This window comes from Aphelocoma coerulescens, chromosome 13, assembly GCF_041296385.1.
Source record: "Aphelocoma coerulescens isolate FSJ_1873_10779 chromosome 13, UR_Acoe_1.0, whole genome shotgun sequence".
Classification (NCBI taxonomy): domain Eukaryota; kingdom Metazoa; phylum Chordata; class Aves; order Passeriformes; family Corvidae; genus Aphelocoma; species Aphelocoma coerulescens.
The window spans coordinates 2,074,273-2,355,074 of NC_091027.1; the positions used below are offsets into that span (position 1 = coordinate 2,074,273).

General features: G+C 51.8%; 4 protein-coding genes and 1 long non-coding RNA gene across 7 annotated transcripts in view; 3 read left to right on the top strand and 2 right to left on the bottom strand.

Annotated features, from left to right (window-relative positions):
* Window positions 1–581: 581 nt before the first annotated feature.
* UBTD2 (ubiquitin domain containing 2) lies at window positions 582–41,334 on the top strand. Of its 2 annotated transcripts, none has more exons than XM_069028738.1 (3): window positions 582–669; window positions 23,873–24,109; window positions 40,846–41,334. In XM_069028738.1, the coding sequence occupies exons 1-3, from the start codon at window positions 600–602 to the stop codon at window positions 41,241–41,243; spliced, it is 705 nt and encodes a 234-aa protein (XP_068884839.1). In that variant the 5' UTR covers window positions 582–599; the 3' UTR covers window positions 41,244–41,334. The 2 variants fall into 2 exon arrangements, with proteins under 2 accessions (XP_068884839.1, XP_068884837.1); XM_069028736.1 differs by lacking the exon at window positions 582–669 and adding an exon at window positions 2,577–4,157.
* Window positions 41,335–53,577: 12,243 nt separating this feature from the next.
* On the top strand, window positions 53,578–94,924 carry STK10 (serine/threonine kinase 10). Its single transcript, XM_069028627.1, has 19 exons — window positions 53,578–53,846; window positions 64,254–64,418; window positions 78,329–78,377; window positions 80,654–80,803; window positions 81,922–81,994; window positions 82,631–82,825; window positions 83,825–83,906; window positions 84,638–84,772; window positions 85,500–86,069; window positions 87,254–87,384; window positions 88,569–88,692; window positions 89,406–89,585; window positions 89,804–89,896; window positions 90,057–90,186; window positions 90,598–90,722; window positions 91,192–91,380; window positions 91,669–91,794; window positions 92,041–92,154; window positions 92,273–94,924. Exons 1-19 carry the CDS (start codon window positions 53,691–53,693, stop codon window positions 92,411–92,413), a joined length of 2,928 nt encoding a protein of 975 aa, XP_068884728.1. The 5' UTR covers window positions 53,578–53,690; the 3' UTR covers window positions 92,414–94,924.
* A 4,800-nt stretch (window positions 94,925–99,724) lies between these two features.
* On the top strand, window positions 99,725–160,783 carry SH3PXD2B (SH3 and PX domains 2B). 2 transcript variants are annotated; one of them, XM_069028868.1, is made up of 14 exons: window positions 99,725–99,859; window positions 110,479–110,559; window positions 126,075–126,150; window positions 133,288–133,364; window positions 136,921–137,012; window positions 143,445–143,470; window positions 143,835–143,870; window positions 149,320–149,454; window positions 150,804–150,908; window positions 152,868–152,985; window positions 154,076–154,302; window positions 155,160–155,209; window positions 155,358–155,483; window positions 156,305–160,783. In XM_069028868.1, exons 1-14 carry the CDS (start codon window positions 99,788–99,790, stop codon window positions 157,790–157,792), a joined length of 2,709 nt encoding a protein of 902 aa, XP_068884969.1. In that variant the 5' UTR covers window positions 99,725–99,787; the 3' UTR covers window positions 157,793–160,783. The 2 variants fall into 2 exon arrangements, with proteins under 2 accessions (XP_068884969.1, XP_068884970.1); XM_069028869.1 differs by lacking the exon at window positions 143,835–143,870.
* Window positions 160,784–161,847: 1,064 nt separating this feature from the next.
* On the bottom strand, window positions 161,848–194,035 carry NEURL1B (neuralized E3 ubiquitin protein ligase 1B). Its single transcript, XM_069029012.1, has 5 exons — window positions 193,948–194,035; window positions 170,871–171,431; window positions 167,430–168,137; window positions 166,408–166,533; window positions 161,848–165,558 (listed from the first exon to the last, which is right to left on the bottom strand). The coding sequence occupies exons 1-5, from the start codon at window positions 193,976–193,978 to the stop codon at window positions 165,314–165,316; spliced, it is 1,671 nt and encodes a 556-aa protein (XP_068885113.1). The 5' UTR covers window positions 193,979–194,035; the 3' UTR covers window positions 161,848–165,313.
* An 81,209-nt stretch (window positions 194,036–275,244) lies between these two features.
* Window positions 275,245–280,802, bottom strand: part of LOC138118272 (uncharacterized) — a 13,231-nt gene continuing 7,673 nt past the window's right edge. Inside the window, exon 5 of the long non-coding RNA XR_011155072.1 lies at window positions 275,245–277,535. This is a non-coding gene — a long non-coding RNA (uncharacterized lncRNA). The remainder of the gene's footprint in view (window positions 277,536–280,802) is intronic.

Here is a 280,802-nt window from a genome sequence, read left to right on the forward strand (position 1 = left end):
GAGCAGGGGGGAGCCTCAGAGTGAGGAGAGAATAAACACAGCCCGGCATCCACGGCCGCGGGGACCCTCCCGGGATGGGGGCGCGGGGGTGGCCCCGCATCCCGGTGCCTGTGCCGGTCCCAGCGCCGGTGGCGGTGTCGGTCCCTGCGCCGGTGCCGGTGGCGGGGCGGTCCCGGTGCCGGTCCCGGTGCCGGTCCCGGTGGCGGTGCTGGTGTCGGGCCGGTCCCGGTGCCGTGTCGGGGCCGGTGCCGGTGTCGGGGCGGTCCCGGTGCCGGTGCCGGTGTCGGGGCGGTCCCGGTGCCGGTGTCGGTCCCGGTGTCGGTGCCGGTGCCGGTCCCGGTGTCGGGGCGGTCCCGGTGCCGGTGTCGGTGCCGCTCCCGGTGTCGGGCCGGGGCCGGTGCCGGTGCCGGTCCCGTGCCGGTGCCGGGGCGGTCCCGCGGCCGCGGGCGGGGCCGGGCGGCGGGCCGAGGCCGCGCCCCGGGGGCGGTGTTGCGGAGCGGGGAGGCGGCTCCGGAGCCATCGCGCCTGCCCGGCCGGCGGCGGAGCTCGGTGCAGGGGAGGGGGGCGGGGGGCGGCTCGGCGGCGGGTCTGCGGGCCCCATGGGCGGGTGTGTGGGCTCCCACCACGACTCCTCGGGCAGCCTCAACGAGAACTCGGACGGCACCGGAGGTGAGCGGCGGCGCCGGGCCGGGGGGGCCGCGGAGGGACCCCGGGGCGGGCGCTGCGGGCCGGGGCCTGCGGCGGGCGGGGGAGCCGCGCTGCCGCCGCCGGCCTCGGGGCTCCGCGTCCGGCTGTGCCCCGGATCATCCCCCGGCTCGTCGCTCAGGTTCTCCCCCGGATTCGCCCGAACTTTGCCGGGGCGGCGGGGCCGGGCGGGCGCTCGGCGGGCGCTGCCCCACGGGCGCAGCCCCCGCCCCAGCCCCGCGGCCCCGGCGTGGCGGCGGCTGTGCCGGGGCTTCTGCCGCGGGGTTCTGTCGCTGGGCAGTGTCGGGGAGCGGTGTCGGGTCTGTGTCGCTGGGCAGTGCTGGAGGGCTCCGAGACGCGGCCCCTGCTGAAATCAAGCCAGGCTGGGGAAAGGGCCTGCCCGGGGCTCCCGAAGTTTGTTTTCCTCGGGCTCCGCTCCTTGTGGTGTGCGGAAAATGATTCCTCAGCTCGCTTAGATCCTGGCACTGCTGCGGGGCCGGGGCTTGTTTTTCAGCCGAGAGAGGTGCTTTGCTCCAGCCTCAGCCGTGCGAAGGGAGCGATTCCCGGCGGCTGGAGATGCTGGAGCAGCGTGGTCTCTGTCCCTCGTGTGCAAGTGCACCCCGGCTCGGGGAGCAGAGCCGGTGTGCAAGCACTGCTGCGGTGTCAGCAGCCTTTCCCCTCCTGTTTTTCTCCAGCTAAAATGCCCAAATGATTGCTTTTTCAACGCTCTCAGGTTTGTGGACCCCTGATGTTCTCCAGCTGAGCTGTGTGTGTTTTATAGTCATTTAAAGTCAGCCTACCAACAGGACACTTGACTTACAAGTAGTGCTCACACATGCAGGGTCCGCAGATTTCAGCAGGAGAATTTCTGACCTAGGTCTGCGAGTTCCCCCGTGTCTTACAGAATGTTACTTACCGCTCTGGTTTTATTTCGGATGTCCCAGCTGATGGGTGTTCTTCCTATCAGTGACTCTGCTGTTATTCCATAATGTTAAAATATGCAGCACTTGGAGTTGTATCTGAACCAACCATCTGCTGACTAATGCCAGATACAGAGTTCATGGAAATACCAGAATTCCAGCTGCTAAGAACTATGTGGGATTTCACAGAATCCCGGAATACTTGGGGTTGGGAGGGACCTCTGGAGATCATCCAGTCCAACCCCACTACCAAGGCAGGGTCATCCAGAGCAGGTGACACAGGGACACATCCAGGTGGGTTTGGAATGTCTCCAGAGAGAGAGGCTCCACAACCTCCCGTGGATTTAATCACATTAGTGTCATTAAATGGAATTGTATAGCTTTGAGTAGTCTTCCTTACCCTATTCATAAAAAGGGAAGAAGTCGGTTACCTGAAATAAATCTGTACTAAGCAGATTTACCAACCAGTAAAAATCTGCTTTTACCAGTAAAAGCAAACCAGTAAAAAGAGTGCTGAGCAGAATGGACCAGTCAGAGAGAAGGAATGGCAGGAATCATCATATACCCCAAAATGTTGACCAAAAAAATAGCATTAAAAGCTCCACTGGTGCTTGCCCTGAGATGTGCTTTGGTAGCTAGGTGTTATGAGGTGAGATCATGTCACAGAAATAGCCTCGGTTTAATTTCCTCACTCTTATCTCACCTGTGATATCAAATGAGTGAGATAGGAGAAGCACATTATCAGGGTTTGGGTGATATTGTAAAATAGATTGCACACCCCAGAGCAGCGTGTGAGGTGGGCAGGCTCCATCCAGGGTTTCTGTGTCCCTGCCTGGTGCTCCCGGGGCATGGCACTGCTGCTGTGGGGTTAAATAACCCATTGTGCCTGTGCATTACAACAGCAGCTGGGCTTTCAAGATGTAAGAGATGTGAAATTCGTGTCAGCTGGCTCGTGTTGATTCATGCTCTCAGGGTAATGTTCCTTAAGGTTGTCTCGCTGAAGTGAGAAGTGCTGAAATTTCACTTGAATTATGAGCTTCTTAGGACTGTCTTAAACAATCAGCTCCAGTGTGCAATAGGCTGTTTTGTAATGCTACAGATCTGTTCCTGCCTCTCCACAAGCAAGGAAGGGGGGGTAAGTTAAGCTGGGAGAAGCTCTGAGTGTCTTCTCTAAACGTGACTCCCCAGATGTCAAAGTGCAGCCTGCGCCGAGTCGGAGCTTTACAAATTCCGCCAACGTGCCCTCGCCAAGCATGAAACCTGACTTGCTCTCTCAAGGGAGCTTCTGTCTGGAGACATCAGCCAATGAACCAGCTGAAGCACAAGTGAACACGATTTGGAGTCTAGACCTGTGCAGAAAGATGACTTTTTCCTGTTCCCCAAGTGAGGCTCATTTCCTTCAGCTCCGGGGTTGTGACTTAACCTGCTACATTTGCTTTCAGCTTGCTGTCACTGAGCAAGGCCAGAACATTTCTCAATCCTAGGGAAGTGTTTTGGAACAGAAACGTGATGCTTCTGACTTGCCACTGATGGACTTATTTTGGAGAGGCTTTGTCTTTTCCCCAGAATGGAAAAGTTTCCTGGAGAATTGGGAGCTCTCAAGAGATCGATCAGACAGCAGCGGCCGTGTGCGATGCTGGGTGAAAGTGAGAGCCAGATCTCCAGTCTGATTCATCCCAGTTTCAATTTACTGCAGGGCAGTGGGGAGTGGCAAAATCGTGCTCAATTGTGTTACTGGAGTTGAGAGGAGGGTTTGTCACATCCCTGTATTCTCCTCAGTGTTTTTGTCCATGGCCAGCACTTCCCGTTACTCGTGTGCAGCTCAGCAGAGCTGACGGCATGTCCTGGCCACGTGTGCTTCCTTTGTCTCTTACTCTGGGCATTTTTCAAGGTCAGGATGCCTGTGTGTGTCAGGAGAGCTGTTGTGTATCCTCAGGTGTGTCTGCCTGCGTGAGATGGAGCTAATCACAAGCCCAGCTTATTGCAGGGTTCTGTTTGCACTGACCCGGAGCAGGAGGAGGCGGTTCCTCACCAAGAATTTAACAGATGCTGCTCTGCCCATTGGGCTGGAAATGAAATGGGCTTTGCAGATTGGTACCAGCTGTTTCATTATCACTGCTCTTTTTGGCAAGTTCTCATTTCACCAGGATGTTGTTTGGCATAGACTGGAAAAGTTCTTGTCTTGATGCTCGATGTGTTGTAGCCCGGCAGAGCCAAATTGTGGGTGTTCTGGGGGAGTTACTGGGGGCTCATTATTAAAGGAGGATAAAAGGTGATCATTAACTGGTTTATAGACACAGGTTTTCCCCACTTCATCCCTTTAGCTCAGCTGTCTCCCACCTAAAATTCCAAGGTTTCAGGAGCCAAGCACCGCATCTTTTCCAGCTGTGCCTTGTCAAAGGTGACCGAGTTCCTGCAGGATGGTGAGACAGGGAAGAAACAGCTGTTCTCCAGCCACTTCCAGGCTGTGTGACCTCTTCACTTGTGTTCTTGGAAGAGCTTTGGGCCTGGAATTATCTGCTGGGAAACTCTGCCCTCGTGCCTGTACATCAGGTATGTTCAGTGGAGCAAAATCAGGAGAGCTGTGCCAGCTCCTGTCCCCACAGGCAAGTCCTTCCCGGAGAGCTCCTCAGTTTATTTGTTTCCTCTCTTCTGAGGGGAGCAGTGAGAAGGAAAAGGAGGAACCTGTTCATTCTCTCGTGGCGGACTCTGACCCCCTCTCAGGAGTCACATATTACTTTGTCTTACCTGGTGAAGTTCAGTGAGACAGTTCCTTGTGTGGAATGAGGAAGAAGCAGGGAATACAGTGTCTGGAAGCACATGTCATTCCAGATTAAGGCTTTTGGCTGCAGCTGTCTGATTGCTGCTGAGCTCTCCTTGACGCGATGCTCGCCTGCCTGCTGCAGTTCTTATCGCCCTTCCTTGGGAGCAAAGATGCTGATTCTGTTTGAAATTTGTCTTCTTTCCTGCTGCCCCCATCACCCAGCAGTGAGAACAGGGCCAAGTGGAAATAGGGCTGCCAGAATGGGAGTTTATTCAAACCATCAATTCCTCCCGTGGAGTTGGATGCGGTGCTGACGCTTCATTAACTCGGAGAAAGGCAAATGTTGTGCTCCACCTCTGCTCTCAGCAACTGGACAACAGTTTCTTAAATATTTTCCTTGAAGTGCTGTGCGGGGCTGCATGTCACATGGCTAATTGGGAGTCACAATAACTGCTTTCATGGAGCTGCTCTGCAAGACTGACCAGGGGAATTTGCATATTAAGCAGCGAGATTTGTTGCTCACAATGGCACTAATACAGTGGGGCTCTGCCTGCCTGGCACGGGGGGGTTAAACAAGCAGCTCCTGACTGAGCACTTAAGAGCATTTGGTGCCTCCCTTTTGTAGTGGAGCACACAAAGAGGCTCCCAGAGGGATTTTGCGGTGGGTTGGAGATGTTGGGTGCAGGCTGTGATGGTTTTTCCTGCACACAGCACCTGGCTGGGCTCCCACTGCCATCTGAAGGAGGCACCTCTGGGTTTCAGGTAGTTCCTGCTGGTCTGGAGTACAGGGCTGGATGTCTTTTGGCAAAAATAGTAATAAATCAGAGCTGCCTTTTGCTGTTAGGTCCCACTGTGGTGGTGGGGTGTTTTGTGTGGTTTGGTTTGGTTTTGTTGGGGGTTTTTTTAATGGAATAATGAAAAAAGTTTAGCATGGCTCTGAAACTTGCTCCAAATCCTTCCTGCTCCATCCCTGATGTATTTGTAGGGTGCGTAGATGGAGCACTTGGGGTCATGGTTCAGAGGTGGCAGTGCTGGGTTAACAACGATCCTAAAGGTCTTTTCCAATCTAAACGAGTCTGTGATTTCCACAAAGTGGGGGAAATACGTGGGTTTTATCAGGGCTTTGGAATAAAAGTAGCCCTTAATAGCTCTGTTTCCTGAGGGCTGGGCACCCACAGCCTCCTGGAGATGATTAGGATCTGGGAATTAGTGCTGACAACCCCTGATAATTCAATCCCAAGTATTCATCTGCTGGCATGTTGTTCTGATGCTGTGACACTTTTCATTTGTAAATTCTAGATTTGGTTTTGTTTTCCAGGTGATAACAAGGAGCTCTCAGAAACTGAAACAAGGTGTTATTTTTGCTGTTAATAAGGGCTGGCAAATGAAGCTGTTTGGTTTCCTTTTTGGCAGGTTCTTCCATGTAATTGTTTGTTTGGCTTCTAGATTGAAGTGATTTATTTTAATTTCTCTGTTTGGGATTGCAGTGTTGAAAACAACAACATCCTCCTTCACTGAATGTTAAATACAATAAATTGAACAGTCATTGTGCTTTGGAGATCTCTGATAAATGGGAAATATTATTAGTTGCCAGTTTGAATAAACTCTACAAAGCAGCCATCCTCTCTCATTGCAGCAAGTAATATGATAGCTATTATTTTTCATGTGAATGTTGAATAATATAATTTATGAGTCACAAATTACAATATAGTTGAACCCTGAAGTACAGATCTGCCTTGCAGTTAAGTCTTGCAAATTCCTGTGAGTTTTCTTGCATGTACAAAGAAGGGTCAAGTTGGCTTTAGTTGCTGTGGTTACCTCTAAAAAAGAAAGAATATAAATATGTGGAAAACTTGTGGCCAAGTGACCATAATTGAGAAGGGAATATAAATGGGTTTTTGCTGCTTTATCAGCAAAACAGGACTGTGGTAATTGAGGGTGTGATGTAACAATCATATATATCATATATATCATCAATTGATGTAACAATCATATATAATCATCAATTATACAGAGTCTATTTTTCTAGACTCTGTATAAATGTCTGATAGATATTTAAACAAATTATTTTCCGTTTGCCACTTTGGCTTTTGCTGCCTTAAAATTCAGCCTCCTTTGATGCAAATATGTGAGGTGGGTTTTTTCTCTTAATCCTATTTTTTTTAAAGTTTGGGGTATTTTGCCCACATTTCTACAGGGAAGTGTGATGTATTGGCTGGTGGGTGCTTCTTGATCCTCCCAATTCTTTCTCACCAGATTCCAAATGACTTTTTGTGGGTGGCTGGTGCAAGATTCGTCCTATCCTGTGGAGAAGCCAGATCCCAGTGCTCCCACAGCCTGGCTTTCCCAGCTTCTGCTCTGACAGTAAATATGGGAATTGCTTGTTTTTCCTTCCATGGGCTGCTCCCTGAGCAGAGGCACAGCCGGGTGTGTGGCCAGGAGGTTTTTCCTTCCCAGAGCTGCTGGCATCCCTGTCTGGGGAAGGGAAGAGCATTTCTGGGGGGAAGTTGTCCCTCCCAGCAGCCAGGATGGAGCAGGGAGGTGTCCAGGAGGCATCTCCTGGGTGGTGTGGGTGCCCAACCAGGGAGGATGCTTTGGTTCACCTTCACCTTTCCTACGTGCAGGAGCTTTTGGGTGGAGGTTTGTGGGGTTTTCTGGAAGCTCTGTAGGACTTTTGCTTCTTTTGCAAGAGTCACATTATGAGTGGTGAGGTTCAGTCACCCAAAATCAGGAGGGAGAGGCACAGGGTAACCTGTTCTGGGGGGGGGGGGTAAAAAAGCTGGAGTCACTACTCTGGTTCCTGACCGTCCAATAAAAGACTTCTCTTGCACTCTGAGGTTTTCAGTTACATTTTCATCTGCTGCCTCTGTGTTGTCTGGCAATTTAGAGTTGAAAAACCAGAAATGTTCCACAACTTAGGAAGTAAATGAAGTGTCAGTTTTGTTAGGGATTTTTTTTTTGGTTGGTTAGTTTGTTTTCTTGCTTTTTCAGAAAACAAAAAGGTTTCCCCTCACGTGGGGATTGTGTTTGCAGTGTAATTCAGTGTTTCAGGCTTGAGTTGTCTGTCTCAGAAGAGGTGATGGATCCAAAGCATCCTGCAGGGCTGCATCCCAAAGGAGCAGGAATGCTCATGGCACTGGATGTGGAAAACACCTCTAAGCACAGGGTATCAGCTGGTACTGCTCTGTTTGACCTGTGTGCAGGGAAAATGCCTCTTGTGGTTTAGTTAAGGTTCAGCTGGAACCTGAATTTTGCATTTGCTGCCTTGTGCTGACCCTGGCACACTCAGTTTAATGCAAATGAGAGCTGGACAAAAGATTGGGCACAGCAAACTGCATAAAGTGTTTTTGTTCTGGTTCCCACCTTAGGAGTAAATTAAAAACTCTCTTAAATGCTGAATGAGGCTGAAGTTTCTTAGACTACCTTAAATATTTAAAACGCCATCAGTCTCTTCCTGAGACTTCCCAGCACTGGGAAATGCAAGGGCACTGCAGACTGGGCAGGTAATAAATGCAGGAGCAATTATGGGATGCTATCAATTTGCAGGAGCTGCTCCACATCCAGTTGACCTCTCAGGCCTCATGGAAAACATTTGGAAATTGTCCTTCCTAAAAGCAGAAATACTTCTGGGGATCCTTGCTGCTGGGACTGTGGATTAGAGCAGTTTTAGCAGCTCCTCCCTTCAGCCTTTTCTCAGTGTCCTTTTCCCTTCCCATCTCCCCCTCTCCTCAGTGAACAGGATTTAGAAAGGAAGATTCAAAGCCCTGCTTGAAAGCCATTTGTGGGAGGAGATGGGCACAGTTCTGAAGCGCTGATTTTTCGCTTCTGGAGAATCTCAGACGTGCTGGAGGATTTTATATGTGTGTCTATAGAAGTGTGTGTGTGTATAAAGACATCCTTGTGCTGCAGATTAGGTGGAAGGGAGGGGATTTGGGGAGTTTCTGCATGATCTGTCATGTGGTTTTCCCCCACATTCTCCAACATGAAAGCAGAGGCACTTCACAAATGGTAGTGAAAAATGCTTCAGTCGTTTGCAGCAAGGACAGGTAGTGCCCAGGGGGAAAAAATGAGAGGCTGAAATGGGAAAATGTATCACACACAGCCAAGGATTGCATGGTATCTCTGCACATGTTTAACAGGGAAAGTTCACTCTTAAAACATATAAATTCAGCCTAACATTACCAGCACTTTTCTATAAATAGGTTACTTTTCATCCCCCTGAAATGATAAACATTTTATAGCTCGTAACAGCTTCCAGTTTATAATAATGTATAATAAATGTAGCAACTATAAATAATTCTCTTAGTTCAGACAACAGATTATGGAGGAAGGCAGTTTTCACCTTTTCCCAGAGGAGCTGTGTGCTCTTTGAGAGCACTCCCAGGGCCTGAAATGGCATCGGAAGCAGAGCACAGCACTTTGGGATGGGAAGCTTGTTACCTTTCTATTTTTAAAATTCAGCCGTGAAGCTCCATGTCTGCTCCCATGCTGTGATGAAGGGCACGGTGGATTCAGCAGAAGAATCTCTCCGTGGCATTTACTTTGTTGCTTTGTTTCCCTGCCACAGAACTCTCATCTCCTGTGATTTCCTGCCTGTGTGGGTAAATACAGTCTCTTTGTAAAAGAGCACCTACAAAATAGCAGAGGGCACCTGCAGCTGCCAAATGCCATTTTCTCCTCTCCATCAGTTGTTTTCTTTGGCCCCACGCTGCTGTGGGAGCACCTGAGCCTGCAGCAGAGCATCAGCAAGCACAGGATAATGGCTGGCTGGAGAAAAGGGAAATGATTTCAGGAAAAATTGCTAATTCCCATGCACTGACTGCACAAAGCGTTTCCTGGAAGAGCTGTCACCAAGCGCTGCCTGTGTCACACATGCTGGATTCGTGCCTTCAGAGTGGGTTTGGATGTGTTTTTCTCCCTCTCTGGTGCACACAGAAGCTGGGGATGGCAGAAGAGTGTCTTTAATGCAGAATAGTGAGCTTTCAAATGCTCCTGAGCCTCTCTGAGCCATTGCTCTGCGTCCCTGTCCCTCAGAGGGGACATGCTCCAACTGGGAAGGGACACTCAAATCTTTGAACATGCAAACATATTTTAGATATTTTTTTAGTACAGGTACAAATCCCATTCCTACCCAGCACAGCTTTGGCTGCTCCCAGCTTGTTGCCACTCCCCAGGGTGAGAAGAGACGGGAAGGAGCAGTTGGGAAGTGTTTTTGGGAAGCAGAGTGTGGCGTAGCTTGGAAAGCACGATGGTTATCCAAAGGTTGGATGCAGTTTCCCTGGCTGGATGTATTCCCAAGGAGAATGCATTTGGTGGCAGCAGGAGTCAAACACGTTCAGCTGAAGCTCAGCTCTCCAGTGCTTCCCACTTCCAAGGAGCAGCATTCCCAGATTTGCCTGGGATGTGATGCCAGTGCCCCGCTGGCTGAGGGTGAGCCAAGGTCTCCCTTTCCCTGGGCATTTCCATCCTCGCAGTGCCTGGAGTGAGCAAACCTGCTCATGAAACGGGTGGGAAATCACAGGTCCCAGCTGAGGGGGAGCTCTCAGAGGGCTGAAGGAGAAGAAAGCTGTCACAGAGCTATTTAAGCTTTATGTTTTTTAAGAGTTGGATTTCACTCGTGAGTTGCATGTTGATGGCTTGGCTCAGTGGAACACGTAGCAGACTGATTTTTTTGTGTGTGTGATTTTATTTTGTTTTTTTGCTCTGTGCCCACAGAAGTTCGTTGAAAGCACATGGGTTGCTATAAATACAACTGCTTCTAGAACAAAAATACCTTCTGTGAAGTGCTGATCAATATTGGATATTATCCTGAGACAGGTTTAAATGCTCATTTGAGATGAGTTCTCGCACACGTTTGTGTTTTTCACATCCACGGATCTCCATTGTGTGTTTAGCCAGATCTAAAAGTAGTCCTGGTGCCAAAAAAGCTCGAATTTCACCAGAAAACCACATGATTATTGCTTGACTGAAGTCACACACTTCCAGTCAGGCACACATTGGATGGCCCAGCATGGATGTTACAGCAAAATCCCATCACTACCTTAGTGCATCCCCAAAAATCACATTCCTTGTGTGCATCCAGCTGCTCTGTTGATAATACAGCACTAAAATAGCTCCAAAAGTACTACAGGCACGAGTTTGGGCTTTATCTGAAACTCCTGCAAAGTAGAACAGGGAATACATGATTTTAGTTTGGCGTCTGGGAATAAAAAAGGAGCAGCAGCATTGTCAGAACAAGTGAGCGTGGCTGTTGTGGTTTGGTGTTACAAGGCAGTACCAGAATAAAAATCCTTTAGTTGTAAATAATCTTTTCATTCTTGAGCTCTACCTCATAATAGAAACTTTCTAAAGCAGTGTAGGCAGAGATTATTTTCCTGTAAACCTCTGAAAACACTTGAACTGTAGTTGGGGTATCATTTTTTTCTCCTACACAAACCTTTAGAAAATGTAACAGGTTCTTCATGGCTGTTGTTAGAGGTGAATCTCAAGGGCTGTGTGTGCTTTGTCTCCCTGGGAAGTTTTGTGCCCTTTCTAAGTCTCCAAAATATTGGTGATGTAGGAATTAGGATTAAGGTGAGGAGGAGAAGTCACGGCTTTTGATTAAATTATCACTCTGGCAGCTTGAAAATTGAAATAATCTGCTGGTTTGTGGAGTGTTGGTGCCCAGCAGTGGGGAAAACACAGTCACCCACTTAAACAGGAACCCAAATTTCTCTTTTTTATCCTTAACATGGCAGCAGTGGGTGGGCTCTAGCCACTCCCCATTCCCAGCCTTCATCCATCCCGGGATCAGTCACGATCAGTTCTCAGGGAGCAACTTTTCCTCAAGAATTTTTAAGTAACCTTACTTAAATTGGTGCTTACCACAACTTCTTCACAATATTGCTTTGGGTTCCTTTATGAAATTAATTTTTCCTGCTTTATCCATCCCAAAGAAGGTGTTTTATCTTAGGAATGCAACTGCAATTCTTTCTGACTCTGATCATGTTTTTTCTGATGATTGGTGTGCTGCAGGAGGGGGGAAGGAACAACATTAGCATTTTATCTTATTGTGGTGGGAAGCTTATTACCAAGAGTTAATCATTTGCATTGAGCTCACATTAGTTAGGAAAATATTGTAGATGTTTGGGGGTGGGGGAGGAAGCATTTTGGTTCCTGCCAGTGTCCTGCTTTAACATCTCTTGGCAGCTCTGTCCAGAGGGATGCTGAGATCCTGATCTGATAATCAAGCCTGTTAAAAATCTGTTTTCTTAATTAGTGACAGTTCAGCTTCAAACAAAGTTCTGCAAAGTCCAGGACGGCAAAGGTTTCTGTATCTCTGCTTCAGTGCTGTGTCAAACAGAATATTCAGGCTTAGAAATTCCACCAACTGATCTAATCTTGTCTTGAAACTCTTTCCAGGTTTGCCTACTCAAGGATTCTGTCGCTATCTGATTGCTCTGCCTGCCAAATTTCCAGGCTGAATGCATCTTCCATTGATGAAGTGCATTTCTCTCTGCTCACTGCATTCACCCTTCCTCCTTTCACATGTCTCATTTCGTTATTATGAATTAATCAGGGGATTTTTTTCCAGCTGAGGGAACTCTTGCCATGCAATTCAGGTTTAGGGATCTGCACCATTTCTTTTCCTGTGTTTTGAAACTTTCCAACTTTTTTGGTTTATGTTGAAGGTTAATAAATGAGGAGCCTTTTTTCTCACAGAACATTTCCTATCAAGATATTTCAGCAGGGACTATTGTGTGTTAAAGGCAGTTTTGATGATACTAATGGGGGAGCTGTGTGGATGCTCCTCACATGGGAACATTTTTTAGTGCATTTTTGTCCTGCTCATCCTCAGCTTTTACCCAGGTCTGAAATGTGGCCCCAGTTCTGCTGGGCTGGGCTTTGAGGTGCCTTTGTTCAGAGCTGTGGAATCAGCACTTCCTGGGCATGCTTTGCTCATTAGAGCACAGTAATTAGTGAATTTGCCATGGACTTGCATCCAGCCATTCTTATGAATTCTTTTAACTGCTGCAGTTCAATCAGCAGGTTTCCATGTCTGGGGTTTTATTTCCCCAACGCTTTCAGGAGTTCCTTTACCTAAACAAAATCATCATACCTGCCCTGAAAAGCCATGGGAGAGGGAGGCTCTTGTTTTCAGATGCCTGAAATAAGAATCTCTTTTTAATAATTCTCATGACCAGTCAAACTTCTCATCCTTCAGTTGGAAGCTACTTTCCCTTGCAGAAAGGGGAGCAGGGGTGAGAAGAGGCTCTAACAGTGGAGAGTTCTGCTTGAACTCAGAACTTTTGTAGCAGAGCTTTCAAGTCCAGTATCTTCACACACTTATTTAATCTGCTGTTACATTAATTATGTCTTAAAATATGAGTAAAAGTAGGAAAAGTGCATCTGGCCTGACAAAGAGCTCTGCTCTTGCTTTGGAATGGATAACACAGGAGAAATAAACTCCTTGAGCATTATGGTGAGGACCTTTTTAGAAAGGATAAGCACAGCCCATGGCCAAGAGCTGCTCCAGCTCTTGCTGGATATGTCACAACTGAGAGCATTGCCAGCATCATCGTGGTGCTGCCAGTTTTGAGCCTGCCCCGAGTTGTGGAGAATTAAATGTGTTTTCAGTCAAATTCTGTGATCCCTGCCTTGGAAAGGAAGTTACTTAAGGGCTGTTGTGTGTTGGAAACACTGAGCAAGCATCGCTCAGGCCATTAATAGAGCTAAAGCCTCGTGTGCTCAGGGACTTCTGAAAGAGATCAGATTAATTTGCTAAAGGTGGAAAGGCTCTGGCTGCTTTAATCTCGTTTCATTTCAGCAATTTAAATGAAGAGGGCAGTTTCCTGTGCTTCTTCCAAGGTCCTTCCATCTCACCGAGAGCAGCAGAAGTTGCTGTCTGTGCTCAGCATTGCTGGGAGGAGGAGGTCTTGATTATGTTCCCAATTTGGGGGATTTTAAGAGCTTAGGGTTGGATTCACTGGCCCAGAGAAGCTGTGGCTGCCCCTGACTGCCTGGCAGTGTCCAAGGCCAGGATGGATGGAGCTTGGAGCAACCTGGGGTAGTGGCAGTGTCCTTGCTTGCAGCAGGGGGTGGCACTGGATGTCCCTCAAGTTCCCTTCCAACCCAAACCATTCTCTGATTACATCAATAATCCTTGACCAGAGACTGTAACAGGGCTATTTTTTCCCCAAGTACATCCACAGGGGGATAAAAAGGCCTTGAAAGGATGGAGTTTTAAGGTTGCTTTGTTCAGTGCTCCCATTTACAGGATTGGGTTGGTTTGGGGTTTTTTTTTCCCCTGGATGTACCAGACATTCAGATATTTATACAAGCTGCAACAAAGGCTTGGACATTTTTCATTTTAGCTTAGATTGCTTTCTAATTGTCTGAGCAATCCACTGATGTCCTTATCGGTTATTACTTGTGTCAAACTCTGGGATAAATATGGATTTCTTAACAAAATATGTACTTGGAGGGTAGGAATTCCTTATGGCCAAGAGGTTGGTCGCGTTCCTAACCCAAATTCCAGCTGCTGAGCTTTATCCAGCTGTGAGTGCTGGAGTTTCTTAGGGGATGACTGTCCAGGAGAACACAGAGGAGTTGAGTTTCAAAACCGAATGTGAAATGTTAACTTTACCATGAAAATCTACCCTGTAAAATAGGGCTGAATAAAGCAGCAAGTATTGTGAGAAATCCAATTTCTTAGAATAAATCTGTTTATGTGACTTTCACTTTCACTTCTCTTTAAACCAAGTAATTGCCTTTCAGTTTTCCTCAGGCACCTGAGGAACGCAATATGGAAGTGTAAAATTAAATCATTAAGATAATGTATGTTTGGGATGTGTGACAGGTAAGATTCCTATTTTCAGCTTACACTGAGCTCTTAATTAACTGATGAGCTTAAGCAGCTGAGATACAGTAATAGTGCATTTAGTTAATTGGCTCATGTGAAACTTTATCCCTGCCAATAACTGTGACACTGGAATAAATTCAAGACATGGTGTTAGATCCTTTAACTAAGCTAATTTAATCGTTGGTCATTGCAAAAGCAGTCTCCAACTTGGAGGCTTTGTTTTTGTTCCTTCCCTCCTGGAATTTGTGACTGCTGTGCTGGCAGGAGTGACATGGCAAGCGTGGCATGTCCAGCCAGATAGTCCTTGGGAACATGGAGTTGGCCATCTGTCCTGTGCATTCCACCTTGAATTACCCAGATTTCAGGGCTTGCTGGAAGGGTTTCATGCAGCAAAGCCAGATGAACGCTGTGCTGAGATGGGACCTGAAAACTCTGCTGGCTCCTGAGCTCCTCCTCCTGAGCAGATTTACTTGAGGGAAAAACCAGAGAAGGATGAAGAGGGAATTTTACAAGAGCATGGAGTGACAGGCTACAGGGAATGGCTTCCCACTGCCAGAGGGCAGGGTTAGATGGGATATTGGGAAGGAATTGTTCCCTGGGAGGGTGGGGAGGCCCTGGAATGGATTTCCCAGAGAAGCTGTGGCTGCCCCATCCCTGGAAGTGTCCAAGGTTGGGGCTTGGAACACCCTGGGGTTGTGGAAGGTGTCCCTGCCCATGGCACAGGGTGGAACGGGATGAGCTTTAAGATCCTTTCAAACCCAAACCATCCAATGACTTTGTGAAGTCTGGGTTTACTTGTGATAAAGTGAATTCCCTGGTGGCATCATCCAGAAGGTTCAGCCCCATGTTTAAACACGCTCAGCACAAGGGCCTGCTGAGCAGGGTGTCCTGGCTGGCTTTCAGCACGCTCACACCTCATCAGGGTTTGAAGAAAATCATCAACCTAATACTTTTTGTCATTCTGGCAGGGTGAAAGATAAGGCTGCCTTTGATTATTTTCTTTATCCCCGAAAATTTTGCCGGTGTTGGAAGCACTTGTGGTGTGTTAAAGGCAGCCCAGATGTCCAACAGATGGCCCTGTGTCACTTCCCCGGCTCAGAATTTGTGGTGGCTGCGTGACAGAGGCCAGCGGTGGCCACGCCGCTCCCATGGCTCAGGCCAACATAAAGCCAGGCTTTGTTTTAAACCCTGCTGAGCCAAACCCCGACTTGGCCTTGCTCAAAGCACACAGAACTCGCCTGTCAGTGTGTGGCGAAGCACTTGGGATTGGAAGGTTTTTGATGCTGCTTCTTTTCCTTGGAGGTGTCCAAGGAAGGTCTGGAGGTGGCACTCTGGGCTCAGGGCTGGTGACAAGGTGCACATTAGTCAGGTTGGACTTGGTGATCTTGGAGGTCTTTTCCAGCCTCAGTGATTCTGTGATATCAGTCCCCAGTAAACTTTAAATCATTTTATTAGCAGTTCATGCAGCTGCTTGCTGTGCAGGGGTCAGAGGGAGAACATTATCAAGGAGGAAGGGAATTTGTGAGCCTGAACTGCTCATTTGCAGCTCGAACTGGATGTTTCCTGGTGTTAAATCCATGCTGCACATGAGCCTGGAGCAGTGGGCAGTGCCCTGTCCCAGCAGTGCACCAGCACAGCTTGTCCAGTCGGGAATTCACCCTTTCCTCTTTTATCTGATGTGTCTAAAGTTCCCCTGTTAACTGACTGGACAGCGAGACACAGAAGGCTTTTAGTACTTTAAAAGTGAAGTTGTTGAGTTGCATTCTTCCTCAGAAAGCACTTGGGGTGGTTTTATTTTCCTTTTAGATAAGCTCTGTGCAGCTTCCCACTGCCGTGCTCTGTGTCGCGCTTGCTTTGGGTGTGGGGCTGCCCTGGTGCCAAGCCCTCAGCTTCAGCTGAGTTCTAGTTAAGCTCCACTGCTTGCAGAAGTCACAAGAAACGTGTACTTGATGCAGCCTATCTCAAACAGAATATTTTTCGTGTTGCTGACAGCTTCCTTAATGGTTCTTGTCATAGCTTTTAAAAAAGGGAGCCCAGTTATGCGCTCTAGATGGTGCAGATTAAAGGTCTTGGTGCTTGCACACTGCGAGTTGGGAATGGGTAAATCTTTATCCCGGGCTGTATCCAGCTGAAAGCATTCATCTGCCAGAGATAGGAGCAGTTTAAATTCCAGTGTAAACAGCGCTGACAGGTAATTGTGTTGATAATGTCTGTCCCCCGGAGCTACTTCACTGCAGCCCGGGAGGCTGGGGCTGGCGCTGAGCGCTGTTCTCCAGCTCCTGCTGTTGGACCTGCTGCCTGGGGAAGCTCAGTTTGGGCCTCCAGGATTCCTGTGCTGGGAGATAACAGAGACAGATGGGCATCCCCTGGCCTGTGCCCTGCCTGGCAGCGTTCCTTTCTCATCCCTGGTCACCCCTTGACTGAGGTGTTCCCTCCCTGAGACGTTTTTCTCTGTCCAGAGGAGCTGTTGTATCAGGAGCTTAATCAGGATGATTGAGAACTCGTCTGCTTGTGCTTCCAGCAGGAGGCTGGGTGGGCAGGCAGGACTCAGGAGTACCCACAGAGCTTTTGTAAATAATAATCCTAGAAACACAGAGTGGGTTGGGTTGGAAGGGACCTTAAAGATCATCTTGTTCAGGGCAGGGACACCTTCCACTGTCCCAGGCTGCTCCAAGCCCCAATGTCCAACCTGGCCTTGGGCACTGCCAGGGATCCAGGGGCAGCCACAGCTGCTCTGGGGACCCTGTGCCAGGGCCTGCCCACCCTCACAGAGAACAATTCCTTCCTAATATCCAGTCTAAATTCTCCCCTTGCCAGCTGGCTCTGGGCTGGGAATGCACCTCATGTCAGATGAATGCACTGACCTGGTTTCAGTTCCTGTGTTGTTCAGGATATCCTGGTGCAGAGCAGGCACCAGGGCTGGGGTCATCTGAACAGATCCTGCCTGTGCTGGGATGAACTGGGATCTCTGGATCTGGAATACCACCAAGGGAGCAGATTTCAAAAGCTGAAGCTTTTATTTCTTGCTGCAACACCGCCGGCTCCTTTGAGGGGTGATGAGTGATGAGCTGCCCGGAAATCTGATTTCTTTTGCAGTTCCTGTTGAAAATGATGGGAGAAATGTAAAATACAGTGTAACAGCTGGTAATTAGTCAGTTTTTCTCTTTGTCCAGCTCATTCATACACCCTCATCCTCTCATGTTTTATCTCCCATGCTGAGAAGCCTCTGGATTGATGCAGGGAATATTTAATGTGTAGGCAGAGGCAGGGATAAGTTGTGCAGGGAGGACTTGTCCAGAGCTGCCTGGAATTACCAGAGGAACTTTTCATTTTACTCCCTGCAGCTTCTTCTGGGCAATTTTTCATGTTGGATAAGAGTTGAGGAGAGCCTGGAGGAACAGGGAAGGATTCCCTGCTCCTCTCAGCAGTGCTTGGTGACGTCCCTCCTGCAGCACTGGGGGGACAGCGCTGTGTGCCAGCCTGGGAGCACTGGGGTGGCACCAGTGATTGATGGTCCCCCTTGTCCCCAGAGGCACCACATCCATCATTTAGCACCAGCACATGGTGTCTGGCACGAGCACCAGCCTGCCTGTAAGTGCTGCTGCTGATTCTTCACCTCCCCATCTGATTTTTTAATTTTTTGTTTATTTTCTTCCTTTCTTCACCCCCTTTCAGGTGGGAGAAAGGGGAAATTGCCCCAGGGCTTGGGTGGTGGGTTTATTTCTTGTGTGCAGATGTGTCTCTGCTGGGTTTGCTGCTCTGAAAAGCTTCACAGTTTTGTTACTTGGCTCAAAATGAATCCCTTTGCCTACACCTTTATAATCCTGCTTTGAGTCTGTAGCCTGGTGTTTCAGCACACAACTGTTCTAGGGTATAACTTGAATTCCTACCAGGGAAATAGTGTTCATTTTACCCCGTGCAGTCTCATAGAAGTCCATCAAACTCAGTTTCAAGCATTATCTTTATATCTGTCTATCTGTATTTATCTACACACAGCATTTGGAAAGCTCACACAGGCTCCCTGAAATGTTCATTTATTTCCTTGTTAGGAAAGCCTTAATTGTCCTAATACTTCATTTTTAAGTCTTTACCACTGTCTAGTTCCACCTGCTTTCCAAAATCCTCTTCTTGCCTTGGAAAAATGCGACCACCTTAAGAATAAAATTGCTGAAAATTAGCAATAAACAGATAAAATTCTGCCATTTTCCTGTTGTTGTGCTACTTAATGTAATTTAAATTGTGTAAGCCTATGCTGTTTAATGTAATTCAAATTGTCTGCTACTTAAATGCAATGAATTTTCCCTTTCTCCCTCCCTGTTTTCCCTGGTTTTCTGCACTTTTCCTTTGTCCTGGCTCTTCCAAGCACCATTGTAATTCAGGATTACACCGGAGAATGAAGCAAAGAAAACGTTTAGGGTGAGCTGTGTGATACTGATACCAAATTGCAAGACACCTTATGAGGAAATTGGAGCAAAATGGATTTAAAAGGGGACTCATTTGATGAAGCAGAGAACTGCTCAGTGACTGTGGGGAGGGGAGCCCTTGGGACTATTACTAATAGAAATTTTATAGGTAGTAAACTGTTATTTGCATTTCATTTATCATAGAAAAATACTTTGGTAGGAGCTGAGCCTCAACGGGGAGGCAATCTGGTAAAGAAAATAGTTTTGATCATTGGTTCAGTTTGTAAAACATTTCCTTAACTTCTCCTGGCTGGCTTTAGGTTGTTCCCGAGGTTTCTCCAGCTGTGTCTCCCTGGGTGGATATCCCTTCTACTGCTGGGGCTGTGAGTGCTTCAAACCAAACAGGACCTGGGTTCTCCTCCCTGGCCTCTGCAGCTCTTGGACTGTGTTGTTCCCTTCACAGTTCATCATTTCTGTCCTCTTCCCATGGACAGCCCTCAAATCCCATCTTTTGCACTGACAGCAGGTCCTGAACGTGTCATTCCCATTCAAGAGACTGTCGTGGTGATTTTTATCCTTCTCTTAGGCATTCCTGCTCCTTTCCTCACAGGTCACTCCAGATCTTTTCCAGCTCTCACCACTTAAGCAGTTGGCTTCATCTCTTGGATATTTTCTTAATCAAGACAAAGAAAAGAAAGAAAATATTATCAGGTCTTGCCAGATTGTCCTGTTACAACATTTCCCCATTTTGGTCTGGGAATATTTGCCTGTATCTGCTCTTAACTCATGTCCCACTGATGGAGTGCCCCTCCCTGGTACTTTCCGGTTGTGTGTCCATCTTCCCACAAATCTGCAGGGATTTGGAAGCACAGCCAGGCCCTGTTCTTGTAATTCCAGGATGCAGCTGCTGCTGAATCCTTGGAGATCAACAGCCTAAAGTGGACCATGTCCAGTCCAGGTGTCTCCTTGTGGGTTTTCCATGCCCTGGGTGGGTTCTGCGTGCCTGGAAATTTTTCCACCACCAGATTGGGCTGGTTTCCTTGCTTTTTACAAAAGCTGTAAAGGACTAATGCTGCAAGCAACATATGCTTGTGTTTCCAAGGGAAAGGAAGGAATTTGCTGTGGAGCACTTGCAGGGATTGAACAGCCAAATTTACATCCTAACTTTTATTTTTAGAAATAGGTGAAAGATGTTTGAAGGAATGGGGTGGGAGGGAAAAGCTCACGTAAGGCTGATGACAGCAGAGGTGTTTCCACAAATAATTAGGATTTTAGCTCAGCTGCTTCAGGGATGTTCCAGGTGTGGGGTCTCATACAGGGTTACCTGGCAGGGCAGAAACTGGGGAGGAGGAAGATCCAGGTCACACCTGAAGCAGAGATCTTGCCCTTCTCTGGAGCTCTGAGCTGTGCCATGGCTGAGCTTTGTGGTGTTTGATTTGACAGAAAACTCTTTGAGGCTGAAATATTCCCAGTTTGATGATGGAGTGCTGTAGTTCAGGGGTGTATAAATTAGGAATTATGGATTGTTTAGCTGGATATTGGTTTTTAATACCAGAATCCTGTGGTAGCAGCTGCTCCTGCTCATCTGGTCGCCCTCGGAAGAGGCACCAGTGATATCCACAGTGATATCCACAGTGATAGCGATGTAACAAACACACCAGCTGTTCAAAAGAACTTCCACATAGACATTTTTTGACATTCTGTTAAGAAACTGATTTAAATATCTGGGTTTATCTGCATAAGCTCACTCAAAAGGAGCACAGATAACCTTACAGATTCATTGCTTTGATGGGAAGCTGCAGGGAAGGGAAATACATTTACAATTCAGGTTATAAAACAGTCTGCAAGGATTGGAGAAATACATTTTTCCTTCTGAAAAAGAAGGCTTTGTAGATTGCCAGGAGTTCAGTGGAGCAGACAGGAGTAGCTGCCTCAAGGATCCCAGGGTAGCACTCTGCCTGTGAAGGGAAGCAGGTTAGGCTGCTAAATCCTACAGATGGCACAGGAGCAGCCCATGGCTTGTGTGCCACTGGTTTGGGGTCACTCTGAGGTGTTAAACATAATCATTAAGATTGGAAAAGAACCCCAAGAGCTTCTGTCCAATGTGTGATCCATCATCACCTTTTCAAGCAGACATTGGCAGGGGCTGCTCGGGGAGGTTTGGAGTGCCCACCCCTGGAGGTGTCCAAGGAATTCCTGGAGGTGGCACTCAGAGCTCTGGGCTGGGGACAAGGTGGGGATTGGGCACAACTTGGACTCGATGGGCTGGGGGGACTTTTCCAGCCTCAATTCTGTGAATTTCTTACCCCTCTTTGCCGTGCACAGCACCACCTGCACGCCTGAACTGTTGGAACAACAACCTAACTTATTGTGCAGCGTCGCTGCTGATCTTTTACTTCTTGAAAAGTAGACTGGCACTGATTTCCACACTCCCTTCTAAATAAATCCCTTGCCAAAAATACCAACCATTGCCCTCTGCTGAGATGATGACTTTGAGAATTGCTTCAGAGAGAACGTGCTTTCTTGGCATTTAGAAAACAATTCCTGCTTTTGAGCAGGGTATTAATAATTTCTTACTCATGTCGAAGTGATGTAAGATGAAAAATTAATGGGGACGCTGCTTTCTCTTCTGGATCTTGCAAACTGGTGGTGCCTCTTGTGTATGGTCTTAAATGAAGTCAACGTTTCCTTTTGAGCTCTAATTTCCTTCCAAAGTGAGGAATAGAAAACTGACACTGTAAATACTTTTAAGTGGTTCCGACTGTTGATGTTTGTTTCTTTATCAGCCTTGTTAACAGAAAAGGGAAAGTCCTTTGATGTGGTCCAAAAGTTTGGTTGTAGAAATTCTCACGTTTTGCTTTGGTGACTAAAACATGGCCTGGAAAGAGAAATATTTGGGCCCTTTTACATATGATTTTTTTTACATGTCCCAAGTTTCTTGCATCCTTTCTGCCCCATCTATCCACACAGCTAAAGAGAGGAATATTTCTTCAGGGAAGGCATAAAGCTTTTTGGGGATCCTTGAAGCACTTCTAATAAACGATAAACACGCCAAAGACCTTTTTAAATACTGGCTTGTGCTGAAGCCACGTCGTGTTTAAAGGCTTAGTACTGGGATGGATGGCTTGGTAGAGTGGATTTGGCTTTTGAGCCATTTCTAGAGCCACTTTATTCCACCACCCTTCCTTCCAGCTTGAGGAAAAAAAAGAATTTATCACCGGGTTTATCATCACTGCTGTCTGTGTAGGAAGGATGGGATCTCCAGGGAGGAGTTCTTGAAGGCTGTGAGGATCTGTGCCTCTTGTGGAGTGAGGAGCAATAAATCTGAGTGCTGTCTTGGGCACAGTGGGAAGCAGGGAGAGGAATGGGCTGTTGGATTTGCAGTGGGGCTGCGGGAAGTGCCTTTAACCTGCTTCCATAATTCATGTTTGGGGACAAGGAGAGGGCCCTGTGGGAGAAACCAGCATTCACTGAGTGCACGTGCAAACAGATGTGAGCTAAAGTGGAATGGCAAGAAAGATGCCCACTGACCCAAATTTCGTAAGAGTGTCCTGTTGTGTCTGGCTGAAGATTTCATGCTCTGGCTGCTAAGCCGTAATAAGGAAACAATTCCTTGCTGGAGTGTTTTCCCCCATATGTTTTTGCAATTTCAGAATATCCAGTGTTTAATGGGTGCAGGGCTGCCTTCCTCCCCACTGTCTGAGGCTGCCCCAGCAGCATCTCCCAGGCTGCGTGTGCTCAGCTGGGCCTTGGACTGGGAAAGGCTGGGCTCTGCCAGGAAACTTGGTGTTTTGTAAACACTGGGGTTTGCTGCTCTGAAATCTGCTAAACGGTCAGCACTGCTTTGAAAAGCAAATGGAAGCAATCCCGTGGAAACAAAAAGCAATAAATGTTTGTGGTCACTTGAAAGGATTCAGAAGTTTATTATTGTTGGGTTCTGCGTGGGATTTGGAGGGACAGCTGGGGTCGGTGGATGTGGGCCATGCAATTGTCATTTGCTACTTTTAATTAGGAGCTGACTTTGTTTCTGTGCAAATCCTCCAGAGGAGGCCACCAGGATTGGAGGGATGGAGGAAAGGCTGGGAGAGCTGGGATTGTTCAGCCTGGAGAGGAGAAGCTTTGGGGTGACCTCAGTGTGGACTTGCAGTGCCTGAAGGAGCCGCAGGAAAGCTGGAGAGAGACTTTTTATAAGGGCTTGGAGTGCCAGGGCAAGGGGGAATGGCTTCACACTGACAGGGAATAGGTTTAGATTGGGTATGAGGGAGAAATTCTTGGCTGTGTGGTCCCATCCCTGGCAGTGTCCAAGGTTGGATGGGGCTGGGAGCACCCTGGGAGAGTGGAAGGTGCCCGTGGCAGGGGGTGGCACTGGATGGACTTTAAGGTTCCTTCCAACCCAAAGCATTCTCTGATGTTTTTTAATCTAAAGAAAGCTCATTCTTGTGCATAGGTGGCAATGTCACCTCACTAGCAGGAATTCTTTTCAAAATCCTCTTTTCCATGACTTACACCCCAGGTTCACAGACTCTGCCATCCTGAGTTATCAAAGGAAGGAGGTAATTCTTTGGTCATATGGGGTCAGATTGAATAAGGTTAAACCTTATTTGGGTGTGTGGCTTAACCTCCTGTGCGTTTTTGGTCTCCTTAAAACCTCTGTGAACTTGGGATCTCTTGCTCCAACACCAGGCACTGATGGGGAAGTGAGCAGGGAGTTTTAATCTATCAACTTTATACCTGTGTGATTACCTTCAAGTAAAATAATACCTTCAAACAAAAATAGCTGTAGATAAAGCAAAACAAATAGGTTTGTGTTTATTGAGGAGGAGATAAATTCTGTTTAAACCCTGATGGATTCCTGGATTTCCATGGGAAATCAGCAAGCAGGAGGATACATGTGCACAAAACCAAGGTCAGATCCTAATTAAAAGTAACAAAGGACAATTGCATGGCCCACATCCACATCACCTCCCTTCTCCTAAGCTCCAAGGTGGTTTGACCTCTTGGGAAGATTGAGGAGACTCTGAGTCTGGTTTTGACCATACAAGAAACTGGTGAAAACATAATTCTCTTCATAAATGAAAATCTGAACGAGCATTATATAAATAATGCCCCTCTTGCTGCATCACTTGGGAGACTACGACCAACAACACCGACGAGGATTGCCTGGGAGCAAACTGAGCTCTGTAAATCCCAAACAAAAGAACCAAAAGCTGATTTTGTGCTGTTCTTTCGATGAATTCCCCTTTCCCTTTCTCCCCCACAGTGGCTCTCGGTCGTAACCAACCGCTGAAGAAGGAGAAGCCCAAATGGAAGAGCGATTACCCCATGACGGACGGGCAGCTCCGCAGTAAGAGGGATGAGTTTTGGGACACAGCCCCGGCCTTCGAGGGCCGCAAGGAGATTTGGGATGCCCTCAAGGCTGCTGCCCACGCCTTCGAGAGCAACGACCACGAACTGGCACAAGCAATCATTGATGGTGCAAACATAACACTACCACATGGTAGGTGCAGCTCGGGAGGACGTGGCCTTCCAGAAGGGGGAACAGGTTGAAATAATGATGTTTCTACCCCCAAAAAAATCAGTGGATGGAATGGTTTAAAATGTCTGGGTTTCAGTGGGGGTGTGTTCCTGGTTGGAGTTTCCAAGCACTTAGAGAGGGACCAAGAAAATCTGCTTTTTTTTTTTTTTTATTGCTCACTTCCTTTTATTTTATTTTGGAATCTTAGGATCATGGAATCATTAAGGTTGGGAAAGACCTAACAGATCATCAAGTCCAGCCACCTGCCCATCACCACCACCAGGTTCAGCACTAAACCTTGTCCCCAAGTGCCACATCCACATTTTTTTAGAGTTCCTGCAGTTGGAATGGATGATCTGGTCCGTGGGGAATACAGGCAGCTCCTGGGACTTGCTGTAATCTCTTGGAACACCTGGATGCTCCAAGGCACGATTTTCATAACTTTTTTTCCAGCTTCTCTTTATAAGGAAGTAGATTATTTTTCCCCTCTTGATTTTATGGGTTTCTTTGGCACTTGAACTGTTGGGGATTTTTTAAAGTTTCTCTTCTGAAGAGTTTGGAAAAATTTCCCAAAAATTTGGGGCTGGCAGTCTGCTGTTAGATCCTGTGTGAGATAAACTGCAAGCTCTTATTTCGGGTACTTTCCCCTTTGTTTCGTTACTCAGAATTCTGCTGGGTGGGGTTTTTTTTTTTTTTCAAGCTATTATTTCCCTCACTCCACAACTCTGAAATTAATCATTCCCCCATATTCCTAATAGAAATACAGTGAGAGGGGGCTGGCAAGAAGTTACTGATTATTTTAAGTCACCATTCAGATAAATGGAAATGATGAATAACTCAGAGATTGCATTTTTGCAGACCTAAGGGAGTTGCTGCATTGTTTTTAGTTGCTAAAATAAAAATAGTAGGTGCCAGGAAAATTCAATTTATATATGGGGAAGGTGGAGTAAAACACAGGTTACCTTTCCCTGGGGTCTCTTCCTCACATCAGGCTGCAGCTCAGCCCTCAAAAATTGTCTTTAATGTGGGAAAGTTCCTCTCTGGGAGGGTCTGAGTCTGTTTTTGGCCATACAAGAGACTGGTAAAAACAGAATTCTCTTAATAAATGAAAATTTGGAACCAGGAGCAGCAAGAGGGGATATTATTTCTCTAATGAATTTGATGAGCCCCCATTAACGAGCTGTTTTGGCAGTGTTGGGTTGTGCATTCAGCTGAAATGTTGCACGAGCACAGATGAGCAGCACTTGAGGGGAAAACATTAAATTTATGGCATCAAAACATGTGAAGAAGGTGTTTGGCATGTTGAGACTCTGCTGCCTCTTGTTAGAGTGGCATAACTGTGAGGGAGGATTTTAAGAAATGGCAGAGTTGGAGCAGTTTAATCCTGCCTGGAAGTTCCAGTCTGGTTTTGGGGTCAGAGGGGAGCCCCTTGTGTGTCTCAGGAGAAGACAGGATGTGTAATGTGGAGTTTCAAGGCTCCCAGATTTGGAAGAAAATGGATGTGAATTCTTAAATTTGTTTTTCCAGCAGTTTGTTTCGAGTCCTGCCTACTGCTGGCAGGTTATAATCTGCTTTCTAAGGCCCACATGCAGAATATTCAGAATATCTCAGAAATAACTCAGAAATCAAAGCTGTATCAGAGGCTCTGCTGCCCAAGCCAGGCCTGGCTTGAGGCTGAATTCCAAACAGAGAGAATATTTAGATTTTTTTACCCAGGCTGTGGATGTTTACTGGGGATTTTTGTATTGCATTATGTGCTTTTTATTCAAAATTGTGACCCTTTTGTGCATCAGCTGTTGGCACAGGTCTCCATGCAGTGTGACCTTCCCACTCCAGAGAAAGCTGCTGCTTCTAGAGATTCAAATATTCCTCAGTCATCAGGCATTGTTAGTGCCAGGTATGAATAGATTAAATAGATCTAATAGATCTAAATCTATCTAATAGATTAGATAGATCAAATCCTTTATTTATGGACCATGGGATGCCTTTTGTCAGCAAACTGAGCTTTTCTCTGGGCAGGTAGGGCAGATGATCTCTCCTTGCTCTGAGTGACACCAACAACCTCTGGGGTTTTGTTTACAAAAAGCTCATTTTGGGCAGAAGTTGGAATGAAGGGAAAGTAGCAGTGAAGAAGTGCAGCTGTGGTGTGTGCAGCAGGATCAGATCCTGTGGATATTCCATCGGATTTCCCCATGGAGCTGCTGTGGTCACTCCCACCCTGCCCTGGGCTCTGCGTGGGCACCCAGAGTGTGGCAGGGGACCAGTGGCACTTCTAAAATTCACCTTCTGTACCCACTTCTTTTGTCTGGAGCTCTTTACCTGACCAGGCTCTGTCTTCTGTAGCAGAGTTTGGATGAAAATTAAACCTCAGGCTGGGCCAGGGGAGGCTCAGGGTGGGCAGCAGCAGGAATTTCTCCGTGGAAAGGGTGCTCAGGCCTTGGAACTGCCCAGGGAGGTTTGGAGTGCCCATCCCTGGAGGTGCCCAAGGAATTCCTGGATGTGGCACTCAGTGCTCTGTCTTTGTGATGGGAATCAAAATATTTTCCTAAGAAAACCCCACATTTGCTGGATAAATTCCTTTAAGTCTATGTAAAAAATGAAAGGCCTTTCACTAATTTTTGTCTTCTCCCAAAGGATGTCTGCAAAACGATGCAGTACCAGGGGCTGTGGTGTTTCCTTTCATTCATTTGCTGTGTGTACAACAAGAGACTTAAAAAAACCCCCAAACCTCAGCCCTATATCCACATTTGACTGTCCCTACTGTGCTCAAGCCACGGATTCCTGAGAAAAATGAAACCTTGCAGGAAGTGGAGGAGTGAGAAGAGAGGGGGCTGGGGAGTGAGTAAGGACTGACAGATACAGATTTTGCAGATAGAGACTCGGGCTTAGCTGATGCTGCAAAAATAAAATTGCTTTTTTATTCCAGAATCCTACAGGAAAGGGAGGGGGAAAAAAACCCAAAAAACCCACCTCATCTCTTCTGAGGCTGCTTTCAGCCAGATCTGTCACTTGTCTGGTGTGAGGAAAACTCTCACCAGGGTAATTTTTCTAATGGATGCCTTTTGCTGGCTTCTGCTAGTAAAAATAGCATGTAAGAAGTATTAAATAAATAAATAAGCTTGTGGGATGGGCTTAGCACTTCTCATCTATCTTGGGTGACTCTGTGGGATGGATTTAAAAATAGAAATAACATTATGGCCGATTTATACTTCTTTTTTTTCTCCTCCTCCTGTCTTAAAGTAGCACATCCTCCATATTTTATTAATGAGTCCATTTAAATTTAATGAAGAAGAGTTTTCCACACTTCTCAGCTATCAAACAGGAAATGTTGGAGTGTGTAGTATTTTATTATAATGTTAATGTTGAGCTGAACTTGGCCTGCAAGTCGTTAATATTAATTGCAGTCTGGCTGGGGTGGAGTTTTGAAATTCCAGGATGGAACACTTCATGTGCTGCAGCAGAGCTCCCAGGATATTGGGGTTTAATGTCTCAGAGATTGCAGATCTGCAGACCTGGCATTGTTTTGCTTGGTTGCTAAAACAGAAATTGGATTTGAAAAACTCCATTTCTCCAGGGGGAAGTTGTAATCAAATGCAGGTTACCTTTAGCAGGTGATAAAGTTCAGGTTACCTTTACCCTTAAAGCCATTCCACCCTCAGCTTTGGGTTGTTTTGGGTGTTTTTAACACTCAGCAGTTGGAGGCAATAAATTCCAGCATGGGCACTTCACCTGCTGCTGCAGAGTTCTCTGGATTTTGGGGTTTAGCTCCTTCAGTGCTGTTTGAGTGATGAAAGGGTCTCTCTGCTGAGCTTTCAACTTTTCTGTGCCTTCAGACACAGCTCCTGTGGCTTTTCCAGGGAGCAGCCTGGCAGCTCTGGCTCTTTAGTTGTGCTGAGACCCTGAAAAGTGGGGATGGGAATATTTCACTGCAATGCTGGGGAGAAGTAAAGGACATTTCTGAAATGTTCCCACTCTGAATAGAGCAGTTTCTTCCCCTTTGGCTGAAATAATAAATAGAAAAGCTTAAAAAAAGTCCTAAATAACAACAAAAAGCCCCCTCAAAGCCACGAGCAGCAGTGTGGGGAAGGCATGGTGTGTTTCCCCCAAATTCCTAATTGCAGCAAAACTCTACTAATTCAATCACACACAATCCCAGAATCACTGAGGTTGGAAAACACTTCCAAGACCATCAAGTCCAACCTGTGACCAGTCCCCACCTTGTCACCAGAGCACTGAGTGCCACCCCCAGGTTCTCTCAATCACAGATTCATCAGTACAACAGGTAAGTCCAATATTGCCTTCACACAAAAAGCAGAATTACAGAATTCCACCTGTGGAGCTGCCTAATTTCCAGGAGACACACGTAATTCCCTGGAATCTGTTCCTTGGACACCTCCAGGGATGGGCACTCCACTGTCAGGTTTGGGTTGTGGGTGTTTTTAACACTCACCAGCTGTAGTCAATATAAAAAGTTGCCCTTTGCTATGTTGAAAACTCCATTTTTATTTATGTTGATGAAAATCTCCATTTGTTGAGTCCATTTATTTTATTTTCCATTGAGAACTGAGCTGTCAGTGTCTGCTCCCAGCCCAGCAAGCCAAGCATTGATATTTAAATTTACACAGTCATTCAGAAATATCTGCCACAAAATGATACAGGAGGTTTTTGACCATTTCATGGATGGCTCCTGGAAATTCAGCAGCTCCAGGAGTGGAACTGTGTGACTTTGCAGAGCTTTTTGTGTGGTGCCAATATTGGACTCACCTGTTGTAGTGATGAATTGGTGATGGAGTGAATCTGTCCAGTGAATTTTGCTGGGGCATCTTTAGCATTTAAACTGAATCCTCTGTGAACTGCTGCCCCTAAAGCCACGAGGTCTTTGTGGTTTTTCTTCCTCTCATCCCTGACAAATGCTGTATCCATTGCTGGGAATTGAAGCTGTAGGAATTGCTTGTTTGTCTGAAGAGGCTTTTTAATTCTCATTAAAAATCATATTTTTTATGGTTTACATTCTCTCCACGCAGGTGGAACCTTGTTGGACAGTGTGTTTTTCTGTGAGGATCCCAAATACTCGCTCAGCTTTCTCTAATGCCCCTTTAAAAGGGGAGTGGATGATATTTTGGTGACTGTGGCTGTCTAATTTTAGATTTCAGCAGAGTTACGAAAGCTTTGGGAGGTCTGACTATCAAAGCATGTCTGTCAGTATGATCAGCAGTAGTGCTGAGAGGAAAATGCAGGCCATCAAAGTTAAGGAAACTCTAAAATCTGTAGTGAACATCATAAAATTTACAGCTGAGCCTCCTGGTTTGTTGCTTTTTGGTTGTTTTTTTTTTTTTTTGCCTAAACTCTGCTCAGGAGACAGCAGTTATTGGAGGGAAGGTTTTTCTGGTTTGTTTTTACTTCAGTAAAAAAAAACACACCCAAAAGGCAGGGATTAAAACCCAAAATTGCTGCTGTCTTGTGAGGAAGCAGCCAAGCTGCTGCTGGCACTGAGGCCGTGTGTGCATTAGGAGAGTGCTTTTATTTTGGTTTTTCTTCTACACATCAGTGTCTATTTTTAAACCACCTTGACGTCAAGTCCCCTCTGTAGGCTTAGCTTGACTGAAATGGGGAGTGAATACACTGAGTCAAGCTTTCATAAACCTGCACCCAGGCTGGTTTAATCCCTTCCTGCCTCACAGCACCCGTGGATCCTCTGGAAGAGGGGTGGGAGCTGCAGCCCGGTTTTGCTGCTTGGCACCTCAGTTTTGGCCACCCTGGTGCTTCCAGTCGTGTCATGGCCTCGCTCTGCAGCACAGGGACAAGTGTGACAAGAAACCCTGCCATGGCACTGCTGGGTGTGCTCCTGCACCTCTGGGCTCCTGCCAAGCAGCAGGGGAGCCCAGCTCATCCCAAAATCCATTTCCCGGAGTGGGGGAGCCCAGCTCATCCCAAAATCCATTTCCCTGAGTGGGGGACTCCAGCTCATCCCAAAATCATTTTGCAGAGTGGGGGACTCCAGCTCATCCCAAAATCATTTTGCAGAGTGGGGGACTCCAGCTCATCCCAAAATCCATTTCCCAGAGTGGGGGAGCCCAGCTCATCCCAAAATTCATTTCCCAGAGTGGGGGACTCCAGCTCATCCCAAAATCCATTTTGCAGAGTGGGGGAGCCCAGCTCATCCCAAAATCCATTTCCTGGAGTCGGGGACTCCAGCTCATCCCAAAATCATTTTGCAGAGTGGGGGAGCCCAGCTCATCCCAAAATCCATTTCCCAGAGTGGGGGACTCCAGCTCATCCCAAAATCATTTTGCAGAGTGGGGGACTCCAGCTCATCCCAAAATCATTTTGCAGAGTGGGGGAGCCCAGCTCATCCCAAAATCCATTTCCCCAAGTGGGGGACTCCAGCTCATCCCAAAATCCATTTCCCCGAGTGGGGGACTCCAGCTCATCCCAAAATCCATTTCCCAGAGTGGGGGACTCCAGCTCATCCCAAAATCCATTTCCTGGAGCAGCCCCACACGCTCTGGCTGCCCTGGTTCCTCACAAAGTGCCTCCTGCTGAGGAGAAATCTCCCAAAGGCTCTGCCTCTTTCAGTGCCCAGGCACAGGAATTGCATTTTCTTTAGGAGGCTCCATCTGGATGAGGCATCTTCACCTCCAGGCCGAGCGCTCCCTGCCTGGCTGTGGAATTACCCCTGCTCCAGCTTCCCCCAGCCTGCTCGGGGCACTGTGGCAGCTCCTCCTCCTCCTCTGCTGTCTCTTACCTCGGTGATTCTTGGCATTTTCCATGTCCATCACCCCTGGAAAAGTGGCTCATTCCCCTTGGGAAATGGCCCTGGTTCTAGTGAAGGATGTGCTGTGTTGCTGTGCTTCACCAAATCCCTCCTAAGCTTGGAAAAGAATCACTTTCCTCAAAGCCTCCTCCAATGAAGATGCTGCTTTCCATCATTTCTGCTGTGATTAATACTTTTTTAAATAGATCTCCACATCCTCTTTCTGAGGGATGCTGAATTCCCAATGTTTTCTTCAAGTGGAAGGAAAATGAATCAAATCCTCAGGATGCAAAGCAGTCGTGGCTGGCTGAAATATTTATATATCTAAGTGCAGGTTAGAAACTCTCAGCCCTTCAAATAAAAACCCCACTTATGGCTCCATCCTCCAGTTGTTTTCCTTAAATACCTTTAACTTCTGCTCTGGTGTTTTCAAAGGTATTTTGAGGAGCTTTGTCAACATAATTGCTTGGACTCTTCTCGAGTCTCTTCCCCTGTAGCTCTTGCCTCTCTATTTCCTGTCTTTGGTTTCAGTTTGTGTTTTCTGGTGTGGGGAGGGTGACTGTGCAACATCTTTTAGAAATGCTCTTTTTGGTTGTTTTTTTTTTTTTTTTTTTAACTATTAATGCATGACCAGAAAATTGCAGCTAATTCCTTTAAGGAAAAAAAAAAAAAACCAAAAAAGCCAAAGCAACAAACCCAAACTGGCCATGAGATGCTCCAAATAAACCCACGTGACAAAAGAACATCTCAAATTCTTCGTGTAAGAAGCTGCTTGTTGATCTGGGTGCTGCAGATGTTCCAGGGAGGAGTGTGTCTGCCTGAAGTGAATAATAGTCCTGTGGTATCTGATAGTGGTCAGGACAAGATGTCTGGTTTATTAAATATTCCCCAGGAGTGGACTTTTACTCCATTATTGGCTGCTTACAGTGGGGGAACTGGGTATCAGCTTCATCTGCCTTGCTGTCTGCTTGGGAAATGAGGAAAAGAAACGTGAAGTGTTTAAAATGGAAGTGGGAAATGAAGTTTAAAATGTGTTCCTCCCTGAAGATTCCAGTGAGAGTTCTCCATGGGGATCTCCAGGGGTGGCTTTGCTGGCTTCTGGAATTGTGTTTTGCAGTAAATTTGGTGTTCCTAGAGGAATTGGTTCCTCAGGTTGGTAAATGAGGGGCTCAGCCAGCCCTGGGGTGTCTCACCTGCTCCTGGCCCATCCCATTCCTCCTCCTCCATCATCTCCAGCTGATTGTGGCCAAAACATTTGGCATCCTCTGCTTGTTTGGCTTCAGGAATATAAATAATGAGATGGTAACTTTTCTCCAAAGCCAAGGCAAAATAGTTTGCCTATATAGACATAGAAGTGTCTGAGCCCCAGAAGGCTTCTCCCTTTAACATTTTAGGGGCAGGTGATGGCTGAGGAAATCCTACCTGGATGGGCAGCACTCAGGAGGTATTTCAGTATTTTTAAATCTTCCACAGCCTCCTTTGATAAATACCTCAGGCTGATAACTTTGAGTCATTATTAGGCTTCAGTGGGTGTGTGTTACAGACACACACCTCTGGAAAAATCCTCATTTCTAAGAATTTTCCTGGCTTTGCTTGCACCTAGAGCTGGGAGCTGCTTTTTGCTGGCAGTTATCACTGAGAAGCCCAGTGGGGCTTGGCTTTTTTGCTGAGCCACGTCTGAGCCCAGCCCAGAGCAAGCAGTGTTTGGTTTGTAGCTTTATCTGCAGCAAAATGAACTCTGGGTTTCTATCCTTGGCATTACACAGGAACAATGAAACCTCTGAGGTGTTTTTAATAATTCCTGAGTGATCAAGGAAGGTTTGTAGAGAAGGTCACAGCTACAGCAAGGCCTTGAATTTTTTAACCTTTCTGGGCTCTCACCATCTGTGCAGCCTCTGCTCAGTGCACGTTCAGGGGCAGCACCAACATTCAATCTTCCACCTTTGTGCTTAATCCAGAATTTAGTTGTTTATTTACTTTTTTTATTTTATTTCCTCTGAAGGAGAAGCACCTTGGAGGTGAGGAGCAAATAAAGCAACGCTGCTGCCTCAAATCTCCCCTGTGACCTCCTTTAATCCCCTCCGCCCCCACAGCTCGGACCAGCCTCGTGTTGTGGTTTGATTTTAGGATGTGGGCACTAATGTGGGATCGTGTCAGGCTGCTTGACCTCCCTGGAGCCTTTCACATTTTTGCTGGTGATCCTTGGAGACTGAGCATGCAAATGAGTGACTTCCAGGCTCATTAGCAGGTCTTGGAATGCCAGCACAGGGATACAGGAGTTTGGGAGCAGGCAGAACAAAAGTGCAGGGCAAACCTTTGGGTCATTCTGTGCTTGCTTTCTCTCCCCTGTTGCACACAGGTAGGTACTGGGGAGAGTTGTTTAGTTTTAGGAGTTTTCCACCTCTTGCAAACAGCTGGGAGAGCTCTCCACACTCCATCAAAGCCAACATTTGCTTTGGTGTTCAGTCTGAGGGGCTGCTGCTGCTGTACCTGGAGCTTTAATAAGTGCAGCGTCAGCACAAATTTCCTTCCAGATCCTCTTGGAGCTCGGATTAAACTGTCCAAAATCTCATTTTGAGTGGGCAGCGGTGGGCAGGGGATTGTTTGGAGGTTGAACTCCCTGCCTGGAGTGCAGGAGGTGGAGCTGCTCGAGTTCTGTGGTCACCAGTTGCTAATGGAACATCCCAACGAGTCATGGTCAGGCTGTGCCTCCTCTCTCTCTACAATTCCTTGGAATGAGGTTGGAGCCAGGGGGGGTCGGGCTCTGCTCGCAGGGAACAGGGACAGGACAGGAGGGAACGGCCTCAGGCTGGGCCAGGGGAGGCTCAGGGTGGACAGCAGCAGGAATTTCCCCATGGAAAGGGCGCTCAGGGGCTGCCCAGGGAGGTTTGGAGTGCCCATCCCTGGAGGTGCCCAAGGAAGGTCAGGACGTGGCACTTTGTAGACTTCCAGGGACAAAATCTGTGTCTGTCTGTGGTTGGCAAGAAAAAGGAAATCTCTATCCCTGTTTAATTTTAACCTCCCATTTGGTTTTCCATTGGAACCACGTTAGGTACGGGATTTGGGATGCTGAGTGCCAGGTGTTCACTCTGGATTTATGGGAACAGCAGACTGAAAAAATCAATGGTAACCAAGGCAGTGACAACTTCTGTAAATCTGAGTTCAGCTTCACCCTGAACAGGTGACCTGGGGCCTTTAAACACTGCCAGGGTTGCTGTGCTTGGAGGAGTGCAGTGCAGCTTGAGGTGATGATGATATTCTGCTTTCTTTTTCTCCTCCAAAACCCTCCAGCCCCTTGAGGAAGCTGGATAATGCAGAGCAGCAAATGTAAACGAAGGGGGTACGCAGAGAAGCTCTTTTCCCAACCATTTTATTTTTACATTTTTATCTAAGAAGCCTGTCTAGACAGGCATCTATTTTCATGACATGCAAAGCAGAGTAGTAGATGAATACTTCATTAGTAAAATGACTTGTCATCTTTGAACCCTGATGGAATATCTCTTGGAAGCTGTTACTTCCATGCAAGATTAGATCCAAGTTTTACAGGGATATGGAAGTGGCAGTACCTACGGTGTTGTTAACATGACAACTACCAAGCATTAATGCCTAATTACTTTATTTATCAACCCCAGTGATGGAAACCCGATGAACTGCACAGACTGGAGGCTTTTGAGCTCTAGTAAAGCTGTATTAGGGAAGGATTAGCTCGTGTGTGGAAGGTTGGAGATTTCTGGTTGTGGGTCCTTTTTTCCCTGCTTTCCCCTCTTTTTCTGTCAGGTCAGTGAGGTGGGGTGACAGATTCCAGCTCTTCTGGCAGGGTTGCCACTGCTGTTGTTGGCATTTGTGAGGATTTTTAAGAGAAATTTTGAAGGGTTTGGTTCAGGGCCCTGAGCCCCCCTTTCCAAAGTGTCCCATCCCTCTTCCCTCTGCTGATCCCTCTGCTCTCCCCGCTCCAGCACATGGGGCACGGTAAGGGGTGAACACCTGGGAACTGGGGCTAAAACCTCAACAAAAGTGGCTCATTCAGTGCAGAAATGTATTTGTTTTAGGAGACTGTTAATTATCTTTCACCTTCAGCCCAGTTAATTAGTGCTAATGAATGAAGTGATGCTGGTGCTCTGCTGTGCTGAAGGGAGAGGATCAGTGATGCACATGGTATATGTGCAGCAGGCTTTTCCCAAAATTTGGGTTGGAAGGGACCTCAAAACTCATCCCACTGCATCCCCTGCCATGGGCAGGGACACCTTCCACTATCCCAGCTTTTTCCAGCCTGGCCTTGGACACTTCCAAGGATGGGGCATCCACAATTCCTCTGGACAACCAGTTCATTTAGGAACCTGCCCTGTATTAGGGTGAGCTGTGCTCAGTTTGAAGCAGGAAGGCTTAGATACACCTGAGGGATCTTTGGTTGGATTCTGCAGCTGGGATTTGCTCTTTAAAAGTATTATTTTGGTATTACAGCATGAGGAAAAACTTCTTTCCATGGAGAGCGGCAGAGCCCTGGAACAGCTGCCCAGGGAGGTTGTGGGATTCCCTTTCTGGAGACATCCCCAACCCACCTGGACACATCCCTGTGTCACCTGCTCCAGGGCAGGGGTTGGACTGGATCTCCAGAGGTCCCTTCCAACCCCAACCACTCTGTGATTGCAGGAAGGGCAGCTGGGTGGGACTGTTGGGCTTGGGAAGGATGTTGGAGTCTCCTTATTTTCCCCTCTTTCCCCTTGTGGTGTGCCAAGCACGGTCCCCGTGTGTCTGGTGCCAGTTGCCACAAGCAGGAATGAGCTGCTCCTGCTCACCAAGCAGCTCCTGGAGCACTGGGATCTCCTGCTGGCCCTGGGAGTTGTTCTCCAGCGTGGAATGGAGCCAGACCAATATTGTTCCCATAATGGAAGGGCTGTTTTTCAGGCAATTGGGAATGAGAATTATTAAATGTTTAATACTCATTATCTGCAAACCCCATCCTTTCAGGAGCTGGAGTAACAGAGGGAGGGTGGGGAGGAGAGCAGGGCTTGGCATCCAAATGGCACCTTTGTCCAGGAGCTTTCTGGCAATTAAAATTTGCATGACCCATGGAAATTTCGTGTGGAAGAAGCACGGGGGGTGGTTTATTCTCAAGTTTATTTCCCCCACACCATTAATTCTTGTAGCTGCCTTATTGTCCTCTGTACAAGGCACTGGCTTGCACGAGTATTCCCACACATTTCCCTCTGGAAAATGGGAAAACCACGTTGGTAACAGCAGCCTTGGACACTTCCAGGGATGAATTGAGCAGTTTTTAAGTCAGGAAGAGCTTTTTGGTGTGAACTCCTCCCAGTCTGGGCTGCTTGGAGGGGAGTGGAACAAAGCACTGCGTGTTTGCTCTTGTCCCAACCCTGCTCCCGTTCTGCACGAGCCACCTTCCACCTCTCCCACATCAGGACAGGGACTTTTTTTCCTTATAAAATCTTGGCTTTCCCAGCTCTGACCTGGAATCAGCAGCTAATAAAGATGAAGAGATAATTCAGCTTTTCTGCCTCATCTTTGCTCTCTAGCAATTTCTGTGCTGTCAGACCCAGAGACCCCTTTGTTTTCCTGCTGAATTTCAGGCATCAGTGATTTATGTTGGGTTCAAATCAATACTCCACAGGTGAAAGCTCTACTATTCCCAATTTATTCAGCAATCCAGGCTCAGATTGGCTTTGGAATGGAGATTTTCAGTCAGAAAAACAACTGAACCAGCTGTTCCTTGGGCAAATGTGTTATACACAGTCTCCTTAAATTAGCTGAGTCTCGCTGCAACGCCACATTTTGGGTTGTGTTGTCTTCATTTCTCTTCCTGCAGCAAATCTCTCTGGGAGAAGGGGAAAAAGAAAGATGGAAATCTGCTCAGTTTTTAAGTTTTGGTTGTTTCTGAGCAATGCTTCTCAGGATTGCTCTAAAACTTAAAGTACAAGGCACCTTATGAACAGAAAATCAGAATTTTCCTGAAGAGGATGGTGTGCAGCTTTAGGAAATGCCAAAATGCCGTTTCAAATGCATTAAACTTTTCGTGTTTTCAGGTGAGTGTGGCCATATTTGCTTGACTTAATAACTCCTGCAAAAGTTGACCTTCCTGCTATTGAGATCTCTTAAATTGTTGGTCCTGCAGGAGGATAAGTAAGTCCAAACTCTGAACTGCTTAGGGGTGGAAGCAGCATTTTAACCAGTCCATTTTCATGTTTTCCCTTCCCAATCCAGTGAAATATCCTAATAATCTTCATAAAACAAAGTTTTTTGTGGCTTGCAAGGCAATTGATTTCAAAATGTTCCCGTTCCTTACGCTTGATGATCACATCTGCTTATTTTTCTCTCTGAAATTCTCAAGCTGTCTCCTACCTGGAGAACAACCAACAAGAAGCTCTCTGCCTTCCAGAATTCCTCACTCTCCAAGCCGGTGTTACTTCTGAAACATGAAAATAATCCCATCTGCTGTTGTTTTTGCGTTGTATCTTCGTGTCTGCCACCCTTCCTTCCTGCTCCTTTCCTTCTGGAATCTGCCCCTTCCAGGGGTTTCTTTGGATGATCCAGCAGTGAAAACTCCCAAGTACCACCTCACCTTGCAGGCTTTGGCATCTGAACCTGCTCTGGTTTGGGGAGGGAAAGGGAAGCAGGGAAGGGAAATGAGGCTCACTTGGGCTGTGGTTGTTCCCTGCAGCTCTGAGCAGCTCTGTGCTGCCTTTTCCTCCTCTGGTTTAAGGAGGCTGCGTCCTTCCTATGCTGGAAGGACCCTGGTTGCCTAAGTAACAGAAAAACCTGAAAAAATATTTCTTTCTCTCTTGTTTTCCTCTTTCTCGTAAAAGCTTGATATTCTTTTAGTGCCCCTCCCAGCTGAGTGTGGTCCAAGCTGATGCATCCTGCAGGAAGGATCAGAAATGTGATTTTCAGGTAGAACAGCAAAGTTAGGAGGTGTTTGCTGGGTGGGATGTTTGATTCCTGTGGTGCCTCGGTGAAGAGCTGCCACCTGGCTGGTGGGATTGGCCGTGCTGTGGTGGCTGGGGGTGATTCCATCACTTCTTCTCTTCCTCTCCAATAACTCGTGTTTGCCTTCATCACTTCAACCAACCTCGCACTTAACTCCTGGTTAACTCAGCCATTCTTCACTTCTGAGCTCCACCGTGTCACCCCCTCACGTTCTGCCTGTTTGGGACACCTTGGAGGGTGTGAGGCTCCCCAAAGGCCACTTGACCCAAAGTTGTGATGGCCTGAGGGAGTGAGGTGGCTGAAGGGGACTGTGCTGGGTGTGCCTGGAGGGGCTGGAGCACAAATCCTGTGAGAAGCAGCTGGGAAAGGGGCTCAGCCTGGAGCAAAGGAGGCTCAGGGGGGACCTTGTGGCTCTGCACAAGTCCCTGACAGGAGGGGGCAGCCGGGGGGGTCGGGCTCTGCTCCCAGGGAACAGGGACAGGAGGAGAGGGAACGGCCTCAGGCTGGGCCAGGGGAGGCTCAGGGTGGACAGCAGCAGGAATTTCCCCATGGAAAGGGTGCTCAGGCCTTGGCAGGGGCTGCCCAGGGAGGTTTGGAGTGCCCATCCCTGGAGGTGCCCAAGGAAGGGCTGGAGGTGGCACTCAGTGCTCCGGGCTGGGGACAAGGTGGGGATGGGGCACAGGCTGGACTTGATGGGCTGGGAAGGCTTTTGGATTCATTGGAGTTGGGGCCCGGCACCTCCTGTCCTTGGAGCTGTGGCTCGGCTTCAGCAGGTGCAGAGTGCTGGGTGGAGGGGATGCTGCTGCTCTCAGTAATCACCTTCTTTAATCAATAGATCTGCTCCTAAAGCCACTGATTGGCAGGTGAAGGGACTTGGGACGTTTTCACCAGGATGAACAGAACACTGGGATTACTGGTGGGGTTTGCAATAACCTGTTCTTACATTACCAGTTTGCTGTAAACCATTCCTCAGTCCGGGATGGGACTGTGGGGTTTTATTGGCAAGAGCTTTCCTCTGCTGTGTCTTTTTTCTATTTATTTATATCTTTTTAGCCACAGACCTCCAAGTTAGCTGCTGTTGGAGAGGATTTGTTTTAATATTGCTTATCTGATGATGATTAAGGAATCCAGTGTTTATAGCATAAGCTTTGACCTTGATGTTAGTTCAGCTGGGTGACGAGATAAATGATGAAGAAATTCCTCAGCAAGCTCCCCCATGTTATTTAAAATTAACTCTTTGAGGTGCTCTTCTAAAGCTGATGCATTCTTTTTAACATACGTGGCTTTTGAAGAAATTTGAGCTGCTTTAGCTACATTGAAAGGCTGTTGAGGTTTGATTTTGGCTTTTTTTTAGCAGCAAACTTGTTTCTATGTCTGGAATTCAGTCCTGTGCCATTTAGCAAATCGATGAGGAGTGAAATGAATGTTGTAAAACAGAACTGAAGTGTGAGAACTTCAGGCTTGAGTCTGTAAATGACAAAGAATATTAAAGGGTTTGGGTCCAATACAGCTTTGATAAAAGTTGGTTTGCTCTGAAATTCATTAATGGTAAAACACTGTAATGAGTTGATGTAATTATATCTTTTTATTTCCTTTTTTCTTTGTTTTTCTCTCATAAATCTCAGGGCACAGCTGCCTTGGTGCTACCTGCACAAACAGAAAGCGTAAAGACATTGATCTTTTTATTGATTTCCTCTGTGTGTTTCCACCAGCACAAATTATCCTTAAAAAAAGAGGATTTCTGTCCAAAAGTTTTCCAGCAGAAGATGCTGCTGTTACGCTGGGCTGGGTGACACCACATTTCCCTGACTTATAATTTTATATTGTGGTAATTTTGCTGATCAAACAGCAAAGTTTAAAACAACTCAGTGTCAGCATAAAAAAAAATCAAACTAAAAAAACCTCTTAGTTTCTAACAAGGAGCACTTGGCTGTGGTGTGCAGAACAGTCAAAGAGGTTTTTTAATATTCTGTAGCTCAAGGACTTGGCTCCTCTTCAGACATTCCCAGCTCCACAAGGATGGGTAATTTGGCAAGTGACCGTGCCCCCTCTAGGGGCAAAAATGTGGAAATTTGGTCTACAGGTAAGTTCAGACCAGGGGAGAGAGGGAGAAGCTGGGGGTTTAACCACAGAGAGCAGGGATTCCTGCTGGGATTTGGGATGCAGCTTCCTCAGTTTCCCAGGCTCTGTTTTCAGCCTTCTCTCACTTGAATTCTTTAAACAGCACGGAAAACGTGCTGCTTTTCCAGGGTAGTGCTCGAAATCTGTTTTATAAAGTGGAATCTATTTTATAAAGTTACACTGTGCAAAACTCGGCTCTCATTTGATGCTTCAGCCTGTGTTAGAATTCCTGTGCTCACAACCAGGTTCTCCAGATTATCCCAAGGGAGTTCAGGGAAATAAAACTCCCTCCTGACACTCCAGGGCTGTGAAGGTGGGAGTCAGAGCTGCTGTGGAAATACAAAATCCATGCTGGGCGCCGCTGCCGTGGCGGCGATGGAGCCGCAGACTTGGGTGGCCGTGTTTGTTTGTCCTGGCAGTGCTCTCTAAACACGAGGCCTGTACCAAACCATTTCAGCAATTTGGGGATGTTTGAGAAGTTCCAAAATGCTCCTTTCACGGCGCTTTCCTGCATTTTCACAGCTCGGGGTCAGCGTGCTGGAATTGGTCCAAGTGGCCTTTGCTGGGTGCAGGTGTGTCCTGAACCTTGGCCATGCTGCTGCTGAAAGATTCCTCCTTGAAATGACAGCAGCACATCCTCATCCTTCCTCCCTGCTTTGGAAGTTTATCTGGAGGGAGGGAGGTGTTTGGCTTTTAGGGGATGCTTTTATCTCAACCCCAAGTTTCCGTGTGCAAAGATGGGGCATTGATGCTTTTTGATGATTTTTGTCTGGTCCTTTAAAAGCTGAATTCAGGCCTCACCTCTTGGGTGGTTGAACAGCAGGGTAAAACTTCCCAGAGCAACCACTCCAGTGTTAAATGTACCAGGAATTCCCACTCATTCTCCCCCTCTTCTCTCCTAAAGGTGCTCTTACGGAGTGTTACGATGAACTGGGCAACCGCTACCAGCTCCCCGTCTACTGCCTTGCCCCACCCATCAACATGATCGAGGAGAAGGGTGACCTGGAGACTCTGGATATTCCTGACCCCCCTCCCAATTCCGGGCACGAGTGCCAGCTCCGCCTGCGCCTGTCCACGGGCAAAGACCTCAAGCTGCTGGTCCGCAGCATGGACACCGTGTACCACATGAAGCGGCGGCTGCACGCCGTGGAGGGAGTGGAGCCGGGCAGCCAGCGCTGGTTCTTCTCTGGGAGGCCCCTGGCAGACAAAATGAAACTGGAGGAGCTGAAAATCCCAAAGGACTACGTGGTGCAAGTCATTGTGAGCCAGCCCTTAGCAAATCCCACCCCGGTGGAAAACTGATTTCTGCTCGTTTATGGATTCTTCTCTCCTGCGTCTCTGTTGTGGGGTTTGTTTTCGCTGCCCTCTCTTCTTTTGGGGTTGTCCTGCTCGTGGATGGGTTGCAAGAAATGACCAGCAAAAATTCCATCTGTGATGGAGATCTGCAAAAACGTAAAAATGTAACCTGGCCTCTGGGGTTTGCCTGATCTCGTATAGAACACGACAGCAGGAGGGACGAGGCAAGGAAGGAAGGGAAGGGAAGGGAAAGGAGGGAGGGAAGAGATTGTTCACTTAATACAGCTATGTAATGATCCTGAAACTATCAGTGGTGTCCTGATCCATGAGGCCTGAGCAATAGAGAGCACTTTTATTTAAAAAACCAACTTTGAACCGAATCAATGTATCCAGTTCCATATCAGCAGCACACACAGTTCCTGCAGGAAGGAGCCGCTCACGGGGATCCCTCCGGGCGTGCCCGGGCTCTGCTGGGGCACAGCCAGCCCTGGGCTGTGGGGCTGGGCTGGGGTTTGCTCTCTGGCAGCTCCTGGTGATGCTCAGAGCGAGCAGTTGTACATTCCAAGGTGGCAGTGCAGCCCTGTGCCACTGCTGGCTCCCGAGCCGGCGCTCAGGCAATAAGTGAGTCTGTCTCCTCTCACGTACTGTACTGTAACTCACCTGCTCCAGCACCCACTCAGCCTCTGTTTGCTGGCTCGTGGGCACCTGAGCCTGTGCCTGCTGAATTCCCTCAGAGCACAAAGGGAGGCTGTGCTCAGGGGAGCCGAGGTGAGCGATGCGCTGTGCCCCCGAGCGGGAGGTGCGGCCCCTCTGTCCCACAGCATCCCAGGGCCAGCTTACTCTGCACTTCCTCCCAGCTGCAATGGAGTATGGATTGCAGCTCCCCATGCTTCCCTGGAGGGCACAAAGATGGTGAGGATGCAGTAGCACCCAGTTCCCAGCTTTCGGGGTGTCACTGGAAGCCGGCCTCGGAGCTGTGGTGACTGTCCAGGACAGCTGGAGGTGTCCCCACCAGCACAGAGCATGGCCCTGGGCTTCCCCAGCCTGCAGAATGTAACAGGGGCCCTTTCAGCAGATGACAAATCCTTTTGTAGTCTCAAAACTCAGAGCATGGTGGGGCTGGGGGGATGTTCCCCCAGCTGGAGCTGCTCTGTGTCGCCGTGGCTGCTCTGCAGCCCTGCCTGGCACTGCCTTTGGTGCAGATCAAGGCCCTGCTCTTTTAATCAGGATTTCTGTTTGCTTGGGGTTTAAGCCATCACTGAAAGCACTTCCTCCAAAGTCAAACTTGCTACTAAGGTGGGAATAGCAGATTTTTCCTGGTTTCTGTCTTCCCTCTGTGAATTAAGTGACGCTGGGGGGTTACCTTGACAATTTTAAACTTGTTACTTCTGCTCCTTCAGTAATTCCATAGAAATCAAGGTTCTGGCCCTCAGAAACTCTGAGGGAGTTCTTGCACCAGAGTCAGGATGATCGGGGTCACTTGGACATCCCAGCAGGTGGAAGCAGAATTTCACTGATGGTTGGGAAACAGAGCCAGGTTTTGTTTGCATTTCCTACCCCACTCAACTACAGCTTTTTTTGGTCTTCATTTTGTTTCAAACCTGTGACAGCTCCACTGGCCCCACGATTTTAGGATGCCTGAAATGCGGTGGCAGAGCTGTGGAAAGGAAAATTCCCTGTTCTCATAATCACCAAAGTGACTTGCTTTTCTTTCCCATTTTCTTTTTTTTTTTTTCCTTCCCTTTGTTTTTAAAGGTGGAAGTGAGCTGATCAATACTAACCTGGAACGAGTGTTCTGTTGTGGAGGTTTTTTTAGGCAAATTTGATTTACTGTACTTGAGGTTTTTCGCAGCCAAATATTTTTGCATTCCAGGGGAGGGGGAAATATTTGCTACATAAGCAAGTCAAAAAAAAAAATCTCTTGGGTTTTCTCTGGGCAAAGGATGGTTTCATGCCAGGAAGACACTACTGGTCTTTTAAGGTGTAATTTATATGTCTGGTGTGATGGATTAAGGAGGAGCAAACCAGGAGCTGTGAACACTAAAACACCACTTTTTTATTTTTGTAGGATCCTTTTTTTTTTTTCGGGATTTTTTTTCTATTTTCATTCAGACAATTGTCACCAGGTGCTGGTTTTGAGGTGTAGGGGCTGGCATTGCTCCTTCTTTCCCTGAGCTGGAAAAGGCTCTGTTTTACAGCACTGTTCCAGATGATTGTGCTGTATATGAATTGGTTTGATGGCAGGGAGAAAAGGTGATGCTCTGAAGGCCACGTTGTGAGTGGGTTCTGAGTAGAACAGAGATTTTGTTTGTGAGAATTCTCTTTACCAGCCTCCCCCCTCCTTAATCACATACCAAAACCTGAAAGAATTCGATGGTGAAATGCTTTTAGAGGTGACAGCGAAGAGTTTGACCCTCTCTGTGTAAAGTGACAGCAGTACTGAGCACATAACCCTGCAGAAACACAATTTTACAAGATTTCTGTTAGGAAAGAATTTAAAATTTCAAAATAAATGTTAAAAAATATCAGTAACAAGCTGTAAAGGGCCACATATAGAACTGGAGGTTGTGACATCACTGGGAGAACATCTGTGTCTCAAATGCCTTGAGTTTGCCCTAAAAGCTGGGGTTTGGTGCAGATTCCAAAGCAGGGGAGCGGGCTGGGAGTGTGGGATGAGTTTTGGAGCAGAGGGGGTGTCCCCTGAGGGGAGGGAACTTTATTTGAGTGTGGGGTGTGGCTGAAGTGGCACCAACCAGGGGCTGCTCGGGAGAAGGGGGATCACCCCCAGGGGAGGATGGATAACCCCAGGAGAGGATGGATAACCCCAGGGGAGGATGGATAACCCCAGGAGAGGATGGATAACCCCAGGAGAGGATGGATAACCCCAGGGGAGGATGGATAACCCCAGGGGAGGATGGATAACCCCAGGAGAGGTTGGATAACCCCTGGAGTGCAGCAGGAGGGTGCTGGCAGCATGGCCTGGCTGGGTTTTGGCCCTCGGGGTGCTGTCCCCACCCTCAGAGCCAGGGGTATCCATGATGTAACAGGGTTTTAACGCACACCACACAGACCAGAGAGGAGGAGTCAGTCTGGGATTTTTAATTCCCCCCCCTCAGCCCTCTGTGCCGTTCCTGCTCAGCTCTGCCTGGGAACTGATGCCAGGAGCATCTTTTTTACCCTGTCAGCGACAGCTCTGTTTGACACAGCTCAGATTTTTCTACTCTTCCTTGTCACTTCTGCCTGAGCCAGGAGTAACAACCTGATGAAAGTCACGCTCCTGAACAGCTCGAAGGGCAGAGAGGCACAAACACCCAGAGCCTGCCAGGGCCAGGGAGCCCCAAAAAAGCCCCAGGTGTGCTGCAGGTGCATTTGGGGCGCTGCAGGAGGATGCTCAGGGTTTTATTCCCCACCCAAGTGACAGCTGCTCCTTCAGAGCCCCCCCAGATGTCCCTGCCTGCCTTGGTGCATCACAGTTTTTGGGGGTCCTCTGCACAAAGCACAGCTTGGGCTACATTTTTGGAAAGCCTTTGCTTCTCTGGAGCTGGGGAATATTTTGGGAAATGGAATGGTGTGAGATGGTGGTGTAATAAGGTGGGTTTTTAATAAACACCCTGAATTTGGGGGGTAACAACACCAAAAAACCTCAGCCCGGGAGCAACCAAACCAACCCCAGCTTTTCTTTGCCTTGCACAGAACGTTGCTTTGGGGAGGAGAGGAAAGAGGGAATCTTGGGAGCAACTGTGCATAATGTTTGGTGAAGGTCAGTTGATAACTCGATAAAATATTGCTGTAGTGTGATGTGCTTCTGCCTGTATATCCATTGCTAGTAAATAATGTAAACTCCTTTTCTGAAAAGTATTAAAAATACAAAAATACTCTTTGTTACAATGCTGGGATGCTTTTAGCCACGGAGCTCTGGGAGCATTTTTGCTGTGTAGGTGTTGACAAAGTGAATGCCGAATGTTTCTCCATGTCTGTGATGCTTCAGAAGTGGAAGGGGCAGCTGCATTTCTGGCTCTGGAGCTCTCTTTCCCAAACTTTTCCATGTTCCTGTACAGACATCCGAGACCCTGCACCTTATGCAGAGAATGTTTACATTAAAAAAAAAAAGGAATTTTTCTTTTTTTTTTTTGGGCTTTTTCCCTGTGCTGCTCAGATCCTGTCACTTTGAAGTGAAAAAAGTCTCTGTTAGAAGAAGGGGCTTGGGTTTTTTTTTTTGCCTTTGCCCTTCCCTGTAATCAAATCCCTCCTGGATCGTGGCTGGAAGTTCTGGGACAGCTTGGACTCTTTCTGGATGAGAGATGTTTGAGAAGGGTGTTTTAAAAAACAAACAAACCTGCTTTGGGTGTGGGCATGAGCTGTGTCCACTCTTGAACTTCCTTGGAAAACAGCAAAACGTGCTCCAAGCCCTCTGGATGTCGGGGGCTGCCTCGCAGATTCCCTGGGAAGCCTCGGAGTTGGATTTCCCGGCACATCCACGTTTGTGTTTCCTCCCCAAATGACGAATGTCCTGCTGTTCTCTCTGCAGCCACAAACACTTCTGGTGGTTCCTGCTGGAGACACAAGTCTGCTCCAAGACTTCCCTTCCCAGGAATTGTTTGAGATTGCTGTGTCCTGCAGGTGCCTCTCCTCTCCCGAATTCCATCTGCGTGGATCCTCCGGAGGGACGGGGTTGGAGCTCTCCTTCCCAAGGGAGACACTTCACTGAGGCAGGCAGCTGGAAAATGAGGTGTTTTAACCAACACGCTCCTTAAAGTGGACTTTGAGACTTTTAACCAACGTGTCTGCTGGATTTTCCATGGAAAATCGTGTCCCAACCCTCCGGGCAGGGCCACGCTCCGAGGGTCGCTCCAGAGGAACTCTGGATTTGTCCATTTCCCACATGAAGACCATTCAGTCAGAGCCACGGGGCAAAGAGACAACTTCAAATCCTGACTCCTGCCTTAAAACCTTCCGTTCATCTTGAGCTCCAGAAAATTCTGCACCTGCTCATTCCCAAATCCCTTTTTTTTTTTTTTTTCCCCCCTTTAGGAAATCAGAATCTGCTCCAAAGGCTGGAGACAATTTAAGGCAATTGAAAGCAAAAGAAATTGGAGCTGGTGGCTTTATTAAAACAACAAACTGGTCTTGGCTTAAAAAAAAACCCCTGTTTGTGCCTCTCAAGTCCAGGGAATGTTTCAAAAGAGGTGGATTTGAGGAATGATGGCCAGGACTGCGTCGGGGACACTTGGGGACACTTGGCTTCCGTGTGCTCTGAGCAAGGGGCTCGGCTCTGTGTCCTCTCTGCCTCATGGGAATGGCTTTCAAAGATGGCTGGTACCATCAAATTTGTACTTCTTGAATAAATACCTTCATTTTTATGGTAAAGCTCTCGGCTGTGCGTTTGTTTGTGCCGTGGGATTGACATTCCCATTCCCTGGGATTTTGGGATTGACCCAGGAAAGAGCCAGCATGGGGGGATTCCAGGGGTGGGGCTGTTTCTTTCCCCTCTTAAGTTTTAGGAGCACTTTTAGAATCAAATATTTGTGTAAAAAAGGCTTTTTTAATATTTTTCCCCTCCCTGCTTAGGGAAGAATTCCAGAATTCCAATTTTATCCTGCTTTGAACACCGAGTAACTTCCAAACTGCTTCATGGATTTTTATCTGGTGCTTTATTTCACAGATGGTCTCCAGACTGATAAATTACATGGGTTTTTAATTTTTTATCCTAGGAAAGATCTTTTACTGCTGAGAGCAAACCACCCTGAATTTCCACTGGAAATGCTGTGCAAATTTCCTGTATTTCAACCAAAACAAAACAAAAAAAATAAATGAAAACTTTTTCTTCCCCTGCATTTAAAAAATAAAAATAATCCTGGCTGTGCCATGCCTTCAGAAATCCACTCAGTGTTCTTTTTCCTCCTTAAATTTCTTCAGTGGGGCTTTTGGTTGGGAGCTGGAATTCTCCACTTCCTCCATTACCTCTGCTGCCCTTGAGGGACACATTTTCCTACGAATTTGGGGCTGTGACAATGTTGAGTCTTGCAGACAAGGTGTGAAATCCGTGGAGAATGCAGGGCCTGGAGCTGTGCTCAGACACCCAGGGTGGGTTTGTGCCTGGCTCTGGATCAGCTCCTTGCTGAACAAAAATAATGGATCTGGGTGTAATTGTCCTGTAATTACATTCCCTGACACTTTGTCTTAATTCAGGTCACCACTTTCACAGTCTTGATTAACTAGCGGAGGTATCAGAGGAGTAGGAGTAATTCTTTGTAGGCCACAGCTAAATATTTCCATTTTTTCTTAAATAAAACTCAGGAGGATAGGGTGATTTCACTGTAGAATTTGGAATGTGAGTTACAACCAGCCGAGGGTGTGATTTTCCTGGAAATGTTTCCCCTTACAGATATAAACCCATGCAATTTTCATTCCTTTTAAATGGGAGTGTGTACATATAATGTCTTTAATTTATCCATACCCCCCTTTTTTAATAGACACACCTAAAACAAAAGGTGCAAAGCTTTGTATGCAGCCATTCCATGGAATCACGGGACACTTGGGGTTGGAAGGGACCTTAAAGACCATCTTGCTCCCAACTTTTTCCAAGGGCAGGGACATTTTCCATTACCCCAGGTTGCTCCAAGCGTTCCATGCGGGATTCCAGCCTCCGTGGGAGGCCAGGGGAGGCCCTTGGAGGCTGGAATTTTGTAATTTAATGAATCCCTCATGCTGCAGCCATCCCGCTTCCTCAGGGAAACTCCAGTGGCGGCGTTGGGAGGGGGCTCCGTGGTGTCCTGGGCTGTGGGTGAGCTGAGAGGGGGAAAATAAACCATGGGGTGATGTTCTGAATTTAGAAATATATCCTCTGAGATACAATAATATTACCACAGGCCTGGTTCCTACGGTATAGCACCGTGTCCCGCAGCCATAGGGAGGAGGAGGAGGAGAAGAAGATCCAGCAGGCAGGAGTTGTGCAGCAAGATTGATTTATTTAATTATTTTACAACTCTTTTATAGACTTTTTTCTTCATAGCCTAATTGGACAAAGGGCCAGCCACCCCTTGGGGGTGATTGGCTAAAATCCTAAAACATCCATTGTCAAAATATTTTTCTGCTATACCATAAACAAGACTTTTTAAGGTTGCAGGTGGCTTGGTTGTTTACATTCCCTGCTACCTCTTCTGTGAGAGAGAAAAGTCTCTCATGGACTTAAAAAATAACAAGAAAATCCTCGCTAGCAGCATTTTTGTATCTACATAATAATGTATCCTCAGTCTAGAGGCATGGAAAGGCACAGGAATTAATTTCTGGGCATAGGCAGCGATATGGGATACACATCACGAGGTCACCCCAAGACAGGTGAACAGCCAATATTTAGCAAAGGAGACAAAACTGCCTCTCTTCCCTTCTCTCCACGTAGCCTTAATTAGCTGGGTTCATTAACGAAGCCCACGCCGTTCCCTGTTGTGGGGCTGCCCTTCAGCACTCCGGCAGGGATTCGGGGGGATGCGGAGCAGCAGCCGCCTCTGGCAGTGACCGCAGCCTTGGAGAGATCCCAGTGTGTCCCAGTCACACCAGTCTGGCCCCGGGGGCAGGAGAGGGGCGGTCCGGGGAGGAGGTGACACCTGCAGCAGCCCGGGGATGCTGTGGGGGCGGAGGCTGAAGTGCAGCTGCATCAATCCCTCCCGATGCTGGAGAATCCCCCAGGGAATTGCCGGGCTGCAGCTCTGGGATTTGTTCTCTCTGGGAATCGCTGCCTCTCCGTGGCGGCTGGGAGCTGAGCGCAGGGGCTCGGAGATGCGAGGCCGTGTTGTTCCCGGGGAAAGGATTCCTGGGAGCGTTCTGGGAGCGGGCTGCTCCTGCTGGGAGGCTCTCCGGGATCCCTCCCGTCCTCTTTTGTTGGTGGTGGTGGTTTTTGTCCGTGCAGGAGACTGCAAACATTTAGGATTCCCTGCAGTTCAGCTGCTAATTTTGGAGAGGAGATAGATCCCACCTTACCATGAGTTATTCCAGAGAAAGACCCCAAATCCAGGCTCTCCTCCCTATTTCCAACAGTTTCCCGACTGACTTGGGAGAAATCAATCCCAGCTGATGGCCTGGGGCTCATCCCAGACGTGTTCCCGGCTCCCAGGGCACCTCCCTGGCACATGGCTGCTGCTCTGCCCTGCGAAACGAGCTGCAGATGTTGGAGTGATTCACAACATCTGGATGCTGCAGTGGCCGGGGGTGCGGGAGGAGCCCTCACAGCTGGGGCACAGCCCCTGCTGAACGCGGCCTTTTAACCAGGCAGCCCTGAAAGGACACGATCGACACAATTTGGGGCTGAAAAACCTCATTCCAGGAAAATACTGGGAGGGCTTTAGAACTGCCCAGAGGATGGAGGCTTTGGTACCTCCCTGGGCTAAAAACCACCCGGGGCGGGGGCTGCAAACCTGCAGGGCTGAGGTTCAACCACCTCCAACAAATAATTGAGGAGACTCTGGTTGGACATAAAGGAGAATTATCCATAAAAACAATAACCCAGGGACCTGGCAGCAGAAAGGAGGAGCAAGTGCAGTGATCTCCCTCAGTTCCTCGTGCCCCTGCAGCAGGTGGGGATGCTCTGCTCAGGGCAGGGGGGTTTAGGAACAGACGATGAGCACTGATTTCCTGCTTGGAAAGAACACGTGGAGCACCAAGCAGTGCTCACATCCAGACAATGAAGGGGATCTCCTGCTTCTCCCACCCGCAGGAAATGCCAGAATCCTGCTGCTTCCTGCCATGGAGCTGCTGCTGCTGCTGGGTTTGGGATGTGCTGGGAGAGTGACCGACAGCAGCCAGGCTCCAAAGCTGCTGTCAGAGAGTCACAGAGTGGTTTGGGTGGAAGGGACCTTAAAGTTCATCTTGTTCCAATCCCTTTGCCATGGGCAAGGGACACCTTCCACCATCCCAGGCTGCTCCAAGCCCTGTCCAACCTGGCCTTGGGCACTGCCAGGGATCCAGGGGCAGCCACAGCTTCTCTGGGCACCCTGTGCCAGGGCCTTCCCACCCTCCCAGGGAACAATTCCTTCCCAATATCCCATCTAACCCTGCTCCCTGCAAGTTTGAATCCATTCCCCCTTGTCCTGTCCCTCCATCCCTTGTCAATAGTCCCATCCATCTTTCCTGTAGCTCCTTCGGGCCCTGCAAGGCCACACTGAGGTCACCCCAAAGCTTCTCCTCTCCAGGCTGGACAATCCCAGCTCTCCCAGCCTTTCCTCCCAGCAGAGCTGCTCCATCCCTCAGATCCCCTGGTGCCTGCTCTGGACTCTCTCCAGCAGCCCCACGTCCTCCTTTGAGAGTTCCTTTCCCACCCCTCCCATGTCCATGGTTGGCTTTTCCCTCCCCAAATCCCACAGGGGACACCCCCAACACTGACCCTGGGCCACGCTCCTGCTCCAGAGCAGAGCTGCAGGTCGTGCCCAACATCAAAGCTGAGCTTTAGGGGTAATCCTGGCCTTACCAGCCCTCTCCCTCCCCACAGCATTTCAGCCCACTGGCTCGAAGAGCAGCAGGATCTGATCCTTTTTCAGGTGGGTCCTATCCTGGAGAAAGCCATAAAACATCCCTCAGGAGAGCAGGGAGCTCTCAGGCATCGCCTGCACGACGCTGAGAGCAATAATTAGCAGGATTTATTTCATTTGAAATGCCCACTGCTCCCAGTCAGGCTGCACAGGCAATTAACACCCAGGAACAGACACGAGCTGCTGCTCAGGATTCATGGACAGTATTAATAAGGTGATTTATGAGAGAGCCACATGTGATTTCTGCACTGAGGAAATGTGACAATGCTCATTGCTGTCTGCCTGTCCTCTCTTCCTGTCCTCCTGTTTTCTCTTCTTCCTTCCCACCTTATCACTGGAGGAGAACAAAAAAAAAAGGACTTTTCCAGCAAACCAGAAACACTGAAAAAAACCCCACGTTTTTCTTTTGAAGGTCTTCTTTTTCTTTTCAGTCTTCTTTAATCTCCTCCAGTGCAGTGCAGAGGAAGAGCCGAATCAGCTCTGGAATTTCAGTCAAACTTCCCAAAGTGCGAACACAGAGCACAAACTGCCCCTGCTAAAAAGAAAAAAACCCCAAAATCTGCAGACTGGGATGGTTCCACTCTCCTTAAATCTTTTCCAGTGGGGAAACCTGTGGGAAGAGGGATGATTTGAGCTGGAGCACCAAGGGGGGCTCACAAAAACATCTTGAAGGACTGCAGAATTGCACGTGTGAGGTGGGGAAGCGCGGAACCAGCGGGTGAGGGCTTGCAAAAGGCCTCATGTGGAGGACTCTTGGCAAGAAACCCAAAAAGTGCTTCTTACCATGGAGCATGGCTGGGTTTTGGAAAGGATTGCATGTGCAGTACTCAGGAATGAGCTCCAGTGAGCCAGAAATCCCCTCTTGCCCCGTGCCCCTGGCATCCTGCACAGCTGGAGGATCTCCTGCATCGCTGGCCGGGGCTTTTGCTACGTGGATTTTGTGCTCCTTGTGCCAGGGCCTGGTTATGGTGTTTGGACAGCCTGGCCTGCGGGTTTCACACTGCTGGGACACAGGGGACAGGCACGACATGAATTCAAACTGGGCTTGGAGGCTCTTGGAGCTTTGTCTGTCTCACAAACAGGGGAGGGGGCGGTGGAAGGGGGAAGGAGGATCCTCCAGCAGAGCTGAAATGGATCGAGGTGGCTCTGCCAGCTCCCCAGAGCCTCACACCCTTCAGGAGGAGCCAGGCCTTTGTCACCTCCCAGAGCAGCCAGGGCACGACGGAGCAGGGAGGATGCAGAGCTGTGTCTGAAAGCTTTCTGGGGAATTGCCAAGCCCCTGAATTAACCAAGCTGCTGGTTAATTAATATGACAGAGCACTGCTGTTGTTGGAACATCTGAAGTGCAATATTTGTAATGTCACTGATCCCTGGTTTTAAATCCCAGGTGATGCAGAGTCCCGTGCGTCCCCTCCCAAAACATCACACAGGGGCTGTAATTTCAGAGCATTAATGCCAATCCCGTTTCGCTGCTCAGGTGATTCTTTCAATCAACCTCCAGGAGCTGGAAATACTCTGCCAGTATTTTTTTTAACAGCAAGGACAAGGAAAGATGACAATCAGGCCAATGTTTTAGGGAATGATGTGTCAGGGAACTTGTAAGACATCGCTAAGATCAGATGTTCTTAGAGAGGGAGCCTATGCTGAGTTTTGCCGGAATTATCCTTCAGGATGGGGCGTGCAGTCCGCCCCCCCGCCCCGTTCCTGTGCCCTCGGCTGGGCGGTGGGACACGGATTTGGGGCAGAACGCTAGCGGCGCGGGTGTCACCGGGGTGTGCAGGGACAGCCCGGTCCCTCTGGGAAGCGCCGGGACGCGGGGCTGCACCGCCGGGGGGGTCCCCTAGATGTCCCCATTCCATACGGGATTGCGGAGTCCGTTTTCCAGAGGGTTTGAAGTGCCACCGTGGGCAGGATGCGAACTTCCCACTGGACACCAGCTGGGTCACCTCTTCTCCAAAACCGGTGCCCGCGGGGCGGACTCGCCGAATTGCCGCTCCTGGGAGTTTGAAATCGGCCGCGTCCGTCTGCTTTCCCGGGAGAGGAACGGGGGGGAGCAGGAAACGGGGCTCTGCCGCCAGGGCAGGGCGGGAGTGGGGTTTTCCATGCGGGGGTCGGACACGGCCCCGGGGATGCTGCGCGGGGGTCGCTCCTTCCCCGCCCGCCGGTCCCGGGATTTGCTTTGTTTGGTTCGGGATTGGGGACTCCCTGGATGGCTCAGCAGCGGGGCCGAACCGAGCCGGGCTGGGCCATGGCCCGATGCACCGGGACGGGCAGAACGGAGCCGGGCTGCGCTCCGGCTGAGCCGAGCCGAGCCGGGTGTGCCAGGCTGAGCCGAGCCGGGCCGTACCCAGGCTGAACCGTGACGGGGCTGAGCGAACCGGGGCTGAGCCGTGCCGGCCAGGGCGAACTTTGACCCGGCTGGGCAGTGCCGGGCCGTACCCAGAGCGAACCGTGCCCGGGCTGGACCGTGCCCGGGACGAGCCATGACAGTCTGGGCGGGCCGTGCCCTGTCTGGGCCGTGCCCTACCCGGACCGAGCCCTGTCTGAGCCGGACCGAGCCGTGTCTGTGCCGTGCCCGGACCGAGCCGTGTCTGTGCCGTGTCTGTGCCGTGCCCGGACCGAGCCGTGTCTGTGCCGAGCCGTGTCTGTGCCGAGCCGTGTCTGTGCTGTGCCGTGCCCGGACCGAGCCGTGCCGTGCGGGGCGGTGCCGGGCGGGCGGGCGGAGGGCTCGGGTGGCCAATGGCTCGGTGGCGGGCAGCCCAGCCCAGCCCAGCAGGTGGAGCGGTTCCGGCTCGGGCTCCATGTGCGCGGCTGGAGGCGGCCCCGGCCCCGGCCCCGGTCCCGCCTCGCCGCTCCCCGGGCGCGCAGCGGCTCCGTCCTCCCGGGGCCGGAGCGGGCGGCGGCTCCGCAGCTCCCGGGGCCGCACTCCGGGATGGCTTTCGCCAATTTCCGCCGCATCCTGCGCCTCTCCGCCTTCGAGAAGCGCCGCTCCAAGGAATACGAGCACGTCCGCCGCGACCTGGACCCCGGCGAGGTGTGGGAGGTGGTGGGCGAGCTGGGCGATGGAGCCTTCGGCAAAGTCTACAAGGTGGGTGCTCGGAGGGGCTCCGGGAGCAGCTGCGGTGCCGCGGCCCGGGCTCGGAGCGGCTCCGCTCCCCGGACACAGCGGGGCCGGGTCCCGCATCCCGTTAGCCGGGAGGAGCCGGGACGGGCACGGCGGCAGAGCTGGGCTTGGGAACGCAGCGCTCCGGGAAGGGGAAAGGAGCGAGAAAAGCTTTCTTCTTTTTTTCTTTCTTGCCTTTTAATTTTTTTTTTTTTTTTTTGTCGCCCTGAATCGCCCGTTTTCAGAGCGATGCTTTTGTGAGGAGACCCAGGCGCTCCTTGCCAAGCCCGCCGGTGCAATGAATGGAGGGAGGTTTCTTGGAAGTCGGCACTTCCAGGGCTGTCTCCCAAGTTTTTTGAGCCTCCGGGGGTGGCATGGGATTTGTATCCTCGCGGCCTGCAGGAAACTTGGAGGGCGAAGAGGAGCCGTGTCCAGGGCCATGAATGTTTAACCTCGGGGTTTAGGGATGGGGGTTTCAAAGACCAAAGCTTCCCTGGACTTTGCACTCCGAAGCAGCGGCGTTCCTGCTGTCCCCGGCTCTGAAATGTCCCCTCTCCCGTGCAGGGGGTGAGCCGGGGGTTTGGGGTGCAGGAGCGGGCTGGGGATCCGGAGGCTCCTGGGCACACCTGTGTGACAGGCGCGGTTTGGAATGGGGGTGGGAATTGTCTCATGGGCAGCTGGGGTTTGATGGCCTCGTTAGATCATTTGAGAAGGTATTGCCTTTGAAAAACGGAGAAATAAATAGGCCAGGAAGGGAGGCAGGTGGCTGCAGGTCAGGACGGAGGGATTTGGTGTTTATTTGTTGTCTCTGCCACGTCATTTGACAGAAACTCTCTAAAAAACTGAGTGCTAAACGCCCATTGAGTGAAAGTTTTTAGTGAAGGATCCTGTCTTCTAATAAAACACAAGTCCTAAAAATCGTGTTTAAATCCCTTTTTCATTTATCCTTCTGAAAGCAGCACCAGTAGAAGTCCTGTTGCCAGTCTGCTCTGTGAGGTGCGTTGGAAACCCATTTGTGTGTAGCAACACTCACTCCTGGATGATTCCTTGCTTTTATTTGCTCAGGTTTCTCAGGTGGTGACAGGAACCAGGTAAACACTGTAAAATAACTTAATTGGCCTCTGAGAGAAAGGAAAACTTAAATAATTATTTAAATGCTTCCTATTCTAAACATGTATAATGTATCCAAAGTAGGTGACTTAGAGAATAAAGCTAATTTGGAGATGGCTGGTTTGGTTTTTAGTCTGTTGTCATATCTGAATGCCTCAGTTATTAACCCCAGCCTCACACCAAGAAAAACATTGTCAGAGAAACTTAATTTACTGTAGGATGAGGGTGTCTGCCTGCCAGGCAGTAACATCTCATCTTCAGCTCCTTTCATCCCCATTTTCACCCAAATGAGCATAAAAATGTCCCAATGGAGACCACACATCTACAACCAGAAGTTCATTGCTTCTGGAACTTGAATATTCAGGCAAATTTTTGCTTCTGTGGAGTTTTAACCCTGCTGAGCAGGGTGAGGTTTAACCTTTCTTTTAACCAGAAATCAGAGGGTTATTTTATTGTATTTAGCGACATTTCACTTCCATTGCTTTGATCTCTTCTCCACCTGTTCTCCATTCCGGCTGGCAAATGGACACGGGCGGGTGTTGAATTCTCATGCGAGAGTTTGTTTGTTCATTGACGAATCCCAAATTATTTGGGCGCCCTGTGCTGTAAATCCTTATTTTAGGTAATAACCAGAGGCACAATTTCCTTCATCTACGGGGGTTTTTTTTGTTGCCTTCCTTTGGTTTTTTTTATATCTGGAGCACTACCCTAAGTGGGGATGAGTGCAAGATGGGGTGTGGAAGAAGAGGTTTGCTCTCTTGTGCTGCTCAGCTGCCAAAAACCTGCAGAGTAACCCACTAAAAACCTGCAGAGTAACCCACCAAAAACCTGCAGAGTAACCCACCACGCTCCAGGAGAACGGAGGTGCCCAAAATTCAGTGAACAATTTGAATCATTCTCTTGCTGGGAGCAAGGCTGAGTGTTTGCAGGGCCCTGAGCTTTTCAGGATGTTTGAGTGAAGTTCCTGCCTGTTTTCCGCCCCTTTTCCACGCCCGGAAGCGTGGGGAGGTGACGGAATCCTGTGCCTGCATCCTGCCCCGTGTGCCATATGTTGTGTTCCCTTGGAAAGGTCTGGCAGCCCTCAGCAGGGCTTTGCACCCTGGACAAATTTCTGGGAGGAATTTAGGTGTGGAGAGGTGGAAAAATGGGCTGGGTTTAGTAGGATTTGCTTTTCTGAGGCCGGGTGTGAGCAGGAGGAAGGAGGCCTCGGGTGTTTGGGGTATTCCTGCCCTGTGAAATCCCGTCTGGAGCTGTGTCCTGGGCTCCCGTGCACTCAGCTGAGCAAAGCTGAACTGGCTTTCCGAAAGTAGGACAGGCTTCATTTAAATACATATTAATTAAAAAAAAAATGAAATTTATGGTGGAGTCTGGATCGTACACAGCAGAGCTAAAGAAACCTGCGGCCAGCAGAAACGACCGGGATTTCCCTGCCTTTACAGAAAGTCTCGCTGCAGCAAAAGAGGATCTGGCTGCACCAGGAACCAGTTGGACAGAGGGTAATGAAGCTGAGAAGTAGGAGGGGGTGGGGAGGAGCTGTTTCTGCCCAGCTCTCATTCTATGAATGCCGTGGCTTTGGCGAGGCCGGAGGTGCAGTGAGGATGTGGTGGCAGCCCCCGGGTGACCGACCTTTGTCACCGCCTCACCCAAAGCCCATTAAATGGATGATCTCCAATCCAGCAGTCGGGAGCTGCGATCAGCGGGTGCCAGCCTGGGAAGGCCTGGAAAAGTTCCTAACGCAGACCCTTCCCAAGCTGCCGCGGAAGAAAAGCAGAGCTATTTTCCTGGGAAAACACCTAAGATGCCGTTCATAAGCTCAGAGGATCTGTGCTGGCGCTTCAGAGCCGCATCATTTGGCAGGGACGCGTGGCAGAGGCAGCCCCTGAGCTGCTGTGCTGCTCTCAGGGAAGATGCTCAGCGTGAAACCAGCAGTGCTGGCTGCTTGGAGCCGCAGCATCACCTCCCAGCCCTGCAAAACCGGGGCTTTACCGCTTCACCCTCGCATTAGTGCCAGCAGCAAGGGATGCCCGAGGGCTCTTGCGGGCGTGGAGAGCTCCCACGCTGGCAGGGGCTCCTCTGGCTCCTGGAGGACGGCCAGGGCCTCGCTGCCTTTCTCGTGGGGGGATTGTTGTGCCGCTCCCCTGCCTCTTGTGCAGCGCTATCTGCCCTCCCCAGCGCCCGCTGATGGGGACATTGGCTGCCCGATAAGGCGGCAGGGTGGGGACAGGCTGCCCACAGCCCCCGCACGCTGGGAAAGGGGGTTATTCACTTTATTCACTTTATTCCCTTCAAATCGCCTTCAAACAGCTCCATCCCACCGAGCCCCGGGGCCACGGCGAGTCACCAGCGCGTCTTTTGTGCCCTTGTTCTCCTTTCTTCTCCAAGACGCGCTTAAAAAGGCGAATTTGGGTTATCTGATGTGTCGTGCTGCCATCGGTGCTGTACATGCTGCGGACTAGAAACGCGGCTTTGAAACTGGGGTAATAAAAGGCTGATTGTTGGATGTTGTGCAGCTGCCTCGCAGCAGCAGCGGGGCCGTTCGTGGGCACCAGGGTGTCCCTGTCACTCGAGGGTGTCCCTGTCCCTGTCACACCTCTCTGCTCATCACCCCAGCCTGCACCATCCCGGTGTGCCTCGGTTGGCTCAGGTGGTTCAGGCTCAGCTCTTGGTTTGATCCATGAGGGAGCAAGTTTAGGTGGGATATTAGGAAAAAAATCCAGCCTGTGAGGGTGGGCAGGCCCTGGCACAGGGTGCCCAGAGAAGCTGTGGCTGCCCCTGGATCCCTGGAAGTGTCCAAGGCCGGGATGGACGGGGCTTGGAGCTGCCTGGGATAATGGAAGGTGTCCCTGCCCATGGCAACAAAATGAGCTTTAAGGTTTCTTCCAGCCCAAATCGTTCTGTGATTCTACGATTTAACCTGTAATTCCTGGAAAGGGTGTCACGGAGAGATGTTAATCTGCCGAGTTAATTTAGAAAAAGAAAAGAGAAGGAAAACAAAAGCAGGGGAAGTTTGAGCTGATTGGCCGCAAAAAAAAAAAAAAAGTAGGATTGAATCGTGGTCTTGTCCTTTAGAACAGCTGAAGGGTTTCCTTAAAATCTTTTCGCTTGGGAAAGAGGAATGGGAAGGTTTAACAATGTTAAACCTGGCTGAACTTCAGACTTGATGTTCACTTTCAACTCGTGGAGCCGTGGGATGCCCCATCCCTGCCGCAGCCCTGTGCTCCGCGGCCGTCTCGGTGTGACAGGGGACGGGGATAGCTCTCCATGGCCTAAATATTTGGACAATGACTTCAGTGGCACAGCCCAGATCTTGGCAGCGCTGCTGCCAGTGGGAGCCGTGGGCAGCTGCCTGCAAGAGGCAGCTCAGATGAGCCTTTCACCCTCGAGCACGTGGCGATTGTTGCTGCTCAGAAAAACCCTGCCTAGCCCATCTCGTGATTTTTTTAAATGTTTTGTCTCTTGAGAGTTCAGCTTCCTCGGAGAACAGGTTCTTCTTCTGGTCCATGGGGTGCTGCTGTCTGTAAATGTGGGGTTCTCCTTGTGACTCTCGGGTGAAGCCCCCTGTGGCTGGGGGTCCCCACGGGCTATGGGGGGTGGCTGTGCTGTCCCCCCATCCACTGGCACAGCCTGAATCCAGAGGGAACAGGGATTCAGCAAGAAGAGCAAAGGCACACTTTGTTCCCATGGCAAAGGGAGAGCGCAGCTCCCTTCAAGAGCAGTGTCTGGAAGTGCCACCCCCGGGATTGGGGCTGGAAGGGGCAGCGTGTCCCTGGCACAGGGCAGAGCCATGGCACCATTCCTGCTGGAGCTGCATTCCCTGACTTCTGCCTCCTGGCTGGGGAAAAGCACCTCGGTGCCACCTCCCAAACATCTGCTCTTCCCAGCCAGCACATGGAAACCTTCCTGACCTTTCTCGCCTCCCTGTGCTCGTATTCTCGGGGCTCCTGTCCTTATTTGCTCAACCAAACTCTGGGGAGGTGGGAGAGGCAGAGAAGGGAGCTGTGCGCAGCAGAGCCAGCTGGTGTTGGTTCTCCTCAGCACTCGGAGCTGCTGGCATCATTGTGCTGCTCCTGCCCCATATTCCTCCTGCCATGGGAAGTGCCAGCAGTGCTGGGCCACCCTGGCAGCCCTGGGCTCTGGAGACAGGGAAGGGCTGAGTTCTTTATTCTGCTTTTCAGCCCAGTGTGAGAGGGCTGCCAGCCAGCCAGCCCCGCCACTGCCAGCCTAAACCCATTCCCTGGCTCTTGGGTGTCGCAGCCATTCAGCCCCTGCTCCCACAGCCCTCTGTGGACCAAATTTGTTGCAGGAAGTTGCTAGGAAACTCAGACCTGCCTGAAAGGCTTTTTCCCCTCTATTTTTTTTTTTTTTTAATTTTCTCAATGTTGTGGCACTGGCTGAATGAAGACCAGGCCAGGAATGCTCACTTGGAGCACGGTGCTCTTTCAGGGACGGTGATCTGAAGGATGTTCAAGTTGGAGGCTGAAGATGCTGGGTCAGTGTGGAACTTCCCTCTCCTCAAACCTTGCCTGTTTATTTGCACATGTCTCTCCCAGCCCAGGCCCACGAGGTCTGCCTGGTGTCTGTGGGTGGTTAAAACACAGCAAAACAGCCCCAAACCCTCTTGCTGTGCCTGTTTCTGCGGCTGGTTGGGTGCAAGGTCTGAACCATCACGTGCTGTGCTGCTCTGTGGGTTTCTTATCTCTGCCCCCCTTTCCTGGGCCACTGCTGAGCTTTTAAGGCCAGAAGAGGTGTTTGTGCTGTGCTTTGGTCACAGTTGTGTTTGGCAGGCCTACCCAGAAAACGAGGCCGTGGCTGTAGCTGAGTTCTCTGGTGGGGCTGCTTTCCCTGCCCTTTGCTTGTAAAACCAGTGGAAGGCAGTTCTGCTTTCTCTTTTTTTTTTTTAACGGTTTTTGGGTGTTTCAGAAGCCACTTCCCCTTCCCTTGCTGGAGTGTTGCCACAGCTGCCAGAGCAGCAGCGCTGGTGCAGTCAGAGCCCTGCCCGACGTGGGGGCTGAGGGACCAGGGCTGTGCTGCTGTCCCCCATCCAAATTGTCACCAACTGCTCTGTTTGGTGGCACCAGGGCCTGAATCCAGCATTTCAAACAAAACCCCAAAGAGGCCTCATTTACGGAGACTAACTGAAGTGGCTCTTGGGGGCTTGTTAGGCTTGGGAGTCATGGAATGGTTTGGGATGGAAGGGACCTTAAAGGTCACCCAGTGCCACCCCTGCCATGGCAGGGACACCTCCCACTGTCCCAGGCTGCTCCAGCCCCAATGTCCGACCTGGCCTTGGACAGTTCCAGGGATCCAGGGGCAGCCACAACTGCTCTGGGCACCCTGTGCCAGGGCCTGCCCACCCTCCCAGGGAACAATTCCTTCCCAATATCCCATCAAACCCTGCTCTGTCTGAGTGCACTCATTCCCTCTTGTCCTGGCACTCCAGTTCCTTGTGAAAAGTCCCTCTCTGGCTTCCCTGTAGCCCCTTCAGACACTGGAGAAGGGAACCTTCCCTTCTCCAGGCTGAACAGCTTTCTCCGCCTGTCCCCATAGGGGAGGTGCCTTCATTCCAGCTCCCATTGATTATTTGACACCACCTCGAGCACTGACTCAAGCCTGGCTATCTGTGTTTGTTTACTGGTGCAGGGAGCTGGGGCCAGGTTCATCAGGAGGCAATTAATTGTTACATAATCCCTGAGAAACGTGTGAGGGAGCAGTTGCACACAGAGACACAGAGCAGGAGCGCACTGGGGTGGGGCAGCCCAGCTGTCACCCCCCAAATGCAGCATCACTGCGACCTCCAGGCTCTTTGCTCCTGGGCCTTTAGGTCGGTGATATCTGAAGCATCAGCTCTCCTGGCATGGGGACAAGGCTGGCAAGGAGGGGAAGAAGAGCTCACACCAAAAATATGGTGGCACGATAGCCTGTAAGGGATGATCCCGTGGCTTGGGAAGATACCGGGTGCAAACGAGGGGAGGTGAAGCAATGGGGGAGCTCTCAGTTCTCCTTTTTGTGGCAGTGAGAGTTCACGCAGGGCTTTCCTCTGCCTCACCTAGAAACTGGCCGTCCTGAACCATCCAGCCTTCCGGTAATGTGTTCTTTCAGGGCTTAAAATAGTTCCTGTGTTTGTCACACTCAGGATTTCACAATAGCTGCGGGGTGAGTCACAGGCAAAGGCCAAACAGCCACTTCTGTCACCTGAGCAGGCACCTCTCACCCCTCAAATCCATAAACCCAGCAGTGGTTTCCCTCTCTGCCTTCTAGGAGCAATCCTACTCATCCCCTATTTCCTGGTATTCCCGGTGTGTTTGGCAGTGGCAAGGCCAGCACCCAGTTTGCTCCAGAGTTCTCCAGGAAGATCCTTTGCATTGTTTCCTGCTTGGCTCCTGGCAGGGCCCTCTGGAAGTGGTTTACTGAGTAACTTTTATGTGACATTTGTGGAATGCACGTTCCAGCCCCATTCCTGCATGGACCTGTCACCGTTGACTTGCCCAGCGGCTGGTGGTGGCCATGAGGGGATTTTGGGGTTTAAGTGACTGAAATGAACCCCCCTGTAGTTCAGCAGCACCTCCTGGGCACCATGCTGGCAGCTGTCTGCTCTAATTTTTTGGGGGGCTAATTAGCATCCCAAGGACCAGTTATCCATGGGGTTGAAATGTCCAGGAGTGGAGGAGGAACTGGCACCGAACAGTTTCTTGGGATCTCACGGTCTGGGAGGCTGCTGGGGTGTGGCTGTGGCCTGGTGTCAGGGCTGGGGGATGAGCAGATGAAGAAAAAGGGAGAACTGGGCAGAAGATCCTTGGAATTCCAAACCTTTGGCAATGACAAACGTGACTTTCTGAGCTCAGTTCAGGAGTGCCCGTGCCAGGCACTGTGCATCTCCCTCTGTCATGTGGTGGGAACAGGACAGCTGGAATTTGGGCTCAGAGGGGCCATGGACACCTCAGGAAGGGATGAACTGTCCAGCCTGTACCAGTGTTGGTCCTCCCAAAGCTGCTGTGTGGGGTAACCTGTGTCTTCTCCACACTACAGGGGAGATAATTTTCCAAAATCTCCTACTTGCCCCGTGATCTCAGGTCTCCTTCCTACTCCAGCTTCTTCTGCCATCCTGAGGGTCAATTTGGTCCCTCCTGGGAAGTGCCCTTGGTTGCAGCAGTGACATTATCACAGGCTCATGCCCACACCAAGCCTGTGCCACCCCTGCCCACGGGAGCTCGCTGGCTCTGAAGTGTTGCTGCATCAGGAGTTGGTGATGTCCTGAGCTGATTTCCCCTTGGAGGTGCTGCTCTCACTCCTGCTGGGGTGCCCAAGCTGTGACCTCCCTGTGCCAGCTGGGGGCACGTGGGACATGGGATGGTGAAGTGCTGCTCCCCCTCTGGAGCTCAGGGAGCAGGAAGTGGGGAAGGGTGGGTGAACACTTGTTCAGGGCGGCTCAGCGTGGTGGAGGAATGCAGAGGTCACTCTGTTCTGGTCACCTTTAAAGCTGAGCACCAGGCAGGTGCAGGTGGGCTCCCAGCTGGGCAGGGACTGGTCACTGGGGGTTGCTGGGCTGGTCACCCATGGGATGGAGGAATACCAGTGAATGAGGCCAGGCTGGGCTGTGGTCACTCCCCCACCACAATTTGCAGGGTTTGCAAACCCTCACCCCCAGCCCAGCTCCGTGCTCTGCTCCTGGATTTTTCCAGGTGCCTGCTGGGCCCCAGCATCCTGCAGGGGCTGAGCTGGCAGGGCCCCCACCGGTGGGAAGCAAAGCTCCAAGGGAAGCCCCACCTCTTCTCACAATATTTACTTCCCCTCCCTGGAGCTCTCCCAGCCCCGTAAGTGCAGAGCAAACACAGTGGGGCACTTCTGGCTCCCGTTGGAAGGGCTGTGCTTCTCCCTGAGCTCCTTCCACATCTCTCTCTGTGTGAGAGCGTCTGGTGGCAGCTTGGTGACAACCCAACCAAGCTGAGCTACAGAAACCCCCTAATTTCTCCTGAAACCAGCGGGAGCTGCTGTCCTGCGTTAGGGCAGCGAGCCCAGATGGAAATGGATTTGTCCCCTGTGGTAAGGACACAGCTGTCCCTGCCAGCTCCTGGAATGCAGCAAGGCTTCAAAACACAGCAGAGACTCAGGGATCCCTCATTTTCCTCGCTCTGCTTTCCCAGTATTCCTTCCTCCCCTCCCCAGCCTGTCCCTTGGCACACGGTTATAGTGTCACCCAAGCTGTGTGAAGCTGTTCAGAGGGGGCTTGTGGTGTTTGCAGCAGGAGTTAATCCTCCTGAAAGCTCCCCCGTAGGTTTTCCAAACACGGAGATGTAAACTGGAGAGAGGGAAGAAAGGTCACAAGCAGAGCTTGGCCGGCTCCTCCAGGGATTCCATCCACAGAGGGATTTGTTTCCCTGCAGGAGAGGCAGCCTGGGTGTGATGGAAGGAAAATGGGGGAGGAGCTGGAATTGTGTCAGTGGGGAGCAGGGGGTGAGCTGGAGGGAATCCTGTGCCGTCATCTGCTGACTCAATGAACTTCTGGGAATGTCAGGATGCTCCTGAGTCAGCAGCTCCTGTCTCACCCCTCTCCCACGTGTGACACATCTCCTGGTGCAGCTGGACTGTGAATTTTACAAAGTCACAGAATCCTTGAGTTTGGAAAAGACTTTCAACATCATCGAGTCCAGCCTGGGCCCCATCCCCACCTTGTCCCCAGCCCAGAGCTCTGAGTGCCACCTCCAGCCCTTCCTTGGGCACCTCCAGGGATGGGCACTCCAAACCTCCCTGGGCAGCCCCTGCCAAGGCCTGAGCACCCTTTCCATGGGGAAATTCCTGCTGCTGTCCACCCTGAGCCTCCCCTGGCCCAGCTTGAGGCTGTTCCCTGGGAGCAGAGCCCGACCCCCACCCTGGCTCCACCCTCAGACAGGTCTTGGTTGTCTTATCTGCATATTTAGGATTTCTAGTAATTCACCTGTGGTATCATCAGAAAAGTTCTACACTTTGAGGTTTCCTTGCTTCCTTTTTTTTTTTTTCCCCATGCAAACATGGGGAAATCCAAGCAACAGGATCCATCTTCTTTCCTAAAAGTTTCCATGTCCCTGTGATGGGAAGTGGTGTGGGCTTTGGAGCCTGGAGGGAGGAAGGAGGATCCAGCCACTCTGCGAAGCTGTGGGCAGCTTTAGGAAGCTGAAATGCCTCTGCAAGTTTCCCTCCTGGTTTTACTGCTGGGGCCAGTGGACCCTGGCAGGAATTGGAGCAGCAGGAATTTTGTGCTCCTGCCTCTCCTCACTTTCCCTGGATCACCCTGGTTTTGTCTTGCAGGCCAAGAACAAGGAAACGGGTGCTTTGGCAGCTGCCAAGGTCATCGAGACCAAGAGTGAGGATGAGCTGGAGGATTACATGGTGGAGATTGAGATCCTGGCCACCTGTGACCACCCCCACATCGTCAAACTGCTGGGAGCCTTCTACTGGGACAGCAAACTCTGGGTAAGGGCTGGCCCCAGGAGGGACCTGTGACATCCTCACTCTGCTCACAGGAGGGGGCTGATCATGGTGAGCTCTGGAGCTGCTTGAACATCAGCAATGAGTCACTGTGGGATCAGGGCCTGGATTTTCCCCGCTGTCTTTATGACCAAACTCTCCTCTAACTAAAGCTGCTCGTAAATACCCAAGGGAAGGCCAAGGGATCTTCACAGGGAAGCTGAAACTGTGTTTTTTCCACCATTTAGGGTTCGTAAAGGTAGAAAAAGCATCACCAATAAGTTCCTCTCTCCTTTAAATCCCCCCTTTTACAACATCAGCTGGAAGGGTAACTCTTCCAATGGATTTTTTGGATTTGGGGCTAATTTCTGGCTCAGCACTTGTAATGCAGAGGCACCTGATGGCAAGAGCTCCATTTCCCGTGGCTGTGGAGGTGCAGGGACATAAAATGCAATCGAGTGGGTTGGTGCAAGGGCTGGAACAGCAGGTTCCTGCAGCTCTCTCCCCTAGCCTGGCAGGTTTATTTATTATTTTTTATTTCCCTGCCTGCTGTTTTCTCGGAGTGCCTGGAACAGGGGAAGCTGAGCGTGAAAGGCACCTTGCTGTGCTGTGCAGGGGATGGAGAGGCTGAGGGAATGAGCCCTTGGATACTCAACTCTGTGCCTGTGTCAGGAGTGTGGAAATCAGGTGAACAGGAGGATTTCCAAACCCATCTCCTCGGCCAGTTCATCTGCTCCTCCTTTAACTGCAGGAAGTCAGGAGAGTAGCAAAGGGTGCGTTCAGCAGCTGTGGTACTTCTTCCTTCCTGTTTTTCATGTCTCAGATACCTTTGTGGCCTCCCTGAGTAAATTTAATAGAGTTAAAGAAGAGATCTCAGCTTTGGGGACTTGCACTTGTGTGAGCTGAGCTGTTGGAGCCGCCGATCCCTGCCTGTGGTGCCGAGGGCTGAGCAGGGATAACACAGCCCCTGTCTGGTTCATTCCTGGCCTGAGCAGTGCAGGAGAGGGATGTTTCATTGGGCTGGTTCAGCAGCACCTTTTGCAACGTCAGCACGTGTTTTCTTATTTAAAAATCCGTGGAGAAAGCCCCCAAGTTCTCTGGGACACCCGGCTTGGAGGGCTGGAGAGTTTCTGCTCTGTTTTCTGCTCTTGGGGGAGCTGAGTTGTCCAGTTGGTATTTTGGATGGATTCTATGTTAAAGAACAAAGTAAATACGTACCCTGCTAAGGAAGGGAAGGACAAACATCCCTCCTAGGAGGGGACTTGGGATTTGGATGGATTGCAACTGCAGCCAGGATTAGTCTGGCCTAAAGTAAAAAGGCAAACACACCCTGAGCCGGGGTGAGAGGTGAGGCTGCTTCATCTGCCTGGTTTTACCTCCCTGCTCTCCTGCATCCTCCACGTGGGCCTTGTTCCTTCTCTCAAATGTCAGCCCCCTCCCCTTCCCTCTTCCACCTCCTCCCTGCTGTAGGAAGCTTTGCCTTCCTTCCTGGAGGGAAAACGGATTGCAGAGTTCCTTGGCTCTGCTTTGTCCAGGGACTGCTTTGTGATGTCAAGTGCTCGCCGACCTACTAAAATTAAACAGCCTCTCTGGAACCACTGCAACAAGAGCCTCCTGTCTGAGCTCTCCCACAAGGCCAGGAGCTGGGATTCTCTCAAATCCAGTTACAGCCCCGGCCATTGTTCTGGGAGCAGGATCCTTCTCTTTATTTAATGATTGGAGTAGCATTTGCATTTCATTGCTCAGGCTGGTTTTGTTAATGCTCCAGTGTTTTCCTGGCTTGGAGGGGGGTCACTAAGCCAGGCTGTTTTACTTCTGCAAGGCTTTTGGTCCCTACCAGGTTTTCCCTAGGGTCAAAAGCTTCCTTTTCTTGGTGACCGGTGCTGCTGGGGAGAATTTGCATCCAAATATAAACACCAGCTTTTATTGTTCTGCCCATATCCCATCCCCGGCTCTGTCTGTGCAGTTGTTTGAACCAGCATTTTCCTGGATCATTTGCATGGTGGGTGCCTGGCTTCTGCTGTGCTCTTGGCTCTGAGTGGTTCTGGCTAAAACTTCTGGGGGTGCCTGTCTGGTCAGGAACCCACTGTGGCTTCCTTGCTCCTCACAGCCCAGCGTGGAAAGAGAATATTCCAAGTGAGCAGGTCCAGATGTGCCCAGCCCCCTGGATGGCTCTTGAATAATTCACAGCTCAGTGCCACAAGCAGGCTCGGCCCGAAGGGACTCTTCCTAAATCAGTCTGGCTGTTCTTTCCTTGAATTAACAAGGAAAATGTGGGAGCAAACCTCGCCCTCGTGGTGGGTCCTCATCCCCCTGAGCTGTGTCAGGTCCCCGTGGCTCCTATGCCAGGCTCTGGCTCTGTGCTCCAGCAGCCAGCAGGGGACATGAAATATTTATGGGGCAAAAGCCCTTTCTGTGCAAGGGGAAGTGGCTCATCCTCCAGCAGCTGCTCGGAAATCCACAGCACTGAAAGGAAAGCACAAACCAGAGAATCCCTCTGGGTTTTATACCTGACTGGCATCAGGTATAAAAGGAGGAAAACCCCAGTTCTTGTGTGGGATGGAGCAAAGCCCACTGTGAGCAAGGGTTTGGAGACCCCCAGTGAGTCCCCAGGAATAAAACTGGTGGGGTAACAGCATCCAGCATGAACTTTCTTGGCAAATAAATCCTCTGCAGAGAGGCTGTGCCCTGCCAGCAGCTCCTATCTCATTCCATCCCCCTCCATCTCCTTTTCTTTGCTCGTGGCAGAGGCCAAGAAGTCTTGTGCTGCTTGCAAACAGCCCAGAGAAGCTGCAAAACTGCCCTGGTGGGAGCTTTCAGGATTTTATTTTATTTTTATTACAAGCCCCGTGGCATTTCATGTTCTTTTGCATAAATCCCAGCTGCTGGAAATGGGGGCACCAAATGAAAGCTGAGAATCTCCTACTTTTTTAAAAAAAGGGTTTGGTTTGAGTCCTTGTGGCTGGGACACATTTCAAAGTCTCTTTTCCTGCAGTGTGATGCAGGACTTGGAAACACAGAAGCAAATCCCCCTCACCCAATATAACACAGCTTTAAAAATGGACTTTTTAAAGCTATTTGTGGCTGAGGAACGGGACTAAAATGGCCTTTGCTTGCTTTGAACAGATTTTTCACTGATAATTATTACAACGTGGGAAAGAAAAACAACAGCTCTTGTGTTTTGTGTCCCTCTCGAGGGCTGCATGTTTGGGGTTGGTTTTTTTTTTTTTCCCCCTTCCAAAACAACAACAACAAAAAGACTGAGACCTCAGAGGAAGGGAGGAACTTTTGATCTGCTGCTGCTGAATCCCTCTGCTGTTTCCGAGTGTCTCCTCCCGCAGCCAGAGCAGTGATAAGATGAGCAGGGAGGAGAGTTTTGTTTGCTGAGAAGAACTTGAACTTCCCTGCAGGAAACCTCTGTTCCCGGGGGATGGTGGCTGTGTCCAGACATCCCAACAGGATGGCAGCAGGGCAGGAAACCCAGGAACCTGTCGAGATGCTCCAGCACTGAGCTGCAGGATTCTCTGGAAATTAATTAAAACATCATTTGGCCCCAGTGCTGAACCACTTTGCTGGTGATGGGACAACTTTTCCAGGGAAGCCCTGGGGAATTCTCTCCCCCTCCCTCCTTTTCTCTGCCCCACGGTTGCCATGGCAAACGGGTTTTTGAATAAACAGCCGTTTCCTGGAGATCAAAGCAGGGATTGCTGCACCGTGCAGGTAACCCTGCCTGGCTGGGCCGTTCGGGGAATGGTTCATTTAATCAGCTTAGGGTTTCCTCTGTGTGGGTACAAACTCCTACAGCTGGCACAGAGACACCGGCTCTGTGCTGCTCTTTGTACTCGCCTTAAAAAAAGCCCTTTGCATTTTCTGTGGGCAGGCCCTGACCTGTTCAGCCGGGGACTTTTGGGATTGCTCCCCCTTTGATATGGATGTTGACTGGAGATTTGGGCATTCTTGAAAATCCTGTAGCATAAAGCAGCGCTCATTATCCCATGCACTCGACTGCTGGGCTATGTAAAGCATCTGCAGCGTTCCGTGCTCGGAGGTTGGCAATACCTTTTCTTTAAAACAAACAGAAGAGCAGATAGCAGGATCAGGTTCCCCGCAGCTTTCCTTAGCAAAGGGAGGTTAGCACAGCTTGCAGGGATGTCTTGCAGGGTGAGCAGCCTGAGCTTGGCTGGATGCCTGTGGGGAGCCATTTGTGTGAGTGCTGGACCCGAGCAGGGCTCAGCCCTCTGTCCCTGAGGAATCCCATGGCTCTTTGTGTCCCTTAAAAACTCCACTTGGCAGCAGAGCTGCAGCCCTTCCTACTTGGCCTCCTGCTCTTGGCGCTTTGTCCCAAACTTCCCCCAGAAGTTCTTGAACTTTGTTGTTTGCAGCTCGCGGGAGTCAGACGCAGCCGAGGGAAAACCCAGGAAAACAAAGTGATCCCAAACTTTATTAAACAGCTCCCCAGCGTCCTAGAGGAACAACAGTCCTTTCCCTTCCTCCTTGCCCCAGCTGCAGGAACATAAATCCCAATCCCTCCCAGCCCTGGCTGTTCCCTGGGACACGCAGGGCTCCGGCACTCGGGAGCTGCCGCAGGATCGGCCCCACTGGGAAAACCAGTGTGGGGGTGGGGTTTGCTGGACCGGTTTCCAAATTCCTACCAGTCCAGAATTTGGGCAGAACAGCAAAACACCCCCAGGAACTTCAGCAGGGTGGGTAGGAGAGGAGCAGGTGTGGGCAGATATCAGCACACATCGGGACATGGCATTGCTTGGAGCTGGGAGAGAGGCAGGGATGTCACAGTGTCCTCTCCCTGTCCTGAGGGGCAGCCCCTCATCTTGGCCAGAGCTGCAAAGTGGAAAAAGTGATGGAGCCCAATGGTTTTTTGGCACTTCCCTGCATTTTCAGGGTCAGCAATTTGCTGTTCAGAGTAGTGTAATTGCAGTTGATGGTCACTTCTGCTCCAACTTTGGGACTGTGTCTTTGCCAGCTGGGATGCTGTGGATCAGAGATTTGGGTGACATCCTCCTTCCCTTCTCTCTGCCTGGCCATTCCCAAAGACCTGGAGGGCTAAATCTTCTTCAGCTGGAAATCTGGGCTGCAGGTTCCACGAGTGCACTCCGTGCTGTGAACGTGAGCTTTAGCACTCAGCCCCCTGGCAAGTCACTCTAAATCCTATTCTGGGTAAAACTGGGGGGGTTTCCCTTAAAACAGATGGAAACCGGATGACTTTTAGCAACTCCCCAAACTGATTTATGTATCAGGAGAATTGCCACAGCCCAGCCGAGTTCAAGAGTGCTCCTACAGGTACCAACATGACAACCCAAAGCAGAACAGAAGCCTTTGTCTGCAACCCTTTGCACAGGATAACGTTGCATGAAGAGGTTATTGAAGCCATAATAATTCCTTGTGATTGCACAGCCTTGTCATCTGAACACCCTGGAATGCTTTATAAAAGACCTGGTGTCATTATCCTGGCTCTGAGAGTGGAGGCACAGACAGGGATTTGCCTAAAGTTTCCCCAGGGGGTAAATGGCACTTGGGAATAAGTCCTGGGTGCTGAATCCCAGTCCAGGGTTGTAACAGGAGGCCGGAGTTCCGTGAAAAGAAAAGCAGAGCAGACAAGAAGCCTTATAGGCAAATCAGTTTTCAAAGCACTCGAAAACTTTGTTTAGGACTGCATTGCAATAAGCCACGTTCCCACTTGGCTGGATCTCCAAGGGAATGCTAAGGAGCAGTGTTTGCATATAAAGGAATATTTATGAACTCCCTGTGCACAGGAGACAGTGCCTTGAAACCCAACTTCAGCCTAAACCCTGCAATGAGGGATAGCTTGCAGGTTTAAACTTTATTCTGTTTCAGATATAGCCTGAAAGTTGTCCTTTGGAGGGAGGGAGGGATGTCCTTTTGCAGACCTCATGGCCTGGAGTGATCCATTGACTTCAAAGCCCTCACTGAAACTGTTAAACGGCAACACTCAGCTTGTGTGATGGATCCAGGCACCTCGTGCTGGGAATCTGGGGATGATTAGGACTGATAGTTGTTTCTAGGGAGATGCCAGGCAGGAGTGGAAAGCTTTTCAAGCCCTTTGCCACCCCTTCACTGAATTGTCCCCGTGGCCAGGTGAGGCTTTGGGGCTGTGCTGGAACTGCTGACTTAATAAAAGACACCGGGAAACTTGTCCTGGGTCAAACTCCAGCTCTCCCAGTGAGCTTTGGCCTTCTGAAATGCATCATCTCTTTTAGATGCTGACACAGTCTCGGGGCACTTGAGGTTGGGGAATCTTCCCACTGAAGCAGCAACTTCTTCCTTTTTGCTATTTATGTTTGAAATGATTCTTGGAGTTTTGCTTCCCATCCCGTAGCAAAGTGAACTCAGTGGCCTCAAAATGCTGATAACTTGGTGAGAAAAGGGATCCCACTCACAGCCCTCCAAGCAGCAAAAGATGCTTTTTGCAACATCAAAACCATTTTGGTTGAACTCAAAGGAGTTTTAATGTGTTCTCCCAAAATTGCAGTAGGCATGGGAATATTTCTGCCCACTATGGGGGGCAGTCCAAGGAAATATTTTGTCATCTTGCAGTGATTTAAATGTGAAGAACTCATCCCCAGTTTCCTTAAGATCAGCAGGGAGCTCTGCACTTCGCCAGGAGTATTGACTTTGCTCTCCATAAAGTTTTCCTGCTCTGAAACTCCCTAAACTTTGTGTTCCTCGTTTCCTGCCCTGCACCATCTCCCCCCCATCCCTTATGGGGGACAGCCTTTTTTCATTTCTGATTTCAGATATTTTTCTCTGTAGGTTATTTTGTCCAGAAAAGGGGGCAGAAAAGGTTTATTATATTTAAAGTCTCTGAATGGTGTCCTTGTCCGTGAGGGAAAATTGGCAAGCTCGGAGCCCTCTCTTACAGAGAGTGAATTATTTCACTTCCACCTACAGCATACTTGCCGTGTCAGGCCAGCTTTTGACATTTGTGCTGCTCTGGGCCAGCCAAGAGGCTTTTGGTGGCTTCTGGATTGTTTTGTGCCCTCTCTGGTGGGTGCTGAGGGCCAGCTGCAGCAGGAGCTGGTGGCTTTTGCGGGTCCTGGCAGCTCTTGGGTGTTATCCCCTTTTGTCTTGATGCTGCTCTGGCCTGGTAGGGCTCTAGGAATGAGGCTGGGAAGGGTTTTGTGCCTTGCCCTGTGTTCAGGCCCCAGCAAAGAGCAGGAGCAGCTCAGCCTTGCTCTGGGTGAGCCCATCTGGTGGTTTATGAGCAGCACTGGTGGAATCTGCTCCCCGTTTTCTCCCATCCCTTTGGCATCGTTTTCCCCCAGCCTTTTGGCGTGTGTGGGGTGAAGAGCATTGGGCAGGAGGCTGGTGGGGAAGGTGCCAAGGGAAGTGGGTGTAGGAATGTGATCCACCTCCTCCCTCCGCTCTGTAATGTAAACTGAATCCTTGGACTTTGGTCGGAGCGGGGAAGGCTGGGGAGATAACGGGGAGGCTCAGCCAGAGCTGCTCCAGCACAGCCTGACCGGGAGGCAGGGAGGAGATGTGACCAAATGGGCTTTAAAAGCCAAGGTGGTGCTCCCCAAATCCACCCCCCGTGGTCCTGCACACCCCTGTGCTGTGAGGGGAGAGGGAGCGGCTCCCAGAAGGTCTGATCCCACTCTGATCTGCTCCTGGAAGTTCTGATCCCGTGTTCCTTATCCTGCCTCCTCCTGCAGCCACCAGGACAGCGCAGCTTCACTGCTAACCACCAGAACCTTGGGTTCAGATGTCACACAGATAAAGGATGTGGCTCTCGACCCTCACTAAATGTGGTTCCTGTGCCTAAATATATCCCTGTGTTCTTTCCACGAGTGAGGAATGGCTCTGTCTCTGGTGCCTGTGTCACTCAGAAGCTGAAGCCTCTTTCTCAGTCCTGGGAAGTAGAAATGCATCCAGAGGTTTTGCTGGAACTGTGATGGGCTTGGAGGAACAGGAGATGGAGCCAAGTGACCCAGGTGTTTGGAGGTGTTGGGAGCAGGTGAAATCCCTGACAGATACGTGGGGCTGGACATGAGCTGTTCACATATCCAGGCCGTAGCTGGGCTGTGGAGAAGGTGCTGGAATCTTGGAGGACACAGGAGATTGCTGCCTGTGTCCCAGTGGCCACTCTGTGTGTAGGACTGGGCCTCTGGCTCAGAGTGGCCTCAGCATGGTGCCTCAAGTCTGTGTCCATCGTTTATCTGGGCAGCTTTTGGACAAATGACCACCTGTGTTTTGTGCTGTGCTCTGTGTTTGCTGCAGCCAGTGTTGCTGGGCCAGGATCATCCCCTCCATGGGATTTGTGTGGATATTGGCTCCTGGTGCTCCTGACCAGAGTCCTCTCAGTGCCGTGGTGATGTGCAGAGTTTGAGAACAGAGCCAGCTGCTGCCTCTGCCCTTTCTTTTCCACAGCATCTGTGTTGTGGGACTTGGCAGTAGAGAGGGAAGCTGCTGGGTGCCACTGATGCTGAGGAGCTGGGTGGGAAAGCTGGAATTCAGCAGCCACTGTGGGTAACAGGGCTGGGAAGCTCCTGCATTGCTCAAGCCAGGCCTGAGGGCTGCAGGAGGATGATCTCCTGGGCTTGCTCAGTCTGCTCTGCCTCTGAGTCAAGACCAAAAGTTCTGGAGACTGTCTGGGCTCTCAGCATCCCCCTGCTCCTGCAGGGCTGGGGAAGGAGCCTGTCTGGCCTGGGGTGTTACCCCAGTGCTGGGAGCAGGGACTGGCCTTGCTGTGACTCCTCTGTTGCTCATGGACAGGTCTGGACCATTTCCTGCAGCTTCTCAGCACCACCTGTGATCCAGGGCAGTATTCCCATCCTGTGTGGGCTTTTGAGTCCTGTCCTGGGCTCATTGCACCGAAGGGAAACCCTGTGCCAAAGCCAGGGAATATTTTGGAGTGGGGGGCTGTTCCTATGTGGGGCTCCTCCTGTATGGCCAGGAGTGGTGTGAGGGGTCCTGCCTGTGTTTGCTGTGCAGGGACAGGGGAACAGGAGGAAGGCACCAGGCTGGTGCCTGGAAGAGGAAGGGGGGCATCCGATTTCATGACCAAAACCTTCATCTTCATCACTGGCAGCACAGGGAGCTTGGCAAATGTTTTCCAGGGGTTCTCTGGGAGGGACAGCCCTGTCCCTGCACTGATGACAGGGCAGGGTGGGGAAGGGCTCTGCAGCTGCTCTGTTGCTCAATGCACTCCTCTGTTGAAACCCAGCCAGGGGGACGTGCCCCGTGGGTTTGCACTGAGGTGATGCTGCCATGTGCTGCTGCCTCGGTGGCTTCTTGCCTCCCAGCCACGAGTTTCACTGCAGCAGGAGGAGGATTCAGACTTGCCCCTTCGGGCAATCCCCCTGTGGAAAAGCAGGGGCTGCTGGCTAAAAAGCAGCTGTGTAAAATTCACCCTTGTTCCCTCACAACCTGCTGCCTCCCAAATGAGGCAGCTTTGGAAGAAGTGTCCATCGCCTGGACATGATGGAAGGGTGGGATTCAGCTCACAGCAGTGCTGACTCAGCAGATGGACCACAGGCAGGGTGAGGGCAGGGCCAGGCAGCCTGGAGAAGGCCAGGCCAGCACCTGGAGCAGGGAGGTTCTGTAGCTGGGAGTCCCTGTAACTGTTCTGTGCCTCTCTCACTGCCACCCTCACACTGGGCAGCTCATCCCTGTCTGCAGCACCAGCACAGCCAGAGGCAGCCAAGGCCCCCAGCTCGCTCTGGCTCTTTCCCTTTTCCCTTGGTTGTGTTTTTGCTGAATGTGAAGGATTCCTGCCCCTCTGGACCATGGGAGCTGCTGGTTTTGCTGTATTTCATCTGCTTTTGCTGTAAGTGGGTGGTGGTGCCAAGACAGCCCTGCTGGGGCACCCACGTGGGCACATCTGGCTCCTCGCTCCTGCCCCTCCATCCCAGCTCAGCCCAGGGATCCGCTGTGCTGTCCCTGCAGTGTCAGCTCCACGTGGAGCAGGACTGAATCCTCAGCTGCTGAGCGTGCCTGGTGACACACCCGCTCCTTTGCCATGCTTGGAGAACACCCAGGTGGAAATGACTGCTGCCAACAGCAGCAAACCCTCAGGAACTTTGTGCCAACTCCGCACTCTGGAGAGAGGGAAGGTGGACCTGGTGTGATGGGTGGCAAGGAGGGAACCCGACAGCATTTCCTTCCGCAGCTCCCTCTGCAAGTGGAGCACCGTTTCCTTTATCAAATTTATTTTTCTTATCTCCCCAGCCCCTCTGTGCCAGCATGAGGCTGTGCTGGGGGGTGCTTTCCGCTGTGGGTGACAAGGACACCTCCGAGCTGCCCCGGACACGTGGCAGAGCCGCGAGGCCACACGTGGGTGCCGGAGGTGGCTGTGGCAGCAGGATGCTGTGGGTTCTGGCAGCTGCTCACAAAAACAACGTGAACCCCTCTGCTGCAGATCAGGGGAGGAAATTGCCAAGGTGTTTCGGTTCTGCTGCAGTGTCTGGGCCAGGCAGGGTGGGTCTGGGGGCAGGAGGATGCTGGGGGCACGGTGCCGGTGCTGATGCCCACGGTGGCTGCAGTTCTTGTCGCGGTGTCCCCACACAGGAATGGCCCTGGGAGCTCTGGAGCACCTCTGTGACCCCAAACTCCTCAACATGCCCTGCACAAGCAGCAAAGTCCCAGGGAAAGCTGCAGGCAGCCGTCACCTCGGGTGCCTTGGCAGCCACTGGGCTGCCAGCCAAGGGCTGCTCTGTCCTGAGGGGACCTGGTGGCCTCCGGTGCCCGTGGGAAGTGCCTGGCACCCAGGGGTGCCCCTGGCAGGAGCTGCCCCCAGCTTTCCCAGCTGATGGCTTTTGTTTTCCGCCCTCCTGTCCCTTTCTGCCGTGCTGCCAGGGAAGGGTTGGTGGGCACTGCCCTCTGAGTGCCAGCCGGGTGAGTAAGAGCCGGGCTGAGGGCGCGTCCTCCCCTCTTAACTGGGCTTCAAACCCCGCTCAGGGCCATCAGCTGTTCCACGCCTGGTGACTGGGCAGTGTTTGGTGATATTATCTTTCGAGATAAGCTTTTTGTGTGTGGTTTGTTGGTTTTCTTCAGCCTTATAGAAAGTTCCAGGAGTTCAGACACACCCGGGAGGCAGGGGCTGTCCTGCCCAGCATGGGAGGAGGAGCCAGGACTCGGTGCCACCTGGGGGCACCTTGGTACCTGGGCAGGAGTTGCTGGTCCTGCTTGGTCAGACCCAAAATGCTTCCAGATGCTGCTGTGATTAGGCCAGGATTAGGATGAGCCATGGGAAAAATCGAGGTGGCCAGCAAATCCCTTTAACTTGAGCGGACTTTCGCTTTCAAATTTAAATTTAATGCTGCCCGTTGCAAAGGTTTTTTTGAAAAGGAAAGATTTTGTGGTGTCTGCATGCACACCTCTGCATTTTTGTTTTGTTAAAGGTGTAGGAGAAAAGGGCCTTTTTTACTAAAACTTTTAATCACAAAGGTTTCCAGAGGCAGTGAGAGCAAACTCCTTTCTCTTTCAACCCAGCTGCACAAATCTGTTCCTGTGTGTGCAGCCAGAGCATCCCTTGGAGCTGGGAGTGAGCCCAGGGGCTGGTGAGTTCCTTGGCTGTGATTTTGGAGCTGGGGGCTCTGGCTGTGGCTGCGTTGTGTTGCTCAGGTAACTCAGAGATGGAGCCACCGGTGAGTTTTATGCGCTTGTAACTGGAAACTAAAACGCTGCTGGTGTGTGATCCCTGGGATTTGTAGCAGCTTTGATGTGGCACAGGAACTCTGCGTGCCCCCAGCAGCCTTGGGTGAGGAAGTCCCTGCATTTCTTGTGCAGAGGAAATCATTATGGACAGGATGTTTGCTCCAGGCTGCTCCCTGCACACCCCACAGGGCTCCCGGACCCCGAGCAGCAGCAGGAGGAGGTGTGGGTGCTCCCAGCTCGCACACACAGATGCTGATGTCACCAGCCCTGCCTTCCCACTGCCTCGATGGCAAAACGTTTTCCAGGCTGGCCCTGCTCCTGGAAGGAAGTGTGCTTGGAGGATGATCTGGGAGATTGCCGGCTGTGTTTGTTTAAATAGGATTTTCTGGCCCGAAACGAGCTCGTTATTTTTTTAGCTGCTCGGACCATCTGGCCACACCCATCATTATCCTTTGGCATCTCTGCCCGTGTTGAAAACGCCTGTTTTGAAGTTTTCCGTGTTTCCCGTATTCCCGGTGCCCAGCTGCAGCCTGCTGTGCCTGGATAAACCCACAGGGTCACGCTGCTTCAGAGGGACTGATTTCCTGGATTTTCTCATTGCCAGCCTGCAAACCTGACTGGAATTTTGTGGGGTTCGCTCTGAGGAGCCCGGGAAGGGCTGGTGGCCACCGGTGGTTTCAGTCTGCTCTGATAAACGTGAGGAGGAGCACCACAAAGACAAGGGGTTGAAATGAGCCTCCCTGAGCTGTTTGGGGTGATGATGGGGCACAGGGCAGTTCCCTGCCTGGGGGGGACCGTGGCAGGAGGCAATTCCTGCTTTTCCATTTGCTCGGTGAGCTGCTGATGCTCTGGTTCAAGTTATTAAACAACAAGGAAAGTGTTGATATGTCCCACTGGTGCTCTGCTGCCAGGCTCTTGCTTGGATCTGTGCCACGTGTTTTGGTTCTCCTGATTTGGGAATTGTTCAATTGTTTTCCCACATTGCTCCTTTCCACCTGCCTGTTTCAAACGCTCCCCCAGCCCTGGCCCCTGGTTATTCTCCTCTGATGGTGCCTCTGCCACTCCTTTCCTGGGTTTGTCACCTCAGTTTGTCCCCTTCTCCGACTCCTTGGACCTGGGCTGATTCCCACAGAGCAATTCCAGCTTTGCTGCATCCCAGCTCCTGCTCCAGGACAAAGCAGCTGTCTCCCACCCGGTGGTAACTGCATATCCCTTGATTGCAGAGGAGCTGAAGGGTGGGATGTGGCTTTCCTGGAGCTGCAGGATCAAACCACAGGAAAGAGGGAGTTTGAACCTTCTCCCCTCAGCTCCTGGGCCAGAGCTTGGAGCTGCTTTGAGTAGCGTGGCCCCCTCTTGATGGGTTTAGAGAGCTGAGCTGGTAAACACGGCTCAGGCGCTGTCCTCGGAGTAAACTCTGGCAATTCACCACTCTGGAATGCTGCCCTGTGTCACCTCGGCAAGGAGAAGAGCTTGTCGGAGAGGTGAAGCATCTCTTGGCCCTTGTGATCCCCGGCTGCTTGAAACTGTAATCAGTTTATCTGAGCAGCCCCCGAGGGGAGCGGGGAATTGAGGCCGGCACCGGGGCGGCTCTGGGTGACTGCAGAGCTGAGGGGAGAGGAGCTGCATCCCTGAGGTGCTGGGGACAGCCGGGAGGGATGGCAGGGAGCAGGCAAGCAGATGCGTGGGGCTGCCAGGGCTCTGCAAATCCCTGGAGAGAAATGGCAGAGTCTGGTGAACGTGCTCACCCTCTCTATTGACACAATTTCCCCTCAAGTTGCTCCAAAGAAGAGAGCAATGAACTACTGAGCAATGCGGGGAAATAAAAATAGTTAAAAAAAACCCAACCAACCACCCTAAAGACACGAGAGCCCTCCCCGTCCCTCATTTGGCAGGGAAAATCCTGCCTGATGCCTTCAGCCACGTCAGCTCCCAGCTATGACAGTTATCCCATCCTGCTGGCAGGGCTGCTCCCAAAGGCAGCGGGAAGGGATGCAGACCGGGGCAGCTGGAAATCCTGAAGCTGCTGCTGGGGTGGGCGTCGGGTGCGGGGCTGCTGGGGGGTCACAGCCACGGCAGGGTCCCTGGGAGGTGGGCAGAGTGTGGCATCTGACCCCGGGGCTCGGCGATCCTTGGAGTGCCCAAGGGATGTGTCCTGGGGAGCTGCCAACCGCCGGGTGGGGCTGAGGGGCAGCTTTGCCACGCAGGGAAGCAAACGCAGCTTTTGTTTCCCCTTCCCCGGTGAGGCACAGCCTGGCTTTAACCCTCTCTTTTTGTTCCCCCAGATCATGATCGAGTTCTGCCCCGGCGGGGCCGTGGATGCCACGATGCTGGGTGAGTGCAGCTCTGCCCTGTGCCCGGGGCGATGCCCACAGGGCATTTCCAGCCTCCTGGCACCACCCCAGGAGCAGCCCTCAGACAGATGGCAGGCATGGGTGCCACAGCTGCCCTTTCTCTCCCAGGCGTTCGCCTGTTTTCATACCCTGAGCAAAAGGTGTGGCCGCCCTAGGGTGGTTTTGGAGCTACCTGAATGTCCTTTTATGATTTAAATGCTGCTGGGATCAGCAGATCACAAGGCACGGGGAGCAGGGAGAGCCTGGCTGCAGGGGAAAGCTGAATTGAAATATTTTATCTGCTGGGAGCACTGGGTGCTTGGGGTCCCGTTCCCACAGCTCCCCGGGAAGGGCAGCAGGGCTGAGATGTTTAAGCTGGGTGCCTGTCACGATGACTGTCCCCAGATCTTCGTGCTGACTCCTCCCTACGGTATCAGTCATCTGGTGAGGCAGCAGAGCTCTCATAAACTGCACTGTGCAGCAATCCCTTTCTAAACTCCTCCCTTCCACGCAGAGAGAGCTGCTGGGAGCAGGGCTGTGGGGATGTACCCCAAAACAGCCCTGGCTGGAGCCTCAGCCCCTCTGTGGATGGACCCGGGGGGTGACATCCCCTCTGCGCAGCAATGAGATGCTCTGACATCACCTTGCCCGGAGCCCTGGGACAGAGCCACTTCTCTCTCCCCCGGGGGTTATTCCCTGTCAGCCCTGATCTTTCCAAAGGCCTCGCTTTCTTTTTATTTCCAGGAACCCAATTTATCATCTTTGACTCAGCCCTGAAACCTCGGCCCTCCTTTAGGGAATTTCTTTAAAGCGGGTCCAAGTCACGGCATGAAAAAATACCTTTCCTGAAGTGCTGCAGGGAGTGATGCCTTGTCCATGGAAAACCTCAACAGGAGGGGTTTTTTACCCATCTCTTGGGACATGAAAATGCTCCTGAGTATTTGTGGGTCCTCTCTAGAGGATCTGGCAAGGGCAGCACAGAAAACCATGAGAGAGTGGCCTGGCTGTAGCCCTGTGACCCCTGAGCGAGAGCCAGGAGGAGCTGGAGCTCAGGAATGCTCCCAGAATTAGTAAATTCAGAGTTGCTGAATGCTGCCTGTTCCATCTCCCCAACCCCACCAGCAGCTGGGGTTTGCCCCTCAAAAATGTACAAAACCCGTGGCCCACTGCAACTCCCTTTGCCAAAAAATCCATGGAGAGTGAAAATCATCAGCTTCTCCCAGTGCAGGGGAGATCTTGGTGAGGAAAGGAGGAACAACGTGACTGACCCAGCACCCCCAGGCTGTGGTTAAGATCCTTTCTCTGGACAAACATCTGTCCCAGTGGCTGGGGTCCCTCCATCAGCCCCATCTGGTGCTGTCTGAGCCCTGCTCTGCTTTGCTGGAGGAGGGATCTGCACTGCAGAGGCCTTGCCGAGGGAGGGAAGGCAGCTCAGGAGATGCTGACCATCTGGAAGGGTGATGCTTTGCAGAGCTGTGGCCTCGGAAGGCGCTCTGGGGTGGTGGAGTGGCCCAGCAGAGCTCAGCAGGGAGGTCACACCAGTGCCTGCGTGTCCCTGCGAGCACCAGGAATAGAATCACAGAATCACAGAACATCCTGAGCTGGAAGGAACCCATAAAATCCAGCTCCTGACCCTGCACAGGACAGCCCCAAAAATCCCATCTTGTGCCTAAGAGTGTCCAAACACTCCTTGGACTCTGGGACACACGGAGTAAGAACTGGTGCTACCCAAAAAACCAGCTCAGAGCGTTTAAATCCTGTTCCTTTGGGAAGTGGTGTGTCCCTGGTGATGGTTAGGGGGCTCCACTGCATCCCCACAGCAGGGATAACTCCCTAGTTCCCCAGTTCCCTGGGGAATGAGAGCTGCTGATGTTCATGCCTGTGTCTGACCCTGCTGTCCTGCAGCCCAGTTCCTCTCCCTCCTCTCACACCCAGCTTGTTTGTGTTCCCAAATTGTCAGGGATTTTGCAGTTCAGACCCCATCCCGAGCATTTCTGGCTCCCCCTCCTCGTCCCCCTCATCCACTGTTCCAGGGCCTCAGCTGCACATTCCCAGGAGGGAGCTGTGAGCCAGCAGCTCCAAGAGGTGGAAATTCTGCAGCAAGTGCTGGCTTGGGGAATAAATCACCTTAACAAGCTGATTTCCATCGTCTCCTGCTGCTCTGACACAGGGACAGAGGCTTTGCCATGCTCTGCTGGGTAACCTGGGCCTTCCTGCTGCTCAGCTGGAGCATCACTTTGTCCCTGTCCTGTTTAACATCCCTGTCCCTCCCCACAGAGCTGGACCGGGGCCTGACTGAACCCCAGATCCAGGTGATTTGTCGCCAGATGTTGGAAGCTCTCCACTACCTGCACAGCAAAAGGATCATCCACAGGGACCTGAAGGCTGGGAACGTGCTCCTCACCCAGGATGGGGACATCAAGCTCGGTGAGGCCCTAGCAGCACTCCGTGCTCCACCAAGGACAGCTGGAGCTGGATCCTAGGGGTTGGATGTCCCCGAGTGTGTTGGGATTGAGGGATGCTCGTTGCTGCCTGAGGGGAGCAGCAGGGCAGCGAGGGGAAGGTTTTGTTCCACAGAAGGCAAACGGAGCTGTGTGCTGTGCTGAGCCCCCAAACCACAGCCACGCTCAGGTCCCCGATGGATTTTTTTCTTCCCCGAGTTTGTTTAATCCCTCTCTGAACCCGATTCCTGTGCGTTTTGGCCTGCTGAGCATCCTGTGCAGGGTGCCAGTTGGCAGTGCTGGGAGCTGGAAGAATTCCTCTTATCTCCACAGCAGGTTTGGTGGTGACAGGGGGACTTCTGCCAAAGGGTTGCTTTGCCAGCTTGCTCTGGTTTGGAGTTAAATTGGCACCCAGCGACCTGCCAGGGGAGGAGAGCACCCATTTATCTGCACAAACTGCCCCGAGGGTGACCCCCAGGCAGGGACACCCTGAGCTCAGGCTGCAGGTGGGTGACAGCTCCTCCAGCTGCCAGCAGGGCTGTCCTGGAGAGCAAACCCAGCTGGAGTGGGCTCGGTACCCTCTGCAGGTCTGACCAGTTTGATTTGGGTTGACTTCAGCTGCTCTCTACAGAAGGGGCAAAATCAGGGAGAGGCATCTCGCAGTGGCTGGAGGGGAGAGAAGGAATGGAACAGCACTAGGGTTTTTCTGCTCTAAAATTGGGCTTTTTGCTAGGAAATAAGCCCTGAAATCTGCTGTGGAGGAATGTAACAGCACTTTGGTTTTTCTGCTCTAAAATCAGGCTTTTTGCTAGGAAATAAGCCCTGAAATCTGCCATGGAGCTGCTTTTATTTGCAGAAAAGAGCTCAGCTTCCTCCTAGATGTGTCAGGTTTGGCCTGTTTTATAAAGGGAGAGGAAAATCCTGGGGGTCATGGACCCCAAACCAAGTTCCATTCCTGATGCTCAGCTCGGAGGACACGGCCCGTGGTATCACGTTCTTGCCTTCAGTGTGTGTTTGCTCCCTAGTCTGTGTCTCAGCCAAGTGTGCTAACTCAGAAGGGTTTTTCAGTTTTCCTCTGGCCTCTAATGTTACTGCTCTTTGCAGCTGACTTTGGAGTGTCTGCCAGGAACATGAAAACCTTGCAGAAGCGAGATTCCTTCATCGGGACCCCTTACTGGTGAGTCTCTGCTTGCTGAGAAATCCTGTGCTCACGAGGAGCTTGGCTCCTGAAAATCAGCGGGGTCTGACAGCTCTGGGGTGTGTTGGACCACGGTGCCTTAGGGTGGGAGGATTTTTATGAGGATTCTTGGCCATTTCCAAGGTTTTTCCTTGCCTGAGCAGAGCTGTGAGCAGCCTCAGTGGTGTGGGAGCTCTGTGTGGTGCCACAGAGCCAGCACAGGGGTCACGGTGCGAGGGACACACGAGTGTGCTCTCCCTGCTCCCCCACCCCGGGGGCGGGATGGGCTTTGAAGGCACTCCAAGCACATGGGAATGAGTCTCTGCCCCAGCAACACAACCTCTAAATCACCTGACTCGCTGAAGCAATGGAACCTCAGGGATTAATTGATGCTCTGGAGCAACATCCGCGCCAGATGTCAACGGCCTGGGGGTTTCCAGGGGCTGTCTCGGCTGCTCTGTGAAGGAGGGAGGGGTTGCACCCCTTGGAAAAGATGCTGCTGCTTCTGAAGCCCGGAGCTGGGGGGAAAAGCTGGGTTTTTGCAGCGCTGGGGATTACTTGAAGCGTTTAATTGCTGCTGCCAGGCTCGCGCTGGGTGGCAGCGGCGTCACCCCCGCCCTGCTCTGCCCTTCGCAGGATGGCCCCGGAGGTGGTGATGTGTGAGACCATGAAGGACACTCCCTACGACTACAAGGCCGACATCTGGTCCCTGGGGATCACCCTGATCGAGATGGCCCAGATTGAGCCACCCCACCACGAGCTCAACCCCATGAGGGTCCTGCTGAAGATCGCCAAGTCCGACCCCCCCACGCTCAGCTGCCCTTCCAAATGGTGAGGGGGGCTTGGGGCAGCACGGGGAGCAGCTCCCAGCTCACACACCGAGAAAAAACAGTCGTTTTTAGCAGTTTTGCTGAATTTGAGTAGGATTTTAGCTGTATTCCAGGCCCAGCTGTGTGCAAGGGGCTGGGGAGGCACTGCTGGCTAAGTCAGGATGCTCACACTGAACAGCACAGGGAGAGCTACTGCTCACCCCCAGCCCCCCCAAAACCAGGGGTGACCCCTTGGCTGTTCTCAAAACATCCTGTGGGTATGAAAGGCAGATTTTTCTCTAAAGGTGGAGATGGCCAAGAGCTCCAGAACTGCTCTCCCCGAATTCTGGAAAGCCACTTCTGCATGTAAAAGGAAACAAGCCAGTTATTTTTTATAATTTATTTATTTATTTATTTGTTTGTTTGTTTCATTCATTAATTTATTTCTTTATAAATCATAAAACCTGCTGCAGGCCTGCCAGCAGCAAATCACTGGCAGAGCACTGGAGTCCCAGCATAGCCCCAGCAGTGCAGGCAGCGAGCAGGGTGGGAATGCTGCCTCTGGAGTTGCTCAGAAGCCAGGAGTGACATCAGGGACGCACTCTGGAGCTCAGAGCTGCTCTTTGCAGGCTGAGGGTGCCCTCCTATGGGGTTCCTGGTCCTTCACAGCAGGGTCCTTCACCCTTTCCCACTGGGCCTGTGGGGATGGCTCCTTGCCCCCAAGCAGCTCCTGCTGTGTCCTCCCCATCTCTGTCTTGGCCCTGGGGCACAGGGGCCGGGGTTCAGTCCTCACCATCTGTTGCCATCACAGGTAAAAGCAAAACCTGGTCCCTGACCCGGCCCTGTGGATGATTCTCTTACAAATAATTGGAGTGACTGAGCACAGGGTTTTCCATGAGAGAAAAATGCTCTTTATGGCCAGTTGCAAGCTGGGACAGAATCTGCTAAGGGATCAAGCTGACCCCTGTGCCATTTGAAGCCTTTCCTCTGCTGAGTTTCTCACCACCACCTGTGTTTGAAGGTCCCTGGAGTTCAGAGACTTCCTGAAGAAGGCGCTGGACAAGAACCCAGAGACCCGGCCCAGTGCTGCCCAGCTGCTGGAGGTAGGGACCAGCACCAGCCCCAGACTGGTTTCAGATTATTATTTAGACAGTTCATGGCACTTTTCAGTCACTGAAACTCTGGAAAAGATCAGCAGTGTTTTTCCCTTTGGAGCAAACCGCAGGGCCCCTGTGGACACCATCTGGGATAGAAACAGCTCCTGCTGCCTGAAAGCGCCCATGTGGCAGCCAGCTCGGGCTGTACCTGGTTAGCCCTGATTGAAATTCAGTTCCTTTCCTCCTGCCCCTTCCCAAAAGCAGAGCAAAAGCCTGGGAGCTGCTGTTCCCTGCTGAGTGCACGCCCTCGCTGTGTGCTGGGGCACACACCCCAGGGACTCCCCGGCCTTTTGCTGCAGCTCAGCACCAACACCCCGCTGTGAGCGCTGAGTGATTCCAGCCCCGTTCCAATTAAACCTTCCCCCAGGCTCTGTTTGCTCCCAGGGACCCTGCAGACTGCTCCTGGTGACATTTTGTGGGCAGATGTCCCCTTGTTTAAATGCTGCTGCTTTTTTGGGGGGGGGGCTGCTGCCATAAAGCAGCTTTGGGGAGCATCTGTGTGCAGAGTGTGCCCTTAACCTCAGCACCAGCGTCTCTCCTGGGAATTCCTCTGGGGTTTAATCCCGGTGGCACTGGAAAGAACCACACCCTCAGGTCTTTGAAAGCCAAAAGTCGTCCTTGAGCTCACAAGGTGTGGTTTTGGCCACCTCACACAGTTCACTGTGCTCGGTTTTCAGCATCCCTTCGTCAGCAAGGTCACCAGCAACAGGGCCCTGCGGGAGCTGGTGGCCGAGGCCAAGGCTGAGGTGATGGAGGAGATCGAGGAGAGCCGGGATGAAGCAGAGGAGGATGATTCCTTGGAGTCCGCCTCGGTGAGCAGCTTCACCAGTGTGGCTGTGCTGGGGGAAAGAGCCTGGCAGCTTTTCCAGGCTCCAAAAGCTGTTCTGGACCACATCAGGTGGAGGGGAAGTGGTTGCTCAGCCAGGGAGGGGCTGGGTTTTGGTGGCTGCCAAGGGCATGGAGAAACAATGGTGCTGGCGGGTGGCCCAGTGCCCGCTCGCAGGAGGGGCTGGTGAAGAGTGGCTAAAAAACAAAAGGAAAAGGGAGAAAAGAAAGGAAAATAAGCCCTGATGCAGGCTGGAGAAGCTGGAGTGGAAGCAAAGGGGACAGACTACCAGCCCAAGGAGGGAGCCGGGCAGATCTGCCCCTGAGCTTGGCTCTTGGAAGGGGACGTCTCAGAGCTGCCTGGGGACATGTCTCGACCTCCCTCCTCTGTCACAAAGGGAAGTGGCTCATCCATAGTGGAGTTAGCCTTGGGAAAAGGAGTTTGGTGTGCAAATTCCTCAGCTGCCTCTTCAGCATTTGCAGGTTCTGGAGTTTTTCATAGCTCCCCTTCCTTCCACCCAGGATCCACAGTCCTTGGGGCCACAAACCTGGAGAAGCATGGAAATATCCCAGGGCAGATGTCCCAAAAGGGAAACTTCCTCCCGATAACTCTTTAGCTGTGGGTGACTTTGCTCTGAAGAAGGGCCTTGTAGCCCCTGCAGTTGTGTTGAGTGGTGGTGCCAAACCCAACATTTCCCTTCCCTGTGTTTGCAGCCCCCTGGGAAGCACAAGAGGGACCCCTCCGAGGCGAGCCAGCTGAGTTTTGATGGGGAGAAACCTCCGGACTCCTCCTTGCCCAGCGCTGTGAACGGCTCCGTGGGAACTGGCAAGGACACCACAGATGGCCAGAGTGACAAAGTCTCGGATAAAGGGATGAGCAGTGACAATGGCAAAGTGGAGAGCAACCACTCCACAAAACCCCTCACCAGCTCGGCCACCCAGGACAAGCCGGACATCATCCTGCAGCCTGGACATTTGGGTAACTCCACGGAGGAGAGCAAGGAGCCCAGGCCGGGCAGGGAGGAGAGGAAGAGCCTTGGGGAGAGGAAGAGCCTTGGGGAGAGGAAGAGCATCGTGGAGCGACCAGAGAGTGTTCTCCTGGAGAACTTCAGCGAGGAGAAGCTGCCCAATGGAATCCTGGATCCCCCGGGGCCGTTCCCCGGCAGCCGCTCCAAAGGGGACTCGGATTCCGGCAGCACTTCGGCCTCTGAGAGCATGGACCTCACCATCTCCCTGTCTGCTGACCTGTCCCTCAGCAGGGAGAGCGGCTCCATCTCCCTCAAGGTGAGAGTGGTGCCAGAGGGTGCTGGAGGACACAGAGCAGGGAGGATCCCTTCCCTAGGGAAAGCTTTCCAGGGTTTGTTTGCCATGTTGCCTGTCCCGGCTGGGATCAGGCCAGCACAGAATTTACAGCTGGGTTGAGCTGTGCCAGGGGGACGTGGAATGTCCTCAAGTGAAGGAGAAGCTCTTGGTGGAGCTGCTGCAGGTTCTCGTGTCCTCTGCTGTCCCACACCACTGAAATCGAGGGGAAGTCTGATGCCTTGTGGCTATTTTGTGTGAAGTAACCACGCCACGAGCCTGACTTGTCCTTGCTCAAGTGTGAAGCCCCAAAAGTGACTTCTAAACCTTATCCATAGCCCATCACTCTGCTGCTCTTCTCTAGGACACCTGGCCCCGGGAAAAAGTTCATCTGGGCTTGTGCCTCTCTCAGTTTTCCCAACGTGCCCTACATCTGGCCTGGTTTGTGTCAGCAGGGACTGCACAAAGACCTCCCAGGCTTCCTGGCTTTTGCTAAAGCTTCCTGGAGGCTGGGAATGCTTGGGACCTGGAGCTGACCAGGTCAGCATGGCTTAGAGGAAGAGGCAGAATAACTGGAATGGTATTTGCTGAGCTCCAGGAGAAGAAATGTTGTGACTTGAGGGGGCAGGGGGATGTGTTGCACAAGATCTTTATCACATTGCCTGCATGAGTGAGAACTTCCCGGCACAGAAACGTGCCCAAAAACCTTTCCTGGCAAAACTTTCCCCACCTCCTGCTGTGAGCTGGAGAGCCACCATCCCCCACAGGAGCCTGCAATCCCTAATGATTGGAAATGTGATGCTCCTGCACAGGAATTTCCCCCTCCTCACGACCTTTCTCAGGACAGTGAGGAGAAGGAGGAGGAGGAATGCGATGCCACACACGGAATTGCTCTCTGAGTTGGTCCTTTAGAGGGGGAAAGGAGTTTTTTGGGTTTTTCAGGGAGTAAGCCATGTTAGATCATGGTGAGGAAGGGTCTTTGGCAGGTGGGTCAGGTTTCTTCAGGGTGGAAGTCCTGCAGCTCTGTGCTGTGGTGGCCAGGCTGGATCTCCAAATTCACTGACAGGTTGTGCTCCATGTGGATTATTAAAATTGCTCTGAGGGCTCCAGCTGTTGCAGCCCTGGGGAGCTGCTTCACAGGCCCCTCCTTTCCTCCCTGCCCACCCCAGGATTCCCGGATGCACAAGAAGACCCTGAAACGCACCCGCAAATTCGTGGTGGACGGGGTGGAGGTGAGCGTCACCACCTCCAAGATCATCAGCGAGGATGAGAAGAAGGATGAAGAAATGAGGTTCCTCAGGCAAGTGGGAGCACTGGGGTAGAGGGAGGGCAGGGCTTTCCTCTCTGTGAGCTAATCCAGGAGTGACCTAAAGTCCTCTTGTGCCCTGTCTTGGTCCCACTTGGACAGGGGAAGGAGGGATGCAGCTCAAGATGCAGCAAGACTCTGACAAGGGGAGCTTTGCTGTGTCTGGCTCTGTCCTCTGGGAATCCCTGAATGTGTCCCCAGGGCTGGGGATGCCTGGCTCAATGGAAATGAGCTCAGAAATCTTCTGGAGAGGCTCCTCTTCCTTTTGTTCTCGCATCCCCTCAGACTTCATTAACAGAAAGGCCAAGGGAGCCGTAAACTCCTGGAGCATCATTTGATATTCATGGGTGTATCCTCCCTCCTCGATGACTCCTCTTGCAGCTTTCAAACCTCCCTGACTTACTCTCAGAAAGAGGAGCTGCAGTTTATAGCACTGAAATGAAAAGGCCCTTAAAATAATTAAAATACAAATTGTTTCATTTGATGCCCAGTTCCAGGCTCCCTGGTGCTGCTCTCGGGGACTCCCTGAGAGGATAATTTGTCCTAAGCACTTTGTGTCCCTGTGGCTGCCTTATTCCTCGGCCCCAATATCAGATTTATGTGAAAGCTCATTGCAGAGCTCATTTGCTGGTGAGCTGGATGAGGGGAGCGATGCAATGTTGTGATAGATGGGTCAGAATTTGGGAAAACTGCCCTTTCTGCCCCCCAGGAGTGAGTAAGAGTGGATGTGGAGCACAGGGGCTGGTCCAGAGCAGTCCAGCTTGGCTTGAGTTGGGATTTGAGGACCACTGAGCACTAACCCAGCACAATGGGTATTTGGGGGTGCTGGGGGACACCAGTGCCTGCAGAATCACTTCAAAAGCTTTGCCAGGGCTTGTTTGAGAAGCTGTGGATGCTGACGGGCCTTACCTGTGGAAGCTGATGGTTTTCCAGCAGTTCCCAGAAGTAGCATCCTGCTTCCTGCAGTGTCCCAGCGCCCGGGAGCACATCAGGCAGCTGGGATCTCCCTCCTGTCTGTGCTCAAAGGCAGGGCAGGGTGCTGTGGGATGGAGGTGCTGCTTCCACTCCCTGCTGAGATGCTCTGCCTGTGGCTGTCACCATCTCTGCCCATCCCATCCCATCCCATCCCTCCGACCTTGCCTGACTCTGCATTCCTCTGTCCCCCTGCCCCTCTGCAGGCGCCAGGAGCTGCGGGAGCTGCGTCTCCTGCAGAAGGAGGAGCACAGGAACCAGGCCCAGCTGAACAGCAAACACCAGCTGCAGCTGGAGCAGATGCTGCGGCGCTTCGAGCAGGAAATGATGGTACGAGGGCAGGGAAAACCCCTGGGAATCAGCTGGGAACCCAGCTCCTCACACAGGGGGCTGCTCTCCGGGTTGTGACAACCTTGGGCATCACAGGACTGCTGAGGAACCCCTTTGGGATTTGAAGCATGGATGGAGGGTGGAGGTTTTGTGGGCATCAAGGCCCCTGCAGCTTGGGAAGCACGGGCAGCCTTTGCTTGGCAGGGTGTAACAGGGGGAGGGTTGTTCTGGACTTTCTCTCTTTAATGATCTTTTCTTTCATGTCTGTTCATGGCTACTGTGAGAAACAGTTTATAGTGCTGTTGTAATTCACAGGGAGAAAAGCCCCTTTGAACAAGAAAGCAGCACGGCCTGAGTGTGACAGCAAGAAATCTGGCAAGGCTTTGAGTGTAAATTGAATAAACTGGGCTCACACACTTGGTCCCTCCACAGGCAGCTTCTGTGGAAGGAGAATCATTTGGAAGTTAATCACAGAATGGTTTGGGTTGGAAGGGACCTTAAAGATCTTCTCCTTCCAGGGCACTGTTGGAGCAGAGAGCTTCAAACCTTGTGAGGTGTTGGTTGGAAGTTTCCCTCCTCTGTAAAGAGGCTCAATCCAAGCAGGAGCAACCCCTTTTTTTTCTCTTTTCCCTTTTCCTTTTTAACTTTTGGAAGGCAGTGAAGCAGAGAGGAGCCTGAGGCTGACCTGTTTCCTTTGTTGCCTTCCCGGCCAGGCAAAGAAGAAGTTCTATGACACGGAACTGGAGAACCTGGAGCGGCAGCAGAAGCAGCAGATCGAGAGGATGGAACAGGAGCACTCCCTGCGCCGGCGCGAGGAGGCCAAGCGCATCCGCCTGGAGCAGGAGCGGGACCACGCCAGGTTCCTGGAGCAGCTCAAGCAGATGAAGAAGGAGGTAAAAAAGGGGATAGGAGGGAGGGAAGCTGCTTCCCTGCAGCTCCTTCTTCCCAGGAAGCTTCAGCATTTCTCGTGGCAGAACTTGAGAGGAAAGCAGTTGGTGTTTCGTGGGGAAACTCTTGCTTTTGGGTGATTCCTGAGCTGTTCAGTGGCACGAGGTGGGGTTGTTCCTCACCTACAGTCATCTGCAGGGAAATCTCATTTCCCTCCCCACAGGTCAAGAACGAGGTCGAGAAGCTGCCACGACAACAGCGCAAGGGGAACCTGAAGGCAAAGATGGACGACTTCACCCAGAAAAAACAAACCATGGTGAGGCTCAGGGCAGATCCCCCAATCCCAGGATTGGGAAGTGTGCAGTAGATGGAAGCATCCCTGCTGCTGAGGGACTGGCAGGTTCTGAAACGCCAGCAGCTGCTTTCCAAGCTGCAGCAGGAGGAGGGCTCATGGTGGCACTGCTGGTTTTTAACAGGAACAGGAGTTTTTGGCCAAGCAGAAGGAGGACCTGGAGCAGGCCATGAAGAACATCACTGCCCAGAACAAAAAAGAGATCTGCGACAAGGAGCGTGAGTGCCTCAACAAGAAGCAGCAGCTCATGAGAGGTGGGTGGCAAAGGCTGTGAGGGAGGGGAGGGAATGCTGTAACCATGGGTTTATCCAGCCCTGGCTCTTCCCACACAGCAGATGCTGTGACAGGGTTACAAGCTGGCAGGATGGGATGTGGAAAAAACCAGCCTTGCCAGGTCCTGTCTAAATGTTTAGCAATAATAATACTTAGTGCTTTTATCTTCAAAGTGCTTTACAAATATGAACCAATTAGGCTTCATAATTGCAAGAAATCAGGCTCCAATATGGTTTGCAACCAATTTCTCTTGGAAAACAGGAGGTGAATGATCCGCCCCAACATCTGCTGCACTGTTTGTGTGCACAGAGGTCTCTTGAGCTCGGGACACTTTGTGTGACCAAGCTGAGAGGCCAGGGTGGGTTATCTCCTGCTCCTTCTCCTCCCCACAGACCGGGAAGCTTGCATCTGGGATCTGGAAGAGCGTCAGCAGCAGGAGAAACACCAGCTTGTCAAGCAGCAGCTGAAGGACCAGTATTTCCTCCAGAGGCATGAGTTGCTCCGGAAGCACGAGAAGGTGAAGGCTTTGCACCTTCCCACACTGGTGGGGGTCAGCAAAGTGTCCAGGTGTCCCTGGGGCTTTCCCTTCCAGGCTGTAAGGGGGGAAGGGTAGGCTGGGAGTTAAAGGGCTTGGTCATTATTGGTGAAAAAGGACCAGATTAAAGCTGGTGGCAGGAAGGCAATAAAGCTGCCTTGCTTTGTGTTGTGTGCATTTGATGTGCAAGAAGTTGGGAATTTTGGGGCGCTTTTCTGGAAATCTGCCACTGCCCAGGATTTACCATGGTTGGTTCCCAGAGCGGGGAGTGCAGACTGGCACTTCCAGCCCCTTCTTTCACAGCATGTTCAGTCCTTGCCACCCCCTCTTGTCCCTCCGGAGTGTCACCGGCCACTTCCACGCTAGTCCCAAATCTGCTCTCCAGCTCTCTCTGTTCTCCCCAGGACTCTGGAGAGGTGTCCCTGCTCCTCTGACCCCTGTCTGTCTGCAGGAAAGGGAGCAAATGCAGCGCTACAACCAGCGCATGCTGGAGCAGCTGAAGGTCCGGCAGCAGCAGGAGAGGGCCCGGCTGCCCAAAATCCAGCGCAGCGAGGGCAAGACACGCATGGCCATGTACAAGAAGAGCCTCCACATCCACTCCAGCGGCAGCGCTGCCGAGCAGAGGGAGAAGATCAAACAGGTCAGGGCCTCAAAAGGCACCAGGAGTTGAGGCTTGGCTTGGTGGGAGAAGGGAATTTGGGAAAATGCGGATATTTCCAGATTTTAACCCACTGCTGGGTTAAAGGGCTCTGTTTTGTGGCATCACGCGTGGTTTTTAGCGCTGTCTCCAGCGTGGCTTGTCTTGGGAAGCATCCTCGGGGCTTTTCCTTCTTTCCTGTGTAACAATGGAAGCTGGGCTGGTCTCTCAGCCAGCCCCAGGGACCAGGGCAATGCTGCCTACACGGGCCCCTGCTTTTCTCTCCCCCAGTTTGCTCTGCAGGAGGAGAAGAGGCAGAAGGCAGAGCGGCTGCACCAGCAGCAGAAGCACGAGTCGCAGATGAAGGACATGCAGGCCCAGTGTGAGAGCAACACCAACGAGCTCCAGCATCTGCAGGTACTCATCCCTCATGGCTTGGTCTCCCAGAGCTGCCTGTGCAGGTCTCAACCTCTTGAGAAGAGGCTGCAGAGGGCTGTCACTGAGTTGATGTCCCCTTGCTCTTGCCTTGAGAGGCTTTTGTTGCCGTGTCTAAACGTGGAGCTCAGAGCTCTGAATGTCTCTGGCCAAGACAAATCCTGTTTGACCACTGGATGCGCAGTTCCAGCTGCTTGATGGGTGTTGTGTTTGCTGATGTGCTTTTAGAATGAGAAGTGTCACCTCCTGATCGAGCACGAAACCCAGAAGCTGAAGTCCCTGGATGAGAACCACAACCAGCACATGAAGGAGTGGCGAGACAAGCTGAGGCCACGGAAGAAGGTGGGGCCTGCTGAGTGTGATGTGAGCAGGGTGTCCTGGCTGGCTGGCAGGAGGGGACAGTGCCCATAGCTCCAGGACAACCTCAAACACAGCTCTTGTGTTGTTCTCTTTGCTTAAGGCCCTGGAGGATGAGCTGAACCAGAAGAAGCGTGAGCAGGAGATGTTCTTCAAGCTGAGCGAGGAGGCCGATGGACAGATGCCAGTGTCCCCGACCAAACACGCCAAGTTCGTCCCCTTCAGCTCCTCAGAGAGCTTGTAATGCCTGGCAGGCCACCAGCTGGTACTGGCTGTGTCCTCCTGGGCTGCAGGGGGGTGACTTGGACTTGGAAGATCCTCTCAGCAGCCCCTTCTTACCACAGCACCCTCCTGTCCCCTCGCTCTGCCTGGGATAAACGTGGCCTCTGCGCTGAGGGAATGCTGACGGGAAGTTGGGGTGGCTTTCCCAGGAGCTCCAGGCTGGGAATGGGGGCAGGGCCCTCTCTGGATCGTACTTGCACTGTTGGCTGGATGCCTCCCTCCTGGCTGAGCCTGGTGCTCACTGGGTTTGTCAGCTCGGACTGGAGCAGTGACCACTGTGATCAGGAGGAACAGCCCCTCAGGGCAGGGCTGTCACCCCCTCTCTCCTCCGTGGCTGCTCCTGTCCCAGTCCTTTGTAAGGCCTGGCCTGGGGCAGAGCAGCTTTGGCATTGTCTTAAACTCACCTTGGCCTTGAGGCCCTCAACACTCACCTCAGGCTTTCTCCTCTCCACAGGGCCCTTTTTTGCCACAGACAGACAGTGATTTGGGGTTTTTTGCCTAGGGAGGGCTGGGTTTTTTCTTTCCCCCTCCTCCCCACACAGACTATGCAGAAACGGACTCGATGTCCTCCCAAAGATGCTTCTGCTGTTCCTTTGCCGTGACCACAGCCCCTCTGGCACTGAGCTAACACTGTGTTAGCAGGATTCTGGGGTGATTAAAGTGTCCAGCTGGCTGCAGGCTCTGGTCCTTGAGGAAATGTAAGGGCAGGTGCAGAGGGGAGGTTGGGGACGGCGCTCGGTCCCGCGGTGACACGGTGAAGGGTCTGTCACTGTCATGTGCCTTTGGGATGAGTGGAGGGTGAAGGGTGTTCGTGCCAGAGCTCTCAGGATCACACAGGTGCTTGAGACTGGTTTTTAAGTCCTTTCTGTGTTGGGGCTGTGTGGCTCAGCCAGCCTGGCCAGCGGGTTATGGCTGCAGAGCATCGGCTGGGAGGAGTAAAGGAGTGGCGAAACAAGGGAAGAGATGCAAAGGGAAGAGATGCAAAGGGGGCTCGTTGCTCCCGGCATCTCTTTGTCCACTGATGGCTCATCTCCTTGTGATGTGCCACAGCTTTTTGGATGGTTCTCCGGGCTGGGAGTCGTGGACAGAGTGGCAGAGCAGGTCCTCTGTCCTTTCTGTCCTTTCTGTCCCGTCCCCCTGCACAAGGCAGGGCTTGGCTGAGCTGCTGGGTGGGACTCGGAGCACAGAGCTGGGGAGGGGGTCAGGGACCTCACTGGCAGCACCTTCCTCTTTACACAACCCAAAGGTGTAAGGCAGCACTTAGGTTTTTCTCTGGACAACATTGTTTGTTCTAGGCCTTTTTCTCAAGCAAGAAAAAAATATTTCTGCTTAAAAAAAAAAAAATATATATATAAGAAAAAGTTGTTATTTTCAAGTCTCCTCTGTTGATATACTGGCATTTCAGAGAAAGGTGGGATGTGATGTGCCTCACTTCTAGGTACTGGGCTGGAGGAGGCAGCCCCCAGGTCTTTAACTCTGTACCTGGGGTGGGCATTTCCTACCCATTTAGAGCTCCTGATCCATATTTATAAGCTTCCTGCAAGCTAGCAAGACTCTGTCTCTTTGGGCCAGTCCAGGTTTCCTCTGATTTCACAGCAGTGATGTCTCTGTTAATGAGCATAGGAAGGTTCCTGCCCCATCTCCAAAGTGTGGATTGTGCCTTTGAGATGTGATAATGCCAGGTTGGGAACTGATGTAAGGTTGATGAATGCAGAGGGATGTTCCTAAATGGGACAAGGGGCTGAGTGGGGACTTTTAATCACGTTAGGAATGTGTTACAGCAGCCCCAGTGGTTCTGATCCTGGTCCTGTTGGGGTCAGGCTGGAGCTGTTCTATGAAATTGTGTCACAGGAATCAGAGCCCAGTGCCTGTCCCTGAAGGGGCCTGCAGAGCTGTCCTGCAGCACTCTGTCACCACATTCCTCCTTCAGCTGAAGGGCATTGCTGCCTCTGGTGCCTTCTCCACCAGCCCAGGGAGCATCGTCCCTCTCTGGACATCCTGCAGCCATGAGGAGGAGCTATTTCTGGGGGCTCTCAAAGCTGATGCAATGCCCCCATGGTAAATCAGTTGTCCCTTCCTCCAGTCCAGCTGATTTTCATCTTGGAGAGGGCAACACAGCCTTGCTGATGGAGGTAGAAATGGTTCTGTCCACTCCTTTTCCTGTTTAGTGTTCCTGCCTAGGTGTGCCAGGGCTCCAGGACCGTGTCCCTCTCCTAGAAGGGGAGCACATCATCTGATTGTCACGTTTACAGCGTGGTTATCATTTCCCCTCCTTTCAAAAGAGGATGTTTTTGTTGTTCCCTGATCAGAAGGAACCACTATTAAACCCAGCTTGCTTTTTTTTTGGGGGGGACACCATTTTAAAACATGTGGCTTTGAATAAAAAGGGGTTTTTTTTAATATTTTGTAAAATATCGCCAGTGGGGCCACCACTCTGATGTAAAGACCTCTCTAATAAAGTAACACTCGGAAACCTGGGCATGGGTCTGATTTTGTGCCTGGTTGCCAGCTGTGCCCTCAGATCAGCTTTGCTTTTGGTCTGGATTCTACTGACTTAGGGAAACTGCTGGCATTTGAACTTTGCAAGGCTGAACCTCCAGTTCTTTCCAACTGAGCTGGAGCCTCTCCTGCTGCTCAGGGGCAGGGACAGGCTGCAGTTCTGGTGGAGCTGAAAGCGGAGCAGCCGTTCCCTGGATGGCTTCAGCGCGTGTTCCGACGGTGCTGGGCTGACCCTGCTTGGTGAGGAGTGAGTATTGCACCCTGAGTGCAAAGCATGTCTGCGTGGATTGTTCTTCCTTTCCAATCAGCTGGCCTGGCTTTGACAGGAATCTCAGACAAAAGCCGCAGTTCCCGTGTTTTTGTGGGACAAAGAGGTCCTAGGGATGCCTCCCTGTCTCCTCGCACGCTCTCCTCTGCTCAGGAGAACTTGGGGTGTGTTGTAGGACCAGGATACAAATCGTGTTTTGCCCTGTCAGTGCAGGGGGAGATCTCTGCCTCCTCCCTTGGGCTGCTCACAAAAGCTCCCACCACCTCTGTAACCCACCACGGAGCCCACCTGGCCTTTGTTCCCTGCTCAGAGCTTTTCACCTGCCGGTCTCATGGATTTCTCTCAAGGATGCACCACATTAAATTCGGGCAGCTTTGACACGAGCCCATGGAGCTGGTGTGGGTTTGCCCTGATTTTTGGAAGGTTGTGCCAGAAGCTGCCAATTTAACCTTGGATTTCAGGCAGGAAGTGACCTTCCTGGCAGTGTCCACTCCAGGGAAAAGTGCAGGACGTGAGTTCAGGTGAGGTGCTGAAAAGGAGATGGAATTGGGACTGGAAGTTGTTGGTGGTGAGGTTTTAAATGAGCAGAGAGAGAAGGATGAGCAAAGCCTGAGGGTTCCTGTCTCCTTGCTCCACAAGACAGTAAGGAATGGAGTAGCTGAGGACACGTAATTAATCATTTTGTTTATGTGTACCAGGACTGCACTGGTCTCACTCAGTGTATCCCAGTGAAGCAGGAGATTTGGGAATATTTAACTTCATCTGCATGTCCTTGGCAGTGCCTGAGGGAAGCTTCAACCATGAGGATTCAACATACATTTATAAGTACTGTATATTCCAGAAATAACTGCTAACTCCCATTTTGTCCCAATGCTGTGCTGAAAACAGAGCAAAAGTAAAAATCTTTCCTAATTTTTAAAAACAGACCTGACAGCCCTGAGGAGTTCCTGGTGCTGCAGCAGCTGCAGCATTCCCTGTGGCTCATGTCCTGTCACATCTGGGCTCCAAACTCCTCTGGGCTGCCCAAGGGCTTTTGCAGTTCGAGCTGATGGAGCTCTCTGGGGGAAACAAAAGCAGGGCAGGCAGGGAGAGTCCTGGGGCTTGTGCCTGAGTGCTTTCCTCCCATGGCTGCATCTGTGCTCCCTTTGTCTCTGCAGGAGTCCTTGAAAATCATCCACACCCTCTGAAGCCAAAGGCTGCTGTGCTCCTGCTGCCCTGGCCCCTGCTTTATTCTCCAGATGCCGAACTCCCCAGGGCTTGAGCAATCCGAACCTCCCCGGAGGTGCTGGCCCTGTCTTGCTGCTGGTGGTTGTTGTTGCTCCTCTCCTGGCCGGGATGGGGCTGGATTTCGGGGGCACACTGCCCTGGCAGCCCATCCTGGGCTGCTCTGGACCCGATTTCCAGGCTGGCAGGGGCTGGACGTTTGCTGCTCTTCCTCTCGCTCACTAGATGGCACAACCCTGGAGCTCCTGAAAGGCTCTCTCGCTCTTTTCCCTGGGTTTTCACTCTCTGTGGCACCCCCTCCACCAGATCTCTGCTTCTCCTCGGGGTTTCAGGACTTTTCTTGCATTGTCCTCAGGGCTGAGCATGTGCCCTGCATGGGTTCTGTTCTCCCTGGGCAGGCTGGGTGCTGCCTGCTGCCAGCCTGGCTGTGATGGGTGGCACCTAAACCCTGCAATTCAGGGGTCACAGCAGTGGAAAATCATCCCTGGTGGCAGCTGGGAATCAGTGACATCCACCCCTGGTGTGGTCCCAGCTCTGCCGTGCTGGGCTTCAGCTGCAGGGATTTGTCCCCTGTAGGGGTGGGAGCAGAATTTTTGACTGATCTCTGTGAGGTGGCTCAGGGAAAATGGATGCATTTGTTCAGTACACAGGGAGGACCAGGACATTCAGTCACCTGGCACAGCCTCCCAGTTCTAAAACTGAGAAGTGAGCAGCAGCAGCGGGCTCTCCATGCCAGGACGGCTGCAGACAGCGTTCCCTCTGCAGCTCAGGGCTGATGGTGGGGCACTGCTTTCTCATTCCCTTCCCTCCCTGACACCAGGCAGACCTCAGGGACTGCCCAGCTGTGCCCAAACAGCTGCAGTCCACTTAGAGCTGGGCAGAAACCCATTTGTACACCCGAGCTGAGGGGTGGCTCCTCAGAAGTCATTTGCCCTCTTGCTTTAAATCTCTCAGCTGACCCTGACAGACACGGGGGAGAGCGCACGTTCCTGACTCTTGTATAGGTCGTGACCTCTCCTGTGTAGTTATTTTATTACAGTTATGTTATTTTATCTGGCTTCATGAAGCTTCAGCCTCTGGTTAGGGCAGCAGGGGATGATGTGTTAATCCTGAAACTCCCCTCAGTTGCACCTGTACCACCCAACCTTACTGTGGGATGTGCTGCTGCCACATCTCTGCTGTCCTGCACAGCATCCCCAGGGGTGTGGGCCGGGGACAGGACTCCCAGGTCACTCACAAGCCCCTCATTTGGACTCCTTTAGTAAATCCTTGACAGATTCCTTGATAAATGACCAAGGCACAGCAAGGCCCAAGGCAGGCTCTGCCTCTCCACAGTCGCTTCCCAGAGTTTCTCCCTGGGGAGGTGATGTGGGCAGCATGCAGAGCCACTCTCCTCTCCTCTCAACAGCCCTCATTAGACTTGTTAATTAAACACAGGAGCCATTTTGCAGCCTGAGCTGTGATTCTCTCCAAGCCCTGCTTGTTCCTGGGTGCTCATTAGCTGCCAGCCAGTGCCTGGTGCTGCCGGGGGCCAGGAGTGATGGAATCACTTCAGCAGCTCAGGGGGGAAGGCCATGCTGATGCTGAACTGCTTCTCTACCTTAATTTTTCTTTTCAGCATGTGAAGACCAGAAATTGTTTTATTCCTCTCTTAATCTGCTTTCTCCGTTGCTCCACATCTCAGTGTACACTCCCTCTCTTAGCAGCAGCTTTGGATGTTTTCCTCACCATCCTTTGGAGGATTTGTGCATCTTTTGGGGCTTTTGAAAACAGTAAAACTCCCTCTGCTCCGGCTTGGGCATTCCACACAACAGCTGCAGTTCCAGATGCTGGTGCTATCCCAGGCTCTTGATGAGCACTTCCAGGTCCAGCTCCAGCATCCCACATGAATGTCAGAATGACAGAAGGGAGGGAGGATTCCACAGGTCATCTCCACGCCCTCCACGTCTGGCCGAGGAGCGATGACTGGGGCAGGGGTGCGGGTGATGTGCAGCTGGTCCACAAGGAACCCAGTGCTGTGTCTGCACCCCAGCAGGCAGCAGGGAGGTCACCAGTGGCCTGATGTCCCCTTCAGACAACCCAGCAACCTTCCTGCAGCCACCTCTGCAGGGGCACTGTGGTCTGGGGCTTGGCTGAGGGGGAGGAGGATGAAGACGAGATGAAGACGAGCCCTTGGGGAGGGGCAGTAAAGCACTGGCAACCTGCCGGCACCTCCATTAATTCTCTGGGGTGGCTGTAGCAAAGTTACTAGTATTAAAAAGAGCCACATTTAAGGAGCCGCTAAGGAGTGAGATGAGTTGTTTATGATTAAATTAAATTCATATGAAAACTAATGACCTGCCAGTGTAAGCCTTGAGTAACTTTATAATGTAATTAAAAGCCCAACGGGGGAGAGAGCTGTGGTTATGCCACGTGTTGAGGAGCTGCTGGGAAGACGGAGGCCACGGGTAAGTGCTGATGTAGAGAAGTGCCTGGTCACTGCCCCGGCTCCTCTGCTGGCACAAGGGCACAGCTGGGCACAGAGTGTGGCACAAGGAGGGAGTGCCAGGAGCAGAGGTGGGTGTGGTTGGTCAGCTCCTGGCTCACAGGGATAGAATCATGGACTGGTTTGGGTTGGAAGGGACCTTAAAAATCATCCCATTCCATGGGCAGGGACACCTCCTGCTATCTCAGGTTGCTCCAAGCCCCGTCTAACCTGGCCGCGGACACTTCCAGGGATGGAACTTCCCTGGACAACCTGTGCCAGTGCCTCACGGTAAAGAATTCCTTCCTGATATCCAATCTTAATCTACTCTCAGTTCGGAGCCATTCCCCCTTCCTGTCGCTACACGCCCTTGTACACAGTCTCTCCACGCAGGTATGCGGCTTGTCCTGGCCAAGGCAGCTCTGCCTGTCTGACCAAGACAGACCTTTCCCTGCTCATCCCCTGCATCCTTTAGGGATGCGGCTGCTGGCGGCCAACCCACGGCCGCCTTGGGGCTGTTGTGGCGGGACAAGAGCGGGGGTGCAGAACCAACACGAGGTAGCGGAGCGCAAGCGGGGCAAGCCGGGACCTCTCCCCGGGAGGGACCGGCGGGCGCTGCGCCCTCTGAAACATTTCTCTCCTCCGGCGCTGAGCTCGGACGCGGAGCGGACGCACCGAGGGACGCTCGGTGCCGGCCGCCCCTTTAAGCGGGCGGCGGTGGGGCCGCCCCGCCGGCCGGGATAGGCCGGGCCGGGCCGGGGCCGCCTCCCGCCCCCGGAGCGGGCGGCGCGGGGAGGCTCGGCCGCGCTGCAGCCTCCGGTCCCGGCGGCGAGCGCCAGAGCGTCCCCGCTCCCCGCGGTGTGAGGGGCACGGCGGCGGCGATGCCCAGGCGGAGCATCGCCGAGGTGAAGGTGCTGGACGTGCAGAAGCGGCGCATCCCCAACAAGCACTATGTGAGTGCCCCAGCCCGGCCCTGGGCGAACAAAGGCCGGGCGCTGCCGGCCCCGCTCCCGCGCGGAGCTCCGGGAAGGGAGGACGGAGGAGGAGGAGGAGGGCGGCAGCGCTGCCGGGAGTGCTTCTCACTGGTGTCCCGTGGGGGTCCCGCGGTGCCCCCTGCCAGCGTGGGGATGCTCCGCCGCTGCCCCCCAGACGCCGCTCCCGGTGCCGACCCGCGGGGGATGCCCGGGGGATGCGGGCGGGGGTTGCGCGCATCGGGCAGCGGCCACGGGCGAAAGCGTCCCCGCGTCAGTGCCTTGGCACCGGGGCTGTGGGACCTGTTGGTCGCAGAGTCCCGGGGGAAGGGACCACCCGGCTCCTGCTTTCTGCTCCCTGGGTAGTGCTCGGTCCCTAGGAAGGATCCCTCGTGTCCCCTGCATCCTGCCCAGCGCCTTCCTGCGTGCTCCGGGGCATCTTCCAAACTGTTGTGGGTTTGGCTATTTTTGAAGGTGGTTTTCTTTTTTTTTTCTTTTCTTTTCTTTTTTTTTTTTTTTTTATGATTTAAACTTTGGTGTGTTTCCAGGCACCCGTGGAGAGCTTGTGGGTGGATCTTGGTAACAGCCGTAAAACAAAGACCAAAATGTTCTTCCCTCCCGTTTTGCCTTAGACCGGGGTGACCCAGTGACACACTGTTCGTGGCACATTTGGGTTGTGCGGATGTGGTGTTTGCTCTGCCTGGAGTCTGTTGTCAGAAGAGCCAGGCTTTCAGAGCTCCTGGGAGATCAAGGGCTTCTCCAGGTGCCCTCGGCTGGTCTGTGGCAATGAGCAACAATTGGAGGAAAGCCGAGGGCAGCCAGCTCCAGGAGGGGAGGGCAGAGGGGTCTCTCCTTGCATCAGGGATGCGGCGTGGCTGCTGCCACCCACCTCCTTATCACCCCTTCTTCCTGCCGCCCTGGCCTGGAGCTTTATCAGCCCTGGCTGAGCCTGGCGCCGGCTCCAGATGTGCCCTTTTCCTGCCGTGTCCATCCCGGCCTTACTCATCGCGGCTGTGCCGTGCCCCCCGCTCCGGAGCAGCGCGTACGTGCGGAGCTTTGTGCGCTGCTGTTTGTCTTGGCGGATCCGGGGCTTCGCCGTCAGGTCCCGTAACGAGGCCGGGCTGGGATGGTCTGTGGCAGCTCCTCTGCTCTCCCTTCAGCCCCTCCTGTGCGCCTCAGCAGCGGTGTCCCCACGGCTGGGCCACGCACCCCGAGTGCCGCGCACGATCTGCTTTGTGCGCTGTCCCTGCTCGCCCTCCGCCCGTCATGGAGAAGTCGGGTGGAGTTGGGCATAGCACAAATAATCCCTGTGAGGCTGGAAAACTGGGACAGCGATGTTTTCTGAGCAGAGAGCTGGATGGCGGGGCCATGGGTGGGGACACCGGAGCTCCGGGAGCGGTGGGAGAAGGCGGCTGCTCACGGTCCGTGACAGCTGTGCAGCCCGGCCGTTCGGCCTCCTCAGCGGGTCCCTCTGCCTCCAGCCTTTCCCTCTGCCTCCAGCCTTTCCCTGGACTTGTCTTGGACCGAATTCCAGCAGCGGGAGCCAGCGTGGCTCGCAGAGGGCTGAGCCCAGGGAGGGGCCGGCAGCCTGCAGGCAGCTGCATCCCCCGAGCAGCGCTGGAGTGAATGGGAGCGCTCGCCTTGCTGGAGGAATCAATAGAACCAGGCGGATTCACAAAGCCAGTTAATTATATGAAACCAAAACCTTTTTTTTTTTTTCTTCCCCTTCCTCCTCCTGCGAAGAGAGGGAGAAGCAGCAAATCATGGCTGAATCATCTGTAGGCAGTGGCTGGTGGCACAGTGTGAATCCGAGGCCACCACCAAGTGTCCGTGTAAAACCTTTGCCCTCTGCCTTCCTTCTGTGAGCACAGATGTGCTCTGCTCCGTCCCTGAGGCAGCTCTCCTGTCCCTGGGGAGGCTGGAGGAGCACGCTGGCTTTTCCTCCTGTTGCTCCTGTGATGACCTGCCCTGCTTGGGCTCCTCTGCATCAGGTGGAGGCTTCTCTCTGCTGGACAAAGGTGCGCTTGTGTCGCTCGTGTGAGGCCACAGAACAAAGTTATGAATTCCACTTTCCCAGAAAAGTGAGATCAAGCCAGTGTTTCAACGTCCTTGTTGCACCTGCAGTGGGGAGAGCTGGCTCTATTCAGGCTGCTGTGGTTTGCCTTTCACCTGGGTAATTGATATGAAAAGAATTGCATTGCCTGAGACAAAAAGCTGGTTTTTTGCAGCTCTGCTATGAAGCAGGAGGCACAATATTTCCCCAAACGGCAGGGCAAGGACCCAGCAAGGTGCTGGGCAGGATTTGGGTAGCTGGCTACAGGTGCTGAGCTGAGTTTTGGGGTTCAGCTGGGGACCCAAGCACAGCCCTGTGCCCTCTAACTCCACTTGTGTTTTAAAGCTTTTTTTCATGGGCATTACCTGAGGCAGTGAGAAATCCTTGTGCAGGTGTTGGTTGCAGGATGCTCTGGCTCTTGGCAGCCCATTATCCAAGGAAAAAGGCGACTCCATCCTTCAGGCAGTGGCTGAGGTAACATTTTCAGTAACATTTCCCATCCAATCCTATGTGAAGTGATCACAGTTCAGGGATGCTGCCAGCGAGGCCTCCGGGGCCATCCTGCAAATCTGAGAAGGCAAAGTCCAAGAGTAAAGTTTAAAAATAATCATTGTGAGAGACAGAGTAGCAGACTGTCATTTCTCTGGTCTGGCCAAGTCTCTGATAAATGAATGTTTATTCAGAAAAGACCCAAAACAAAGCCATAGTTGACACAGACTGGATTTTCCTTTAAAGGACTTCACGGGGGACCTTTTTATAGTGTTGTGTTTGTTATTCTCGAGTAGAAGCCTTAAAATAAAGCTTTTTCCTACTAAATCCAGATTTGGGTGGTTTTCTTTCCCTTGGGCAAGCTTCAGGATATTTTGTTCTGATACAGCTGCAATGTGTGTGTTTGTACGTGTTAATAGCAATGCCTTTGAATCCCGTCTCCATTTCTGCCTACCAGGAACATTTCCATAGCCACACAGGTTTAAATAGTTGTTCTGGAGCACCATCCAAAATCCAATATATCCATTCAGCAGGAAAGAGAGAGCAGCATGCTGTTTGGGTGGGTTCATTTAATGGGAAAGCTGGGTTATGTTCTCACTCCCAGCCTCCATGTATCCATGAAAAGGGGAAATTTAAAAGTGTGCAGCATTTATTTCGCAAGCCCAGTGAGCAAGATGGCAAAACTTCCCACAAGGTGAAGACCTCATCTGTGGCAGCTTCGTTGTGAAAGTAATTAACAGTGCGTGGTGGAATCTGGTTGATGGGATCTACAGGTATTTTAAAACAAATTTGAGGAGAACCACCTTCAAAAAGTGAAGGGGTTACATTTTTGATGTGGAATCTGTGCCATGATGGGAGGTTAGAGTTAGGGTTTTCTGTTCCTTGTCACGGTGGGGCCGTTTGTGGTTTCATTCCTCGTCCAGCCCAGCCCCATTTCTTATCTGGAACTGATTATGGAGTGTTTGAATGACAAGAGGACAGAGCTGCCAATCTACAGCCTCAGTGGTTCCTTGCTGCCTTATATTTGTAGAGCTGAAGGTGTTTCTGAGGAACTCATGCCCCATGGACGGTGTTTTGTGGTGCCTCAGCTGGAGCAGAGCTCGGTGGGCACCTGGCACGGTGTCACCTGGTACAGCTGAGTTATTCCCCTGGATTTTCGGTGTTATTTCTGCCTTTGTGAATCATTCTGGCTTCAAAGGGGCATCAGGGGATGACTCCCCCTGTGCTGTCTCCACGGGAAGGGTGACCATGCCCTTGGTATGGTGGGAATGTCCTGTGGGCAGCCGGAGGAGCTGAGTGAGGCAGGAGGAGGTTGGCATGAGTAGTGTGAAATCCATGCAGTGTCGTGTCCCCAGATAACCAAACTAGGAATGAAAGAGAGCCAGGGGGAAGCTGCAGTCTGACTCTTGGTGGCCTCTAAAGATTTGAGGGCTTTCTCAGCATCCTTAGTGGTGTTTTGCTGCTGTATCCTGTGGTTGTGCCTTGCCTCATCCCGTTTCCTGTCAGCTGCATGATGCTGTCCCAGCGAGGCAGGCCACAGGCAGGGAGTGTGGTAGGAATTTTGCCCTGTCCTCCTGCCTGGCCCTGCTCTTCTCCCCAGAGCTCACCAGTTTTTCCTCCTCACCTCCTCACCTTGGCAGAGTTGGGGTTTAATGGAGCACTCTTAGCTTTGTGGATGAAAACCAGCCCTCCAACTCAAATTCTCCTTTGTTTCTCTTCCCCAGTCACGTTACTCAAGGCTGTTGAAAACCTTGAATGTGGAAGGGCCAAGTCCTGCCTGGCTCATGTCTGCTGAGGTGGAAGCAGCTCCGTGTGGGAAGCTGATGCTCACACTCGATTCCAGCAGTGAGCCACAGCACTGGGGCCATCCCTGGCCTCTGCCTGCCCCCAGCTCTCTGACCTTGCTCCCCCACAGCTCAGCTTTGGAGGGTATCTCTGTCTTCCGGCTGTTTCATGCCGCAGTGGGAAATAGGAAACAGAAGAATCCATACGTGTGACCTTCAGTGTGACCGGGGGCAGACGGGCAGGTGCTTTTGTTGTAACTGAGGGGTCTGAGCCAGCCCTGCTGGGCTGTCCTTGGGGTCCCTGCCTTTGGCACAGCCTTGTGTGTGTGCCCTTTCCATCCCAGCAGTGCTGGCGGTGTGCTCAGGCCATGCTGTGCCCTGTCAGGCTGTACAGCAGTGGGTGGGAAGAGGGTACAAATCAAAGGGATGAACTGGAGCGAGGGGAGGCGGCTGCTTTGCAGTCCTGGGTCAGGCTGGTTTGGGTGGTGATGAAGGTTTGCCTGCCCTGCTGCTGCTCCATCCCAGTCACCCAGCCCCCTGCAGCTCTGCCTTGCTGCTTCTGCCTCCCCTTTGCCAGAGGGCCCGTGGCAGCATCCCTGGTGCCCGGTAGCCGCAATGCCTTCTCCGTGCCTTCCCCAGGGCCGGCTCAGCCAGCATCACCCTTCTCCCAGTTCCCCAGCCACAAAGCAGCAGTGAGGGGCTCACAAGCTGTCTGCTCACTGAGCTGGGAGCTGGCTCTCCCTCTCCTGCTCCAAGCTCTGGCATCCCATGGCACAGGAGCCCCCATCTCCCCTCCCCAGCCCTGCAGCCTGCGGCAGTGAAGGCTGATGGAGAGGGGCCAAGCACAGCAGCGTGGTGCCAAGAACTTTCTTTGTTTCCAGCCACCTCCCTCCTTTTTTTTTTTTTTTTTCTTTTCCTCTTACAATTTCCCACTCCCTTTTCTATATTAAACCCGCTCTGGCTTGGCTGGATTGCTCAGCTCCTTTGGTTTCTCTGCCCCTTTGGGTTACTCGTGCGGTGACGAAGGGAGGGTGAGGCTCTCACATCTCCCCTCGTTTCAGGGTCGGGGTATCGTGGGTGAAATCAAAAGCCTGATGCTTTTGACTGACGCTTTTCCCCTTTGCTGGTGAAAGATGCTTTAAATATGTGGAGTTTTCCACAGAGAGGTTTATTGTGCAGAGTCTCCCTGGACCCGAGACCACACAGGCTCCAAGCCTTTGGAAACAGCTCTGCAGACAGCTCTGCCCCCGCTGGAGGCTGTTATGTCTGGAGCTGCTGCAGGAGCTCTGCTGGAGGCTGGGGACCTTCTCTGGTGTCCCTGCATTCCCGTGGAGGTGTCTTTGCAAGTGACCGTGGCATTTCTTTCCACCCTGCCCATGTCTGTGTGCAGGGGCTCTGGGCACAGGGATGCCAGGGAAGCGCCAGGATCGCTGCAGAGCCCCCAGGGAAGGCTCTGCCGTGCTGGGAGAGCCACCCTTGGGATGGCTGAGCTGCTCCTGGGCTCCATCTGACAGAGCTGGATGGTGCTGAGCTTGGGGTGGCCTTGCTGCCTGGTTCAGCTGGGTGCCAGGCAGAGTTCCCAGGCAGCTGCCATCTCTCTGTGGGCTTTCTGTGTGTGTCCCCCAGCCAGGATGCCTTGCAAATAAATCTCCTTGCAAAACTTTGGGACACTCCTGTAGGAGGAGAGAAGCCAAAGCTGCAGCTCTAGGTTTTCCTCACCTTCACTCTGCCTTTTTCCTGCTCCCATTTAAGCAGCCCAGGCTGCTTCCCAGCTTGTCCTGGTGTGTTTATGCAAGGAGTCCAGAAGTGATTCTTCTGCGAGGTCACACGGCCTCGTGTTTAAGAACGGGAAACTGGTTCTGTTGTTTTATTTTTTTTTCCAGTATCTGTTCTTAATTTCCTTGCCTCAAGTCAGCAGTTTGAATCAGCTCCTCTCCCTCCCCATCCTGTTGTGTGGGACTTTGTGCCTTTTCGGGAAGAGCAAGACCAAGGATTTAGGAATGGCTCCGGAGCCCTGGGTCCCTTTGAGCAGTGGAAGTTGCCAGGAGCCACTGCTGTGTGCAGCACCAGGGCTCTCCAGCAGCCCCTGGAAAAGTCCTTCTGGTGGCTGACTGCTCCCAGGGCTTGCTGCTTCATTTCTTCAAGAGGAAAAGAAAGGGAAAAAGATGAAATCTCTGGCTGCCCTTTTCGCACTGGCTTCTCATCCCCTCTGTCCCCGTGACTCCCATGGCTCTGGATGTGTCTGAGCTGGCTCCTGAAGCCTCCCAGGAGCTCCCTCCCTGCCTGGGCTGCCCTCCTGCCCAGGAGGGATGTCCTGGATCTCCCCGTGGCTCTCTCCTGCCATGAGCTGCCAGCGCGTTGCCCCCGGGAGCTCCCCCTGACAGCTCTGTCACGGTTGGCCAGGTGCCGTTCACATTTCGTGTAGCAAACTGTCGTTTTTCTGACACTTCCCATCCAAAGGTTTTCAGCCCCATTTTCCACTGGCCCCTTCTCCCTCTGAGAGAGCTGCTGGGGAGGGGACAGCAGTGACAGATGCTGGGAGATGATGGAAGGGACCAAGCTCGTGGTGCCCACTGGGAAGGCACCCCAGGGATCCCCGGGGCCTCTTTCCACATTATGTTTCCATTTAGGGCATTTAGTGTGACCAGGAGAACCTCGGGCAGTGGTTGGTGGTCCTGATGTCACACTTCTCAAGTGGTCATTTTTAAGTAGGTGGTTTGTGATCATTTCCTTGTAACGTAGGGAGTTTGGGAATCCCAAGGAGTCTGGGAGCCCAATCCCAGTGGAGTCTGTTGTATTCGGCCTTTTGCACCTGCAAGTTTCCATTTTCTGTGAAGGATCTGTTCCATTTCTGCCCTCCAAGGGACGGGAGCATGGAGAGGGTTTGGTGGTCATGAGAAACGCTCCTCTGACCTGGCATGAAACAAGATCCACCTGCACCTCAAAAATTGTCCCTGTGGCTTCTGTACCTCCCAGAACTGGAGGCTCTCAGGGCTGGGAGAAGGGTCAGGTGTCCTTTCCAGAGGGAAGGAGGAAGGGGAGCCACCATTCCTGGCTCTCACCGACTCAGCTCCTTCCCTTCCCTGCTGCAGACCCCACAGCTGGCCCGGGAAGGGCTGTAGATATTTGGATATTTGGGATTTGGACAGCTCAGCTGTTGATTTTGGCCAGGGGCCCTGAGCCCCCTGCCTGGATCCGGCCACCCCTCCCTGCCATCCCCTCGGCTCCCCATCCCTCAGGAATCCCTGGAGCAGGATCCAAGTGCCAGCCCCCATCCCTGTGGGGGCACACCCCAGAGCTGTGCCAGCTGCAGCCCGGGGAGATCCCCTCTCCACAGAAAAGCCCTGTGGTGGTTTCTCCGTGCGATGTCTCCGAAGGGCCGTGGAGGTCAGAGCTGGAGAAGACCCGTGCAGTAACTGCTTCCACATGTCCTCACCCCCACGTGGGCTGGGAAAAAGCCTCTTCCCAGAGCAGCCTCTGCAGGGCTGGGGGGGCAGCCGATGGGATGGCTCCTACTGGGACAAAATTTGGGCTATCGAGGTTGCTGCTTCATGGGGGCTGCTCCTGGCAGGACATGGTGCAGTACCAGGACAGGAGGGGAAACTTCGGACCGAGTGCAATGGTTTTAAAGCTGTCTTGATCACGGGAAGTTGGATCATCCCAAAAGCACCTGAGGAAGGGATTTGTGGGTCTGTAGGACCCATGTCCAGTCCCTCTGGAAGGCCTCGCTGGGTGGCTGAGGGCACTGTTCATCCCTTTCCAAACCTGCACCGTCGTTGTTGGGTGAGGAGAGCACCAGAGTTGTATTTTCCAGTGGGTGTTTTATTCCTGGGCCAGCAGGGACTGGATCAGGTAGTGGCAGAGACCAAGATCTGGTGGGATGAGGCTGTTGGAAGGACAAGGAATATCCACAAGCAGAGAGGAAATTGGCTTTCCCCAGGTTTTATGGATACTGAGGAGCTCCCGTTCCCGTGGGCTTCCCCATCTTCTCTGCCTTCCCTAAGTCGGTTGAGGAGATAACCCTGGAGACCTCTCTGCTGCTGGAAAGGGCTGTGCAAGAAACTGCTCTCCTGACTCCTGGGAGCTGTGCCTTCCAGCAAAACACCAGTGAGCTCAGCACTGAGGAGAAACGCTCCTTCCCTCTGCTGCAAAGGGCACAAGGAAGCTTGGTGTGCCCTCGGACCTCGTGGCTTTGTTACCCTGAAGAGCTCGGAATTATTTTGGCTCGAGTATATCCATATCCTGATTAAAATCCCAGTCTAATAAGCTGTTGACTCCAAATAAAGGCAGGATAGGAATAAACAAGGAGGAAAAGTTGGCTCCTCCTGCTGCCCCAGTGGAAGGCTCTCTCCAGGCAGGCTGCCAGCGGTGATATAACCCCGAGGAGTGCTGTGGACTGGTAAGAAAACTGGGATATCAGCTGAGCTTCCAGCCCACATGAGCTCATGCTGGCCCAGCAGCAAGTCCTGGGGAGAGGGTAAAGGAGTTTGAACGTGTGTTAACATCGGGTTAACCCTTGGTTTTCTGGTGGGGTGCAGCCTCCCCTGGAGCACAGTGTGGTCCTTCCAGGCCTCCCCAGCTGGAGCAGATGTTGGCTTGGAGAATCCATCTGTCTTCCCTGTGTTCATACGGGGGAAGTGCAGGTCCTTCATCTCAAAATCAGAGTTTGTGAAGGAAAGCAGAGCAGGGAATGGCTTCAGGCTGAGAGAGTGGGTTTAGACGGGATATTGGGAAGGGATTCTCCCCTGTGAGGGTGGTGAGGAAGAAGCACCACAGGGTGCCCAGAGCAGCTGTGGCTGCCCCTGGATCCCTGGCAGTGCCCAAGGCCAGGCTGGACATTGGGGCTTGGAGCACCCTGGGACAGTGGAAGGTGTCCCTGCAATGGCAGGGAGTGTAATTTAAATGATCTTTAAGCTCCCTTTCAACCCAACCCGAGTTCAACAAAAGTGGGCCTTGAATTACTGGTTTGAAAGTAAGGAAATTCGTTCTTTATTTTGGCAATAAGAACTTGATCCCTCTCGCTGCCTCGTTTTCCCCCTTAATTTGGAAGCGATTCCAGTGGGAAGAGTTTGTCACCCCTCAGGAGTGTCCTCACCTCGGTGGCTCAGGCTGTGTCCACCCTCTGAACAGCAGAGCGAGATTTGAGGTAGATTTTCAGTACAGGACTGGAGCAGGTTTGATCAACTCAAATAATTGAGTGTTGAGCTATCCACGTGAGACTCCTGGTGTTTGAGTGTGGATATGGGTTTAGGATGTTGGTCACATTTCCAGAACCTGGGAAAACGGGCATCTCAGTTGGAAAAACCTCGTGGAACTCCTGAGGGATTCTGTTTTCAATACTAAACCATCAGCATTTAAGAGCCTTCATGCTTGATTCTGCCGGCAGAAGTTCCAGCAGGTCCCTTCACCTGGGCGTCTGCATGTTTTGGTCCTTCTTCAGGGAACTGATACTTGAATTTCTGGTGGAAATACGCACTTGAGTTAGGAGAGAAAAAAAAAATCCCCGTGGTTCTGCTCAGCCAGTCTGTTATCAATTTGAGATCTGTATGTTTTGGGTGTTGCACTGGCACCTCATCAAGGGTTATCTCTGCTCTGCGTGAAAAACAAGGGAGGACATCAGAGCAGTAATTGCCTCATTCTGTGATTTGCTTGTTGTCTTTCAAGGAAGAATTAATGACGAAATGGGCTGGGTTTGGTGCTTTGTTTTGCACTCCTCACCAGTTAAAGCCTGGTCATGGGGTCTGTGAATAACCTGCAATGAATAGGGTTGATTGTGGGGCGTTTTTAGGATCAGGAGGGGGATTTGCACCCCAGCAAGTGTAAGAAACCCAAACCTCGGAGCTGCTCATGGCAAAACAGGTGGAGTTTCAAACCCTGGGGGCTTGAGCTCTTGCAGTCCCAGGGGCCAGGCTGGTGCAGGTGCTGCCCTGGGATCTCAACACCTGCAACTGTAGGTGGGATATCCAAGGTTTAGTTCTTAGCTCCTGTGTCTGGAGGGCTCTGTGCTGTGTTTTTACACTGAAATGTCATTTCACGTTCAATGTGTGCCCCTCTTTAGGGCCACAGAGCTCATTCACCACTAGAAATAACCATTTGGTTAAGCTGCAGCAGTGGGGCTCAATAATTTAGGCTTGCCTATGTTGTGGTGTTGCTGAAGTGATCTGAAGTGTTCCCACGGTTGTCACCCAGCCGTGGGGGCTGCACTGGCGGATTTTTGGGTTGTGGTGGGGCTTTTTGGGTCCCCTCTCTCTGATTTGTCCCTCTGTCCCTTCCAGGTCTACATCATCAAGGTCACCTGGTCCAATGGAGCCACGGAGGTCATTTACCGGCGGTACAGCAAGTTCTTTGACCTGCAGGTAGGGAATCCTCCAGTTCCTGGGGGTTTGGCTGGGGAGGATGAAAGGCTGAGGTCACCTGAGCAGCTGGGTTCTGCTTTATCTCTGCAGTTGCTGGGGGTTTTATTGGGGGGGGGAGTTGTTTGCTTTGGGGGAGGATTTTGTTAGAGTTAGGTCCAAATTCCATTCCTGTGGCTTTCCCAGCTGCTGTCACAGCAAGTCAGGGCTGCCACTGGAAAACAACTCGATTCCCTGGAGCAGGGCCTGGGGAAGTGCCCGCTCCCCCTGGCAGCCCAGAGGGCAGCTGGCAGCAGCTGCTTTGATACCTGGAGGAGCCAACAAGAAAGATGGAGAGGGATTTTTTTACAAGAGCATGAAGTGACAGGATAAGGGGGAATGGCTTCAAACTGAGGGACAGTGGGTTTAGATCAGATATTGGGAAAAAATTCCTCACCTGTGAGGGTGCTGAGGCCCTGGCACAGGGTGTTCAGAGAAGCTGTGGCTGCTCCATCCCTGGAAGTGTCCCAGAAGAGGCTGGATGGAGCTGTGGGCAAGCTGGTGTGGTAGAAGATGTCCCTGCCCATGGCAGGGGGTTGTAACAAAGTGATCTGTAAGATCCCTTCCAACCCAGGCCATTCCATGGTTCTGTGACTTATTTCCCTCCTGGTGCAGGAGGGAGCCAGGAGGAGAATGGAAGCGGGAGGGAGGAGACTGGAAAGGCAGTTGGGGTGGGCTGGGCTGCAGAAAACCCAAACCAGTGCTCTGGGTGAGCAGGCAAAGGGTGTTTTCTACCTCCTCCTTGGTGGAGATGAGCCAAGGGGTCTGGCTGGGCTTTATGAGCCAGAACGCAAACCGAGCTGCTGGAACAGGCTCTGTGCAGAAGAGAAAAGAAAGCGCACAAAGGGATCTCTGGACTGGCAGCAGCTGCCAGAGGGGCCATTGGAATGCCCTTCCTGGGCTGTTTGTGGCACCAGGGGAGGAGCTGGGCACCCTGTGCCCCCAGAACCCTCTCATGGGAGGCTGAGCATCGCTGTGGGCTGCATTCCAAAGGGGAAGGAGAAAGCCTTTCCTGAGAGCTCCGCATGCAGACACAAACACTGCTGAAATTACAGCCTGCCCAGCAGAGCGAGCCCTGGGGAACGCAGATGGCTTTCCCAGCTTCAGCTGGCTTCTCCAAAGTCTGGGATCGGGGCAGATGCTGCTCACTGCCATCAGTGGTGCCCTGTCCCCTGCCCAGCAGGACACCTTCAGCAGAGCTGTGGCTGTGACCATGAGCTCACCAGCTTTGGCAGCATCCCTGCCCTGCCCTGCGCTGCTGCCACACAGCCCCAGCCCCAGGTAGGGTGGCCCAGGCAGGGGTTAAGCTGTGTGCAGCTGCTTGTGTAACCAAGGAAATATTAAAGTAAATAAACAAGGAACAGCTGTTGGGCAGCAGCCAGGGTTGGAAGGAAATGGAACTCGTGCTTCCTTCTCTGCAGCATCTCGTCTTCTCTGGTGCTCCACGGTGGTGGCCAAGCTCGTTCTGTTGTCTGCTGCAAGGGGGGCACGGCCTTTTGGGGTTTTTGTTTGGGGTTTTTGTGCCTCCAGCTGTGCTGTGTCCCTGGGCTGGGGAAGGAATGTGGGGAATCGTGGCTGTGCTCCCTCTCTCCCTCCCCTCCATCCTGGCTGGAGCTGTGCACGCTCCTGAGATGGAAAACGTCGTCACTGGAGCCAGAGGCTCTGCAAAACACCCCGGAGCACCTCTAGATGCAGGAATACTTTATAAATACGTATATTTTATAGATAGATGTATGTATATGTCATGGTGGAGGTGGGAAAGTTTAAAGCAGAGATCTCCCCTCTTTCGCTGCTCCCCTGCAGATTTTTCTTAAAAAAAAATAAGAAGAACCACTCCTTTTTGGCTCTGTTGAAAGAATGAAAGAAGCTGTGGTTTTCCTCTTCCTTCCCCCTTATCACACATGCTTCCTGGTGTCCTTATTTTAAACTTGTGGTGCAGGACAGTGGAAATTGGATTGAGAGGCGAGGAGTGAAACAGATCCTCTGAGCACAGTGGAAAAAAATGCTCTAGGTAGGCTTGGTAGCACTGACTGTTGCCATTGCTGGAGGCCTTTCTTGTGTGACTCTTGGATGATTCCATGCCAATTTTAGCTCTTTAGGCAGAAGTTTTCCGTGCTGGAAATTATTCGTGCCTCTGGTTATTTAAAAAAAAAAAAAAAAAAAAAAAAAACAAGAAAAATTCCACACAAGCCCTCACAAAAGAAGTGAGGGACTGAAATGGTTCAGCTGCTTCTGAAAAAAGCAAGAGGGGAAAATATTTTTCCTAGGTCCAGTTCTGATGATCTTTTTGATGTGCTGGAGGAAGAACTGGAAACTTGAGTCGCAGGTGATCTGTGTGTCAAGAATCTGTCTGTCATGTTATCCAAGGAAAATCCATCCAGATTTATCCATCCTCACAGCCTTGAGCAATCCCAGTACGGCATGTTTGGGTCGGGATATTTGTTCATTTAACAGTGTTCCCAGTGGTTCTGGCTGCACTTCCCATGCTCCTGTCAGAGGCTGAGCAGGGTTTGTTTGTTCAAGAGCAGCTCTGGCTGCATTTGGGTGAAGGTTGGTGCACCCTCCTTGGCTGTCAGTGGCTGTTCCTTGTCAGGGACATGGAAGCTTCTGGATCCAAGTGGGAGAGAAGAGCTTGGTGGGGCTGAGCCTGGGCTGAGGAGGTGCTGCAGCTCAGCACGTGAGTGGCTGGGGAGTTTCTCCTGATATTCCCAGTGGGGAATCCGCAGCTAAAATCACTTGTCACCTTCCATCGTGGTTAAACAATTATTTCAGGAGCAGGGCCAAGGAAAACACGAGCACGCTCAGCGCTGACAGCAGAGCCACGGGGCAAAGTGTCCTCCCCTCCCCAGGCAGGCAGGAAGGACACTGCAAACACACACTGAACCAGGAGTGAAGCCTGGAGTCTGCTGGGCTCTGACTCCACAGAATCCTTGAGGCTGGAAAAGAGCTCCAAGATCAGAGTCCCAGCAGTGCCCCATCCCCACCTTGTCCCCAGCCCAGAGCTCTGAGTGCCACCTCCAGCCCTTCCTTGGGCACCTCCAGGGATGGGCACTCCAAACCTCCCTGGGCAGCCCCTGCCAAGGCCTGAGCACCCTTTCCATGGGGAAATTCCTTTGCCTTGGAGACATCAGAGCGGCTTCGTTCCCTGTGCTGGAATGAGGAGTGTCAAAAGCCACCTTGCTGGCCACAGTGATGCCACAGATTCTGGCCAGGAGCATTTGAGGCTTTGCCTGGGCACTGTGGGCTTGCAGAGCTCTTCAGTTTCCTGTCCTTGGTACCCAAACCTGACCCTGTCCTGCAGAATTCCAGGCTTCCAGCTCATAGCTGCAGCAGCCTTTCCACCCTGCCTTTCTCTTCCAAGGGTGGCAGGACCTCCTCTTTTTCCCTAATTACCTCTTTCCATTCCTTGGGCCACACCAGGGGCCAGTCACTGTCCCACAGGGGGCTGTCACCTCCTCTCGGGGCTGGTGCCCAACACTCGCTCCTGAATTGGGCTCAGTGTGAGGCACTGGCTGCTTCCTCCTGAACCCAGGCCAGCAGTTTGAGCCGATGAAGTGGTGGCTCCCATCCCTTGGGAAGTGCTCAGGTCGTGCCTTTTCCTGCTCCGGGGCTGCCATTCCAGGTGCTGAAATTGGGATGAGAATTCTTAAGCCGAGGGTCAGCTCCACCTCCTGCTCCTTGCAGGAGCTCAGTGAGCTGGGCAGTGCTCAGGAGGGGTTTTGCTGTGCAGATCCTCTGCCTCCCCTCCTTGTGTTCTCCATGAATGCTTTCTGTCACATGGCAATTTACATGAGAGTAGGAAGGAAGGAAGGAAGGAAGATAAAATTGTAATTCTGAAGTTTAAAACGTGGTGTAACTGTAGGATTTGTAGTAAATTTGTAACTCTGAGTCCTAAATTCGGTTCTGCATAAATCTCTTTTCTGGAGGAATAATTTCCTTCAAATAGCACTGAGGCTCTTTCACAACGCTCACTGTTCCAGATGTGAGCTGCTGGGAGCAGATGGATGCTGTTCCTAAGAAATAAAGGGAACGGGATTGATGCTTGCAGGGATGCCAGCTGTATCCAGGACACTAATTGGGGCTGGCAGGGATGCTGGGAATGTCAGCTGGCATGGAGGGTGGTGATCAGACATGGGAGTGGCTTCTGTGGTGGCCAGAGAGAGAGGATCAGGCTCTGATCCTGCCTGGGAGATGCTTCCAGCCCTGCCAGAAATGGAAAAGCCATGGAGTGACTGTGGGAGTCACTTGGATCGCGTGGGATGCACCACTTGGGAGGAGCCTGATGAGTTCCTTGGAAAGATCCTCTTGAAACCCTTGGCTGCAAGGAGTGGCACTGCTGGTTAGAGAACGGATTCTGGCTGGTCTTTTGTGGTTTCTCATGGAAACCCCCAAAAAGAAACATTTTTTCCCCCCTTTGTCATTCTGAGCTCATCAGGCATGGCTGGCAGTCACTTCAGGTCTTCATGTGACCGAGAGCCACTGTTGTCTTGCTGCACTCCTAAAACATCCTAAATCCAATCCTTTCACACCTTTCCTGCTCTTGCCAGCCCCCCATGGAGCCCCACTCCATGTCCTCGGCATCCTCTGCCTTTTGGCTGCAGCCACATTCTCAGAATCCCAGAATTACTGAGGTTGGAAAAGATCTCCGAGCCCACCAAGTCCAGCCTGTGCCCCATCCCCACCTTGTCCCCAGCCCAGAGCTCTGAGTGCCACCTCCAGCCCTTCCTTGGGCACCTCCAGGGATGGGCACTCCAAACCTCCCTGGGCAGCCCCTGCCAAGGCCTGAGCACCCTTTCCATGGGGAAATTCCTGCTGCTGTCCACCCTGAGCCTGCCCTGGCCCAGCCTGAGGCCGTTCCCTCTCCTCCTGTCCCTGTTCCCTGGGAGCAGAGCCTGACCCCCCGGCTGCCCCCTGGCACGTTTCAGGGATGCCCCTCTTTGGGACAAGTCTTGACCTTTAGGAAGGTCAAAACCCTTTCCTTCAGTCCTTGTCCCAGCTGAAGCTGCAGCAGAGGGTGATGTTCTGTGGCCACTTCTTTGCACAGAGCTTCAATTTTAAGACCAGGGCTGAAGACACGACATAGGCTGGGCTCAACGTGCTCGCTGCACAATTCAGGGACAGAAAAACTGGGAATTGGAAGCAACGTTAAAACTGGCTCTGGCTCTCTCTCCCATTCCTGTCTGTCTGTGCATCCAGTGTGTGTTTCCCAGTGCTCTTGTTTGTCCATATGTTTAACAAATCCTGCAGGTTCTTAGCTGGAAACTCCCAGCTTTGACCCACCTGGAGCTGTGTCATCTTGGAGAGAGTCCTGCGGCCCTGGGGCCAACAGCTTTGTGTGGAACACCAAAAAATAAATAGTCTGTTGAAGTGGTGCCTACTTCCATGAGAAAGCTGGCAGCAGGCAGTGGTCTGTGCCTGTCAGCTCCGTGTGGAAGGGAGACTGCTCCTTCTGGAGGGGGTTCCTCACCTCCTCACAGGCGCCAGGGAGAGGGGAAGGTCTGTGTCTCGGGGATTCAGAGAGGTTTTCAATAATCCACCACATTTAATGGGCTCTGAAGACTGGAGCTGGCACACAAAGAGGAATTGTTCTCATCAGCTTGTTTCAGGCAGTTGGAGGCTTGAAAAATTAAAATGAGCCTCTTGCTTCCATTACTGGCAGCTCAGTGCTTGCCTTCCTCTGTCTTCTTCTCTTCCTCCTCCATTTTTTCCTCCTCCTCCTCCATTATTTAACCCGGGCTCCTGGCAGGAGTTCTCAAAGGTGAAGTGAGTGTTATTCAAAGGTGAAGTGAGTGTTATCTTAATCCTCCCGATGTGGAGAGCAAAGAACAGCCGTGCTGAGTAAAGTGCCTCCAGGTGGGAATGCCAGCCTGGATTCACCCCTCTCCTGGGTCATGCCTGTTCTGGGCCGGCCTCTTTGATGGAAAAGCCCTGAGGCAGCTCAGCCAGGCTGTGGCTGCAGGAGCTGGATGGTTTTTTGTATCCAGGGATGGTAAACAGGGCTCTCTCGAGAGCTCTTTCGTAACAGGAATCTTATTTCAACACTTTGGGGATTTCTTTTGGTTTTGTTGTTTTGTTTTTTTTCTCCAGGGTTTATGGAGTTCAGCAAAATTCTGAGCAGTTGTGTGTGCAATGATCTTTGTGGTTTCACCCTCCCACAAAAATAAATCAGCAGGATCTCAATCTCAGGCAGTTGGATCAGGAAAGGCAGGACAGGGAAAAACCCAGAGCTTCCTCCAGCGAGGTTCCTGCTACAAAGCACCAGCAACTGCTTTGTCCTCTGTGCCCAGGCTGCACCCAGAGCCACGAGCTTAACCACCACATGCAGAAGTGCAGGAATAGTGAATTCCCATCCTGGAACTCGGGAGGAGGAGAAACACTTCCCATTAAATGAGGGCTCCCTCTGTTTGCAGAGGGAGCAGCCGCTGTTTTTCCAGCAGTGCGTCAAAAGACCTTCACCATTCTCCTCCTCTCTCCCTCCACAAAGAACATGCACAGCCCAATGCACTTCAGCCTAGTTAAAAGTTGGCTCCTTAATGTTTTCTCTCTCCAAATGTCTCCCATTTATAGCGTTCCAGCCTTTGGCAGCAGCAGCCGGCGCATTCCCGAGCGTGCCAGCGCCGGGGCAGGTCAGGGACTCAGCATGGGCTGGAGCTGGCACCCCCTTCTGTGCCTGGCAGCTCAAAGCTGTGCCTGCCCCTGGGAATCAGCAGCCTGTGCTCCCTGGAGCGGTGCTGGATGAGCATTCCCAGGCCAGAGCACACCCGGGACGTGCAGCGGTGCTGGGCAGCACGGCCGCAGGAGGAATCACCGTCGGTTCTGGGAGCTGAAACCTGTCTCGAGCAGTGCTGGGAGCAGCACTCCATGGCTCTTGGCTCATTCCAGGCTGGGAGCAGCACTCCATGGCTCTTGTTTTATTCCAAGCTGATCTCCCTTTCCTTTTGCTCCGAGTGTAGCTTTGGTTTGTTGTGAGTCCATCTCCGCCTGCTCCCATCGGGTGGTCCCTTGTTCCCAGATGCACCCAAGGCAAAGGAGGGCTGGCTCCTGAGCCTGCCCTCTGTTCATTCATCCCTCTTGGCACCTCTGCTCTCCTTCCCTCTGGAAACTTGGTGGAGCAGCTGCAGGAGACAGCACTCCCAGCCCTGTGGGAAGGACATCCTGGCACATCGCAGCGTCTGATCCCGGAGGGAGCCTGAGTGAAACCCGTGGAGCCAAAAGATGGGAAGGATAAAAGTTCCATCCCCTGGGGATGGAGATGAGGTCCTGTGCTGACAATCCAGTGTGGATTTTTTGGGGAGTTTTTGGATAATGCAGTGGTTAAAGGTTTTCCTGTTTCCTCTCTCCCTGAGTCAGGGGTGAGCTGATGCCCTTCCACTCCCCAGCTACTCACTGGAAAAGCTCTGGAAATTCAGCTGCCTCCTTCCTGCCAGGGCCCTGGTGGCCCCTGTCCTGCCCTCTGTCCCTGAGGAGGTGCCTGCCTGTGCCAGGGGGTTTTGATGAGGTTTTGTGGGTCTGGACTGACGTGAGCCCCAGCATCCCTGTGTGCTTTTAATCAATCTAACACAGCCCACTGTGCTGGTGGAAAGACCTGCAATTTATATCATGTGGCAGCAGCCCTGGATCCCAAATGAACCCGTTTCAAGCTGATGGATGCTGCCTGGGGAGAAGCTGAGGATGGGGAGCAGTAAATCAGTGTGAAGGAGTGCTGTGTCTCAGAGTGGGGGATTTTCAGTGAAATGCCCAGGACCTGTTTCTGTTGTTAAATCCTTCTGGTACAGCACAGACTGCTGGGAGCACCACCCACACACCCTGGGTAGCCAAGAAGTGGATCTGTGCACTTGGATGGGGAGTGGGAGAGAGGAATGAGAGCTGGGCTTGTGCTGCCCCTGCAGGGGAAGGTGATGAAGCTGAAGGGACAAGGTGTTCCCCCCACTCCTGATTCCTCACGCCTTGCCCATCCCTTTCAGTGGATGACATCAGGCTCTCACAGGCTGCTGTAAATCACTGCTCCTGTGCTGGCTGCTGGAGGTGCTTTTGGTGAGGGATTTCTGGCACTTTGGGGTCCCTTGGCAAAGGGCTGTGGACCTCTGCAAAGATCTCCTGGGGGGCCTGGGCACAGGGGAACAATTTAACCTCTTGTTTCGCTCCATCCAGGAAGTGACGCTCATTTTTCCTCGCTTCCCTTGCACGTTTTTCCCATTATCCAGCATGCCCTGAGGCTTGCCTGTCTCCTCATGCCCATCACTGTCACGCAGCACAGACTTTTCCTGGGTAGGAGGAAGGCTGGATCCATCAGCTGGATTAGGGGAGACCTGCTGGGGCGGGGAAGAGATCAGGATCTGCCCTTCCTCTGTGACTCACAGCTTGTAGCCAGAAAATGGAGAGGGGAAAACGTGAGGTGGTGCCAAGTGGGTGGATGCTGCAGGGCTCTGTGGGGCCATGCTGACTCCAGGGTTTTCCTGGATTCATGGCACCCCTTCTGCTCATCTTCCCACCCCCAGCATGCTGCTCTGCACCCTGTTGTGGTGACTTCCATGTTCTGGTGTTTTCTGGGATGGCAGAGTGAGCAATAACCACATCAGAAATGATCTCTGGTGGCACGAGGACACCCAGCATCTTCCCTGTCACAACTCCACCTCCCTGAGCCTTTCTGCCTCGCTGGGACCACATCTCGAGGCCTTTGCAGGAGGGCTGAATCACTGAATTATAACTGGGGTTTGTGGCTCTCTTCACCTGGCAGAGTGGAAATCAGATCCTGGGGATGAGGCTGGGGAGGCGTAATTAAGGGAGGTGAATTTATTGTTTCAATACTGCCTTTGACTGAACATTTAGGGTTTCACTTGGATGCCATTTCTCAGTGCTGACATCACATTAAATTAGCCAAACCAGGTATTTTTCAATATTCAAGGTGCTGTTGTGCAACCTGGGGAGAATTCCTTGTGCTCCCATTTTCCTCTGCAAGCTGATCCTTCACCATCAGCCATGGGCTGGTACTTGGCATTTTGGGAGAGGAAGAAGATGGGTTGTTATAGCAGACTTTGAGAAATGCCTCCCTCAGCGAGGAGTTCGGGTGTTGAAAAGAGGGTTGAGACCCCTCAGGACGGCAGTGCCTCCTTCTGCACCCGTGCATTGCCCTGGAGCTGCTCTTGGTGGCCCCACCGTGAACCCAAACCATGAAATCCTCCCTCGTGTGGAGGCAAAAATCTCTCAATGTCGGCTTTTCTGCTGACTTGGAACATGGGGGTTGTGTTTGGGGAAGGAACAGTGGGGAAAATAGATGGTTAGCAACACGTGTGATGCAAGAAGATCATGAGGCTGCTGGTCCTGACCAGCAGTGCCCTCCCACTGGGGAGGGTTGGGGCTGCAGCTTTTGCTCAGCTCAGACGCTGCCTCCTCCTCTGCCTCATCATGTTTGGGCCTGCCACAGGTTTAAAACTCGGTATTAATTTCAGGGAAGGAATGCACACCGGTCTGCTGCTGCTCATCTTGAGGAGGGGAGTGTTTGGGGAAGGGAGGGGTGGAGGAGGAATCCGATCAGGAGCTGTTTGGAGGAGGAGCTGGGCACAGGTCATGCTGAGGTTCTGGAGTCTCTCTGTGACCCTGAAACGCTTTGGTGGGGTTGGCTCTGGGTGTGAAGCACCGTGTGAGGTGTGAAACTCGATCTGGTGGAGGATGTGGGCACAGCCCTGCTGCCCCTGTCCTGCCCCGGCCTCACATGAAATGGGGCAGATTTGTTGGTCTTTCTCCAGTGTTTCCATTTCCACAACAGAAACGAAAATCTTATGTATTCCCAGTCTTCCCAGCATTTGGGAAGGTGCCATTTTGGGATGTTTTGGGATGCTGGAGGGGAGGATGGGGATGAATACGACTCATCCGTGCAGCTTTCCCGACGGCCGTGACGTCTCCGGCGATGGCTCTGGTGGTGGTTCTGTGGGTTTTGGCACCAGCTCTTCCCAAGGCTGTTTCCAGGGGCACATCCTGTGTGACACAGCCCCAGCTGTGCTGCAGGGATGTTCCCAGGGCTGCGAGGGGGAAGAGGAACTGCCGGGTATTGCTGCTCTGTCCCTGAGCACGTCTCCAGCAGCAGTCACTCCCCACAGCTGGGTGAGGTTATGGGTTCAGGGTTGGTGCTTTGGGGTGTTCGTGCTCTGCTCCTTGCTGTGCTCGTCCCTGCAGCCTGGGCCCTGCCACCCCAATGCCAAATAGAGGCTGCAAGTATCAGAAATTAGGTGGAAAATGGATTAGGAGAGTAGTGGCATGAGAAAGGTGACTTCCAGGACTTGACATGAATGGAATGGCTTCAAACTCACAGACAGCAGGGTTAGATGGGATATTGGGAAGACATTCCTCCCTGTGAGGGTGGGCAGGCCCTGGCACAGGGTGCCCAGAGCAGCTGTGGCTGCCCCTGGATCCCTGGAAGTGCCCAAGGCCAGGTTGGACGGGGCTTGGAGCCGCCTGGGATAGTGGAAGGTGTCCCTGCCCATGGCAGGGGTAGGATGGGATGATTTTAAGGTCCCTCCCAACCCAAACCACTCTGATTCTGTGGAACTCTGAGTGCTCAGGCAGGAACCATTTCCTGCCCTGGGCAGTGGAAGCTTTTTGCCCAGCTGCTTTTGGAGACCACTGTCCTCAGACCTGACCTGGAGATGCGAAGCTGCCACATCCTCAGAGCCCCCGAGTGCAGGTGGAGCCCCCTCAGCTCCCTGGGTTTGTTCCACGTGCTTTATGGGGTCACACAGAGCTGGTGGTGGCTCAGTCCTGGGGTCCCCACGGGTGTAGGGTGTGTCCTGCCCAGCCCCACTGCTCCCCATGCCAGGAGCTATTCCCAGACACCAGTGTGTGCCTAATGCTTCCTGTGACTTCATAGGAAACTTCTCCTGTGGTGGCAGCCGCTGACGATTTGTGTGGCCCTTTCATTTTCCCTCCCACCTCAGTTAATTCTTTATTTGTTGATTGCTGAGCGATGCTTCAAGTTTTCCATGAGGCTTTTCACAATCCTGCCTCTGTGATGCCATTTCCTCGTGCTGGGGGAGCTGGGGTTGCCTCTCCTGGTGATGTGTGAAATGCACTTGAACGCCTCACGCTGTGAACACCCAGCTCGCCTTGGCCATGGAATGGGAATTATGTGCTGCCCCAGCACTGGCATCCCGCTTTTGGGATCTGCTCTTGCTCCTTGTTAATCCTTTTATCTTCTGGGCTGCTGTGGGTTTTTTGTCACCCCCCCATTTGTTCAGACAGCCCTTGAGGATGCAGGGAATGTGCCTCTTGTAGGATCACAGAGAGACTAAACATCAGTAGCCTGTGAGCTGCTGCCAGATGTCTCTTTCCCAGACTATTGCTTGGCAGAGCTTTCACAAACCAGCTGATTCCAGTGCTTTGATCTGCAGGAGCACTTTGAGGAGTCCCTGGTTCTCAGCGGGGCACTGTGCCCCTCATCCTGTCCCTCTGGGGCCGGGTGCTCCCACGCTGGCAGGGATGGCAGGACCTGCGTCCCTGTTCCGCCTCATCTGGGGATCAGTGGGATGCTGGTGACTGCAGTCTGGAGTAGGGCTCTGCTTGCCTGGCTGATGGCCAGCTGGGCACGTGGGGTCAGGGAGAGCAGTGCCCAGGAGTGTCCCCTCTGGAGCTCGCTCCGCAGGGACAGGGACACACGGGGTGTGCCTGGCTGCCTGTGGCGTTCCCTGCTCACCAGGGATGGGGCCCATGGGGAGCTGGGGAGTGTGGGATGAGAGCAGCTTGGCTCAGGCTCATCTCTCCTCCGTGGCAGGCTACTGCTCGTGCTGTTCCTGCCTTCCCTCGACAGGGCTGTGTCCTTCTCACAAAGAGTCTCTTGTGATTCTGCCACCACGCTCAGCCAGACTGGGAAGTCTTTTGTTGAACTTTTTTTTTTTTTTTCCCCTTTTCCCTTCAAGTGGTGTCAAAAGCTGGCTGCTCTGCTCTGGATAATAGGCCTGGCTGCTGGAGGCATGGATTAGGGCAGCTCTCTCTCACTGGGCCACAAAGGAGCAATGTGGTTTTAGGCTGAACCTCTGTCAGTCAAGCAGAGCGAATCCCAGAATCCCGGGATGGGTCAGGCTGGCAGGGACCACAGTGGGTCACTGGTGCCACCTCCCTGCTCCAGCAGGGCCATCCCAGAGCACAGGGCACAGGATGTGTGCAGTTGGCTCTGGAATATCCCCAGGGACGAGACTCCACAGCCTCTCTGGGCTCTGCTCAGGGCCGGGCCCTGCCCAGGGCAGCACTTCTGCCTCCTGTGCAGGTGGAACTTTCTGGGCATCGGTTCCTGCCTGTTCCTCTTGTCTCATTCAACAAATCCTCTTGAAAAGAGGGAAAAACCCTTCCACTGCACTGTGGAGATCAGAGGAGAAGCAAAGCATGGCACACCTTATTACCTGCTGGCACTTAGCTTGAGGCTGTGGGTTTTTGGCAGTGATTTCTCCAAGCTTTTTCCAGCTGGGAAGTGACATGTCCTGCTTGCAGGCTGTGACACCTGGGGCCCTCTCCTGCAGCAGCCAAATCTCTGGGGTCACCCTGTCTGCGTGGTGCAAACCCCTCTGGCACTGCAGCAGCAGCTCTTTTTGGGGCAAAGCCCTCTGCTTCCCGGGAATCCTGCTGAGCAGGGACATTCCCCTCTCCCCAGGATCCCCTGCAGCCTGCAGCACTGCTAATTGGTCCAATTAGGATATTATCTTACGAGTTTCCTGTTGATGAAGCAGCTCTGCTGAGCTGCTGGTACGAAGCTGCTTTTCAAAGGCTGCCCATCCCTGCGGGTGTTTTCCTGGTTTATTTTTCCTGTATGATCCTGTTAATGGACAGCTCGGGATGGGGACAGGGGGTTCCCACCGTCTGCCTCACTCCAGACTCACTGCCCAGACATTCCTGGGTTCCTAAGGAAAACAGAGAACTGATAAGATAAGTTGGTGGTGGAGATAAATGTGGATAAAAGTGCCCTGCGCTGGTGTGGGGAGCCTGACTGGATACCCCACTTGGGCTCTGTGCCCCAGTCCTGGCTCCAGGGCCTGGCAAGCTGTGATCCCTCTCCCTGCTGCAAAGGGGTCAGTGAAAAGTGGGATACAACAGCTTCCCATGTCCTAAAAACTACCAAAATTCTTCAAACTGCATCCACTCCAATCTTTCTTTTTTTCCTTTCTGTCACAAATACTTAAAAATAATCTTGGAAGGGGAGAAACAATAGATTAATTGTTGCTGGGGGATGTTTTTTTTCCCTTCATTTTTCTTCCTGAGCTGGCTGAGCACGTTGCTGAGAGCGAGACTTGGCCTCTCCGTGCTCTCCCATGTTTTGTGTCTGTCTGCATCTCCCCTGCCCTGTCTGCCCATGTCCCCGGGATCTCGGGTGGCCCTTCTGGGAATGTGGTGAGAGCAGTCCTGTTTGGAGCTGGGAGGGACACCTTTGCTGCAAGGAGGGTTTGTGGGAGTGTCCCCATGCCGACCTCCCCCCTCCCACAGCTCTTGTCCCCGCATGGCTGGGGAGAAGGGTGCTCTCCCAGGAAAACTTGGCACTGCAATCTGCAGACCATCTTCTGGTGCCTGTCTGCGCGTCCCTCCCCCAGGGTTTGTAGGGTTGCTGCACTTTTCCCCCTTTCCCATCCCTTTTCCAGAGCTAGGGAGGCTTTCCTTGGCAAGAGCAGCGTGACAGCCCCTGCTGTATCCCCATCCTGCACAATCAGCAGCAGCAGGGAGGACACAGGGAACCTCAAAACCTGGAGCCCTGCCAGCTGGCTTCTCCTTGTCTCTGGTGGCATCCCTTGGGTCTGGAGCTGATCTTTTCCACTCTCTGTTTTGTGCTTTTTCGTGTGTGTGGTGCTCTGGAGGAACCCTCAGCCCCAGGCTGGGTTTCTGTGGATCTGGATCTGCTATCCCAAACTGCCTCCCGTGGTTACAGCCAGCGCTGGGCTTGTTTTCCTTGGAGTGAGGTTTCCAGCTGTTCTTCCCACAGGCTCATGCCCAGGAAAGCTGATGAGCTGGTGTTGGCTGCAGCCTCCTCCAGAGCTGTGATGTGGCAGCCAGGCTGGGTGGGATCCATGGAATCACCCCCCCTGCCTTCTCCTCTTCCTGTGAGCGCCAGAGAGTGCTCCAGGCACTCTGCAACCTCTTTCCCTCCTTCCAGCAAGAAAAAAGAGCATTTTGTGACTGCCAGGCTGAATGGTGCCAGCCCAGGCAGGTCTGGTCCGACTGGAGTGGTACTGGTGGCACTGGGTTGGGCTGGAGCAAAGGGTCCCCACGCTGAGCAGCTGCTTTGCAGCCCAGCAGAAGAAAATGGAGATGGTCTGAGCTGGAGTTCTGGATGGATTTGGTGGGATCACATGGCTGGGAAGGGATCTGGCCAGAGGCACAGCCCAGGCACGTGCTGCTGGGACAGGCACAGCCTGCACCGTGCGTGCCTTGGAGGCTCTCGGTGCTCCGGGAGCGAGGGGTCCTCAGCTGGGGCTCCAGCAGAGGCAGGGAAAGCTTCCAGTGCCTCCAGGATTGGTTCCAGTGCCTCCAGGACTGGTTCCAGTGCCTCCAGGATTGGTTCCAGTGCCTCCAGGATTGTGTTGTTTAACCACAATCAGATGTGCAGCATTCGTGCCTCGTTTTCCTCACCCTTCCCCAGTCCCAAGCTTTCCTGAGCTCTTCCCTGCAGGAAGAGCAGGGCCAGGGGCACCTCTCCACCACAGCACAACAGGAGGGTTTCACAGAGTTAGGGGGATGTGGTGGCAGCCTGGATTTTCGTGGATTGAGGGAAGAACAAGAGATCTTGGCATGCCCAGGGAGGCTGCAGTGCCTGGGGGAGCCGAATCCTCCCTGGGGCTGCTCTTATGTCACCACAGTCCCTGCTTGGTGCCAGGTCTGGGGACATTTTCCTCCGTACAAACCCTTCCCAACTGTTTTGAGAAGCAGCTGTGAACACAGCCCAGTTGTGCTCCGTGCCACCCTGCTTCTGAGTTCTCTCGTTTTCACTCTGAGAGCTCCTTTTGGTTTTCCTGTTGTCTTTGGGAGTCTTGGGGGAGTTTTCAATTCTCAAAACGCAGGGGGAAATACCTCCTTCCTCCTGCCCCCTCTGCTCCAAACCTCAATAATTTTATCCCAGTCTTTGAGATCCAAGGAAAAAAAGTGTAACTACTGCATGTGCAGGGTTGATGAGACTTTCTAGGTGCTCAGCAGAGTTCCTGGGCAGGTTGTCTCCAGTGCTCCCATAAAGGCTGAATTATTTAGGCACAGAGCTCCAACAGAGACAGACAGACCCACTTCAAATACCCCCTAGGCACTTGTGAGCTGCAGAAATCCCGGGAGACACTTCAGATCCATGCCCTAGGGAAACCAAGGGAGAGTTTGCATCTCCCTCCCCTTCCTTCAAAGGGGGGAGTGGTTGGAGGTCTCTGGGCATGTTCTGTCTCCTCTCCTGCTTCGTCCCCTCCTGGGCAGAGTGGCCTCGTGTTAATCCCTGCCTTTCATCACCTCTCTTGCATTTCCTTTTCCAGATGCAGATGCTGGACAAGTTCCCGATGGAAGGAGGCCAGAAGGACCCCAAGCAAAGGATCATCCCCTTTCTGCCAGGTAGGAGAGGGGGCTCCAGCAAAATCCGTGCTGGTTTTGGCACGGCAGGAGCTTTTTCCCAGCCTGTGTGCGAGCATACACGTAGTTCAGCTCTTATCTGCTGAACAGCCTGAGTGCTTGGCCTGCAGTGTGTCCTTTAAAACCTCTCTATTTGTTAGCAGAGTGCCCAGTGAGTGTTCTACCCCTCAGGATTTCTCTGGCCCTCCAGAATTCTTTAGTGGAAGACCAAGAACGCCGCAGGCACAGCACAGGGCTGAGGGTGGTGTGAGGCTGCCCCAAACTGCTCCCACGCTGCTTTCCCTGTCCCAGGGGACATCCAGAGAGAAGGAAAGAACAATGGAATTCCAGCTGACTGACAGCCTCAGCTTCCTCCCGCGGTGTTTGGGGCTGGCTGCTCAAAGACAGGATTTCTGTGGCTTGACATGTCCAACACGAGGGGTTTTATGCCCAAAGAACAGATGGGATAATCCATGGCACTCTGTGGTGTGGGGGATTGCTGGTGGCTGCTGCTGTGGGGCGGAAAAGGATCCCTAATATCCTTTGGGAAAACCAACAGCCTGAGGGGAGTCTCTTTGACCACAGAGCTGTCTTTACCCCCAGCCCCGAGTAGCTAATGAGGACATTTAGGAATGTCACGGTACCATAATCACTTCCAGTGGCTGTCAGGTCTGTTTAGTGCAGCCCTTTGTGCTGTGCTCTGCCTCCTGGCTCTTCTAGAAACATAAAGGCTTTTGTGGGCTTCGCTTTTTCGCTGAGTGGTGTGAGGAAAAAAAAAATCATTTCCACCCCTTTCTGAGCAGGGGAATCTGCTCTGGGTTTCTGATTCTGCCTTGTCCTGGCATTGTAACATCAGCAAAAGCAAAGCTCACCTGACGTTACAGCAGGAAAGCCCTTGCTGTACAAGTGCTCCTGCCAGCAGGGAAAGGTGAAAGCCAAACTGGCAAAGGGCATCACTTGGAAAAATTGGATTTATGCTTTGGCTGTGCTGCACTCGCAGAAAATTCCCACCAAAACGCTGCTATTTTTGGAAGGGAAGCCTGGTCGGAGCTCTGCTGCTCACACTCACCAGTATTTGTTTCTCCTTGGTGTTGAAATAGTTTCCCTTTGCTCAGAAATGTCACTGGGATTTCCACTGCGGGAAAAAAAGGGGGTGGAAATTGCTGGAAACGAAAGGCTGGGACAGCTTCAGGAGCCCTCTTGCTTCAGGGAAGTTGTGTTATTGGAAGTGGGAATCGTGGTGCTTTTGCTGCTCCTCCTGGAGCAGTCAGGAGCTGGTGGAGTTCCCTGGAGCAGTTCCGTGAGCCAGAACCTCCCCAGTGCGAGGCTGTGCGAGCTCTGCTTCTGAAAGAGGATTTCACCTGGGGGTAAGGGAAGGCTCTTTTTGTATTTGCTGGCTGTACTGGAGCCTGATTCCTTTCTGGAGCAGTTCTTTGCCTTTCCCAGTTTGAGATGACAACGAGTCTTTTACAGCTGAACCCCACTTTTAACTCTTTCAGCCCAGGGGTGTTGTCCAGGTGAGCTCAGTCAAGCAGCCTGGGACTTTTTTTTCTGCAGAAATGTGGTTCTGTGTCCCAAGACTTGCTGGGGGTTTGATTGTGTTCAGCTTCTGGGAATACTGGAGCTTGTTCCTAATCCCATTTTGAGCATCTGAATTTCATTACCAAGGGGGATTTGGCTGCAGTGGTTTCCTGCAAGGCCTCTGCTTTCTGGGAAGCCCCTTGCAGAGCAGCATCAGGCGCTGTGACCGCTGCAGTTCTTAAAAATGCCTCCTGCAACTCTGGCTACCTTAGCAAACCCCAAAGTGTCCCAAGCTCAGGGTCACCACCACGACCTGAGAAGGTGCCACTGGGTTTGTCTGTCGGGCTGGTTTCCTGGAATGGGAAGAGAGTTCCAGGGTTGCCCCACATTACAACACCCAGCCCACAGGAACTCTGTTTTGTGAGTGCTGCCTTTGAGGATTTGACTTTTTATGGGAAATTTCTGGAGACCGTGGCCTCTTGAAGCAGGTCTTTGATGCTGTCAGAAGGGGCTTTCGTGAGTGCAAGTCCTTCAGCCCACGCAGCTCTTGTGGAGTGCAGCCACAGAGGTGGGTCCTCCGAGGCAGAGCAGTCACACTTGAGCTTTGGGGCCAGGGCTTGTCCCTTTCTGGGTGTTGGCACCACGTTCACCCCATGGCACGGCACGGTGGGGGTTTGGATTTTCCTGGCAGTGCTCCTGCCCTGTGCCTGGAAAGCTCTGCTCCCACAGAGGGGAGTTTGAAGTGCTCTTTGAGCTCTTTTAGCTGGCCTTGAGCCCCTGGCAGAGCTCCGTGTGGTGCTGGGGTGGCTCCTGGAGCAGCTGTGGCAGCACCCAGCCTGTGCCTGGCACCAGCTGTGCCCCTGGAACGGCTCTGGAGCAGCTGGAGAGGGCGCAGAGCCCTGCCAGCACCCGGCTGGGACATCCACCCCAGGGTTCCACCCTTGCTGGCCGGGAGATGACGGCGTGGAGACCCCAGGAAAGAACGAGCTGGGAGAACAAATGAGCTCAGCCAGGCCTGCCGGGGCAGGGCTGTGCCAGATCCTTCAGGAAACAGCTTTTCTAAGGAGAGCTGAGCCTTCCAAGTTCCGTGCAGCCCCAGCGGCCTGGAGCAGATCCTGGCCAGTTTTCCTGCCTCGCTGGAAACGTGAGCCTCGGCAAGGAGGGGTTGCCTGAGGCTGAGCTCACTTTGGCTGTAAAATTGCTTTTTAGGAAGATTTAGCTGCAGACAAGAGTGAAATCCCAAGAAGGGAGCAGGAGAAAAGGGGGTTTGGGGAGGTCATTTTTAAAAGCAGAATTAGGCTTCCTTTCTGCTCCCTTCCCAGCCCACCAACCTGCTCAGTGTGGGCATCAGTGCCACCCTGGTTTTGCTCCCAGGACAGCTGTGGGGACGCTCACAGCTGCCCACAAAGGCCCTGTGAAGGAGGTAGAGGAAAACTCATCCATTTCCCAGCTGTTGTACCTGATTTTCCCCAGTCTTGTTGCATCTTCCTCTGAGCTGGAGAAGGGGCAAGGGTCCTAATTGTTGTTTTCTGCTCTAATGAGGTGGGACCTCTGCTCTAGTAGGTTGGGAGGGCAGTCCCAGGCCATCCTGAACCCCTGCCCAGAGCAGATGCCAAGTACAGGACTCCTGGAAACCCCATCTCCCATGCCTGATCCCCCATCCCAGGAATAGCTGGCTGCTCCAGGGGCTGGGATTAATTATGTGTACATTTGGGGCTGGCTTTTCTTTTTGGAGCGAGTTTGGAACCCGTGCCAGGGAAAGTCTGGATGTGATTTGAAAGGTGCAGAGCAGTGAATTCTTTCCGAGGCCGTGGGGCGGGGGCAGAGTGGGGGGAGTCCTTCAGGGCAAAGCAGGAGGCACAGCTGCTTTTCCAATTCTGGAATACCTGGCTTGGTTCACAGCTGGCAGGGCCAGGGGGACGTGTTTGGGGTTCTCAGCTTGCTGCAGATCCAGCCTTTGGCTTCAGAGGAGCCTCCACAATTTTGCTGCTTGAGGTCCCTCTGCCTTTTTTTTTTCCCAGCTCCTTGCTCCCAGCACAGCTCCAGCTCTGCCTGGAGGATTCCCACAGGAGGGAACAATTTGCAGAGCCCTGTTTCCCTGTTTTTGGTTGTTTGGAGAGGTTAACCCCTCCTGCGGCCTGCCTGCTCTGTCTCACACTGCTGGAGCCCCAAACTCCTTATCAGCTTTCCCCCCAAGATTCCCTGACTCTTTTCAGTCCCAATGAAGGCCTGAGGCAGTGGGGGCCACGCTGCATTTTTTGGCAGCCCCCTCTTTGGAGCTGCTCCATCAATTTTTTGCTCTGGGTCAATCAGATAAAGCAAATCAGCCTTGATTACCCACAGAGGAGTTTGGTTCTTCCACTCCTGGGAGAACAGATCCTTTCTGGCACTGGCGGAATTTTCGTGGCCAGACAGAATACCTTTGGTAGAGCTTCTCTTCTCCTTTGTAGGGATGAACAGGTTTTTAAGGTCCACAAAAAGCAGGCAGCATGTCCTGGAGTGTGGGTGCTTGCACAGCCAGGGCAGCCATTGTGTGTTGGTGCTTTATCTCAGTCGTCTTTCTCCAAAATCAACGTGTTTGACACATTCCCGGGTGATAAATGTTCAGTCCCCTCAGAGCTCTGTTTGTTTGTGTGAAGAGTGTATTTACCACTCTTCCTGGTGGAGGGAATTCCTGGTGCCAGCAGGGAGGGAGCCTCACTGCTCCGCTTGCTCATGCATAACGTTATCTATGGAAATAAGAAAATCTAATTATTTCTGAGTCCTGGAGTTGTGACAAGAGAGAGGAGCTGGGCAAGTGGAGCCTGCAGCAGCACTGACCTTTGCAGCTGCTGGAAAACCCCATTCTCAGCAGAGCTGCCTCCCTTCACATGGCTTGTCCTTGGTGTTCCTCATCCTGCAGCAGGAGCGGTGCTGGGAAGGGAGAAATGAGTTTAGAATCATGGAGCCATGGGATGGCTTGGGTTGGAAAGGACCTTAAAGGGCACCTCATTCCACCCCTGCCATGGGCAGGGACACCTTCCACTGTCCCAGGTGGCTCCAAGCCCCAATGGCCTTGGACACTTCCAGAACCAGGCTGAGGATGCTTACAACGTCTGGAAGCAGCCAAGAAAGCGTCAGGCAGAGAGTGCTCGGAATGAGGCGGTGGGGAACCATCCCCTGGAGCTGCAGCATTATTCCTGTGCTCTCTGCACCCTCAGTCTCCTGGGTTTCCCTCGAGTTACGCAGTTTTGGCCACGGGAAAAGCCCCACTGGACAGCGCTGCTGTTCCCAGGTTTAGGTGTGCCCCAAGGAGAACGTGCCCAGGGAAATGCTGCGTCTCCCTGACCCAGCAAGTGTCCCATCTTTCCCTTCTGGGAGGGAAGTGCTTTCCTGCTCTCTCTTGCCTGTCAAGTCAAGGGTTTATATTGCTGGAGTTGGCAGCACTGAAGGGCCTGCAATTATGTTAATTAGGCATTTTGATTAAAATCAGCTTTTTGTTAGAAAATGAACTTCCTTGTTGAAAAATACTCGATCTAGAGCGAGCTGGGAGAGGAGCTGCATTTCCTGCTGCTTCATATACTCCGTGCCTGGGCTAATTTAAGATCACTTGTGATGAATTTATTCCCCCAAACTGTATTCTTTTTATTATTACTCACTAGCATATGTTTGTTAAACATTTCAATATTCCCACACCCAGAGCTCATTATTTCAGCCATTTATAACCTACCCACCCATCAGTGATTTCATTTTGGCAGACCTGGAACCAAAACAGCCTTTCCGTACCACTGCCAACAGAACGGGTGTGACCCATTCATCTTTTCAGAAATCATCACTCAAGCAGAATCCTCAGCAGCAAACACCCTGGGATTGCTGATGGGAAGGGAAAACTTGATCATTCTCTTGTCAGATGGAAAATAATTGCTCAGGGCAAGGAATGGAGCTCCGGCCTGGGTGCTGTTCCCAGTCTTTCCAGACAAATTCCCTGCTCCCAGGGTATTCACCCTCAAAATCGAAAAAGATTGAGTAGAGAGGGATTTTTTTTTTTCACTGTATCACAAAGACTGCCAGATTTGGCTCTTCTTGGTGGGCTTTGAGAAGGACTGCACTGCAGAGCAGAGCATTTCCCACCAGCAATGGCCCAGCCCTGCTGCCAAAGGCACAGAAATGAGGAACAATCCTGGGATGAGCTGGCCTGACCCCATCCCTCTCACTGCAGGGCAGGGAGGGAGCTGGCCCTGGGTGGATTCACTGTGTGCTCCTGTTTCAAAGCATTAACTGAGCCTGGGAGGAGATTTGGCTCCTCCAGAAGGTTCTTGCTCGTGCTCTTTGCAAGCTGAAGTTGGCTTGGCTTTAGTTCATCTCTGTTCCAAAAATGCATTGGCAGCTTGCACAGGTCACCCGTGATCCAGCTCCTGGCCAAGTCAGGGAGAAGCACAGGGGGTGACCCAGCCCTGGATTTAAAACTGGGATCAACGACCCAGCCCTGGATTTTAAATGGTGATGATCATGTGGCCATTTTCCTGTGTCCTGTTCTTGGCAGCACCCAACCTCTGGCTTCAGCAACTCCAGGGCTCCTGGGAAGACCCACAGTAGGGACCAAAGCCATGGTGTGACTCTCCAAGTGCTTTTTCCCTGCTCTCACGTGGTTTGCAAGGATGGTGTTGGCGATGGGAGATGGGAGTTTGGCTTCTGGGTTGCCCCATGGTGACCTCTTTGATAAATGAAGGGGTTATTCCACGGACGTTGCTCTCCTTGGGTTCAGGGGTGGGATTGGAAACCCAAGCAGGCACAAAAACCACTTTCCTGTGGTATTGGAGCTGTCAGGAGGAACTTGAGGGAACTTCATCACCACCCACCCCCCCAACCCACAGTTCTCCAGGTGCCTGTGTTGCAGAGCAGTGCCAGTTCCTGGAGCTTTGGGAAGAGGTCTGAAATCCTGCCACGTACCAACCCTTTTGATCACGGATCTGTTTCACTGTCTGCTAATGGCTTTTGTCTCGTTAAATGCCAGAGAAGCTGTTCCCTGAGAGAGCAGCTTGAAGCATTTAGGACTCATTAGGCTTCAAAGGAAAGAGGCCTGTGCCACAAGCCAGAGGGGAGGAAACGGAGTGGCAAGAGGAGCCCATTAATGAAGAACAAAAATAAACCCCAGACAGGAAGGAAAATTCTATAGGTCTGACTCAGAGCTGCAGTCCCAACACTGTGGCTTCCAGGACCAGGAGCTGCCCAGGGAAAAACCCTCTGGCTTGGCTGCTGCCCACACTAGACCTGGATGCCCTGGACAATGGGACAAGGGATGCCCTGCTCTGGCGAGCCCAGTGTTTGCCAGGGGTTTTGTCCACCCCAGCAAACTGTGAGGGGTCAGGCACGTGCTTTGATGGGGGCTGTTTCCTCTCCTTGCCACACAAAGACCACAGGGATGCAGTTTGCTGGGAATTGTTTCCTCTTCTCTCTCCTGGAACGTCCTTGCCACTTTAACTGTGCCTGGTTCTGACGAGGTATTTCATCGGTGTGAGGAAATGGGGTTTTTTGGGGGGGCATATGGGGCTTTTGGCAAGGAGAGGGTGTGCAGGGAACCAGAGTGACTCCAAAGAGTGTGTGGGGGTTGTGCTGACCCGCCCTTGTCTCCTGTTTCAGGGAAGATCCTCTTCCGCCGGAGCCACATCCGCGACGTCGCCGTCAAGCGCCTGATCCCTATTGATGAGTACTGCAAGGTAAGAGGGGCTTCCAACACCCACCAAGGACAATCCCAGCTTGATCCAGCTCAATCCTGATGGACTGATAGCATCTCATGGTGTGCCAGTGCTGGGAGCACGGGGACAGTGTGGGTTATTCCCTACCATCAATTCCTTTTTTTGGATTAAAACCCATTCACGGATTCCCTTTTCACTCCTCGGGATTCATGCTGGGGGTTTGGAGGCCTGGCCTTGGAGGGGGCAGAGGTGCCCAGCTCCATTTCAGTTTGCACCCTGCTGCTGGGCTTTGCCCTCCTCCTGTCCCTTCTTCAGCTGCAAAGCAGAACCAGCTCTGGAAGGGCTGGAAAGGACCTGGCTGTGTCCATCACCGCAGGTTTGGAGTGAAGTGGTTGCATGCAGGACTTGGTTTGAAGGACTCAGCTCCCCTTTCCTTTCCCATCTATTAGGAGAAGACCTGTTTTATATAGCAGGCAGCACCTGAGGCTGTAGGATGGTGGGGTGGTTCCAAACTGGGATGCAAACTCCAGTTACTGGTTACAAAAACCAGTTATTTGCACAGGGTAAGATGACTTGTACCTCAAAAAATTGTTGGAACAGAGAGAAGGCTGAGACAATTTGCTCCATGCTCTTGGAGGATATAAAACTGGGCTTAAGTGTAAGGGAAATTATGATTTACGGGCAGATTTTTTTTTTTGGCAGGGGAAACAAAATACTGAAGTCCACGACAAATTATTTTCACACAAATCAAATCGAGTGTGTCACATCTCGTCACGTCAAAGACTTGATGATCCCAAAGGTCTTTTCCAACCTAGTTCATTCTGTGATTCTGTGGTACTTGCAGCAGCCATGGAATGGCCTCAAGGTAGGACTGGTACCTCAAAAATCCAGTCTGAATGTTGTTGGAAATACATGCAAAGACAGTAAAACGCATGGGGCAAGATGGGAAAATGGTAAAATATCCATCCCATCCCTTAGGTGAGGGAGGTGTGGGAGAGGCTGTGGGGTTTGGGCCTCAGCCATGGCTGGAATAACAACTCCAAGGATGGGGCTGAATCAGGAAATGCATTTTGACAGCTCTGCAGAGGAGCTGCAGATGAGGAACACTGCGGGCCAGGACAGCAGGTGAGGGCAGAGTGATGGAGACGTGGTACAAGGTGTGCTCTGAGCTGTCGTGGGGGAAGCTGACGGTGCTTGGCCCCTTGTCTGCCGAGCCACTGAACTGTGTCAGCTCCACAGACAGTAAATTCAATTTTGGGGAAGAAAACGTCCCTCGGTGATAAAATGCTGCAGCTGCTTCTTTCAGAACGATGCCATTAGTGGCATAAAATATAATGAACCCATCTGACTTAACAACTGGAACGTAATGGCTGATGTTATATGGCCCACTTAGGGAGCTGTGCTCTGCTCCTTCCGTTAATGCATCACCGAGGAGCTCCGAGCTCTCCCTGCCTGGCCTTGAGCTGCTGCTGCTTACCCGGAAAGCAGCTGAGCTGAGCTGGGTGTGGGACTGACCAGAGGCTGCAGGGATGTAAAACGAGCAAGGAATTAGCAGGAGAAAGCTGTGTAAGGAAGTTTCTGCTTTATTGCCATCTCCTCTGAGGGAAGTTGGGCGTCTTCGTTCTCTGGGAGAGCCCTGCAAAGAGGATGGGTGAGATTTGGGGTGGAAGCAGGGAGGAAGAGCAAGGGGGGGAACCACTGCTTTCACAAGGCAGTGTTCCTGCTGAAGGGCTCTGTTCCAGCTCCTGTTGTACTGAAAAACGTGGCAATTTAGGATAAGGTGCAGGAAAAGCAGCGAAGGAATCAGAGCAACAGGTTAGAGCAATGAGCTGCTGAATGAGACTTCAAACAGCCGTGGGAATGACAAGGACAGGGAGAGGAGGCCTGAAATGTCTTCCCATTTCTCCACTTTATTCTCTTTGTCTTCCACATCTGTTGGTCTTTCTCGTGGTGTGGGATCTGCCTGCCTCCTGCCCAAGGGATTTTGAGAAAGTGTTAGAGGGGGGTTGATGAAGGAATGGTGGTGCTCTACCCCAAAGAGACTGGGTAGCCCACTAAAAACACTGCTGCTAGAGAATAATCCTTTCTCACTGCCTGCAAAATGGATTTTAATCCAACAAGGATTCCCTGTCTTTGGTGAATGGCTTTTCCCCTCAGGCCTGCAGGCAGCAGGATGGGAAAGGTGACTTTGCTGTGGCTCCAACACCGTGGGCTGAAGGTGTGTCCTGATGGCCCTGCCCAGGTCCCTGCTTTGGGTGGCAGGGCCAGAGGTGGGACAGACTTCAGGCTGTTTGTGCCACTGTTTTTGATGTAGTGGCCACAGCTGCTGTAGGCCATGGCCAGCAGGGTGGCTGCTTGGCTCAGCAGAGTCTGCTCTAGGTGGGCTTCCTTCAAAAGGTCCTGGGAAACGAGCTGTGGGCCTTGTCTCTCCTCCTTCCAGCACAGGTTGCTCTCTGGGATCATCCCCTGCTTTCAGAGGGCACAGAGCCTTCTCCAGGCCACAAAATCCAAGTGACTTTGGCACGGGGGAAATCGCTCAGATCATGGGATGCTGGAACTGGGGGAGTGGTACCACATGGGAATGGCATCCATGCAAAACCTGATATTTGAATAGCCCTTCCCTGGACCCAAAAGCCACGCAGGGAGTGGTTTTCTCTCTGCTGTGTCTCACATGATCCTGTTCACATCTGGCCCATGATTAGTGGTCTAACAGTCTGCTGTGCTGGCACTGAGGGCCTGGCTGCTGGATGGCTGGAAGGGCTTTGGGGCCAGCACTTGAGGCAATAAGGAGCCACATCTGATGCCTGTGGTAACCGCGAGGCTCTGCAGCTGTGGCTTTGTCTGCAGTAGAGAAATGAGGGGAGGTTTGCTTTGCCCACACTGCTGTCACCAGACTGCTGGGGCAGCAAACAGAGGGGAGGGGGAATTACACCCAAAACTGGTTAAAAATCTGCTCCAGGTCTGGCTGCAGCTCTGCTCCCTGATTTTAAATGCTCCCTTTTTCCATTAGCCCTCCAGCCTGGCACTCTCACCCTGCAAGTCCCACTGCTGAAGCTTATTTGCAGCAGATTTCCTCGAAGGGAAAGAAGCAGAGGGAATTTTACATCTCTTGCCATTGTACAGCAGCAGAGCAGCCTCCCAGCCCTGCTGTCCATGCTTTTGCCTCCCTTGCTTCTCTCCCTGCCTCTTCCCAAGCTGCCATTGCCCAGTGGAGCATTTTTGGGATGTGCTGGCCAGCCTTTCCCAAGGATGTCTGCTCCATGCTGGGAAAACTGAGCTGGGAGGCTGGATGCTGGGATGGACATCCCTGTGGCTCTCACCCTCTGACACAACATCTGCCCAAAAGGCTGGAGCTGCTAAGCAGGGCCTGGGCAGTCTCTGCTTGTTCTCCTTTAGTCCTGATCCGCAGCGGTGATGGGTGGTGGGTGGAAGTGTTTGCTGTGGTTCTCCCCAGCCTGTGCCAGCAACCCCATGGGTGCCACTCACGTCCCAGGTCCCTGCACTCCCAGGGGTCCTCACTGGGCTCCTTGCACAGTTTCGGTGCTTCCCATCACCGCTGTCTCTGTTTCCTCCTCAGGCTCTGATCCAGCTGCCTCCCTACATCTCCCAGTGCGAGGAGGTGCTCCAGTTCTTCGAGACACGGCCTGATGACCTGACCCCCCCCAAGGAGTAAGTGGGGTGGGGGGCTGCCACTGCTGGGATGGTGGTGAGACACGAACTGGGATGGGGATGAAGCACAAACTGCCTTGAACTTGCTGGTATCCACGACCCTGTTGTTCATCAGCAATTCCATCACGGGTCACAGGTCTGGGATTTGGAGACTTCCATGGAGAGGCTGTGCAGCTCAGTGTGGACACATCTGTCCAGTGGGGAAATGGAAACACTTCTCTGGGACCCCGTGAGGTGCTGGTCTCCTCCTGAGCCTCTTTCTGCTTGCACATACCATTCTCAGGAACATGATCAGCCCGAACAGCCTCACTTCACGCATTTGCAGCAGCCTCTGCCTCGCTGGAAAGGCATTTTCCTGCAGCCATATCCACGAGCCCCATCCATAACAACGCTCCAGAGCCTCTCCATGCAAACCCAGGAAGGTTTGCAGGGACTCTTGCGTGCCTTACGCAACTCTGTGTGGTTCTAAGTCTTGTGACTATGAGCTGCTCTGGCCAGGAGCCACCCATCCCTTACTAATCATGAGCAGGATAAATCTGAGCAGCCGCCTCCGTGTCCTGCTCTGCTGCTCTCCCTTTTCCTGCTGCATGTGACACGGCTCCAGCAGAGCCTGAGCAGTGGAGGAAGCCTGATTAATGGTGAGGGGCAAGGCAATAAATTGATTTGACATCGTTCTTGATTGGAAGGGTGTGGAGGTAGATAAAGGGATTTTGTTTTTCTTCTCTGAGCAGTGACTGAGCCTGTCAGGTCTTCAGCTCAGCGTCGTGCTTGTGTGGACTACATCTTCTCCCTGGCTTTTTGATTATTTTCATTCCCTCTCTTAATTCCCCCTTCCCCCATCCCTGCTTTCCTCCTTTGGCTCCTGTTTCTATTGGCTTGGCCTGTCATCATTTCTCCTGCAGCTCCTGGTCACTGATGAGATTGGTCTGAGAACCTCAGAGCCCATTAACTAATTGCTTGCTGTCGCTGATGCTCTCATCTGTCCTGCCCAGCTATTGCTCACCACTTAACCTGCTGCCCCATGGGTCATCCCTCAGGGAAGGTCATCCCTCAGGGAAGGCTCAGCTCAGGGGCAAGCGAGGGACACCAGGACAAGATCAGCTTGCAAGGACATCAGAGAGGGGGTACCACGAGGGTGGAGCTGTTTGAGGATGTGGGGCACTGCCTGTGCAGGGATCTTTGGGGCCTGCATGAGGGGGATGGAAGGGTGCCTTCGGTCCCACGCCCGCACCCCTCACCTTTATTCTGCCTTGTAGGCTGAGCCAGAAACGAGGCCAGAGCATTCCTGTGTGTGGGGAAACCTTTGGGTGCTGAGTGGGGCGGCCCTGTGGGCTGCTGTGTTTGCAGCTGGAGCTCCCAGCCCTCCCTCCCTGCAGCCATCAGTGCCAGTCCCCTGTCACCTCCCTGCTTCGGGTCCGAGAGACAAGGGACTGGCCCAGAGCCCAGCCCCAGGCACGTTTTTGTGGGGTGGGGTCCATCCTCAGGGACACTCCACAGGGTCCTGGGTGCAGAATTCTGTGTGTTGGTGAGTTTTGGCCATTGCAGGGCTGGGTGGGTGAGTGGGTGATGCTGGATCCAGTGGTGGCCGTGCTCCCTCTCCTGCCTGCTCCTCTCCAGGGAGGAGATTGAAGCTCACAGCACACAGAGGGACTCAGTGGGTGCCTCTTGTCCCTTTGCCTCCAGCAGCCAAACCCTACAGCATCTCAAGGACATCCCCGCTGTGTGTCCCCATCCCACTCCGAATGCCAGAGGGGTATTTATTAGCTACAATTCAAAATGCTAATTAATAAAAGTCCTTGACTCTCTCCTCTGGAGGGATTGGGAGCCCATTCCCGAGGCCTGGAATGCTGCCAGCTCAGCAATAACGAGATGGGAGCCGTGAGAGACGGCTGGGCTGGATCAGACGTGATGGCGTGTCTGGGGTTTGGCCGGATGTCATCCTTCATCCAGCAGATAAATACTTTGCTCCGGGAATTTGAAAGGGAGCCAGGCCATGAGCAGAGTGGGGGAAAGGAAAAAAAGAAGGGGAAAGACAGATTTTTGTGCTGGATGGCTGAAAGGTGGGAATGAGGGAGGGGAAAAGGTCTGGTCAGCACGATCAGTGCCAAGGCAGGCAGCCACTCTCACTGGAGCCTTCCTGCTCCCTGTCCCTTCCCTTGGCTGGCACCTCTGGTCACCCCCTGCCCATGAGGGTGGCAGCTGGTGGCAGTGAAGGGGACGTGCCTGTGAGTGCTGTTGGATCCACCCTGTGCTTGTTCTGTCTGGGGTGCAGGTGAGGGTCCACCCAAACTCACATCAGCCCAGGATGGCAAATCCCTGCCAGTGGCCACAGCTGGCTGCAGCTCTTGGAGCTCTGGTTTAACTGCAGTTCATGGAATTCTGGTTTAACTGCAGCTCCTGGAGCTCTGGTTTAACTGCAGTTCATGGAATTCTGGTTTAACTGCAGCTCCTGGAGCTCTGGTTTAACTGCAGTTCATGGAATTCTGGTTTAACTGCAGTTCGTGGAATTCTGGTTTAACTGCACTTTGTGGAGCTCTGGTTTAACTGCAAAGGGTGAATTCAGTGCTTGGTTCTGGCAGTGTTTGGGAATGGAAAGAGGAGGTTGGACAGCCCCTGCATTTCTCTCCAGGCCCCTGTGGTGTTGTTTTCCCCAGAGCTGGAGCTCTCCCTGTGCTGAGCCAGGCCTCTCCTGCTTTTCCTGCAGTGCAGCTCCCTTCAGCAGCCCCGTGCTGAACAACACAGACAGGTCACTGCTGGCTCTCAGCCATTCCCGATCTCCCACCTGCTCTCCAAGCCCCAGCCTGTCCCGTGGAGAGGAAAAGGGTCAAATCCTGACGTTATCCTCCTCCTCCCACCATTGCTTCCAGCGGGGATGTCACAGCCAGGAGTGGAGTTGGGACAGGAGCCCTCAGCAGCTGGCGGGTGGGAGAGGGAGCTGAAGCCCTTCCTCCAACCCCTCTTTCCTCATCCCTAACTTCCCTGTGTGCTCCTGCTTGGAGAGACCACATCAAACAGGGGAGCAGAGGGAGGTGGCAGGGTTTCTACTGGCAGTGACAACTGGTGCCTTTTGTGATGTGGATCCCTGTCCAGCAAGCTCTGGACTGGGATTACTCCACTGCTTCCAGCTCGTAGGGCTGCCCAGTGGTGGTGGGTCAGAATGAGGCTGAATCCAGAAGAATTTGTGAGGAGCAGTGGGAAGGGGGTGGGGGAAGAAGAAGAGAAATAAATGGTTGTGGAAAAAGAAATCTCTGGAAAGTTAGCAATCTGGGGGATGTGGGATTTTTCTCCTCAGTGTTGGATGGAAGCCCTGCAGCTTCAAAGAAGAAAAGTCATCAAATTCCTGCTCCCCACGCCTCTGAGCAGGTCTGACCAGCACAGGATGCTGGGCTGCTGAGGTGGGAAGCTGCTGTGTGCACCCCCCTCACCTCCCATCCACCCTGTTTCAGTTCAGAGCTGTTTGCAGCCGCAGCAGAGTCGCTGGAATAAGGCTGGGGAAGTCTGAAGGGCCGGGCATGGAGCCACTGCTGAGTCAAGGCATTCAGCTGCTCTCTCTCCTCCAGCTGAATTTCGGCTGTGGGACATGCAGGAGCCCAGCTTAACCCTGTAGTGAAGCAAGGCCCTAACAGTCATTAATAAGTGATTAATATTCATGACTAACAAGCTGTTAATGTTACCAAGTAGTTCTTTATTCTCTGCCCACAGTCACAAGTGGGATGTGCTGGGGAAGGGGCTGTCGTGGTGCTGTTCCCAGAGGCTGGGGATGGGATGTACCCCAGGCTGGGAGAAAGAAACCTCTTCCATCAAAAGCATCTTTCATTGGGATTTTTTGGGAGCTGAGCAGCCCATCATGCATAAGACACTGAGAAAAGTTGTTGCTTTGAACGTTGTCCCTGCTCTAGGATGGAGGAGCTGTAGGAAGCCACTCCAGGAGCTTTTGCTGGTAAACCAGAGAGCCATGAGTTGATGGATGTTAGTTGGGATGAGGATCCTTGCTGGCTTGTAGCTTTTGGGTCGTGTCCTGCTCTGCAGACAGATCACAGCTTGTACACCAAGCTGTTTGGGTTGCAGTTCTCCTGATGCCTACGTGCACATTCTCCAGGAGCTGGGGCTGGATCCCAGCTCCAAAGCAGCCTCCTCCTTCCCTTTCTGCTGAGAACTGTCTTTCCTGAGTGACAGCAGGCAGAAATACCCAATTCCTGCAGAAATCTGCTTTGTGCCAGGTCCCTGGACAGAGCACTGGCTTTTCTGAGCTTCCAGGGCAGGTTCTGAGCCCGAGGGCTCAGCTTGGCTGACTCTGCAGTGGCCCTGGAGTGTGGGGACAGGAGCTCCTTTCAGTGCTGCTGGAGCATTTGCTAAACATCACTTCTCCCAAACAAGGGCTCTGTTGTACCCCATTCCTCGCCTGCATAAATTCTGCAGAGCTCTCCAAGCTTGCTGAATGCTCAGGAGATGAGCCCCCTCCTGACAGCTATTTCGGTGGCATTACTGTATTACAGAAGGATATTTTTTTTTACAAGAGAGGGTTTTTTTTATACGAGGGGGATGTTTTCTTGGAATGCTGACCTCAGATCCGTCTCATTTGCTGTGGCTCCTATGTGGGTTTGCAGCAGCTGGAGTTGTTTTCCTCCTGTTGGTGCTCCAGTCCTTCACCTATTCCACGAGCTGCCTGTGGCAGCAGGGACAGTGCTGAGGTCCCCAAAGCCACGTGTGAGAGCGCTTTTCTCCTGTGAGTCCCACTGCAAGGTGGGTTTTTCTGTGTGACAACCTCAGGGACACCTCCCTGCAGCTCAGGGACCTGCCTGGCCCAGCAGCCACCAAATGTGCCTTAGGAAAGGGCTTAAAGTCAAGCCAGCTTGTAACAACTCTTCTTTAGACCTGAGTTTATAATTGATGAATTTTAATTAACATTTCTTGCCTGAATTATGACCCTGCAAGTCCACGAAGACTTTCAGTGTCCCAGAATCCTGCAGTGAGTAGTCTAACAGTTGTCTTACAGGTTGTTGAAAAGCAGCCCCTTTGTATTTGTTTTTAATTTACCTTCCAACCTGCTCACTTTGCTGAACCCCTGTGCTCCCCATCTCACTCCTTCCCATCCCTGGATCCCCAGGGATGCTGCCTAGAGAAGATGCTGGAGAAAACCTGACTCTCTTTTCCTAAAAAAAGAACGTGGCATGGGGGCTATTAAAGAGTTCTCCATGTGTCAAAGTTTCCTTTCAGGGGATTATGAGGTTCTTGAAGGATGCTGAGCTGAGCCCACTGAGCCTGTGGTGCTGGCTCAGAGCTTTAAGTGAGGCTCCAGTCACACAGGAGCCCTTGCCTTCAGAGTTCTGGGAAGCAGCTGGAGAACCATTCCTGGGTTTTGCCACCTCTGTGGGGCTGGTTGGTGTCCCCCAGTCACAGCTGTGCATCGGTGCCTTGTAACTGTGCTGGGGGGGGCTGGAGCTAAATGAGATTCACAGTGCAAGGCAGAGTGGCTTTTCCTTCTCTTCTTCTGGAGCCAGGAGTTTCCAGGGAGCCGAGCATGTGAGCTCTGCCGCTGCCCTTCTCTGCTCCACAGGGATCCGAGGAGGAGGAGGAGATGCTGCCGGGGCTTTATTGCTGTTTCCTGTCTTGTCTGAGCTCCTGTCCCCTCTGAGGTGGTTGGGCCGGGGCTGCTGCTCTTCAGACCTGCAGCTCTTTGTGTCCCTGCCAGCAACATCCCAGCAGCAAAGTGAAACTGCAGCTCCTGCCTTGCCCCCTCAGCCAGACGGAGCAGCCGGAGAAAGGAAGCAGGGGATGAGTTACAGCGATAGGTTTAGCAGAAGGCAGGGGAAAAACACCAGTTATTGCCATCAGCACGAGGGTGCCATTCCCACCTGCTGATCTCCAGCCTGCTCATCTGGCCTTGCTTTGCCTCCCTTCCCTGTCGTAGCTCTGAACTGGGGGAATTTTAACTGGGCTTATTAATTAACTCTGATTTAGCTCTGCAATGCTGCCTCTGTTTAGAAATCTTTGGGATGCTCTGTCCCATCGATTCCTCTGTTGATCTCTGCACCTGGAACATGGCGTTCAGGTCTTTGAGTCTCTGAACTCAGCAGGCTCCAGTTTCTGTAACAATGTCCTGTTTGTTTCCACTCCATCTTGGCTGCATTTTATTTAATTTTATTGATACTTCCGTGGATGAGTGCCTGAGGTGGTACCGAGTGGCTCGGTGGGAGTTGCAAGGCCAGGCCAGCAACCCAAGCTCACTGAGGGAAGGACAAAACATTAAATTTCTAAATGAAAAGAGGCTGTTTGAAGGGTGGGTGATGCCCAGGGAGACATGAGCTGGTTGAGGGAGGTCAGTGGCCCCACCAGAGCCAGCACAGCTGTGCTTTCCTGGGTGGCTTTGTCACTTGACCAACACCCCAACTCTCTCCTCGCTCTGCTGACACTCTTCCTTCTCTTTTTCAGGGAGCCCACTGGAAAGAAGAGGTCTGGTAAGGACTCCTTTTCCTCTCTGCTGGTTACACCAATTCCTCCTTCCACCCACAGCCGAGGTCTCCTGCTGTGGGGCGAGCTCCCAGCCCCATGGCAACCCAACCCCTTCTCTGCTGCCCCGTGGGGCTCCCCAGCACGGTGAGCCCCCTCCATCCACTGGGATTTCACTGCAGCCTCCAAGCCCCCATCCCATATCCCCTGAACCTCCGTGGTGCTCCCCAAGGTGGGTCAGATGCCCACAGCTCTCAGCACTGCCCTGACCTCCCCCTCCACCCCTTGAGGTGTTGTACCCACTGCTGGACCCCCCAGCCCGTCCCCTCCTTGCCTCATGCCTTGTCTCCCGTCCTTTTGTTCCTCCATCAGGGATTATCCAGAGAACGGCCTCTTTCCTGCAGAGAGGTACTAACAGCTGCTCCTGCCTTGCTCTGCTTTGCCTTTCTCTGAGGGGACACCTGCTCAGCTGGGGTTGGGCAAGAAGCTTGTCACCCTTGCCAGAAGCTGTCACGTCCCCTGCAGCTTTCTGTGGTGGCTGGTGGACACGGGGAGGTGGCACAGGGGCTGGGGCTTGACTCCTGGTGCAGCTCCACGTGCAGGGCACGTGCCCCAGGTCCTGCTGAAGGTCTGCAGGGGTGGGGATGTAAAATTTCAGGAGACCAGAGGAATGTCTGAGCTGCCTGGGGGTAGCGTGGGGCTGAAAGTCTCCTGGTGCAGCCAGGACCTTCTCCTTCACCGTGGCACCAGCTGGGAGCTTTGGGGAAGGTGGTTGGGTCTGGGATGCTCTGCCCTTCTCCTCAAGAGAGGGGACATCCCTGAAAGACCCCCTTGTTGGTGAGGTTTAGGGTTATTTGAGCTTCCCAGAAAGAGCAGGAGAGAGGAGTAGAAGAGCCTTTGATCTGCGGGTTAGGGAGGCATCTTTCAGCTCCTGGTGCTGCAGAAGGTACGAAAACCGTGTGAGGTTGTTTGGGGAGGAAGGTCTGAGCTTTGGCTGCGTGGAGATTCTGCTGAAATTGGTGGTGGAAAGGATTTTGGCCAGAGAGTTGGCACTGCCATCACCTGTGTGAGCAAACCCACTTGTAGGTGAGAGGGTTCCTCCTGCAGGAGAGAGGAGAGGCACAGGACAGACCCAAAGACCTGATTGCACTTTCTGTTCCCCTGGAGCTGCAGCTCATCCCTCCCTCAGGAGCTGATGGTGTCCCGGTGTCTTCACTAAGCCTGGCTGTAGGCTGCAGATGGGAAGCTCTGATGTTGTTGGTGGCTCCTGGTTTTATCTGTTGTCATGGGCTGAGTGCTCTCCTGAGGGACTCATGGGGTTTTAAATGGTTAAAACCTTTGGACAGTGTTTTCTCCTCGATCTCTGACTGCACTTTGCCCAAGCAGCACACTGGCATGGTCATTTTAAAGCTCTCATGAGCCATTTGCAAGCACAGCCTGGCTCTGTTCTGAAGCGCTGGGGACAGAGAAGGGAAGGCCTCTCTAGGGTTGAGAAGAAGAGGAAGAAAATTTCTGCTGCATAACTCAGTGCAGTGAGGGCGAAACTCAATCTAAGGACACTGCCTGTTGGAGAAGCAGGAGTTCTCCATTGAGAAGGAAGAGTTTGGATAACATCCAAGGCAAGGCAGGATGTGCTGTTCTGCCCCTGGCAGCAGCCAGCAGGGAAAGGTGTTTGCTGTCAGTAATGTGACACAGGGCTGATGCCTCGTGCCAGACGTGTTCAGAGACTCCTCTCGCTGTCTTGCATTTCCTGACAGCAGAATCAGGGTTTGGTTCAGCTGCTGCCACCCCAACTTCTCCTATACCTTGAGGAAATCCCTGATGGTTCATTGGGTCCTCAAGCCAGGCCTGCTTGGAGGCAGCAAATGTGAAGCAAGGCACAGAAAATACTCCTTCAATCCAGGATGTCCCTGAGGAGGGGTCATCCAACAGCTGCTAACAAACAAAAATCACGAGGATTTTCCACAGTAAGCTATTTCCCAGTTGCCAGAGAGGGGGTGAACTGCTCTTGAGGAGAGTGTTGGAAAGAGCTCTGAGCTCCTGGCAGCAGCAAGCCCGGTTTGGAAATGGGATCTGAGCAAACACTGGGATGCAGAGTGGGTTAAAGTGCTGCTCCTGCGGTGACCACGAGACTCAGATGACATTTGGAGTTTTGAGGAGGGCCCAGTGTGTGTGAGCACTGGAAATACAATCTGCTTTCTTTGCTTAGCTTTTTTTACCAGCATTTGTAATCCCACCTGCCTGAGCCTGAGGCGTGGGCTCTGCACAGCCTGCAGCTTGCAGGGGGTGGATTATTCCCCAGACTTTGGGGCTCTGCCTTGGCCACTGATTTGGGTTTGTCTAAAAGTAGTCATCCCATCAGTGCCCGAGACTGTTCTGAGCGTTTCTGCTCTCCCTGCCTCTCACAGTTCCACAGAAAGCACAGATGGAGAGCCATGGGTTCGTGCAGGCAAACCTGAAACTCCTCCAGAGTTTATATTTGGGTGGAGCTGCCCAAGGAGGCTGGCAGAGACCTCAAATGCCCCTCTGCCAGTTGGGTTTTTGCTGCTTTCTTGTGTGCCCACATCCCTTTTGCTGTGCTGTGGGACGTCCTTGCAAGGGCAGAGAGACCCCAAACCACAGCGTTTGGTCTGAGGGGAGGCAGTGAAAACACAGCAGCCAGAAGGGAAGCTTTCTGAAACTGCACTGGTGAATGCTATTTCCATGTGATTGTTTTCCAAATTCTGGAAGAATCCCCGGAGAGATGAGAGGGTTTGCAAGGAATTCAGCACAGCGTTCAGTGCCCGTCTCACGTGAGAGCAGGAGGAAGGGCCCTCTTGCAGTACTGATCATCACAAACTCCTCAGGTCTGGAAGAAGAGGGGCTGTCCTGAGAGCTCTGGATTCGATCCACACAGGCAGAGGGGGAAGGAATTTTATCCAAAGAATGACAATTCTGGGAGATGCATTAGGCAAAGGCTGAAGTGCACAACAGGCTGCAAACCCAAATACCTGTGCCCCTAATTCAGGGCTGAGCTCTTCGTTTCCCTCTGGCAGCACCAATGTCCAAGCTCTGTTAGAAGTTCCTCACCTTTGGCACTTGCAAAGCTGAAGCTGGAAAGGCTGGAAACCTCCCAAGCAGCCCCGTATCTGTGAGGTTCCCTGCGGGTTTTGTACATCTCAGCCCTTGGGTGAATGGGCAGACAGGAAGCCCTGGGGTTGGTTCTGGGATGTGCTGAGTGTCTCTCCTGCATCCAGGGTGAGCACCAGTTCTGCAAGCCCAGCCCAAGGCCCTCAGAAGTCCCTTGACTCGAGGGACTCCCCTTTTCTAGGCCACGTTTGTGTCATTGTCACAGCTGGGGAGCGCTGAGCATGCACAGTCTGTGCTCCTGCCTGAGCAAACCCCCTCTCCTGTGGGACGAATTCCTCCTCCCTCCCCAGCTGCAGAGCTTTCTGCTGTCTCCCATCTCCCTGGGAAGCTTGTTGCTATTTCGGAGGAGCCTGAGTCTGGCTGTGCACAGGATGCTGCTGCTCACTCCAGGCTGTGTTTTTGTGGCTGAGGATGATTATGCCAGGTGAAGATGCTCCCGAAATTAACGCCTCCTTCTTCCTCCAAGCTCAGTTTACCGCTCCTCTTGCCGGTGTAATGGGCACATTGGAGGATCCAGAATTGGCTGCTGAGACTACAAATAGCCTCAGAGCCAGGGGTGTAATTACAGCGAGGGAGGCAGAAAGGGGAGTGTTTATCCCTTCCTAGAGTAGTTATTCTTCTCTCAGGGGCTGGGTAGATCCTCAGCTCCCTTGAAGCACAAGCCTTCAATTGAGCTGGTAAGAACAGATAGTGCCAGCATCCACCATTCACTTTGGGGGGCTATTTTTAACTCTGTCTGCTGCCCCACCTCTGGGTTTTGGTGTGGAGGAAGCTTTCACAAGCAGGAACAGGTCCTCTGCCCTTGGCCAGCTCACCTGGAGCTCCGCAGAGTGCTGTTTATAGCAGCTGAACACAGACAATTTCCTTCCTTTTCCTTGGAATAACACCATCCTGCAGACCTTATGGTCTGACTTTCTCAGAACCAGCTGGAGAGGTTGTGACCTTGTGCACAGAACTTCTCCAGGAGGCAGCAGAACATCCTGGGAATCCTGAAGACCTTGTCCATGTCTACTCGTCACCCTTTTGGGGTGAAAATGGCACCTTAGGTTTCCTATGCCCTGGAATGGGTTCTCCCATAGGAAAGACCTTTTGAGAGGCTGAGAGCTCTGATGTGATGGGACAGCACCTGGTGCAGGTGCACTTGTCATGGAAACTCATTCTTGGTCACTGTCTGAATTTCCCTGCTGCATTTCACCTAACTGTCACAAGGAACCGCCTCTCTCCATGGAATTTCACACCCCTTGGAGACTGGGAGGGGATTGTCCTGTGTTTCTGCTGTGCCTGGCCCAGATGTGATTTCTGCCCTGCCAAAACTTGAGACTTGGGGTAAAGCACAGGCCCTGTAAACTCCACACCTGTAATCAGGTGTGTGATTCTTGTGCTGTAGTAATTAACACTCCCCTACTTCCAGAGCACATTTCAAGTATTAATTAAACCTTACCACAGCAGGGGAGACTGGAATAATGGAACAGTGTCTTCCTTGACAGGCTGGGATGCTGCAAGGCAGAGTGTTGGGTTGGAAGCCAGAGCTCGGTGTCAGGAAAATCCACAAACGCCAGAGGTTTATGTCCAAAAAGGAGACAAAGGAGTCCTGCAACTTTATTCGAATAAAGAGGGAGAGTCCACCGGGGCACACGCCCGCGGGGTTTTGGAGGATGCAGGGGAAAGGAAGAGGGACACACGTGGCTGGGAGTTTAAAAAGGAGGCTGGCCTCGCTCCCCTCCAGTGACAGCAGGGGCTGGCAGTGCTCCCGGTGTCCCGGTTATCCCGCAGTGTTCCCGGGTGTCCCGGTTATCCCGCAGTGCCCCCGGGTGTCCCGGTTATCCCGCAGTGCTCCCGGTGTCCCGGTTATCCCGCAGTGCTCCCGGTTATCCCGGTTATCCCGCAGTGCTCCCGGGTGCCCGGTTATCCCGCAGTGCTCCCGGTTATCCCGGTTATCCCGCAGTGCTCCCGGTGTCCCGGTTATCCCGCAGTGCTCCCGGGTGTCCCGGTTATCCCGCAGTGCTCCCGGGTGCCCGGTTATCCCGCAGTGTTCCCGGTGTCCCGGTTATCCCGTGGTTGTCCCGCCTTATCCCGCAGTGCCACCTGCCGCCGGTCCAGCTCCGCTCCCCGGCGATCCCGCAGCTCCCGGCGATCCGCCGGCTCTTCTCTTTCTGCCCACAAGAACGCTTTGTTCCCGCTGTGTCCTGCCCCCTCTGCTCCTCCTCGGGCTGGTTTTTTTCCCATTTTTGCCACTAAATGGATGTGCAGCAGGAGGAGCCGGGCAGGGAGCAGAGCAAAGCGAGGGGGCTGAACACGGCAGGGCCATGAGGACGGGGGATGCTGCCCTGTCCTAAAACACCTCCTGCCGGGGTGCTGGGGCTCCTCAGCCCAGCAGAACCCACTGCAGGCCGTGTGTTTTGGGCTGCTCCGTGCCTCGGGGCAGCTGATGTGCACAGGAGAGCCCCCTAAACCCAAAGCAGGTCCAGGCTGCTGTGAGCTCCTGTGCTGCTGGTGGTGAGGTCGCTTGGGTGGCTCTGGTGGGCAGCAGCGGAAGGTCTCACCTGGCTGTCCCCATCTCACCTGGCTGCTGGTTTGATCTCTCTCCCCCTCACTCTGCCCAAATCTCTGGCTCACCCCTCTCACGCTGGGGTCCCCGGGGTGTCCTGGAGCTGCTCGGTGGCGGTGGCCGTGCCCTGGGGGCTGTGCTGACCTGGCACACGGGTCGGTTCTTGTCCCCCCTGTGCAGGAGCTGACGGTGCCTCGGCTGAGCCCCTGGTGCTGGAGCAGTATGTCGTGGTGGCCGACTACCAGAAGCAGGAGAGCTCGGAGATCAGCCTGTGCGTGGGCCAGGTGGTGGATATCATTGAGAAGAACGAATCAGGTACAGGGAGCTGGGCTTGGCAGAGGGCTCCGGGGCTGGAGCAGGGGCAGGAGGAGCAGTCCTGTGTTTCAGTGTTTTCCTTAAGCAAAACAGCCCCCAGGCACCCCACGGGGGTGGTGAGCTGAGGTGGGATGTGGAGGAAGCAGCTTCGGTCTGTGTGAGCGTGGATGAGGCTTCAGGGCTGACTCTAAGGGCTGATCCCCTCCGTGCTGAGCACCAGGCTCCGTCCACCTTCTTCAGTCTCCACTCTGTGCTTCTTCGTGCTGAAAAACTTGGCTGATGTGTCCTGAGGACAAAAGCCATCCTGGGCTTGGCAGGCTGGTTTCAGTGACAGAGGGGGACGCTCTGGTGGTGCCCATGAAAGCCCCCTTTGTCCATTCACAATTCCTGTGGGCAGGCAGCCGAGCTCTTCGCTTGCTTCAAAACTTAAACTTGCTCTTAACCTCTGCAAAGGGACCGAGCCATGCCGTGGGCCCAACTTCTGGAGAATTTATTCCCTGAAGCTTAGAGAAATTGCTTGTTGGGGGCAGGTAAACCATGAAAACAGATTTTAGCATTCTGGAGAGCTGGTCCCCAGAGGATCAGCTGCACCAGCAGCTCTGTTTGAGAACGAGAGAAATAAAAGCAACCCTGAAGCAAATGAAACGATTAGCACAGCCAGCTCAAAAGCTGTGGAAAATCATTTGTTCATCAAAGGTCAGTGCTGGTTTTCCCTCCCATGCAGGTAGCTGATTCCCTCCCTGACAATCTAGTTGTCTTTCTCAATGACTCACTGAGGGTAATGCTCAGTCTTTATTTTCCCCCCCTAAAGACACAAATTGTGCTTTTAGTAGCGAGCAGCACGGGTTGGTTTTGACTGGACACACAGGGGGGCCCAGAATTGCTCTCTGGAGCTGGCTGGGCTTCCAGTGGGAGAGCTGATGTTTTAAATCCTGCATTTGCTCGTAGCTTTTCAATATTGCTGTTTCCACGAATGTAAAGAAGGCGAGCGCAGCAGGACTCAGCTATCGATTCACACACAGGGTATTCATCTCTGCTAATTAGCCCGGGCTTGCTGACCCACACTGGGGGAAAATGAACCATGAAGGGGCAGAAAAAACCAAAAGCAAATGCAGTGGCTGGAGCCATTCAGCTCCCAGAGCCTCTCCTGCTTTTCCTGGGGAGGGAATTGTAGACGTCACTCAGCTGCAGTTCTCCTGTGCTTGGCTCTGTTGCTTTGGGGTCGCCCCAGTTTCCCATGGAGATGCAAAAAAGGGGTCACAGCCCCTCAGGCTCATGGTTTGGAGGGAGGGAGGGAGTTTTTGGCTGGTGTGAGCCCTTGGCTGAGCCTCCTGCTGTTTTCTCCTCAGGCTGGTGGTTTGTGAGCACGCTGGAGGAGCAAGGCTGGGTGCCAGCGACCTGCCTGGAGGCCCAGGATGGAGTCCAGGAGGAGTTCTCAATGCAGCCTGATGAAGGTAGGAAGCTGCTGGAGGCATCTGCCCCAGCTTCCCCTTGCTGAAGTGCACAGAGCTGCTGGAAGCACTGCCTCACCCTCCCTGAACGGGGCAGGGCACGAGCCTGGGGGAGGACAAACCCAGGAACAAAACCCGGAAAAAGGAACAAAACCCCAGGAATGGTCCTGCCTGCCCAGTGCTGCAGCAAGACTGGGGCAGCTGGATACTGGTGGTGCATCCACTGGCCTCTCTGCTCCCCACAGAGGGGCTGAAGCCCAAGGAGTGCTCACCCCAGTGCCTCCTTTAGGCCCAGGGAGCTGTTTTACCTGACCTGGAGGAGGAGCAAAGCCCAGCTCCTCGGACAATGCACGTGACCTCAACATGTGCAGAACAAAGAGCCCACAGTGCAGGAATAGCAAGGTTCCAGCCTGTGCTTGGAGCAAATCCAGAATGCCCCTGGGTAACACATCCCAGTGACTCTGTGTGCTCAGAGCAGAGCAGGAGCTGGCTCAGCCCCTCCTCTGGGCAGCTGGAGGTGGAGGGGGACTCAGACTGGGGAGGGCTCCAGGTGAGCAGAGTCTCTGTCCCACCACTCTGTGTCAGCCCTGTCTCCTCCTGGACCTGAAGTGCCGCCTCCTGACGTCCTCTCTTGTCCTTCTCCTGCTTCCCTGCCATGCTGTTCCCAGTGCCATGGAGATACTGGTCTCTGCCCAGGCACCTTGGCCGCCGCCGGACTCTTGGGGACTTGTACACCAGCAGATGGGGTCAAGGTGGACCACACAGAGACTTTCTTGGCTGCCCCTGTGTTGTGCATGTTGGTTGGCTGTGCATGTGTCAGCCCTCAGTGCGTGCCACCCCTGCTCCTCAGCCTTCCACGAGGCCCCTCATCCCTCTCTTCTCTCAGCTGTTCCTTCTCACCTTTTGTTTCGGGCTCAGAAGCTGCAGTTTCTGCTTTTCCCCAACACACATATTGTTAGAGGAGGAGGATTACTCTTGGAACTGCTGCCTTAGTTCCTGGAATAACCATGAGCCCTGGGGTTGGTGCCTCAAGGTGGGGTCAGGAGAGAAGAGCCACTTTGGTCCTGCTGGATGTGACAGGACATTCTCTGCTTGGACTCCTGTGCATGAAGGGGTGGGAAATCAGGCCCTTCCAGAAGACAAATCTGGGAAACCCACATGGTGGGGATATAGGGATGGCCAGAGGGGTGGATTTTGCAGGCACATTTTACCCCAAATGGCTTTCACCCTATTGTGGCACTGCTGGAAGCACAAGCAATGCTTTCCCTGTGTTTCTTCCAGAGAGGACAGGACAAGGTGAGGGAGAGGGGAGGATGGATGGACCCATTGTCTGACATGTCTGCATGGCTTTTAGGATGTTTCTCCTTACTCCTGAAGGGAAGAACATCCATATCCCTGCTTAACATCCTTTGCTCTGGTGGCCAGGATGTCAGGCTCTTCTCCAGGCTCCCCACATGGCTTTGACTGATGTCCTGGGGGTTGAATGGTGAAGTTCCTGCAGCTCTGGAGGAATGGTGAAGAATCTGCTGCTCTGGAGCAGTTTGAGGGCACTTCTGTGTGCATGGGGTTGCCCCCTCATGCCTGTGGGATTACACTCCCCTTAGAGAGGACAGTTCCTCTTTAAAGGCTCTGAGAAAGAAATCTGAGCTGAAATGGATGCATGGAAGAGCTTCTGTGATGAGCTGTGAAAAGTCTCTAAGTTCTAAGGGAGAGGAGAACCTGTTTTTTAGGGAACTTCTTGGGCCAGAGTCACTCTCCAAAGTTAACATTTCCAAAAGCAGCCGGGTTTGATTTGAAATACATTTCACTGTCATTTCCCTTTGAATGGTTGTGTATCTCTGTGTGTTTGCACCGAAATTACAAGAATTATCATTTATATAGAGCACTTCATAGCCATTTTTCAGCTGAGGCCAGGCTTCCTGGGAACAGTTCCTCGGTGAAACTGCGCTTTCTTTCCAACAGAGGAGAAGTACACGGTTATTTACCCCTACACTGCCAGAGACCAGGATGAAATGAACCTGGACAAAGGGGCTGTGGTGGTGGTGATCCAGAAGAACCTGGAGGGCTGGTGGAAAATCAGGTACTGTCCCAGGCACTGCAGCTGGGCTGTGGGGTGTCCAGTCCCGAGGCAAGTCTGTGAGCTGGGGAGGGCGGAGTACCAGACCTCATTTCTCTCCATCCTGACAAATCTGATGCTCAAGCACAGCTTTGGTTGGAAACCTTTGAAATGCCCTGATTTCCTGTGCTGGGAGGTGGCTGTGCCATCCAGCAGTGCCAAGGTGTGAGGGCTTTAGTGGGCAATGTGAGAGCGTTCCCATCCTGCTGAGGGGAAAACCCACGAGTGTCCCAGGGCAGGCTGGATCCCCTGGCTCTGGTGGGAGGCTCCTGCAGGGAATGGCCAGCTCGGGGCCAGCTCTGCTGTGTGCAGGGCGTGCTGAGCCAAAGGCTCCAGCCCATCCTGAGCTGGGGGTTGTTTTCTGCTGGAAGCTCATTTTCTCTTCTCTGTGGTCGAGCAAACGGCCGGGCTTGCTCAGGGTGGGAGCACACACCGTGATTTTCTTAACCTCACGCTGAACCTGTGCTCTTGGCAGCAGCACAGCCCAGAAACACATCCACTGACGTTTTCAGCAGAGGAGAGCTGCCACAGGAGCTCTGAAGGCAATTACAAGCTCAGTAGTTGGTGCCATCTGAACGAGGTGGCTGCAGCCCAGCCAGCGGGGAGAGTCTCTGGCATGGCAGGGGCACTGTGGATGTGGTTTTTCAATCAGCTCACAGGGCTGGTTTCTCTCCTAAACCGATTTAGAGCAGGGAAGGGATCCAGGCTGCCAGCAGGGAGAGGGCTTGTGCTTTCTCCCAAGACCAGGTACATCAATCCCAGCAGCAGCCCTCTGTTTTTTTCCCTCTGCTTCCCCTGCCAGAGCTCTTCTTTCCTGAACTGGTGCCATTGCTGAGGTGAAAACTGGGCTTCACAGCATTCCCAGCCCCTGGCCCTGGCTGGGGCCAGCTTGTGTGGGAGCATTAGTCATGAGGGAGCTCTCCTGGTGCCATGGAGAGCCTGGCAAGCTCCTGTTGCCCAGAGCTGGCAATGCCTTCAGCCAAGGTGTGTGCTGAGCTCTGGGCTCGTGGCACAGGGGCTCTGTGCAGTGACACTGCCGTCCTTGCCCCCACAGGTACCAGGGCCAGGAGGGCTGGGCCCCTGCCTCCTACCTCAGGAAGGGGAATGGAGATGTGTTCCCACAGAAGCTGGGCTCGGGCTCCTCGGCTCACTCGAGTGCCCTGGATCTGGACGGCATCTCCCGGCAGCAGGTCCTGGCCAGCAGGGACAGGGACGGGCCAGGGGGCCAGAGGGACGGGAGGTTCGAGAGCCGGGCCCCGCCCAACGCCGACATCCGCCGCAGTAAGTGCCGGCCGGGACCAGGTGGGCTGCAAACACAGCCTTCCCCACAGGTTTTGAGCAAAATAAGAGGCTCTGAGCTGACAGAGACTTGCAGGGCCTGTGGGTCCTGCAGCAGGGTCGTGGCACACACAGTGGGGGCACAGGGGCAGCGCTGCCCAGCGACCTGCTGAGGGTCAGCAGATGGGGTGGGCATCCCCTCCCAGGCTGCGGGGTCAGCTGGAGAGGTTCTCCTCTCAAAAACTGGGGCACCTGAAGGGAGCCTGCCAGAAAGATGGAGAGGGACTTTTTACAGGACAAGGGGGAATGGCTTCAAACTGACAGAGCAGGTTTAGATGGGTTTTGGGAAGAAATCCTTCCCTGTGAGGGTGGGCAGGCCCTGGCACAGGGTGCCCAGAGAAGCTGTGGCTGCCCCTGGATCCCTGGAAGTGTCCAAGGCCAGGTTGGACGGGTCTTGGAGCCACCTGGGATAGTGGAAGGTGTCCCTGCCTGTGGCAGGGAGAGGAATGGGATGACCTTTAAGGTCTCTTCCAACCCAGGCCATTCCATGATTCTGTGATTCTCTGATCTTAACCCCTCTGCAGGCCAGGTCCTCTGGGTCAGCCCTGCAATGCAGAAGCAGTTTCACGTGGTCACCTCAGCTGCATTTCCCAGGAGAACCTGACAGCTGGGATACCCTTGAAACCTGGGTGACCTGGGTTCTGGGCTGATGGGTTCTGGGCTGATGAGCTCCTCCTTCAGGTTCCTTTCCCCTGGGGCAGGTTTGGTCCTGGCCTTTCTGTTTTGTCTGTCACTTGTCTTTCCTGAACACATGTTCAAAAGCGAGAAACTCATCAGCATCTGCAATTCTTCCTCCACAGAGTCACCAAAGATGAGGCAGAGGCCACCTCCTCGCCGAGACCTCACCATAGTAAGTGCCAGCTGGTGTAGGAGGGCAGCAGTGGCACAGGGGGTGGGAGAGGAGCTCTGCTCCAAGGCTGGGGCCTCCTCCCCGTGCCTGGATGTGGTGTCACAGCTGCTGTACAAACACTGATGGGCTTTCTGTTCTCCTGTCACAGCCCCGTGGCTTGAACCTGCCGAAGCCTCCTGTCCCCCCTCAAGTGGAAGAGGAATATTACACCATCGCTGACTTCCAGACCACCATCCCTGACGGCATCAGCTTCCAGGCAGGAATGAAAGTAGAGGTGAGGCTGTCACCTTCCCCTTCACACATCTTCACTTCAGGGCAGTGCTCCTGGCTCCCATTGCCCTGGCACCTGTTTCAGGCAGGAGCTCCCCTTCCAGGCAAGGGAGATCTGCTCCCCGTGGTGCTCTGGGTGCAAACGAGCTGTGCTTTTGTCTCTGTTAACATTCCAGGCTCTAAGAGTGGGATAAAAACCTGTAGGAGCTCAAGAGACTTTGTCCCCACACAGTTCTTGGTGGCCTTCTGTCCCCCAAGTGTGAGTGCTCTGTTTGAGCAAATGGAAGATAAACCCACACCACGGATGGGGTTAGAGATGGGAGTTTTTCCCCTTAGCTAGGCCAGGTGTAAAGTTAAAAGCCCTTCCAAAATTCCTGGCACACCCTCTTTGCTGGCAGAACCCCTCCTGCAGATGGGATTTTGCTTTCTCCGTGTGCGATGTGATTTCTGCCTCTCTGGGAGGATTTTTCCTTCAGGGCTGCCCCAGTCAGCCCCTCCCAGGCCCCAGCCCGGCTCGTGGAGCTGCAGAGGGGCTGGGCAGTGTGGGATCCACACGGGATCGCTGCTCCAACAGTGCCACGCCGTGGCCACCGCCAGCACCCGGCACCCTGCTCCGGGAGGGATGGAGACAGCTCAGCGGCTCTTCCTCAGCCCTCTGCCTGCCCTGGCAGCCAGGACCAGGTTCCCCTTCCCTTAGGATGGAATCGCTCCTGGGATTCCATGGCTTTTGGCTGGAGCAGCACCAAGGCCACGTGTCACCCTACCGTCGTTCCAGAGTCCCTTTAGTGCAGAGCAGCTGTCTGAGGTCTCCTTTCGCCCTGGCAGGTCATTGAGAAGAACCTGAGCGGCTGGTGGTACATCCAGATCGAGGAGAAGGAAGGCTGGGCCCCTGCCACCTTCATTGATAAGTACAAGAAAACCAGCAACGCCTCCAGGCCCAATTTCCTGGCTCCCCTTCCCAACGAGATGGCACAGCTGCGGCTCGGCGACACCGACGGCAGCGCCGGCGAGGAGGCGACGGGGCCGTGCCGACCTCTGCCAGAGGCTCCTCCCAATGGCATGGACTGCACTGGGAGGTGGGGCAAGGACTGGAAGGGGAAGGAGGCTCCCGACAGCGGGGACCTGTCCTTCGCCGGGGGCTACGAGGAGATCTCGGACCGCGACACGGAGGAGAAGCCCAGCCTTCCGCCCAGGAAGGAGTCCATCATTAAGTCAGAAGGAGAGTTGCTGGAGAGGCAGAGACCTCCCCCCAAGCCCCCGGGCATGATTTTGCCCATGATCCCACCCAAGCAGTCGGCAGCCCCGAAGGACAGCAAGAAGCCGGAGCTCAAGCCAGAGAAGGGAAAACTCTTCCAGCTGAAAAACGAGATGGGACTGGAATGTGGACACAAGGTGTCAGCCAAGGAGGTGAAGAAGCCAAACCTCCGGCCCATTGTCAAGCCAACCAAGCCAAAAGCTGAGCCTGTGGAGGACAAACCTGACCCCATCACCCAGAACCCGTTCTTGAAGTCAAGACCTCAGATCAGGCCAAAACCCTCTGCGTCCCCCCGCGCTGACCCACCCCCAGGCGATGACAAACTGGACATTTGCAGCCTGCGGAGCAAGCTGAGACCTGCCAAGTGCCCAGAGAAACCCTCGGAGCAGGACCCCGCTGCTGGGGAAAGCTCCTTCAGCAATGCCACGGTCTCTTCGGAGGCTGGCGGGAGGTTTCCGGAGCGGCCGGGCGTGGAGAGCAAAGCCCTGCCCAAGCTGGACAGCCACGGCCCCAAAGAGGCACTGCCCAAACCTCCCCTGGGCCCAGCAAACCCCCCCTGTGCCAGGGACGCCCCTCTGCAGCGCCCCGTGGTGCCACCTCGCAGGCCACCCCCCCCCAAGAAGATGGGGGGTCCTGGCTCCGTCTCCGCCGAGCCCAGGGCCCCGGCACGGGAAGCTCCTGAGATCAGGCCCTCTGCAGTGCCAGGGAGGCCCATGCTGGTCCCTCCCAAAGCCAAGCCCTTCCTCGCTGCCTCCCTCCAAGACGAAGCCAAAGCCAGAAGCAGCGTGAACCCAAAGGTCATCTCCAAGCCCGTGGAGAGAGCAGAGGCCAAGGAGAGGAGCTCAGCCCCCATCTCCAGCCCAGATGTCTCCAGGGAAGCTCTCTACGTGGCAGTGGCGGATTTTGAAGGCGATGAGGAGACCAACAGCTTCAGAGAAGGGACTTTGTTTGAAGTTCGTGAGAAGAACAGCAGTGGCTGGTGGTTCTGCAAGGTCCTGACTGGGGGGCCCTGCTGGGAGGGCTGGATCCCTTCCAATTACCTGCGGAAGAAGCCGTAGCCACTCCTCAGCCTGCACGGCCCGAGGCTCCCTTGTCTCTCACCTGAGTATTTAATGAGCAGATTAATTTATAGTTTTCTGTAAGGCTGGCTTTAAAAGGAAAGATAATAATTGAGATCCCACTCCTCCCAGCTGGAGCCCCTTGGCAGCAGCTGGAGGGAGCAGCTCGGCCTCCCCTCCCCACCCCTGTGCTCCCACCCACCCTCCTCCCCACGTTTTCCCCAAGGACTTGGCTCCCGTGGTTCTCTCTGCTGGGGAGATGGACCTTGAGTGACATTTTGCCACCTCTGTGGTGAATTAGAGAGAAATCCAGCAGCAGCCAGGTGGAGTGGTACCAACAAAGGAAATCACAGAAGGATTTGCCTTTCCCTGGAAGCTCAGGGTCACGGGCAAGAGTTGCAGGGCACATTGCTTAGTCCAGGGATGTAGCAGAGCCACTGGGAACGTGGCAAAAAGGAGGAATGATCGCTGAAAACGGGTTCCTGTAGCTCTGTCCCTGGTTAAAGGCTGTGCCTTGCTCTCCCTTCATGGGGATCATCCCTGAGTCCTTCCCTGCTCTACCATGACAAGTGTTAACTTCAACATCCTCCTGGTGGAAAAAAATAGGGAAAAATGCACCCTCATCTAACAGGTCCTGTCTGTCTGGTCCAGGACAGCTCTCAGGCTTCTCCCCTGCAGTACTGCAACCCAACATCAGAGGGGTTTTGCTTCTGGAGCTGAGGAATTCTATGCAAGGCACAGAGGACCAGAATGACCCCAAATGCCCTGGAAAAGGGATGCTTTGCTCTCCTCCCCACACAGACTGCCCTGCCTGTTGGACTGAGAGGGGACCACCCCTTCCCACGACCCACTGAGCTCCCCGGGCTGGCGGGCAGCAGCCAGGAGCTGGGTCCTTCCCTCGGTGCTGAAATTATCAAGTGCAATGCAGAATGGGGGAGCTCAGCTCCTCATCACCACCAGTTCTGAGGTGTGTCTGGTGCTCAGGGGCTGCCAACCTTGTTTGTCACCCCACCTGCCTGTCCTCCAGGTACTTGCATTTCACCCTGTGGGCCAGGTTGGCCGGGGGGGGCTTCTGGGCAAGCAGAGCCTGGGGTTTTTCCATGCTGACGTTCCTGCCTGCCAGTATCTTGCCCTCAGTGCTGCTTATCCCAGCAGGAGGATGAGCGTGGATGAGCTGTTGTTCCCCAGCGCTGCTTTCTTCCTTTCTCTCCTTGGCTTTTTGCAGCTTCAGGGCCACATTTCTCTCCAGAAGAGCTTTAAACCCGGCTGTCTGTGTGTTTCACAGAGCCACGGAGTTTTTGGGGTTGGGAGGGACCTCTGGAGATCATCCAGTCCAGCCCCTCGGCCAAGGCAGGGTCAGGTTTGGTGTTAACCAAGCCCTGTTGCCCTCTCTGGTCTAATTGTGTGTGTGAGCAATGCAGCCACATTGTTTTGCTGCTGAAAATAATGACAGTTTTCCCTCTCATTTGAGGCTGGCTGAATCGAAGGAGCATTCTCCACTCCCCCAGATGCTCACTTCCTTCTCTCACCCATGTTTTCCATTCCACTGGGAATGTGGAGTTGGAGATCCAGAAAACAGTGGTGCCTCTGACCAGGATCATTCTGGGAGGGCGATGGGGCAGTTTGATCAGAGAAGTCCTGACCGTCCTCATCTCCAGAAGCCCCAGAATTCTTTTCCAGCCATGGGAACTCACGCACCCCGGTGTGTGGCTGATTCCTCTCCCTCCCACCTGCAGTTTTCTCGGGTGGCACATCAGCCCCTGATCTGGCTGACTCACCTGAGCTGGCAATAAGCACCGCATTTGCAACCCAGTGCAATAACAAAGCTCCTTGCGTGGCACATCGGGAGGTGTTGATGTGCTCCCGGGAGAGCTGCACGGTGGGCTGAGACAGCGCTGCCTTCGCTCTGCCTCGCTCCACTCAATCCCTTCTGCTTTGGAAAGGAGTGGGGACAGGATGAGTTAAGCCAGAGCTGCTCCACAGCCAAATCCAGCTCCCACAGTATCTGGGAAGGAGCTGGACCTGCGTCTCTGCTCTTGACACGGGGTGGAAGGGGCTGTGTGTCCTTTTCCCGGGCACCGTGCCCTTGCCCTGCCTTTTCTGGATGGCCTTTCAATCTCAGCTCTGCCTCAGAGACCTCTCTGCCCCGGCTCTCCTCAGAAAGTCCTGTGCTATTTGGGTGGCCTGGGCTCTAAATGAGGGCTGTTCCCTCTCCCCTCCCAGCCTGAGCCTCGGAACTGGTAGTGCTCCATTTTCCTGACACAAGTACTGTATTTGGCTCGCCGAGCGCGTGACAGGATCGCTCCCTCCTTCCCAAAGAGCTTCCAAGAGGGAGTGCCCCCGTGGGATCACCCTCAGGAGGTGCCCACACCTGCAGCCTTACCCCTTTTCCCACTCTCCTGTCTGCCCTGGGCTGGCCAAGCTCCTGTGGGGAATGTGCCAGGAGCCACCGGGCTGGCAGGGCTTTGCCCCCCACCTGATTTGTGCCCCTGGTCCTGCCCCAAGCCCAGCTGCCTCTCCTCGCTGTACCTCCCTGACTACCTCGTGAGGAGGAGGAGGGTGGCCAAAAGCACCCCGGCCTCGGGGGTAGCCCCCCATCAGCCAAAGCCCAGCCTCCCAGAGCAGCCCTGGGATCGGGCTTTGTGGCAAGGGGGGCACTGCCGGGGCTTGGGGATCTGGGCACATCCTGGGTGGGCATCAGCCCTGCTGTGCCCAGCTCCTGCCAGGCTCCCCACGCCCATTTGTTTGTCCACGTGTCTCTATATTATGTAATGTGTATAAATCTCCATTACAGGGGTGGGGGGAGGGCAGCAGAAGGTAGATGTAGCTGTGTCCATGCCCTGTCTATACCTTCACCTTTAAGGGATGGATTTTTTTTTTTTTTTTAATTTGCTGGGGTTTGGGTTGGTTTTTGTTTTGGTTTGGGTTTTTTTTCTTTTGTTTTCTTTTTGTAAGAAATAAAAAGAAACTGCTTGACTGGTTTCAAGCACCCTGGTGAACCCGTGTGTGTGTGGCTGGTGGAATTCTGGGGTGCAACTTGAGGTGCTGCTCTTGTGTCTGGGGCTGGTTTTGGGGTCTGTCTGTCCGTCCATCCTGGCAGGGAGGCTCATGGGGATCCTGACAGCTCCTTGTGTCTTCCTTGGTGCCCAAATTTTATGTCCCAACAGTGGAGTGTAGAAGTTTTTACTGAGAGTTTACTCAAACCACCAGGGTCTGGTGATTTTCAGGGAGTGCAGAGAGAGAGAGGCACTGCCTGTCCTGAGGGGCTTTGGGGGTTCAGGCTGGCCAGGGATCAGCTCTGTGGATAAAGTGGGGCAGCAGAGTGTCAAAAAAAGGCATTTTGGCATAAATTGTCAGGGTCCTTCAGCACCTGGAGCGAGCGAGGCGTTCTTGTGGACGCTCAGCTCTGGCAGGGCAGAGTTGTGAAGGAATTTTTCCACTGCACATGAAGGAAAAAGGAAAAGGGAAAAGGAAACAGGAAAAGAGAAAGGGAAAGGGGAAAAGGAAACAGGGAAAGAGAAGGGGAAAGGGAAGGGGAAAAGAAAACAGGAAAATAGAAGGGGAAAGGAAAAGGGAAGGGGAAAAGGAAAAGGAAAAAAGAAAAAAAATGAAAAGGAAAAAAAGAAAATCAGCCCTCCTGCCATGTCTGCATCACCCCTGGCTGCCACAGCCACAGCAGGGCACAGGAGGGGGCCAGGCTGGCAAATGCCTTGCCTGAGATTGGATAAGAAATTTGGGGCTCTTTTTGATGGCCACCAAACCCTTTCACCTCTGTAGCCCTGAAATACACCCTTGTCCCCCAAACTTTAAAGGATTTGCAAGGTTAAATGAGCAGCAAAGCCCATGGAGGGAGTGAGCAGCCACTGGGCAGTGACTCCCAGGAGCAAAGCTCAGGAAAAGGTTTGTAAAGTGTCTTTTTTGTGTCTTTTGAATTTCTTTTTTAAGCAGAGGTGCCTTCCCCTGCCCCTCTGGATCAGTGTTGCCCCACTTTTCAAACAGAGGACGTGCTCACCCCCCCCCAGTTCAAACTCTTTGAAACACTTCAGAGCACTCTGTACAAGCCAAAGGTTTATTTGTTTCATAAACAAGTCAAATTATATTCATGGAAAACAGGTAAATGGACAAAAGGAAAACACACAGCACTGAACACTATAGAGCACTGACATGTAGAGGTGCAGCTCCCTCCCTCGTGCGATGCCCTCCCTCCCCAGGCCCCCCAAAAATTTGCTTGAAAAGCCTAATACAGAGGTCCAAAATCTGATTCAGCTTCAACAAGATAATACAGGTCACAGTATTGAATCATAAACGACAAGGGAGGAACTGCCTCAGAAAGGGGGAGAGGTAAAAGAGTTCCCCCATCTCGTTCCTTTCTTCCTTTTTCTCCTTTTTTTTTTTTTTTTCTTAAATTTTCAAACAAAGGTTAAGGAGGAGAGGAGGGGAAAATCCATGGAAATAAACACTTTTTCACTCATATATATATATATATATGTATATATGTGTACATATATATATATATATAAAGCAGGATTCTCAGTGAACACAAAATTCTATAAAACTACCATTGATCTGTGTTGGTTTTCTCCCCCGTCTTTTTTTTCTTTTTTTCTTTTTAAAAGTTGCTTTAAAAAGGATAAAAAGTGCACAGACACCCTTATAAGGCACAAACAGATCTCCTGTACAAATCATATATCATTGGACTGTTTAAAAAAAATAGCAATACGAATACTAACAATGAAATCTGTAAGAGGCTACCTTTTCCTGGAAATATTTTTTTTTAATTTTTTTTTTTTTTTTGAGGCCTATTTTGGAAAATTCCTGTTGCTTTTGGATAGGCAGGGCCACAGGTCCACTGCTCTCCCATCCCGCTCGCCATGCTGGCCTCACTGGGTGCTGCCCCTTCTTCAAACTGGTTTTGGCTGCTACAGCAAAAATTCAGCCTCTGCAACGTGCCCTGAACAGCTCCTGGAGTGGATTCGGTGTTTCTCCTTGCTGGCTTAAAAATACAGAACAGAGCTACACCAAACAAACCCCACCCAGGCTGCACCCACCCTGCTGCCGGAGGCGCTGAGGTGGCACCAAGCAGAGGGCTCTGCCCCGCTGCTCTCACTGTGAGCAGTGACCAGAGGGCACCCCTGGGGCTGGGACAGCAACCCCAGGGCTGGCCCAGACCTGATCCAGGCTGGGCATTCCGACAGCTTCCCTTGGATTCCTCCCCATGGAAAGGCTTCCCGCTGCAGGCTGTGCCCAGGCAGGTGCTGGCACACCCTGGCACTGTTGGTGCCCTTGGTGCTGTGCCCACTGCCCACAGCTGGATCTGCCAACGTGGGACTGGGAGATCCCTGGGAATGCAATCCCTGTGGTCCCTGGGGTGGAGGGAAGCAGGACAAGGCTCCAGATGCAGGGAAGCTGCCCTGGCTGCCTCCTGTGGCAAAGGTGGACATGAAAGGTGCAGTGGCTCTGCTGAGGGTGGTGGCACAGCCAGTGGCATGAGCCAGCGCTCCAAAAAGGGCTCTGCAAAGCTGTTGGGCCCTCGTGCAGGGCCATGGCTGAGAGATCTCGCTCCGCAGCAGCCTCTCGTCAATACTCTCATTAAAAATGTTCAGCAGCTCCTCAAGGATAAAACAAAAGGGTTTGGGGTGCCCTGTGAGCATAGCCCGCTGCAGGAGGAGGATGAGCTGCTCCCTGGGTGTGCCCTCCCCGATGGCAGCAAGGGACAGGGCTGGCACAGGGCTGGCACAGGGCTGGCACAGGTCAGGACCCAAATCCAGCTCTCCTGGCACAGCCAAACCACCACCTGGGCTTCAGCACCGTGCACCCACAGCCTTGGAGGAGAGAGGGAATGGCCACAGATCCCTCAGGCTGTGCCCAGAAGCCCTGAAATGTACAGGAGTAATTATTCTATTTCTCCTTTTTCCAGACTAAAATGTGGTAATTGCACCTTTCTAAAAGCTGTTCTTACGCACTCGGTAGCACACGGTCACCGAGCTGCAGTGACAGCTCCTCTCATCCTCCCGTTCCCATCCTTTTCGCCCCTCTTTAGGAGCCTGGGCCAGCTGGAAACTGGCCAGGCTCAGGCTGAAGGACTGGACAGGGGCTGTGCAGAGGGCAGAGGACGGAGACTGAAGGGCAGCTCCTGCTGGAGCAGCCGGGAGGAGGTTGCTGAGCACGTCACACCAGCCCTAGTGCTGCACAGTCAGATGCTGCTCAGCTCATCCAGCTGCTGCCTGTAGCTGGTATCACACCCTAAACCCATTCACCATTTAAATCCCAACATCTAATAACAGCCTCAGGGCATTTTCCTTCCTCCTCAGTAAAGCCAAGTGAGATAGTCCCTGTTTTTCTCAACAAGGTCTCATCTACAGTTGAGACCCAGCGTGCAGGCAGCTGGGAGCTGTGCTGGGAAACCTGGAAAGGCAGGAGAAAACAGGTAAAGTCAGCACACAGAGTCCCCAGAAAAAAGGGTGAGCCTGATGGGACTGGGTCAGAAATGAATTTCTCACCAGAGCCTCCAAAAAATCCCCGTGGTGGGGCGGGAGGAAGGCTGAGCCCTGCCACGGCACCGGCTGCAGGGGAAGGTCAAGGACAGGTGACAATCAGGACGGGGTGACACGGCAGCTGTGCCACCTGCCAGGAGGGCAGAGCAGAATGCAGGGGTGTGTGTGCCTGGAGGTGACAAATCCCCTCACTGCAGACAGCGGCATCCCGAGCCAGGACTGCAGTGTGCCCACCCAAACACCCCTGTTGTCCACAGGCTGCGATTTATGGCTTCAGAGGGCAGCAGGGCAGTGCCTGAGCTGCCCCTCACAGCTCCCTGCAGCTCCTTCATTCACTGCAGGGGCTGCCTGGGCTCTGGGTGGGCTCGTGCTCCTCGCTGCTCCCCCAGGGCAGCTCCCTGGCTCTCAGCCTCCATGGCCAGAAGTCCCTGTTCTGCCACAGAAAGAAAAAGCTGATTTATCTAAGCCCAGACCAGCTCCTCCATGTCCCCACGAGCCAATTCATGGGGACACAACCCAAACAAGTGACTGTGCCACTATCTGGCCTGAGCTAGTTCTCCTTACATGACATTTCCAGATCCGTTCTGTCCACTTTGAACCCTCCTGCTGGGCCTCGTCCCAGTTTTGCTCCACCACAGCACAAGCCCCTGGCAGCAGCCCAGAGCTGTCGGGTTTTAGGGTCAGGAAGCCCAGTGGCACCCGGCTTTGCCCAAGTGGCAACTTCCCCATCCCGACCCGCACCACAGCGAGCCTCCCCCGCAGCGGGAGGAGGGAAAAAAGAGCCTTTGCACGGGAAATTTCTCATCTGCAGCTGCCTCGGGTCCCGGCGATTCCCCGGTTCGGCCTGGCCGGCACGGCCCCACACAATCCTCAGCTTTGCTCCCTGAATTGTGCCCTACCAGTCAAATAAGGAAACACAGATAACGAGCCACTTGATAACGACTGACCAGCACGATAACCCATAAGCAGGGACGGAAAGGCGTGGTTTGCTAGCGGCGTTCCCCCTTCCTGCAGCCCGGGACGGGCGCTACGGGCGGTAGATTTTGATCACATCTTTGATGACCCGTCGGCAGATGGGGCAGCAGGCGTTGAGCTGCTTCTTCAGCTTAAGACCACAGGTGTTGCAGAGGCACATGTGTCCGCAGGTGTAGATCACCGTGTCCACCTCGCTGTCAAAGCACACGGTGCACTCCCCGTTCTTGCTGCTCGATGGCTCCGGAGGGGAGAAGACAGGAGAGATGGGGGGGCTCAAAGGGGAGCTGGGGGCAGTCACTGCAAAAGAGGAGGGGGGAATGAGGTTGTTTAGTCACCAGGACGGGGCAAAACTGACTCTGTACAGTACACACATTTAAGTCAGTTTTTAAGGCTCTTCAACGGGATGGGGCAAAGCTGACTCTGTACAGTACACACATTTAAATCAGTTTTTAAGGCTCTTCCTTCCCCAGTCATGGCCTGGTTCTTTGGCCAAACAAATCCCAGTGTATTCCAACCAGCAGCAGTTACAGCTCTGAAAGAGCCTGTTATCCCTTTCCTGCACATGGGGCAGGTATCCACACATTTTTTGAACACTTGTAGGGATAGCGATTCCTTTCCTGGGCAGCTTGTTGGATACCTGACTCTCCTTTCCATAAAGAAATTATTCCTTTTATTCAAATTAAACCACTCCTGGTGCAACCAGATGCTGTTTCCTCCCATCCTGTCCCTGTTCCCTGGGAGCAGAGCCCAACCCCCCCAGCTGCCCCCTCCTGTCAGGGACTTGTGCAGAGCCACAAGGTCCTCCCTGAGCCTCCTTTGCTCCAGGCTGAGCCCCTTCCCAGCTCCCTCAGCCTCTCCTCCTGATAGGACTTAATTCTCCAGACCCTTCCCTGGACATGCTCCAGCCCCCCAGTGCTTTTCTTGTCATGAGTGGCCCAGAACTGGACACAGCCCTCGAGGTGCCTCAGCAGTGCCCAGCACAGGGGACAGTCACCGCCCTGGTCCTGCTGGTGCTGATACAACCATTACAACCATTTCTTCAGGCCATGAAAACCTTTCCAGCACTGGGTTTTCTTCCCATTCCTTCTGTTGGCCTGGCAGGAAAGGTAACATCCCCCCTGAGAGCTGAGGGCTGCCTGTCCTTACCCAGCGAGGACTCAGAGGCCGACGAGGACCTGTTGACGCTGAAGGCCATGTCCGAGTCGCTGTCGTACTGGGAGCCACCGGGGGATCCTGAGGGAGACACCGTCACTGGGCTGGACTGCACCGTGCCTGGGAACACAGGAGAGAGCTGAGCCCACAGAGGAACACCCCAATCCCGGCCAAACCCCCTCAGCCTGCTGAGCTGCTCCCACCCCATCTGCACAGGGGCTTCAGGGCAGGTCCAGCTGCTGAGTTAATGCCGCCCTTTATTAAGGATACAGGTCAAGATTTTGGATGTGACCCTCAGGGCCTGGACCTCGTTATGCCTCTGTATGAAGCCTGTTCAGCTTCAGTGAAGCAAGCACCAGGTTATCCAGTATTTGCCTTCCCATTTCTCCAAGGTCCCCCTCTCCCCAGCAGCAGTGGGCTCAAGCTGTAGCTGTCTCACTGTCAGCTGGGAAAGGACATTGCTTTGAATGAAGAAAACCTGCTTTACAAAGTCATTAACAGCTGCTTTTCTGATGGAATCCTTAACAGGAGGAAAGGACAAAAGCTGGAACTGGTCACCAGCAATGGATCAGAAGTTCCAGCTGATCCCTGAGCTGTGGCAGTGCTTCAGGAGCAGTTACTGTCCATGCTTAAACCAGAGCTGTGCTCACAAAAACCATCATCCTTACCAAGGCAGAAGTTTAATACCCGTTGGCTGGAATAGGGAGTTTATAAAGAATCCCTCCTAAAAACAAACTCACTGAAAAACAGCTGTCCCCCACAGCCATCCCTGCCTCCCTGCCTGCTGCTTGTTTCCTTTCTCAAGTCTCATCCTTTCCTGCGGGGATCATAGAGGCTGCACACATCTCTGTGACAGGTACCATGTCTCGCTCACTCTTGTTTGCAAACACAAGGAGCTGCGTCCTCACATCAGTGAGCACCGTGAGTGCAAGCCCAGAGCTCTGCTTCTGGCCCAGCAAACTTCCCCAGCCAGATGCTCTGTTATCCTTTTTTTTTTTCTTCCTGGCTGCACTCACCCAGGATTTTGAGCTGGTTGATCACACCATGGATCGTAAAAAACACCCAGAGGGATTGTGAGGTGTCCACGCACATCAGCATCCCCCGGCTGGCCCCGTTGACCCCGTGGTGCACCTCTCCGTTGGGCAGGACCATGAAGCTGAGGATGTCGCCGCTGTTGAGGACCGGGAACGCCCGGTACACCACCCAGTACTCCTTGCGGTCCAGGAGAAAGTCTGGATCCGCCGGGAGCTCGTTTGTCCGTAAAGTGCTCGGATCACAAGAGGTGATGCCGAACGAGAGGGCCCCGTAGTACGGCAGCCCCAGGTGTCCTACTTCCACAAAGAGGCTCTCCCCGATGTGCAAAGGCCGGTCAGAAAACACCAAAGTCCTATTGCTCTCCTGCCAGTTGGTGCAGGCCACCATCCTGTCCTGGGAGAAGGTGATGTCGGGGCCACGGGTGGGGTGGAACCGCAGGTCGGTGTCCAGGAACGCCGGGACTCCCTGGGCGTGCTGCCGCCGGTTGGGGCAGCAGGGGATGATGTGGTTGTCAGTCCCAAGGCCTGGTACCCGGCTGAGGTTTAGGTTTGCAATTTTGGCCACCACTTGGTTGTTCTCGAGCTCGTTGTTGTTGAAGTTGGCCGAGTCGTGGTTGCTCTGGGGAAGGCAGGTGCTGAGCCGGGCGGTGCTGAGCCGGGCAGTGCTCATGGTCTCTGCAAACATGCTGTCTGTGAGAGAAACCCAGGCACAGAGGTGTTAGTCCAGAGAAAACCACCTGCTTTTATGCTTACAATCGTTATTGCAGCCTACAGACTCTGCTCCTCCGAAAGGAAAAATCAGCCACAGGTCAACCACTAATGAACAGCTCCTGGTGCAGAGTCATGCGTGGAGCAGGCACAGGAGCGGCTGCATCTTGGCACCAGCCAAGGAAAAACAAGTGTTCCAAAGTACTCGTGTGATCTGGGAGTTCCCTGCACTGGGGAACTGGGAGAAGCTGTAAACCAGCATGGTCCTACAGCTTCCTGAGGAGAAGAGTCTGATAGTTTTGAGGTAAAAAAAGAAAATGTCTCAGTATTTTGTTGTCCCGAGGTCTTGTGCAAGACAAATCCACAAGTGAGGGGTGAAGGAACACAAGGATGAATGGATGTTCTTTCCACACTCCTTGTCATTGCCTTACACCTGTGTCCAGGCACAGGTGTGTCCAAGAGAGGTCATTTCAAGCCTCATATTTCAGCGGTGCTCACAGCCCTGCAGAGGTTTTGAATGGAGAGCTTGTGACAAAAGCTGCTTCCTGCAGGTGTTAGAAAGCTTTTACAGCAGCAAGTTGTTTACCCTTTTCACAGCAAAGGGAAAGTCAGGATGTTGATCCTTAATTAATTTCCCAGGTTTTCACTTGGGCCATGCCAGGCTCAGGGATGATGTAAAGGTGTGGGAAAGTTTGGGAGTGTTCTCCCTTCTACCTCCAGCCCTGCCTGGGGCAGCCTGGATGCTTCACCCTGAAGGGTTTAACCCACTGAGCAAAGTCAAAGCACGTGGAATTTAGGAGTCTGTGTGAATGACTTCTGGTCTTCCCAGAGATGGAGAGGGGTGAAGCAGCCCAGCACCAATGCTGCCTGCTGCTTGGAGGAGAGAATCCCCAGGCCTTTGGCAAAGAAGGAAAAACACCCAAATCCATCCAGCAGCTGCAAAGCAGAACCTGCCTCTCTCAGAAGCGCAGGCAGGAGAGGCCACTGGGGTGGGCTGATGGCTGGAGCAGCTCCTGCTCAGCCAGCACAGCGTGTCTGGCAAGAAATGCTCCCACAGAGGAGTCAGACACATCCAAGCTTCATGATGGATGCCCCATCCCTGGCAGTGTCCAAGGCCAGGTTGGACGGGGCTTGGAACAACCTGGGCTAGTGGAAGGTGTCCCTGCCGATGGCAGGGAGCTGGAATGAGATGATTTCTAAGGTCCTTTCCAGCCCAAACCATTCTGGGATTCAGGATGCTGAAAGAGGCATTTTGTGCCTCAGAACTGGAGCTGTATTTCACAATTTTCTCAACTCGCAACATTTTGGGAGGAAGAGGCAGAGACAAGCACATCCTCTATGACACCACCACTCAAGCAAGGAGTTCGGGTCCCCTGGTGCCCCAGATGGCTGAGCATGGCCCTGATTCCTGGGCCAGTTTGTGGGGTTTGGTATTTTAACCAAAAAAACCCCACTCCCATCAGAGCACTGGTGCTCTCAGCCTGAGTCTTTCGCTGGGAACCCTCGGGTGCTGCAGGCAGGACTGGGGCTGGGGGGCAGAAAGGAGATGCATTTTATTTTTTCCATCTCCAATTTAATGAGGAGAAAGGAGAGCTCTGGTGAAGCAGTGCCTTGGCCAATACAGCAAACACTCCTTCTCCTCCTCTGTGATGAGCACCAGAGGCTGGAGTGTGTCGCAACTGCAATTAGAGGACAAGCTGCTGCTGAGGTTTAATTACACATTTGAGGCACAGCAGACGAGGAAAAGAGTTGTTTATGTGTGGCCTTCTCGCCTATAAAATAATTGGCACCATTCAGAAGGATGTGTGATGGAGCTGCCTGCCCTCTGGACTCGCCATTCCACAGCTCATCCCTGGCGCCTGCTCTGTGCCAGGCTGGCAGCACCATCCCCTCGGGCAGGTGCAGCTGGCTTTGGCTGTTAAAACTCCATCAGCTCCCAGGAGCCTCTGGGAAAGGGCAACTCTCTTGGATTTTCAAAGTGTTCCCTGTGGTGTAGCCCAGTTCAAACACTCCATCTAACGCTGAATTCATTAGAAATTTCAATGCTGTAAAAGACACGAAAGGAAAATCGTTCCGTGGCCATCAGCTGGGCTTGCTGGTGGGAACAGATTCATCCCCTCTCACAGCCCTCCCTAAGGGTGAGGCTGTAAATCAGCCAGACTCCACCTGATTCCAGGGGTCTGAGTGATGTCCCTGTGCCAGGGAAGGGTCACAATGCAAACACAGCCCCTCAAACTGCCAGCCTGGGTGGGACCACGGCCAAGAGCGGAGAGAGGGGCTGGGGAAGGGCTCTTGGGCAATGACCGGTGGTTTTCCAATGCACTGGCAGTAACTGGTAGCTGGAAAAGGCCAGATCAAGTCAGAACTGGTCCTTTTTGTCTCCTCAGTCCCTGGGACCTTGCTCTGTGTTTTTTCATGCCACAGCAGCACATCCAGCTCAGAGAAAGCTGAGTGGAGTTACAGGTAAAGATTTCCATTTATCCCTTCACAGAATGTGCAGCCTTAGGACTTTCCATCATTGCCATCTCTGAAATACATTTCTTTCTGCATCCCTACCGCTGGCAGGAGAAAAATGATGAATGGGAGGTACAAAACCAACAGCAAATTAATTTTCTTAAGTGTCCCATAGAAATGATCATACAGATCATGCATCTTTCCTACAGGACCAGAAAGAGCAACCAGAAGAGCAGCCCACAGGCCCAAAGACACACTTACCTAGGATTTGCACTTCGTGGGTAATCCCATAGACGTCTATGAGGGCCCAAAGAGGCCCGGAAACTTTAATACCACAGTGAAACAAGATTGGCTCCTCATCATTAATACTGTAGAAGACTCTCCCGTGCCGGTCCACCCAGAAGGCCAAGATATTGTCCCTGACCGCAAACCTCTCCGGCAGAGCCTTGGCCCAGTAGCCGGGGCGGGTGACGAGGTCGGGGCAGGCGTACTTTGGTATCTCCTCGGAGCTCATCTGCGAGGGGTCGTGGATGGTGAAGCCGAAGCGCAGGGCCCCGCTCCAGCCGTGGTGCACGGCCACCAGCTTCAGGCGCACCTTCTCGTACAGGTGGATGGGCCGGTTGGTGAAGGTGACGCCGTTGCAGAAGCTGTTCCTGCGCGTGGCCTTGCGCGAGTGCGCGTCCAGCCGCACGTTCTTGCCCTTGGCCTGCGAGTGGAAGCGCGGCGGCTCCGTGATGGCCAGCACCGAGCGTCTCTCATGGCTGCTGTTGGGCAGGCTGTAGTAGGGCCGGCTGGACACCGAGCGGGTCTGGTGGCTCGTGTCTGCAAAAGGACAAAGCAACATCTGTCAGGAGGGCTTGGCCTGAGGCACGTGTTGGTGCGATTTACACCGCCCGAAATATTTCACCTTAAAACAGCATGCTTAGCCGCAACCTGCTCTTTGCTGTCCTGGTTTGGCCCTCAGCTTTCTGCAAACACGTGTCAGGCAAAGGTTAGGCAGCTTCCCTGCAAAACTGGATGGGAAGGAACATCCTTTGTTCCCATCAGATGCTTCCTATTGCCCTCAGAAAAGCGCAACACCTGTGGCTCTGAGTTTCCTCCTTGCAGTGCACGTGCTGTTAACTCACATGGTGGACAGAGACAGGAGCTCTGAGGATTGTGGCTGTTAAAAATCAGAGATGCTCCAGACGAGCATGGATTTTAGATTTTTATGGGATATGCAGCCAACAGTTCCTCTGTGCCCTGGTTTTGTTTGTAATGATGAACAGGAACTCTTGACCAACACAAATATTTCAAGACATTCAGCAGCTGGAGCACCTCTGCATCACGAGACTGTTCTTCCTAAACCTTCAACCCAGCTCCCAGCTCAGATACCAGATGCAACTGGCACATTCAGGAACATTTCATCCTGCACAGCCTTGCCTTTACCCAGAACCTCCCATTTGAGCTCAGAGCACTCCATAAATGATGATTGTTTTCAGCTTCACAGCACCGCAGATGGCACAGAAATCCTGCCATCCTCGTTTTACAGATGGGAGAAGGAGAATTGATGGGTGAGATCTTGCACCATTTAAAGTCAATAGCAATTCTGAGACCGATTTCAAGAAAAGCAGATTTGGAGCCTAAAGTGAAGTTCACACAGGCATGAAGCAGAAATGAAAAAAAGCTCAACTTTTAATCTTAAACCTCAGCTAGAAGCTCCCTAAGGTGGAGACAGTCTCTTTTGCATATCCCTGAGCACGTGGGGACTTGCTCCAGGACCTGGGCTCCCACCACCACTGTGGTGTTCCAGGGAATTTGGTCTCCCCATTCCCACCCACTCCACCTCTCCCTGCACCTGGCTTTCTAGGTTTTTAAAGCAAAAATGGAACACATCCTGAGTGCCCAAAGCCATCCTGTTCAATATCAAACCTCATCACATGCTCACATTCATTCTGAACTCTTTTTTAGCCACGTTTGAAGCTTCAGCAGCCGCCTGCCAGGCCCTTCCTTCAAGCTGCTTCCTCCCTGTGTGTAACCCCAGGCTCTGCTTTGTGACAAGGCAAGGATTTTCTGGCGTCTTCCTCTGTTGGAAAAAACCCACCAGAAGATCCTGGGAGCTCAGCTGGGCGAGCTGGCAGGAGGGCTGAAGCGGTGGCAGCTTTTTCTGCAAGCAAAACCCGAGCAGACAGGGCAGCAAGAGGCTGGGACCTGCACTAAGGCACTGAGCAAAGAGAAAAGAGGTTGCAGCAAGATCTGAGCACAGGCTTAGCCCTTCAAATGAGGCATCTGTAACAGGAGTCAAAGGGCTACGAAGGCAGAAAGCTCCCATTCCAGCAAGATAAAAATAACAATCAGAAGGTGTTTTGTCTCTTGGTTTGTCCTGCACGTGACAGCCGCTGTGTGATGGTTAATTGTGTCATACACCAGTGTAAATTAACACATCCTTGCTCTCACACCAGTGAGGGGAGGGTGCCAGTGCCATGCCAGGGCTGTGGAAAGAGCCCTGGAGCAGATGGGGAAGGGAAAATCCCCCCCCAGATGTTCAATCCCCCTGCCCAGCACAGCACCTCTGCAGGCCAGGCATCCTCCAGGACTGTCCCAGCACAGGAGGGTTCCCGAGGAAGGAGCATTTCTTTGTGTATTTCCAGGAGAAATCTCATTCCTTGCCTGCTGAGGAGCTACAACGCAGAAATGGCTGCTCCCAGCACAACCCACCCGTGGCTCATGTGGGTGCTGCTCCACGTGTGCTCCTGTCAGCGCTGCCGACACACGGTGCTGCTGCAAAGGGAGCCTGCACTGGGGCTTCCTGAGCAGGGACAGGCAGGGACCCAGCCGGCACAGGGCAGGGTGAGCCCTCTCCTGGCCTTGCTTCCCCACCCAGCTCCCCATTTTCCATGTGGATTCACAGAACCTTTGTGCTGTTCAGCTGGGACCTGCGTCCAGCAGAGCTGGGATAGATCCCAAGGGGCTCCTGTGGGACTGGGTGGGCTCAGTGCCACCTCACACCCTGCCTGACTTGACAACAGCCTCCCCTGGCAGAGAAACCCTCATTTTATAACCCACTGAGCTGCTTTTTGTTTCTAAAATGGTTAAAAAAAAATTGTTTCTAAAATGGTTAAACTCCCCCTGTTGTTGCAAGTGCCATGGCCTCAATGTCCTCGTGTCGGCCAGGAGAAAGAAGGAGGGAAGAGAGTTTTTGTCCTCCTCTCTGCTATCCCCAAAATCCCCTCCTTTCCAATCCCAGAGCAGCACCAGCCTTCCTCCCACAGCCACCTGATGGAGAAAAGACTCCTGCCAGGGATGTGATGCCCCTTGCACCCAGGCAGATTCTTCGCATGCCCCTCTCAGAAGGCACAGAGGACTGGGGTGGCAGTGCCAATGCCACCAGCACGAGTGACAGGACAACAATGACGCTGGCACCCACTTCAAACACAGCTTTGGGTTCACCCTGCCAGAGGGGAACTCGGGGTCAGGGTCTGGCCCTTTTTGTTTTGGTTTTTCTTTAAAAAAAACAAAAACAAAAAACAAAAAACAAAAAAAAAAAAAAAAAAAAAAAACAAAAAAAAAAAAAAAAAACAGGAAAGCATATTGTGGCTAAACAATAGGAAAAGCACCCGACGGAAATTAATGGATAACTTATTTATAACGCTGTTCCCCCCCTTCACGTGAACACCTGCTGGTGGAATAAGGCCTGACATAACCCGAGGCAGGGAGGCAGAGTTTTCCCACTGGAACACGCCTGGGGCTGAGCTGGAGCATGTGCTTCGCTCATTAGGTCCTGCCGGGGACTCTCGAGCTCAACAGGATGTTTGTGCCTTTGAATTGCCCTAATTTGCAGCTCGGCTTCCACAGCTTGGATCGCATTTCTGTCCCTCTGCTACTGCTCCAAAGCCTCTCCTTTCCCGGCTGTGCATTCCCACCCAAAAGATGGGATGACGACAGCCAAGCTCGTGGCAGAAGTGCCACCCTACCCCAGGGTGCCTGACAGGCAGTGAAGAGCTACGCCAACTCTTTTTTTTTTTTTTTTCAGCTGCGAGATTCCTACAACACTCTGGAGCAAGTAGTTTCTTCTCTTTCTGCCTCACTTCCCTGCCTAAAAGAGAGTAACACTCTTCCTCCACCTCACGGGGAGCTAAAAGGATTGAAAAATGTAAGGTTCTCAGGCACTTCAATCCCTGAGCCCTGCGAGCCTGGCTGCATCATCACAGGGGACACAAACCTGCTGGGTCCCCCTGAGGGATGCCTTGAGGTTCCATCCCTCCTTTTATTCCTGAGTTTCCCACCTTTCGTCCCCATCCTCACCAGTTTCAAACATGCTCACAGCACGTCCCTCAAATGCACAAGCAAACATAAAAGGCAGGAAAATGGAAGGAAAAGCTGAAGTGAAGGGTGAGGAATGGTCTGAGGCTCCTCACTGAAACCTGAAGGATAAACTCTTCTGGCAAGGCAGCATTTCCATCCACATCCTTCTGGTGTCAGATGGCACTGAGGCAGATTTGGGTTATGGGGGCCCATGCTCTCATCTGAAGCTTCACCTGCTTTCCAAAAGGCCAGCACACTCATTCCAGAGGTTATGCTGACCTTTGGAGAGGTATTTTAACAGACATGCACTTTGCATTTCAAAAAGGTGCAGCAGGCAGACCCTGGACAAATTCCACATATTTATCATGGTTCCAGCTCTAAAAATAACATTCTTTTTCACCCATTTGTTCACAGCCCCGGGTTTGCAGTGGCACTGTAATCCCACTGACAGCAGCAGGCAAAATTCAGCTCCAGAGCCCTCTCCGAGGCTGCTGCTCTCCCAGGGGCATGGGATGGAGGAGGCTGCTCAGCTGGGGCATGACCTCAAGCCACATCCATCCTGTCTTCACTTGCCCTGACAAGCTGGGCAGGAATAATACCCCTAAAAAGGGGGAGAAGGGAATGATGTTGAAGGAGGCCGGAGCTACAGCGAGAGCAGCCTGACAGGAGGAGGAGAGCGCTGCCATCCTCATGCGTCACCGGGAAATCCATGGTCTGCACCAAGCGCATTCCCTGGCTCCCACAGCCCTTTCCTGAGGGCCTTTCCCAAGTAAATCCATGACAAAAGACCCACAGGATCGCAAGGGGCAGTTTGGTGGCCAACAGGGACGTGCAGTGGGTACAGTGAGGGAGAATTACTGGGAGCATCCCCAGCTCGCAGCAGACACGGCCCACGCTGTGGGAGCGTGGCCTGCCCTTGGTCAGAGAAAGGCTGAAAGGTTCAGAGAAGTGGCTGAAAGATTCAGAGGAGAGGCTGAAAAGCTCAGGGGAGAGGCAGCAGTGTGCAGCCTGAAATCCATGTCTCAAGCCTCGTGCCCAGCGAAAGGGAATCCACTGCACGCACCCAGGGCTTATCTTTATGGGCTCTGCTTTATCTGCAGCACTGGAACCTTCTCCTACCACAGCAGATCCTTGGGTGGCTGCTGCTGCTGCTGAACATTAAACAAGGTGTCTGCAGACAGGGGCAGGTGGCTTTGGCTTTGTGACTGGGAAACCCTGACCGGTGGGGACAAGAGGGTGAGTCCATGGTGTGACAGCGAGCTGCTGGAAACAGCCCAATCCCAGTCAATCCCAGTCAATCCCAGTCAGTCCCAGTCAGTCCCAGTCAGTCCCAGCGTGCTCCAGTCAAAGCACAGTCCTCAGCCCACGGCATCTCCGCTGGAAGAGGCTGGAAGAGGCAGGGGAGGCTGTTACTGCAGATACCAAACATCCCCAGCAACACGGAACAGGATTCTGCTCCGACACGATCTTATCTTCTGAGGACAAGAGATACAAATCTGCTCACATATAAATTTAGTGTGCTGTCTAGACATCTATTTCGTTTTTTTTTTTTTTTAAATACAGAAAATGTGTCAGGGAGCTCTGTGGGAAGCACTGGGGTGGCCTATTCCACGCTCAACGGTGTGGATTTGGAAAGCTGGGCTACCAAATCCGTCAACAACAAAAAATCTGCCTCATTTCTGAATGTCCTGCTGGCTCAATCATTGGAAAATCCAATTAATAAATAACCCCCCATGTAAATTCCTATGGTTTGCACGAGCAGTCTGGAGCCCTGTTCTGATGGTCCTCTAACCTGAAACAAACTTCCAGGGAATTCAGAAAAGGTTCATTTGCAAGGGAGTGATACAGAAATTGAGGTGTTAAGGGGATGTGGAAGAGCCTGTGATGAATTACAGGAAACGTGACATTTTTGAAGAAAGGCTTGTGAAGGAGGGGAGGAGGAAAGACAGACAAAAGTCACTTTTTTTATTAAAAGAAGCTGTGTTGTGGCACTGAGGTAACTCTCAATGCAAATACCTCATGGATATACATCCTTTCTCATTGCAGAACAGTTCAGAAAAATCCCTGGCAGACAACAGGGGTTAACTTTAGCTCACAAAATCAAGTTGTGCCTGTCTCCACAAGAAAACCCTCTAATGCTTGAAATCAAACATTTTATGGGGGATTTTTTTAAAAATGCTACAATCCTTTTTTTCTTTTTCCAGGCAGGGGCTAATGACATATTTATTCTGGACTTCTAGGTGCTCCTCCATAAAAACAGAGAGGTGTTTGCCAACAGCATTAGGCAAAATCCTTTAGTTCTGATCCCTTTTCCTCAAACCAGCAAACACAGGCAACTCCAGCAGGACCTTGCAGTATTTTCCAGGCTGCTCCACCTCCTGTCTCCCACCGTGTCCTCAGGAAAAGAGCTCCTGCACTGCTGCTCCTTTCAACCCAAACCCTTTTCTCGCAGTGAGGAGCTCATACCAAAGTTCAGCCACATCCCATAAAAGAATGGGTGCCCTGAAAGGAAAGCCAAGACCAAGGCTTCGCTCTCCTGGTTACCCCAACATCTCCTCATGGCAGCAGCATTGGAGCCAAAAGATGGGGAGTGCAGCTGAAACTCCAATGTCTCCCTCCCGGGAACCACCAGCTGGCTCCAGGCAGAAAATAAACCACGACAGAAGCTCTGCTCCGAGGATGGAAAGTGCTGATGGCAAATCCTCCATGACCTAGAAGTGATCACAGAGCCCCAAAGGCTGAGGAGAGCCAGGCAGGAATACTCTCCCAGCCCTTCTGCTTGGCTTTGCACTCGGTGTAGAAGAAATCAAACATGCCACAAAGCAAGCCAGTGCATGACTTCGATGGAGAGGCATTTCCAGAGCAAAGTGGGGAGCCCTGAGCTAAACCAGTCTAGGTGAATCAGGCTGTAAAAGCAGGGGCTGCTCCCCAAAAAACTCCTGCTGGGTCTGCAAGGATGGGAACACCCAGCCACATTCACCTCTGCCTCTCTCTCTCTGGGCACGCAGGAATTTTGCTGCAAAGTTGGCCCCATCTTTATTACAGGCTTTTAGTCCTCCTGCATATAAATAGCACCAAGTATACACAGAAGCCAGCGATCAAGCACGGAAAAAAATCTCCTCTTCCCTGTATTATTAGGGAATCTGGGTCAATGAGTCTGCAACTCGAGTAACAAATTCTTAGAGCTGGTTAATGAGAGACAGAGCGAGCGGGATGGAGGAGAGGCAGGGTTCATGCCATAATCCCTGCTTAAGTCCTTCAGTGCAAGCGATGAAAGCAGCTGTGTGATGGATGAGGAGCCCTGGAAATGGCTCAGCTCCTTGTGAGCTGCTCCACGGGCTCGACACCCAAGCCCTGGCTCGTGTCGCTCCCAAGGCCGCGCGCCCGAGCCAGAGAGCGCCGAGAGATGTCAGGGATTTGAAAGTCATCGTGCAAAACTCGCTGGAACTTTTGGCTACTGGCTACAGATAAAAACATCTTGTCAGGAATGATCAGTCAGCCACTCTCACTATAGCTCTTAGTGGGGATTTCTGGGCTGTGCTCTCACTAATCAGCTGCATGTGCAACACGTACAAGTTCATACACCAGCACAGCAAACCCCTGCCCTTGATGTGATGTATCATGGTCCTGCAAAATTGTTACCTTCTACAGAACGTGAAGCTTAGCTTGGGGAGAGCAGAGGGCTGCTCAGCTCACTTCATCTTCTCAGAGTCCATCGCAGAGTTTTGGGAGGTGACCAAAAGCAGCGAGAAGTGAGCAGCTGACGGCTCTTAAAGCAGCTCCACAAATGGTTTCTGAGGAATGCTGGGCTGGAAATGATCATCACTAGGTTGGAAGAGTGAATATTTTCCGAATCTAAGTGCTCAGTGATTGTCAGTCAAAATGAAAAGATTTATTTCCGTGATTTATTGTTTTCGTTGTTTTCTAGAAACAGGCAACGTGCACCAGAAAGCAGAGAGAGCATTAAAATATGCAACACTTCAGGCTGGAAAGACTGGTCTGGGAGGAATGAACACAGTTGGAGACCCCAAGATGGGAAGAGAGGGGCAGAGATGTGAACAAAACCCTCATGTTCTCTGAGGTGGCTGGGTTCTGCTTAGATTTACTAAATTCAGACAGAAATGAGGTCCAAGCTGAGGCCACAGACACAGCCTAAGAGCAACCCAAGAGACCCCAAAAACCTCCTGTATCTGTGAGTGCTGCTGGCCCCTGGAGGCCACCCCATTTCTCTGTGTGAGACCCATCCCCTGCTCCTGACTGATCCCCTTGCACAGCCAAGCTCAGAATATTCCTCACAGATTAAAAAACCTGGGTTGATCTCCTTGCCCCCAGTTCCTCTCCGTTCATTTTTCACTTCCAAGACAACTTCTCCCCCACAGACAGGATGAACAGCTCAGGTCCTCAGAGCAACGCATCCATCCAAAAGCATCGTTCTGAACCGGTGTTTTCCAGTCAGGACTGGGATTTGTTGAAGAGCTGCAAGAACTTCTGCCTGCCATAATCACTGACACTGAAATGCTCCATGCCCTCAGCCTCCTCCTGCTGCCAGAGCAGCACGTAAGGACCATGAATGCAAATAAACTCCCCGCTTCCATTGAGCCTTTTCTCCTGGCCAGCTGCACCAAGTCATCTGCACCAGGGGTTTATAAATAGTGACCATGTCATTCCAATGCTAATGGCTTTTAGTGAAATTGAAGGATGGCACGCATTCCTGTTTAATACCCTCGGAGCTGCAGCTCCATTCCATGCCATGGTTTCAATCCAGCGCTCATGGAAAGACTTGGCACATCCTTCCCACAGCCCATCCATGTGCTGCTTCCAGCACGGACAGGAACACAAAGAGGGAAATCATTTAGTTGTCTCCCTGATGCAGGAAACCCACCCATCCCCTACAGACAGGCACTGCACCACGAGGGCAGCTTGTGACATGGGGGGGAAAAAAGCTTTGAAGAGCAATAGTGGCGATTTGGCTTCACTTTCCATGCATTGTTCTCCGAAAAGCCCCAAAAAGCTGGTGTTTACCTTATCTTCATCCCTCTGGATTTGGCCTGTACAATCTACACGCCTTTCCCACCTCCCAAAAGCATGTTTGGAGCAAGGCCAGGACATGAGCTGTGCTGTCAGAGCCCTCACGGGTCCGTGGGTGACTCAGGTGGGGCGTGAGGGGCTCGAGCCAGGAGCGTTACAAGCCGAGCGTGACTTCCACACTCACTAAAAACACCAGAAAACTTCCCCTGAGCACGGGGAGGAAGAAAAGCTGCAGAAAACAACAGGTCTGAGCAACCTGGTCTGGTGAAGGTGTCCCTTCCACAGCAGGGGGGTGCAATGAGATGATCTTTAAGTCTCTTCCAACCCAAACCGTGGTGGGATTTTACGAAGGGCAAAGCCAGAAGGTGGAGGGATGCTGCAGGTGCAGGAAGGAGAGCCTGGCCATTCATTCCACCTTCAACTTTTCCCCAAAACCCCTCAAGATAAAAGGAACAAAGCTGCCATTTTTCTTTGCTTCCTCATCTTTACAGAAGCCTCTTTTGTCTTTATCTCTCTTCACAGTGGTTCTAAGGGTCTCTTTTTTTTCTCCTCTTAATTACAACTTCTCTACACTCCAAAGAATTTAATTTAATAGGAAAAAAAAAAAACAGTGGAGCTATTCCAGTCCAAACAGGGATGGATACCCAGAGAGTCATCAGATTTAACAGTGGCACCCATAGAGGGCTTTTGATGTGACCTAACAGAGCCAAAAACCCCAGGAAAAGGGGGGAAAAGGCCTCTAGGAAGGTGTTCTTCCCAGTAAGCCCCGCTTCCAGCATTTTTTAACAGTTCCTTTTCTATTTACACACAATTTAAACAGTGATCTGGCAGCAGGAGGGGAAAATGCTTGGGGAAGAACGCATGGCCGAGGAAGCTAAATAAAGCAGTGGCCAGGTCTTCAATCATCCTATATTTTATATATACAAAGGCTGCGATCCCACTAAGCTTTTCCAAAACAATATGTAAAGAATCCAAAACAGGGCAGAGCAATGGTAATAACTGGTTATAATTAAATCAGGGGGACAGCACAGCTCTGCTCCTCTGCCAGGAATGGCTGAGGGACAGTGGGACTGGTGGGACTGGGAGCTCTTATGGGGCTGTGCTGGTGGGCTGGTGCCTCAGGCCAGCACTGTCCCAGCAGGGAGATTTCAAGTAAATTCAGTGCTGGCCAAACCTTCTTTCTGAAGGATCTGAAGAGCTGATGACCTCGCTCAACTCATGTTCAGTCCAAACTGTACAATAACATCACATATTTTGTTGGCTGTTTTAGTTAATATTCAGACAAATAAGCTGTGGCTTTTTTCTAAATACTTCAGAAACAAATCCAAAAAAATTTTTTTTTAAAGGGAAAAGAAAGAAAAAGTTTTAAAAATGAAAAAGGTACAATTCTGGTCCAGAAACACAGGAAAACATCCCACTAAAGAAAAAAAGATGCAGCCTTCTTTTCCTTAGCTGAGATTTTTAAACATGCAGACTTCTCTGCTAAGCTGTGAAGGCAGTCTAACAGGCAGGTGGTTGTGCAACACTTGGCTGCTGCATGGCTCAGCTCTGAGATCCTTTACCCTGATATCTGCAGGAATTAATAAGAGGAAACAAGACCCACTTCAAGACATTAAAGTGTCCAAACAAGAAAAAAACCCCATGGTCATGCCATTGCTGGACACGCCATGACCTCAGCCCCCTTCCTTCATCTCAAGTGTCTTCAATTATTTCAACACCAGAAGGGTTGGAGCAAGAGAGGTTTATTTTTAGGCCTCCGTGTCAGTCTTAATTCCAGCACACCTAAATCAACATCAACATTTTTCTCCTTTTTCTCTCTTTGTGGCATCACAGCCAAAATAGGAGAGAGGCAGGTGAACTAAAACGATTCCTTGCGTTGTTGACGAGCCAGAAAATGACCAAAACCTTTTTTTGTTGCTCCCTGCCCCAGAGGAAAGAATCACTGGGGTGAAAGTGTGAATATAGAGCAAACAGCACTGCAATGTCCTGGTCCAGGCAGTATCAAGCCCTAATTTACACCTTGTTTTCTCACCTTTTTAAGGTGGAGCTTGGACTGTTGTTCAGCAGAACACATTTGGTTCAATACCTTCCAGACAGTTCACTGCAGAGCTGCAAGTTGTTGTTATCATTGTAGCTGTGGTTTGGGGTGGTTTTTTTTTTATTTCTCATTGATCATTTCCACCTCTAAACCCCAGTGCACAGTCCAACAGCACTCCTTGGTAACTGCAGAATTGGGAATATTAAAAATCCCACATGAAACAACATGAACAGCTGCCTGAACCCTCCCATTTCCACCCAGATGGCTCTTGTTTCAATTAACGGAATCAAACTAATTCAGAGCCATTCACTGGCCTTGTTTGGACTTACTTGGAAAAACACACCTATAAATCACATCTGAAAAATTGTGAAGAGAGAAAGAACTTGTTCCTCTTTGGGCAGTCCTTTTTTGTTTTGTTTTTCTTTTTTTTGTTTTGTTTGTGGGGGTTTTATTGGTGGAACAAAATTTTATTACCAAAATACACACTTATGTGTTGACAGCTCAGAGTCTCTGTGGTTCTGGCCACGATAAAACACAACTCCACACTGTTCCTCCAGTTCTTCAAAACACAGGGCACCCAGAGGCTCCCATTTGCATCATCTCCCTGGGATTCTGAGCTGGAAAAGGGATGCCAAATGTACAGGAAGCCTGAAGTCATCAAAACAGCCACACCAAGGGATTTCCCTGGTCCCAAATCCATCAGACACTGAGTGGTATGGGTCTCACTGCTCATGGAGCATTTTGAAATGCCAAATCACAACAGCCAGAGCTGCAGGAAAATCAGCACAGAATCCCAGAATCATTTTAGTTGAAAAAGATCTCCAAGCCCACCAAGTCCAGCCTGTGCCCCATCCCCACCTTGTCACCAGCCCAGAGCTCTGAGTGCCACCTCCAGCCCTTCCTTGGGCACCTCCAGGGATGGGCACTCCAAACCTCCCTGGGCAGCCCCTGCCAAGGCCTGAGCACCCTTTCCATGGGGAAATTCCTGCTGCTGTCCACCCTGAGCCTCCCCTGGCCCAGCCTGAGGCCGTTCCCTCTCCTCCTGTCCCTGTTCCCTGGCAGCAGAGCCCGACCCCCCCGGCTGCCCCCTCCTGCCAGGGACTTGTGCAGAGCCACAAGGTCCCCCCTGAGCCTCCTTTGCTCCAGCCTGAGCCCCTTTCCAGCTCCCTCAGCCCCTCCTGGGGCTCCAGACCCTTCCCAGCTCCCTCAGCTGCTTCTCATGGGATTTACAAGGAGGCCTAGGAGGAGATGGGGACAAGGATTTGTTCCCAACCTGAAGGACACACATCTGCTGGTGATTTGGGTTCACTCAGCACTTTCCTCTCCACAATCTGAGGATTCTTAACAGTGCTCCCAGTACCACTGCAAACCCTGGGATTATCCAGAAGACAGGGAGAGCTTGGGAAGAGCCTTGCCTGGGTAGGGCAGAGACCCAAGGTGTGAGTCTGTGGTGATGAGTGACAGCTGGAGATGCACAGCAGCACCCTCTCCAAAGGGATGCAGGAATGGGCACAGAAAGGGGAAATGCAGGAATTTGAGCACAGAAACATCCTCAGCACTGCCCTACCCAACATTTCTGCCCATCACCTTTAGCCCTCTGCAAAGGAGGAGAGCAGGAGTGCAAGATAAGGAGGCGGGGAGCGAGTCAGGGAGGGGGGAAATACGGCCAAAACCCAGAGGCACAACAGGGAAAGCTTCTCCCTCCTTCTGGGACTGTGCAACGAGGTCACACCATCAATCTCATCGCACAGGAAAATCTGAGCAAGTGCTTAAGGGCTGCTTGACGTGGTTTGGAGAGCGATTCCACCAGCGTGCCCACAGACTTTGGTATTTACAGGAGTGCAGCTAATTTGCACGGGGCTATAAACATTGGCTAAACAGGAATGCAGACAGAAAGATGCTCTGAAAAGAGTTTGGTTTAAAATGAGAAGTGGTGTTGACCTCTCAGGGAGGAATGTCCCTCTGCTCAGAGATGGTCAGCTGAGTGCTCAACGAGGGTGGGAGAATCAAGGAGCTCACCCAGGGAGCTGGGAAGGAAATTCTTATTTTTGTTTTGCTTCTCAAAGTAGCTTTTAATATTTCCAAGAGCAAGAGGCATTCTGAAAGAAACACAATCCCTCGAAACATAACTTTGAAAAGGGGCTCGTTTTGAATCAAAATAAATTTTGAAGAGGAAATATGTGAACACACTCCTACTAAGTGATAAACTCCAGCTGTTCCACACAGGGCTGGCGTGGCAGGGAGAAATAACTCACAAATAATTTTATTAATTAACCATCAGAGTGTCCTCGTGAGCTGATGGGAGACCCCCCACCCTGGGCTCCCCACAAAAGGGAAATAATCTGCCCTGGAAACCATCAGATTGAGGGAGGAAAGGACTGTTTCAATTGATTAATTATGAATATTAAACAAATCAAGCTTTGAAGCTTAGTTCATAACGAGCCAAACTTCCACTATTGTTCTGCTTGGAAAAATCCAACTCTCCAGACAGCATCTGTCAATCTAATCATTATGTAGTTAAATGAGGGAGAAAAAAATGTGTTCTCTCTCACCTGCAAAAGCTATCTGAGCCTTGTAATTATTTGCCTTGATAAATTTAATTCGAGTTTTCCCTTCCAGATTTGACTGGTCAAGTTAAACTATAAAGATTATTCATGGAAAAGCAACCACAGTTGGTTACTAGGATACAAAAAATCACTTAGTATGTTCCTCCAATGAATAATCCCAGGCAGAACACACACAAATTCAATAAATTATGAATTTCTCGGTCTCTCTTACATAAACATTGGGGTTGCAGAGGCATTTCTTGGAAGCCTTTAATATAAATTCATCTCTTAATGACTGTGCACTAGCAAAACAAACAGAGGGGATGGCTGAGCCCTGCAGGTGAGCTGCATCCTTTGTCTAGACATGGAAGTTCTGGCAGCAGGCGGGGTGCCCAGGGCAGCAGATCCATGGCTGCCATATCTCGGAGCAGACCCTGGAATCTGGCACGCTCACAGGCCGTGGCACAGAGGGTGACGTCAGCAGCAAAGCTAATTTGGAAGAAAGGAATTCTTATTCCAGAAAAAAAAGAAAAAAAAAATAAAAAATCCCCATTTCCTGCACAATTCCATGGATCTGAAAGGTCTTACATAAAGCACTTGTCAGATGTCTGAAGGCACGAGGCAGAAAGAATTACGGAGTTGTTTAGGCTGGAGAAGGTCTCGGAGATTATCGAGTCCAACCTCTGAGGAAGGCAGGGAGAAGTTTTCCTGCATCCATCCGAGGCCCCCAGCACAAGGACGGGCAAAGCACCCTGGAATCAGACAGAGCCTGCCCCGAGCCCCTCTGACACCCTTTGCACACCACTCGGGAGGCTGATGGTGGTCACTGAACCCCGTCTGCGCTCTGTGCGCGTCTCTTCCCATCCCTCCCGGTATCCCTGGAAAACGGCGATCCCCAGGCGCGACCCGGCACGAACCGCTGCTCCAGGCCGGGGTATTTACAGCCCCGCTACAGGGGCTGACATCACTCCCTATAAACTTTACCCGAGACGGATTTCCTTGAAATTGTGCCTTGTGACGCTTCCGTCCTTCTCACCCTCTGCCTTTGATCACATCAGCGGCTGGAGCTGCTCTGCTGCTGCCAAAGCACCCGGGAATTGCTGCTTAAGGCTCACGGATCAGCTGCCAGGGTGGAGATGCGCCCTGCACCCCGCACAGGACACCTCCCTGCCTGCCATTCTGAGGTACCTGCGAGGGGGAAGATGTTCTTTATCTCCCCAAGCAACAGCCACATAGTAAATTCTTTCAGTTTTCATTCTTGGAAACCTTTTTAGTTCGCAGGACAAAATAATCAAGAGTTTTTGCTGGTGTCCTGAGGGGAGCACCACCACAGAATGGCCCCTAAAGAGGTCACGGGGGGACATGGCTTTTTGCCAGGAGCCTACAGGGATCATCAAGCCCACCTTTAGCCCTGGTAGTCCAGTTCTACTCATTCTGTTCCTAGCTGATTGATAACAAATAAAAATAACAACTTGTTCTTTAAGATCACCAGCGATTGAAATATTTATTGTATTCCACCAACGCTTTGCATCGGTGTTAACCTGCCTGGCTGCATTCAGGGGAGCACATGCTCAAAATTCCTGGTCCTGTCTTCTCCCCAAAATTCACTGCAGCCTCTTAGCTCTTCCTTGAACAGAATTTGAGCCACCCCCAGGACACCACACCAGGCAGATCTCAAGTGGTGCTTTGTGTTCCCAGAAAAATAAAAGCTCCATCAAACCGTGTCAAGGTTAAGACCCCAAGAAACAGCAATTTTCCCTCATTAGGAATTATGCTTTCAACCTGAGGAGATAACTTTTGAACTGCACTCCACAAATTCCAGAAGACAGCAAGGCGAGCAGCCGGTGTCCCGATGAGACCAAAGCAGATAACAGGCTCAGGAAAGCTGCTGCCACTGTGCCCGTTATCTCTGAGCAGAGCAAGATAAACTTGAATGAAATTATTTCATTTGCGCTGCCAAATGGGATATCCTATCTTTTATCTTTGGCTTCTCCAGGCAGGGCCTGGAGGATTTAATGTTTGAGTTATGGAGGAGGGCAAAAATCAAAAATCTTTATTCCCTGGCATTTGGAATCCTGATGGAAAACTTTTGCCCAAGGAAATTCTTTCTCGACTGACTGTTTTCCCTGTGTTGCCACATGGGCAACAAAAATCAGAGCTTTGCTTTTATGTGTCTATTTATTTCTGCCACATAACCATTAGACATTATTCTGTCAGGAGTGCAATCACAGGAAAATGGTCAAAACAGAATTCCTAAAGTAAAAAATGATCATTATTATGTAAAAATCCACAGTAAGACCAGCAAACTTCAAAAATGAAACCTGTTACATCCAACTACCCACCCCACAAACACAACTCCATCCATCTTTCTCCCTTCAAAGCATCAGCAGCTCTTCAAAAAAACCCTATATGTGATTTCCCAGCTGCACTGGGAAAGCTTTGGAGTGCAGTCGGATGGTTGTGTCTTGAAGGAATCTTCCTGTGCAATTCAAGCTAGAAATCATTTCTTATCTTCTGATTTGGTTTCCTTACAGTAGAAAGGTGCAGAAAGGAAAAAAAATAAAACTGAAAAAAAAACCCCTCCAGGTTTTGCTGGAAAAGGGGAAGGATTGGGGGCTGATCCTCCCAGAAGGAGATTTCGGAGCTGCTCCATTGCCAGAGGTCTGAAAGAACCCAGGGAGAAAAAAGCTCCTGGGTGGAAAGCGAGCCCTGCTTACACAAAGCAGAGGAGGAGATCTCCCTGGACACAGAGGGGAAAACAAATTAACAAGCAAGAAATCACTTTCTCCTCCCTCCCTCCTCCCCAAAGCCCCACTTCAACTGCTCAGACACCAGGAATTCGTGTTCCAGCACTCAGTAATTGAGACAACAGGGCATGCAGGTCTGAAGGGAAAAGCTGGCACAGGTGAGCTGAAATAAAGCTTTCAAGCAGACATCTCAGTGCCAGTGATTCATTCTTTTTCTCATACACAGGGGAAACAAACACAGCCATCATCAAGATCGGGAGCAACACAGAGTAAACAGCATCTCCTTCCCACCAAAAAAGTCCTCCCATAGGCACAGATCTTATCTAAGGGAGCCTTGGGAAGGGCCTGGCCCTGCTGATGCCTCTGGGGAGAAGAGGTGGGATGGGCAGGAATGCGGAGAAGTGGTAGAACCTCACTAAAGGCACCAAAAAACCACGGGGACCACTGGCCCAGGGCCTGTCCCCTCCAGGACACAGCAGCTCGCTGACATCGAGGGCAAGGGTGGAGAAGCCGCCTGAATGAGAGGACAGAACAAAGTCTGGAAATCCTCCTGCAGCCAAACTTCCTCCAGCTGCCGCAGACAGAAAAACTTCCCCAAGATGGGAGGAGGAGCCCGGCCCTTCCCCACGGCCCTTCAGGCTCCCACCTCCTTCCGCACTTGCTGGCAGCTGAGCACACCTCTACCCTCTGGGTAAGTCTGGCGCATTTGGGTGCCAGGGAGCCCCAGATGTGGCCCAGGAGCTCCCGAGGAGCGGGGAAGGTGCAGGTCGTGAGTCAGCCCCGTGTTCTGGCTGCTGTGCCCGGCACAGGACTCCAAACTGCTCCCAAAAACTGCTGCGGGCAGGGGAAGGGCGACAAACACATAAGACCCGTGGAAATACAAAGAGAAGAGATGAAGGAGATCGCACACACCTTCCCCGTAGGGAAATTCATTTGGGATCCGCCACGTGTTTCAGGGAATCTCACCCAGCCTGGTCCCATCCTGCAGCACATGAAGCCACCCCAGCCGGCAGCCCCTGGGCTCTCCCTGGCTCTGCCCCTGCCTGGTGCTGCCAATTTGCTTCCCTGCTTCTCTCCTGAACCCACCACATCCATCACGGTGACGTGCGCGCTCCACCTTAGGAAAGCCTGCTCCTAATTTAGCTGCCGAGCCGCACAGATAGGCTCTGTAAACAGTGGGATGCTGAGGAGAAGGGAAATGTTTCCTTTCAAGGCAAACCCTGCCGCAGGACACTGACTGCCCGAAAGCGCAGCTCCAGAACCCAAGGAGCTCGGCTGCTGAATCCACTGGCGCTCAGGAGGACAGAGGTGCTTATTATTTGCATTCCTGATTGGGAAGCCAGGGAATGTGACTGGCGAGGAGGATCCTCGCTAGGACAGGGAGAGAAACCCGGCATAAGCCTGGCAAGTGACTCATCCTTCTCCTGTCAAATAAACATTAATGCCCGCACATCCAAACCTGACTGCCGGCGGTTAAACACCTTAAACATCCCTAAGCACTTCCATAGGTTGTCAAACGATAACGTGCTGGGAAGCAGCGATTTCCTCTGCCTGCGGGGAGGGCTTTCCGAGGGTTTTGCCTACACACACAGACTCTGGGGTGGGATTTCAGGCATCTACAGGAGGGTGAGATGCTGACAACACGGGTCCTCCTGGCCTGCAGCAATTATCGGAAGAAATAAATAGGAATAAAAGGGGGGAAAGTGCTGTTTGCCAGACCTCTGAGCAAAGCAATTCCCCTCTGGAGCATGAACAATAAAAGAGACGAGAGGGCACCTGCCCAGCACTACCCAGTGGAGAGCAAGGGAAAGCTCTGGCTTTAATGACACACTTGGCACTGAGCTGTGTGTGTGTGACAGCCCATGGGCCACGGGGAATGACACAGCTCCATTTAACGCTGGCCTGGGAGGGGATGCCTGCCTGGAGCGGAGCACAGTCATTCCTCCAGCCTCGACAGCCGAGGTGCCAAAGGCAGCGCTGGGTTCATCGTGCCAGTTGGCTGCAGCAGGGTTTGGGGCATGCACAGTGGTTAAAGAGAGGCCTCAGTACACAATCAATCTGTTCCAGCTCTAAATCACACAGAAGGCTGAGCAGCTTCACAGGTTTCCTTTTGGAGAGTGGAAAAGCAAAAGGCTGTTAAGAAGGCAGTGAATTAATAATTTTTTTTTTTTTTTTTTTTGCACTTCTATGACCTTCCTCCTGGAGATGCTTCATAATTAATTAACTCTCGTACCCCCATGTGAGCCAGGGTTTCCTACCTTCCTTACATTCAAAGTAATTCTGTGATAAAGCCACTTGCTCAAAGGTCACACGGGGAGTCATCAAAATCCAGACTCTCAAAACCTCAACTCCCAGCCTAAGGATGCAGAAAAACAGGCAGAATAGGGCTGGATTAACACCTGCAGTCAGTGTTGATCAGCGCTGAACCAAACCCAAACCAAAAACTGGTTTGAACAGGTACCTTTTTCACTCAAACCAGAACAACCTGAAGTGGTATTTTGTAGTTTTCTTGAAGTCAGACTGGAGCCAAATCAAACAATTTACTGAACTCCTGACAAAAACAAGAACTCCTCCCACAGTGCATCACTAGCAACTGAGGGGGGAGGGACCAGAAAACAAATCTAAACAAAAGTGCTCCTTGAAGTGAGATTTTAGCCCCTGGAAAAGGCAGACAGATCTTTTCCCACTGAGTGGACTTTGCTCCTCATTTCTTAGAAGAGAAGTGAATCGGTATTTTGAAAAGGAATACACAGAAATGTCATTTTTAACCCACAAGCTGTAAATTCCTGCTGCTCTGCTGTAACCAGGACTTTCCAGCCATCCCCGTTTCACCTGGCAGATGGGAGCACCAGCCTGATGAAGGTCTAAACTTGGGATTTCTGCCTTGTTGAGAGCAGGTTAATGATCAGAAGCCTTTTCCTTAAGAATACAAAATAATTTCTTGCAACGAAGTCACTTCTGCCAGAACAAGCCCCATTCTCCCTCGTGTTTACCAGACACAAATGCCACTCATACTTGGTATTCCTTGCAGTTGTGAGGAAAGCTGTGGGAGAAGCACAGCAATCAGATCCCAGCCAGATTCTAAAAAGGGAATTTGGCTCCTTTGTTAAATACCAATGCCCCTATTTGGGTCAGGACCAACAACTGGATCCCAACTGGAAAGTCCTGCACTTGCTGAGTGCCTCCTGCCCACCCTGCCTGTCCCAGCAGCTGTCCACCTTCACCCTGTCACCACGGCGACACTGCTGCCGCCCCAGCCTCCAGGACGCTGCTCCTCAGAAGGGTTTCCATGGATCACGGGGATTTTCCCCTCTCCCAAGCCTGCCCCGCTGAGCTCCCGGCATCTTCCTGCTCACACTGGTTCTTAACGATTTTCCGAGCCCTGTGCGTGCCACGGAGAGCAATCAGCCCGGAGAAATGAGTTCCATGGAGGAAGGAGCCCCATCCACGACACCAGGGTGGTTTGTCGTGCTTCCTGCTCCTCTCACCCCAACTCCAGAGCGATTCCCTGCGCAGCCCCGCAGGAAACCGGGCACAGAGCCATGAATCCCACGGAAGCAGCAGCCCTCAGCCTCCCGGCAGCCAGGTGCTGCCCGTCACCTGCAGTGCTGCACAGCCACTTCAGCACCTGCAGGAGCCGGGAACACGCCGTGCCTCAGGAACCAACAATTCCCTTCTGCCTCCCCACCCGCCCGCAAACCACCTCGGACAGCGGGCAGCGAGCGGGGGGGAGGCGAGGGGAGCAGGGAAACAGCGACATCCAAGCGTGAATTCCCAGCCTGGGCTGGAGATGCAGTGGGAGATCCTCCTCCTCCTCCAGGAGATGCGGGAGGGCCGGCGCCGCTCCCGGAGCATCCCAGAGGCAGCATCCGTGTCGTGCCGTGTATCGTTTAGCTGTCACCCAGATAAGAGCGGCTTCCAGCAGCACCTCAGGCCTGTTGTTAAGCATATCTGACACATCCCAGCTCTTTTCCCTTCAAATGCCTCCTCACCCCGTTCAAATATAGAAGCTGCCTCTCATTAGCCACAGCCTCATTACTCATTTCAGCGCCGCTCGGGTTGGAACCTCGCTGTTAATTTGACAAAGCCTGGGCCCATTGTGTGTTAACCAGAGGATACTTGGCAAACACGAGTTTCCCAAGCTCCCGGCACAAATTCCTCCGGCACCGATGGCGTGTGCTCTTGTATCATTCCATGGAAATGTGGGGAGAAACGGATGAGGCTGGGCAAGGATTTAAAAGATGCAACCAGCCCGGTTTGCCTCAAGCACATTTGGACAAAGGTAAAAAAATGAGTCGTCTTCAATAGGATTTAAAACTGAATTCTGCTGTTTGAGAAAAGCATTGCCCTTTCTATATAAAACCTGAATTGTTGCTTGTTTGGCTTTTCCAGGAGCCAGATCCCTCCACGTTCCCTCTACATTTGATTTCATGGAAAAGGCTTTTCCTACCTTGAGCTATTTATGGTGAACAAAACAACAGAAGTGATTCTGCAGTGGGTCAATTTAACACAAGTAAGCAAATTTCAGTTTGAAGATGTTCTGTTTGGTTGTTTGGGTTTTATTAAGAAGTTTCTTCAGTCCATGGGACAGAGAGCAATTCCTCTGTTAGGCAAAATGAGAGGGAAAGTGCATTGCTCAGTCTGCAGGGTGAAGAAGGAGGTGCATTTTGGACCAAGAAAAGGAAAGACTTAATTCTGACTGATAATCTTTGAGTAATTCTAAACAGCCCTTGCATTTATAAATAGGATTTCATCCAACCATTCAGTCTTCTGGAAAAACTTTCTAATTTTCAAAAGGACTATTCCAAGAACAGTTCTAAACCTGCTTCTCCTCCGCAATACCATTTGGATAATGAAAGACAAACAATCCATCTGAAATTCAATTTCATATGAAAAATTGCTGAATGGGGTCCAACCCGACAAAAGACATTTATAAACTTCCAAATTGCAAACATCCAAAAGCTCCTCTGCAGCCACAGGTTAACAGCTCCCTTGGACTGTCATTACTCTTGTAAAAAGCAAACTGAATTTGGGGGAAAGACACGTTTCCAGCGTCATCCAGCCCTCAGCAAAGGCATTCAAGTGTCCTGCATAGCTTTGCCTTGCACAATTTGACAAATGTTTGCAAATGGACCATCCCCAGCGGTGCAATCCTCCCAGACAGCCTCCACCTGGAGGGACACCACCGAGATTTCCTAGGCCACCAGAACAAATGTTTGAGCTGGGAGGTTGCCATAAATCAAGCCTTCATTTTTCCCCCATCAAACTTTTCCTTTTTAACGAATCCTTTTGAAAGCACCGCGAGGAAGTCCTGAATCACGGAGCTGCGGTGCAGCTGATGTCATCCCTTTTTTTAAATTCACGTGTGTAAGGCTGAGCATGTGGAGGCTGCTCAGGAGAGACTGTTCTAGCACCAGGCAGAAGGGCTGATACAACTCCCAGCCTTCTGGAACAGAGCTCTCAGCGAGATCCCACGGCCCAGCAGGTATGGATATTTTTCCTTTGGGAAGTTCCAGCCTGACCGAGGTAACCTCTGCTGACCCAAAGATGTTCCCCTGGCTTTTTCCCCCCCATCCCAGGTTTTTTTGCACGTGCCCCCAGCTGAAAAGCCAACCCACAAAATAAAATTTCTCCAAGGTCATGCACTCCTCACGACGCCTTTATTTGCCAGTTGGAGAAGTATTTAAAAAAATGAAAACTTCCTTATTGTGAAAGGAGCTAATGTCCCATTTAAATGTAACAGAGAACGAGAGGAGATGCAACTAGAAATCTAATCACTGCTTCATAGCTAAACCACAAGCTTAGCAGCTTTCTTTTGTGCCCTCAAGGTCCCAGGCACCCTCTCTTCGCAAAGACAATATACGGCGCATCCAAATGCAAATCTATTCCTCTCTTTATTTCTATATTCAGCTCCCTGGCTGATTACAGGGAGACGTGTATGTGTTCAATAGGTCCTCCTGCTTCTTTAAATAAGTTTAATAATACCCTTTTTATTTATGGGAGCCTGAAGTACAAAGGATGCAATGCAGGAGCTCTGCAAGAGCAGAAAGAGAAGAAAAGCAAAGTAGCTGAAGATACAGCCTGGCAAGGGCTCAGTAATTCAACACTGTTGATTCTATAGAGACCAACTGTTTTTATTATGCACAGATTCTCCGAGGGGGGGAAAAGCCCCACAGTTACGAACTTGCAAAGGAAAAGAATCTGTACAGCTCTTGTGTAAGTGCAGAATTGGCTAAAAAGGCAGTTTTCAAACCAGGGCAGCCCACCGAACATTTCAGACCCCACTGCAGTTTTCTTCCGGCGACTCCGAACAACTGCGGTCTCTCCCCATTAAAAAGTTGGATTAAAAAAAAAAAAAAAAAAACATAACGAGAAGGGGAAATGAACCAGAAAGCCCCTCCAAGGACTCGGTCCGAGGGCTGGGAATCGCCGCTCCAGCTGCGGGATCAGCCCCGCTTCACCCCGCGGGCGCAGCCGTGCCCCGCGCTCAGCATCCCCGCCCGCCGCGGTCACCGAAAACGAGCACATTTTAAAAATTCCTGAAACGCCCGGCTTCTCCCGGGATTGCTGACACGCTCGGCTTCTCCCGGGGAGCCTCGGACCGGGGGGTGGGGAGCACAGCTGCCGCCGCTCGCCCGCAGCATCCCCGGGGCAGGACGCGCCCCCCGCCCGCAGCCCCGCGCCCCGGCCGGTACCTGCCAGCGTCTTGTGCACCGTGTTGCCCATCGCTCGCTCGCTCGGCGGCGCGGCGGAGCCCGGGGCCGCCCGGAGCTCCGCAGGGCCATGGACAGCGCCCGCCTCCCGCCGCCGCTCCGCGCCCGCCCCCGCCCCGCCCCGCGGAGCCGCCCCGCCCGAGCCGCGGGTGCTGCTGCTCTGCCCCCATCGCTGCCCCGGTGCCTCTCCGGGATGTGCTGCTCTGCCCCCATCGCTGCCCCGGTGCCTCTCCGGGATGTGCTGCTCTGCCCCCATCGCTGCCCCGGTGCCTCTCCGGGATGTGCTGCTCTGCCCCCATCGCTGCCCCGGTGCCCCTCTCCGGGATGTGCTGCTCTGCCCCTCTCCGTGATGTGCTGCTCTGCCCCCATCCCTGCCCCGGTGCCCCTCTCCGGGATGTGCTGCTCTGCCCCTCTCCGGGATGTGCTGCCCTGCTCCCATCCCTGCCCCGGTGCCCCTCCGGCGGTGTGGAGCTCCGGGGAGCACCCGCTGGCATCTATCGGAGGAGCTGCCAGCCGGGGCTTTGGGCAAACGCGTGCCCGGCTCTTCCCCGGAGCCCCCAGAGACCCCCGAGAGACCTTTTGCCTCTCCCTCCTAGGAAAAAAAAAAAAAAATCCTCTTTGTCCCGTAGCACAAGCCCACCTGTGCATCAGCAACACCTTCCCGAAGGGCACCGCCTGCACTGGGGGACACTGGGGGTCGAGAAAGCTGAGCTCTTTCCCCCTCCGTGCCATTTCCTTGCGGGTGACCTTGGATAAGCCACTTTGCGTCCCGGTGACACGGCTTCCCCACCTGGGAACTGAGGGAATTAGCGGGAGTGTTGTGCCGGCAAATGCGCGATTAGTTTGAAGCACGGCGGTACCACAGTGACGGAGGACAGACACCTCAGCCCGCGGCCAACAGCATTGACAATATCGGCTCCACAATTTCCTTCCCTTCGGATCTCAGGCAGAAAAACACATTTAGAGCCCCACTGGAGAAGAGCAAGGCTCCCTCCCTCCTCCTGGCCACAGTTCTGCTGCCCGAGGGGTGATGATGCTGAGAGGTGACGGTGCCAAGCCCTCCTTCCCTGAGGCAGCTTCCAGAGTTTTAAGACTGGAGAATTGGGAGCCTCAGAGCTGCATAAATGTGCTGCAACCAACACCTTGGGCTCATGACACCTTTGGGAAAAGCCGCCGTGTCCCTTAGCAGAAGTCACAGCTCTGGACTATCACAAGTCCTGGGACACAAAAGAAAAAGTGGGAAGAGGGGGAGAGCCAAGGAATAGTATCTCAATAGCCTGACAGACATCAGCCTCTGGTCTATTATAGAGCAGCTAAAATAACAAGCCTTTAATCCCTAGATCATGTTGAACAGGTCAAGTGTGGCTCAGGAGATGAGAGAGGACAGAAAACCCGAATTTCCAGCATTTTTTTGCTATCATATGGATTTGTTCAAAATGGGATTATTGAATGAGACACCAGCAGCTGTTCTTAAAAGCGCCTGCACCCATCTGCCGTCTCCTTCGGTTAGCACACGTCTCCCGCTGCCTTTGGTGCAGGAGCTGTCAGAGGGCAGCAGGAGCCCAGCGCTCCTCTTGGGGAGGAGAGGAGGGCAGCAATGTCACCTTAGTGACACAGAGGGGAAAGTCCTCGTGTCACCAGACAGCGGGGAATGGGAGGCTTCGCTAATCGCGGCTGCTTTCCCTCAGCAGGGAGTGGCAGTTGTTATTTTAGGGCTTAAATTCGCCTTCAAAAGCCGGCGGCAGCAGCCGGTTCCGCACAGCCGGGGGTTGCTCATGTGTGTGCCATGTGCGGGCTGGGTGCCACCTCCCGAGCCCTGGCCCTGTCCCTCCTGCCACACCCCGGCCACGCAGCCCACAGACTGCCCGTCCCAAGGGTGTCCCAGCCCTTCCTCCTCCCCAAAAGGAGGTAAAAATAGAAGACAATAAAATGGAAATGCACATCCTTGGGACGCGGAGGCAGCCTGCAGGAACGCAATCAGCGCTCCTGCTTCTTGGCATTGTAAAAACGGAGAGTTTGTTAAAATAACCTTCTTGTCACGATGCAAAACAACGCTCCTGAGAAATGGTTCAGTGAGGAGGATTTTCACCCTCCCCAGAAATCGCTCTGAGAGAGTAAAAGAGAGCCAGGAGCGGACACTGAGCGGGGACTGCAAAGTCAGCCTGGAGAAAAGCACAGAGGAACCCAACTGGCCCAACCAAAGCTCCACAGATGAAAGCTCACCAGCATTTTAAGATTCTTTTGGCTCCAACAGGTTTTGCTAACTCCTGATAACACACTTCAGCAGTTTCTTCTGCATGGCTGGCATACGGCTGCTCCTCTGAAGAAATCCCCTTCCCTCTCTCCCCCTCACTCTGACCCAGGGACAGCCTGACCTGCACACATGGGTGTCACCTGCTTTGCTATCTGCATTCCCATAAATATAAAACAGTAATATCACCTCAGCTCCTTCCTAGCAATTTTTATCACTAGACCTCAAACCACTTTGCAGACAAGGTGAGTGACATTATCCTGATTTCCTAAGTGATGAAACTGAGCCACAGAGAACCCAGGAGATTTGTCCAAGGTCACAGGTTGGCCACTGGCAAACTTGGGAGCAGAGCTCTGGAGCAGCCACAAAACTGAGTTGGATCCATATTGCAGGACTGGACACTTTTAGCTGCACACATTTGAGTTGCTTCTCCCTCTGCATTTTCTATTGCCCCCCATAACAAATTCATCTCAGTGGGATCAGAGGAGTATGATCAGGATAATACTATGCAAAGAAAAATGTCTCTGCGAGGTTTTCTGTATCCCACTGATGTCAGACAGCTGCTTCCCAGCTCACTGCAATCACTCCTAAATCTCACTGTGCAGGGTGTGTACCCAGGCCTTTAAAATATGAACCAAAAAATAAAAAGGAAAAGAGAGACAAATTTCTTTCTGAATCAAAAATGTGATGAATTCCCCTTGAGGTTTGTCGCAGACAGGGGTCTGACACAAACCCTCCTATAAGCACCCACACAGGCCAGGCCTCTCACAAGAGAGGAAATATTAGCAGTCATATAAACACATTTGTGTAAATGTAACGTTCCCAGAGATGCAAATAGCTTACAAGGAACAGCTAAATTTCCACTGATTGTTACCAGCCCGAGGAGCAACTCTTCTTACGGCATCAAATGGGTTGCATTGTCTTTGTAAATCCCCCGGGGGCTCGAGATTTGGGGGCTGAAAGCCGTTGTGAGATGCGAGGTATCACTGGGAGCAGCTGCCATTCGTGTCTCTAACAGATGGCAGGAAATAATGACAGACTCGGCTCTTCCAGCGACAGCGAGATAAAACACCGAGAAATCCGAGAAATCCGCCTGCCGGTGGGGCAGGGAGCCCTCCTGCCCTTAAGGGGAGTCTTGTCCCATCCCAGATCCCAGGGCTCTGCCCCTGTTTGCCTCCCAGCAAACACCAGTTCTGCTCCTCCACGCTCCAACTGGGCAGCTCTCTCTGTCACAGCTCCACTGAAATCCTGTGGACTTCCCAGAGTTATCTGTCTTCCCCAAAGACCAGACTGCTGCTTGCAGAGCTGTGCCCAGCCCTGCTCCACAGCCTGGGCGCTGCCAGCTTTCTCCCGTTTCACACCCTGCACCCTCAGCTCTGGCTTTTTCCTTTCTCTGTGACTCTAAATCCGAGGAGATGCTCAGAGCATCCATTTCTCTTCCAGCTCCATCTGTCTGGAGCTCTGAGACTGCCCAAACTGCTTTCCCTTCCATCACACCTCACCTTGAAACCTCCCTTTCCCTCCCCTGCTTAGCGGGAGCTCCCTGGGAATTCTCAGAGGCTGCAGATGGAGAATGCCCTGGAAAAAGACGTGAGGTGACTGTCCCAGCCTAAAATGCCCTTCCAACTTGCAAACACCACCATGTCCAAGAGACTGCAGTTCCTCTGAGTGCACACCAGTGACATTCAACACATTTTCTTCAACAGGTTTTTATCCAGCATGGAAGCAGCAGCACGGAAATCATTCCTTCCTCCTGACACGAGTTCATTTCCGTGGCTGTGCTCGATGGTGTTGTGTGCTTCCCCCTATAGCTCCTGCCAGCACCTTGTGCTTGCTTTCCTCCTCCTCCTCCTGGCTGAAGGGACTGTCCAGGAGAGAGCAGATTTGCCTGATAAAAGCAAATGTAACTCGTCTCACAACTTCCCAGCCTCCGCATCTTGCCTATGGAAGGAGAGTACTAATAAGCCTCTCTCCTACTTGGAGACGAGTGGAAAAGAAAAAAAAAAAGCTGTTCCCTGGATTCCCATCATGCACACTTAAGGAGGTATTTGTTTAGGAGGGATGCATGTACAGAGCATCCTCCTGCAGCACACAAAGCCCTCCTGCCACCCACGCCTCCCGACTGCTGAAAGCAATTCCTTCCCTCCCCTGCTCCCAGCACCAGCACAGGATGCTCAGGGTCTCCACAGGTCACGCTCACAAACTGGTTCTGACTTTTTTTTTCCCCTCCAAGAAACGAAGGGAAGCAGGAGCTTCCAGCACAACAGTAGGAAAATCTTGCAAAGAGCTTCTTGAACTGGCCTTGACCACGCAGCGATCAAAGCTGTTTCCTGATCCTTGCCCTCAGTGCCTGCTGGAGGTTTGGCTTATTTACCCAAAGCTGGGAGATCAATCCACACTTTCTGGAATATAGGGCAGAGTGATGCTGGGCCAGAGGTGACCCATGGGATGTGGTGCAGATGGGGAAGGGGAAGCCTGCAGGGATGGATGGATCCCGTGGTCAAAAGTGCAAAGGAGCAGTGAGCACCTGCCCTGACAGAGCTCTCTGTGCAGCTGTGACATGTGCCAGCCACACAGGGATGGAGAAGCTGCCTCTGACGAGATGCCAGAGCAGCTCTGAGCTGAGGAACATGTGGGCATTCCTGGCAGAAAGGGATTTTGCCACGGATTCCTCAGCTGCAGGAATTAAAGCCCAGGCAGGGAGAGGAAAAGGAAACGGTGAAACCACAGCGCAGCAAACACAGCTCAGTGTCACTCGCACCAGCCACATCCCAAATGGCTTTGGGAAGGATAATGACAGTCCCCAAAGAGCAGCAGAGGCTGCCAGGAAGGGCAGGAGCTGGGGTGGAAGCGAGGATGATGATGCAGGGAGGAGCAAGGAGAGCAGAGGCAGCAGAGGCAGCAAGAGGGAGACTTGGTGACAGCGTCTTTTCCTGGGAAAGGTGTAGCTGGGCTGATTCTGCCAAGGTATTCATGCTGTGGATAAACAGAGGTGCTTTCTCTCCACCCTTCCCATGGGTGTGGGGAGGAGAGGGGTTTCTGGCCATGACCAAACAAGGGCCATCCCTGCAGCCCAGAAGCTCCAGCCCTGCTGGGAGATGCTCCCCTGCCAGCCCCAGACGAGTGCCCTTTCCTTCGGCGGGGGCGGAGGGTGGGCTGGGCCCATGTAAGGAAGAATTTCCAATTTAGAAACAAACAGAGGCAGTTCCTATTATTGTTAGTGGAATGTCAGCATCTCTGGTCCCGAGCACCACTGTCAACAAACAGGCTCACAAATGCTCCTTCAGCATCAGCCAAAATAACATCCATGAAGGCATCTATAACTCAGCATTCACTACACACACAACAAGCTCGCCTTTTTCTTTTTAAATCCAGTCTTGTCCACGTAATTTTAACATAAAGGAACCGGCTGTGGGCTGTGTTACCAAATGAGTCATCGTTTTATGTGGCAGTGTAATATGATTTAGAGAATTCTTGGCACACCAGTGTGGATTATGCATTATAATCTCTTAATTTGGACTCTCAGTGCTGTGGGCCAGTGCCTGGAGCGGGAGGGAAGGAGCAGAAGGGAATTGCAGTCCGAGCTCTGCTCCTGCTTTGCTGTGTGACCTTCACAAATTTGTTACCCTCCTCCTTCCTGCCCTCCTTCCTTCGTCTGCAGAGCAGGAACACGCCTGTGCCTTCAGCAGGGTCAGCTAATGCTCACCCAGGAGGTTTTAGGAATGTTACATCAATGCAAATTATTGTTTCAGTAAGGGGAGGAAAGCAGAAGGACTTTGAAGTGCAACAGGCTGATCTTGGGAAGGGCTGGGTACAATCCCTGGGTGCTGGATACCGATCCCAAGCTAACTGGGGGTAAGGATTTTTCAGATGGTGAATAGGAATTCCTAACAGGAAGCCTGGAGATTTGCAAACTGGGACCCTTTGGAAAACCAAGATCATTTCTGACAAATATTGATAAAATAAAGAAATAAAACCCTTGGGGAAACTCCTCTCCCCTTCCCCTTCTCCTGGGGAGGCTCCCAGTGTCCGTGTGGTGACGAGCAGCCACCACAGGGGAAGGGGAAGTGCGTGTGGATCAGGGGCTGGGGACATGTGTCCACTTCAGGCTGGACTAAAATTCCGGAATCAGTTTACCCCGAGCGGAAAAGTTTGGGATCAGAGCGTGCTCTGGAGATGCAAACAAACAAACCCAGAGCGCAACATCTGCGAGGGCTACCCCTGACCCCCCCAAGCTTTCCATTCCCTCTGCTGGGAAATATAAACTGACCCATATTTAGCCAAGGGTCACTGGGCAGGCAGGAGAGCAAGTGCCCATTTCCAAATCCACCCCTGAATCCCTGACATCTGCCTTTGCACCATTCCCACAGCCCCTGGTCTGGGATGAGCAGGGAGCAGCATTTCCACAGGCCAGGAGGGTGCATTTCATGAGACACGAATACCACGTGATGAATTTTGGGAGACTGAGAAATCCTCCCCAGAAGGAAGAGGAAAATTCTGCGGAAGAAATGAGAAGAAAACCTCCACATTTGCTGGCGGGAGGGTTTCTCCTGAGCTCTGTGAAAAGCAGCCAAGGCGAATCTGTCAGAACTGGGAGGCATCTGGGGGAGATAAGCGGCCTTTCCTGGGGCTGCCTGGAGCCCAGCTTTTCCCCAGCAAAGCAGGAGAGGTCTCAGTGACAGACAAAGCAGGCAGACAGAATTGTTTGACCTCTGGGAGCTCTTTGGGGAGCAGGTGACAGGCGAGAAACACAAACAGAGGAGCTCCTCTGCCCCTGCTTGGAGCTCTCTCACCTGTTACTGATTTCCCCAGGCAGAGCAATGACTGAAAGGCCACTTTTAAATGCAGCAGTTGATAATATTTTACATCTTAGGAGCTCATGGGAAAACCCAACCAAAACAAGACAAATACTGCATTTACTGCCTGTGTCACCTTCTAAAAATGGGACCAGCTTCTTAAATCTCTACTCAGGAATTATTCCCTTGAAATGAAACAGTAAGAGAGGGCACAAGGCTGCTGGATAGGCAGAAAACTAGCAAGGAAAAAAACACCTTTCACTTCTTGCTCGACCTTCCTGATCTTTTCATGCATAATAGAGCAAAAGGGAGCTGACCCTTGGTGACTTGTAGTTAATTTATAAGCAAGAAGCTCTGTGCCCAGGGGATGTCTGTGCTCCTGTGCAGCTACCCAGGCACAAAGCCATTGCCTGATGGGCTGTGGGACAGCTTTTCATAGGCCAGGGGCAGAGCACAGCCCACCAAAACACTGCAGCTCTGCTCAGCTGGACCTGCCGTGCCAGGGCCACACAGGGACTGTCCCCAGTGTGTCATCTCAGAGGAAAAATACACGTGGGGTGAGCCAGGGACACAGAGTCACCGTGATATTTGCCTGGGACACCCAGAGGATTTATGGAGAGAACCCAAACCAGCATGAGATGCTCAGATGTCCTCCCTCAGCCTTGGCTGTGGGCTCACATTTGCTCCCACGGGCACTGTAGGGATTCCTGTGTGGTCTCACAGCTTTTCTCTGGGGGTTTTCCTAGAAGAAACTCCCCCCTGGCACAGCCTCAGCTGACACAAAACAGGTCTTTGGCTGAGGGGTTCAGGTTTGTTCCTGCTGTGGGCTCCTCTGGCTTGCTCTGAGGAGGGGGACACGCAGAGCATCGTTTCTGCTGGCACCACAGTACTGCCCAAAGGCCAGTTTGGGGAGCAGGAGGGCTCTCTGAGGGACACATGAGGCTTCTGAACCCTCCCCTCCCTGCTCAGCATCTCCCAGGGGACCCCTGGTCACAGCAGAGGTCCTTGCAAGTCCCTTCTGCAGCGCCTCTCTCTCTTTTCTGAGGTTGGTGCCAGCTCCCACCCCTCCTCCAGAACCCCCCAGTGGGGCAAAATTCACCAAAATTGCAGCCAAATCAGCCCAAACAGCAGAGCATCCCTGAGCAGAGGGGCAGCAACGGGCATGGCAGTGCAAGGGCTGGGGTGGGCAGTGACAACTCACAGCAGTGGTGCCACCAAACGCCCCAGGAGTTCAAATCACAATCCACACACCAGCTGGCAAAAAATGGCTGGGATAAAAGAGAACCCAAATGAGAGACACTCACCAGACTTCCCCTTGACTGAGAAGCCATCAGGGCAGCAGGAGGGCTGTTACCCCTTTGTGAGCTGGGCTCTCACACAAATGCCACCTCCTCTTGTCCATGGATTGTCCTTCCAGAGCCGTGGCATCGAATCCTGACCCCGTGTGTGGGACACTGCTGCCTTTATCCCCAGCCCTGAGAACATGAAACCAAGTGACAAAGAACCCAACCTCAGCTGTCCTCTTTGGGGCAGAACAAGACATGATTTATAGATTTATATACACACATGCCCATCTATTCATCCTTTTAGCAAACAGTTCATGAAGTGTGCCTTAAGCCTTTCTGAATCGAGCAATTCTCTGCTCAGACAATCAATTCCTGACTGAGACTCTGCAGGGAAAGACATCATGTTGCAGGAATGCTGCAGAAGCTGTTGCATATACTGTTTCCTTTGTTGAGAATAGCATCTTTGCCTTGGATATATATTTTTCCCCCCTCCTTAGCCATTTAATTTCATGAAACGGGGCCCAGTTCCAGCAGGCAAGAAGATTTTGCTTCTCCTTTCCTGAAAGGCTGAGAAACCAGATTTAAAAAATGTGCTTAGTGGGCGTTTGGTGGGACGAATTCTCTCCCAGAGTTCGGCATTTTTGAGATAGAGCAAGAGCTACATTGCATATGGTGCCTGGTTTTTCTTCTCTAGCAGGTAGCCTAGAGATTTGCTGCCTTTCCTGCCATGAAAAAAAAAAACCAAAGTAGCTGCTTTAATTAAAAAAAAATCCTGCAAGAGGCTTCAGGTTAGACCTTTTGACCAAAAGGCTCAGTGCAGGAATCTGTAGAAGTGCTTGTCTGTAATGAAAAGCAAATTATCCCCTGAGAGCCACCTAAAGGGCAGGGCCTGGCAGGTTCTCTGCAGCCCAGCACCAAACTCGGCGGGGATTTTCCCACTGCAGGGCTGTGTGCTCACCTATAACCATGGAAACAACAAAAACCCTTCTGAGGAGCCACGGGTTCATGTCTCAGAAGGGCTGTAAAAGCAGATGGAGCTCCCTTGGGTGACAGCAGGATCAAAGTTGAGTCTAAGGGGGTCTCCCATCGTTCCTGGCCTGCAGGGCTGGCAGGAAGGCAGGAACGGGGCAGTTCTCGGGCTTTCCCTGCCCTCCGATGCCACCCAGCAACTCCAGCCAAGCCTTTCCTCTGCGGCCCCATTGTGGGGAGAAGGGCCTGGGGCTTGGGTGGACGCATCATAAATCCCAAAGGTGGTTCCAGTGCAACCAGGGATCCTAAACCACTGCAACCAGGGATCCTAAACCACTGCAACCAGGGATCCTAAACCAGTGTAACCAGGGATCCTAAACCAGTGTAACCAGGGATCCTAAACCACTGCAACCAGGGATCCTAAACCAGTGTAACCAGGGATCCTAAACCACTGCAACCAGGGATCCTAAACCAGTGCAACCAGGGATCCTAAACCACTGCAACCAGGGATCCTAAACCACTGCAACCAGGGATCCTAAACCACTGTAACCAGGGATCCTAAACCACTGCAACCAGGGATCCTAAACCACTGTAACCAGGGATCCTAAACCAGTGTAACCAGGGATCCTAAACCACTGCAACCAGGGATCCTAAACCAGTGTAACCAGGGATCCTAAACCACTGCAACCAGGGATCCTAAACCAGTGTAACCAGGGATCCTAAACCAGTGTAACCAGGGATCCTAAACCACTGCAACCAGGGATCCTAAACCAGTGTAACCAGGGATCCTAAACCACTGCAACCAGGGATCCTAAACCACTGCAACCAGGGATCCTAAACCACTGCAACCAGGGATCCTAAACCAGTGTAACCAGGGATCCTAAACCACTGCAACCAGGGATCCTAAACCAGTGTAACCAGGGACCTTAAACCAGTGTAACCAGGGATCCTAAACCACTGCAACCAGGGATCCTAAACCACTGTATCAGTGATCCTAAACCACTGCACGAGGACTGGTGTGAAGCCCTGAGTGACCACAGGGGCATTGCAGGAACGGGCGGGTGGAGATGTGAGCGAGGACACCACCCAGAGAAGAGACAGAGGGAACAAAGCAGAAAGTCCTAATGAATGGCACTCCAGTTCCTGTGCACCCTTATCAGCAACACAAAACAAGCGCCAAGACGTGCTACATCGGCACAACTGTCTCCAAATTAAATGTACATTCTATAAAGATCAGTAATTCTCCTATAAAGCATCAGCAATTCTTAAAACCTACTGGGATTTCTTTTTTAGCTGCCAATTTTAGAGTCTTCCCAGGAGACACTGGCTTGAGCCTTCTATCTCAGCTATTTAATAAAGAGAGGATATTTTTGTTTAAAAAACCCAAAGCACTCCCTTGAGACTCAACAGTTCAGGCTGGAGATAACAACCCCTTGAGTCACGCAACAGGGTTTTAAAGAGACTCCAATAAATCATGGAATGGCTTGGGTTGGAAGGGACCTTAAAGATCATTTTGTTCCAACCCCACTGTCACGGGCAGGGAAATCTCTGCAGCTACAAAATCCTGCTACACCTGCATTGGCCTTTTTTTTTTTCCAAATGCAAGGCTGAGGGGTGAATCTCCCTGTTTTTCCCTCTGTGCCTTGGAGGGGGATACAGGATTGGTCTCCTCCTTTGGGAGGCACTTTGAGAGAGGCAGCAGAAAGACAGCAGCTCCAGCCCCACGTGCCTTTGGGGATGTTTACAGAGCCACAGGAATCAGAGCTGTCTCATAGAGGGAGAAGGCTGAATTCATTACACCCCCAGGCTGGGTTTGGGCTCAAAGACATCTCAGGTGTTACAAAGCTTAGGAGGACTTTAAAGCCTGTCCTTTGTGGCGCCAGAGAACCAGAATTTGGGATGACATTCAGCCTTTCCCTTTGAAAAGCCCCATCCCAGGCTTTGGATGCTCACAGATGAGGATGACACTGGCACATCACAGCACAAGGCAAGAGGGGAAGCAGTGACCTGACTTTCCTGAAGTCAACACCAACATGTGCACTCCTGGCAGCTGGTTTTCCCAGGAGAGGGGCCCAGCAGTGTCTGGAAAAGAAGCTTCCCAAAGCATCTCACCCAGATTCTCAAGGAAAACAAGGCCTCCCCAAGCAGCAGGATTTACAAAGCCTTTCTGCCAGTTTTTTTTTGTAGCTTTTCCCATTTCAGTGCCCCAGGCAGCACATCCAGAGGAGGGAGGTGAGCCACAGGAGGGCTGGTGGCATTGGCCAGGAAGGGATGTGGAGTGTGGGCACGGCTTCCTGGGCTGCCTGGGAGGTGATGCTGGGACAGCTCAGCTGTGTCACACGCCCTGGATGGATCTGGGAAGCCCCTGGATGTGCTGAGGGTGGGGAGGTGCCTGCAGGTGAGCTGGAACTGGGCTGTGTGGGGCTGTCTGGACCATCCTGGCTGGCTCAGAGATCTCAGAGGTCGTGGCAGAAGCTCTGCATTTGAAGGGAAACTGCGTTGATGGGCACAGCATGGAAGGGGCATTCAGTCCCTGCTGGTTCAGCTCTTTTCCCCTTGGAGCAAGCAGATCTGTGGCTCCAAGTCCCTTGGTTGTGGCAGTCAAGTTTTCCTCTTCATGCACCTCTTCTAGCTCATCTCACTGAGGGCATCCTTTGGCCTGGGCAGGGTTTGCCCAGAGCAAGAACTGCACTGAGGTAAAATGAGGTGAAATCAACAGAAAACCACTCACCGATTTTCCTGTGACCATGAATTCACTCAGCGTGTTTTAAACCCACATTTCTCCTGAGGGAAAGGCCCCATTCTTGCAGTGCACGTTGTCACTGAAGTGTTTTATTTAAAGAAAAGAGGAAGCAGCATCTTTTATAGATCTCTGTGCAGTAAAGAGGGGGAGACGTCTCACGATACTTGTGATGCCTCTTGGTATTAAGGACACTTTGCAAGACATCATCTCCACTGCCTGGCAAGGACTGAGCCTGCTGCCTTCACTCTGCTCTTGGCTTCCACCAGCCCATCCATCACCTGCCTTTTTATCTGGCAATGATGAGGAAATTATGCATGTGAGCAGCCATGTGCACCACAGGGTGCAATTCCTAGCGTCCCACAGCAAACATTTCTCCTGGTGCCAGCAGGTGTTTCAATCCTTCATCTGGATTTTATGAACGGCACTGCCGTGCGTCTCCTTCCAGCTGCTCCCACCATGCTGCTGCCAGCTGTGTGCCAGCTGGAAAAGAAACCAAACAAGCCCAACTAGGGCAGATTTTTGGGTCACCTGGCACGGTTTGGTGGCACTGGCATCACCCTGCAGCCACGCTGGTGGAGGGAGAAGGCACGAGGGTGGTACCAAGCCCAGCTGCTGGCTCCTCGTGCTACCTCAGACTTGAAAAAACCTCGCAGCACTGCACAAAAATCGTCACCATGGCCAGCAACTGGCCCTGAAGTCGTGGGTGGGGGTGTGGGAGGACTGGACAATGGGGTCACTCAGCTGCTGTCCCCAAATTTCCCCAAGCAGATCTCCCCAAGCAGAGGATGGTTCCCTTTCTTCCTGCCTCCAAGCAAGGCTGCCCACAGCAGGTGCCACCACCCTCCAGGCTTGTCCTGCAGCTCAGCACAGCCACGAGAGCCCAGGCTCTGCCTTCTCAGGAGGGATGTTCGTGACACGTTATTCCCACACGTCTCAGGGCTCCAGAAAATCCAAACAGCCCCAGAGCACTCCAGGGAGCTGGTGGCTGGTGGCTGTTGCATTCTACACCAGGAAACCAAGGCACAGAGCTGGCACAGAGTGGCACAGAGTGGCACAGAGGTGGCTGCAGCACACTGAAGGCACTGGGGAAGTCTTCTGCTGCTTCAGAGGGAATTTGTGGGCTGGGACCTCCAGCCTGCTCCAGGCAGGGAATCCCCTGGCATAGGTGAGCCCCTGGCAGGAGTGAGCCCCTGGCACAGATAATCAGGGTTTGCTCTTGCACAACCAGGGAACGGCACTCCTTGAGCAGCTCCCAGCGTGTGAGAGGGCTCCACCTCAGGAAAGAACAGGATTGAGTGGCAGCAGCACCACTTCACATGGCACAAGTTCTGCATCATGGCTGGCCAAGTCCCCTCTGCACTCACCATCCTCACCCAGCCTGGGAGAAGGTGTTTATTCCCCAAGTCAGTGGGATTTATTCCTTTATCAGTGGGGTTTGACCTGCAGTATCTCTCTGTATTTCTGGGCCACACACAATCCTGCTCAGCCTGGAGCTGCAGCTCTCTCCTGCCCTGGTCCTGGAAAGGTCTCGGGGTTGAACTCTGTCTGGAAAGGGCTCAGGGCTCCCAGCAAAATTCACATCAGGCTCCAAAACCTCTCCATCTCTGAGCCCTGTCAGTCCCAGAAGCCACTCTCCAAAAAACCAAAGGTCAGACAGTGCATTCAGAACACTCCCATCACAGCAGCCTGGGCTGGATGCTGCTTCAGGGTCTGCAGCCTTTTAAAGTCCCCAGAAATTATAGATATGGAGTCCTGAGTCCTCCTCTGGAACAAGGATTTACAATTGATTTACAAGAAACGGAATAGGGAATAACAGGACATGGGTTTGCTTTCCTAATTTCTTTTGCTGTAAAAGTTCCAGATCTGTCCAGGGAAAGTATCCCTCAGGGCTTATCAGAGCAGCCACCACAAAGCAGAACAAAGGAAACACCAATCATTTCCAGTAAATCAGAAAAATGACAGGCTTTAACCTTCAGAAGAGAGCAGATTCCTGCAAAGGGTTTGGCTGCTCTGTCTTTGAGTTTCCTTTTCCCCAGTCCCAGTTTCCTAGCAAAAATCTCCTCAAACAATAGAGATTGGCATCAAAAGAAGAAAAGGGGGAAAAAACTGCAAAGAGCCCTCCTTTTACAAAGAGGCTTAAAATGGAAGGACAGGAATTGTCCCTTGTGAGCTGTTGGTCCCTCCTGGCAGCGCTGAGGACTCAGGCCAAGCCCTGCAGCCCTGCTGTGGTGTCACACGGGGCAGAAAGATGCTCTTGGCTCCATCTCCCTCCCTTTCCATGAGTAGGAGAGTTATTAGGGGCTGGGAAGGGGCTGCTCACACCACACAGAGTAGGAGTATGAGCTACTCACACCTCACAGAGCTGTTGCAGAGAATGATAACACAGCACATGAGCCCCCCCCGAGCCACCAGGAGAGGCTGGGAAGGGAAACACAGCCCAGGCAGCACCTTCCAGGGGCTCAGAGGAGAGCAAATCCTTCCTCAGACACAGCCAGGCGCCATCAGGGGGGTGGGATTGTTCTGGTCTGGGAAATGGACACAACCTCACCCTGCTCCTCTCTGGCACTAATTCCCCCTTGTGTTTTTTCCCAGCTCAGGTGCATCAGCATCCTCAGATGTGACACAGACTTTGACGGGTCTCCAGAGGCAAAACCAGCTAAATGTGGCTATTCTGGAAACGAGGGATTGGCCCAGACACCACCGACACTGCTCTCCTTCCAGAACATGCCGAGCAGCACATGCTGCTTATCCAGAAGTCTGTAGGAATTCTATTCAAGCTGGGATGTGCTGGTTTAAAAACCAGTGTCACCTAAATCAAGAGGAGGAAATAAACCACCCAAACACACCTGGGACACCAGTCAGAAAAGACAACAGGCATGGGAAAGGAACCCAGAGATTCCTTGGGAGCTGCAGATATTAAACACAGCTGGATAACTGCTTGGGTTGCTGCAAATCTAAACTCAAGGGCCTCTTTTTCCATGGAGGAGGCTTTTTAAACCCCCACAAGGAACAGTTAAATCCTTCCTGTTCTACCCACACGTTTTTTCCCGCACCTAGGAAGAACAGAGGTACCTCAAACCTTCCTGGTGGGGAGGGAGGCACCACCAGAGAGCCACAGAACAATTTGGAAAAGCCCTCCACGCCCAAGCTGTGCCCGATCCCCACCTTGTCCCCAGCCCCGAGCCCCGAGTGCACACCCATGGCTCAGACCATGCACGTGTCTCTATTTTCCTCCTGTCCCAACTCAGCCCCGTTGTTTTTTCACTTTTAAACCCACCCGGGCAGATAATCACAGGAAAGGTTTGTTCTGGGCAGTCACTGGGGAAAACACAGCAGCAGCACAGCACAGCTGAGGCGGGAGCTGTAAAAGGGCAAGTGCTGCTCCCAGGAATGTGCCCCGACCTGAACAGCAACGGGGTGTGCAGAGGACTCTCCTCAGACCTTCGCTGGAGCCAGAGTGGGAGCAGCAGGGACGGCACAGAGACTCCTGGCAGCTCCTTTGGGCTGTTCTGGCTCCGTGCAGAGCTCCCCGAGCTCAGGGCGCAGCAGCTCTGGGGGAACCTGCCTGAGCCGGGGGATGGGACTGGACATCCTCCCGAGGTCCCTTCCAACCCCATTCTGTGGTTACAGCCAAGTGCATCTCCTGGGATTTCCCCCGTCCCCACAAATCCTCATTTGAACGTTTGTTCAGCAGAGGGACGAACGAGGGGTTTGCTGAAGGGGAAACAGGTGATAAAAGCTACAGGAAAACCCTCAGCAGAACAGCTCAGCTGCTGCTGAACTGGATTGTGACCAGGGCGTCAGAGGCATAGAAAGGCACAAGAATTAATTTCTGGGCATAGGGCAGAGATATGGGATACACATCATAAAGTCACCCCAAGACAGCATCAAAGGCTCCTCTTTGCTTCCCCAGAGAGGCCCTGGCCAGGGAGGTTCCCTGGGAGAATACGACTGCACTGATGTTTCCTTATAAAAAATCATTCATTTTCCCCCCTTCAGTGAGCCAGACTGTGGTAATTGAGATACCCTGAGCACTGGTTTGGCCAGTTCTGTGTTTGAGAAGTGACTCAGAGCACATTATCACCTCGGTGCATCATGCCATGGCAGCAGCCAAACACCCCCAGGAGAAATCCTTCCCTCTGCTCTGGCACGGGCCCTTCCAGCATACCTGCAGATGTTTTCAGGACATTTTTTTTCTTTGGAGAGGAAAATATTATGGTTTTACACCTGTGCTGTGCTCATTGGAGCCAGGGGTGGGTTGGGACAGTGAGGACAAGGCCCCAGCGGGGGTCATGCTCCATCAGTCGTGTGGGAGCACCTCCTTCTCCCACATCTCCAGGAGAAGAGGATTCAAGGACAGCTTGAATCTGCCCTGTATCCTTGCAGGGATGGTTTCCAAAGGCCCCTGAGCTTCCCTGGCCCATTTGCCCTCTGTGCTGGCAGTGCCTGTCAGGCTGGAACCGCTGGAGGGTCATTCCTGTGCGGTGGAGATTGGTCATTCCCACAGTGACCACCCCCACCAGCTCCTCCATGGATGGGGGGCAGTGACCCCTTCATCAATGCCAGGTTTGGCCCAACAGCTTCAGACGAATCTGTTCCCAGTGTTAGAGAGGCTGCAGAGGGCTGCAGGTTGTCTGCAGGAGGGTAGGAAAAAACAGGAAAGGATCCTGGAATTCCCTGGGTGATTGAGTCAAACACAGCTCCCCTATCTCTGGAGCCTGCTCTGATAACACCTCCCACATCCTCACCCCCCAAAACCCAGCTGCAGGAAGAGAAACGTGCAAAGGAACAGAGCTCCCACCCTTGGCAGATTTTCCCAGTCCCAAACCCAAACTGCCCATCCTCCCAAAAGCTCCATCATCCCAAAAATCTGCCACACCCCCATTATCTGCTGCTCAGAGGCTCTGGATCCACAACCCTTCAGAGAATCCCACTGGAAGGACATTAATGCCAGGAGCCAAAGCTCCTCACTGAGCAGCAGTGGGCTGCCAAATCTGGCCCACATGGAACTCCTCACTCAAGCGGATTTTGTGCCCAGGGTCAGGGTGGAATTAAAGTGACTGGAGTGAAATAAAATCTCAAGGAATAAGCCAGGCTTAGAGAGAGAATTTGCTAAAGCACTGAAGCAAAGAGCCTCTTGCTCGCTGCACACTTTGCCTTTTCCCAGTGGTTCTGCTGGAGTCAGTCGTGCTCCTTCACCCAGCCCTGCTCTCTGCTCCAGCGAGCCCTCACTGAGACAGAGCTGCCAAAAAATTCATGGAAATGAGGTGGATTTTCTGTCCAAACATTCAACTCCAAGGAAAAAAAAATCCATTGCACAAAAATAACAAAGCTTTTGGTGAGAAAGTCTGAAATGTTGTGTAGAGAAAAGGCTTTTCCTCTGCATTTCTGGTATCAACCTCACTGTTGTACAATCACTTCTGCTTTGAAAATGGACAACTTGTTGATGTTTCAGGTGACTCAGAGCAGAGTTAATTACATTAATGAGAACCATGTGACACCAACCAGACTTCTCACTGGGTGCATGCTGGAAATCTGTGCAGCTTCGAGGTTTTGCACTGTGTGCTTGCCCTGCCATCCCATCAGCTGTGTGAGAGTGAAAAGTCACTGCTGCTGCTGTGCTGTGGGATCACTCCCTGCACGGTTTGGGATGGAGTGAAATAAATAATAATTGGTTTTTAATTAAGCAATTTATTTTTTCTCCAAACAGGACAAATTCCCAATGAATGTGCCCAGGCAGACACAAAGTGATGCCCTGAAGTGACAGTACCTCATTTTCCTTTGCCTCTGAGTGGGCAGTGTGTGACCAGGCCATGGCTATTCCCTGTCCTCAGTTGGCCACTGACAAACACTGGAGCAGGACACAGCCTGCAGCCCACCCAGCCCACACTGGATTTGTCTCATTCTTCATCTTTAAAAGGGCTGGTGGGGAGAAAGAATCCCTATTAAGGAAATGCTAATGGAGGGGCGAACCAAAAAGACTCCTAAAATTATAAACAAAACAAAGAAAATACCACACACAGCTGTCATTTTACGCAGATGGAACTCTGGGCTGTGAGAGTCTTTCAGATCCCACCCTTGGAATTCCTGGTTCTCCTCTCCATGTTACTCACGTGCCAGTGTTGTTCCCTGTGATTTATCCTAGCCTGGCGTTATTTTTCAAATATTTCCTTTTGAAGACACTTTTGGCTGTGGGGCTGCAGTAAAACAGAAGGAGCAGACTCTGTGAGCAGCTTGGTAAGTGAGGACAGGCCACTCGTGTCCCCAGCAGAGAGCAGAACCCTTTGGGAGCACGTGTTGGCTCCTTTGATGTGCCATGAGCACTGCAGATAGGGCCAAGTCCAAGAAAAAGGGCCAGCACAGCTGCCAGGTTTATGATTTCTAGGATGAGGATGGTCTCCAAGAATAGTCCCCTTGTTCTCCTAAAATGAAGTCACAGCAGGGGAGGGGCAAGGGGAGAAACAGAGCAACAGCCAGAATATCTGTGTGTAATCAAAGGCACAAAGATGTGCTCAAGCCTCTGCTCCTGGCTCTAGGAAAGGGCACCAAGTCTGACATGTGGTTATTTGCTTTGTGCCTGCCGTGCCCTTCAGGCTGGAAACTGCTGGAATTAATGGGCTGAGAGTCACTGCTGGGAGCCACCAAAGGTCCCTCCTCATGGGGACAGGGAGAGCTGCAGACCCAGCTGCCCCTCTCTCCCTTTCCCTCCTTCCTTCTGCCATCCCCTCACCTTGTCACCAAGAGGGAAAACTGGCATTTAACCCAGGCAGCTGCTAATTAGGAACTGTTGCCTTCCATGCTCCTCGTCTCTGATGCCTGTAATTACAAGGTGGGGGCCTCAGCTCCATTTGCCTCCTCCCAGGATCAGGAAAAGTTGGAGAGAGTTAAAAGAGCTCACCTGGGACAGTTTTCCTTGCGTGACTGAGCACAGCGGGGACAACGTGCCAAGGGCAGATCCATGTCCCTGTGCCTGACAATTACAGAGGTGCTCTGGTGTCTGCACAGGTGGCACCCTGGCATTCCAGGCCTGGCTTAACTTTGCTCCTTTTGGGACAGTGCTGCCAGGACTGGGGACACAGGGCAGCGCTGGTGTGTGGCATCACCCAGCCTCTGTCCCCTGCCAGCCCTCTGCCCTCACCCCTGGGCACAGAGCACTCAGCAGAGCAAGGTTCAGGTGCCTGCAGCCCTGCTGCTCCTTCCCACCCTTGTGCCCTGCCAAAATGTGCTTATACCCCTCCTTTTCTTGTCTGAATCAATAAAATTACCCTGGGAGTCCTGTGAACCAGAGAAAAAAACTGGTCCAGTTGCAGAAAGGAGCCTCTGCTCCAGCTCACAGTTAAGCCTCGGCACAGGACAGGAATAGTGTGGGGCTTCCTGCAAAGAGTTTATGACATAAATCTGTGCTTTAAATCAATCTGCAGGACAGCTCATGATGGCTGAGCATGGTTGGATTGGGGACTCAGTCGAGTGGTCCCAGTGTCAGCAAGACCCTGTGCCCAGAAATCATCAGCAGCCCTTGAAATAAATCCCCCTGAGCACAGCACCTGCACTGCAGACCCTGGGCAGTTCAGAAAAGAGACATTTTCAACCCAAAGCCTAAAGATAGAAAGGATGCACTTGGAAAAGGGAGCCCTAAACATATCCTGTGGTAGGCAGGATGTGGACACAACCCACAATTGTCAGTCCTTGTTCTTAACCCAAGGCATTTGTGCAGCCTAGAATTGGTCCTGAGTATTAAACTGGAGTCTGTGTATGCTGTTAGGGTTAAAACAACCATGCCAGATCTTGATTTTATCACACTGAGAACTAAACACCTGTAATTATTCTATTCCTAACTCAATACTAAGCTGAGCAGGCTGGCTGCTCTCATTCTGAGCAGTAAGGGGGGATGCAACCCCATCCCACAGGCAGATTGACATGGGCAGCAGGGGCTGGTGGTTCCAGAGAATCAGGTATTTCCCAGCAAACAGCATTCCCCTCACCTGCATGAGACAGATCTGTTTTCCCTGTGGTTCCTTGCAAAAACACCCATGCTGGCTGCAGAGTTTGTCCTGTACAGAAGAGCCACCAACTCACTACAAAAAATCCCATGCCACACAATCTTTGTTTCCTGCTGGTTTTCCTGCTCACAGAATGTGAGTCACTGCTGACAAACCCCAAAGCACCTTCCCCAAACTAAAATCTAAAACGAGAACCTTTGATCTCACCCCGTCCCTGTGCTATTCAAGGCTTTGCATCGACCAGCAAACAGAACCTCTGGATGCTTGGATCACCTTCGTCCTTTGGGAGATCGGACAGAGCAGGGATCAGCAGCTCAGGAGCGACACAGCTGTGAGACAGCAAGAGATCCCTCAGCTCCAGCCTGGGGCTTTACTGGAAATCATGTGCTGGAGGGCAGGAACTCCACCGAGGTTCACAACCCTCCACGGAACGGCCAGAAGTGGTCGTGTGATAGTGAAATAGTAAAACTATCTGGGTTTTCAACAGGAAATCTATTTTGGGACCTCAAAGGAGGACTCCCTAACCTTCCCTCTTGGAAAGAATTGTTGATGATCTCACTGCACGGCTATCAGTGTCCTGGGCCAAATACTCCTTCTGCTCTTGGACTTCTGATCCGCTAACAAAGCAGATGCAGGAACTAATTAAAGAAGCAGAGCCGGTGTTTTCTGCTTCTTGCAGCTCTAAATTCAGTAGCTGGTACATGACACCTCGTGAGCTGATGCTTGTCTGTCTGTGATCTAAGATGAAAGAAACATTCACCAAATAATCCCGGGGGATGGGAGACCGAGCTCTCTCTGCCGGGGCTGTTCCGACAGATGGAGAAACAAAATCAATTGCAGGATCCCAGATTCACAGGCAGGAGTTCTCAGGAATGCTCTTAGGAGAATAACCTGATCTCTGCTGGCTGGAAGGATTTCATACCTGAGATGACATCACCTGGAATTTGTAATCCTGGGTTTTGCAAGAGGACAGACTCTGGGGCCAAGTAGCACAGGCCTTTTCAAGCTTTATTTATGGCAGCAGATTCAATCCTATACCATATTTCATAGGATGTGGGAGACTAAGATGAAGTTGCCTTGGCTGAACACAGAAAAAAGAGCACAAGTGATTTCAGTGCCACTGGCCTGTCACTCACTTGAGAAATGTTACAGGGCACATGCAAGGGACATCATTAAAAATAAAGCAAACTAACCTGTAATTTAGAAAAGAACCCTTCTCTTCCCTGAGTTATTTATTAACCAGTTAAGAATCTGTCAAGCCCTTCTTAACTATTAACCAACAGTTGTTGAGGTTGGGACAGAATGCCAGGCCAAACTGCACAATTTAATGAAATTTATTGCGGTCCTTGTGCAAACATCGATGTGCAGCTGCACACAAGCACCTGTCCCCCCAAACCTCCAGGAGGAGCTCAGAGCTTGGGGTCCTGCTCTCTACAAACACTGCAGGGGCTGCTCCCAACATGCAGAGGGGACGCAGGAATAAGGCAGATAAACCCCAATGAGGGTGATATTCCTAAACTCCCAGTATTGATAAATGTGTTTGGCTGAGAAATACCACGGAATCATGGAATGGTTTGGGTTGGGAGGGACCTTAAAGATCATCCAGTGCCACCCCTGCCATGGGCAGGGACACCTCCCACTGTCCCAGACTGCTCCCAGCCCCAGTGTCCAACCTGGCCTTGGGCACTGCCAGGGATCCAGGGGCAGCCACAGCTGCTCTGGGCACCCTGTGCCAGGGCCTGCCCACCCTCACAGGGAACAATTCCTTCCTAATCCCTAATCTAAACCCACTCTCTTACCTGTTTGGATATAGAAAATATACAACTTATCTAGCAGGAAGCCAAGAGAAATGCCAGGCATGGTAGAACAAGAGCTGGGAGAAAGAATGACCAGGAAACCAAATCTCTCAGCCTTAAATGGTCACAAAAGCTTGTGCTTGGGGAAAAAAACCCCAAACAAATGGCAACGAAGAGCAGTGACTCTCCCACACCAGGTGTGCAGCCACCTTTTCACAGCACAGCTCTCAAATCAAAGCAGCAAATTTTCCATGATTGCTTCAGAGGCTGGGAAAAAAGGGTTGACTGGAGCAGATGTTGAGGGTATCATGTCATGAGGAATTTTGGATAGAATATATTCTACACTAAAAGCAAGCATGTGAGTTTGCATCCCTGCAGATGCTTTTGAACCTGGGGTCTCCTTTCTTTTCATATTCTCCAGACCTCCCTCCCATCGGGATATTGGAGTCTTTAGGATAAATCCACTCCTGGGTACAAATTTGCTCAATTTTCCCCGTGGTTACAATCTGGATGTTAAATTAAAGTCCTACCACCCATACCCAGAGCTCACCTGATGTGGCTCCACAGCTGCCAAGCTCCAAACCCACCCACACAAGCGGTGCCTGCACAGACAAGGGCAGGAATGGGGAAGAGCTCTTCCCCTCCTGAAGCCTGCTGTTAATATTTCCAAGGAGATGCCCAGCTGTGCCCTGTGGGAGAGGGAAGAACCTGACAATGCAACCAGCTGGCCCAGTTTTGTCTCACATACAATCATTCTTTGCGTGAGAGGGAAGGAAAACTCAGTGCGATTTGTTTCTCACCAGACACGTGTCTCTATAAAATAAAAGGACTCAGTTCAATCCAAGACTCCTTTGGGCAAGGACGTGGCATTTAAGTTTTGTCTACGGGCAAAAAGCACATGGCTGATGTACCATGAAAATAAAAATGTTCTCTTAACCATTATCCACAAAAGGCAAAGGAATCAGCAATGCTGGAAAGCTCTGCTTTGACATTTCCTGCCCCCTACCCCTCTCATGGCTATCCCTTTGGGCTGGTCCCAAATTAAATGTGAAAAACATTCTCTGCCTCTTCCTTTTCAATAATGTCTAAGGATTTGGGAGTTTCAGTCCTGGCTGGGAGGTATAAATGATCTTTGATGTCCTCTCCAAAGCCTGCACTAGGGCGTATCCACCCTCCTGACTGGGAAAAATCTGTTTAACTTTGTCTTGTCCCTAGAAATTTCCAGCAGTGCTGCATTTTGATTACTGAGAACGTGGTAGAAAGATGAATTTCCACCCAGATCCAGCTGTATCTGAGAACCAATGACAGCAATCTGGAAGGAAACCTTGCTGCAAATGTTACTGGGAGGATCTCAAGCAAACCAGATCTTTCAACACAATAAAAACAAGCCAACTCCCAGCTGCAGGTGGAGATCAGATAAGGGGAAAAAAAAAAAAATTGGAAGTAGAAAAAACCTTTACATCATCATGATTTTTTTAGTGTGGTTATCTTAGGTTTCACCTCCAAGTGGACATAATCAGTTCTGTCTTCTCTCAGGATCCTTCAGCTGAAAAATGTCCAGGCACACTCCTCTCGGAAAATGGTTTTTCCTCCCCACCATCTGGAACATGCTCTTCTGAACCAAGAACAATTACTCTTTTCCCCACTGATTTCATCCCTTTCCACTTGAAAAATATCAGCTTGTGCGACTTCCTGCCTTTCCCAGGGGCCACGTGCCACAACAGCTCTGCCTTGTTCATCTCCTTCTCCAAAATCAGCCTCAACACTTCCCATCCACGCTGAGGACACCCTGGAACCACAGCTTCTAAACCAGCAAGGCATGCTCTGCTCTGCTCAGGGGGGAGAGCACGAGTCCCACAGAGTGCCAGGGACTCCTTTTTGGACTCTGGGATGGTCAGGAGAGAGCTCACCAATTCAGGATGCTCTCCCTGCCTGTTCTACAGATCCTAGAAACTGCTGGAACCACCCACTTGTATTTCCCTGCACCTTGGACCATCCCCTGGAACAGGTGATGCCTTTTCCTGGTCTTAAAATCAAGAGTCATACATGGTTAGAAGGGGAAAAGGGATTTTACCTTGGTATTTATTTTAAGGATCCCTAGGTGTACACGTCCAGGTCAGATGCATCGAGACGCACTCCACCAAGTCTGTCTCTGTCTCTCCCTGTCTGCCTCCCCCTCCCCAACATTGGGTCTAACATTCTAGGTGTTACTAATTAGCAGATCTATCAAAGATTCCCCAATGAGAGGCTCAAATGAGCCCCCCTCCCCAAGGAACCTTCCCCTGGATGGTTCTATCTTGGTTTACAGAATGTGTTCTGGAGAGGACCTTGGGGCCTGGGGCACACTGATCCCTGCCTACGAAGCTTCTAAAATATTTCGTCTCTTAGCTTAATAAACAAGTCCAAGAATGGAGGCAAAAAGCTCTAGGAATACAGAAGTTGTAAAAAGGTATAACAGGGGTATAAAAGAAAAGGCAAAAAATCTTCATGGCATCACAGGGAGTCAGTGATTGGGACGCAGCTGTAGCAGAGGCACAGGGTGAGCTGAAATCCAGCCAACAATTTTTGATAGTTTGGTAAACACACACAATGTGTCAGCCCAAAGCAAAGAACAACGAAGGCATTTTGGGTAACAAAGAAGTGGTTTTTAGCATCATTTTAACAGCAGCCATGTCTCCCATGTGCAGTTTCCTCCAGGCTCTTTATTCCTCAGCTCCAGGTGGTTGTTGCTCCCTGGTTGCTCTGTCTCTCACACAAATACCCACATGGGAACACTTTTCTGCCTCCTTCTCTTTCTCCTTCCTAAATGCCTTCAGAAAACAAATTTCTTGTTCACTTACATTTTGTTTATGGGTACATTTGCTGTGTACTCCTGAACTTTCAACATCCATAGTCATGCCTGGGGCTCCTGGTGGGTTTTGCACTCTGGTTTGTGTGGTGTCACCCCCTGTCCAGTGTGGGGCCCACCCACCCCTCACCAGCACAGCCTCACTGGGCAGCAAATGGTGTCTGGGGTGCAACTGCTTGAGAAAAGGGAGCAGGAAAGAGGGACCCAGTTTCTTCCCCAAATGCTTCAGAAGTGCCAAAGTACCACCTTTGCCACCTCCTCAACTGCTCAGCGTCCTCATCCCATCTCAGGGGACACAGCCACCACCCCACTGTGTAAGTGCCTGATAATCTCAGGCATCAGTTCTTGGAGAGGGGTTTTAGTTCCCACAGCTGTGATGCTGCTCTTGGGGCAAACTCTGACCTCAGCCACATCTGTGCAGTTCTGGGGGTGGCAGCACAGAGGGGATGTACAGAGCAGAAAATCCTCATTGGTGGAATGCATTTCAAAAGAGAGCTTCACTTTCCTTTTCCCTTTCTAATTTTTACCTCAGCTTCCTCAGGTGAAGCCATGTTCTCTGTACATGAGCTGTACCTGAAGGGGCTCCACCTTCTCCAGGTGAGGTCACTCATTCTTTTTTCTAGTGCCTCTTATTTTCTTTAACTTAGATTTTTCAGGACAACTGTCCATTCTGTTTCCTTAACTGAAAATGCATTTTATTTGCCAGTGCCTTTCAGCCTTCCAGGGGAAAACAGTGAAGAATCCTGAACTGAGTGGGGTTTGTCCCAACATGAGCTATCCTGTGGAAATATTCTTCCCCAAAAGAGAACTCATCTCTACATTCAGCAAAATTAATTGTCCCATTGACTCCAGGTGCCTACCCAGACCACACATCTGGCTACAAGGTCTGCTAGCTGGAAATCTGGATGGACAGGCAAAAGGCCTGGCAAATATTCCAAGGAATATTGAAAATAACCATCAACCTGCATGGCTCTTCTCCTTCCCTAGAGTTTGTTTGCCTCGTGGCCATAAGTGTTCAAAATGTTCAAAATCTCCCTGTTACATAAAGCCTTTGGGAGATGAGGATTCCAATTGAACAAAGATGGAAAGGACAAAGTTCCCACTGCCAAAGCCTCACAGTTCCTGAGGACAGAGCCCAAAACCAGCTGGAGCCCACATCCTGCTCCCATTGCATCGGGATTAACCCCCAGGGCTGCTCTGCTCACTGGAATTACCTTTGGCTTTGGTAACAGAATGAAAAATGAAAAGCAGGACCGACATCTGCGAATTTCCACTGTTTTCCTGGATGCTGTTAGAGGTCAATCCATGCATGTGGGATTCAAGAACACCATCTCAATCCCAAATGCAGTCTGTGGGGTGAGATTGGAAGGGAAGGTCTAATTCCCAGAACTGGCTGGGTCTGGGATCCAAGTTCCCATTTGGATATCTGGCAGTTCCGCTGGCGGGCAGCAGAGCAGGCCTCTCCTTGGTCTGATAGCACAGTGATTAAGCACTGAGGCAAAGAAAGCTCCCAGCTGTTGTGACAAAGAAGGAAGAATCTGGAAAAGCAAGAAATGTTCCCTTCACACCCTCATCCAGAAGGACTTTGTGCTCATTAAATCAGAATTTGCTGACAATTCCCAAAAGCATGGGGTGACCTGGGGGACAGCAGGCAGAGATAGGAATCACCTTGGGGCCTGAGTCACATCTGACTGTGCTCATGCTTATGAACCAGGGGGTTTTACAAGGCAGTGAGAGCTGGGCTGGCTGACCTCAGGCCATTCCCAATCCCTTCACTGAGACAAATCTTTGTGTGATGTTACTGATATCCCTGACTCACCCCCTGCACAGGATGTTTGAGTGGCTGGGCAGCCTCACGAACTGCTGACCCCACCTTCCAGTTCCAGTGTCACTTTAATTACAAGAATTATTCACAAGAATTCCTGGTCCAGTTCACAGGTCTCTGCAATTGTGCAAAGCACTGACACAGGTTTGTTTGAAACTCTGCAATTACATCAGGCACCCTCCAACATCACCATCCATCAAGGACCTGGAGCAGTGCTGTTCAGATTTCAGCCCTACAAACACCTGTACATTCATAGAATCACTGAATAGTTTAGGTTGGAAGGGACCTTAAAGCTCATCTCATCTCATCCCAGCCATGCAAAGCCAACACAACTTTAGACCCCCTGCTGAGAGTCTAAAAATCCAGACCTTCATCCAGAGAGCAGCCTGCAGACTGTTCTCTGTGTTATTTTTACTTGCTTTCTAGTAAGAGAGACCTTCATCCATCCAAAGAATACCCTTTTCTACACATATTTATCCCTAATCCCCTGCCAGGCCTTCAGAAAGCGTTGCTGTGGAGGCTGGAGAATGGTCAGAAGCTCCAGCATGGCACACAGGAAAGGACTGAGGTTGTGCTGGCCCCCATTCCAACTGCAAGGGCAAAGTGCTGCCTGTGGGGAAGGAGGTTCTGGGCTGAGAGGTGGAATTTGGGGACACACCAGCTGCTCTCAGGTGGCCCCAGCAGAGCCCAGAATGGGATAAAACCTGCCCAGCCATGATCTGAGCAAACCCCCATTGGCCGGGGCTGGGATCCAGATGCTCTTTAAGGTCCCTTCCAACCCAAACCATTCCATGATTCTGTGATTCCAACAGTCCGTGAAGGTAATGCCAGGCTTTACCCTGGTGCCACTGTGCTCTGAGTGACAGGAAAAGCCAAGTCTGCTCCTCCACTCCAATGCTTTGAATTACCAGAGTTTTTCTCAGGGGAAGAAGAAACCTGATTAAATTCCCTGTTAGGAAAGACACCAAAGGAAACCTGGGTCCTGAAACGCTCTCAGTCTTCTGGGGGCAGGTGCATGTCTTTACCCCTGTGATGGTGCTCAGATCTGGGAAAGGAAAAGGGAGAAAAAAAGATCCTTGAAAGACTGATTTCAAATCAAGACCCATGATCTTGTTACCAAGGCATTTAGGATGTTAAAAAAGACAGACTTCTGTGGGTGGAAATGAGCAAAAAGATCAACTGAGCCTCCAGTTCCATGTAGCTGCCTTCAGCAGAATACAGCATGAGAGGGGGGAAAATTCCCTATGAAAGAAATCCAGAAGATGAAAGGAAGCTGGCTGGGAAAGGGAATGATCATCAGAACATCATCTGCTCCTTAACAGCAGGCTGAAGGCTGTACAACTTCTTTTTAGGAATTGCCATAGACTAGGAAGTATCTTGAACAACCTAAAAAGAGATATAGGAATATATGTATATAAAATATATAGATACACCCAGAGATATATCCAGAGAGGGAGCCTATATATAAGGACAGATCCCTGCATCCTTGAAGGCTTGGAGCCAACTCACTTCCTGCTGTGCTCAGTCATTGAAGCTCCCCAGCTCTCAGGACTCCAGAACTGCTAAAATTGGGCAGCTCCAGATCTCCATTTTAACTCAATCCCCTTTCCTGAAGCAGCAGAATGCAAGTGGGACCCAGCTGAGGAGCCGCCTCTTCTCTTGGCACACGGGAGCAGCTCATGGGAACCACGGGGCCCATCTTGGATGCTCCCACAGAAAGGATGCAGGCTACAAAATGGGAGCTGTTGCTTGGGTGAAACTCAAAATTAAAGGCAGAAGCAGCTGTTTTCTGCTCTGTGTCACAGGAGGAACCTGTGAGCCCCCTGCAAAGTGCCCCAGGTGGGTTTGGGGCGTCCTGTAGATGTGAGGGGTGGCACAAGCACCAGGCTGCACCTTGAGGCAAAAGGCCAAAAAATTAACAGATCAAAACACACCCATTTTCAGTGCTGGGCCAATGCAAATCCCAGCTCCTTAATAAGCACAAACTGCTGTGATTTGAGACAAAATCTTGATATGCACAAGCCCAGTGGAAAACTGTATTGAGTTTTTCCATGGTTATTAATGGCACTGGGTCCAAACAAGGGTTACTGATGACATTGAGTTCATCACCATGAGATTTAGTTTGACAGGAAAAGAGGGAACGGCCTCAGGGGAGGCTCAGGGTGGACAGCAGCAGGAATTTCCCCATGGAAAGGGCGCTCAGGCCTTGGCAGGGGCTGCCCAGGGAGGTTTGGAGTGCCCATCCCTGGAGGTGCCCAAGGAAGGGCTGGAGGTGGCACTCAGTGCCCTGGGCTGGGGACGAGGTGGGGATGGGGCACAGCTTGGATTTGATGGTCTGGGAAGGCTTTTCCAACTGAAATGATTCTGGGATTCTATGAAGTGGGCTGTGATTTCTCTCTCTCTGAGCAGATATCACAGAGCTCAGGGGGGATCCCTCCAAGCCAGCAAATCAACACCTCCATCCCCAGGAGACTCTTCCTCAGCCAAACCAGGCAGGTGCATCCCCACACCCCTCCCTACTGCACAGCAGAGTCTTTGCAAAGGCACAGCCCCACCACTGCTCCCCACAGAGCACAAAACCAGGATTTTCAGCTCCCAGGGACATCCTGTCCTCGCCCTCAGGGAGACACTGCAAGACAGAGTGGGCACGAGTGAAGACACATGAAGGAGAGAATGTCCTCTTTGTTTCACGAGCTGCAAACCCTGCAGTCCCCAGCTCTGACAGGAAGGAGAGTCTATTTTTCCCTTAATTCCCAACCTGACACTAACACTGACACATTTCCCCCTATATTTAGAGGCCACATTACCTGGCACTCCCTGCTGTGCTGTCATGAGCAGCTTTGGTACGTGGCAGAACAGTGGGAACGTGGAGTTTTCCTCTGTTTGGGGTTTTTTTTTTCCTTCCTCTTCCCTTCTCCCCAAAACACTCACACAAATTTCTTGCAGCATAATCCTTCCTCCCTCCCGGGCAATGCCATCAGCTGTCATCCTGCATCATGTGCTTCTGCCTTCTCTGGATCACTCACACCCCCCACACCACTTTCCCCAGGTCTGTCACAGTTATTAAAACCTCATAACAAGCTGCTTTGCATTTAATCCCATCTGTCATCAGATCCTGTTTAAACACCAAGAATTACCACTTTAATGTGACTGCTTCCTAAGATATGACAGCTTTCTTCCACGGATCTCAAAGAGCTCTGCAGGAGAAGCTGAGCATCCCTGAGCTCCCTTCTTTTTTTTCTTTTTTGGATGATAATTGAGACAAGAGGAAATGGGGCAGCCCAAGCAAAATGAACAACCCAATGCCAGGAGACACAAGAAACCTCGCTGAGATATCCCAGCCTGGACTTGTGACTGTCACATCAAGCTGCCTCTCTGCCAGAAGAAATCCCCTTTTCCCCGACACAGGAGGGACATGGAGCTGCTGGGCTCCACCAAGATGATTACAGGGATGGAACACTTCTGTGAGGAAAAGCTAAGAGAATTTGGAATGTTCAGCCTGGAGAAGGGAAGTTTAGGGGGGACCTAATTGTGACCTACAAGGGATGGGAACTGAAGGGAACCTACAAGAATGATGGAGAGAGACTTTTTACAAGGGATGGAGTGACAGGACAAGGGGGAATAACTTCACACTGGCAGAGAGTAGGTTTAGATTGGATATTAGGAAGAAATTAATTCCTGTGAGGGAGGTGAGGTACTGGAACTAGTTACCCAAAGCTGTTCCCATCCCTGGAAGCATCCAAGGCCAGGTTGAACAGGACTCTGAGCAACCTGGTCTAGTGGAAGGTGTCCCTGGCCATGGCAGGGGGTTGGGATAAGGTCTTTTTAAGGTTCCTTCCTACCCAAGCCATTCTGATTCTCTTCCTGCCCACAGAGAAGTGGTGTAACCCCACATGAGCATTCCCATTCTGCCAGAGAGTCTATCCCAAGCCTTCAACACAAACTGCAGGGCTTAGCCCCTCCAGGCCCCCATCCCTGGGGCAGAGTGTGGGGCAGGTTGCTGAACAAGCCACCAACACATTATTTTGTAAGAGAATGAAAAAAAAAATTAAGAAAGCACATTTGTTATTATTCATTAAATGTACTGGAGCTGCCTTATGTGCTAAATGTTCTTCCCCTGATGATCTTAGCACCTAATTAAAGGAGACTGATGAAGCATGATAGAAGCAGTGTGTGAGCACCTCCAAACTACCATTGGAAAATGGAGGCAGGGAGAGCACATGCACGAATTATCCACAGGAAACAGGGAGAGAGCACGAGGAAAAGAAGCCCCATTCCTGCAGATCAAAACACTCCTTCCTCCCTCTGAAACTCTGAGCTGGAGTGACACAGCAGCGATGTCCCCCTTGCCAAACTCATTACCTGCACTGGAGAGTCCAAGATTGATGCTCTGGTAGCTGGTGAGTATTAAAGCTGGGAGGGTTTCAGTAGGAATTGTCCCAAAGAAACATTGGCCTGGGGCCACTTTTGGGATTGAATTTGAATCAAGATTTCTGGAAGGGCTTATTTATATTTACATGGGATGATGATACCAAACATTGGGATACCACAAGAGAGCTGGTTCTCATGGAGTTTTCCACCCTACTTTTAGGACACTCTGGTCCCGTGTCCTTTGAAGGAACTCCAGCTCTGTACCTTTTGGGTTTCTTCCAGAAATCAGCAGGAGGAATAGGGAGAGCTCAAGTTACAGCTCCAGTTCCCAATACTCCATCTGAATGAAAATGTCCAGGTTAAAGGACTAAGCTGGGACTTGGGTATCGTAACTTCAGCCAAGGAAAGGAGTTCAGAGACTTCCTTACCTCTTCAGTCCCTAATTAACTTATGTCAGTGTATTAATTGCTGTGCATATTCAAAAAGCAAGACACAGAAGTGTCAGATACTCCTGCAATGAAATCCTTGGCATCCGTACCACTGGCCATAAATCTGGTGAATAAATTCCTTGTGATTTAGCTCCTACTTCGAGCCAGACTGGAATTCCCAAAGGACAGTGTCTGTCAGAAGCTTGACATCAGAAATTGCACATGGTTATGAAAATGGAAACAACTTCGAGAAAAGCCAACGTTATTTGTTGGGCTTTTTTTATTCAGATTTCTCAAGAAATTCAGTTTAAGGCCAATTCATCCGTCTGGGCTGATTCCTTCTTTATCTGAACCTGCTTGACCTAAGCATGGATCCTATTTTTAATCACTTCAGAAGAAGGAAGCTCAAGTCCAACAGCCACATTAAAAACCACAAAACACGTTAGATCTTCGGATTCTGGTTCCTCAGCCACATCCCAGACAAGAGGCCATCCAGCCTCAACGATGTTTGGACAGCCTGATATTTAACCAAACTATTTGATGGTTCAAAACTCCTCTGATTGCAAGCAGTGCTGGGCTGCCAAGTTTTAAACAAAAGATGCTGTGTGTGATCTGACACAGAGCTGGGACGGGACACAACCTGTCCCCTTTGGCACGTGGGATCTTTCCCTGAGGAGGGAAAGACCCTCTCCCCTACAGAAAGGTGGGGAAGGAGGTGGCAGCGAGCCAGGAGAAGGATTTGGTGGAGAGACTGCAGGGCAGGTTCCACCAGCTTGAGATGCTGAAAGACAGACAGAAAGAAGACCAGCTGGCAAATGTGTGTAGGTGGGGAGAGTCATGTTGGCCGTGTTTGCCAAAGGGGCAGGGAATAACACATGTTCCTGTGCCTCAGTGGAAGGGGAAGTTCCCAGAAGCTTGCCTCATCTGTCTTTCTATTCTTAACCCTTCTCTGGCACCCTCTCAAGTCTGGGTACTGGTGGAGGAGCTGAAAAATAAGGCAGAAAAAGCAGCCATTGCTAGCCTGGCAGAGAGCAGGCCCTTTTTGCCTCTCCAGCATCAGAAAGGCAAGGGCTGAAATGCTTTTTCCAGTATGAACCAGCCTCAAAAGCCTTGTTTACAGAGAAATGGGTTGTGGATGTCAACAGGGAACAACTGCTTTTGAGCAGAGGTAGGACTGGAAGGCCTCCAGACCCTCTACTGCTGTGAGTCACCTCCAGGACTTGACTTGCATCAATGCCAGAGGGATGCAAACCCTCAGGTGTGAGGTAAAAAAAAATCCTAAAATCTCTTTAAAATTCCCAGGGCAAGAAAGAGGCTTTCAAAGCAACAAACTTGAAAAGGATTTTAAAAGAAGCTTTTTTTTTTTCCCTTCTGGGAAACAAAAATTCTTCTCTCTCTGCTTTCCTCTGCCATCATCCCCAGGTCACTGCTGCGAGACACTGCCATGACAGTGAATTTGACCACAAGGGCTCAGCTCCACCTCATGTTTAGGACAAGCTGTAAATCCGGAGCAGAGACAGGAGGTCACTGCTCTTTCCCAAATTCCCAGCCCCAGCACTCAATGAAGCTGAGAAAAAGCCATGGCAGCACTGAGGGGGAAGCTTCTCTCTGCCTTGGAGGATAATTTGTGTAGGAGCCAGACTGTCCTTTGGGGGCTGTGGTCATTCAGTCACTGGGTTAATCTCAGCTTCTTTTCCAAACTGAGTGGAAGTTTCCAGCATTTGTCATTCCAGCCTGGAAAAACATGAACTGATCCCCTGATGGGTTTCTTCTTAAAAAGCTTGGAAAAATTCAGCTTCCTCCAAAGGAGCTACCAAAGCTGGAAGGGACAGGAAGGTGGGGATGGCAGATTGGGGCACTGTTATAAAGTTAATGAATACAAAAGCACTTTTCATCTCCAGGCCTGAAGGAAGCTCACAACAGATCCTTTTCCTCCACTGCAGATGGAAAGCAGGGAAAACCTGGCAGAGAGTTGAGGAGGTGGAAGAGCAGGAGGGGGACCTGCTCCTCACGAGACCTAGGGAAGGAGCAGGTGATGGGGATGCATGCATGGACTCAAAAATCTGTGTCAGAAGGAGCTGGAAGGAATAGAAGTGGATAGATAGAAGTGGATAAAATAATGACCTCCCTCCCATCCTCTGGCACAACAAAAAAAAGCTGTGGCAACCCAGCAAGGCTGTGCTGGTCCTGTCTGGGGTGAGCAGGGCTGAGGGGAAGGGAAAAACAATGTTCTGAGGAGGGTACAGTTCTCTCCAGGTTCACACGTAGCAACCCTGCAAGTTTCTATAGCAACACCAGAATTATTTTTAGCATTAGTCACATTTTAACAGTAGCAACCCAACATGGAGCTGGGGTGGAGGGCTGCGTTTCACCCTCTCCAAGGCTTTTTCCTTTCCTCCCGAGGCTGCAGGAGCCCACCCTGACAACTGCTCAAGTGCTTGTACACAAACCAGCCATGCCTACGAATAAACGTGGAAGGTTTTGGGCAGAAAAGCCTTTTTTTCCCTCCTTTGTTGATGTCCCTTCGGTGAGGGCTCAAAGGCTGCAGTGCCAAGCAGCAGTGGGGCCACCCAGCCCACAGAGGACATTTCCGTGGTGCTCCTGGAGCTCTTCCAGCCTTGGTGGATTCTGTAAACACCCAGGAGAGCAGGGAGGAGCCGTGTGCCTCATTTTGCTCTCATTTAACAGCAGAGGGGGTCAGGGATGGCTGTCACAGGTAGGCTGTGCTCAGGGGGACATGGACTGCAAGAATTTGCGGCAGGAGGAGCTGAAGGCAGCTCTGAGGCACAGGAGGGTGCAGAGTGAAAGGGAAGGTGCAGAGCAGCTCCCCAAACACTGGAACCACGTGGAAAAAATGCCCACAGCCCTGCAGAGCTGCCTGGGAGAGGGGCCACAGTGGGATCCAGCTCACAGCTGAGATCTTTGACACTGCACAGCATCCACAGGAGGCCAAGCAGACACAGCTTTCCAGCTCTATAAATGGGCAAACCTCTTCCACGATCCCAGTCCCCATGGCTGTGACCAGGTGACCAACTACTCCTCGGAATTTCTTGTTTTACAAACCCCAGGGCAGCACAAGTGACGGAGCAGAGCAGATCCATGACAGACTCGGCCAAGCAGAAGCAGGAATACAAATTATAGCATCTCCTAAGTATCTGTTCTCCGCCCACACACCCGCAGACAGTTCCTATTGCCGCTCAGAACAACCCAAATCGTTAGCCATTAAAATGTGGGCTGTGATAATTAACAATTTCCCTTGCGTGCCGTTCCTTTTATGCAAGGAGAAGCCATTGGTGCCCCACAATTCCTGTGGCCACTGAACTTCAAGCACCTTTTTGTGGGGTTTAGATCCCACAGACTAAACCAGGTTTTAAACACCCATCGAGTGAGCCAGATTCTGACCACGTCCATGGAAAGCAATCCCTGTCTATTCTCAGCTCAAGAAGATTCATTTCTGCTCCCTCCAAATGAAATTCACTACGGAGTCCTGCTTGGAAGAGCAGGGAAACTCCTGGAAGTGGCCACAGCAGCCAGCTGGGGCAGGAAACAAGATTTCCACCTTTATTTTCCCTACTGACTACAATATTTGCCACACCATCAAGGTTCAAATGGCACTTTGCTAGGTGGGAACCACCTCTCATGGTTCCCAACACCACTAAACCACCAGATTGTCCTTGGCACCTTGTCCAGAGGAGCACAATGCTCAGAGGGACTGGGGAAACTGGTCCTTTTTTGCCCAGTGGTTCATACAATCTGTGGATTCCCCAAATATCCTGGAACTGGCAGCAAGCACAAATGGCCCTGGGGAAAGGCCAGGTTGGTGTGCAAATTGATTGCTCAGGAAAAGCATCCCAAAAATCCCCAGAATCTCCTTAGAGTCAAGGCTGCTGCCTCAGGAAATTAAGGATGCTGCTTGACCACTTCAGTAAGAACTCGGTGTCCCCAGAAAAAGGGGAGGTTGGTTAAAACAGTTTGCTCTTCAGACTTTGTCCATCTGCTAAACCACACTGATCTTTCCCCAGGAAGGCTTCGGCAGAAGCCAAGGCAACGGGAGCAGGGAAGACGGGAAAAGCGGGGATAATTGGGCTGTCACTGCCATGAGGGAACTGTACAATCTGGGAGAGACAGAAGAAAGGCCTGGTGGCTGCCTGCCAGGAGGTGTCACAGCCCCAGGTGAGCTGATTTGGGACTGGGAATGGAGACAGGAGGAGGGATTGGGGCTGCTCCCACTTTGGCTCCAGGGAGCGGCTCCCAGGCTCGGCCCCGCACACGGCTCCGTGCTGGGAGCCTTATCCAGGAGCCTTCTCCAGGAGCCGTTCCAGGCTGTGACAATGGCAAGCAGAGAGGCCTGTGGTGGCCCAGCTGAGCCAAGGAGCTGCTGTGGTCACTCCTCAGCACCTGTCACCTCTGGATTTGGGATCCCTGCCCCAGGCTCCCTATGGAGAGGATCCCATCTGCTCTTCGGGTGGAATTTTGACATCTACCTAGCAGTGAGTTGTGTAAAATCCCTAATAAAGTAAACTTTAGCAGAACACAGAGAATTTAAGGATGCTCCTGCTCAGGAAGATGGGGATCACTCCTGCTGGGTGTCATTCCTCGTCATGGCTCTGCTGCTGATCTCAGACCAGACCTCATCCATGTTTGCACTGAAAGCTCTGCTTGGAAACCACTGGATAAAGGCCAGGCCTCCAGGTGTTCTGGCAGAATCCCAGAGTCATTTTGGTTGGAAAAGCCCTCCCAGACCATCGAGTCCAAGCTGTGATCCCCACCTTGTCCCCAGCCCAGAGCACTGAGTGCCACCTCCAGCCCTTCCTTGGGCACCTCCAGGGATGGGCACTCCAAACCTCCCTGGGCAGCCCCTGCCAAGGCCTGAGCACCCTTTCCATGGGGAAATTCCTGCTGCTGTCCACCCTGAGCCTCCCCTGGCCCAGCCTGAGGCCGTTCCCTCTTTTCCTGTCCCTGTTCCCTGCGAGCAGAGCCTGACCCCCACCTTGCCACAACCTCCTTTTCTTGATTTCTCCAGGTCACCAGGGCTGTGCAGAAGAAGAAATCAGCATTTCCTGTAGCCAGCACCTCACAGAAAGCCAAATTCAGCACAAGCTCCCCCCAGCCTTCGGTCCTGGGAGAAGAAAGGGCAAAAAAAAGGCAAGTAACAAGGTGCACTTTTGGAGAGCTCTGCTCTGCCACTGCATTCCCACAGGGATGCTGAGCTGGGCTGAAGGAGCTCAGTGGTGCCTTGCCTGCCCTCACTGACAGTATGCTTCACTCTTCCCCAAGGAAACATAGCATTTTTCTAATTAAGCATTTAAGTGATTCAATTATGAGGAATGCTCTCTTGTGGAGCAAAAATCCGTCCCAGACAAGAGTACAGCAAGGCTTTGGACAATCCTGGAGAGGTTTTGCTGACCGGGGGGTCAACAAACAGCATGGCTCCAAAATGGGATTTTTTTTTCCCTTGTGAGAAGAGCTGAATTGTTCCCTCTGGAAGTGCAAAAGGCAGCAGAAGAGCAAGAAAAGATTATACAGGCAGGAATGCCAGACTCAGACAGGCTCCCGCTGCAGAAGAGGGGCCAAGCAAAAGCACACACATGGGGATTTCAGGCTGCTGGGGCTGACAGTGGAGGTGCTGCCCCAGTTCCTTCCAATCTGGTGTGGACAGGAGGAGGTTGGATTTTGGGCAACCTCACAGGGTTGCTTTTGCCAACAGAGCCCTCACAACAAATCCCAGAGCCCTTGATGAGCCTGGCTAATTGGCACATCCAACCACCCTGACTGACAGCTGTCAAGGCAGCACAGCCCAGTGTCAGCTCAGCGAGGCAGCCAAAGTGAAAAACATTCCACATCCCAGGAAAGGTGCATCATTATTTTTATCCTGATGACAAACAGCCCCCCCCTCCCCACAGGGCTGCTGTCTCTGGCATGGACCAGCCCTCAGGTGCCCAGTCCACTCCCAGGAGGGGCTGCCAGTCCTGCCAGGACCTGGCTGCAATGGATTGTCCAGGGAGAGCAGTTATAAAAATAAAATAAATAATCAAAAAATCATTACAGACACTGTCTAGACAAACGCAGCCACCTTCCAGGCCCCCCTTCCCTCCCAGCCAGTCCATTTGCCTTCACACACTCCAGCTGGCCTGTCCAGCTCCCTTCCTGCTCTGCTGCTCTGGGTTAATGATGTCTCCATTTGTTTCATGTCCGGGGAGCCCCTTCCCAGCACATCCCACACTCGCAGGGATGCAGCAGCGCAGTCACCCCGCTGCACTCCTGCAGCTCCTGAGCCAGCTGTGCCCAGCCTGGGGAGGGCACTGGGAATGGTGGAGCTGGGGCAGGTTTGCAGCCCAGTCCAGAATCTTGGGAGAAGCTGAATAATTGGATTGATGGACTGAGGGAAGGGTGTGAGGTTCAACAAGGCCGAGTGTCGGGTCCTGCCCTTGGGTCACAACAATTCTCGGCAGCTCCAGGCTGGGCAGAGAGGCTGGAAAGCTCCTGGGGTAAAAGGACCTGGGAATGCCGGTCAAAAGTAGCTGAACATGAGCCCAGGTGTGCCCAGATGGGCAAGAAGCCAATGGCACCTGGGCTGTATCAAAAATAGTGTGGCAGCAGGAGCAGGGCAGTGCCTGTCCCCTGTGCTGGGCACTGCTGAGGCCTCGAGTGCTGTGTCCAGTTCTGGGACCTTCGGTTCAGGGGGACACTGAGGGGCTGGAGCGTGTCCAGGGCAGGGAACGGAGCTGGGAAGGGGCTGGAGCCCCAGGAGCGGCTGAGGGAGCTGGGAAAGGGGCTCAGGCTGGAGCAAAGGAGGCTCAGGGGGGACCTTGTGGCTCTGCACAAGTCCCTGACAGGAGGGGGCAGCCGGGGGGGTCGGGCTCTGCTGCCAGGGAACAGGGACAGGAGGAGAGGGAACGGCCTCAGGCTGGGCCAGGGGAGGCTCAGGGTGGACAGCAGCAGGAATTTCCCCATGGAAAGGGTGCTCAGGCCTTGGCAGGGGCTGCAGAATTCCAAACTGTATTTACCTGATGAGAACAGTGAAACACTGGACAGGTTGCCCAGAGATGTGGCAGGTGCCCCATCCCTGAAAATGTTCAAGGCCAGGTTGGACAGGGCTCTGATCAACCTGACTGAGTTTAAGAAGTTCCTGCTCTTTGTAGGGGGTGGGACTAGATGAGCTTCCAACCCAAACTATTCTGTGATTCTGGAAGCTGCTTGGCCTTCTCAGCAGACAGGTTGGATAAAGAAGCTCCAGCCAGAAGCCACCACAATGGATGTCCTTCCCAAACTCCCCCTCCACGGGTTTCACTTCATTTCACTTTCATTTCAATGAAAATACGTAATTTTTTTTTAGCTTTTCCCCACCATTTTGGGGACATGAGTTTCTGTGCCGAGTGCTGGGTGATGCAATGTCCCGTGTTCCCACAGCTCCAGGCCACCAGCTCCCATGGGAGCAGAGCCCAGAGGGCTGTAAAACAAGTGCACAGCAGCAGGTGACCTTCCATGACCCAGATAATTTGTGCCCTACTTTACTTAATCCCTGGAAATCCTGGACCATAACCTCAGGACCTGCCTTCAGCACACTGAGCTAAAATTAAACCCAATTTTTTCCAATGAGGTTTACAGACCTCAGGCGTGTATTTTTCTCCTCAGAAGTGTGGCAATTTAACTGTTTCCAGCCCGGAAAGGTGAAACGTGGCTAGACCTGGATGAGTGTACAAAAACCACCCCGTGGGAGCAGGGTCTGTGACACAGCAGATGAACAGCAAGAGTTGAAGGCCACCTGCAAATTAGAGATGATGATCCCACCTCCACAGAATATCTTCTGTTCCCCAAACAAAAGTGTGAGGAAGTGTCTAAGGACTGTTTTTCTGAAAAGTTACCAGCTAAAAAGTTGAGGGCAGGAGAAACTCGGAGATCGTCACTTGGGAATAAGGAGAGATCTCTGCTGGTGCATCCTCTCACCTAATTCTCTGTGTCCATCACATATCTTGCCTCACTGCTCCAAATTTGTGTCCCCTAGGCAGGACAGAGACTGTTTTTCCACCCAGCTGGAGAAGATCTGGTAGCCAAGAAGTTCCTTTTCTCTTACCCCCACCAGGAGCAGATGCCACATTGTGAGGCAGGAGGATGCACCCTCGAAGGGATGGACTGTATCAAATGAATAGCTCAGCACAATCTGGCCCAGGTTCAGCTGACCTCAATTCTGCCTCATTTACAAGCCTGTGGTCCGTGGGAAGACCCACAGCTTTCAGCAGCATCTGCCAACAGCAAACATCAGACAGAGACAAAGGTGGAAATTAGGGCATCTGAATCTGGGCCAGTGCTCTTCAGTCATGAGATCCCACCCTTGGTTGTGGTCCTGTCTCAGATGGGAGGCCCAGTAGTCCAATCATTCACCATCCTGAGGATCCAGGATGGTTTTTGCTTCTACCGTTGGACTGACAGCAAGAATTGGAGAGGGGAGAGCAGCATTTTGAGGGAGAGAAAAGGAAAGGGAGCCCATCAGCAGCGGGGAAATAACACCAGAAACGTGGTGTGGGAGAAAATCCAGACTGAAACTTCATTCAGTCACACTTTGCTGATCAACAGCCTCCTGCCACGGTGCTCAGTGCAGGCTGTGTCCCTGCTGCAGGGCTGCTCACAGGCAGCACTGCTGCAGCTGGCCATGTGCAGATGTGCAGCTAAGGGAGGTCCCAGAGGGGTGACCCAGCAGCCAGCACCACACACGTGTCACCAACGCTGCCAGCACACAGCCCTCGTGGCCATGCCCATCTCTCCCTGTGTGTCACTGGGTGATGGAGCCCTGGAAGCCTCAGCTGAAAACCAGGAGCCACAACTCACCAGCAAACTGCTTCCCCATTCATTATTCATCCATTCCAAGCACTGCACACTCCTTTTTCCTGCCACTTCGCCACATTTCAATCATTTGCAGCAAAGCAAATCAATCATTTACATGACTTACTATTTGCTTCATCCTACACACAGCTAAAAAAGACAAGGGCTCTCCTTGAATGAGGACAGCACGCTACTCCAGCGAGGCTGACAAGAACAGGATCTCTCTGGCTCATCTCCTGCCACTCACTGACAGCAATTTAGAAAGGTCTGTTTGACAGTAATTTCCTCTTTACATTCTTATCCCGCTCAGACTGTAAAACTACCAGTGCAGAAACAAAACCACTCAGGAGAAGCCGATCAGCCACGGGAATCAGGTGCCTCTCCACTTACCAGCAGAGATTTTTGAGTCATTTCTGAGTGAAAGCAGGGGAGCCCCTGGGCTCCGTGGCATGCTGCCAAAGCGGATCATTCCTCCTGGGCATCCTCCTCCTCCTCCTCCCAGGGATGCTGCCACTTTTAAGTGCAGTGTGTGGCCAGGGTGTCCCTCCGGTTTGGGGGGCACAGGCAGCACCAGGAAGCTGCTGGGATGGTTTGTAGCACCTGTTCTGGGGTGTTTTTCACTTTTTGGGCTCGCTGCTCAGGGCACTCTCAGCCCTGGGCTCAGTTACATATTCCACAGATGCACCTCCCTGCCACAGAGTCTTTCTGAAGATTTATTATTCCTGAGATGTCCCCGCTTGCAATCTTTTACCCAGGCTCTAAGCCACTCTGCTGCTGAGCTGCCAGAGGATTTACTTTTATACGTGTCTTCTCCTTGGAACAGTCCCAAAATCCGTGTCAGTCATGATCACACTCAAATTCCACATCAGGCAGCTTTCCTCACCTGCCTGGAAATGTTATTATTTTCGCCTGCTGCCATAAAGAGACAGATTGGAATCAATTTTAGATCAAGCTATTTAAAATACCCCATCCTCCTTTTCAAAGCTGACTCAGTGCAGGCCACACACACCCCCTGGAGATGCCTGGACTGCTGGAGCACATCATGGGCATAAATCCCCCTCCTCTACAGGTTGCACCTACAGAAGGGAAAGACTGTGGTGGAAAATTTAGCCCTTGAGCTGTGATGTTTCAATGAGGAGAAGAATTCCAACAGGGGAAGGAGATGCCTGAAATGATGAGAAAATAAAATCAAGGATCTGACAGGAGGAGAGGAAGCCTTGCAGAAGAGTCAGCTCCTCACAGATGTGCTGCCCAAGGGCTGCAGGCACTGCCTGAACACAGATAGGATGGAGCAGGACTGGAGAAGCTGGGTGAGACTGAGGTGAGCAGGAAATCCCTTCTGAGAGTGCAAGAAATCATCTTCATCACAGCTCTGGCTGTGTCTGCCCAGCCCAGCCCAGCCCACACTGAATTCCTTACGCACACTGATGAACCTGTGCTCCCCACTGGAGAGAGAGAGAGTCCTTCAGCAACACCAGCACCTTTGCTGCACCTTTTATGACACCCTTGGGCATGAAAATCCTCTGCCCACACCCCCCAAGAAGCAGCTCCATCAGACACCTCTCTATCTATAGCTGCAGAGGTCGGCACATTAATCCTGGCCCTTTTCAAAAATCCTCCCACTGGGTTTTCCCCTCAGAGACTTGTGTGGGGCTGCAGAGCTCGTGTGGGGCTGCAGAGCTCATGTGGGGCTGCAGAGCTCGTGTGGGGCTGCAGAGCTCATGTGGGGCTGCAGATCTCATGTGGGGCTGCAGATCTGGTGTGTGGGGCTGCAGATCTCATGTGTGGGGCTGCAGATCTGGTGTGTGGGGCTGCAGATCTGGTGTGTGGGGCTGCAGAGCTCATGTGTGGGGCTGCAGATCGGGTGTGGGGCTGCAGATCTGGTGTGGGGCTGCAGATCTGGTGTGTGGGGCTGCAGATGTCATGTGGGGCTGCAGATCGGGTGTGGGGCTGCAGATCTCATGTGTGGGGCTGCAGATCTGGTTTGGGGCTGCAGAGCTCGTGTGTGGGGCTGCAGATCTGGTGTGGGGCTGCAGATCTCATGTGGGGCTGCAGATCTGGTGTGGGGCTGCAGAGCTCGTGTGTGGGGCTGCAGATCTGGTGTGGGGCTGCAGAGCTCATGTGGGGCTGCAGAGCTCGTGTGGGGCTGCAGAGCTCGTGTGGGGCTGCAGATCTCATGTGGGGCTGCAGATCTGGTGTGGGGCTGCAGATCTGGTGTGGGGCTGCAGATCTCATGTGGGACTGCAGATCTGGTGTGGGGCTGCAGATCTCATGTGGGGCTGCGAGTTCACCTCCCTGGAACATGAGCTGGGAAAGGAGGAGATGTTGCAGGCCTGATCACACCACTGACACCTCGTCACCTGTGCAGGACATCAGCAGCAGGGACAGGCTGGGGACCATCCCTTGGGCTGTCATTTCTTATCTCAGCATTGCCAGAAAATGTCTTGGAGGGGCATAAAGAAACAGCAGGGATGAGAGAAACAACAGGAGAGTCGGCAATGAGGAGGAGAAAGCGCCTTTAACACACACGGAAGGAAGATGAAGGAGAGCAGAGCATACTTTCCTCACTCGTTTAACTTCAAGACAGGCTGAAGACATTTCATATTCCATCTTTTCTTTGCCCTTTTCAGTAAAAATATTCTGGGTTGCTCTCTGGTCAGAGCACAGAACCAGAAGTACAACAATACCAGCTTGCCCTCTCTACCCAGGAGAAGCAAAGAGGGAAGAAAAGCTTTTAAGAACCTGCCCATTTCCAGGCTGCCTTTATGTGCTGAGAAGGGCACAAGGGTCAGCACATCTATTCTTTCAGTCACCTTCAGCGTGAGGCAGGCAGCAGGCTGTGGGGCTCAGGAGGAGAAATGACTGATTTATGGGATTGTGGCATTGCTCCCAGGCCAGACACAAGCAGAGGCTCAGCACTGGGATGTCTCACGAGGCATTAGCCTGGCTCCCTTTCCTGCTGGCCTTCTGTTTGTGCAGGCAGGAGCCACTTCCTCCGTGCTTTGCTGTGCTTGGCAGCATCTTGGGAATGCTAAGGCAGGCACATTGCCTCTCAGGCATGGGAAGATCTCTGCTGAGACCAGAAATAGACTGTGTGTCTTCATCCCCGGATTACGCCGAGCTTATCAGCACATAAAAACCAGGAGAGAAATGCAGCTCATCACCCACAGCCCCAGGGGCTCCTCCAAGGGACCTGCACATGAACCCTGGACCCTCTGGCTGCTCCACGAGCCATTTGCAGGACCCACTGGAAGGGCTGATGTGTCCAAGGCCAGGAAAAGCACCGATCTGGCCCCTGGTATGTGACAGATGTGCTGGTGAGGCACAGAGGGGTAACTCTGCTCCCTGGGACATTTTATGTGCTCGATGCTCCCACTTTCCTTGGCAGCATGGGAAGGCTGGAGAGCCTGAGCATCTAAGAGCATTCATGTAGAGGAACATGCAGTGTTTCTAGGGGCAGTTACCACCCTCAGATCCAGGCACGAAGACGAGGCTGTTTTTGACTCTGAGTAACAAATGATTGTCCATGTCCTCCTCCCTGCCAAACAGCTCATCCTGATTTTCTGCATCCATGTTCTATCACCCATCTCCCTCGGCCTCTGCTCAGGCCCAGTGAGATCCCAACACAAGCCAAGCATTTACCAGTGCATTATTTCTCTGCTGCAACACGAGCTTGAACCTTAAGAGATTATTAATTCCCTCTTTATGTCGAGAGGGACCCAGTGGTGTCCCCAAGGAGGAGGTGGCAGATGGAAAGGAGAGATTAAAGACAGCACATAAAGTTCACAGAGCTTGGATGCTGCAGAAGCAGAGGCAGGACAGGGAGTCACCAGAGGCAGCAAATTCCCTTCCTCAAAGAGTTTTTCACCTCTCAGCTTCTTTCCCTGGTCTCATCCACCAGCTCCTTGCATCCCAGGCCATGGTTCTCCATCCCTCCCCTGGCACTGCATGTTGTTTTTCCAACTTCTCCCAGCAATTTACTCCAAACATTCCTCACAAATATTTTTTCCCCTTTCAGAAGCCATTAGGAAAACATATGGGAGGAAGCAGAGAAACCAAGTCTAAACAAATCCAGGGCACTTCAATCTGAACTTAGGATCGCTGACACTTTGCTCTTAGTCCTTGCAGCCCCCACCCTTTCAGCTGCAAACCCTTTGGGGCAGCCACCTCTTTTTTTATTCTGCCCTTGGCACGTTCTTTGGGGAGTGACTGAAGTCTGAAGCGGGCAGAAATGCAGATTTTATGGAGTTCACAAAAGAATCTCCATCTCCCGCGGTCCATAGGAGACTGAATGGTTGTGTATGAAACACCAGGAGCAGGAGCTGGGGCTGAGCAAGTGGCTGACTCGGGGCACAGCAGCTCACTCACACCATCTGGAGCAAATCAAAGCAGTTTGGAGCTGGGAAGTGCCAACTGGAACAAGCTCAGCCCTAAAAGCCGTGAGTGCAGCTCTGTCAGTGCAGACCAGGCCGTCGGGGGAGCTCCCTTGGCTTCAGCTGGATCCTCTTGGAAAATGGAGCTGCTGCAGTAGAGCCCAGAGGGGCTGTCCATGTGCTCCTCTCCAAACCTCGGCAGAGGTGGCTCGAAGGTTCCAGCAAACTCTGCCACTTCCCCTCTTGCCAAGGAACCACCTCCTGTCTCTTGCTGAGCACGTGTTGGGAAGCAAGAGAGAAGTGCCAGGGGCCCGAGGTTTCACTGGGGGCTCCCAGGTTGTCTTAGGGAGGCTTGGCTTGAGGCCACGTGGGCACAGGCTCAAGAAACTCTCACAAGCCCTCACTCACCCCTAAACAGTCCCAGTGCCTTCAGTGGGGGGAAGGGGGCAAAGGGGAGGTGAGGACACGTGGCAGGGACTGCAGGCCAGCTCCCTGAAGGCCTTTGGAAGGTGCTTGGTGCCCCTGGATTGTTTGTGGAAGGTCAGATATGTGACACGGCAAATTAGAGTGGCTGGAGAGAGTTCATAAATTTATTGCTTCTGTCAGCACAGCCCCATCTGATAGGGAGAGTTCTGCTCTTTACTAACCAGCATCCTTCTCAGCTCACACACATCCAGAACTAAACCTCAGCAGCTCCCTCAGCCTGTCCCAGCCCACCCCTGCCCTGTGGACTCTGTCCCACCTGAGCTTGCAGAGTTTTGCCCTGCAAATCACACCTCTATCTCTTTTCTTTCCAGGAAAACCCAACGGAGCAGTGCTGTCACAAGGGCCCAGCCCCTCCCCACACACCCAGCCCTGGTCCCAGTGATGTGGCCACAAGACCCCCTCAGTGCTGTCCCCAGCCTGTCACTGTGACCCTCTGTCCCATGTTCCCAGCAGATTCCCCCTGACAGGAGCCCTCAGCTCTCCATCCTCCCCCCTCGCCCCCAGAGAGCAGCAGCTCTCACCTCTCTCAGCTCTGATCTGCAGCATCCTCTGCTTTCCCCCTGTTCCTTTTTCCTGGCACTTGGACAAAACACCTCAGTGTTGACTTGTAACATTTTTGGGTTCGTTCCTCCCTAGGAGAGCTGCCAGTCATGTCACACTGACCGACACTGCCCGGTTATTTCTGTCGGGCAGAGCACCCATCTCCAGAAACAAATGCTGTTTTCCCCCTGTGATCTCAAAACTGATGGGAGTTTTGAGAGTTTATGAGTTACTTACACAACCTCAACTTTATGAGTTACTTACACAACCTCTCCAGCATGTCAGATGGGAGGAAAAAAGCCCACAGGAGAGAAAAAACTGAATATTTAAGTGACACAAAACATTCCCAGCCCAGAGTACAGCCACTCTTCCCTGCTCTGGCTCTTCCCACTGTGCTACAGAGGGTGACCAAGCACCAGCAAGTGCAACATGAACCTGTTCCAGAGCTCAACATGACAAATTATGCCCTTAATGAGGGGACCAGAAGACAATGGTGAACTTGTGACATGCCAGATCCTAAGCAGCTCTGACAGGACAATAGAAAAATCCAGAAATAGAGAGGCAGAATTGCTGGGCTGCTTCCAATGGGTGAAAAAAGTGACAGAAGATTTTGAGCCAAAAGAAAGAGGAAGTCTGGATTAAGGAGAAGGTTTGAGAGGAGTTGACAGAAGAAGACAGCCCTGATGCAGCTCCAGCCTCAGCCAGGGCTGCAAAAGCCAAAGCTTGGGTGGAACATCTGCCTGAAATCCTTCCTGGTGAGCAGGATGGGAACCCCATTTCAGATACACGGTGTTACCTAAAGGTTGATATTTGTATTGTGTTTGTAACATACAGAAACAGGCAAACCACTGCAAGACCTCATCCTAAAGAAAAATGATATCCCTCCTCATTCCCCTGCAAACAGGCTCGTGGTTTTCCCAGAGAAGCTGTGCTCAGTGCCACTTTTTACATCACTTTGCCTGCAAAGCCAAGATGATCAAGAAGAACTTGAATCCAGATCTGTTAGAGAGGAAAAAAATAAAATTCATAAACTTCTATAAAAATCCAAACCAAAATAGATCCCACATAGGGGATATTTTTAAGATTTAACTTGCAATATTGAGGCAGAGCTAACAGCCATGGCTGGCTAACAAAGGAAGGTTCCCAGGTGGAGCAGAGCACCCAACATCACCAAAAAACCACCAAACTCCCAGGTCTTAAATTTATCCTGCACATCAGGTTCAATTTGTCCTATGCATTAGGCTCCATTTGACATCCAGGAAAATCTCCAGCATCCAAATCCAAGTGCATTAAAGTATTTATCCCTGCCATGGCAACAAAGGAAAAGCTGTGAAACACCTCCAGTCTGAGGCACACCCACTGGATGGAACCAAGCACCAGGCCTGGGATGAATTCAGTCATTCTGAGTGAGAGAATTAATGTCACAGCGAGGGGCTCTAAATCGGGAGAGTTAAACACACACTCTGGTACATCTTGTGTTCACCTCCACCTTCAGTTAGGAGCCAACAGTCCTTGGTCTGTGGCCTGCTATTCAATTTGCTCAGTTAATTTTGGGGACTTAAAAGGCTGTGGAATACCTTGGAGAGAGAAAACGACACGGGCAAATGTGACCTCATCAGATCCTCTGCAGATGAAGCCTTGGCACAGCCAGCTCAGCTCTTCCCACTGGGAAGTGAGCTCACAGAGGGGTAACCAGGGAGACACCCTGGTGGACATAACCCCACAACCAAACCCCAAAGTGTGAGCTTTTCTTTCACACCCTTTTGCTAAAGAGCCTCCTCCGAAGGGAGGTGTGAAATCCCTGCTGCAGAGGCAGGATTCTAAACTGACACCTGCAGTGCTGCACTTCTGGGCATCACTGAGAGGAGACACCACAACTCTGCTCCAGGTTTCCATGAAATTCTCTTCTTTTCTCCAACATCCTGGGCACCACCAGCATCTCCCAGCCAGGGAAAAACCCAGGACTTCAGAGACCAGCGCCAGCAATTCCAGCAGGGAGCTGGACACTTCACCCTGACCTGCACTGCTTCCCTACGGTCATCCACACTCTCATGCCCCAGGGAATGGGATGAAGCTGTGGCAGAGGGATTTTAGGTTGGATATCAGGAAAGGTTCTTCCTTTTCTGCCCAGGCTCCCCAGGGAATGGTCCCGGCCCCGAGGCTGCCAGAGCTCCAGGAGAGTTTGGACACCACTCCCAGGGATGCCCAGGGTGGGATTGTTGGGGTGTCTGGGCAGGGCCAGGAGCTGCACTGGGTGATCCCTGGGGGTCCCTTCAACTCCAAATTCTCTGTGGTTCTTGCACACCAATAAACCAGCCCAGCTCCTGAGGGTCCACATGAGCTCTGTGCCTCGAGGGCCACCCCATCTCCTCAGGAAATGCTGGGCATATTTCCCAACTAAGTAAACTTGAACCCTTAGCACGAGGGAAAGAAAGAGGCAGCTCCCACTGGGCTTGGGGTGAATTCTTGGCACTGGTTGTGTTTCTCATCGCCAGCACAGCCACAGCTTATGTTTCCTTTAGTGAGTTATCTTTACAGCCAGGAAGTGGCTCTTTCCATCTGGACAGTGTCATTCTCCTGGCTGGTTCTGCCTAAATGTTAACAAAACCCTGCTGCTGCCTTTATTTCCCCTCCTCAGGGATACTTGGAATTTTTATTTTTCTTCATAACCACTGAAGAATCCATATTTCACAGAGTCCCATGATCTTATAAAAGGACTAGCAGTGAAAGAAAATCGCAGTGGGCCTCAAGGTTATCTGTTTAGCCTAAAAAAATGCAGGCATAGTGCAAAACACAAAGACTGGGGTTGCACAAGAAATTTGCAGGGCCTTAGGGGATGAAAGTCTCATTTAGCAAATAGATTTCACAGAGAAATCCCATGAGAGAAAACAGACATAACGAGATCTAAACATATTTGCACGATGTGAAGGTCCTGTTATAAATGGGTCTTTAGAGTTTGCTGAAAGTGAGATGGAGAGGGGCTCGTGGGCAAAAATAAAAGCCATGGCTGAGCTGGCTTGGGAGAGTAAAAACCACAAGGACAGGAGGAGAGGGAACGGCCTCAGGCTGGGCCAGGGGAGGCTCAGGGTGGACAGCAGCAGGAATTTCCCCATGGAAAGGGTGCTCAGGCCTTGGCAGGGGCTGCCCAGGGAGGTTTGGAGTGCCCATCCCTGGAGGTGCCCAAGGAAGGGCTGGAGGTGGCACTCAGAGCTCTGGGCTGGGGACAAGGTGGGGATGGGGCACAGGTTTGGACTCGCTGGCCTTGGAGGTGTTTTCCAACCTCCGTGACCCTGGAATTCTGAGGGGAGTCCTGTAGGATGGTGCTGCTGGAAGCACAGAGGCTCCTTTGGGTTTGGGGGAGCAGCAGCTGTGCTTGGAAGCTGCAGGTGATCCCCCTAATTAGGGCTGTGCAAACTGCCTGCGCTGTCAGCCACAACTCAGCTCCTTCAGAGCACAGCCTGAGCATTTCCACCCACAGCCCATCACTGCAGCTATTTCTGTGCCACCCTGGAGGGACCCGAGCTGCTGACTCAGGGGGTCACACAGAGACACGAGAGCCAAACTTCTGAAAAAAGTTGAGAAAAGCTGCTCTGCTCCGAGTCCCATCAGGTGTTGGCCTCGGCAGAAGCATCTGTGAGGAGTTTTCATCTCCCCCACGCTGGCTGTCATTCAGCCAAAGGATTCTCATCAGCCTCCTCCCATCCCTGCTGCCTCCTTCCACCGGTGCCCCTCAATATCCAGGAGGGAGCCCCTGCTCCCCACCTCTCCCACACCCAGGGGAAACAGTGACTCTGCAAAGGGAGATGGATTTGGGGGAGGCATCCTCACGTTACAAGGCACTGGAAAATCACCTTTTCCTCAGCCTTTCCTGCTTTGTCCATGTATTTTACAACAGAGCTGTGCAAATCAGCGGTGCTTTGCTCTGGCTCCTGCAGCAGGGCCAGAGACAGAACCAATTTTTAAGTGGTGAATGCCCCACAGGTATTTTATTTTCTCCTCATTACTGAACTGGAAAAAAAAAAAAAAGTCACAGAATCACAGAATGGGTTGGGAGAACCTTAACACTCATCCCATTCCACCCCTGCCATGGGCAGGGACACCTCCCACTGTCCCAGGCTGCTCCCAGCCCCAATGTCCAGCCTGGCCTTGGGCACTGCCAGGGATCCAGGGGCAGCCACAGCTGCTCTGGGCACCCTGTGCCAGGGCCTGCCCACCCTCACAATAAGGATTTTTTTCTAATATCTAATCCAAGCCCACTCTCTGTCAGTTTGAACTGTTCATATGGCTCAGATGCAAAGTCTTGCTCGTCTCTGAGCAGAACACTCGGGGAACTTTGGCAAAGGATTTGACTCCAAAGGATCAGACTCCTCCACAACAGCTGAAGCTTCTCTTCCCTCTCCCAACCCAGGGGTTAAAGAGCTCACCCAAGGGATGGTCCCACACAAAGACACAGAGGTGGAACCCTCTTCAGGATCCCCTTCCAGAGGAAACTGCCCTTCCATGCTGTGGGCAGCTCCTCAAACCTCTGGATGGGAGTTGAACATCCCTCAGCCCAACCCCCAGTTTTAATTCAGCTGTCCCAGCCCCAAAACATTTGAGAAATGTCAAGAAATGCCCACTGTAGATGGAATTTGTGAAGATTAGTTTAGCCATACTCCAACTACATATTTTTCCCGTGGAAAAATGACTCATCAGGGGCAAAATATCTATTTTTAAGTCAAGTTCAGCATCTCCACAAAAAATAGGTTCAAGGCAGGACCTGAGAGGGCAGGTGGTTGCTATGCAACTCCTGAGAGAGGACAGCAAGTGAGAAAGGTGCTTTCACAGAATTAAGATCTTTATAAAGTTGAACCAGTCCCACAGAGTGCTATTTTCACTGTTTCTATTTAATAATTATAAAAATCTGGCCAATAAACCCAAATAACAAAGGGATGATGTTTGTTGGAGCAGACGAGCCAGGATGTTTAACTAGGAAAATTCTGTCTTTATGGAGAAAATATCTATATTTTCACAAGATAAGAACTGTGCTTTCCTAAAGGAAAAAGTACTAAAAGGCCAAGAGGAGTTTCTTGCCAAGTTGGAGCACTCTGCAATCCCACTCCTAGCACAGGGCAGCCCTCACTGCTCACTCTGCATCAGCCAGAGACTCACAGGCAGCTGCTGCTGAGAATCAGAGGTAACTCAGCAGGATTTGGGAGGGATAAGAGAAATACGTGTGCTTGAATAAAAAAAAAAATTTGAAAAAAAACTTCAAAAAAAAAAAGAATTCAAAAAAAGAAGAAAAAGAATAAAAAAAGAAAGGAGAAAGAAAAAAGAATAAAAAAAAGTGAAAGAAAAAAGAATGGAGAAAGAAAAGAGAAAGAAAAAAGAAAGAAAAAAGAAAGAAAAGAAAAAAAGAAAGAAAAAAGAGAGAAGAAAAGAAAGAAAAAAGAGAGAAAAAGAGGAAGAAAAAAGAAAAAAAAGAAAAAAAAAAAAAGAAACCCAAGGAAAAAAGAAAGAAGAGAAAAAAAGAACAGAAGAAAAGCCTGGACAGTGAGCTGAAGCTACTCTCTCCAAATAGTTGAGAACCACTCACTGGCCCATAAATATTCCCCCAGGTTTACTCCAGCTCAGTGCACGACTCTGCAGATGCTGCTCTGAATTCAGGCTGCCCTGCAGGACCGGGTGTTTCCATGCACATCCCTGTCACTTCAGGGTCAAAACCATATTTACTCATTCCTGGGCATTTCTGTGGGATCTCCAAACTGAGTCCAAGCTCTTTAATCTCTTTTTTTCCTCCCTCCCATGAATCAGAGCTATCTCTCCAGTCCTTTCAGCAGTCAGGCACCACTGGAGATGTGACACTTACTAGAAGGAATTCAGGCTGATTTGGGGACTGGCTGACCCATATTTTTTCACATCCTGAAGCTGATGCCTTTTCCTGGTCCTAAAATCAAGAGTCATACACGGTTAGAAGGGGAAAAGGGATTTTACCTTGGTGTTTATTTTAAGGATCCTTAGGTGCACACGTCCAGGTCGAATGCACCTCAATGCCCCCCCAAAAGATCTGGTCTAACATTCTAGGTGTTACTAATTAGCAGATCTATCAAAGATTCCCCAATGAGAGGCTCAAGTGAGCCCCCCGCCCCAAGGAACCTTCCCCTGGATGGTTCTATCTTGGTTTACAGAATGTGTTCTGGAGAGGACCTTGGGCTCTGGGGCACACTGATCCCTGGCTACGAAGCTTCTAAGATGTTGAGTCTCTCAGCTTGACAAAAAAAGTCCAAGAATGTAGTAAAAAAAACCCACTAAGAATACAGAAGTTGTAAAAAGGTATAACAGGGGTATAAAAGAAAAGGCAAAAAATCTTCATGGCATCAAAGCAACATCACCCCCCCTCAAGAAATACTACCAGAAAAAGAGAACATAATGCCAGGCACAGCTTTTTAGCTCTTGAAGCAGCATCCCCACATTGCTCCTAGTGACAGTCTGAATAAATCACTCCGATGGGCAGTGAGAAAGGTGGTCATGGGATGAAAAATGGCTCAAAATAGGCCGAAAACCCAGAAATTTTTGGTATTATCACTTCATAAGGTAAGAGATGGTTCTGCAGGTGCTTCAGGCAAGGGCCGCAGAGATGTTTAACCCATAGCTCCGGCTGGGAAGGAGAGCTTTGCTGGTTTCTAATCATCCTCCAGGACAGCCCCCACTCTTTCATCCTCTCCCATTCCTCTCACTCCGCCGCGATGGAGCGGGTCAAAAGCCCCAGCCCGGCCCCACCCAAGGCAGGAGTTGTTGTTCTGCAGCCCTGAACAATGCGAGCCCTTTGCCAGCTTCCTCCTCCAACACAAAGGGAGGCAAGAAGGGCCCGAGGCAAAGGCTGGAAGGAGCCAGGCTGGCAGAAAAAGCCCCTGTGGGCACCATTGTGTCCCTTATCAGGGGCTTTCCCCACAACTCCAGGGCACAGAGACGCCAGGAATAGCAGCTGTGTTTGTTTTAAATCACGACATCCTGGAGATGCACATCAGGAGCAGCAATGACAGCCAAGCCCCGAGTCCAAAAGATAGTTTGGAGGCTCAGATTCCGAGGGAATTTGGGCACTTCCCTGTCCAGTCCACCGGGGATTATTGGGGTTTTGGTCCCCGAACAAGGAGGCCAAGTGGCCTCTTGTTATTTGGATGATGGTGACTGTAACCTTCCGTGCCAGACACTGGAGACACACCCTCTGCTCCAGAGCCTGCCATAAACAAGTATTTGGAACTAAAATGCATTTTTCCAAGACAGGGAGGAGGGGGGGGGGGAGGGATAAAGAATAGGACAAGAAATGAGCTAGGAATGGGAACACAGAGACGTGGTTCCTTTCTTTTGTCCAGTGTTTGTCCCAGCAGAATAAACCACTCATTCCAGCTCAGGACACAAGGCTGTGGCTCTTTCCTGCTGTCCCTGGAAGTGTTAACAGCGCTGGGGAGAGGAGGAGAGTGCTCCATGCAGAATGCAAAAGCAGCCAACCCACAAATCCGAGCATCAGCATCCACGCTTGGCAGCAGCGGAGGAAACCACCACATGCAATTATGGCAGGTAATCTTATTTTCGAGTTGGAAATAATTTGTCCTGGGATGGGAGATGGGCACCACAACCACTTACCCAGCAAACCACAAACAGCAAGGGACGGCTGCAGGGAGGGAAGGGAGGGTATAATAATCTTATTTCTGTTCGGCAAACCACACCACTCACTAATATTCCCACATATTTCAGGATGTCAATGCAAGGGAGCTGCACTTTTTTTTCCCCCCGGTCAGAGGAGGAAAGCAAGACAACTCAATCCTGGAACAGAGCTCTGATAGCTGCTCCCAGATGGGTTCCCAAACCTCCCAACAGGATGCTCTTGTGCACTATCAGCAAGGCACAACTTTCCATGTCCATTAATGAGAAAACACTGCTGTGCTACCAATTTGTCTGGCTTGGTCTTGGCAGAATTTCTAGGCTGGAAATCCCATAGTTCACATAACTGGTCTGTTCACCCCGCTGCTTAATCTGACTTCACTTGAGGAGATGAACTCCACGTATAAACATGCAATGCTGGATATAAACAGCCCCCAGGCCCAGGGATGACAAGAATTAAGCATTGCTCTGAGTGTAAATGTGTCCGTGCATGTGTGGGGGCTGGGAAGGAGGCTCTTGTTTGCCTGGTTATTGTAATATTCGAAATTGTAAAAGTTCTCCAAAGCTCAGGCTGGGCTGCAGCCTCAGAGATGAGCCCTGAGCAGAGAAGGGCTGACGGGGGCAGATCACAGGTGACAGGATCCTCCACTCGCTGTGGTTGGCAGGTTAATAGAGATTTCACTCCCTCTGAACCAAAATTAGGGGGAAAACACCTAAACCCAAGTGATTTCTGGAGTAGAAGATGAAAAGAGGTGCACGAGCCTCAGGAGACTGTGTTGGCTGGTGGGGTAAGGGGTGAACATCCTGTGAGAGGGGGACGCATCCTGGTCCTGTGTCCCAAATCTCCTCGGTGCTCAACAGCCCCCAGAAAACTCATCCCCCACAGCATTTCCTTCCCCACACATGGGGCCCAGGCTGTTCCTTATAACGAAATTACAGCAGGGAAGATCATGTTTTCCTGCTGATTCTTTACAGAATTTGTGAACTTAATGAAAAAAAAATCCCTGATTCCTCAAGATTTTCCTCGTGCTCTTTTCCGTTGGTGGTTTAATCCTTTTCTCAGTGTTAACACTGGCAAAAAATGTCAGAAATTATCAATGACGGGGGAAACAAAACAAAACAAAACAAACCAACACAACAACAGAAGGCCTGCTAAAACCTTCCTGAGTGGGGAGGGAATTCCCACAGGCATCACTGAGCAAAATCCTCTGGATTGGCAGGAAGTACACATGGCTGGCTAAGGGATGCTCTGTGTGTGCCAGCAGCAGCTCTGGGCTGTGCAGGAGGAGGGACAGAGCACACCGTGTGCCTGTGGAAGGCACAGACACACTGAACATCTCTGCTGGGAAAAGTTCAAGCCCAGGAAATAAGAAATGATGCAGGAAATGTGTGGCTCGAGACCCCCACAGCCAAAGCTCTGCACAGCTCCTGCCATGTCCCCTGCAGTTCACTTTAACTCAGGGCAGAGGTGCCCTTTGAGGCTCACCCACATCTCAGTTTTTTTCCTGAATAAACACTGGGAAGGGAAATGAAAGGAAGGGGAAACTACAAAAGCGACTATTTTAAAAAACCCCATGTTTTGAAGGAAGGGTTATCACAGGCAGCATCCACTCCACCAGCACAACTCCTGTGAGAAAAGGAGTGGGTAGAGAACACTGATCTCCAGCTGATTACTATTCTGGGGAACAGAGGAGAAAACACACACACACAAAAAAAAGAGGAAAAAAATTAAAAATGTGCCTGTGTGGGCAAGCCAAGGTTTTAAATGCACAGCCTACTCCATGTCACTGCGTGTTGCATTTCGCTGGTCTCAGTCTCTGCTGGCTGTGGCCAGATAACCAATTCCCCCCAGAGAAACAAAGGGAGCTGGAGATGCTGTGTTTATCCTGCAGCCCAGCTGATCCCCGAGCGCTCGGCGCGTTCTGTGCCGCTGCTGCCTCGCTCCCAAGCGTCTCCAAACAGCCTTCAACAAAACAGGAGGGTAAAGAGAAGCCAGGGAGATGACAGAATGAATAAATTAGACACACGTGGCCTCCTGTATTCATCACCCGCTTTTCTTCCTGCGAGCAACACGAGCGGTGCTGTTACCTAAGCCCGGCCCCACTACAAGGAGGAGGATGCTTGGAGCAGGTGCCTGCAGGCTCTGGGCGTGCAGTGGGAGGAAGGCAGAGAGAAGAGGGCCTTGAACCTCTCTCCAAAAGCCAGACAGCTGCCCCACCTCGCAGTGTGTCACTGCAGCCTCGGCAGAGCCACTTCTGCAAGCACACGGCCAAAAATCCAAGCGCTGGTTCGGTGTCTGAGCCCTCCAAGTGGGAGGAGCTGTGCCCCTGTGCCCTCTCCCCCGTGGAAAGCACTGCTGGCTACAGAAAAGCTGCAAGAATTAGTTCTGGAAAATGTCCCCGTGGGCTGGTGTGCCTGAAACAAGGCCTTTCAAAGAGGTTGGATGTGTCTCAGCTGTGCTGGAAGCAACCAAGGGGAAGGATGTTTTTGGAGGAGTCACTCGCAGTCAGAAGGAAATTCCCACAACCAGGTGTGCATATAGGATCATAAATCATTAAAAAATCATAGAATCCCAGGATCACTGAGGTTGGAAAAGCCCTCCCAGCCCATCAAGTCCAGCCTGGGCCCCATCCTCACCTTGTCCCCAGCCCAGAGCTCTGAGTGCCACCTCCAGCCCTTCCTTGGGCACCTCCAGGGATGGGCACTCCAAACCTCCCTGGGCAGCCTCTGCCAAGGCCTGAGCACCCTTTCCATGGGGAAATTCCTGCTGCTGTCCACCCTGAGCCTCCCCTGGCCCAGCCTGAGGCCGTTCCCTCTCCTCCTGTCCCTGTTCCCTGGCAGCAGAGCCCGACCCCCCCGGCTGCCCCCTCCTGTCAGGGACTTGTGCAGAGCCACAAGGTCCCCCCTGAGCCTCCTTTGCTCCAGCCTGAGCCCCTTTCCCAGCTCCCTCAGCCGCTCCTGGGGCTCCAGCCCCTTCCCCAGCTCCGTTCCCTGCCCTGGACACGCTCTGGCCTCTCCATGAGAGACCTACAAGGAGATGGAGACAAGGATTTGTTCTCAATCTGAAGGACACTTCTGCTGGTGATTCAGGAGCTGATGGAAGCTCTCAGCTAAGGAATGTGGCATTTTTTCCCCCTGAATTTGAGCATTCTTAGCAGAATTTACTGCCCCAAATTTAAAAAGCATTTCTTTTATGCTCTTCTGCAGATAGGAGCCTACAAAAGAGCTCCAGAAAGCTCCAATGTTTGTTTGTCTCTTGTACAATTACTATATCTCAACACAAAATTCAGTATAAACCATGAAGATTCATCAGAGCTCTAAGCCAATAAACCATGGCCCTGCCACATTCTCTCCAGGTTTCTTACCATGCCCATCACCTGAAAGCCAATAAGGCTCTGCTGCAGCAGAGGGGGGATATGAGAATTGCCAATATCTATCACAATCCATTCATTACCAAGAGGCTCCAAAAAGCCTTCACAAAACACAAATGCACTAAAGGGACAGGGAGATGACAGAGCAAAGAAAAGGGCCACAAGTGGCCTCCTGTGTTCATCTGCTCTGGCCAGGACACACCACAGGAAACCTCTCCTGGTCCTAATAAAACATGAATTAACTGGCACGTTGCAGAGACAAGCTGGACTTGGCTTGTTTAAACTGTACTCACAAAGACAAGGCCTAAACATCAGTAATTTTCTTGCCAGAGCCCAGAGCGTGCTGGAGAAGTTGAAGAGCAGGTAGCTCACAGCCTGACAAAATCCCACCTCATTTCCTAGGAGGCACACTCAGCTAAGGAGCTGGCTTTAGACCAGGAAGAGTCTGCTTGAGCCAGACCTTTCCACGACTTGCAGCCTGGCCAGAGCCTGAGCAGGAGAGCAGGGGAGGCAGCCCAGGCTTTCTACAGAAGCCAAAGATCAAATTCTCCAACATCACCAGCCCAGCCAGTGGGGGAAAGTGGAGCTTTTGCCCCGAGGAGTGACAGTACTTCCAAAGGAAGATGTAGGAATAAAGCAACCCAAGCCAACAGTCACGCTGCCAGTTCGTGTAAGCCGAGCTCAGTCACTCGAGGTGCATCAGCCTACCAGGAGGATTTAATTCAGATCCATTACTCAGCTCTGGGTGCAGCCTGTCCTATCTGGAATGTAAACAGTGACTTGTACAGTCTGTCTGGCTCCTGCCAGCAGATCCGAGTGCTCTGGGGGGGTTGTTTCACCCCACAGGAGGAGGCATCAGCTGCTTCAGCAGCACACGGGCCCACTGCAAGTGGAGGAAGCTGTAAAAGTGGCACAGCTTCTCCTCTTCAGACTCCAAAAAAAAAGTCCCTAAAATTTGTCCAGAACACAAAGGCCTTTCAGCTACCCTGAGAAAAGATGCCAGGGGTTTGAAGCGCTGTTCTGTACTTGTTATCTGACTGTTCTGTACCTTCTATCAGGGATGGCACATAATCCCAAAACAACAGATAAGCGCTGTGCCAAACACCTGCGTGTGCTAATGACAGAAGGTTGGGGCAGATTTGGCATTCCTACCTTGCAAGGTGCTGTGCTTCCCCCTCTGGGCTTCGTTCCTCAGTGACATCGTGCCGTACATGCCCAGGTCCTTCCTCAGTTGCTACAGAGAAGCCAAGAAATCCCCCAGCACACTCAAATCCACTCTCCAAGGAGAAACTCGGACTCAGGGAGCAGGTCCTGGCTCTGCTTTCAGCTCTGGGACACTGAAGCACCTTCCCAGGGGCCGAGCAGGGAGTGCTCCTGCCTTCCCCTCTCAGTGACAAGCAGGGGAACCCAACCCCAGGAGCAGGAACGGGATCAAATCCCTGACAGAGCTGCAGGCCCTGGCTGCCAGATGGGCACAGAGGGATTCATTTCAGCTGTGCCAGGTGGCTGAGTGTGCAGAACCCGAGCCAGGACACTGGTGAGCAGATCTCTGCACAGGGGCATCATCAATTATGCACACAGGTACAGAGTTAGTGTAGCTTGACCCATCCGTGGGGTTATTAATTCTCCATCTCATTAACTCCAGTTGAAGGTCTGCTGATGGTTAATTCAGATCCCTCGAGGCCCCTCCTCTGAGCAACTTCTCATCTGTTTTATCTGAAAACATTTGGCGAGCACAGTGAGATTAGAGAAGCAGAACTTCCATTTTACAAGCAGGGAAGTGGAGGCACGTTTTTTTCTACAAGCAGCTTCCACTACTTCCCAAAAACCCACAGAGCAGGATCTGGGAATTACCATCAGCCCCATGACCCTGCTCAGGGGATGACACGGGCTTGGCACACACCAGAAGGCAGCAGCAGAGAAGCCACTTGTGAAGCACGGAGCAGTTCTGGAATAAACCTGTTTCAAACCATCCCCACAGGAGAGAATTCATCCCCACACTCTGCCAGCTTAGGATCAGCAGGGAACAGGAGATGCAGATGATATTCAGAGTTAGAGAAGGTGTGACACAGCAGCCTTGGGAATGAAGGTTTCCTCACTGCAGTGTTTTTCCTCCCAAGGCTGTAAGGACCCCAAAATTTCATACTGGCCCCCAAAATTTCATACTGGCAGCATCCACCCTTTCGTTGAGGATATTGGCCAGGAGGCCAACAAGGAGCTTTTGGTGCCTTTGGGGACCAGGGAGAGCAGAGACATCTCAGAGTTACCCCGAGGAGTTTGGGTTGAAGTCACTCCAGAGTCTCATTGGAGCTGGCTGGGAATTAGAAGCTTAAATTCAATTTCCCAGTACAAACACAGATCCACCACAGAGGAGAGGTTTGCAATACCCACCAGAGGATTTCAGCTGCAAGGAGAATTCCCTTCAGCTTTTCCATCAGGCCATTGAGAAAATTCTTATTCCTAACACTGAACAAATAGATGCTGTTTCTGCAATGACTGTGCTATGAGTAACAATATTTTCACTTTTTAAATACAAACCAACTTTCCAGCTGTACTTGGAGACATTCCTCAAGAGCCAGAATTCAGATGGCCTCAGGAGGACTGGACCCAATCCCAGATCCAACCCCAATTCCCTGTGACAGTTCACCTCCCTGCTGCTCTCAGCAAGGCCTTTACAGGTCTCAGTGGTGCTGTGAAGGTGAATTATCCAAGGATTGTGTCTTTGGAAAGACATCTACACGTCAGTTTTTAAGCAGAAGATTGTTCCAAGCCCAGCTTTTAAGAACAGTTTTAGATGTCAGTGAAAAAAAAACTCTTGAGAAAGTGTTGGGGGGCGTGTTAAGAAAAATCTTAATTAAGACACTTAAAAGCATAACTCTTTTTTTTCTCTAATTAACACAGACATATGTACCAGGAAGAGGAGCAGCAAGGCAAAGAAACTAAAAAAGGAAAGCAACAAGCACATGTAAAAAAATCCCAAAGGAAAGAAAAATCCACCTTATCCAGAGGTGGCTGCGCTATTCCAGAAACATTGGGCGTGTCTCCCTCATATCCTTGTCTGGGAGCAATGGTCCTGCTGCTGCTTTTTCTCAGAGATTTTATTGATTTCAGCAGCTCAGCAAAGTCCTAGAGAGTGGCAGCTCTTTGCTGCTCAAGTCCTGCACTTGGATAAATGACCATCCTGCAGAAATCTGCTCCAAGCGGGCAACAGATTGCGTGTCCCCCACAACGAGCATCATCATTAATAACTGGACTATTTGGGCTGCACTCGCAGAGTTTTGCTCCTCAAAGGAGCTCTTCAGGCTGCAAGAAGTGGCTCTGCTGTTCTGGATGCAAGGGGCACTCCAGCACCCCCATAAAACCTCTGCTAGAAACCCCAACAACCACTCTCCAGTGCTTATTCCCATAACAAGAATTACAGGGATGTCACAGCTAAAGTGTGGCAAATCCACCAAATTAAGGGGAAAAAAAAGGAAATCTGGGGGGTTTTCTGCTCTGATCCCACCATTTCACACCATTTCAAAGCCTCCTTCCCCCTCCCTCCACCTGCCCAACAAACCACCAGCGAGGCTTTTCACCCTCTCTTAATTCTCTGACTTCCTCAGTCCCACCCTGTCACTTCTGTGCTGCTTTCCTCCGTGGGATTGAGGCAGCAATCCAGGCCAGAATTTGGCAGCAATCGGTAATTAATTGCAACCACTCTGACAGAGGCTGCAATTTGGGCTGTTCAGACAAGACACACACACACACTCTGCAAATCAGGGTTCCAAATCACTGCTCCTGTTCAGCAAGCTGTCAGTGCTGCCTGTTCTTTAGCACATTAAAGCTGGGAGTAGAACATGGGTTTTAAATTAGCCTCTGAAGCTATGGCTCTGCACACCGTGTAATGTTTTATCTAGAAGGGCTTTTCACTTTCCAAGTGTAAACCACTACTGCTGGAGCAGAATGAAACCCATTAGAGCTGACTCAGAGGCAGGTCCCTCTCCAGAATGCCAACCACCCACAGGTAAAGACATGATCTCTGCACATTCTGCACATGTAGGTAGAGCAGGGAGGGTGGCTGACTCTGATTCTTCTGCTACTACACAGCAAAAAAAAAAAAAAAAATCAATTAAAATTGTACCAACTCCCCCCCCCCAAAAAAAGCCAAACAAAATAATTTGTTTAGGTACTTTAACCCCATTTATTTTCAAGATTTAAGGTCCTAAGATACTTTGGAGGGAAATATTTTGGTGCCTATTAACACTTGACCACCAGGTAAAGAAATAAAGAAAAGCCATGTCATAAACAGACTTCTGAGAGTTCCAAAGCGGGTGAATGATCCAAGGGAAGGCACTCCTTAGAAAAAGTCTCATCTGGCCTCACAGTGTTGGATTAAAACCTCATCCAAATCATATCACTATCAAGACAGAAGGATACTTTAATCTGGAGCCAACCTCCATATCAACAGAGACACTGCTCGGAGAGTTATGCCAAGGCTAGTTAGTAGTTTATTTATGTTTTTCATCTCACACAACTTCCAAGTGCTCCACAAAAGCCTTTAAGAGCTACCAGCATTAGCATTCTGGGGAAGAAAAGCAGTTGCAAGGGACACATGTTGCCCAAATTCACATCCTAAGGAACGAGCAGATCTAGATAGCAAACTCAAAAAATGGCCAAGTAAAATAAAAGTATTCATTTCTCTTATGTGTGCTAGACAAGCTTACCACAAAACCCTTGAGATTAATTAGCTACAGTTGGTAATAATTTATAACCACTCAGAGAATCTTACCAGACCTCACATGCCTAGCACTTGCATGCAAAAAAAAAAAAAAAGAGGAAAATGCCCAACTCCTGTAGCTTTAGGAGAATTAATTTTGAGAAGCACAACTGCCCAAAGCTGCTGCTGGCTGATGACCCAGCTGGACAAAACACGCTGTCACCTCAGAGATCCATTTCAAGAATCACATTTATTCAATAATTCTTTCTAGAATTAGAGAATGAAATGGCTTGGAAAGGATCTTAAAGATCATTTCGTTCCAACCCCCTGCCGTGGGCAGAGACACCTTCCACTCCCCAGAGGTTTTAGGGAGTCACCGTGAAGGAAACACAGCAGAAAACAGAGATATCAAGAGAAGACAAACTGAAATTAGGCAGCTGGAAGGGTCACACCTTTCACTACTTTGAAAATTAAAAAACCAGACACACAGGAAAACCAAGAAGAGGCTGAGCAAGGGCAGTTTTCCCCCCCATTGTTCATAAATTAAATAAAATGAAAATAATGACCTGTTATGTCTGCGTCTGTCATGAGATGTGTCTGGACTTCCCTGCATCTCCAAGTGAGCCTCATCTCATGCTTAAGCTCCTTATTGCTGGATTATTCTGGGATAGCCACTGGCCAACACCACCCTCATCTGATGACAGGGACAAGGAGATGAAGCTGAGGCCAGCACCAGTGCCTGTCCCTGGAGATGTGCAGGTGAGGGTTTCTGCCACTCCACCACCCCCCGTGGTTTGTCCTCGAGGGGTCACTCACAAAAGGGTATCCATGGATCAGCAACTCAGAACAAATCATGGACATGGTGATGGATTAGGTCTCGTGAGAGGTTGTGCTGCAGGTAGGAAAAACAGCTGGGTGCTCCAGCTCCTCTTTTAATTGATGCCAAAACCCTGCCAGCCCTGATGGGAGCTGATCCTAAGTGAAAGGGCAGGTGGCACCGCAGCCCTCCTGCACCAGTGTTATTCCCTTCCCAGTCTGGGATAAACAGGAATGTCCTGCCTTAAGGAAAAACACCTCTGGAGAATCTCCTGCTGCCCTGAACTCACTTCTGTTTGAAGTTCTGAGGGTCCAGACATCCCAAGGAACCACACAACTGAGCGATTCTTAGGGGTAAGAAGAGGGAGGGAGAGGCGTTATCCCACATTTCACAGGTCGGGAGAACAATGTCACAAGAATTTAAGGGCGTCACCTCAAGACCGAAATGCAGCTTTCCCCAAACACTCAAAGCTGGAAGTTTGCACCTTTGTCAATGGATCAAAACTTGATGCAAAACGCGTTGCAACAGAGCATCATCAGGAAATAACCCAGCTTCTTCCAAGAGCTGAGCATTTGGAATATCGTTCCTTGCACACTGATGTTAAGTGGCTGGAGCAGGGTTTATTAACAGGTGAGATCTTTCTAAGCCACCCCCACCCCTCCTCACCCCTGCAAAAAAAAAAAAAAAAAAGAAAAAACAAACCAAAAGGAGATGGGGAGAAAAGGAGACAAAAGGAATGGAAGTGGAGGAGGGTTGAAGGGAAACATCCATTTCACAGGGCTCACATCAGAGCACGAAGCCGAGCTGCAAAGAGGACAAAAAGCAGATATGAAAAGTCATCAAAGCCTTTTCATGAGAGTGACCGTCTCTCCCTGGGTCTCTTCCCCAGCCTGCCTCTGCCTTTCCCTGGGGAATGCAGGAACGCATCCCAGGCTGCAGAACAATTGCAAGGGGCCTCTGGGGTTATTTTTAAGACAGAGTCACGATGGCCCTTGTGACTCACTGGCGTTTAATGATGGAAGTTTGTTGTTTGATCTGCACAGACACAGGCGGCCAAATAGGTTTTTTTTTACAAGAAAAAGGAATCCTGAGGGGGGGAAAAAAGTATTTCACAGAAAATGACAAGAGGAGAAGGAGATGGTTCATTGGAGCAGGGTCTCATGCTGACACACAAGCACAGTGCCAGTTCTACCTTGTTGCTGTACCAGGGACGGCGAGAAATGACACGAGTCCAAGATCAGGAATAAAATGGTCTGATTTAATTAATTATAAATCCGTTTATATAACTTGGTTCACAAGAGTGGCATGATATTATTGGTCCCTTGATCAACCACCTCCTAGAGTGATTGGTAGAGGCTCTACAACACCCATTCAAAATATTTTCTTCAATGTACCATGATAATACTTGGAAAACAAGTTTGCAGCTGTGAGATAAAGTCTTGGTTTACAAAAACCTCAAACTGTTTCTCAGCTAGCTTGCAGGAGAAAGGAAAACTTCACAGGATGCTGCAGAAGCTGGAAAATTCCTCTGCTTCTCACTTTTTAGCATCCACACTACCTGTTGTTTTAAGCTCCCATTTTTAACAGCTCCTCACTTGGGATGTCCTTGGCTTGCCAGGGCCCATTCCAGGGCTGGCCCAAGGTAGTGACTGGACAGCAGTGGAGCAGAGGACACACAGGGACTGGGATGAATTGGGACAGCCTAAATAGAAAATAAACCAAATTGAGAGCAATCTCTGAAACACTTCCTGCCCCTCCAGCTCCCTGTCCCCAAGGGCCTTTTGTGAACCACGTTTGTCCTCATTCTCCTTCACAGCTCTTTTCCCTGGATGCTCTTGGGCTGGTTTTCCTGGACAGAAATGGCAGTGGCCGACAGCTGGCAGGAAGGACAGCCAGAGCGAGCCCCCAGGATGCTGCTGGGTGTGCAAATGCCAGGGCAGGATCAAAGTATTGCTTGTTTGATAACCTCCAAGTGAAATTCTCAAATTAGAAGCAGCCGTGGCCCCAAATGCACTTCAGCCACAGCATGACTTGAAGGTTGATTTTCTAGCACAGGCATGAAGGAGTCACTTCAGAGCCTTAAAGGCCACAGCAGAAGCTCCCAGAGCTGAGCCCAGCTCGTGAGTTTTCACTCTTTTTCCACTCTCCTTCCCTTACATAAAGAAGCCAAGCAGAGCTGCCCTGGTTTCTGCTCCATATAAATCATATGGCCGGGGAGTGGGGATCACTTTGACAATGAATTAATATTTCTGGGCTGCTATTTCTGTCCCTTTGTTTGCCCAGACACAAAGGCTCAGCCCTCTGCAGTCAGTTCCCAGATCACAATGTCTGTGTTGCATGAGATCATGCTTGTGCTTTTGGACATGGCTTTTTTTTTTTTTTTAACAGCTCCTATTGAATTCCCCCAACTCAGCACTTTCCTTCCTCTGGCTCTCAGTTGATCAAACAATATCAAACGGAGCCCAGGAGCTGTGCAGATACATTTTCCTTGTGTTTTTAATAAGGCTGGAGGAGGTCGTTTGCTCCGTGTGGTAATTTTGGGGAAGTGAATTGGAGGAGAGAGGAAGTACCTGACAAATCAGAGGCAGCTGGAGCAGAGGTGGGCACAGGAGGAGCTGATGGAGGAAGCAGCAGGAGCAGAAAAGACCAGAAAGAGATGACAGTGACAGGAGGGACAAGTGGGACTCAGACTGCATCTGGGCAAAGTCCTGCCTTTGTTCATCACAATCTCCCCAGAGAGAGAACCACGCAAGGGTTAACATCACCAGGCTGACAGTCATGGAATGGTTTGGGTTGGGAGGGACCTTAAAGATCACCCAAATTCCACCCCCCTGCCATGGCAGGGACACCTTCCACTGTCCCAGGCTGCTCCAAGCCCCAATGTCCAGCCTGGCCTTGGGCACTGCCAGGGATCCAGGGGCAGCCCCAGCTGCTCTGGGCACCCTGTGCCAGGGCCTGCCTACCCTCACAGGGATGGATTCCTTCCCAATATCCCATCTAAACCCAATTTCTGTCCTTTTAAAGCCATTCCCTGTGTCCTGTCACTACAAGCTCTTATAAAAGAATACAGAATATAGAGTGTATAGGAATAAAGAGCAGAAGCAGCTCAGACTTGTAAAGAGAAATAATCTGTTCCAGGTAGCTTTGGAAAAGGGGCACAGGGATGCTGGGAGCATGAGGGCAGTGCTGGCACACCCTCAGTGACAAGCACATGGACCCTGGAGCCCACAGGGTCAGGAGAGGAGCTCTGAGCCTGGAGGGACCCTGGCTGGAGGAATTCTGCCTGTTCACCCCCACCCTCTCAAAACCACGGAACAAATGAACATACCAGAGATCCCAGACAGAGCTGGAGACTGTTTGGGATGGCTCTGACTGCAGCAGGAGGCTCTCCCCGTGCTGACACTGCAGAGGTGCGAGGCAGCGAGCCAAAAGAATACTTAGGGTGCAGCAAAACTCAGAGAAACAGATTTTACAGAGACAGACACTAATTCACTCAGTCAGAAACAAATCTCCAATTTCCTGGTCTCTCCCCACAGCTGGAATTTTCAAGAGGAAGGAGGATCATAAAGCCCTGAAGGAGCAGAAATCTCCTCTCTCCATGCCAGCTCACATCCTCCCCACAGGATCACAAATGCCATATCCCCCAAAGAGGAAAGCACTAAATCAGGAGAGCTAATTAACAGTGTGCTTTACAAAGAGGGACTCCCTCAAGCCCACTTCTCTCATTAGCATCCCTCCCCTTTTTAATGAGCAGGGGACACAACGGTCCCAGCAGAGGGATGGGGTGGCTGCCACCACCTGCTGGGACACACGAGTCCAGCCCAGCTGTCCCACAACAACAGGGACTGTCTATAAAAAGAGCTGACAAGATTTGGAACAACTGCTCCCCATAACCTTGCCTCGCTCCAGCTTTTTCGGCTGACAGACACATCTTCGGTTTGTTTTCATTTCTTTAATTGATATCTTATTAAATTCCCTATAAATAGAGCGAGCCAAGAGCGTCGTGCAGGCAGTCGGGAGAGCAGTGCTGGCAGCGAGATGCCCAAAGGGAGGAGAGACAGGAATTCAGGAGGGAAATGAATCATCTCCAGCTTTCTACAGCCACCAGCCTGGCATGGGGACAGTGGTGCTACAGGAGACCTGCTTTGGGTGATTTGGTACCAGTGCCACCAGCTCAGCCCCTGGTTGTGCTGGGGTGCCATAAAAGCCTTCAGAGAGCACAGAAAAGTCCCACAGCGCTGTCTGAGGGAGGGTTTGGCCTCTGCTGCACAACACACGTCACCAGTGCTGGCAGAACTCCAGCTGACCTCGAGGGATGAGAGACACAAAACATCTGCACCCACCACAACCCTCCAGCAAACGTTTTCTCCTGGAGGAAAAAGGCAAGGCTGAGTTGCCCCGTGTTGCTGTGCTGAGGACACAGCCAGGAGCCATCCTGCTGGGCTGCCCTCTCCAAAATAACCAGCTCCTGACTCTCATCCCACCTTGCTGTCACCACATCACCTCCCAAAAAATCTCGTCATGTCAGCTCCGTGCTCTGGACTGGCCGCTCATGAGGAGCCAGTTGGATGCAGGGTAAGAGAGACCTCATTTCATTCACACTTTGCCTAGGACAAGGGAGCTGAGCTCTGAGTTTAAGTGCACAAAGCTGCTTTATTCCCATCTTTGAGGTGGGGAAGCAAAGCAGAGCAGGAATAAGTGATCAGTCTCAGCTCACACTGGAGGCAGGAGGTAGAAAAGGGGGAACCTCAGACCTCAGAGCATCCTTCCTCTGCCCCCAAGCAGTGCAGCAGGTGAACAGCTTCCCACAGCAGTGAGAACTGCAAGGACAGCACGAGGGATGCACCTGAAGGGCTCATCCAGGGTCAGCAGCCCTGCCTGAAAACCTGCCCAGGGCTTGCTCACTGCCTGTGTGCCATACTCTGATTCCTGACGTGCAACACTCTCCCAAAGGCCACTCCAAGAGCTTCCCTTCAGCTTCCCAACCTCGACAGGCTGTTAAGAACAAGGAGACAAATAAATAAACCGGGATTTTGCTCTGTTACTTCGCAAGAGCAACTTCAGTGCAGCAGCTGCCCTGCCCCGAGGGCTGCAGGCACAGAACCCCGGTGTTACCATGTCCCAGCAGCGGCTTTCTCCCAGGGATTAATCACAATGTTTATGATACTTCCCGAGAAAGCTGCCCATAAATAACCCCCTGGGACATGGACTGACTGCAGGGCACTTTTACTTTCACTGACCACTGTTAGGACCTTTGTCAGGTTGGGAGAGGGCTGGGGTTTTACCGTCAGTCACTATCTGATAACCACATGGAAAACTCGAGAGCTTTTTCCCAAATCAGACACTGTGAAGTCGTTGCTGTAAATCACCATTTCCATTAAAGCTGCACTCCAAACTAAAAGTGGGAAATGAGCAACACTGTGCCAGTTGGAGGTGGAGATGTGAGGCAGAGCAGGAAGCTGAGTGACCCCACCACAGACACGCAGTAAATCAGTCATGAGGCAAAGGATGCCCTAAAAGTCTGCTCTCATCTGCACAAAACTAAGCAGTGTCCTTATTAAAAAAAAAAAAAAAAAAAAAAAATCCACCCAGTGATAGAACTGTGTTTGACAAAAAGTAAATTACTGACCATCCAGTGCCTCAATGAGTTTTGGACAAGGTGGGCCCTTCTTGTGCCATCCCATCTTTACCATGAGGCAGGCAGGCCCTGGCACAGGGTGCCCAGAGCAGCTATGGCTGCCTCTGGATCCCTGGAAGTGTCCAAGGCCAGGCTGGATGGGGCTTGGAGCCACCTGGGATGGTGGAAGATGTCCCTGGTTTGAAACAGGTGATCTTTAAGCTCCCTTCCAACCCAACCCATTCCATTCCACCACTGGCACTCCCCCGGTGCCATCCTACACCAGGCTCCTCCTCCTTGTTACTCCATCAAAGAAAGAAAAGCAGACAGGGATTGATTGCTGCCCCAAAAATCCCACTGGGAATTCTGTCTCCAAGCCAAACACAACAAGCAGAGCCCTCAGTGCCGCACTCAGACAGCCCCTGACCCCCTCCTGCTGCTCCTATAGGATAGATTCCATAGTGCTGTGGTTTGTTATTGTGTTAGCAATGAAAATAACCCTTGCCCAGCTCTCTGGGGCTCACAACACCATCTCCAAACAAACACTGTGCTTGCTGGCAAGGAGCTGTGTTAGCACAACTCCATGTGCTGAACTAAACTGTGCACGGGGTTTGAACACATGCTGGAGTCACAGAGATTGTCTGGAGCCCTCAACCCTTTTTTAAACCAGTCTCTTTGTGGGCTGCATTCAAACCATCCCCACAGCAGCACTGAACAGGGAATGGGCACCATTTGCCAGCCAGCAGCTGCTCCAAGGGCATCCACACGCAAAAAGGCACAAGAAGGTCTCTTGGATTTCCTTGGTGCCTCGTGGAAGGGGAAAAAATAAAAGAAAAAAAAAAAAAAGACAAAAGGGTGAACAAAATTTTTTAAATGAAGCAAGAGGAAAGCTTTTATCCAAGGATTTTCTTCCACACCCAGCCTGTCTTAATGATCTTTAAATTGTTTTGCATCCATGCAAAAACTCCTTGTGCTCCATCTTGCTCCGGAGTACGGAGAGAAGTCAGATTCCACTCTGTGCCTGTGGCCATTAATTCAGGGTATCTCAACCCTCTTTTTCCTCCATCCACACCCATCATACTTCTTACCTCCTGCTCTTCCACATCACTTATCTGCCAATTCCCATTTTCAATCAGATGTCTCCCAGCATTCCCAAACTCTTACCCTGGGTTTCTTTGCCTGACACGTTGTAAAAATAACCCAGAGTGCAAAGCTTAGTTGATGTTTACAGGAGCCTGTGGAAACTCCCAGCTCACAATAATTAACTTCCAATCAAATACAAAACAGAGGGCAGTTTGGGGAAATGCTCCAAAATCCACTGGTGGGAGAGAGTGAACTCGGGGAACAAATTAGGGACATCTATTAATGGGAGAATCCTGGTGGATTAGGTGAACTAACAAAACTGATAATAATTAACATGAATCATATGAAACCTAATTGACTTCCAAATGCTTCTGACATTATTTTTTCTAATAAAGATGCTGGAAAATCATCTGAGTTGGCCGGAGAGCTTATCAGAGGCCAGCAGAGGCAGCAGGATTAGCTGCTTGGCACAGAGCGTGATTCACCCCGAGGAAGAGCTGCTCGTCCTTCCCAGCAGCAGGAAGGAAATTTTCAGCAGCTGACTCTTTGCTGCTCTTTCATCCCTCCCCAGCTCAGCCCAGGCAGGGGGACCCTCGTGGGATCCCTGAGGGACCTGTGCATGGAGCTGAATTGCCCTGTTTGGAGCTCCACACTGATTAACTTGTGGTCGTGGAAGAGCCATCCCTCCTCGCTTTGGGTTGGGTTTATCCTGCCTTAAAGCAATGTTTACCTCTGAGAAAAGCTTAACTTTGCACGTGAAGTTGGACGCGGCTCTGAGCTGACTGCTCTGGAATGCAGACCTCTTCCTCCGGGTTAAGTGCCTTTTCCACAAAACCTTTCTGCAAATAGCAACTTGCTCCGTGTTTTGCAAGGTGATTTGTCAAGCCCTGAAGAAGGTCTAATACTGCAACCACTCTGCAGCACCAGCCACGCTCCTTGCTGGAACAGGATCCTATGGAAACTGGCACAAAGGGAACAAAGGGTAGCCAAAGGCTCCATCGGGCACAGACAAAATCAATTTCCAGGCAGTGAACTTTGCTTTTGCAGCAGTTTTTCCCAAGCCTGAACACGCCACTATCCCACCACTCCCTGTCTGCTGTGACCCCCAGGATCTCTGTCCCTGCTGACGTATCCAAAACACATCCACCGGTGCCTGCAAGGCTTCAGGAGTCCCCAGGGATCCTACTCACTCATTTATTAGAGTGTCCCTTTCTCCTACGGGGCATTAGGACTGCTCCTTTCAATTCCCCCATGCCCAGATGCTGCCTGAAAAACTACATAGAAACACAGAATGGGTTGGGAGGGACTTTAAAGATCATCCAGTTCCAAACCCCTTGCCATGGGACACTTTTCACTAGCCCACGCTGCTTCAAGCCCTGTCCAACCCAGCCTTGGACACTCCCAGGGATCCAGGGGCAGGCACAGCTTCTCTGGGCACCCTGTGCCAGGGCCTCCCCACCCTCACAGGGAAGAATTCTTTTCCTAAAATCCCATCTAAACCCACGCTCTGTCAGTTTGAAGCCATTCCCTTGTCCTGTCTACTCCAGGCTCTCGTAAAAAGTCCCTCTCCACCTTTCCTGTAGGTTCCCTTCAGGTATCCTGCATCACCCTGATGCCCTTCCCAGCCCCAAAGGAGCCCAGGTGAGCCCTGCTGGGTGCTCACAGCACCACCAGCATCCGTGGGTCTGTCCCCAGTGACCGGCAGCTGGAACAACGAGGATGGCTTTGATCAGCCTCTGTCCCTCCCTGAGGAACAGGGCAGCCTTTCAGCACTCACAGTTCACTGGGATTTATTGTCCCCAGCACGGCACGGTGTCCCAGTGTCACACACCCCGTCCCCCTTTGTCTCACACCCCCGCTCAATCAGCTCCACCAGCAGTGCCCTCATCAGCACCTCCCCACAGGGTTTGGGGAGGACGTTCCCACCCAGCCATGCCTCTCTGCCCCTCACCATCCTCAGGGACTGCGAGGTTTGGACTTTGCAGTCATTGCAAACATCCCGCTCTCGCTGGCCCGGAGATCCAGTTTGTTATGGAGAATCCGGATCACATTTTTCCACCCTGAGCACTCTCTTGCTTGTGCCCTCTCCACCCTCCTGTCCCTTCCTCTCTCCCAGCCAAGCTGGCAGGAAACACCAGGGGGTTTTCTTCCCCCCTCGAGCAGATGTTTCATCTGCTTCTGTTGGTACAAGATGCAGGCCAGGTGCACACAAATCCCGAGCTGCACAGCTAACGATGAGCATCTGCAGCCAGGATTAATCCAGGAGGTGGGAAAAGGCACATCCAGCAAGAAAACACAAATCCTTTCTAATTGCTTTGTGCTAACAACAAAACATTCATTTCCCAGGGTGGGAGAGGTGCCTGGGTTGCTCAGCACCTCCTGTTTACTGGGCTGGCAGGGGAGTGGGCTTAACAGAATTCCTTGTTCCACATCAAAATGGGAACAAGGGAAATCAGGGATGGCAGCAGAAACCACAGACTTGTTGTCCAGTCCTTGCCTGCCCACAACATCTCCTTTGTCTGGAGCATCCTCTGGGATTTCCACTGGCCTCTTGACGCTCCTTCTTCCCCACCCCATGTTCCCAAGTAGCCCCAGAGACGGATCTCGTGCCATTTTTGGGGATAAGGCTCATAAAAGCTGCCTCACACAACCAGAAGGGGAAGGCATGTGAGAGAGCTTGCAGCTCCCGTGGGGGATCCATTCCCCAAGGCAACATCTGGAGCAGCAGCTGGCCTGCTCCCTCCTGATGGCCTGAGGAGGTCTGGAAGTATTTAACACCAAAAAACTCAGCTCTTGTGTACCGTACCCTTTTTCCAGGGAATTTACAACAAGGATATTTGAAGTAGCAAGTCCAGAGGAAGTGCTGACTGCTGCTAACTCTCCATTTCTTTTTTTTTTTTTTTTTTTTTTTTTTTTTTTAACTTCTAAGGTCTCATTTTACAGTCAACTGTTGTTTTCCTCATGGTGGATAAATGATCTGTTGACATCCTCAGGGCAGAGAAAGTTCCCAGTGGGCAGCTCTTCCTAGGAGACTGCAACAAAACCAACCTGACATGGCTTATTTAATGTTTGTAAGGTTGGGAAAAAGCATGAGGAAAACAAGCAACACTACTTTAAAAAAACCAGTCATAACAAAGCAGAACAGCAAGCAAGTACCCAACAAGTCACCTTTAGGCTACAGCCATCTATTTTTAATGACAAGGCTCGAGTAAATTTTTTATTACTGTTGTCTCAGTGTACTCATTGGATTACAAAGCCTCCTGGAAAGCAGAGGTAAAAAGGAGCGTGAGGAGATCCCAGCTGCCCAGGATAAGGCATCTCCCATGCAGGCTGCTGGAGGATGACCCTGCTGGGTGTGCTTTCCAAACCCTGGCAGTGCCTGCAGGGCTCCCAAATTCACGGGGATGGTTTGGGATCCAGCATCCAGCCCAGCTCCCGCTGATCACACGGGATTTGTGTGACTCCCCAACTCCATCCAGGAACAGAGAGCACAAAGCTGAGCATGGAAAGCTCATTATACTTGGGAGAGACCCCTGCCAAAAGCAATGGCCTATCTGGGCTGTCTTCCTTCCTGCTGGTGGGCCAGGGCCAGTTCACAGGATTCCCAGGACACAGATTCCCACATGGACACGGTCCCACCTCACGGTCCCACCAGGGACTCCAAACTCCCCTGCTACTCTCCCAGGCATTCCTCTGCCCGAGCCACACACACTGGCCCGGGTGAGTGTCCCCAAAGCCACACAGGGCTGTGGGCTCCGATGTCACTTAAGGAGATGTCCACTTCCTGCCTCCCGATTTTCATTATTTACAGGCACTGACAAATTCGCTTCTTCATGGAGCTGGGCCAAAAGCAGCAAACGACTGCTCCTTCCCCCTCCTGAGGGCCCAGAGCCCAGCACACAGGGAAGGCATTACAACTATGTAACCTGGGGTCACATTTCACCCTGGACTCAATTACCAAGGGTTAAAAATGGAACAAGGCTTTACTTTCCCATAGGAAAGTTGCTCTCTGTTGCCCACTGCCTCCAGCGGCCTCCTGACACTTCCACAGAAAACAGCATCCTCCTCAGCTCTGCTCCCTCCAAGGGAATCTCTCCAGAGGGCCTTCCATGCTGGCAGCTCCCCAGCAGACAGCTCCTCTCCAGACCACCACATCCTGCTCGCATGGAGCATCCCGGGGCAGCTGCTCCTGCTGCGGGGGGAAGCGCCCGGCAGCCTTCACACCGCAGCGGCAAAACCACCCAAAGCAGCGCGGTCCTCTCGTGCAAAACCCCCTCTCACACAGACAGGCTCCGTAGAGAAGATGGAGATGATTTCTGCTGGGAAAGGGGTTTCGGGAAAAAAGCCTCTCCAGAGAGTGGCAAGAGCCAGGGTCAGAGCTCCATGCCAGCTGCAGACTCCTGCTGGCATCCCAGCGGTGGGGATGTGAAAATCACCCCTCTTGGAGCACTGACAGCATCATCTCCAAGCCCTTCCCAGCTGCCTCCAGCCCTGGTGCAGACGTGGCCCGTGCCAAGGTTCGTGTCCCACATCCACAGCAGCACGGGGAAGCACAAACACATCGGGTTTTCTGTGCACGGCAGCGCTCGTTTACCCCCCACTGCTGCTCCTTCTGCATCAGCCAGGTCTCCCCTAAAAGCTTCAAGCAACGTGACGTGAATGGAAGAAAAATGAGAGAGACGTTTTAGCGGCACAGCCGTTGGGAGCAGAGTGAGAAAATGCAGCAGCCCTCGGACTGGGAGGGTTGTGCTGCAGTTTGGGAGGGTTCCAGCTGGGCTGGGGGACTCTGGATCCTCTCCTGCACGATGCCTGGGCAGAAGAGATGATCTGGTGGGAGAAGGAAGAGCCCAGTCCACAGATAGAGTCTGATGAGTCTCACCTAGAGACGCTGCTGCTGCGTTTGCCAGCCCTGTTTCGCTCACGCCGGCACCTCGCTGTGGAGCTGAAGGAGCCCCACCCCTGTGCCCCATGCCCACCACTCCCTCACACTGCCCTACAGCGCAGAGGGGCACTCAGCAGTCAGACACTGGGTCTCCTGGCACCGTCCATCCCTGCAGAGGTAGTGGGACACCCTGGTTGTCACCTGAACACGCTCGGACAGCGCAGAGGGAAGAAGGGGCAGCACGGGGCTGTCCTGGGGAGGGGTTGGGTGTCCCCTCGCCCACAGGGGCAGGGTGAGGCCAGGTCCCACTCACTGCAGGGATCAGGTTTCCAAGAGCTCTCATTGGGGTCACATCTCTGAAGAGCTCAGCACCCAGCACAGCAGGGGTGGCAGCAAACCTGGTCCCCAGGGTGCAAACCCCAGCGTCCAGAACGCTCCAGAAAAACACAGCCAGCCCTGTCTATTCTCTCTCCCACACACACTGCAGCACATATCATTTCCACCACAGCAAGGGGAGAGATATACATCAATGATCCTCTTTCATTTCTCTTGCTGAAAGCTGCTGGCTGCAGAATCTGGCAGCCAGGGAGCTGTGGTACAGCTCACAGGGCCGCTCCAAAGGGGAGCATCAGCTCCACACACGGCCCCATCCCTGCCCTCTGCCCTGTGACAGACCAGCCTCATTTCTACAGCTCATTAAAGAGGGATAAAAGTAACCTTTAAAGGTTGCTTTCATGTGAAACAAGAGTAAAACCAAACAATGACTTGGCAAAGAGTGAATTGGATTTTTTAAAGTGATGCATTTTACTGGAAATCTTATTTCTTTCCCTTTTTTTCTTTTCCTTTTTTTCTCCTTTTGAGCCTGATGGTGGATTATTTTTCCTTGACACAATCCCGCCTCCGCTGTGATAGATGACGGCACATTTAGCAGCGTTCAGCCAAAACTTTTTATCTCCATATGGAAGATGGATGGACGAGGACTCTGAAGCCCTCATCAATTCCTTCAAGAACAAACAAGGATCCAGCCCAAACCCCCTCCCAGGTTTGTTTAAAATACACAGAGTGTGGGGCAGACGACGTGATCCTGCAAAGCTCCATCCATCTGGCACCATTTTCCAGTGTTTGTGGAGCCAAAGGCAACGTGCACTGCCGGAGACCTCCGGCCATCTCCCTGGAAAACACGAGGGAGCCACAGCGTGGATGGGCTTTGGGCTGGGGGCCAGCACTGTCTGCACCTTCCCGTGCCTGTGTGGGGCTGAGGAGATGTTCCCAGCTCTCTGAGCAGGGATCACACACAGCTCCTTGAGGGCAGAGGCTGGAGCCAAGTGGCTTTCAGAAAAAAAAACAAACACACAAACAAAAAAACCAGGCACTGCATCGCTGCAGCCAGTCCTTCCTAGGAATGGACAGTGCAGGAGAACCAGCCTGGATCAGCAAAGCAGAGCAGGAAATCACAGAATCATAGAATGGTTTGGGTTGGAAGGGACCTTAAAGATCATCTGCTTCCAACCCCCTGCCATGGGCAGGGGCACTTTTCACAAGCCAGGAAGACGAGGCCCTGGAGCAGCTCTGGGCTTTGCAGGTTGCTCCCAGCATGGGTGACTTCCCTGCATCACCCCAGGCCACACACATTTGCTGAGGTGAGGGAGCAAGCAGGTGATGCTCAGGACTCCAAACAAGTCAAAGACAATGGGAAATCCATCAGTATCACAGCTCCTTCTTTCCTGTATTTGCTTCTCACACAAGATGAGCCACCAGCCTTTGAACAGCAACCCTGAAGGCTGCTGTGGGAGTGCCACGTCCCACAGGACCAGCTCCCAGATCCCTGACCACTCTCACAGTGCCCCGTCCCACCTGAACCAGCAAGTGCAAAGAGCAGAGGTTTTGAGTGAACTTCCCTGCAAGATGTTAGCAGAATTCCAGAGAAAACTTGCTGGGAGAGCAAAAACCTGAGGCAGGTATGGCAGAAATGCCACCATGGGATGGACACAGGAGGTGGAGGGGGCTGAGAGTTGTCCACCTGTAAGGAAAATGTCACGGCCACGTCTTGGCACGGGGTGCAGCAGCAGCAGCCATCACACAAAACAACACATGCACCACAGCACTCCTGCACCTCATTAATTATGTCTGGGGCTCCCAGCACAACATGCCAGAGAAGTTACCTAACCAGCAATAAAACCTCCTTTGGCCCCATCTCTGGTACAAAAGCCAATGCTCCCCATCTCATAAAACACAAAACTCCCCCAGATGTTTGTAAAACTCTGTTGGGCAGCTCAGTGCAAACATTGTTTAGCACTGACCATGCAGCTGACAGGAGCTTTGCAGATGCTGTCATGTAGCAGCAGGGTGATCCTCCCCAGCTCCCCTCAGCATCACAGCAGTGCCCTCAAGGCACCTCCTGTCACTCCAACCCACTGACCACAGCTGCTTCCAGTGCAACACCTGCTGTCCAGCAAGAGCAGCCAGCAGGAACCAGTTTAGATGTGGTTTAGACAGGATATTGGGAAAGAATTGTTCCCTGTGAGGATGGGGAGGCCCTGGCACAGGGTGCCCAGAGAAGCTGTGGCTGCCCCATCACTGAAAGTGCCCAAGGCCAGGTTGGACAGGGCTTGGAGCAACCTGGGCTAGTGGAAGGTGTCCCTGCCCATGGCAGGGGGGTGGAATTTAAATGGTCTTTAAGGTCCCTCCCAACCCCAACCATTCCATCCACTCTAATTACACATACGGATGGATGGACACGCAGGGCGGTGGACGATGCTGCCTACATGTAGCACACCCACATGGACATCACAGGGCGGTTTTCTGCATCCACAGGGCTCCTGCTGTTGCCCAGGCACTCATTTGAAGGCTGCAGTGCCTGTGGGTGCCCTGCAGCACAGACCTGCAGGGCTGCTGGCTCCACTCGGAGCACGGGCTGAGGCATCGCACGGAGGAGCTCCACGGGGATCTCCCAGTGACAAACACCCTCCCAGCTCAGTGGCAGGGACCAGGCCAAGTAAATACAGAGTGTATTTATTGCTCCTAGGAAATGCTTTCATTTTTCCCCCCTCCTCCTCCATGCTCAATGCAAGAGAGCAGCAGCGAGCTCCGAAACGCTCCCTCCATGTGGTGCTGTTAACCATGGGAAGTGAACACATTGCTAGCTTGGACAGATCATTATCCCTTCATGGACGGGGCTGAGGAAGGGGGTGGCAGTCTATAATGACGCTAATTAAGTCCTTAAGTGTCTCGGTAAAAAGCAGGTAAGACTTCAGCAGAAGGCAGAATATTCCATTAGGGCAGGCTTCACCGTAGACACAATGCTGCATAATGGGATCCTGTAATTATGCCTGCACTGCAGAGACTTTTAAAAAAAGGAACCCTGTTTTACATTCTCGAATGCAAACAGCATGAAATGATGTTGCTTAGAAACCTTTACACTCCTACAGTGTGTGCAAAAAAGTTATTCCAGACATCTGTATTTAAAATAAAATTTAAAAACAATCCTACCGCACACACTCACATGGATCTTGGCTTCACATTGAGCGATGAAGCCTATGAAATGTCAGAGGAAATTTAAATTAAAGAGGAAAAAAAAAATGACACACGCATTTAAAAAACTTGAGCAGCTTGTTAAGTCATTTCAGGTTATGTCTGGTACTGTTCCACCTCACCCCTTCACACAGAGCTGCATCTCCCTGGATTGACGGTACCGTTTGTACCAACCCTGCCTGAGAGGCTCATAATTATTTCCCGAGTCATGCTGACCTCAAATACCTGGAAAATATTTCCTTTTCTAGGGAAGCCACCCCCGGTTTCACTCCAGAACTGGCGCACACAGAGCAGAGCACTGCCCAGGTGCTGGAGCCACAGGAAAACCCTGTCAGCACAGAAAATGTGACAGTTTCATGGACAAGTCCCAGCACGGGGCACAAAACCCAAACACCCACTTGCTGCTGGCCACTGCTCCAGGGCTCACCCCAGGCTGAGCAGGGTGGAGGGACACTCAGTGCCCCGAAATTTCCTACACCCAAGGCAACACAGATCTGCAGCAGCCCATAAATAGCATTTTCCCAAGCATCATCCTGATCCTTCCCTCCCATAATCCGGGCATCACATCCCACAGGGACAGCAGGGCCCAGCAGGAAAAGCTTTGCCTCAATGCCAGCAGGCAGGAGGGGATGGGGCTTCCTGCACCCAGCAAAGCAGGAGGGATTGTCGGCTTCGCTCCGTGAATCCAAACCCCCGGCCAGGGCTGCCACTGCCTCCCACCCACCCATGGCTCTCCCCGCCATCTCCTCCTCCTCCTCTCCCAAAAGGTCACCCCTGTGTGCCTGGCAACGGGAAGCAGCAGGCAGGGCTGATGGATGCGTCACAGCTGCCACCGCGCTGGCACGGCACCGCACAAAGGCCGGCGCCGGGGATGTGCCAGACCTGACACAGAGGGATGTGCCCCAGCCAGCTGCGCCTGGCACGAGGCACAGCACTGAGCTGATGGCCTCTCCCCCTCCCAAACCCCACAGCTCACAGGTTTGCAGTCGTCCTCTTGTCACTCCCCGCTGGCACAGGGCTATGGACACAAGAGATGGAGCCTGTGTGCCCTCAGCAGCAGAGAAATGTGGAGATCCTGAGGGATGGGCAAAAGTGGGAATTCCTACAGGGAAAGTCTTTGCTGATGGAGATGGGGATCAGCAGGTGTGTCTCTGATGTAGCCAGACTCGAGATTGTCTGAGCTGTGCCAAGGAGTTGAAGCTGTGCCAGGGGAGGGTCAGGCTGGACATCAGGGAAAGGTTCTTCCCCCAGAGGGTGCTGGGCACTGCCCAGGCTCCCCAGGGAATGGGCACGGCCCCGAGGCTGCCAGAGCTCCAGTTTGGACAGCGCTGCCAGGGATGCCCAGGGTGGGGGTGTTGGGGTGTCTGGGCAGGGCCAGGAGCTGGATCAATGATCCTTATGGGTCCCTTCCAACTTAAGAGATTCTATCATTCAATGAACTCTACAAGAAGCAACTTCTTTCAGCCTGCTGGTGCCTGCTCTCTGAGGTCTTTTCCAAGATTCCCTCAGTCCTCAAGACTATAATGGCCAGAAGTCATTTATCTTAAAATCACCCTTCAGGAATGGCACTTTTCCCTCTGTCCACCACAAAGAACCTCCTCACAAGAGCAGGTTAACTTTTATGGCATTTTAAATGGCAGAGAAAAGAGAAAGCACTTTCCCTGCACGCTGGGAAGGTGCATAGGCAGCATCACTGGGAGCTCCAGCTCACACACTTGGCTCCTGCAGGTGTTTCAGCCTCCTGCCAGGGAGCTCTGACTGGTGGTGCAGGTATCTACAAGCTGCTTCACCCACAGATGCCAAGGACCCAAAGCTGCAGCCTCACTCTCCAAATTCCTTTGCACTGCTCTGGGGCAGGAAGCATTGCTCACACCTGGATGTAACAACTCCAGTCAAGCACTAAGATGCTTTAAAGCCTTCTAGTAAAACAGGCATGAAAGGTTTGATCGAATGTGAGAATTTGAGCATCATCCAGAAGGCAGATGCTGGCCAGCTTCTGAAGGCAAATTCCACACCTCACCCTGCTCTGCTCCGACTGGAGGCAGCTTCAGGAACACATCCTTCCTGGGGGAATGTGCTCAGGGATCTGGGCAGCCCTCCTCTGCCAGCTGCTCCCTCTCCCACTGGGACAGGAGACAACCTCTGCACAGGCACGTTCTTCTTCTATCTTTGATTGTTGCTAAAAATAATCAATAGGAGCGGCGTGGCTCAGCCTGTTCTCACCATTGTTCACGGCAGGGTGAAGTCCAGATCAGATCGAACACAATTCCATGTGCAGAGTGCTGCTGCTCCCCCAGGGCTCTCCCGTGTGTGGGAGCACAGGCAGGGGCTGTGCCATCCCTCAGAGCTAAAGGGCAGCAGTGCACACGGAGAGAAGGCACTGATGGAGCCTCCAGCGAGCAGGAGAGGAGAGAACGTGCACAGGAATGGAAAAGGGAGATAAGGAGCTGGGTGTCCCCCCCATGTGAGAAGCTGGAAGTCTTGTGAGTGTCAAAATAATGAATGTTCAACCCATTGTACCTGTAAACATCAGTCACCTCACCCTGGTATCTGCAGTCACCTGAAAACTCAGTGTGTGCTCCCCAAATCTCCTGCTCGCTATCAAAGTCTGGGTGCAAACCACAGCAGCTACGAAGTTATTTTTCCTTATCCCTCTATGGTGAGGCCAAACAGTTAAAGGACAAGCCCAAAGCCTGAAAGATAACACGGCCAAATAAAACATCCTGGCAACTTCTGCCCATGGCTCCAGAACAAACCTCAGGAGAGCAAGGAGGTCCCACTCCTCTGGGCGCTTCTAATTTGAGGGGCCAGAGCACATCTGACTTCTTATGGGTAACTCAGCAAAGTACAGGTTCCATCTGGCTCCCTTTGCATGGATAATGGATATTTTACAGGGGCTGGCTGGGTGAACAGCCGAGAGAAATAAAGCAGAAGCCTAAAATTGCTCTTAAGAGATGGGAAGTTGGACGAGCAGCACCTGCAGAGCCCACGGGATCTCTTCACCTCCTGCCCCAAGAACCCAGCACTGTAAAACCTTTGAAGCTATTTCTGCTCTGCCTTTTTTAAAAAGCCAATTCTAAAGGCATGATTCAACGCCCACAGGGATTCAGAACATTCCCAGAAAGAGTTAAACACAGGAAACCTGTTGATTAATTTACAGGCAACAAGCTGCACTAATAAAGCCCCGGGGACCTTAATCAAGCTGTTTGCTGGTTGCCAGACCAAAGCAGGAAGATGGGCAGAGCTGTCAGGATGGATTAGCGTTTGCCCACTGGCAACACTGCTCCTGAATGGAAGAAAGAGGGGGAGAAGCACACACAGAAAGGTCTTTTCCAGCCTGAACCATTCCATGATTCTCTCCACGCAGCTGCAGAGCACGGAAGGGAAATTATGTGCCTGGCTCTGGCCCGAGGGCTCTGGAGCTCCCAACCTACCCAGGGGATGGGTTTGTGTCTTGGGTTTTACCTCCATTGTTTGCAATTCCGTCCAAAAGGTCGGGAAGGGGCCATTTTTCTTCCCTTTTTTTTTTTTTCTTTTTAAAGAGATCCCATCCTTTTCCATTCAATAAATTTCCCTGGTCCCACTTCTCCCCCTATTCCACGGAGAGCTGGATGAAATAAAGTTGTTTCTAACTGACCCCGTTTTGAAGGGTTTGGGTGACACACTTTGGGGTCAGGATGTTTTGCAGATTCAGCTGAAGTTCAGAAGGGACCATTTCCTTTCATTATGACAACAAGGTTTGACTCAGGTACCTTTATCTTCCTGCAGCATTTAGAGTTCTGACACAGCACCACGGGGTTAATGCAGCAGAATCCAACCAAACCCTCTGCCTTCCCACCCTTTAACCCACTGCAAGGAACCCAAGTGGAATCAGTGCTGCAATAAGTCAGAATTACAGATCTGAACTCTGCTTCTGGTTACCTGCAGGGAAACTTTTCACTCTTCAAGTAACTAAACTTTATTTAACCTGGCAATCCTTTTCCTTTTGCTTTCCCTACGTGCTGCCAGGGAGCCTGTGCCTTGGAGTTCCAGTCTAACAGGCTCCTGTGTGGCCAAGAGGATGTGGAGAGCTTGTAAACACCTGACTCCACTCAGGAACCAGCAGAGAAGGCCAAAAGATTGATTTTATTTTGCTGAAGCTTAACAGGCCAAAACAAAGAAGCAGAGAATTGCTCAGCTGCGAGTCTTGCTCCCATCAGGTACGTTTGAACAAGGCCATTTCCCCCAGCAGCTTTCTGCTGTTCCAGCCAGCAGGAATGAAATATCCCATGGGAATTCCTGCGGCTGGTGTAAGCTGCTCCAGATCCACTCATCTCAGCACAGCTTTGATGATTTACACCAGCCAAAGATCACCCTCTCCTGCTTTTACAGCTCCCCTGAACACCACAAGGGACACAAGCTGGATGTTGAGACCTCAAGACTTGCTCCCAGGAAGGGATGAAGGGGATGGTGAGCACTGAGCAAGTGCAAATGCAGCTGAAGATTAGCAAAAGCAATTATGAAAAACAAGTAGTGGAAATAAGGATTCCTCAGGAGGTGAATCAGACACAGAGCCCAGTCCTGCACTCAGTGGATTTGGGGATGGCAGTGAGGATTCCAGGCCTAAAAAAGTCATTTTTAAAGCTACTTAAATGCACAGAAGGCCCAGTGATAATTTTGCAACACTACATTTTTGTCTACCCTAACTATTCTTCAGACAGACCTTGGAAAATGTCTGTGGCATCCTTCTCACCCCTCAGATACCTCCTGAGTCAAGAAGAAGCACTTCATAACATGGAAGCCAGATGGGAAGAGCTGCAGGAAAGTTTGCATCAAGCCAGAGGCCAGGCTGAGAGGGTCAGTCTCTGTGAGACAAAATACCATAAATATAGAAGCATAAAATGTTTCCTAGCAGACCTCAGAGCACTTCCAATGATCTTCAGACAACACTGCCAGTGCCACGGTATCCCCATGAATAGCTGGAGAACGTGGAGACACAGAAATGCATGACCTTGCTCAAGGTAAAGAGCTCTTCTGCCTGCTCTAAAGAGGACACTGGATCCTCTCACTCCCTCCCTCCTGGCAAGGAAATATTCCAGGTATTGCCCCAAGCACAGCCAAATTCCACATCAGCTCCAGCTGCAGGATTTTCCATGGGCAGAGACACCAACACCAGGCCTGGTCTGTGCCTCGAGCTGGAGAGACCCCAATAACCAGGAACACCCTCTGATGACACAGTATTTCCATTGCTCTCACTGGGAACAAATCTGAAGCTGGGGAAGAGGCTGGCACAGAGCCCTGGGAAGGGCTGAGGACCATCAGACCTGGCTTAGCTCTTGTCACACCAACTGAGCGAAATGACCTCGCTCTGTCCATGTCAGCTCTCCGTCTGCAAAGCTTCAGGTTGAAACATTACAGAATAAAGTCAAGTGTCAAATGAGTCACGACCATAAAGATGAAATGAGAAAGCTCTACTCGAATCCCTCCATCCCACTCCAGGCTCAGCAGCCAAGACCTTCCCCCATCAGCTGCAAACTTCCTGCCTGCCAATGAAATCACAAGCAAAAAAGCCAATAGAGCTTTTTTTTCTTTTCCCCCTCGGTGTTCAAAGCCTGTGCAGCGGTTGGATTCCCACAGGCTGTAATTTCAGCACCCCTCAGACATCCCAAACCTCTGCCAGCAATGCGTTAACGCCACACTGACACACGGCACCTGCCTGGGCCAACCCTGCCAGACCCTTCCGAAGGGGCCGGGCTGGGAATTACTCCTGGTACTCTGCCCTGAGCTAGGAGAGCTGCTGAGGAAGATTTTTGAGGTGGGTGAGCCTCCCTGAGGGAGAAACATGGGCCCAAACATAACACAGGAGGATTTTCTGTCACAAAGAGACTGGTGAGGTTACGCTGATGAGCAAACTGCACCAGAAAATTGGCTCCTTGGAACTCCCTCACCACCTTCTCTTCCCTTTGACAGAGCTAAGGGTCTAACCAGGCTCCCAGCCAGGATTTAACCCGTGTTTGCACTCCCCTGGGTGCAAAGCTGCCAGGGAGAACCTCAGGGAAGAGAAGAAAGAACATCCTCCCGAGGATTCGTGCCTTTACAAGAAGCACCAGACACAGAGAGGACCCTCAGCAGGTTCAGTGTCCGAGTCAACAGCGCCCAAGCTCCCAGTCCAACCAGTGCAGGGTCCCTGTCACGGCCACACTGGTTCTGGTCGCTGGCAAAATGCAAACTTTGCTCAAAGGCTGCCTCAGTCCCCTCCTGTGGTCACTTTATTTGCTGGTCACTCAAGCACTGTGTCCCCAAAGCTGTGAGGAGGCCATGGGAAAGGCAGAACCACGACCCCATTCCGGCTCCATCTCTGGTTAATGCTCCCAAGGGTCGCAGCGGTTCTGGGACAAAACCCCAGGAAAGCCTCTGCCTGCAAAGAGGAGGAAAAGCCTGGCTGAGCCAAGGGTGAATCAACAGCAGCAACTGGAATGCAATTTCCCAGCCAAAAGGCAGGATATAGAGACAGCACAGGCAGTCCAGTGTAAGATAGATAAAGATGGTTCAGGGGAGACAAAAATCAGTAGAGAAAAGGGTGAAAGGAAACCCAGTGTTCAGAACTTAGACCACACCAAAAAAAATTAGACAAACTACCTATATTTTTCTTCACTTACCGTAGCAGAAAAACAATATGAAAATAAAGAATATAATCTTCCTGAAGCCAGTGGAGCACGACTATGAATTACAGCTGCCAAATGGCTGACAACAAAATCAAACCTGGAGATCACTTGCAGGAGAATTTCAGATGACTCTGTGGGTCACCTCGATCTCCAGCAGTTACAGAAGAAAGAAAAAGGTGCAGAGGAACTAAATTATTTATGTCAGCCAAGCTTATCTGTCAGAGGGATACACCTTTCCTACCACTGCACATTTCTGAGATTAATGATCAGGCACTATCTGGAGCTGGGCAGAAAAAGAAAAACTGGAGTGAGTTGGTTATTGGGGAGGAAAAAAAAAAAGATGTATTGCCCAGCTCAGCTAACAAACGCTGACTTTGAGAGGAATTATCTCCCTGAACCAGGAAAATGATACTTTGTGATAACTAAAAAAATTAAGCACTGAAGGATAGCAAGAACAAGAGCTCTGCTGAAAAGTGCATCCAGGAATGACAGTGGTGCCAATGCCTGATAAACTAATTAAGATGCTAATTAAAACCAGAGCACTTTCCCATCTGGGGCTCCCAGCAGAGGCTGGGTTTAGCCTGAGCAAGTCTCACTGGGGAAAAGGATGGGCAGATGAAGAAGGAGATGCCAGAGCACTGACTGACAGCAGAGGGGTTTGTGCCCAGCTTGCTGAGGCCCTTCACAGCACAGTCACAGGAAATGGCAAAGCAGCAAAGGAGGCAGGGGACAGTGGGGAGAAATAATCAGGGAGTTTCACCAGGGCAGCCCCCTCTCCCCAAAACACCAACTCCCCACAGCAATCACAGTTTATCAACCCAGAAAACAGTCTGAGTGAGCTGGGGTTAAAATTCCCTCTTTCCCACAAATTATTCCCAAAGGAAAGCTGAGAAAAGCTCAGAGGAGCAGGACAGGAGCAGCTGTGGGTAGTGGTGGCTGCTGCCAAGCTCACCCCTTGGTTCACCCACCAGCACGGGCAGCACCCCACACTCCATGTGAGCCCAAAAATGGGTGAGAGCAAACTGGAAACCAACTCAGATGTGGAATAAGGCTCGGGAGCCCATGGACACCAGCACTGGGAATGGTGCAAGGCCTCAAAGGGATGAAAAGAAAGCATTGACCTTGAAAAGGCAGAGCCAGGAGGTGACAGAGTCCCAGCTTTCGCTTTCTCCTCTCCGAGAAAGTTACTGATTAAAAACGATACCGATGCTGTGAAAAGAAGGTTTGGAAAGTTAGCATGTGCCAAAGTTTGTGCTGGGTAATCCTAGCTCGGCATTCCTGGATGCTCCTCCTTTCCAGAACACAGAGCAGGTGTCTGTAAGGAGTGGGAGAAAAAGATGCATTTGAGGGCAAGCACTGTGTGTTTGTCTTCGCAGCCTTTCAGAATGTTTGTTTTGGTTTGGGTGTGGACAGACTTGTTGGAGGAAACGATTTAAAAGATACCACATAACTGCACAAAAGCACATTGTGTGGCAATAATCCTCCCGTGAAATCCATCCCTCGGTGAGCCAGCACCGCAGAGCTGCCACAGAAACCTCAAAGGCTCAGCCCAACCTGTTGCCTTGCACTCGATTTTGGTGGCACTGAGGGACACCTGCCTTTACGTGAGTGCCCTGCAAGCAGCTCACCCCAGAGAGCGACAGGAAATCCTACACAGCACCAGTTGTGGTCACATCTTCATCAAGAGGGCTGGCAGAGCCACTAGCCAAGGAAAAGGTGGCTCCTTCCCTGCCATGCCCCAGGAGCTGAGCTGGGAATGCCACCACCTCCAAAAGGGCAGGAAAGGCCCCCAGGGACCCTCTGTCCTGAGGCATAGCAGGTCTGTAGAGCCAGAAGAAGGTGCTAGCAGGGAACCTCTGCCCCTGGCCAGCAGCCAGGCAGCTCCGAGGGAACAGACCGCACAATTATCTAAATAACAGGATGATCCCGCATTAGGAAAGATGCTGATAACGAGATTTCCATAAGAACTCCTAGGGCACGGTGCTGCTGCCCTTAGGAAGGTCTCCAAAGGATTTGATCACAGTGTGAGAGGCAGGGATGCATTATCCCATCTGGAATTTCACCACAGCCCTTCCACCATCCCCTGCAGCATCCAAGACTGGGGAGGTTTTGGTCCCTGGGAAAGGATTCCTGCAGCACCACCAGTGCCTAAGGAAAGCTCCCTCCCAAACCACTTCACTGTGAAAAAGGTGGGTGGAGGGGAAGGCAAAGGGTCATTTTTGGTTTCCACTGGCACCAATTACGCCTCTGGCACGTTTATGGAAATTTTTTTTCCATCATCAAGATAATGAGGTTGGGCTTTTTATTTTTAAATAAACAAAGGCTGCAATGGGCAGTCTGTGCTGGGGCACGTCTGGAGCCTCCAGCTTATCAGAGCCGTCACGGGACGCTGAATTTTTGTTCATTTTATCTGGGGGGAAAAAAAAAAAATCAGAAAATCACTGAAGCCCCAGCCCATAAGGCTGGAAGGGAAATCTCCCTTCTCTCCAGCAGATCCTGGATTTAGCATGCCAGCTTTGCCTGGAGGCCACAAGGGAGCAGACACAGCAATTAGCAACCAAACAGCTGCTGCTGCCACCCCGAGCTCTGCTGGGACTCCAGCACTGGCAAGCAATTAAAAGTTCACAGAAAAGGCCTCAAAACCCATCTCCAGGGGCACATTTATTGTCCTGAGAACGGCCCTTGCCCAAAGATGCTGCCCAGGGTGGCTTTTCAGCCCCTACCTCATACTCTGAAGTCCTTGGCTGGTTTAATGTCCAGCCTGGGACTCCCTGCAGCCGAGCCCTGGTCAGATCTGGTGGCATCCAGGGACAAACTGGCTCAGACCCTGAGACCCCCCACGGCAGATCAGACCAGGGAGGGATGCACCAGCAGAGGAGGGCAGCCCAGGTTCTGTCTGCTTGGCCTCTGCCAGCCTCACTCCCCCCATTTATACACCACGGGGGGAGCAAAGGTACTTGACAGCTGCAAAAAAGCAGATAATTCTGCCTGCCATGCCTGTGTTTACGCAAAAGCCGCTG

Coding starts and splice junctions, on each gene's coding strand:
- UBTD2 (XM_069028736.1), top strand. CDS start 4,025: ATGGTGAGACAGGGAAGAAACAGCTGTTCTCCAGCCACTTCCAGGCTG. Junction 4,158..23,872: donor CCCTCGTGCCTGTACATCAG/GTATGTTCAGTG, acceptor TCTCCCCCACAG/TGGCTCTCGGTCGTAACCAA. Junction 24,110..40,845: donor AAACATAACACTACCACATG/GTAGGTGCAGCT, acceptor TCTCTCCTAAAG/GTGCTCTTACGGAGTGTTAC.
- SH3PXD2B (XM_069028868.1), top strand. CDS start 99,788: ATGCCCAGGCGGAGCATCGCCGAGGTGAAGGTGCTGGACGTGCAGAAG. Junction 143,871..149,319: donor GGCCTCTTTCCTGCAGAGAG/GTACTAACAGCT, acceptor CCCCCTGTGCAG/GAGCTGACGGTGCCTCGGCT. Junction 155,484..156,304: donor AGGCAGGAATGAAAGTAGAG/GTGAGGCTGTCA, acceptor TCGCCCTGGCAG/GTCATTGAGAAGAACCTGAG.
- NEURL1B (XM_069029012.1), bottom strand. CDS start 193,978: ATGGGCAACACGGTGCACAAGACGCTGGCAG. Junction 168,138..170,870: donor CCACGAAGTGCAAATCCTAG/GTAAGTGTGTCT, acceptor TTTCTCTCACAG/ACAGCATGTTTGCAGAGACC. Junction 165,559..166,407: donor GGCCTCTGAGTCCTCGCTGG/GTAAGGACAGGC, acceptor CCTCTTTTGCAG/TGACTGCCCCCAGCTCCCCT.
- STK10 (XM_069028627.1), top strand. CDS start 53,691: ATGGCTTTCGCCAATTTCCGCCGCATCCTGCGCCTCTCCGCCTTCGAG. Junction 80,804..81,921: donor GGATGGGGACATCAAGCTCG/GTGAGGCCCTAG, acceptor TGCTCTTTGCAG/CTGACTTTGGAGTGTCTGCC. Junction 91,381..91,668: donor AGAGGGAGAAGATCAAACAG/GTCAGGGCCTCA, acceptor TCTCTCCCCCAG/TTTGCTCTGCAGGAGGAGAA.